General features: G+C 41.1%; 5 protein-coding genes across 5 annotated transcripts; 1 reads left to right on the top strand and 4 right to left on the bottom strand.

The window, feature by feature from the left end:
• Positions 1-767: 767 nt before the first annotated feature.
• Positions 768-51,135, bottom strand: LOC310926208 (desmoglein-2.1-like; the record flags this gene model as incomplete). Its single annotated transcript, XM_083888307.1, has 16 exons — positions 768-2,963; positions 3,063-3,383; positions 3,593-3,723; positions 4,410-4,652; positions 4,940-5,161; positions 5,880-6,022; positions 6,135-6,541; positions 6,689-6,874; positions 6,995-7,129; positions 7,209-7,369; positions 7,707-7,848; positions 7,969-8,124; positions 9,251-9,379; positions 11,939-12,003; positions 12,918-13,037; positions 51,102-51,135. 16 exons carry the CDS (start codon positions 51,133-51,135, stop codon positions 1,752-1,754), a joined length of 3,807 nt encoding a protein of 1,268 aa, XP_083744433.1. The 3' UTR covers positions 768-1,751.
• A 3,149-nt stretch (positions 51,136-54,284) lies between these two features.
• Positions 54,285-191,203, top strand: LOC310926209 (cadherin-2-like; the record flags this gene model as incomplete). The annotated part of the gene is made up of 16 exons (XM_083888308.1): positions 54,285-54,341; positions 66,529-66,671; positions 109,177-109,405; positions 121,264-121,437; positions 129,735-129,890; positions 132,281-132,425; positions 133,879-134,051; positions 136,321-136,458; positions 138,130-138,315; positions 147,606-147,859; positions 153,431-153,573; positions 163,970-164,203; positions 166,232-166,465; positions 171,495-171,634; positions 181,052-181,213; positions 190,997-191,203. The coding sequence occupies 16 exons, from the start codon at positions 54,285-54,287 to the stop codon at positions 191,201-191,203; spliced, it is 2,775 nt and encodes a 924-aa protein (XP_083744434.1).
• Positions 191,204-246,142: 54,939 nt separating this feature from the next.
• On the bottom strand, positions 246,143-249,444 carry LOC310926211 (uncharacterized protein; the record flags this gene model as incomplete). The annotated part of the gene is made up of 4 exons (XM_083888310.1): positions 246,143-246,478; positions 246,723-246,864; positions 246,949-247,065; positions 249,241-249,444. The coding sequence occupies 4 exons, from the start codon at positions 249,442-249,444 to the stop codon at positions 246,168-246,170; spliced, it is 774 nt and encodes a 257-aa protein (XP_083744436.1). The 3' UTR covers positions 246,143-246,167.
• Positions 249,445-256,783: 7,339 nt separating this feature from the next.
• On the bottom strand, positions 256,784-263,529 carry LOC310926212 (protein NLRC3-like; the record flags this gene model as incomplete). The annotated part of the gene is made up of 7 exons (XM_083888311.1): positions 256,784-256,788; positions 257,402-257,556; positions 259,775-259,948; positions 260,091-260,206; positions 260,351-260,453; positions 260,716-262,513; positions 263,505-263,529. 7 exons carry the CDS (start codon positions 263,527-263,529, stop codon positions 256,784-256,786), a joined length of 2,376 nt encoding a protein of 791 aa, XP_083744437.1.
• Positions 263,530-270,625: 7,096 nt separating this feature from the next.
• Positions 270,626-287,663, bottom strand: LOC310925865 (uncharacterized protein). Its single transcript, XM_083887900.1, has 19 exons — positions 287,635-287,663; positions 285,872-285,974; positions 283,750-285,547; positions 283,183-283,356; positions 282,852-283,025; positions 282,533-282,706; positions 279,432-279,605; positions 279,108-279,284; positions 278,770-278,943; positions 277,274-277,441; positions 276,955-277,119; positions 274,161-274,201; positions 273,734-273,783; positions 273,476-273,531; positions 273,153-273,370; positions 272,796-273,046; positions 271,796-271,912; positions 271,543-271,687; positions 270,626-271,299 (listed from the first exon to the last, which is right to left on the bottom strand). Exons 2-19 carry the CDS (start codon positions 285,894-285,896, stop codon positions 270,986-270,988), a joined length of 4,395 nt encoding a protein of 1,464 aa, XP_083744026.1. The 5' UTR covers positions 285,897-285,974; positions 287,635-287,663; the 3' UTR covers positions 270,626-270,985.
• Between the last annotated feature and the right edge of the window lie 695 nt (positions 287,664-288,358).

Consider the following 288,358-nt stretch of genomic DNA (forward strand, 5'->3'; position numbering starts at 1 on the left):
TCAGTCAGTACTTGCATATGTACAATAACATCTTTCCCAAACTTACTGTAAATATGGTGCCTGATTCAAACTAAAACACGACAATTATTTACACTTAAGGAAAGGGAAGCTTTATTTATCATGTCATAATCAGTATCTCCTAATACATATTTATTGATAAGGTCCTTCAGCTGAATCTCCAGTTGCTTCTGTCCCTATCTAAGCATATGCTGCCACCTGCTGGTGAGACTGTGAACTGCACTCACACTGACCCTGCGTTTGAGATACTCACCAACTCCACCTGTGATGTTATTTATATGACAGATATACATATGGTAAATCCATAGTGATATCAACACTGTGTCCATTCATGCAAATGCAAATTCTATGTATCATAAAATGCATTAATACTGACCATGATTAAACTACAATAATGCTTTACCGTTCAGATCTGTCCTCGCACCGACAAAATGAAACACTTGTTGACCTGAAGTAATTTTTTACAAAATAATTTATTAAAAGAAGCAAATGTGAGATTAATATTTTCCCTGAGACAAATGATCCCTACTTTAACATAATTACTGCTCACAAACTCATGTGAACATTAACTATCATGAAATAGACTGGAGTACATTGTGCTTGGTTGTGGTTACACAACTCGTCAGCAGTTCAGGTAAAGTGTGCAAATATGTGGTTTCGCGAGTCACCGTGAGGTAAACACAGCGACCTCACAGCTCTCCTCTTGTCCACTGACGAAGAAAAAACAAACACTAGGCGTAGAATTTTAAATCCATTTAGCTTTCAAAGCTGACTTTTTATTGCATCACGAGAGTCAGAAGCTACCTCTCATTACAACGTGTTAAGACAACAGACCTGCACTTGCATTCTCACACATAGAAAAACACACACCACTCCATACTGCTAACAAAAAATAGCTGCAATTCATTTAAAAATGCAGAAAACCAGGCCAATAGTTTACTAAACATTTCTCTCAAAACGTTCTGCTTTAACCACGTTATTTGTGTTTTAATTAGCTTTTGGTAATAGAATGTGCTTTAAATACAATAGACGGTAGAAAGTAAGTTTGTGTGCCCTGAAGGCAGCTGTAGTTAAGCTCAGCAGTTGTAAAAGTATTTTAGTGCACCTGAGATGCAAAGCTTTCCATACCTTTATCCATACGTGGTCACGTCGTTGTATCATCAGCATATGAAGAAACATTTTTGCCAAGAAATTACGTGCTAAGTGAGATCTTATAAGTGGTCAGATGAGACTTGTGGAGATGTGCAATCATGTCTAAACCTGGTCTGAATGGCTTCTTTAGAAGCACAATGACAATACTAACATACAGCATGAGTGTGTTTACCTCGATTACAATCATAACTTAAAAGTGCAGCTTTGGCTGATGGGAATATCAGTGCATTTACTCTCGACAAAATACCGGGAACATTGAACTTCTTTCGTGACAAAATAGTCTGGCAATACATACTGTATCACCAGATCAATTTATCAGAATAAATGAGAACTTTGACCTCAAAGCATTTGTTTGGATCCTGTCTTGCTTGCAGAAAACATAAGTGAACATAACTTGTTTCAGTGAAACTGTATTGAGCTGAAGCTGTACCATGAGCATGCAGGCATATGTAACTGTATTCCTTATCAAGCTGCTGTAGCACATCCACCACCATTAAGAAGTTGATATACACACGCCGAGTGCTGCTCAGTAAAATTCTGGAGACGCCGCCGCGGCAGAAAGTCTTTCCTCGCGTCGCACTTCAGCGAATTTCTCTGGTCTCCTGCACCACCACTTTGCGGACAGTAGGGGTCGTGCTCACCGTGGTGGTCGAGGAACCCACCAGATTGCTGTTAGAGCCCATGGTTGTGCTGCCCGTGCTGTAGAGGACTCTCTGAGAGCCAGATAAATCACTCCTCTTGGAGAGACCTCCAAGACTTCCTACTTCCTGGACCAGTTGTCCTCCGCTCAATGACGATCCTCCGACCACCATGACTCTCTGAGATCCTGCACCCCCTTGTCCCTTGAGAGTTCCCCCCTGCACGAGACGGGTCTGGCCCTCCTTCAGCACTTTCACTGACCCTATGGGGACCTTCTCCTCCACAACCATCATGGCCTGGGAGCCAGCGAGGTTTCCAGCACGAATCAGGTTGGCCCCTCCCCCCTGGACCCCACCACTCTGCACCATCACCATGCCGGGGGCTGGGTATTGTCCACCTGACATCAGTGTCTGCCCCTGAATGACCATGCCTTGGGTGGGTAGAGTCTGGGTGCCATTAACCATCACCATGCCTTGGGTGGGTAGAGTTTGGGTGCCATTAACCATCACCATGCCTTGGGTGGGTAGAGTCTGGGTGCCATTAACCATGACCATGCCTTGCAGGTTGGTGGCTGGTGCCTCGGCCAGCAGCATGGTGTTCTGAACCTGTGGCTGGACGACGTAGTGCATCGGCTGCATCATCGGGGCGGTGGTGTAATAAATGGGCTGCTGCTGCGGCTGCTGCTGTAGCAAGAGCACCTGGCCTTGGTTTGCCATTCCCACTCTCTGTTTGGACACGTTCTCCTTCACCACCTGAGAATGTCGAGATGACTCCTTGATGACCATGTGGTCCGTTTTGGAGACGGTCGGCTGCACTTGGGTTGGAGGTGGCAGTTGTGGGGGGGCCATCACACTTGATACGGAAGTATGAGTGTTGATGGAGACATTCGGCAGAGGAGTGTTGATGGAGACCTTCGGCAGAGGAGGAGGAGGAGTGAATTCATGCTTCTTGACTTCAGAGGGGATTTTCTTGTTTTGGCACACCTCAGCCAGGGTCTTAAACTTTGGTCCGAGGTCATCGAGGAATTGCAGGTCATTGTCAGACTCCAGAAGGCTGCAGCAGCCCACTGAGCCGGCAAGGGAATCCTGGCCCTCGTAGTCATAAACCAACAGATTGTCCTTCGCTGCAAGGTTCTCACTTCCACTGGCCAACCTCTGTATTAAAGAAAAGATAATCAATCCCTGTCATTCTTTCCATCCATGATGCTAAAACTGTACTTTTAAAACAAATGTCTGTTTTAAATGATTCCTCACCTGAGTGTAGTACTGTCCAAGGAAGTGGTGCGGCAGAGCCATTCCGTCAAATATTCCTCCTCTTGCCGATTCCCTGCTTTCGTACTCAGAGTAGAAGCCGCCGCCGCCGCCACCACCACCCATCTGCTGGTTCATCATCCCCCATCCTTCTTCTCTGAGTTGACGTGCCACGTCGTCTTGATAGACACCGCCGTTCATCCCATCCATTGAAGTGACTGACTTCACATAATCCACTCCTGCCATATTCAAATTGACCGAATTTCTGTTTATGCCAAAATCACCAGCATCTACTTGTGTTGGCATGGTCAGCAGTGGAACCTCCTAAAACAGACCAAGGATCCAAAAGTTAGAACATATTTAACTGTTTTTGACAGTTTTAACAGACCTTGCATTTACAGATAGATAGACATATGTTTGAAATTTGTGAGTCAGGAAACATTACTCTACTATCAACCAAAACTTAATTCCAACTTGTGGCCTTTTCCTTTGCTCTTTCTCTCCCCAAAAGGCAAAATACATATTGATCTTACCGTGTTTTCTCCTTGGCCCTCAGTGCGGTAATTAATGAGGTGTGATTTGGTGTCGAAAGGCATCTCAGTAAAGCCCCCTGCCACACCTGCAGCCCCTCCGCATTGACAGAAGAGCAGCAGTAGAGGGATCACTGTAAAAGAAAATGACAACAACGTTTTTCAGGGTTAAAAAAAGGTTCATTTGTAGCCTTAGTTTTCTAAATGAAGAGACGACCTCTGCACACACTGACATATGCAATATGTATGGGGAGAAGTGATCCACAGAGGGAGATGATATGGATATGCTAGCTTGCTTAACATTCAACGAGAATGTGCGAAAGCTAGATAAAGGCTGATGCTGAGCGATCCAAGACCAGAGTGAACATCTGTGCTACGTTTGAACGGTCGCGATACAACTGAAAGCCCAGAAAGGCTTTGTCTTTGTGATCTTATCAAGAGTATTGGTTGTTTTTCGGGAACACGTTGTCATTTGAACAAGTATCGGAAAAAGTTAGTGACTCTGGAAAGTAGTGAAAGTTATCGATGCTGCGCATTCCTGAGCTACACCATGTAGCTTGCCTGTACACAATCATAGTTTACTGCCTGTCTCTTGAAGGTAGATTGCTTCTGGTGGACTTACTGACTGTACATAGACCGTATTTTTCACTCACAACAGTATTGGACGCAGCAGCCAATTTAACGATCAAATTACACTAATTCATCACCTGTGTACCTGTGAAAGCTGAAGTCATTTTAAACCAAACTCATCACTACTACAGCAAACTTGGAATATGGATACCAAGCCTATTATCGGAATGAAACTTAATATCATACTTACGTGCTAACAGCAGCAGGCCCAAGAACAGCAGTCCGATGCCTGCAGGGCCCAACTCCGATTTCTTGGTTGGCTGACCACTGGAGCCTTTTTTCCCACACACCACTCCATCCTCACATGTGCAAACACGGACCTTTACTTTCTGTGGCTCTGGACAGGCCACACCCTGCTGGTCCTTCACCAAAACTGTCACTTCATATATATCAGGCCACAAGGACTCCTGGACCCTGAGGGTAGTTGCAGTATCTACAAATAGTAAGAGAATAATGTCAACAAGTGGAGAAAATTCTTCTTCTTGAGTTGAAGTTGAAATTACAAGAAGTTGTACAGTGTCATAGGATGGCTGTGCAAAACATATGTGACAATTACATCACAACACAAAAATTACATGTGGTCACAACTCTTAAGGTTGGCAAAAAATCTGGGCATTTTGGAAGTCTCGAAAAACGTCCAATCTTTGATCTTCTGTGTTGTCCAATTGATTAATGCTTTTCCACCATTTGTACACCAGAAGTTGATTCTAAACCTCTTACCATTGTGATACTCCAGTCTCCACTTTCCCACAGTTTCTTCAGGGACAATGGAGAAGTCAAAGGGAGCTCCATTCGGGACTCCGTCCTCATCTTTAGCAACCACAATGACACCAGTGGCTGTGGTGCACATGGTCTCTACGTCACTGGTCAGGGTGGGGCAGTGGTCATTAAAGTCTTCCACCTGAATTGCTATAGTGCCAGTGGCTGTTTTAGTGGGCATATCTGTTATTAGAAAAAACACAAATAAGAACAGACCAGTCAGCATTGTGTGCATGGGTTTTCTCAAAAAAACATGCGATACAGTGAATAGGAAAATTGGACACTCTAAATTGACCGTATACAGGTGTGAGTGTGAAAGTCAATGGTTAGTTGTCTTTATATGTGGCCCCTGTGATATTTAGGGTGCCTTTCGCCCTATGGCAGCTAAGATTGGCACAGCACAATGAGTGGAGCGGTTCGGTATGGTTTGGTAGAGTATGTTACATTTCTGTTTCTGTGTTTAGGAATTAGGAATAGTACCAACATAACCAGCCCCAACTGTTCCATTCTTTGGCACCCTTCCCTTCGAGTACCAGAGTAAAATGATGCAGCAACAGCTGATGTCAGCTGATATGGCGACACAAAAACGTCCGTGTTCTATTCTCATACAAAGCTTGACGTGTTTTTGAGACAAACAGCCTCAAACTGAGCAGGAAAAAAAGAGCTGCTGGGTGTCCTCCTTTGTTGTCTGTTCGTTGCTACGTAGCCCACACTGTAACTCTCAGTCAAGATGCAAGCCTGATCCAGGGATTTACGACTCGTACCTTGCTGTACCAAACCCAATCGTACCATGATGTAAACACAGTTTCACAGGTTTTAGTACACAGGTAACACAAATCCCATAGACACACACATTACATGTAAAACATCTGGAACTATATACTGCATATTGAACGTGTACCTTCAGTGATGCACAGGACTTCGGCAAGGTATGTCCCGTTGACCAGGAAAGGAGATTCTCGGTCAGGCATCTTGTTCATTTTGATTTCAGCTGTCTTTGGGTCAATGTTGAACCAGTTATCAGGGTCTAAGCCCTTTGCGTACCTAGTGAAGAAGTGAGCTGTTTGGTTATCATGTTAAGTGGCAAAAGCTGATGGCTCATCATTTTAAATGCATACATAGCTATTGAAGTGCTCATCTTTGTGTTTGCGCTTACTTGACATTCTCAGCCGGTTTCCCAGTGTCTTGATCTATTGCATAATAGGTGGTAATAACTTCTTGCATGTTGAATGTGCCTCCCTCTGACATTGGAATGGCTTTGATCTTGGGGTTGAAACTCGGCCCTTCAGGCATATTCTGCACGTTGATTTTGATAGGGTACGTTTTATATTTGTAGCTCGACGATGATGATGATGATGATGATGATGATGATCCACTACCTCCTCCACCTCCTCCGCCTCCTCCACCTCCTCCACCTCCTCCACCACCTCCTCCACCACCTCCTCCTCCTCCTCCTCCTCCACCACCACCTCCAGAACTTCCTCCCGATCCAAAAAACATTGAAGCCTTGTTTTTCACAATTAGTCCCAGTTGAAGGTCCTTCACATCCTCATAATTTACAGCCTGTGCAATGACACAAAGGAGACACATTACAAACAGATCACAGAGATTTGTTAATAAAAACCTGAACTGTCTCTTTTAGGTTAATTTCAAATACAGTGGGAAAGACAACACATACTGTAAACTCCTCCAAAAACAAAAGTGCAGTACCTTGTTAAGCATGAGGATGCCCTCATTGGTGACTGGGTCTCTTTTAATGCTAAAATACCCAGCCTCATTCCCTTGGGTAATTTCATACACAGCCTCCCAGTTCTCTGTGTTCTCCAGGTCCAGGTCTTCTGCTTTGATTCTCATCACCTCCACATTCTGTGTGTTCTCCACAATACTGCCCGAATACTGTTAGTAGAACACATGAGACCAAAGTCACGAGGGGTCATTGCAACAATGCACTCCACATTCAGTCCAGCTTCTTACAATCTAGTCACGCAGTCCAAACACGTGATGACATTAAATTACCGTGTCTTTTTCCAGAGTCGGGGCGTTGTCGTTCACATCCTTGATCATGATGGTTGCAGTGCTGGTGGCGCTGTGTCCCCCTGGTTCACCATTTAGGTCTTGAGCTTTCACAGTCACGGTGTAGAGGTCCGCTGCCTGAAATTTGAAATCATACATTCCGTCAAAAAACAGCTAAGCTTCGACTAAAGAAAAAGACAGAGGTTGAAGAACGCACCTCCCTGTCCAGGGACGGTTGTTTGACATAGATGGTCCCATCCTGGGCAATGGAGAACATGCTACCGGGTGGACTCTGATCTATGATGCTATAGGCGATTTGAGAGTTCTTATTCCCGGGTTCATCAGCATCAGTTGCTGAGATTTTCATAACTGAAGTCCCTGTGGAAAAAAAAGGACAGTGAGCGATGAGTGGACATACAGACGATAAAAATGACTTTGTACTTTGTTCAGGATTGAGCAACACTGATTCAGCATGTTTAATATTCCATGCAACTTTAACTTTCAACATTTCGGACACAGCCCAGAGGTAGAGACGTGTAAATAGATCAGTATTTCATTCCGTCCAGCTCCACAGAAGCAGAGCAACCATATTTGATATTGGAGCCTCTCAGTGATTCACAGATTGGTTCTAAATTTGGTCAGAATTTAACTTTAAAAACCGGAGAAGGGGCTGGACTTCTACAACATATTTTTACCCACAAGAGGAAAGACCAACCTATGGGACTGCTCTCGGCCACCTCCCCCCTCTGGACCAGTCCAAACACTGGAGGATTGTCATTCATGTCCTGAACCTTGATCCGTATGCCAATTTTTTCCTCTGCATGTTTGCCATCAGTATATGTAGCAACACCCGACAGCTGAAACAGCAGAAGACAAATATTATTACGATTATAATATTGATGCGTAGTAGCACACGTTATTTCCAAATCATCATTTACTATGAAAGTCAAAAGGCCAGCGAAACAGAAATCACTCACATTGTAAGTGTCAATGAACTCCCTGTCAAGCTTTTGGGTCACACGGATGTATCCGGTCAACGGGTCGACGATGAACACATTGTAGGGGTATTTGTTTGCACCCTCCCCCTCCAGGGAGTAACGAATATTCTCCCCGCGTTCAAAATCAGATCGAATCTGAAACACATAGCAGAACATGATCAGTGATTATTCCCTTGCTCACATTTGCAAATGCACCTGCCATTCTTGGTGGTCTTAAAGCTGTCAGATATATAAAAAGGTGTGTATATAATGCTCAACTGTAATGTCTTCAATAAACTAGGAGTAGGCCAAACACAGGTTCCGCAGGTTTACTGTCTCCACTGCCCCCTACTTTTTCCTTTTGGAAAACCAGTCTTGCAAGATCGGGGATGAATTCTTGGGTCTCACGAGAAACACTAATTGCTTCACGGCACTACACACACATTCACACAAATACTAAATACTTTTAATTTAAAGGTGCCATATGTAAGAATGTGGCCAAAAACGGTTACTAAATTCAAATTCAAAATACCGAGGTCTTTTAGGTTTGGTTTTCAGACGTAACTGTCAACCCGTGGTTGCTCGGCAGCTGAGACTACTGACTGCAATGATTGGTAGACGGTGGTAGGTGGCGCCACATGCCAAAACATGATTTCAAAACATAAACATGATTTGCAGTCTGCAAAATATTTTTTTTAATGCAAATATTTTGTCTGTACTGTTGTTGTTGGTGAGTTCAGTTTGTTATATGAACAGTATTCCTGAGTCTCTGTGACATATTAGGTGGATTTTATGGCCAGTTGCTGTAGATTTATTACATAACGCACCTTTAAAGACACTAAAGTGTTATTTTATGTTCCCCGTTTTTTCTGGATGTGTTCCATTAAAGTGACTGATAAGTAATTATACCGTATTGTCATTACATTATTGCATTGCTAAAACCGCAAATCCAAAGATGGCCTACAGTAATAAGATGCTTTGTGGCACTCCATATTTTAAACTATTAAAATATAGTGGGAGGTCATATTATAGTGGTGTTCCACCAATTGGAATCTCCCACATTTGGGACATGGCCCTGCGAGGGTGAAAACATTAAAACCCAGCAGGTGGCAGTAGGTTTGTGTATATAAACACAAATGTGGTTGTGTTTTTTTATGCTAAAAGTAACACATCACAGACTCCACTGTGTGGTCGGTCATTGTGGTTCTTCTGTCCTCTTGTGTCCTGACTGCTTCCGGAGTTAGAAAGTAGAATGAAATTGAAACACAGGTCAGCGACTCACCCTGGCGATCGACGGCAGACCTGTGTAGTCTTCATTTTCGTTCAACGCTTTCGGAGGAACAATCCATTCTCTTCTTTTTCTCACCAGTCTGTCTCCAGGACTGGCTCTGACCACGGCAACAACCTGGACCTGCAAAAGAACACATAATAAGACAGTTTTCACAAATCGTTTCCAACATTATGGAGTAACTACCAATGCTCGGCTTACAACATTCGTCAGAGTATCTTACAACACACTCATGTTTCCGAGAACTGGGTTAAACCCTTAACCTAAAGTTAAGTTCTCCTTCAACATGAGTTTAACCTATACCTCATGCTCTAGATCAGCAGTTCTCAAACTACCAAGATACCAAGGTACCACCTGAGAAAAATAGTCATAATTCCTCAAAATACCACAGAGAACAGTATTTCTGATTTTCCTCCAAGTACCACCAGAGGAAGCGTGTGTACCATTGGTGGTACACTTACCTCAGTTTGAGAACTATGGGTGTAGAGCATTCCCTGTGTGTGAACATGTATAAAAAATGCTTCTGACTATTTGAGAACGTGTGGCTTTTACCCTTTATATCTGTTTTTCTACCATATTTCTCTTGTATCTGCCTTTCTGAATTCTTTTCTCAGTCTTTTTGAATTTTCCTAGTTTCCTGAGAGACACATTATTCCGTCACACGTCCTGTTCACGAGTAGTTTTCCGTAGATTTTCAAGCCCCTGAAGAAGTATTCATACGAGGTGGTCAGACAAGACAAGTTTAAACGTACAGAACATACAGAGGGTATAAGAAAGTGTAATATAGAGTGTCTTCAAAGTTTTTTTATCAACAAAAAGAACAAAAACAAACAGTACATTTTGAGAGTTCTTCTATAAAATTAACGAGAACTTTGACTCAACAACACATAAGAAGACGCAAAATACCTGAATATGTGACCTATAACCACAGGATGTCCATATAAGGAGTTGTGTTTTATTCCACATAGCAAATTACTATATTGGGTTAATGTAATTAAAGCTCCAGTGTGTAACTTGTTTTTGCCAAAACACTGCTAGCGTTGCTAATCCCCTGGGCTTAACCCACGCCTCAGGTGAGTCTGCAGATCTGTGTGATAACAAGAACGACAAACGCATTCTTCAGTCCTTCTCGACTATAATTTGTCTGTATCTTTGTAAATTGCATTAAACTGTTTAGACACATACTATGCACAGAAATAGCAATAGCTTCCACATGGTGGCGCTAATAAAACATGAACTGTTCTCATTGAGTTTGCAACATGTCATAAAAGTCCCTGTATTGAAGAGAAAGGAAAGCTCTGGGCCGTTCAGAGGAGGGAAGGAAAGAAAACAAACAAGATACAAAATAGTTTAAAAGCTTCTGTCGGTCAAACACGTTCTACGCGTCCTGAGAGAACATCTGACCTTTTGCACCAGCATCATAAATGAAGATGTGTTGTGGTGCGTTCACTGTCTGTGGTTGAAATCTGACCCAGTGCTTACACAGAGGGTGGGGCTGTCGGTCGATTATCCACAAAGTACTGACTGTAAGTTTGTCAGGTGTGTTCTCTGTATAAGAGTCAATGACATCATTTGACGAGTTAAGTATTTAAAACGCACTTTTCTGCGTTTTTATTTTTATTTTATTATCCTCATTTTTTAACATTACAACATTTTGAAAGATGTTAGGGTGTTGAGTATTTTGTGTGTTTTTCATTGTATTTTTTTAAACACTGGTAAGCAGTTTTTGTAACATAACAAAGTTTAGAGTAAATAAAGTAATAGTTTGGAACCTCAGTAACAGGTTTTGGAATGTTTTTGTAACATTACAATATTTAACAAGTAATAACCAGGTCTCAGTGAGACTTCTTGTATAAATAAAGGTTAAATAACATCTTTTGGTAGCATCACTAATACGTTTTGGTAATGTTACAACAGTTTGGAGCACTTTTTGGTTGCTTGACGCCGTTAACATTTCTGTAACATTACAATATTTAGTCATAACCAGGTCTCAATGGGACTACTTGTATAAATAAAGGTTAAATAAAAATGTTGTAAGATGTTTTGGGAGCATACATCACTTTCTGTAATGTCACATACACGTTTTTGTCACGTTTAGACATTTTGGAACACTTTTTGGCAACGCTGTTAAAGTTTTCGTAACATTACAATATTTAGCAAGTCATAACCAGGTCTCGGTGAGACTTCTTGTATAAATAAAAGATAAATGAAGATGTTGTTACATATTTTGGTAACATACATAGCTTTTTGTAATGTCACTAACACGTTTTTTGTAAAGTTACAACAATTTGGAAGACTATTTGGCGACGTCATTTATGTTTTTTTGTTAAACTTACAGACAAAACAAGTAAAGGTACAGAGGACTTTACTGTTATCACTAATAATAACATGAATCACTGTTATTCTGGTTCAAGATAATTGAGGGAAAATTAAGAAAACAAAGAATTATTTAACTATTACGTCATTAGTGCATCGTGACTCATTCACTGTTTGTCCTGTGGTCAAACAGACAAATGGAATTTAAAACAACCATTAAGTGAGTGAGTGAGTGAACACTTGACCTTTGACCTAACTGATGTGAGCGAAAAACATGTTTAGCATGAATTTAAGAGTCATGGGTCAAAACACACACACACACACACACACACACACACACACACACACACACACACACACACACACCCTCCCGCCCTTTTTCCGACCACTCCCTGGACCTGTATCTGTATCTGTGGGCATGTCAGGAGGAGCTGTGAGAAGAAGAAGAAGAAGAAGGGAGTGTCCAGGTTTCACTGAAGAAAAAAGCCCTGTGACTCACCACCGCTTGTTTGAAAAGTGCCGGACACAAAAGAAACGGCTGAGTCAACACTTAATGACCGAGAGTTGCTGTTAATTCTCCTAAAACTTCAGTTATTATTCACACCCTGGTGAAGTATTTCACACTGATTCCACACCTGCACCTGTGGCACCGTGCGATAACTCGCCTCTGGTATTTTTTTTATTATTATTATCGTCTTGGAACCGGCAAGAAAACCGCGAAAGACTTACGAGACAGTGATAATGAAATCATCATCGTGATAATAACGCGATGATGATTCGACGTCGCAGTTTATTTACGATGCTGCAACACAAACATCTGCTCGACGTTACACGACATCACACAGGCCAATCAATCAATCAATCAATCAATCAATCAATCAATCAATCAATCAATCACTGATGGCGATTATTTATTATTATTTATTTAATATTATTTTAAATAAAAACTAACATTGGCCCCCATATACTTGTCATTAAACAATATTAAAAAAGGTAAATAAAGTCACATTTTGAAACGATTGAGGGATTGTCAACATGCGTGTTGCCATGGCAACCGGTACTGTTGACATCAACATGAATTTACCTATGACGAGACGAGTAAACACAACTTAATTCTCCTTTTTTGTTCATATTATCGTAACTAATCTCTTTGTCTTCCGGCTTCTTGACTTTGAAAATGAGCTGAAACAGCATTTCAGTGCCTCTGAAACACTGTAAAGACAAAGAGAGCTCACATTCAGAGCCTCCACTGAAACTATAGACACACAAACATTCACTTCACCGGCTTCAGAAGTGGAAAAAAGGTTCAAATAAACATCACATGATTTAAATAAAAACAACTCACCATGAACAGGAGCAGGAGCAAAAACCCGGGCAAAGGAACCCGACTCATGAGTGGACGAGATGTGTCCGATTATCCGTGTCAGGTGGAAAAAAGCAATAGTGTCCAGGTTAGAGGAAGCTTCTGTGTGAGTGTGAGGGAGGAGGGGAGAGAGACTTTATGAAAGAGGAGGAGGAGGAGAAAGAGAGAGAGAGACACACACACACACACACACACACACTGGTTTCCATGACTTCCGAGGACTTTACATTGACTTACATTCATTTCCTGGATATAAACTCTCACTTTAACCATAACTACTACGACTGGCCTTAATCCCAATCCTAATCCTGAACCTAACTTTAAAAACACGTCTTCACCTTTAACTGTAGTCATTTATAGTTATACTGACACTTTTACAGGGTTTTTAATAAAGAAGACAAGACAAGTGAGTGTGTAAACAGACTTAGGTCCCCACAACATGAGGAAAACCAGGTTGCACACACACACACACACACACACACACACACACACACACACACACACACACACACACACACACACACACACACACACACACACACACACACACACACACGTCTATACTTGATGAAATACTTCAGTCAGTTTTGCATATTGTTACATCTCATCTGAACAAAGCAAACGTAACGTCTCTGTTTTTTAGCCTTAAGCTTTATTTATTTAATTGTTCAATCATCGTCATTATAATTATGTTCCAAAGTCACATCCAGGTAAAAGCTTTGTAAAATAAAGTCACTTTAGTAAATTATTGACTTTCACATGGAAATGAAAGTGTTTTCACATCATTATTAATTGCTAGAAAATACATTATTCACCACACGATTACCTTTACATACACATTTCTGTAGGTGTTTTATTATTATTTGACTATTTCCATATCATCATTGACCACATTTTCACCACTAATTTTTTATTTATTTTATTATCTCTTTTTATTATTTTATTACCACCTTTAATCTATTTATCATTGAATTTGGTAACACTTTACATTTACATTACAAATGATACAACATGTTAAACAACTTGTTAATAACAACGTAACAATAATGTAATCACTTTTTTTGAACTACAAATAAGATGCTATATTTTGTTTTGTAAAATGATCATGATCATGAAATGATCTTATTTGTGATCAACTTTATCCCATTTCAAAGACATCTAATGGTTCAACATCCATATTGTGAGTCTAGATCCAAAATGACTGTATTATAAAATCCAAGATTTTAAAATAGAAAAAAAGATTACCATTATATTATGGTTGTGTTATAAAATAATTGCTATTATTGTTACTGAATTGTCACGTAAAGTGTCATAGTATGTGTAGTATGTGTAAGTATGTATGTATATATATATATATATATATATATATATGTGTGTGTATATGTATATATGTGTACATGCATATATATATATAGTATATACATCACTTATTTATCTTATCTGTTTCCAGTTTAAAAGACATTATGTAATAATAATAAGTTTATATTACACATTATTATATCGTATTTTATTACTGAATACTGAATAACGAGTTTGTTGATGCTAAGAAATGTAATTGTTATACACAGATTATTATTATTATTCATCCTGTCATTTAAAGTATAATTACAGTATAAATAAAGTATATATTACAATATACTACACATGAATATGGGGGGCAGGAGTTTTTTTTTTCTTATAATTATTCTGTTTTTAACACTTTCAGTAAAATACATTCATGAAAAGTTCTATATTAAACGTAAAGTCTGACTAGACTGATTAACTCATTGCGTCCAGATATAACTGCAGCTCACACAGTGTTTGTTGTCTTTTGACTATTTACTATAAAAAAAATACTAATTTATTTTTGTTCCCTTCAAAAAGGAGGCTTTATCCACACTGAAGCAGAACTTTTATTTTTGAAACACTTAAAACACTTTCAACAACTGTCTTCATAGACACAAACTGCCCCTCCCCCGCTCCAAAAAACAACAACAACAACTATAAAGACAGTCGTATAAAAGCCTCCACAAACTAAAGATGACAATGATGATGGAGACAGTGAATACAGGAGCTGCCATGTACTGTATATTATACACACAAAAAAACACAAGGGAGGTATTTTTTACTTTTTTCGAAATAATGGCGTTTTCTGGCTCCAACGCGATAGAAAACTTTCCCAGATGTTCTTTTTTTTTTTACTCTCTGAGACGTCGGAGTGAAAGTTGCTGCCATGAAGATTATTGAATGACAGTTGTGATGGCGCCACACCCAGAGAAGATGATGAGTGACTCACTGTCGTCAGAGAACAATGTTGCGTTTGTGTCACTCCCTGTTCAACACCACTGTGATGCTGTCATGTGACAACCGCAGCAGCTCCACAGGTGAAACTCTCTCCTCACAAACTGATGATTCAGTATTAGCTCAGGTACAGATGGCAGAATTAAATGTGTTTTCAATCAAAGACCAAAGGCCACAGTTTACTTCTCACAAATCCCATTGATTTGCTCTGATTCATCAGTTTTGTCTCCAAGAAAAGGACAGGACTTGTACAACATGAGCCTCTGTGACATTCATTCTAAACTAATGGTGAATTCCAATTCCTTGCTTAACCCTCAATCTCAAAAATGCGCTCCCTCTAGTGCAAGTGATGTCCCGATTCTCAGAAAAATTAAGTTGAGGGGCAAGTTTAAGGGCTGGGAGAATGCATTGCCTGTTTTCACATAACAAAGATGGCGCCAAAAGCAGCAAAACGAGTACGCTTCAAATTTTTCTTTGTAAATAGAGATATAAAAATTATGAAAACATTGTATTATCTTAGTTTAGGCCCATATTATGGATTACTGACGTCATTGTTGCGTAACATTTTTTTTTATTTTACGATCTTTTGTCAATAGCCGGCCGGTGCGGAACAAGCGATGGTTTGCTATGGTTAACTTTTCAATAAGCCGTGGTGTGTGGTAACTGTCAGCTGAATATGTCCGTGGTTGTGGTATTTGTATGAGTATCATCTTATAACTAACTGACAACCTAATAACTTGACTGACAAACGGATCGTAATAAATAATCCTGACGTAAATGTGTTCTTCTTCTTCTTCTTTTTTTGGAGTTGACAGACTGGACGCAGCTTTGGCGTTATTCTGCCCCCTACAGTCTGAAGACGTATCTGCATTTAAGGGGTGTCCCATTTCTAGAAATATTGTGTGACCTCACCTTACCTCAGTCGTCCAAACTCACAGAATGAGGCAGCGGCAAACTGGCAGTACCTGTGTCCAGGGGCGCAGTTTGTGAACAGGCAAGGCAGGCAACTGCTTGGGGCCCCGAGCCGATAGGGGGCCCCCGACACTCGGAGCCTGAGGGCTGTTTTTACTGAAATGTGCAGTGACCAGCCGCCTCCCCGTCCCACTTAAACAACAATGGGCGATTTGCAATGACATCTCAGTAGGAAACCTCCCTAAAGGGGCCCCACCTCACTTTAACCTGTGTGAAGTTATCATTCTGCAAGTTGGAAAATGATTATTTACAGTGTAATGCATATCTTTTTCACTCAGTTTATATATGTTTTTGTTCAGTTATTTACAGTTATTTATTGTTCTATATATTTATATTGCTTTATAATGTGGATTCTTTACAGTGTAATGTACTTTTTTTACTAAGTTTATATAGTTTATATACATTTATATTTTCACATACTTTTTTTGAATTTTTGCTTAGGGCCCCTACAGACTCTAGAATCGCCTCCCTGTGAGCTAAAAAACGCAGGTTTTCTCTATGGGATTTGGTGCAGGAGAGTGAAACTTCAGTTTCAGGCAAGAAAACCCAAATCCATCACCGTAAACCTGCCGTTTTTACCTGTTTAAACGACAGTTTCACATGAAAACCTCGTCAGGGAAACTGAGAGGCAACAACACTGAAGACCACACACTCATTTACAATTTGTACCCAAGTTGGTCGATGAACGATAAATTATTCTGCCAGCAAGAACAAAGAGGGAGGATAAAGCGGGAAATAAACTCCCCTTTTTTCCTGTCACCATGGTGACCAGGTGTGCACTGGGTTGGGGCGCCTGTAGCACACACACACACACAGCACAGCAGCCAGTTTAAAACAGACGGCACAGGGTGTGGTGCTCGCAGGTGTGTCTGTCTGTGTCTGTGAGTCATGCCTCATTGTGCATGAGTTGGCGTGGGGAAAAACAAAAAATGTCTGGCTCGGGTTTCGCGATTGTCTGTTGATGCCTGTAGCAAATTTGTCACATGTGCGCTTAAGCAGATCTGGCTGGATAAGAAAGAGCACGACGCCTGGGTGGTGCACGAAATCAAACGCACCCTGAATTTGCAGCTCAGCGATGCTTCAAATCACGCCGTCATTATCTCAAAATCTTATGTTTATGAAAGGAAATGGTGCTGTATAAGATTGGCCGATTGACTGTTGTGAATCAAAACATCCGGTTAGCAGGTCACCAGTTTGCTTATTTTTTTTTAAAAAAAGGGCTCTATAGCTCCCCCTAAGGTGAAAACATAGGCAAAATTGAGTTCCACCGAATTTGCCGAAAGTTGGTGGGAAGATGTTATAGACCAAGACGAACAAAAAAGTCGACCGTAACCATGGCCTCAACTCAACAGGAAGTCAGCCATTTTGAATTTTGGCGTTTGGCAATTTTCACCCTACGTAAATGAGCGAAAGAGTCAGAGTGCGTTTTGTCATACCGACATAAAAAAAAAATACAATTTACAATTTGCACTAGACACATCAAAGGTGAAAATTGTTTTGTGGATTCAAAACGGCGTGGCCACGGCAAACCTCTGCGTTTTTGGCGAATTTCGACCATTCACATACTTCGGCATACTTTGAGTCCCACAGAATTTCCTGAAACCCTGTGAGAAGATGTTTTCGACAAAGACGAACAACAGAGTTGATCGCAACCATGGCCTCAACGCAACAGGAAGTCAGCCATTTTGAATTCTGAAGTTCCAGAGGTGGAGGGCAGAGTGTCTGAATGCCCTTCTGTGAGACGGGCGGTTGGGACAGTAACATGGAGAGAGGAGGAGGATCTGATGGAATGGAAGGGGAGTGACACTGTGGAGGAGATTGTTCCTGATATCTCTGTACTGCACCTTTACTTTCGCTTAGTTTCTACATCTTCATCCTCCTACGCAGCAACAACCTTGTGCATTTCAGTGATTTTTATCTTAGCTTTGATCTAAAATCGTTATAGCTGACGTATCCCATGAATGATTAATGTTACATAAACTACGGAATATGAGGAAGTGACCAGAGCAGCTTTTGTTTGTCGTCTATTATGTGGAGCCGTTTGTGACGTTTCCTCAAACCCTGTCAGTGAACTTCTTGAAAACAATTAGAGATTATTAAAATGCAACACATCACGTCACTTTACCGCTGAAGTTAAATTCAAAATACACTTTTAAATTGTTACTCTTACACACAGAGCTCTTCATGATCAGGCGTTTGCTTTTAAGTTGCTGATCTCCTTATCCTGTATTTACCCATCAGTTTGTCCATTATGGTATGTTCCTTTACATACCATGGTACAATTTTAAAAAGGCAGATTAAGACATAATATTTGTGTAAAAGGGCATTTGAGTCATGTTGAGTATGTTTTCACTGGTTCTGCATTATCTTATCACTCGTTATCTTTCATTCATATTCTTATTTTAAGGTTTTAATGTTGGATGATACTGTGGACATGTACACTGTAAAAAAATAATAATTTTAAATTACAGAAAAATACTTTTTCCACAGTGTCACTACAGAATATAAACTTAAAAGTAGATTACTGAGAGTAATTCAGCTTCCAAATATACTATTTAAATGCTCCTACTGTAATATATATAAACACTGTGTAGTATTTATGGGTTTATATAACCCAAAATCCACTTTTTTATACATATTATGTGCTCCTGCATTGTCTAGTCGCTGTATAATATTTTTTGTTTCATTTTCGTAGTGTTTCAAAAAGTCATGTAAAATAACATGGTCACGGGCCGTGGTCGCATAGTCACTGTTAGCAGCGAGACACCATGTTTCTACCGGAGCCTGTAAGGACAAACGCGAGAGAACAAATCAAGCGTCGCTTTACTTGTAGCGGAAGTCCCGCCTCCTCTCTCTCCGCTTCGTCTGCTACGGCCGCGGTAGCTCGCCCTCTCCCTCACCTCACGAACCTCATCTGCTGACACGGAGAAAGACGACGAGGACGACATTTGACCAGCTGAGGACACCGTTAGAGCTCAGGGAAGGGAGGGGGTGAGCAGAGGAGCAGTTCCTTGTTGTAAATTTCAGCCTCTCCTCAAGATGGCACTACAAACTACTTACTTCACCTTTAAATAGTAGGACAAACACAGGATTTACCAGTAACATTTATTAAGGTGCCACTCCAGTATTAACAGAGCTGTGTTATTGTGTTATTGTTAGCTGTGTTATTGTTATTGAAAATGTTGTGATTCGACAAGAGCAAATTTGTGCAAAATGCAGCGATAATTTTGGAGCAAACGGATCATTTCTAAGTCATCACATCCATGTCATGTCTCACATGTTCTCATAAAAAGTCTGCAAATGTGTTTGCAGAGCCTGAAATACAAATCTCCCATGACCACGATGGCAATAGCTGTACATGTGAGTACCTGCATTCTCTGTATGAACACCTAATCTGTAATTAAAGCCTGTGACAAAATCTCAGTTAATCCTCACACAAACAAACACTCCTCCCTGTTTTTTTTTATTTTTTATTTTTTTTACTAAAAACATGGTTCAGTGGTTTTGTGAAAGCGACCTCTATAAAAAGAAACGTCTTGATATGACAACATACAGATGATTATTCATGTCTCATCATGAAGGAAAGGCACGCAGTTTCTTTAGTTTTTATAGCAACCCAAGCTGCAGCTGAAGGTTTGATGGTTAAAGTTGAACGTCTTAAGGTGTGAAGACAATTTGGTTAAAATCACAAAAGAGGCGTTTAAAGTTTAAAGAGGCTCGGAAACCTAATTTCTGAGCATTTGATGTATGAGCGTTCATAGTTCAGGTTAGTCCAGTGTGGAGACGAATGAAGACTAGTTGTACAAACCTTGAGTGTGCGATTGTGTGTCTGTGTGTTTTCCACTGGCAGCAGGTTCTCTGTGGAATGTGTGTTCTGCCTCTAATCTTATCCTCGAGCAACAAACCTGAAAAACTGACGTATATGAACCGCGTGAACCTTTCATAAACAGCGCTGCATTCAAAATCTGACACCCGGTCTCATCAATGAGATGCTATCTGCTCCTCAATACATTTAGAAATCATGTGGTGGTTAAAAACCATAAAAAAAAAAAAAAACATGCTCGACAGATTCCGACATCCTGCCACGCCCGAGTTTTCACAACAAATACAATTATGCAACGTGGCACGTTATGGTTTTTTGTGAATAATAATAATAACGCAGCTATTTCCACCATGTTCATGCCTGCAGATTTATAACACTGTCGCATGGCGATTAGTCAGGAATGCCCCAAAACACATTCCTGATAAACAGATAAAGTAAAATAAAACAGCTGTGTTGAGAGAGCAAGAGATAGAGATAGAGATCGTGTTTCACCATGCTGCTGCTGCCGCTGCAGTAATTCTAGTCAGCAGCAGTGTCTTCACGGTGAGAACCGGTTCTACAGGAAAACTCGTGAAAGCATTGGCTAATGTCAATCACACACACACACACACACACACACAGAGCAGTTGAAGCATGTCCACCCTGTCGGGACACACCCTGAATATTACAGGGATGTTGTCAGTCGTGCACTGTACATTCAACCGTCATCATAAGAAAAGTGTGTGTTTGTCACCTCTTTTTCCTGTCATAAACACTCTCCTTGTCAGGACCAGTAGTCGTCATGGAGACCAAAAAAACCTGGTCCTAATGAGGCAGAGAAGCTCATTTCTAAAGGGTCTGGTTAAGATTTGAATTGTGGTTATGGTGGTTGACAGCCAGATATGTGTGTATGTGTGTGTGTGTGTGTGTGTGTGTGTGTGTGTGTACTTGTACATGCATCTTAAGAAGAAGTGAGGAAATTTTTTCTGTGAAAGTGAGGACACTTTGGTCGTCGTTACTAGTTTTAATGATTAAGGTTAGATTAAGTGGATGTTTGTCAATGCAGTGTCCTCTGTAGTAATGCAAACCAGGCTGTGTGTGTATACTTGGTATTCCTCATGTTGTGGGGACCTTAATCCGTTTACACAGTCCCATTAGGGACTGTCTTCTTCCTTTGGGGTTGGGGTTAGGGTTAGTGTTAGGGTGAAAGTGAGGTTGTAAATAGTTGGAATGATTATGGTTAACTTGTATGTGTGTGAAGACATGAGTGAGGACATTTTCTTGTCTGGTCTCCATATCTTTAAAGGGCCTTTTGGGGGGTTAGGATCTGGTTTTAGTGTTAGAAATAGGTAATGGTTAAGATCAGGGTAATGGGCTTGGAAATGCATTATGTTTATGAGGGTCCTCACTATGACTGAAGTGCAAGTGTGTGTGTGTGCCTGGTATTCCTCGTGTTGTGGGGACCTGAATCTGTTCACACAGTCCTATTAGGACTGTCTTCTTCTTTTGGGGTTAGCGTTAGGGTTCAGGTGAAAGTGAGGTTGTAAATAGTTGTAATGATTAGGGTTAATTTGTGTGTGTGTGAGGACATGAGTGAGGACATTTTGTCTGGTATCCACATCTTTAAAGGGCCTTTTTGGGGAGTTAGGACCTGGTTTTAGGGTAAGGTTTAGAATTAGGAAATATTATATTTATTTATTTATTATAATTATGTCCTGGAAATAATTGCTCGTCAATGTAGCGTCCTCTGAAGATATGGAAATCAGACCCTATGTGTGTGCATGCCGAGACACTTGCTTGTTTTGCAGGTTACCGTGGCCTTCATCTGTTAGCCGTCAGCTCCTCCCTCCCTGCCTCCTCCTCCGAGCTTTCACTGAACTGTAACGAGATTCTTTCAGTCAGAGGAAACCTGTGTGAGTGTAACACGAACGCTCCGGGTCAGGTGCTCCAACAAAGACCACTCTGTTGCACAGAACACCGAGGAGCTTTGGAAACTCTTTAACTCGTTCAATAATCCTTACTTTTTAAAATGTTATCTCTGGTGGTATTTACAGTTTTAAATGCCACGACTGAGGAAAATCTCTTCACCTATTTATCGATTCTGGGCCAAACACAGACAGAGAATTATAAAAGTAGCATTTCGACTCTTGGTATTCTGTTCCACGGTTTTTAAAGATCAAAGAAAGACAGAGAGAAAAAAAAAGAAGAATTTGTTCAAGAGGCAAAAATGTTTTGTCCATGTCAACACTTTCTGTACCGGTTTCAAAGCAAAGAAGGCTCTTATTGTGAAATGTTCAGGAATTAGCCACGGGCGACTGGCGACAGTTGAGATAATGAGGATTAAGCTTTCACCCTCCCACCCAAGAGGCTTCATTACTTCACTGACATGTCTTCATTTAAACTCAAGCACGTACAGATGCCCACGGCTAACTGCTGAAGATTTCACAATAAGAGACCTTAACCCTTAAAGGGCACTCACTGAAAGAATTAAAAATGAGACCTTTTTTCCCTTTGTTACAGAAGATAAAGGTCCATGAAAGTACCATGTATGGCTCCTTGTCCATATAAGAATATACAAGAAAAACATGAATAAAGTGAAAGGAACGTTGTTTTAGAACCTTCTAGAACAGTGTTTCCAATGTTTTTTGCATGTTTTCCTGCTCAAACACACCTGACTGATTCCATCAACGTTCTATCATTACTTTTTGAGATATTACTTGAGATGCAGGAGAAGACCGAGCCGTATGACCTGTTTTGAAGTAAAAACACATTTTATTCAGGCTGTTATTGTGAAATCTTCAGGAGTCAGCCATGGGGCAACTGGACGTGCTTGAGGTGAGGTGGAAGACATGTCAGTGAAGTGAAGAAAGCCTCTGGGCTGAGAGGGTGACAGGGTGAGAGGTGACTCGACCGGTGCACAGTTTTCACATGTTTCCTGTCCTGGCATGCAGCCAAAGACTAAATCAGAACATCTTCACTGCAGCAGGTCAGTGAGGGAGTTATGTTTTCACTCACTGAGACCCCTGGACTAATAATGCATTCACAAAAAAACAAATAAGTGAGATCTAATCCATCCAACATTTGTGCCACATTTTAAATAAAGCCTGGAGGACTCTGCTGAGATGTGACGCTCACAATAATGAAACACAGTGATGCGGGAAAACGTAACGCCTCTGGCCACGGCTGTTTGCTGAGGCGTTAAAAACAAAACAAAGCCACAACACTAAACGCTGAAGAAACCATACAATCAGTACAGAAACAAGAATTCAAATAAAGCAGTGACTTAAAGCGGACCTAGACCGGAAGTTCCAATTAACGCAGTGTGTATCTGCGTCATTACCTTGTTTAAGAAGCAAAACAAAAACAAACAGTTCAGCCACTGCTGAGAACGCTGTGTTTTATTGTAATCCCGGGCTCAGCGAGATCTCTGAAAAAACCCGGTCCGGTTACGTCCTCCTGCTCCGGGCACTAGTCCGGGCACATCCGGTTGCGTACATTGAACCGCAGAAGCAGAATAACGTCCGTTGTGGAGGCGTTTCACGAGCGACAGCGTTTTCTGACTCTGGGTCTGACTCCGGGTCAAAGTCATAAAAGGGACTGCGGCGGGGAGTCGTGAAGAAACTATTTTTAAACACTGTTAAAACAATGTTTTGATAATGAGGAGCAGTGCATCCACCGTTCCAGAGGGGGGAGCTGCGCTTCTGAGAATGGTGGGTGTGCTGAATATGTCACGTCCGGGTATTGGCCAATCACAAGACACTGTCTTCTGGGGGTGAGATTTATGTCTGAAATATCGCGGCTTAGCAGAGCGTCAGAAAAGACAGATTCCTATCGGCTCGTTTACAGCAACTAGGAGGTTTTTGAGCATAAAAACAAGTTAATGTATGTAAGTAGACCTCCATAACTAACATATATGTGCAACAGGACCACTCTATGTGAGCTTTAACACCGACCGTCCGACATGAGGGATAAAAAAGGTCTGAACTTTTGTTGAATTCGGCAAGAACTGAAATACAAAAAGTGAATGTGTTTCAAATATCTGGAGGAGAAAATGAAACCATTGACAGTTTTAAAAGTTACTTCATGATTGATATTTTCAGAATAAGAACTGATGAAAATGGAGAAAAAAATATATACGACTGATACAAATACATGACAAATCCAAAACAGGTTACAGTTTTCTTTGTCCAATTGTGTGTGACTGTATCTTCTCTGCACATGGGAAAGTTTTCTGTCTCTGCCTCGTCACCGGGCTTTGACTTTTCCATCGGGGCAAGTGTGTGACACAAAGTTTAGGAATGTTTTTTCGGCACTGAGAGAAACCAGGTGTGAAGAATTTGAGGCAGTGGCTGGCTTTCAAAACCACAATGGTTTACGCATCCAAATAATGGTTTTCAGCTCTTTATGAGTATTTTGTACCTGTTTGCTAACTGCTGCCCACTTGGCTATCAACATATCTGACACGTCTAGGTTTGTGCACATATTTCTGCCAAACTGTCAGTGAAGAAGCTTGTAAATGGAGCTCAAACTAATAACCAACAGAGTCAAAATGTTGTGACGCTCTCGCCACTGGACTCAGTCGCCGTGCAAACGAGTTCTGTGACGTCGCAAAGTGTGACTGTTCTCGTGGTAAAAAATGGGTTTGGCAAATGCCGGTAAATTGTTACCGGTCTGACTGCACTACTTGCCAAAAGTTTTGGCGGAGGTGGGTTGATGATGGTTTTTGGTGCAGGTTTACTGGAGTTCCCCTCGGCCATTTAAGTTCCAGTGATGGGAAACTAAGTGCTGTCAATGTTTTAATCATTAATTTGTGGGAACAGTTTATGGAAAAAGAAGAAGAAGAAGAAGATCCTTTTCTCCTCCAGATTCTGCGTTCCATTTACGTCTGAACTGGGATTGATGTCACACCTGAGTTCCAGTGGAAACAGTACTTTGTGTACGACTGATTTACCGTGCAACAAACACCACAAAAAGTGTTCTGACTTTGCACGAAAAGCAGCATATGACTGTGTCCCCTGTGCACAAACCAAGGTCCATAAAGAGTTTGGTGTTGAAGAAATTGACTTGAACCCCCCACAGATCCCTGTCTTTCCATCATCCAACACCTTTGGAATGAACTAAAATGGAAAATTGTCCATCCATCCATCCATCTTCTACCACTTATCCGGGGCTGGGTCACGGGGGCAGCAGTCTGAGAAGGGATGCCCAGACCTCCCTCTCGCAGGACACTTCCTCCAGCTCTTCCGGGGGGACCCCAAGGCGTTCCCAGGCCAGTCGAGCGACGTAGTCACTCCAGCGTGTCCTGGGTGTCTTCCTCTGGGTCTTCTCCCGGTGGGACACGCCCGGAACACCTCCCGAGGGAGGCGTCCAGGTGGCATCCGATACAGATGCCCGAGCCACCTCAGCTGGCTCCTCTCAATGTGAAGGAGCAGCGACTCTACTCCGAGCTCCTCCCGGGTGACAGAGCTCCTCACCCTATCTCTAAGGGAGCGCTCCGCCACTCTACGGAGTAAACTCATTTCAGCCGCTTGTATCCGGGATCTTGTTCTTTCGGTCATAACCCAAAGTTCATGACCATAGTCTCACCTCACAAATGCTCTAATGAATGACTGGGCTAAAATCCCACTAGACTCACTCTGAGATCTTGTAGAAAGAAGAGTGTGAGCTCTAATTAATGACTGTGACAAAGCCATATAATTGCAGATGGATTTATAATGGATAGTAACAAATAATCTCTTAACTGTACCTTTGTTCCTACGGTGGAAAAACCTTCCATTATGAGTCGATGAGTTGACTTGTCTTTGTAATTCTTGCAGATGTCCAGCAGATGGTGCTATTGTCATTCATACCCTGTAGATATTGCTCACATCAGAACCAAGCCTCACTCTGCGTGAAGCAGCCAGAGACTCTTCAGCTTCAGTCCTAAGTGATTCCTGTTTTGAATGTAAAACGGGACTTTGAGTGATTTATTTCTCCCGACATATTATGACGTATTTTGGAGGAGCTGCGGTCCACTTTCACATTTCTTTAAATACCACACACACCTTTGGAATAAGTGATGTTAAAAGGACATGACTTTAGTACTTTGCCAGAGAGTGAGCTGTATCACAAAGGACAGTGGCAAAATATGTGCTTAGAATTTGGAGACTTAAAGCTGTGATCTGGAAATCTATGTGAACAGAAACAAAATGTGTGCGCAAACAAAACTATCAGACCTGTCTGAGGGAGTGTTTTTGTGTATACAGAAGTAGTATTTCACTAAAGGCCCTGGTATACTTCCACGTTCATGCGGCACATATCGCGTACCCTGGTATACTCTTATGCAAGGTTCTTGTAGTATCCCACTTCTCCATCGGGTGGCAGTATGGACGCAGGGAATAGGACTCTTTCCTACCAAAGAAGAAGAAAATGATGCTACAGCTCCCTCGGACACGTCTGGTTCGAGCGGTTCACAGCTGAAAGGTCAGTTGGGCAGCTCGAGAGTTGCCAGGTTGAGGCGTGGATGATTATCCTCAACTTATTCTGTTGTCTAAATGTTTTTTCTGCTTGGTGAGCGAGGCTTAATACTCCACCTAGTGGTGGGTCAGACATTTTCAGTTTGTGCATTTGCTGTGCACAGATTCGCTTGCTTGCACGTTGATGCAAATCGTCATAGTCTTTCAAAAAAGTACGTTAAAAAGCCGTGAATATATAGATAATCTAAGAGAACACTGAACTGAACTGAACTAAACATCATCTGGGGCAAAATTACCAAAGAAATTTAACTTCTGACTTTAGGGCCTTTTCTACCAATTAAAAAAAAACACCCCCCTAAAAAACCACAGTGACTTACTCTTGCACGCTGTCTGAATATCTTGACAACCATTTAATGAACTGTCATGAGCTGTTTTATGTCTCTTCCCAAAGGGGCTTTTATTAATTACCTCCGCAGAGGAAGCTATGTTTTGTCTTTAAAGCAACGTCGCTCGTTGAAATTGAAAAAAAAGGACGGATTCGGATGAAATGTTTTTGCGAACGTCGGCTACGTCGTCTCCGACAAAAGAAACGATTACGTTGATTAGGATTTTTAAAATGATTGTTGGTGAAACAATTTCTTACTCAAAGTAAAACTTAAACCTTGATCTTCCTTTTGTCCAGGTAAAGTTTATTCATTTTCTTTTACTTTCTGGCCTTTATAGACTTCACACAAGTCAGCTCGGTGAAAATTTGTCTGGACTGGTCTCTGAGATTTATAAAACACATTCGCCCACATTGCAGACTCTGAAGCTGTGATCTTTTATATATATATATATATATATATATATATGAAAACAAAGCTTGTTTCCCAGGTACAAAGAAAACACAATATTTCCTCCTTCTGTCTTCTGTTTTCACCGAGGATACGACAGTGAACACATCGTCGACCGTGTCTAAACACTGCGGCTGCAAAACAGACGACCCTAAAGTGCTTTCAGATATTGGCATTGAAGTCCAGATATTCCCTGGAGAGAGTGTGTGTGGACTGTGTCGTTTGTGTGGAAGCGAATGCATTCGTGTCATAGCCAGACACATTCTCCTGAGATTCTCCTGAGAATCATAAGAGCGATAAAACTCTGGATAATAACAGTCAGTGAGTCAGCAAGTTTCCATGACATTAGGAAAACAGCAGAACATGGAGAAATCAGACCAGAACTTTCTTCTTTTTTTATAGACATCATATGTAAGAATGTGGCCAAAAACAGTTACAACATTCAAATTCAAAATACCGAGGTCTTTTAGGTTTCTTTTTCTGACGTAATTGGCAACCCGTGGTTGCTCGGCAGCTGAGACTCTACTGACTGCAATGATTGGTAGAAGGCGGTAGGTGGCGCCACATGCCAAAACATGATTTCAAAACAAAAACATGATTTGCAGTCTGCAAAAGATTTTTTTGCTGAGTTCAGTTTGTTAAATGAACAATATTCCTGAGTTTCTGTGACATATTAGGTTTTAGGTTTATTACATAATGCACCTTTAAGCCCGAGAGCACCATTGGAAATTGACAATGTCAATGATGGGGAAACACTGTTGACATCCAGAGACGACAAAACATGCTTTATTTTCATGGGATCAATTAAAAAAACGATGAGCAACAGTATAACAGTTCTAGCTCGACTCATCGGTATTGGTGTCATTTTCCCTGACTATAGCACTTTCTAAACGTGGGCGGAGTCAACTGCCGTGACGTGGTTTTATACGCGACAAAAACACATAAACTAGTGACTTGGAAAGCAGTTGTTTTGGGTGCAACTGAATCATTAGAATCAGCTGATTTAAAAAGATTCTGACTCCTCTGTTAAATATTGACATTTTCCAGATTTCCTTTTGCTAAATGTTGAATTTTTCAAGTCTTTTTAACTGATCGAGAGATCGGTATTGTGACGACTCTTTGACCGTATTGGCTCAGCTCACTTGGAACCTTCGCCAGAGCAGATACTAAATTAAAAGCACCAGGTACTATCCCTAATGGAAAAGCCATGCCGAGTAGCGTCGTGCTCGAACGGCGTCGTTGGAAAGCACCATTTATTGCACCACTTTTAGGATTTTCCTTCAGATCAATTGTTCAATATTGAGAAGAATCTTCACCTTGCCATTAAAAGGCCTTCATGTACTCCATCAAAACAGACTTTTTTTTTTTGTACTTTTTCTGGCATTGACCACACCCACTTCAAATGTCTTGTGACATCTCACAGCCCTCAGAGAGGGAGAGAGAGCAAATGTCTCTGTTCTTTGTTCTCTGAGTTATGTAGAGGCCTGAAGGCCTTTGTTGGGCATTTCTTCATGTAACTGGTCTATATGTAAGAACATGAAGGAAGCCACAGAAACATTTTTTTTTTTTTTTAAGATGAAGGGGGACTTTGATCTGCGATGGGAAGGAAGCTTTGAAGAACCACCAATAACCAGTGATCCAGAAGGACAAAGGAACGAGGGAGCGTGAAGGACAACCATCGATCTGTGTTGTTAAAGAGCTTCAAACTGTGTGTAACTGGAAACGCAGAAGACAATGTCATGAAAACGCAGAGCAAAAAAGAACCCACAACAAAAAAAAACCCCAAGAGTTTTGCCCGTAGCTGAGGTGAACTGGCAAATACTGAGCGTCAGAGCCTGGTCTTTAAACCCTGAAGCTCGATTAGCAACTTTCTTCAGGTGTGGAGACCACGCCCCCACATCCTGAGAACGTCCAAACCCTCATTTTTCCCAAACTGAAAACAGCCGTGTTGTTTCTTCACTTATCCCCTAACTTCCTCTCACACAGAGCACGTCACATTCACTTTGGATCAGGACATTTATATGAGCATCATATTTGTGGTGTGGTTGCTTCCAGCAGACGCTGCATGTTCCAGAGATGGATGGGATGTAAACACAGTGCTGGCGTCATTTCAGTATACACTGCTGTTTCCCGGGCAAAGCAAAAGAGGACCCGCAAGCCACGAATGGCAGGGGCCGAAAACATGACTATAGCTATGGTTATCCTTCAGATTATTATTATAATGATATCCTTGTTTTTACGGTCATTTTTGAAGGGGTTAACGTGCATAGAAACTCGTGAAACTCGGTCGGGTGTGGGCGAAAATGTGATATTGGCACAGTTCTGTCCCCGTGCGTTGCTAAAGGGCTCTATAGCGCACCCTAAGGTGACAACAAAGGCACAATTGAGTTCCCACCGAATTTCCTGAAAATTGGTGGGAAGATTTCACTGACCAAGATGAACAAAAAAGTCGACCGTAACTATGGCGTCAACTCGACAGGAAGTAGGCCATTTTTAATTTTGGCATCCATTTTGGCGATTTAAGCCCTACTTAAATGAGGAAACACGCCAATTTGTACTAGATATTTATTCTTTTTTTTCTTGCAGTCAATCGGTTTACAATTTTAATTTCAGTTCATCCATACACATATCACTTCACAACATTTAACACAAGTACTGTTTCATTCTGTCCAGACAAAGACTAAACGTAGGTAATTCACGTTTGGTGAGAATGGGATAATTTGGTGGGAGTGGGCTCTATAGCGCCCCCTAAGGTGACAACAAAGGCACAATTGAGTCCCACTGAATTTCCTGAAAATTGGTGGGAAGATATCAGCGCTCAAGAAGAACAAAAACGTCAACAGTATCCATGGCCTCAACTCAACAGGAAGTTGGCCTTTTTTACGATTGCGATTTACACTCTCAGTAAATGAGGAAAACATGCCAATTTGTACTATTTATTTATTTTTATTTTTGCAGTCAATCGATTTACAATTTTCATTTCAGTTCTTAAAAAAAACATCCATACACAAATATCACTTCACAACATAAACACAAATACTGTTTCATTCTGTCCAAACAAAGACTAACCGTCAGTAATTCACGTTTGGTGAGAATGGGATAATTTGGTGGGAGTGGGCTCTATAGCGCCCCCTAAGGTGACAACAAAGGCACAATTGAGTCCCACTGAATTTCCTGAAAATTGGTGGGAAAATGTCACTGACCAAGATGAACAAAAACGTCAACCGTATCCGTGGCCTCAACTCAACAGGAAGTCAGCTATTTTGAATTTGTGTGTCCATTTTGGCTCAGTAAATGAGGAAACACGCCAATTTGTACTATTTATTTATTTTTATTTTTTTGCAGTCAATCTATTCAGTTCTTCTCACCTAAAAAAAACCATCCGTACACAAGTATCACTTCACAATATTTAACGTAAGCACCGTTTCATTCTGTCCAAACAAAGACTAAACGTCAGTCATTCACGTTTGGTGAGAGTGGGATAATAGTCCACCGGTGGTAATTAAGGCATGTGTGTATTTATTAGTGGCTTTTGTCAACAACTAAACGCTTTATTCCATGCATGATAATCAACTCCATTATCCCGGCCTTGTTACCAAATCAGTTTTCTCTCCCGTCGTCCCCGACCAGCAGCTCGGGGGCCGCACACAGCAGCAGGATAAACTGTTTTGTGCAGCACCGCTTCCTCATTAGACGATAAGACTGCGCTGATTAAAGAGATTACTTCGGCTTGACATGACAATAAATCATTTTTATGCTCTGTGTTGCCACTGCGGGGAAGCACAGAGATTCTCTAAATGATAATGTTGTTTTGTTGGTTGCTAATGTAATTTTCTTTTTTTTTTCTGTAGCAGGGAACTACAACTACAACATGTGCCGTCAGGCCACAGGAGCCGCGCGGCAGCTCCGCTCCTCCGTCACTATCAATTTTTCACAGTGTTTCATGTGGATGTGGTGGGAATGTTATTGTGTTTGTAGAAAAGGTGTTTCTGAAGGTGTAGCTGTGTTTGTAGCTCACGTTGACCTGCGACATTACCATGCTGCACCCAGGAAGTGACTTCGATTTCAGTGTTTGTTTGTTCTTTCAAAAAATAACAAAAAAGACATTCTGTGATTTTTCAGCTTCTTAAATGTGAACACTCTCGGTTTTCTTTGCTCTTTGTGTACAAAGTTTGGGACAAATCAGATGACAGATTAGGCGAGAAATCGTCAGATTAGTCGATTGTGAAAATAAGCAAACAAGACAACTGCAAAAAGGTTGTCGAATGACTGAAAATGTTATGGGCGAAGACATGGAGGCAGTTTAACAGTTGAGACAAATCTATGCAAGAACCGGAGGTGAAGGCGGGAAAGCTATAAGCGTCTGAGCACAGGAGTTAAAGGTGCATTATGTAATAAATCTAAAGCAACTGGCCATAAAATCCTCCCAATATGTCACAGAGACTCAGGAATAATGTTCATATAACAAACTGAACTCACCAACAACAACAGTACAGACAAAATATTTGCATTAAAAAAAAATATTTTGCATGTGGCGCCACCTACTGCCGTCTACCAATCATTGCAGTCAGTAGAGTCTCAGCTGCAGAGCAACCAGGGGTTGCCAGTTATGTCAGAAAACAAAACCTAAAAGACGTCGGTATTTTGATTTGAATGTAGTAACCGTTTTTTTGGCCACATTCTTACAAATGGCACCTTTAACACAGGCAGAGAAACAAGCAATGGACACTGGAATGAGAAGGACCTTCAGGAGAGCCTGGAGAACCAGGAAGTAAGGAGGTGATTGATGAAGGGATTGGAAAAAGGAGGAGACGTAGGCGGAGAAGAAGGCGGAGCATGACAGAAAAACACAAAGAAGCGCCCATGAAACGTCCCTCGGTCATTCAGCAGTTTAACGGAATTAATTAACGCTTGTTGTCCTTGTTGTCCGTCGGCGTTGCTGCAGGATATGATCAAATGCTCCCTCAGTCAGGTCTGATAGTTCTGCTTGTCAGGTATGGAGAGACAGCTTCATTTCAGTTCCAGAAATGGATTCTACTGCTGTTTCTCAGTGTTGGGGTATTTACTCAGATGTCCACAGGGTGGCGATAGAGGTTACATAATGAAACTTCAAATCAGTGACGTCACACTTGCGTTGCTGCGTGAAACCCAAGATTCATTGGTGTATGAAAAATCCCCATGAGGGCCTTTAATCCTGTCCCAAATAAAAGGATTTTCAAAAAACTTTTGTCACCGATTTTCAGTTTTTTTTAATCCCGTGAAAGCACAGACGAGACGATCCAGGACCACACATTTCAGGGAGGAGATTCCATGGATTTGGGATCTAACGGAAATGTTTGATTTAACAAGACGTCAGAATATAAACAGAGTCGTGGAGACGTTAAGTTTCTAAACAAAAGTACGCAATAACCTTTTCCCCGGGCAATTCACAGCTCTCATTGGTTATTGCGGGGGTTCGGTGTTCACACGTAAATAACAAATACTTGACGTGAAAATCGTGTCTGTTAATCCCTCACACAACAGCATAATTTGGCTTGATAATCTGTTGAAATCAGTCTAAAATCGGAAGATCGGGACCAACATCTGGTCAATTATCCTGTAGTGTTGGGGCGGAACTTTACTGGTTTCTCTTCTCCAAACAGCATTATATAATAAAACCATCAACGTACCAAACCATACGCACCAAGGCTTTAACAACTGGAAATGTGTGTGTGCATAGAGCTATGCATATGCATGCAGGTGCCAGTTTCAATCACCTATGACTAATTTTCTATTTTCAGGATGCCATGCTTTACACGTTACCATATAGTAACACCATTAATAACTAATCACACTGTCATATTTATTAATTCATCACTAGCAATCATCCAGCGAGGACGTCTCGCACGTCTGATAACGATCACAGACGAATTCCTTTGAAGCGGCTTGGCAGTAACCACCAGCAATAATTCATGCGTTGCATCACTGCTACCTTTGTTTGTGTGTTTTTGATATGTATATCATTTATTTCGGCACGTGTTCTGAGCTGCAGGACATATTATTGTTTCATTTGTCGTGGACATGCGATGTACCAGTGGATCCACAGATGTTTATTTTTCGTCCCCATACAAATTAACAGAAGTTTTTTTAAATTAGGATTTCTGCAGACACGACAGTCAATGAGCCAATCTTACATCTTACACCCACAACACCAGACGTGCTCTTCGTTGCCGCATCTTTATAAACTCACACATCCCTAAAGTCCACACTACTTTTGACCAGTTTATGATTTCAGTTTTCTGCTGCGTATTATAATTGTTTAAATGAGCAACTTACATTCCTCAGCACAAACCTAACAACTGTGTCTCATTATATCTTTGTTGTACATAAACCAACGGGAACAAAAGGACCGATATCTCAGTCCTCCCCAAGGTCGACTCCGGGTATCAGCAGAGGAAGGCGCCAGACATCTTGACTTGACGTATCTCTCTCGCTCTGTCCTATCCCCCTTTTCCTCTAAAAGCGCTAAATACCATAACTCTGGGATTCACAGGCAGAACATAGAGGATGAGGTTCAAAATCTACTGTACTTGTGTTCATGTTTGGCATGGTCTCCTCAGATCTGAGCTGCTTCCAATAAAGCTTTTCAACCTAACTCCATACTTGGTCGTCTCACCTGATAATCAAAATCTCATCATTTTAACCATTTTTATTCAACACATGACTGTTATGAATTGTTTAAAGCTCACATAGAGTGGTCCTGTTGCACATATATGTTAGTTATGGAGGTCTACTTACAAACATTAACTTGTTTTTATGGTCAAAAACCTCCTAGTTGCTGTAAACGAGCCGATAGAAATCCTCTTTTCTGACGCTGTTTCCCAGCCGCAAGATTTGAGACTCAACTCTCTCATCCAGAAGACAGAGTCTTGTGATTGGCCAGTACCCGGAAGTGACATATTCAGCACACCCGCTCTCAGAAGCACAGCTCCCCCCTCTGGAACGGTGGATGCACTGCTACTCATTATCAAAACATTGTTTTAACAGTGTTTAAAAATAGCTTCTTCACGACTCCCAGCTGCAGTCCCTTTTATGACTTTGACCCGGAGACAGAAGACACTGTCGCTCGTGAAACACCTCCACAACGGACGTTATTCTTCTTCTGCGGTTCAATGTACGCAACCAGATGTGCCCAGACTAGTGCCCGGAGCAGGAGGATCTGCTGTTCTGGAGAACCGGCGTCATCATGAGAACTGGTTCTCTACTGACATACCTGGTTGAATAAAGGGACAATAAAATAAATGCATCTTATTATAGCACTAGGCATCAGTGAAGAAAAAAAGAACTCCCTTTTAGAACCAAACTCAAAGATGTGCAGCCATCTGCCTAGACAGGTTGAGGTGAAAGGAAGCATGTATATAATTCATATAAGCAGCAGCAGAGCTTGTTGAAGAAAAATTATACTGATATCAATTTTAAAGGCGACATATGTAAGAATGTGGCCAAAAACGGTTACTACATTCAAATTCAAAATACCGAGGTCTTTTAGGTTTCATTTTCTGAAGTAACTGGCAACCCGTGGTCGCTCGGCCGCTGAGACTCTACTGACTGCAATGATTGGTAGACGGCGGTAGGTGGCGCCACATGCCAAAACATGATTTCAAAACATAAACATGATTTGCAGTCTGCAAAATATTTTTTTAATGCAAATTGCAAAATTTTGTCTGTACTGTTGTTGTTGGTGAGTTCAGTTTGTTATATGAACATTATTCCTGAGTCTCTGTGACATATTAGGAGGATTTTATGGCCAGTTGCTTTAGACTATTACATAATGCACCTTTAAATATCACGTGTCTTACTGTCAAAAAAAATGAAATAGAATTAATCGCTCACTTGATCACTTTTAGATCACTTGCAGCATTTGGTGCATTCCCTCTGTGTAAGGACCATCTTTAGTAAGTCTTTCTTGCTTTGTTATGGTTTGCTACTTCCAGGCCACCGTAAGAGAGTTTAGAATCAGTCACATGTGGAGTTTGTGAATTCATTTGCCAAATGTGCTTCGTGTGAAACAACCGACTTTAATTCTCAGAGAGAATTCATTTTGATTGAAGACTTTGGAGAAAAGTGTTTACCGGAAAAACTCGATCGCATCTGCCGCTGAGTTTGCGGATGGTTCATACTTCATTTAACAACGTGATATTACTTGTTACAGATGTAAATTAGTCGCTACATTATGCACAAATTTGCTCTTGTCATGATTAATAATAATAATGCGATTCGGGTCACGAGTGTATTCCATTTTTAAACAGAATGACGAGGAAACAGTGCTGTGCACAAAAAGAGAAAAACGTTACATACAACTTACCATTTATAATGTATGTAATGGGTCATTCTGAGGCTCCAGGTACCGTCTGCTTCCACATATTCTGCCTGACCTGAGATGCTTTTTGTCATTGATGAAGCATAATGACAAAATTAATACAATATCTCTTTTAAATACACCCCGTTTATGTTTTTTCTTCTGTTGCTTTAATATAAACGAATCACCGAAGAAGCCATCGGTCAGTCAGAATACATAATCGGATCCAAACCTCACAGTTGACATATGGACGTATTTGGTATTATAACAACGAAAAGTAATGAGATTATGCCTCATTTGACTAATTTAATCTCTCGTGAGGGATCGCATTATAAAGCAGGTGATTAATAAGTGCTTTGGGTGAAGCCGGATGCTTCGTGGCGGAGCCGCGCTCTCCGAGTCTCTGAGACTGTGGCGCCACACTGACGCCATGCGTCCAGATAAGATTGATTTAAATAGCCATCAAATAGCATTGAAACATTACTACAGCGTCTCAGCATGACTCTGTAAAATGAAGTAAAATAAAATTAGCCTATTTTGGTCCGAGAGAGAGAGAGAGAGAGAGAGAGAGAGAGAGAGAGAGAGAGAGAGAGAGAGAGAGAGAGCGGCTGGAGACAAATTGAAATGGAAATGATTGAAGAGGAATTGTTGAATCATTCATGACCGCGAGAAGCTGAAGTTAGGAGTCGCACCTCCATCCTTCGCCCTGTGCCCTGAACATCGCCAGTTTCCGATGCTAATTGTGCGATTTCCCTGTAAATTGCTTTGTCGTCTGGTAAACAGACCCAGTGGGAGAGCGGCTCTGACTCTCATCTCACCTCCTCCTCTTATTCTTTTCTTCTCCTTTATTTCTCCCACTTGTTGTCTCTTTCAGCTCACTTAAAGCTGACCTAGACCGGAAGTTCCAATTAAGGCTGTTTTTAGTGTGTATCTGCGTCATTACCTTGTTTATGAAGCCCTGAAGGTTCTAAACAAACAGTTCAGCAACTGCTGAGAACGCTGTGTTTTATTGTAATCTCGGGCTCAGAGAGATCTCTGAAAAAACCCAGTTACGTAAACAGCGGTTCTCCTGAACAGCAGATCCTCCTGCTCTGGGCACTAGTCCGGGCACATCCAGTTGCGTACATTGAACCGCAGAAGAAGAATAACGTCCGTTGTGGAGGTGTTTCACGAGCGACAGAGTCTTCTGACTCTGGGTCTGACTCTGGGTCAAAGTCATAAAAGGGACTGCGGTGGGGAGTCGTGAAGAAGCTATTTTTAAACACTGTTAAAACAATGTTTTGATAATGAGGTGCAGTGCATCCACCGTTCCAGAGGGGGGAGCTGAATATGCCACTTCCGGGTACTGGCCAATCACAAGACAGTTGGGAAGGCTCTACGCTGGCTGGCCAATCACAACACACTCTGTCTTCTGGGTGTGAGATTTATGTCTGAAATATCACGGCTGAGGACAGCTTCAGTAAGGAGAGATTTCTATCGGCTTGTTTACAGCAAGTAGGAGGTTTCTGACCATAAAAACAAGTTAATGTATGTAAGTAGACCTCCATAACTCACATATAGGTGCAACAGAACCACTCTATGTGAGCTTTAAGAACATTTATAAAAAAATAAAAAAATCACGTCTGTTTATATTATGACACTTTTTTCTCTCCTTCACGTTGCACTCCAAGGCACTCGAATAATCTACTGAACAACGTATGCTTGTTATTGTTTACTTGAAATATTGGCGCCTCACGCTTGTGTGTGTGTGTGTGTGTGTGAACAAAGATGCGGTAAACTGACAGTAAATATGAAGTGACGTCTGTCTCACAGCCCATACTTAAAAGTATTTCAGAAACATCAATTTTGTCAGTGCGTAACGTCTCGGGCGCTTCAGGCAAATCCTCTCAATTTGACAAGTGAGACAGCGTAACACAGTGGCGCAGTGGCTAGCATCATTTCCTCACAGCAAGAAGACTTTTCATGTTCTCCCTGTGTGAGCAAGTGGGTTCTTTCGGGGTTCTCCTCTCGCAGTCTGAAAATATTGCAAATATTGGGGGATTAGACCAATTGGGGGGCCCACACGGTTAGCATGGTTAGCCTTTGCAGCAAGAAAGACTTAGGGATTTGGAACAATGTCCTTTCTGCATGTTCTGTGTGGCCGTGTGGGTTCTCTCTGGGTTCTCTATAGGTTCTCCGGTGTCCTCGCACAGTCCAACAACATGCAGATTTTGGAATTAGGCAAATTGGTGTGAGAGTGGATGGTTGTTTGTCTCCACACCACTTTTCTAAAGTTTGGGGACACTTAGAAATGTCGTTATTTTTGAAAAGAAAAGCACTTTTTTTCAATGAATATAACATTAAAGATGCATTATGTAATAAATCTAAAGCAACTGGCCATAAAATCCTCCTAATATGTCACAGAGACTCAGGAATAATGTTCATATAACAAACTGAACTCACCAACAACAACAGTACGGAAAAAAATTTCCATTAAAAATAATATTTTGCAGACTGCAAATCATGTTTATGTTTTTGCATGTGTATGGAGTTAGATTTGTGTCTTTATTATTCAATCAAAAAAAATGTTTTCAATCAAAAAAACCTTCACTTCAATCAAAAAAAAGCTTTTTAATCAAAGAAAACATTTTTTTGAATGCAAAAATATATTTAAGACTCAAAAAAATGCATTTGAACAATGTTTTTCTTTGATCGAAAATGTTTTCTTTGATCGAAGTGAAGGTTTTTTTGGTTTGAAGCAAGTTTTTGATTGAAGTAATGCTGTTTCGCGTTTGGGCCATATTATGGGTAGGAAATTTGTGTCTTAATTATTGAATCGCAAAAAAAGTTGCTTTAATCAAAAAAAATATTTTCAATCAAAGAAATTTTTTTTTAGTGTGGTTGTTTTTTATTGAAAATGTTTTTTTAGGGCTGTCAAAATTAACGCGCTAACGCAGGATGATTAATTTGTGGAATTAATTTTTTTTAACGCATTAACGCACTTTCTCACTTTCATCGCGCTACGGGTAGACGTGCAGTTTATGAACAGGCAAGGCGGCGGGCAACTGCTTGGGGCCCCGAGCCGATAGGGGGGCTCCCGACACTCGGAGCCTAAATGCATCAGTGAGCAGCCGCATCCCCGTCTCCCTTAAACAACAAGGGTTGATTTGAAATGACATCTCAGTTGGAAACCTCCCTAAAGGGGCCCCACGTCTCCTCAGTTAACCTGTGTGAAGCTGAAGGAAAATGAAGAGGAGTTATCAATCAGGAAGTTAGAAGAGGAAGAAAAAATGAGGATGAAGAAAAAAGAAAGAAAGACACACAGTTGTAAGTGGCGCTGCTGGCGCAGATAATGATATAATCATAACATTAACAGTGACTGTCTAACTAACGGGGACACAGACAGCAGCTAACATTAGCGTCAGAATGCTAGCTGACGCTAATGCTAACTAGTAGAAGCAGTGCTTCAAAGGTGCTGATGAGGAATTTCCTGCTGTGGTTTAGTAAGGAAACTATTTAACTTCTATACTTTATATTTTGTTTATAATGTGAGTTATTTACAGTGCAATGTATAGGTTTTTTTTAAAAAGTTATTTACAGCATTTTATTTTTTCTATTTATTTATATTGTCTTATAATGTGTTTTTTTTTTTACAATGTATGTTTTTTTTAAATGTTTTTTACTAAGTTTGTATAGGTTTTACAAGTTATTTACAGTATTTTATTGTTCTTTACATTTATATTTTCACATACTTTATTTATCTCTCCGTTCCTACAACAATATAAAGAGAAAATTAGATTTTTTTTTGGCATATTTACGAATGGTAATTAATCGTGATTAATCGTGATTAATCCACAGCTACCCTGTGATCAATCTGATTAAAAATGTTAATCTTTTGACAGCCTTAGTTTCTTTTTTTTCGATTTGAAGTGAAAAAAGTTTTGAAGTCGTTTTTTTTTTGATTGAATCATTTTGACACGGTCATGGTCGTCAGCAAGTCAGGTCGCAGTGCAGTGGCAAAACAGTATTAAAATGATTTGTGTCATGTTCCCACTCTGTTTGATATTTCGATTAAACATAAAGCTTGGTGTTAGATATCTGACACCGTCATATTGTCAGGCAGGCTAGCAGAGTGCACGAACGGCTAGCTGATAAGGTTAGCCCATGGCTCTGCACACTGAATTAATTGTTTATTTTAATTAAAGGTGAAGTAAGTAGTTTATAGTTCCATCTAGAGGAGAGGCTGAAATTTAAAACAAAGAACTGCTCCTCTGCTCACCCCCTCCCTTCCCTGAACGCTACGGTATCCGCAGCTGGTCAAATGTCGTCCTCGTCGTCTTTCTACGTGTCAGCAGATGAGGTTCGTGAGGAGAGGGAGAGGGCGGAGCTACCGCGGCCGTAGCAGGCGAAGCGGAGAGAGTGGAGGCGGGACTTCCGCTACAAGTAAAGCGACGATTGAATTGTTCTCTCGCGTTTGTCCTTACAGGCTCTGGTAGAAACATGGCGTCTCGCTGCTAACAGTGGCTATGCAACCGCGGCCCGCGACCATGTTATTTTACATGACTTTTTGAAACACTACGAAAATGAAACAAAAACTATTATACAGCGACTAGACAATGCAGGAGCACATAATATGAATAAAAAAGTGGATTTTGGGTTATATAAACCCATAAATACTACACAGTGTCCCTTTAAGTACAGAGGCTTGCTATGTGCTAGTGCTATGTTATGTTAAAATAAGTAACGTAATTAGTGGTCAAACAACAGTCCACAGGCCACTGTTGCCCGCAGCCCTGCCTGTTTAGCAGCAACAGGTAATGCAGAGCCTGTGTTCTCACACAGTACACAGTACAGCTTTTTGGCTATCTCGCTCTCTCTCTCGTGCGCGTTCACGGGTAGTGGTCTCCCCACCATCAAATGCTCAAAGACACAGAGGCAGATGTTTTGATTTTGAGAGTGGGACATAATTATGCCGTTCCGTACGGGAACGACGAACCTCCCCCTGGTGAGGAGGAGGCGGCCAGCGGGGGCGAGAGAACACATGTGCACACATGTCCGCGGCGAGGTCCGGGCGGGGGGCGCTGTTTGCCCCGAGCCTTTCCAAGCTGACCTAGAGCCCGTCGCGGCGCACCACCGGCGGAGGAAATGCGCCCGGCGGGGGGCCAGCCGACAGCCGGGGGCGAAGAGGACCCCGCGAGGGAGCCCTCTCCGCACACTGGACCCTACCCTACAGGCAGGGCTGCGGGTAACAGATGGCCTGTGGACATCGTTGGTGTAGACACTTGTCACTCAAACATGTCTGACCAATGGGGAAGCTGCCGCCCACTGCGGAACGTTTGTGTCAAAATGATTCAATCAAAAAAAATAAAACGACTTCAAAACTTTTTTCACTTCAATCAAAAAAAACATTTTCAATCAAAGAAAAAAGTGTTCAAATGAAATTATTTGAGTCTCAAATATTTTTTGCATTCAAACACTTTTTTTCTTTGATTGAAAAGGATTTTTTTGATTGAAGTTATTTTTTTAAATTGAAATTTTTTTTTTTTTGTTTGAAGCAACTTCTTCTTTGATTGAGTTATAAAGACACAAATGTCCTACCCATAATATGGCCCAAACGCAAAACAGCATTACTTCAATCATAACTTGCTTCAAACCAAAAAAAACTTCACTTCGATCAAAGAAAACATTTTCAATCAAAGAAAAACAGTGTTCAAATGAATTTTTTTGAGTCTCAAATATATTTTTGCATTGAAAAAATTTTTTTTGGATTGAAAAGGTTTTTTTTTATTGAAGTGAAGGTTTTTTTGATTGAAAAAATGTTTTTTGATTGAAGCAAACTTTTTTTTGATTGAATAATAAAGACACAAATCTAACTCCATATATGTGGCGCCACCACTGCCGTCTACCAATCATTGCAGTCAGTAGAGTCTCAGCTGCCGAGCAACCACAGGTTGCCAGTTACGTCAGAAAACGAAACTTAAAAGACCTCGGTATTTTGAATTTGAATGTAGTAACCGTTTTTTGCCACATTCTTACATATGGCACCTTTAAATGAATCAGAAATACACTCTTTACATTGTTATATAAGTGAATATGTACATAGGTGTATAGAGGCCCATTTCCAGTGTTCTAATGGTACATTTTGATTGCTAATCGCGCTATTGGATGATTAGAAAACTCTTGAAAACCCCTGTTAGCATAGCTGAAAAATCATTATTTCTAATCTTGTTAATATCTTGACCATACTTACTACTATACTCTATTCATTTTGCAACTCGTTTGATGAATAAAAGTGTGACTTTTAATGGAAATCACCCAAAAAAATTGTATAGGTGACCCGAAACTTTTGAATGGTAATGTATATGTGTCCCTGGGATGGACTGGCGACCAACATTGGCACCAATTATGCTGCATAGACTGGTGGGTAAGCAGAGTATGTACAGCACGAGCTCGATATTCACCGTGTAAATGAGGCAACACGGCAGCCAAGATACAGATTAAACATTTACTTTTGCGATCAAAGTGATGTAAGCAAGTTTCCATAAAGGCTCTGAATCGGACAGCTGGACGATCACCCGCTGTACCTCGAGAGCCACAGCCACTCACACCAAAGAGGCAGCAGAGACTCACAGAAATGACTGGGATCAGTCAGAGCCAGAGAAGACACCAGGTTCCAGGGGACGATGTCTCTGCCAAGACGAAAAAAAAAGACGAGGTGAAGCTGTGGGGGGAAAGCTGCCAAACTACAACCAGACAAAACGTCTCTGTCCTCCACAGTCTCTTTGTTTTGATTTTCCTCTTCCTGCTTTTGGATTCCGCTCCTTGCTTTTTACCTTCTGCTAGTTTGAAGCCTGTGAATCCAGTTAACTTTTCACACATTTAGTTTTGTTTTTCTCATGTATGACCTTGTCTGTATGGTCTTTGATTACCAGTGTCCTGACCCTCCTGCTTTTTTGGGGACCAAGTAAACACATTTTTGCCATAATAATTTTTCGTGTGGTGTCCTGCATTGATCTCATGAATCAATGTCACCCAGTGACCATTATGCATCTTTTATTTGAAATAAAGAGCGGTGAGCTGAGCTAATACCTGGAGAGGACAACAACACCAAAACCATCAGTACCACAGATCCTAATTATGAAGTAAAAAATTGAAGCCTTTCAGTTGAGGACAAAGTTATTGGTATTAGGCAATTTACAAATATTGAATTAGAGCAGAGGTCTCAAACCTATGGCCTGTGGCCCCCATGCAAACCTCCAATTGATTCCATGTGGCCCACCACTTAGTTTTGAGTAATAATAAGGTATTTATGTGTGTCATGTGACTTTCATTCATCATTAATCGTTCCCGTATCGACACAAAACCTTTTATTTTGAAAGTTTGTGAAATATCGTCACAAATAATTGTTATTTTGACGTCAGGATGGAATATTTTGATATCATTTTAAGCTCCAGTGTTACCCGGTCATGGCCCCCCAGGTCATTTGAGTTGGAGACCCCTGAATTAGAGGGTTAAAGTGCTGATTTTATGACATATTTATGAAAATAAATACCAGCTTTGTAGATACATCAGACCCACAATCCATATGACATATCCAAAAGGTGTGATCTATGAAAACAAATTTGACAGGAGAACCGTTAAATTCCCGACTGAGCGCGATTACAGTTGTACAATTTTGGTTTCCTGTTACTTTGAAAAATAAATTACCGGCGTGATAATAAACCTGGCAGCTCTTGTTGTCTGAATCTTTATTCAGGTCAAAGCCACCTCAACAAATCTTTAAAAAAAATAATAAATTGTGTGCCACAGTTCATTGAAATATCACATATTTTTCATAATCACGACGGCAAAGTGCGGCAGCAATCGGTCTGATTTGTGTAAACGATCAAAATAAAGAGGTGACGGGAAGCAGAGAATTAAGAGGGAACAGGTGTTCGTGGACTGACCAATAAGCCAATTTTTAAGACTCCCTGGAGCAATGATCCTGGATCGGATGCTGAACTGGACGGAACAACGTGGACGTGGAAGTGTGCCATTTTAGTCCAAATGCAGCTGCTGACCACGCTGGGTCTCTCTGGCAACTGGTGGTTGTTGTTTCCAGCTGAAATTAGCCGCCAGCGACAGGTAAGTGTTTGACATAATTGACACAAAATAATGTGTGTATTTCTGTCTATTAGTCCTTTTAAGAAAAGTAAGCTAATACTGAGACATTCTGCCATACGTCTGGGAGATCACAGATGTGTCCACGAGAGCTAAAATGACAATGTGTCACATCAAGGGTCCTTTGGCACAGCAGCCATTTTGACAAGTCGTTATGATAGCGTCTTTTTAGATTCCTCAGTTTTAGGAATTTTTCACCGATTGTCAGTGTGCGAAATACCCGTTAATAATCAAGGGGTCCCATCTCCCAATTGTTGCACAATACCGTGTCACCACCCCAGGTGCCACCCTGCAGTATTGGCTATTAGAAAGCAATGAATTAAAACATTAAAATCCAAAATTACAAATAAAATAATGTACATGTTGTCTGGTTATAAAGGATAAGAAAGCATGCAAAGTGCATTAAGTATGTCGATCGTAGGTGTAACGGAAATTACAAAAATCTTCTAGGAATCTAGGAAAGAATCTAGGAAAAAAAAAAACATGTTTTCCAATTACATTGTAACATGGTTAAACCCCCTCAAATTTTGCATTTGTGGCTTTCATGGGGTCTCGAATGTTAATCAGGGGGGTCTAACCCCCCCAGCAATTTCTCATTTACACTCCTTCAACTTGTTTTTTTGGTTTGTTTTTAGACAACAGAAAGTTTTCCTTTACCTTGTTAACCAGTTTCATCGTGACTCCCGATCGTTAAAATGAGTCTCTAAAGTAACGCTAAACTTTAAAAACAGAGGCACACATACACAGAACACTCTTAAAAATAAAAGTGCTAAGTAGAACCATATAAGGTTCTTCGGCTTGTACTCATAGGAGAACCCTTTTTGGTTCCTGGTAGAACCTTGTAGGGTTCCACCAAGAACCCTTTTAAAACCCCTTTACTCAAGAAAGGGGTTTTCAAGGGTTCTCTGGATCAAAATGGTTCTTACTGGAACCATTAGTGTTACCAAGAACCCTTGAAAAACCCTCTCTTCGGGAAAGGGTTTTTCAGGAGCTAATGTTTCCGGGTAGAACCTCAGCCCTTGTAGAAGGAACCCTTTTGGAACCCTTATTTCTAAGAGTGTACACAGGTACGCTGGTTATTTGTAGCGCTGCTGTTTTCGTTTAATAAACACACTGCTCCAGTTCGACTGTAATCGCGATGACGGCTCTAAAGGAGCTAACGCAGCTAATGGCGCTAACTGGTAAACGGTGCCTGGACTCCAGGGCCACGGCATGAAAAACTGCGTTTTCCGACGCATCATGCACTAAAAAAACGAACCAAAAGCTAACTTTCACAACATTTCCTTCAACTTCCTCCTGGGAACTGAGTGACAAGAGGCGATGGTTAAAATCCAGCCCTGTACGAAATGGGACACTTCTTCAAATATGTGATACGCCACTTTGTAAGCAGACGTGACATGTTTGTCAGCTGTTGTTATCGTGATGGGGAAACAGTGCAGTATGAGAACAGACTGTGATTGACGGCTGATTTATTGGTGAGTTAATAAAAGCCACAGTAGAAATTTCAAATCTCTGATGCCTGATGAATAATTACTTTCCCTTATCACCTGCGGGGGATAGTAGCAAAACCCCCCCCGCCCCCCCCCCCCCGTGCCGAAAACGCTCGTGTGGCATCAACCTCCCCAAAAGCCTCAGGTGGAAGACTTTTATTCACAAACCCAGAAAAGGTGTGCACGGTCATCAGTGGCGTGTGACACAGAGCATTAGCCTTCCGCTCGCCTCCTGTCCCCCCCCCCCCCCCCCGGCTCAGAGCGAGGATTTGAGCGGCGTTTAAGACACAAATTACAACCGATGCAAAAGGACTCATTACTTAACAAGCTCTGTTAATGTGGTGGAAATAAAACACGACGCAGTAAGCGCTTTGCCTCAGTTCGTCTGCCTGGGGTGTTTTTTGGCGGTGAAACGTCTCCCATTGACTCAGGGTTATCTAATGATGTTTACAACACGATGCATTAGCCGTTGTGTTTTAGCACATTACAGCACAATGTGTTTTATTTTCATTAACGCCAATGCAATTACTCTTAAAACTCTACTTTCTGGGGTATATTTGTGGTCAGGCGCAGCATATGTGTCTCCTTCCTGTTCACACAATGCCATGCAGCGTATAGATTTGGTGCAATGTGTGTTTTCCACCTTCTACGACTGTGTTTTCTGCACCTGCGTTCACAGCAGCAGCGCCGCAAAAACCAAAATGGCTCTTTTTCTTCTCCTCCTCCACATCACCCACACTTCGACGCTCTGTGATTGTTTGTTCCATAAAGTTTCTTTTGATTTGTTTCCTACTCGTGTGGAATTTAGTGGGAGGAGATGGGAGGAGATGGCAGAAGTGGCGACTGGTCCCCAATCAGAATCTAAAAAATTGTGAAGCCTTCAGATTGGTCCATTTGACTGGTGGCTCGTTGAGGTTTTGCAACCGCAAATTCACAGAAAATCACCTGCATCCAGGCTCTTGAAAGCAGCTGTCAATCACACTGGTGGTGAACGTTATTGACAAATTGAACATCATGTCCCCTTTGAAGAAGATCGGAAATTAGTGTTTGAGACCTTTAACTCTGAAGGAAACTTTTTGTTTTTTGTTGTTGTTTTTTTTAATAAAGTCACCTCACTGTCAAAGTGCATCAGGGCAAATGGGTCAATTCCTCATTTTCAAAAATTCATTAAAAATTTTCCTTAAGATCTTTGCAAATATTTTCAATGGATCCTTGTTCAGGGCGATGCTGACTATTATTTTAGAAAATTTCAAGTCATTTCAAGAAACTTATTTTATTATTTTATTTTTGTAATAGTCACCTCACTGTCAAAGTGCAGGGGGGCAAATGGATAATTTCCTCAATTTCAAAAATTCATTAAAATTATTCCTTAAGATGTTTGCTAATATTTTCTATGGATCCTTGTTCTGGGTGATGCTGACTATTATTCTAGAACATTTCAAGTCATTTCAAGATACTTTTTGTTTTTATAAATGAAGTCACCTCACTGTCAAAGTGCATCAGGGCAAATGGATCAATTCCTCATTTTCAAAATATCATTAAAATTATTCCTTAAGATTTTTGCAAATATTTTCAATGGATCCTTGTTCCGGGTGATGCTGACTATTATTCTAAAAAATGTCAAGTCATTTCAAGAAAATTTTTGTTTTTTTTTAATAAAGTCATCTCACTGCCAAAGTGCATCAGGGCAAATGGATCATTTCCAAAATGTCAAAAATTCATTAATATTATTCCTTAAAATTCTGCAAATATTTTCAATGGATCCTTGTTCAGGGTGATGCTGACTGTTAGTGTAGAAAAATTTAAGTCATTTCGAGATACTCTTTGTTAGTCGTGCTGCTTTTGTATTTAGCACCCAAAGGCAGAGCGATAAAAGAACATGATAGGTTTTGATTAAAAGGAAACTCGTGACTCTGCCTGTCTCATTTTCATCTGATAATCTTATAATAATGAGTTTTAATAATAATAATAATAATAATAATAAAACTTTGCAGCAGACTGCGCTGTACACCAACAGGTGCATCCTGTCATCACCTCAGTCTCACCCTCTTCTCATCCCCTCAAAGTTCACACCCTGTATTTTCTAGCACCACATCTCGTGCTTCCAGCTGAGAACCTGGAAGGTTTCTGTGAGAAGATCTCACAGAAATATAAGCAGGATTATACTGGGATCATGCCTGGAGCTGTTTTTTATTCTTTTTTTTTTAAATCATCATGTTATATTTATCTTCCTTCACCCTCTTCTTCTTGCTGTTGTGAATCTGATTGACGTCATCACAGATTCAGAACTGTCCCGCAAGTGACTGTCAATTAAGAACAATTAGCCACAACCTGCAAAACCTATCAACAAACACAAAATCTGAACTCTTTTCAGACTCTGTTGGACTCAGGTCTAACTCACTGGATTATCTGTCAGCTTCTCTCACAAAATGACGTTTGATTAAAATCTACTTGACAACTCTAACTGTGTGTCAGCCTCGGAGCTAAAAAAACCCAAAATCACCTCCATTTCTGCAGATCCCGCTTCGCTGTGTGAGACGCTGCTTAATCTGCCCGAGGCTTGTGCGACGACGTAGCAAGTTCAACTTACCAAGGATGTGCTACATTTTCATTATCTCGCTGATCGGAATCAAATATTGACCATTAGGTTAATGTGCACGCCAAAGCTCATTATCGCCTCAGTCTCACCGTTAACCACTATTTTCAATCAGGGTTTTCTCGGCACAACCTCGTCCAAACGTCTTATCCTGATGGCATCAGGGTTTGGATCTAATCACAGAAAGAAAAAAAAAGAGGCTCATTTATAATCACAATCAATGTTCTCTCATTGTGCATGTCATTAAAGGTTAATTCAGTTGCGAGTGGATCTCTGCTGATTGAAATGGCAACGAGAGCAGTGATGTTGCTCCATATGTGGCTGCACCGTCGAGACAGAGAGGTTTTTCAGAGATGCTTTTTGCAGCAGTGAGTGTCTATAACTATATCTAGAACAAGTGAAAAGTTGGGATGTGGACACTGGCACTTTTTTGTGTCCAATACTGATATGAAAAACTCCATTTAAGACCATTGATGAATGTATGAAGCTGTTGACAGCACATTATGTGCCGAGTCATTTCTAACAAATATTGTTCTACATAAAAGGAAGAAATAAATAGCCCAAACATGACTCGGCTAAAATGGTTCAGCTGATGTTTAGTATACCGATATACCGATATCTGATCCAGTGACTTTGACCATATACCGATTCCCGACTCTAGTGAAAGGTGGTTTCAATTCAGTTCAATAAAAACACCGAATCACAACATCATCAAGAGCAGAGAAACCGAACAGTCCACATAAGAGGCATCGGTGGAGAGAAAAAACTTTCTTTTTTTACAGGAAGAAATCCCTGACAGAACCAGACTCAAAGATGTGCGACAATCTGCCTAGACAGGTTGGGGTGAAAGGAAGACTTTTAAGCGAGACTTAAAATAATGTGAAGTGCACCAAACCGAGCCGTACCATGATGGAAACATACAGCTGGAGTAAGTTCGGAGAAGTAATTCAGGAACTTGTACACAAACAATAATATGTAAAGTAGTTGATGACTAACGGTGACCTTTATTCTGAAGGGCACATAACAGAACTAGCGAAGCAACTTCACAATCGCCACGTTTCCTGAAGAGTAGAAATCAGAACTGCCATCATTCTCTCACACTTCTCTGTACGCCGTTGATCAGCTTTTGCGAAAAAATGCTGAATGAAAGTGGGATTTAACATTGTGTGTGTGTGTGTGTGTGTGTAGGAGGAGGAGTGTGTGGGATTAGCGGGGATTGAACCCGATTTTGTGATATGGACGTGATAAGAAAGCTGGGATTTTATCCAAAAATCTTGCTTAGCATGGCTTTACATTGTGTTGTAAAAATGTCTGTGTGTGTGTGTGTGACTGTAGTGAAGCTGGCACCAGTCACCGCATGTGTTTGTATTATGTGAGGTGTGCAGCCTGCAGGCTACGTAAGTGGAGCACTTTAAAGCCTGCATTAAAGTGGGATCGCAGCCCAGCACTGATCACTGCGCTCCTCCGCTCTCTTTCTCCACAGCTGTTTCATATTATTTATCTGCCCATCTCTCCTTGTTTTGTCTTCATCTCAAACAGCTTCTCCCTTCACAGCTCCCGTCCCTTCCATTTATGCGGCCGTCATTCCCCTCAAGTCTTTTCGACGCTCTATCTGTCCAATTACCCACAGGCGTCTTCCTCTCCTCCATCTTAGTTTGTCTGTTCTCTCTCCTCCACTCTGCTCCAGTTTTCCTTTTGTCTCACTGTCTAATGTCTCACTTCCCGACCGCGTATTCGCTTCTGCAAACAGCTGCAAACACACTGTACTCTGTGTGTGTGTATGTGTGTGTGTGTGTGTGCTGCTACCGTTCAGTGGAAAAATGTACAGTATTTATTTAATTATCTGGAATGAACGAATTCAAGTCATAGTAGAGCTGCAACTAACGAATATGTTCGTCGATGAATCTGTCGATTATTTTCTCGATTAATCGTTTGGTCCATAAACTGTTTAAAAAAAAAGGTTGATCAGTGTTTGTCAAACCTGGAAATGACGATGTTCTCGAACGTCTTGTTTTGTCCTCAAACCAAAATGATTCAGTTTCAATGATTTATTGAAACTGAGCAAATATTCACATTTAAGAAGCTAAAACAGTCAGAAACCTTGTTTTAATAATGAAAAAAGCTTCAAACCGACTAGTTGATAATCAAAATAGTTGACGATTAATTTACTTAATTTAGTTTCAGCTCTTATTCATAGACTGTAAAGGTGAATGCAGTTTCTGGCTCTGCAAGATGAAGCCAATGCAGAAGTGCCAGACAGCTATACTATATTGAATGGCCACCAGGGGGCGATTCCACAGGTTTGTCAAGTGCGGATTTTCTATCGCTCCCTGGAGACCTTTTAGTAACTCACTCACTCTGTACATATTTGAAAGTAGCGTTACTCGTCCAGGCGGCAATTAGGAAAACGTGGAGCCGCGCGGTGCAGGAACAGCAGGAGCTGCAAACGTCATTTTGCTTCGCTTGGTTTGCGCTCTGTTGGCCGAGTATGCGTTTTCAATACCAGACGACTGTGTTGTTGAGAGACCAGAATGGTGATTGTGATTAAAATACGTGAATAAGTTAAGGCAATAAATTAATAGTAAAGTTAATAAGCAGGAAAATCCACTTTGGAAACTTTGTATACTTGGCATTTTTAGCAAATCAAGTCAAATTATATGCATCAATCTCATTTTACTAGCACTATAGCTGTCTTTGTTTTGGTACAGTACAGTATTTTTGTGTGTTTTCAGTCGGACTAGTAGCAAAATAACCGTCCCCAACTGTTCTATACTTTGTTACCCTTCCCTTGGCGTACCAGAGTAAAATGATATGCTACAATTGGCTCCACCCAGACGGGCACAGTCCCCAACACAAGCCTGATCCAGGACTTTACCATTCCAAACTGAACCATACCATGATGGAAACATCGTGTTTTTCTTTTTAACGTACCCATACAAAAATGTTAACTTTTCCCATTAAATCAAGTTGCAAATAAACAACAATCAACTGTGACTTCCTGTTCAACTCTACCGTCAGTATAAAACAAATACAAGTCCAAAAGTGACCCTTCTGTTCCTGTGTGCCTGCTCATGTTTCCTTCAGGGTGCCGTAGAAGTTTTAATTTGTGGATTTAGTGCCTTTTATTGATTTCTTTGCCGCGGTTTTATTTTTCCTCTGAGGTTGCTACATGTCGGACAAAGCTGGGGTCATTTATTGCCCAATGCCCATGTGTGAGCTCGGGTCGTAGACACAGTTTTGGTTTCAAACACTGGCGTGTACTCGTGTACCCGGGCTCAGAATCCTCGCACGCCATTTCCCATCTGGACCATCGCGTCGGGGCCAACCGAGGCCGACTTTGCATCGTCTCTGTTGTTTCGGACCGACCGGGCAACGATGAGTTTCCTCGCGCACACACACACACTCCATAACCGCTCCATCACGCTGACGGGAAGCCATCATGGCATTGACTTTTCTGTTTTTTCTTACAGCTCGCTTTCTAACGTTCCGTCTGGCCAGTGTCAGAGCGCTGACTGATGTTCCGTCGCAGTTGTCCACAAAAGTACAACACGGATGTCACGAAGGCACAGGAGTGGAAAAAAAAAATGTCATGCACACTATTATTCACGCAAAATAAAAATATGTGTATCTTCATGTGTGAAGTAATGAAAGTAAAGAAGAAATGATGACAGATAGATCAATATTACTGTCAAATGTCAGATTTTTGTTCATATGTCATTGTCACACACAACACAAAGAATAAAGACGGCAAAGACAATATGATAAATCATAGAAATAAAGACAATACAGCCACTTGAATCCCACAGAGATGTTCATGTCCTTCTTCTTCTTCTTCTACAATTCCGTTGTTGACATGGACGCAATATTAAATGATTCAATTCAATTTTATTTGTATAACGGCAAATCATAACATACATTAAAGGTGCATTATGTAATAAATCTAAATCAACTGGCCATAAAATCCTCCTAATATGTCACAGAGACTCAGGAATAATGTTCATATAACAAACTGAACTCACCAACAACAACAGTACAGACAAAATATTTGCATTAAAAAAAATATTTTGCAGACTGTTAATCATGTTTATGTTTTGAAATCATGGTTTAGCGTCATGTGGCGCCACCTACAGCAGGTGACTGACTACCAATCATTGCAGTCAGTAGAGTCTCAGCTGCCGAGCAACCACGGGTTGCCAGTTACGTCAGAAAACGAAACCAAAAAGACCTCTGTATTTTGAGTTTGAATGTAGTAACCGTTTTTGGCCACATTCTTACATATGGCGCCTTTAACTCAAGGCACTGGACATAGACAACAGAAACCCAACAATTCACACAATGAGCAAGCACGAGGCAACAGTGGAGAGAGAAAACACCCTTTTAACAGAAGAAGAAATCTCTGACAGAACCAGACTCAAAGATGTGCGTCCATCTGCCTCGACCGGTTGGGGGGAAAGGGAAAAATGGGGGAAAGAGGAGAGGTGATGGTCAGTGATATGTGCTGCGGGCATTTGGTGTTTTCAGCAGATCAAAATGTCCCTGCGGATATAGGTTTTTACATATTATGGTGCTCACAAAGACATATTTACAAGTGCACATTTACATTTAAAGGCGCCATATGTAAGAATGTGGCCAAAAAGGGTTACTACATTCAAATTCAAAATACCGAGGTCTTATAGGTTTCGTTTTTCTGACGTAACTGGCAACCCGTGGTTTCTCGGCAGCTGAGACTCAACTGACTGCAATGATTGGTAGACGGCGGTAGTTGGCGCCACATGTCAATACATTATTTCAAAACATAAACATGATTTGCAATATTTTGTCGGTACTGTTGTTGTTGGTGAGTTCAGTTTGTTATATGAACATTATTCCTGAGTCTCTGTGACATATTAGGAGGATTTTACGGCCAGTTGATTTAGATTTATTACATAATGCACCTTTAAGAGAGAGTTTCAAAGAAATGTGTATTTTTTTAGTGCTGCGCAATAGGTTAACGCGCGCTAACGCATGACACGTTTCCATGACGACTGACCGGAAAAAAGACGCACGTGACGTCATGTTTACGTGCCGCGACACCGGAGTCCAGGCACCGTTTTACCAGTTAGCTCCGTTAGCTGCATTAGCTCCTTTTAGCGCCGTTAGCGCGCCTACAGTGGAACTGGAGCGGTCTGTTTATTAAAGGAAAAGAGCAGCGCTACAAATAACCAGCGTACCTGTGTAACTATGTATGTGTGCCTCTGTTTTTAAAGTTTAGCGTTACTTTAGAGACTCATTTTAACTATCGGGAGTCACGTAAACATGACGTCACGCACGCCTTTTTTCCGGTCAGTCGTCATGGAAACATGTCATGCGTTAGCGTTTACCCTGTTAACGATTGACAGCACGAGTATTTTTGCATAGTGTGCATTCTTTTGGCCCGTTTTTGCACATCGAGAGACAAATACTCACATTTTGTTTAACTGTAAATATGTTTTATCGTGTTCAAAATTCTAATTCTAACACGCAAAATCTTTTGTTTGTGTGCAACTGCACTGCTGTTGTTTTGATTATGAATAACACATTTTGTTTCTCCTTCATTTTAAAATGCTAAGACACTATTTTAACATGGTTAAACGAGGTTATTCTAGAAAAAACTGGCAAAAGCAACTTACTCATGACATGACATTTTTCTGTCATTTTTTTAAATTTTAAACAATAGTACAATACGGTACATTTTGAGGGTTAGGTGTTAAAGCACATATGTCAAACTCAAGGCCCGCGAGTGGTTAAAAAGCTGTGTTAAAATAGGTCTATGCTGCTTTAAGGCGTGCATTGACCATAAACTACATTTCCCACAATGCATGGCGATAACCTTACCCGCAAAGTGACGGCATCACCATCGCGGACCAGGTCACATCTATAATGTATCATATTTGTAACTTGAATAAGTAACAAATACAGAAAGTTATTTAGCAATATGTTACGTTAGTAGTTACCTTTATTTTACATTATATTTTGTTACATTTGGTTACATTTATTCTGTATGAGGGTGACCATTATGCTGATGTGGCCCTCAGTGAAAATGACTTTGACACCCCTGTGTTAAAGGGTCCTTTTCTAACCCTGCTTCTCTCACTTTTACCCCAGGCCTTTGTTGGAGCATGACAGGAGCAGAGCTGCTGTTCTCCGCAAGAGGGCAGCACTGAGACGCGTGTGTGTGTGTGTGTGAGAGAGAGAGAGAGCTGGAGAGAGAGAGCAGACGAGAACAGAGGAGGCTCACACACACTCACTCACACACACACACAGTCAGAGTAGCTGGTGGAGGATAAGAGAGAGAGAGAGGAGCAGCCTCGTGCCGCCGCGATTTAACGGGAATTAAAAACCTCCGTCCGGTTTTGTTTTTTTTTTTGTCTTGGGGAGAATTGTGAGTGACAACAACCAACAAAAACAACAACAACAACAACAAACATGCGTCCGTCGCGGATGTGGATGCGGATGCTGATGCTGACGATGGCGGCTCTGCAGGTGAGCGTTTATTCCTTTACGCACAGAATCAGCTGTGATTGTCGGAGGCTGCAGCAGCAGGAGCTGGAGCTGCAGGAGGAGGAGGAGGAGGAGGAGGAGGATGATGGAGCCTCCATGAACACACTGATGTCTGTTAGGTTAGATGAGACAGGAGAGGAAGACGATGCAAGGCGGAAAAGAACCTCATTCATTTCATTTTTTTAATCTTAGACTGAAAGAAAGGCTGGATTAAAGCAGCCTGTTTATTTATAAAGATCTGCTGCTGAGCTCATCCATCCACACATCATTTACACCAATGTGATAAAGCGAGAGAGCTTTACACCTCTCTCTCTCTCTCTCTCTGTGAATAAACCTCCATCCATCCTCAGCTGTGACAGACACAATGAGCTGCATGTGTTGAGCAGTTTGAAGAATATTCTTTTTTCAAAATATCCATAAATATATGGGTTTTCTTACTCTTACATACGTGCAGTAACATTATTTACTCTGCTTCCAGTGCCTTCAATGGTGCAATTTAAGCTCCATTAATGTTCAGGCTGATACACAAAAGGTGCCTGATTTTGTGCTCTTCGTCTTCGTGGTGAAAAATCTGATCCACTTTCACTTTGTTTCAGGGCTGCGACGGGTTAAAAACTAGTTTTGAGTGTTATTTTCATTCATTTCAAAAAAAGCTTTGTGATTTTTCAGCTGCTTTAATGTGAATATTTTCTCTTTCTGTGACAAAGAAATCCCTCAAAAGTAGATCGTCATTTTAGTCGTTTCCTGATATTTTACGCAAACCGCAATCATTCGTTGCAGCCTTAAAGCCCACTTTCATGTTAAAATGTGAAATAAAAAATGGGATAATTATAGTTCACACAGTAATTATGGCACATATGTGTGTCAAGAGGTACTTTGTGTCATTTTGTGAAGACTCAATTGAGGCAATTATGGTTTCAGTGCAGTCGTCTGTGAAGAGATCCATGATCCATACGCTCAGACATCATATTCCTCAATGCAGCGTGAAAAAGTGGAACATTTTCAACATGAACCTGTATTTTTTTTAGGTTTCTCGGGCTGATTGATTTGTGGAAAATATAGAATTGCAATTTTCTTTTCCCCTGTTGTTCAGGCTTCAGCTCAGCGTTCATGTTGTTCATACCGTGAGTGTTTGTGCCGATAGCCGATACCAATATATATGTCTCTCCTATTTGGTCATTAAGTCTTGAAATTAACATGTGGATATAAAATATCTTCATTGTGCAAAATAAATAAGCGTCTGTAGAGGGCGCTGGCAGAGAAGTCAAGGAGGTAGGAGCTTCCTCAGCCTATTATTTTAGTCGTTACCCGATAATACAGATATCGCGCATTTCTAATTTCATCTCTTTGAAAACAATTTATTGTTCAGCAGTACGCATTTTCATTAAAAAACATACTGTAAACAGTAGGTGGCGCTAAACGTCGTGAAAGTCTGGATCTTAACAGATGAAGGAAAAACAGGATAGGAGCGAATTGTTGAATTGTAGAGTAAATAAAGAGTCTGTGAGTTGCTGTTGATGCATTGGTTGAATTTCGTTGCTGCTGCTTATTGTTGTAAGATTTGTTTCTTCTGTAGATTCGTCCTTCTTTTCGTAACTTCATGTCTGCAGTTTTTCACATACACCAGATATGATTTCTTTATTTTACAGTTTTGCCCATTTTAAGAGAGGGGAAATTGGATTCCCCAAATTTACTAAGACCATCGATGGGTGATCACTTATCCAACCTCATTGGATTTGTATGAAATTTGGTATGTTGATACGGAACCAAACTCTCTACCATCCTACTAAATTTCATCCAAATCTAATCCAGATTACGGATTTGGTGACAATTTAAATGTCACATGGTTCAGATGTTTATATCTCAGCGACACCTTCACAGATCAGGATTAATTTTGTCACGTTTTTGTAAGATAATAAACGCTACAAAGCAGGTAAAGTTCTACAATGATCCTATAACGTTCTTTAGGACCATTTTTTCGAAGTGCAGTGAATGAAACGATGAAGCACGAGTGACATTTGAGTCACGTGATTTTTCTAAATGTCATCCTTTATTCACTGAATCTATTCCCGGTCGTTATTATTATTTGCATTTACTTTTTTTTTTTTAATCAATATGTCAACTTTTACACCTCCCTCGTTTTCCCCCGTCCTCGCGTATCTAAGCAGCTGAGTGGAAACACAGCAGGAGAAAAAGCTGCAAAAATTTTACATTTGTAGATTTCTTCCTGTTTATGATTTTTGACGTATGAACATGTGCAGACTTTGCAGAAAGCCGCTGCCAAAATAAACGAGTAGAAGATTAATTCACCGCCTTAACCCGGGTCTCATGTGTTGTGGGAGTGCATGCCGATCTTATCTGTTCCCACTGACCGCAGACAAAAGCCAGATGTTGCGAGTGGATTTACTGACCGGTGCAGAAAATAAAAGAGAGGGTTCACAAATCTCTCTTGTGTTTTTTTAAACTGGTCATCGTGATGTGTTATTCTCTCTCTCTCGCTACGGTTTTCACTTGAAAAAAACGATGACTTCCAGGATTGACTTCCAGGACCAAACGAAACGGTGTTATTGTGAAACCAAAACAATGAGGTGAATCATCGTACTCCTCAAATTAGTGCAAACACATGCCGTTCGGGAGCTTCCTGTGATCGGTTGCCAGGTCTGGATCAGCCCTGAGACGACTGCTTGCTCCTGGTGTTTAACCTCACACACACACACACACACACAGCAACATATTCATTTACTGTGAAACCTGCTGAATTGGCACTGAGGTTTCAAACTGTTCGTCTTCATCATTATTTGTTGTAGAATTCTTGTCGTGAGTTAAAGGCCTTGTTGGTGAGTCTTACTGAGAGGAAGTCAGGTTAAAGAAAGAAGCCTTTGACTGTTTTTAACTGCAGACAGAAGCCGGACTCTGTTGCTGCCATCCGCAGGGTTTCATTAAATATCTAAGTGGACGAGACAGAAACGATGGATACAGGGCTTATTTTCATTAATCTGATTAATCAAGTACTTGTTTGGTCCCTAAAATAACAAAATGTGTTGATCAGTGATTATTAGAGGTTATTATTAGAAGAAGAAGCTAGAAAATATTTACATTTAAGAAGCTGAAAAGTCTGAAAACGTGTTTTAATTATTGAAGAAACTCAAAACAAGTGCCCGAGATGGATCAGAGTTTTACTGAGAGTAAAACAAAATGTCCGATTTTTAAAATCATCTTAGATAATGTCGACTATCCGTTTCCATGCATTGCAGTGTATGTTATTTTTTGCAAAACATCAATTGTTAACACAATATCTGTCATTATGATTACGGTTAGATATTTTCTCTTTATGTCGTTCAGACTCATTAAGATAAATAGAAAGGCAGCTAGCTAGCTAGCGAGGTAGAAAGACAGCTAACTAGGTAGAACAACAGCTAGCTACCTAGCGAGGTAGAAAGACAGCTAACTAGGTAGAACGACAGCTAGCTACCTAGCGAGGTAGAAAGACAGCTTACTAGGTAGAAGGACAGCTAGCTATCTAGCGAGGTAGAAAGACAGCTAACAAGGTAGAAAGACAGCTAGCTAGCAAGCGAGGTAGTAAGACAGCTAGCTAGCTAGCAAGGTAGAAAGACAGCTAACTAGGTAGAAAGACAGCTATTGAGGAAGAAAGACAGCTAGCTATCTAGCAAGGTAGAAAGACAGCTAACTATCTAGCGACGTAGAAAGACAGCTAACTAGGTAGAAAGACAGCTAGCGAGGTAGAAAGACAGCTAGCTATCTAGCAAGGTAGAAAGACAGCTAACTATCTAACTAGGTAGAAAGACAGCTAGCTATCTCAGCGAGGTAGAAAAACGGCTAACTATCGAGTGAGGTAGAAAGACAGCTAGCTAGGTAGAAAGACAGCTAGCTATCGAGCAAGGTAGAAAGACAGCTAGCTAGCTAGCCAACACAACAAGCAAAACTCCCAACTCCATGTATCACTGTAATCATCAACATTGATCCATGTTCTGCGTTATGAGCGCATTTTCAAACCCCAAACGTTACCTCTGTTTAACTTGAATTAACTTAGAATTAGCGTGCGACCGTCAACACGCGTCTGAGCCGCGGAGCCAAGAACGACAATAAATACACACATTTGTTTGTTCGCATAATCATAATGAAACCATTGGCATGTCCGGATAATTAATTCTTGTAAATAATGAATGTGGTGGTTACAGCTGTATGGCTGACATGTGCACAGCTCCTCTCTATTGTTGTTGTTGTTTTTGTTGTCGTTGTGGTGGTGGCTGCATGGATTCATTCAACTCTGAAGCTCATCCAAGCGACAGAGATGACGTTGCTGGAAAAGTCTGGATTAGCTAATTTAAGCATGAGGACACAGATTTGCTGATGCTCACGGGATGATGTCATAATATGTTCTGTGTCAGCATGTGTTTGCACGGACGCCAAGTACAGACTGAACATGAACTAAATTAAGGCTGAATCAATAATAGGAAAAATGAATCGTCAACTATTTAGATAATTGATGAAGGATTTAAACCAGTTTCTCTGATTTTTCTGCTTCTTAAATGTGAATATTTTTTAAGAAATAAATCTGAAGTTCTGGACACTAACGTCCTCCAGATTGTTCCTGTTTTCTGACATTTTAAAAAACCCTATTTGTGCATTTGAGTGCAATAATGGAGTGAAGTACGAGAGTAAGTTCAGGGTTTAAGTTCCACTTCCTTCCTTTCTCCGCGTTCTTTTTGATCATATTTCCCATCAGCGCGGTGATTTGTGTGTGAATGAGGAGAGAGATCAGTGTGTGGCGTGTCATTGACTTACCACCACCACCACCACCGTCACCTCCACCTCCTCCGCCTCATCATCATCCTCCACGTACACGGAGACGCTGCTCACTCCAAGCCTGCGCTGCCTCCGATAAAGAGGTCGGACCAGGAGGCCGCGGCGCTCGTCAGCCGGAGCGTGAGAGGATTTCCGTTGATTTAAGAGCCCACTTCACATCCACTGAAGAGTGAAGGAGGAGGCAAACACATTTTTTCTGCCTTTAAGGAAATTCAGGCTTTCATATTGACAGTAGTCTTGAACATCATTGAAACATAAAGTACAGTGAACGCTCACCGTCTTCCCTATACCACTCGCATCGCATTCAAAATAGCGTTTTAGGCCCCGAGGCAGTAAATTTTGGCTGTTACGAGAGTTCGACTCCATTATTTTTCTCCGCTGTTTCCTTCCAAACGCTTATTGAAGGTTATACGAGTCACAATACTTGGCTTTTAATTATTCCAAATTGTCGAGTGTTGCTGTGAATAAAGTCATCACTTAATGATAGGGTTGGCGCGTGAGAGTATGAACTTTATTTTGAAGCCATGAGTTCAGAGACGGCTGTCAATCACACTGGTGTCCACACATTTTATGGTTTATGGTTTATTGTCAATTTCCTTTAAAATGGGAACTTAACTTGCAAAAAAAACCCACCTAAAACTAGCGATTCAGACGATTAACCGTTAACCAACATTATAAATCATGTAAAAAGTAGGTTATTTTTCCCACAGATCTTTTTTCACAATCAACAGAGTCGGCTATTTAACATACTTTTACTTCCTGGTTAGCTAACTAGGTAGAAAGACAGCTAGCGAGGTAAAAGACAGCTAGCTAGCGAGGTAGAAGACAGCTAGCTAGCTAGCGAGGTAGAAGACAGCTAGCTAGCTAGCGAGTTAGAAAGACAGCTAACTAGGTAGAAAGACAGTTAGCTAGCTAGCGAAGTAGAAATACAGCTAACTAGGTAGAAAGACAGCTAGGCTGTTACGAGAGTTTGACTCCATTATTTTTCTTCGCTGTTTCCTTCCAAACACTTATTGAAGGTTATACGAATCACATTACTTGGCTTTTAATTATAAATTATTATATATTATAAATTGTGTAAAAAGTAGGTTCATTTTCCCACAGACCTTTTTGTCACAATCAGCAAAGTCGCCCCCTGGTGGCTATTTGACATACTTTTACTTCCTGGTTAGCTTCATCCAGCAAACTGGAAGACTACTGCCACTTTTTTTTTTTTTTTTTTTTTTTAAAAGGACAACATAAATGTCAGGAATATTTAAGAACAGGTTTTTATTTCTAAGGTAAATGTGAACTTTAAGTTGGGGGCAAAAAAAAACCAACCTTAAATGAACACCTTAAATATTAAACACATTTGCACAAATTCACATGTTGAATGAAAAACCCTGAATTAATTAATTATACATTTTAAAGTGGCTGCCTCTAAATCAGGGGCAGGGGCCAAAACATCTTATCTCCTTCGTCTCATCTAAATTATTCAATATTGTACCAAAATAGCAAATTTAAGAGATGTGGTGGTTTTTTCAGTTCTGCATGACTTTAGGGAAGAAAAGCAGTTTAAAATCAGTTTAAAAACATCAGATTTTTTGAATTGATCTACTTTTTCACCATGCAATCAGTGCTGAATTCATCATATCAGAACAATATCTGTGTTTAAATGATGCCTGAACTGTTAGATAATTTTGTGTTTGTTGTTGTATTTCTAAGGCCTTCAAATCCAAATCAACACAAACACATAACTGTAAATGTACACAACAAGGTCACATCACGCATGAAAAGTAACTGAATTATTATAGTCATTTTTTTTTTTTTACTATTATTATTTCTTCTAAAATGACCTTGTTGTGAGATCAATTCCATCTACTGCTAACTATAATAGGGATGAGCTGATGTGATACTCGGATATCACCAATCCAAAAAATCCCATATTCTGTATATTGCATGCTGTAAAACATGTAAATGAATATCAGCCGCGGCATTTTTTCGCTGAGTCATGTTGTGGGGGCGCTTATTTCCGTCTTTATGGGAGAAGAATATTTGTGACTCAGTGAGCAGAATTATGACTTTGACATTGCTCGGGTGGTAAAATACCTGAGCAGTAATGTGTGTATTAAAAACACACACACTTCCATATGGAAGAGACACACAAGTTCCCTTTTTTTTTATTCCCACTTCTTTCCCCACTTCAGATTTTTCCTCTTCTCCAAGGTTCCACTGAAGCACAGCTTCATTGCTTATTTATGATAAAACAGAAGCTGTGGAAGGAAGCAGCACCTCCTCCTCCTCCTCCCCCTCCCCTCACACATCAGATGGACTAGTCAAGATGTGAGAGTTTAGATTTTCTGGGTTAATTGGAAGCACTGCACTGTGCAACTTTTAGCCTGTGTGTGTGTGTGTGCGGGGGGGGGGGGGGGTAGGTCGGTGTCATGTAGACAAAAGTCTAGACGCTAATTATTGCGAAAAGTTATTGAACCACTTTTGTGGCGATGGGGGGCTGCAGATAGTCCGTCCAACCGTCTCCCCTCCTCAGCGATGGTTCCCTCCATCACTGAGTGAAACGACCTAGAAAGATTTAAGTGGCAGCCGTGACGAGCGCCGCTCAAATCCTTTAAACGACACAAGGAAAGAGCGTCAGTACTTCCTGCAACGGGAAACACCCGACTTGTCCTTTTGTTCCAGGAAAGACGATAACACTGTCCCACAGTTCTAAATATAAATATAACTGTTACTTTAGTTTAATAAAAAACATTAAAATTCGTTAAAAACTGGACTGTGGAGTTCAGATCAATTCTTTTACTTTAATTGAGTTTTATGTTGATGTCTAAATGGCATTTCTCTGTATATTACTTTCATTATATTACTCAATTTCAGCTGATTTTGTTTTTATTTTGAATCAGATTTGATTTATTGTAATTTCCTGTTAGCAAATGTTGGTTAAGGCTTAATCCCATTTCACCCCCGACCACTTAAACCATTTACAGCTGCCTTGTTTGCGTTAACATTTAGTTTATATCTGAAAAACATACTTTCTTGGGCTTTTTTTCATGATTTCTTTATATTTCCGTTTTTACTTTCTTCCTCATCTTCACCTCTGGCCCCCATCCCTTCATTTTCTCCGGTTACGTGTCGACACATTGTGTTGAATGGCTCAATCAGGTGTTGAATTGTAGGTGGTAGAGTGAAGTGTGAGAGCTAAGTAGCTCTTCATCAAGTGGAGACTTCAAACACGGGGAATTTGAGCTATACTGACCAAATCAACCAGTTCCATGGAAACACGTCACAGCGGTGGCTTTGTTTCTGGCAAAAAAAAAATGCTGTTTGAATGTTTGAAGGTATTATAGTCACTGAATATTCTAAACTTTAGTGCATGAGAGCTAGTGAAAGTAATGCAGGGTTCACAGTGTGTTGAGTTACCAGGATGCATTCAAGGACCCTAGTAAATGGCGTCACTTCTACAGGATCTACAGCATATTTTTTATATTTTTTATTTTGGACATGTCTCTACTTTGCTTTAAAGACAGCATTTTTACCATGTTAGCATGAATTTAGCATGTCAGTGTGCTTACTGGTGACCTTCTTGAAGGGTTGTCCCATTTTGTTGGGGTAGAGTTTGACCACCATCCCTTTTACTCTGACTTCTTGTAACTGAGTTCCAAAAAGTCAGTGTAAAAATGTAAAAAAAAAAAGGCTTGGACCTTGATGTTTCCCCTCTATAAATATAATATAGTCATCTGTAAATGTGAGGGATGGGAGTTTCTGGCAACAACAACATGCTGTTTGAATGTTTGAAAGTATTATAGTCACTGAATATTCTAAACTTTAGCGCATGAGAGCTAGTGAAATTAATGGTTCACAGTATGTTGAGCTAACAAGATGCATTCAAGGACCCTAGTAAATGGAGTCACTTGTACAGGATCTATAGCATATTTGTTAGATTTTTCCCAGGCCTTGAAGTCATTTTCGGACATGTCTCTACTTTGCTTTAAAGACAGCATTTTTATGAATGAGTAGCATGTCAGTGTGCTAACTGATGACCTTTATGAAGGGTTGTCCCATTTTGTTGGGGTAGAGTTTGACCACCATCCCTTTTACTCTGAATTCTTGTAACTGAGTTCCAAAAAGTCAGTGTAAAAATGTAAAAAAAAAAAGGCTTGGACCTTGATGTTTCCTCTCTATAAATATCATTTAGTCATCTGTAAATGTGAATTTAATCGTAGGAGTTGAGTATTACATTCCACGCTGTATCTTCTATGTCGGATGTTCTTCACACCGATCTTCACGTCTCTATTCTGAACACGTTACTGTTTCGCCTGCACGTCTTCCCTTGACCTCGTTGTTTTCCATCAGGGTCAAGAAATATTGATTTGGAGAGGATATTGTTTTTTTTGAATTCCTGTTAAGAATATGTGGCAACATGAAACCTCAGCGAGATTCATTCCAGCATCTGGTCAATTTCATCACTTCTGCAGGATCACAACAGCATATTTTTACATTTTTCCCAGGCCTTGAAATCGTTTTTTGTTTTTTAACTTAATTGAATTTTTGTTTGTTTGATCTCTGGCAAAAACAGTGCATCTGCTAAGGTGATGGCATTCACGAAGGGTTGTCCCATTTTGTTGGAGTAGATTGGGGAAAGATAAAGAAGAGACCCGGGATTGGGGTTTAATGTTTCTCCTCTATAAATATTGCTTTATAAGTGGAAACTTTACTTTAATTGCAGTATCACGTTTCTCGCTGTGTGTTCGATGGTGGTTGTTCTTCACACCGTCTCCATTCTAAACACATCGCTGTTTCTCCTTCATGTCGTTCCCTTTGACCTCATGTTGTATTCAGTCAGGATCAAGGAATATTGATTTGGAAAGGATGAATATGTGGCAACATGACACCTAAGCGAGACTCATTCCAGAGTCTGGTCAATTTCATCACTTCTGCAGGATCTACAGCATATTTTTTCCATTTGTCCCAGGCCTTGAAGTCATTTTTGGACATGGCTCCACTTCAGACAAGTGCTTAATAATCCCATATTTTTTTAATTTAATTACATTTTTTAAGACGGCATGTTTAATCTCTGGCAAAAAACAGTGAATCTGCTTCCTTGATGACATTGTTGAAGGGTTTTCCCATTTTTTTGGGGTAGATTTTAAACACTATCCTTTGTAACACAGGTCCAAATTGGATTGGACCTTAATGTGTCCTCTCTATAAATATAATTTAGTAAACTTTTGTAAACTTTTAGTTGCAGGAGTTGAGTATTGAGTTACTCGCTATATCTTCTATGTCAGATGTTCTTCACACCAATCTTCACGTCTCCATTCCAAACACCTTTTGTTGTCCAGTGCATGCCTTGCATTGACCTCATGTTATTTTCATCCAGGGTCAGGGAATATTGATTTGGAGAGGATATTGTTTTTAAGAATATGTGGCAGTATATGAAACCCTAAGGCCAATTAATTCCAGAGCCTGGATCGATTTAGTCACTTCACATCATATTTTTGAAATTATTCCCAGGCCTTGAAGTCATTTTTGGAGTGAAGTGCTTAATATTTTAGTTTAAAGGCAGCATGTTTGATATCTGGCATAAACAGTGCATCTGCTTGCGTTGATGATGTGCCATTTCATTGGGGTGGATTTTGACGTTCTACCCGGTGCAAATCAGTTCCAATTGGCAGGACACAAGGGGTTAGGGGGTAAAATTGAGAATTGGGACTGGGGCCTTAATGTTTCCACTCTATAAGTATGATTTAGTCATCTGTAAACGTGAATTGCAGGAGTTGAGTGTTACGTTTCTCGCTGTATCTTCTATGTCGGATGTTCTTCACACCAATCATTCTGAACACCTTATGGTTTCTCCTCCATGTCTTCCCTTGACCTTCATGTTGTTTTCATTCAGGGTCAAGGAATATTGATTCCTAGTTTAAAGGCAGCATGTTTAAAGCGGAACTCGACCGGAAGTTCCTATTAACGCTGTTTTTTTTGGTGTGTATCTGCGTCATTACCTTGTTTATGAAGCCCTGAAGGTTCTAAACAAACAGTTCAGCCACTGCTGAGAACGCTGTGTTTATTGTAATCTCCGGGCTCAGCGAGATCTCTGAAAATCCCGTAATAGTTACGTAAACAGCGGTTCTCCTGAACAGCAGATCCTCCTGCTCCGGGCACTAGTCCGGGCACATCCGGTTGCGTACATTGAACCGCAGAAGAAGAATAACGTCCGTTGTGGAGGTGTTTCACGAGCGACAGTGTCTTCTGACTCTGGGTCTGACTCCGGGTCAAAGGTCGTCAAAGGGACTGCGGCGGGGAGTCATGACGAAGCTATTTTTATACACTGTTAAAACAAAGTTTTGATAATGAGTAGCAGTGCATCCACCGTTCCAGAGGGGGGAGCTGTGCTTCTGAGAGCGGGTGTGCTGAATAGTACTGGCCAATCACAAGCCTCTGTCCTCTGGGGGTGAAAGTTCACTCTGAAACAGCGCGGCAGATGAGCAGCGTCAGAAAAGACAGATTTCTATCGGCCTCGTTTACAGCAACTAGGAGGTTTTGGACCATAAAAACAAGTTAATGTATGTAAGTAGACCCCCATAACTAACATATATGTGCAACAGGACCACTCTATGTGAGCTTTAATATCTGGCAAAAACAGTGCATCCGCTTGCGTCGATGATGCTCTTGAAGGGTTGTGCTATTTCGTTGGGGTAGGTTTTGACGCCGACCCTTTTGCAAATCACTTCCAAGTGGCCAAGACAAAATTGAGAAATGATTGGACCTCAATGTTTCCACTCTATAAATACAGTAAACTGTAAATGCGGCTTTAATTGTAGGCGTCGAGTATTGCGTTTCTCGCTGTATCTTCTATGCCGGATGCTCTTCACACCGATCTTCGCGTCTCTGTTCCAAACACCTTGTGGTTTCTGCTGCACGTCTTCCCTTGACCTCGTTGTTTTTCCATCAGGGTCAAGGATTATTGATCAGGGGAGGATATTGTTTTGAATTCCTGTTAAAGAATACGTGGCAACATGAAACCTGAGCCCCGCGCTGAATTCTCTTTGTGTGAACGCGGACGGCTATATTTGGTATAGAGATGTAAGTCAGCCGGTGCTTTTCGTATTCGCTTCAATAAGAGACCAAAGCTCAATATTTGCCGAGTTCATAGTTGAGTTTTGAATGAGGCTGTTGAAACATTCTCAAGGCCCATGGGAGAAGCACTCAGCTCTGCTGTGGAAGGGTAGGGGGGGGGGGGGGAATGAGCAAATTCAAAAAGGGTTGTGAAGGCTGCTGATGTGATCTGAGCTGCATGTAAATATCTGAATATTCTCTTTTCCTTAAACTTCATTTCATTTCTGCTCCCCAGTGTGTTCTCAGTGCAGAGGCTGAGGCTGAGTCACTGTCAGGAAAGCGGGAGTCGCCGTCGTGCACGAGGGGGTTTACGCGGGAGGAGTACGTCGTCGGAGTGGACCAAGAGCTGGAGAAGGGACAGGCTGTCTTCAACGGTCAGTACACACACACACACACACACACACACACACACACACACACACACACACACACACACACTTGGGGTGGGAACAGCTCCAGTAATAATCTCCTGCTGTTGGGTGGGGGATGTTTCAGAGTCCTGCTGTGGTGTCTGAGCCATACGAGCATGGAGTAGGATTACACTGACACACTGAGCCGATACCATCCTTCTGTCGGGATGATGTTGCTCCACGTCGATCATGTTCTGATCGCTGATATTGAAATGAAACACACTGTAAATTTTTTTTTAAAAACTCAAAATTTCAAGGCAACTTTGCTGCAATCAATTTTTTTGAGTCTACAGCCCGACAAAAGATCTCGAGTTTTTAAAAAAAAGTTCCATCAACTAATATTATTTTGTTAGGGTTGTGCCAACTGGAAATTTAAAAAAAATAATTAAAATGTTTATTATTTACATTATCTGAACAAGATTAGTTAGCCAACTGTTTGAAAAGAGAATGTTGAGTTGGCACAACTCTAAATTACAAGTTTGTCTAACAAAATAATATTTGTTGATGGAACTTTGTTAAAACCTCGCAATCCTTGGTTGGGCTGTAAACTCAAAAATTTATTGCATCAAGTTGCCTTGAAATTTTGAGTTTTCTCAACTTTTTTTTTTTTTTACAGTGTATGTGTGTGATTTGTTGTTAGAGTTTCATCTCACTGTCCTGTGAAATAAGCTTTTGGATCATCTCAGGGACTTCATAGGAACTTTTTTTAAATTCACGTGAATAGGTTAATTTATGTTGTGTTTGCCTTTGATTTTCCATGACTGCTCTTGACATGCTGCTCGCTCCGGAACAACGAATTGGTAACTTTGATAAACGATGAGTGGTATTTTAGTAATAATTAAAACAGGCTCTTTGAATTGTTCTACTTTCCTTTGCTCTGTACGACAAAGAAATCATTAAAACTGAATCTCTTTGGTTTGTCGACATAAACAAAACATCTGAGAACACGATCACTTTGAGGTTTTTTTATTATTATTATTATTATTATTTTATAGACCAAACAACTAATCTATTATGAATAGAATCCAGCCCTACATGGGAATGAGACGCTTGAAAACATTGAGCTCATTCCTTGCAGCGAAGGACTTCCATCTGTGGAACTTTTAAGTAGATATAATATCTTATTTAACTCCAAATACACCAAATAGTGCTCTGCTCTTCCAATGTAGTGATATCACACTTTGAAATGTGATATCAGGTTATGTGACTAATGACTAAAGCAGTACGCTGAATAAGCCACGACTTCCCTTGACTTCTATGCACACAGAGGAGATTTAGCTGCGTTTCCATCATGGTGTGGTTCAGTTCGGTACAGTACGGTATGGTTGGCAATAGTAAAGCCCTGGATCAGGCTCGACCGAGAACAGTGTCTTTACTTGGTACTTTCGTACTAGGGCTGAAACAATGGTTTGATTCATCTGTTTTGGTGTTTTTAGGGAATTAAAACAAGTTTTTGGATTTTTCATTTCTGGTTTCTTTACTCCATAAAACAAAACCAAATCTTTTGTTTTGGTTTCTGGACAAGTGGGAAACACTGATCAACCAAATGATTAATCGAGGAAAAATAATCGACAAATTAATCGATTATCAAAAAAAATTATTAACTAAAAAATTGTTAGTTGCAGTAGGGGTGGGGGAAAAAAATCGATTCACATAGGAATCGCGATTCTAATCATCCACGATTCTGAATCGATTCATAAACCTCAAAAATTGATATGTCGAAAAAGAAAAAAAAAGAAAGTTTCTATGAAAAACCACACAAAACACCAGTTTGTGTTATTTGTGTACAGTTTATTTTTGTAACTCCTGGGAGAAAAAGGCAAGCTAGCCTAAGCTTTTATTTATGAAAGTAATTTTTTTGTAAAGTAAGTTTTTATTTATTTTGAATGAATAAGTGTTCACTTTTGTCTTGAGTTTGCTTTTCTGTATTGTTTTGATGCCATAATTTGCCTTAACACACTATGCATTGTATACATTTTTGAATCAAGAATCGTTTGAATGGATTTGTGACCCTTAGAATCGGAATTGACCAAAGCATTTTAACTCTGGTACCCCGCAAGGGAAGGGTGCCAAAAAATGGAACTGTTGGGTCCGCTTATTTTGGTACAACGCAACAAATGCGTACCTTGCTGTACCAAACCCAACTGGACCCACTTGATGGTAACACTGCAGTTGGGTATCGGCAAAAAGTGCAATATCATGCATTCCTAATTCATAGCATATAGTTTTTGTCATGTGTTTTTGGTGTTTTACAGCAGCTGCAATCCATGTTAGTACATGACAATCTGCCCCGAAAAATAGGTCAGTAAACACTCACAAAGTCCAAGCAGTTGTGTGTGAAGAGTGGCCAGGTGATCACTCAGCAGACTCTTAAACAAACCGAGCAGGTTAGCTCAGTGACACAGAAAAAAAGAGCGTCACGGTAGAGTGATTCACTTTCGCCGGACGCGACCAGACGAGCAGTCTGTTTCAAACGCATTCAGTGTCTTCACCACCAACAATCAGTAACATACGAGACCCATTAGCACAGTAAAAGCAAACCATGTGTGCTGAGCTGAGCTGAGCGTGGGTGTGTGTGTGTGTGTGTGTGTGTGCGTGTCATGACTTCATCTTTCTGGATCTGTGGCAGGATGAGTGCGTTAATGTGTCTCCGAGGCGTGATTACATGAACGTTTTGAGAATCGAAAAATATGCTGCATTCACACTTCACAACCCCAAAAAAATTTGACCATGAGCTCAGCTCAGAAATATCCACAGGTCAAAGCCTGCAACTGCAGCAGTGCGATGATGATGATGATGATGATGATGATGATAGCTCCGGTCCGTCAACATGATATTCCTTTGTGCTGCGAGTGTGTGTCAGGAGGAATCACCGTCACTGGCGTCAGCGTGCTGCCGATCAATAAGCGGCGTGGATGATGGGGGAGACTGCTGAGAAGGTGTCCAACCAGAGTCCTTCTCATGACGCTCATTAAAAACGCTCATAATGATAGAATTCAATAATTATTGTACAGTATTGTTCGCTCGGGGGATGGATTTGGATCTGCTGGTGAAATAGTCAGATGTTTCTCTGCACTTTAGTGTCTATATTTCTTCACTTCATGTGCAATTATGCTAATTTTTTGGATTGTTTGCACAGTTTGCTCGGCCAAAAACAGAGCTAATCGCGGGCTAATAAATTGACGCCGTTAAAATGGGTTCGCACTAATTTTAACAGTCATTTACGCAGCACTTTTGTAATTGTAATTGGGGGAAAGTGAGCAGTGAGCGACAGAACTTCAGGGAAACCCAGAGGCCATACTCACGAGAACGATTTTAAAAGAATCCCGAAAAGTGTCGTATTTTATCGTCTTTGTTATCTTCACCGAAACCAACGTTTTGTAAGCCCGCGTTTCAGAGCTTTGTGAAAATGAAGATGCCATATTTGCTTTTGTTGTTTTTCGTGTTTGTATGCATGCTTTCCGGTCTCTTTCTCTGTTTTTGGTGCCTTTCTGTGGCAGCGTCACAGCGCCACACACAGGCCTGGCATACACACTGCAGCATGTAGATTTCTATTGAAACGACTGCTGTGTTTACGGAAAGTTTTGTTTCCATGCGGACTTATTGGGCTTATATTACGACAGCACCACACGGTGGGTGGAGAAGTTCCCACTGAAGACCCTGGTTCGCGATCAACCTAGAACATGAGGCTCTAGATCCTCATGTGGCTCTTCAGCCCTACTGTAGTGGCTCCTTCTAGCTTTGAAGAAACTTTAAAGGCATAAATAAAAGTGTTTTTGATATTTTGTCTGTCACATCCAATTGAAAAACGTCCCCCAAAAGCCATTAAAATAATGTGTACATGAAGAAGTTCACATTTGGAGTCCTGTCCATCTTTAGATCCATGTACTTAGGGCCAGGCAGATTTTCTCAGACAAACTACATAAAATTGTACATGAAATGTAATTGCAAAGTCATTTTTAGAGGTTGGGTATCAACTTGCGACAAACTGTAGTGCTGTAAATATAGTATATTTGTGTTAAAATGTGATTTTATCTTAATTTTACAGCTCAAACTTGCGGTTTTGCGGCTCCAGATTAATTTTATTTGGATGGAGAGGGGACACAAAATGGCTCTTTTTATTCTAAAGGTTGCGGATATTAACAACACGGCGGGTTATCGCAGCCAAATCGCGAAAAAAAACCAGCCATAATTAGACGTTGTGTGGACGTGAGGATTCACTGTATGTGCTCACGTGACCGAACACATCCCGATGTAGTCGACCTTTCACCCAACACCAGCTGGGACTGGCTCCGGGATAAGCAGGAGATAATGAGCGGATGATTTCATGTAGTGTGTAGCACTACCACCCCTCCCCTTCCCCCCCCCCCCCCCCCCCTACACTTCTACACTTTTTTTTTTAAAGGGAGAAACAAACGTGCTGAGAAAGCTCCGGGTATGGTTTCAATCACGCTCCACAGCCAAAGTAATCAATAACCGCACTCGCTCCCCCCCCCCCCCCCGCGGTCATGTTTCTCCCGGCCTTGGGTTTACATGTATCTGTGGTGGTCCAGACGTGTATTGATAGTCGATACCTCCACATCTTCACTCCTCGCAGGAAGCGTCGAGATGCTGCTTTTCGTGATTTTCTCGGCGCACGACGGCACATTATTAATAAGCGCTGCGTGCGTGAGGTTACCGGGGGTAACACATTCTTTACTGATGAGGTTTTGTTTGCGATGGACTTTTTGTCGCTGGACGGTCGCCAGCAGCCGAGCCGCCGGATCGTAAAAGTGTCTCCTCGCAGTCGTCGCCCGTGGAACAGGGGGCGAGTCCCGGTGTGAACATATTGAACTGTGTGAATATAAAGCAGGGGTTATGCCATTTTCTTTTTGCCTTGGAGAATTAAAGATCAGAGGAGTGACTGCACTCTTGCTTTAATAAGAAATCCATTTTCTTCCTTTGTGTGATTTCACTCTAAAAGAATCGCTGGAACAAAAAACCACTCCCTGACCACACAGATATTCTCCATGGCTCCGAGCCAACGATGTCCCCGCCCCAAAAAAACCACAACACTGAAGTTTTATTTATAATCTGTTGTGTGACAAAAATGTCGCTCGACATTCTCCCTCAAACAGTGTTTTTGTCTGACTTTGACCTGCGGGGGGAGTCTCTGAAGGCTGAGAACAGTGTGGTTTTTAGCATCTCCTGACACGGTCGATGCATTTTAACCCAGCGGGGGGGAAAAGTCTGTCAAGCAGCCAAAAAATGATGTCTGAACTCAGATGACGAGTTCAACAAGTGTGGAAAAATGTGGAATTATCAAAGAGAAATAATCAGTTTTCTAGGAATTGCAGTGTAGAGCAGGAAGCTGTGAGTTAGTCTTACGCTCTTAGAAATAAAAGTGCTAAGTAGAACCATATAAGGTTCTTCGGGTTGTCCTCAAAGGAGAACCCTTTTAAAACCCTTTATTCAGGAAAGGGGTTTTAAAGGGTTCTCTGGATCAAAATGGTTCCAAGTTACCAAGAACCCTTGAATAAAGGGTTTTTTTCAGAGGCAAATGGTTCCAGGTAGAACCTCAGCCCTTGCAGAAGGACCCTTTTGGAACCCTTATTTCCAAGAGTGTAGTTGAGTTAGGCTGTGCTTTACACGACAACGCTCCCGGGTGAAACCGACAAAATATCTCATCAGTTTAGACGGCGACAGTGTTTTTGGGGCTTAAAAACGCAAAAAAATGAACCCACCCTCCAGAGTGGAAATCTTAAAAAACGCTCCACCGTCGCGTTCCCGTCTAAAGGGTTGAAAACGCTAAAATTTGCTCTGAGCTCCTCACGCTGGCTGTCCTCCCGTACGCGCTGACGTCAGATCCATGTGCAGTACAGACAAACAACAACAAACATGTCGGGTTATATCCATCAGTCGGACATTCAAGTTGCCTTAGCTGCTCTGAGACCGATCCAGGAGTCATTTCAGCAATTAAGCCGATTTAATGGTTTGGTTTTCGACTGTGGGCTTCTCAGCGCTACTAGAGAGAAGTAGAAAGCAGTGCTTCACAGTGCCACCTAGCCACCTGGCATGCATACTACATCAAATTTCACACACTTTAGCGTCACCGTGTGCGTGCAGATTTCCACCCAAAGACGCTCGTCCAAACGCAAAATAAAAAGTGGGAACACAACGCCACTTTTGCGGTTTGTGTTCAGATCGTTGTCGTGTAAAGCTAGCCTTAGGGCCAATTCCAATTCCTATCTTAACCCTCAAGCTTAACCCTTAATCTTAACTGGTCCTCAAAACCAAGTGTTGAGGGTTATTTTGTCACTTAGAAATGGGACACCCCTTAAATGCAGATACGTCTTCAGACTGTAGAGGGCAGAATAACGAGAAAGCTGCGTCCAGTCTGTCAACTCCGTCACGATTAACGTCACGATTATTTATTTATTCTTTTATTTCAGTCAAGTTATTAGGTTGTCAGTTCGTTATAAGATGATACTCATACAAATACCACAACCACGGACATATTCATCTGACAGTTACCACACACCACGGCTTATTGAAGGGTTAACGATAGCGAACGATCGCGTGTCCGCACCGGCCGGCTATTGACAAACGATCGTAAAATAAAAATAAATGTTACGCAACAAAGACGTCAGTAATCCATAATATGGGCCTAAACTAAGATAATACAATGGTTTTCATCATTTTTATATCTCTATTAACAAAGAAAATAATTAATTTGTAGCGTACTCGTTTCGCTGCTTTCGACGCCATTTTTCTTATGTGAAAACACGCAATGCATTCTGGGTAGCCCTTGCTCCCAAGGGTGGTCTCGGAAAATCTCAATATTGAGGGCGATACAGCCCTTAAACTCGCCCCTCAACTCAGTGTTTCTGAGAATCGGGACAGCACTTGCACTAGCGGAAGTGCGCATTTTTGAGATTGAGGGTTAAGATTGAGGATTAAGGAATTGGAATTCACCCTTAGTCTCTTTCGTACAGTTACACGATTCACGGACACACATACGGACGTTCTTTGCATTTATAGATAAATGAACTTGAGTATTTTTTTATTTGTACTGGTCATTTCTCTGAATTCAGTCAGGAGCAGCCTGTAGCTTTAATTGAAGTAGCACAAAAACAGGACTTGCTCTAGGGCTCCCCCTACAGTATGTACATGGTATGTCACAATAACATGAGCACTTGCTGACATGTTTTCGGGTTTCTAGGATTTGCAGTGTGGAGAAATGTGAAGCTGTGAGTTCGCTGTTAAGTGGGTCATCTGTCCCTCTGTTAACCGGTGACTTAGTTATTCATGTTCTAGTGTTCAATATGTGCCTGTTTTTGTGTGGGATTATACCCTTTCAGCAAAATATATCTGGTACACTTCTACCAAATGTCTCTTGCATTTCTTATCAAATAACCATCAGACTCAGCACGGCGCACACTAACTGTGTTCTTCAGTTTGTCAGCTGCCAAGTTTGAAGCCTGTCAGATGAAGCGTTCAAGAGATATGTGATTAAATAATTGCCAGATGAACGGAAAATGGTGCCACGGGCCGAAGGAGGCTCTTTTAGCAACATTTAAAAAAAGGTATGGAAGGATATTCGCAGGTGGGAAAGACACACAGAGAAGTATGCAATAAAATAAGGACTGCAAAAATTACTACACTTATTTATGACCTTTTCATATCGCGGTCGTGCGACCTCAACGTGAATTATTAACGAAGTAAGGGGGGAAAGTTCCAGTTTCATGTAAAGTGAACGAATGAAGATCACTATTTCTTCATCAGTTGAAACAAACACACACAGACACAAACCTAACTTGGCGACAGCTGTGATGCGTTCAGTGACAGTCGGAGAAAAACCATTCCGTCTAATATATACAAGGGAAATTACTGCAATAGCAACAGATTACACAACATGAACAGATAAATACTATGAGTCCATGTGGGCTTTACATACAAATACTGTATATCTGTGGCTTTTCTACCGATTTATCTTAAACACCGTTTTACAGAGTCTTAGTAAATCACCTGAGTGGGGACTGTTTCGCGATTCACGGACAAACGGATGTTTTTGTGCATTTATAGATAGATTAGCATGAGTAGTTGCTGTATGTACTGGTCATTTATCTGAATTCAGTCAGGAGCAGCCTGCAGTTCCAGTTAAAGTAAACAGGACTTGCTCTAGGGCTCCCCCTACAGTATGTTAATGGTATGACAGGCATAGAGCAACCATGGTTTTTTTTTTTGTTTTTTTTTCAAGATATTAGAAATAGAAACGAACCCCAATAAAAACTACACACAGAGAGACTGTGCTTTAGCTTGTGTAGCTTTAAGTAACACATAAACAGGACTTGCTCTAGGGCTCCCCCTACAGTATGTAGATGGTATGACAGGCATATAACAACCATTGTTTTTTTTTGTTTTTTTTAAGATATTAGAAATAGAAACGAACCTCAAAAAAACTACACACAGAGTGTGCTTTAGCTTGTGTAGCTCGTGTCTTCAAACCCGGCTTGCGTAACCTATCAGCCGGTGTTTGAATCCCTTTAATTTATGAACAAGAGGATGCGATGACTTTAATAACACGGCCTGACACACGGCAAGCTCAAACACACTGCCGACAGATGACAAGCAAACAATTTACACTTACGAGTCCAAGAATAACAGGACCGGGTCGTCCTCGGTCAAGAGTCTTTCACTCCAACGCCAGCGAGCGAGTCTTTGTCCGGCCTCTTTTTATTTCTCCTGCCGACAAAAACCTCAAAAAGTAGAATCGTGTCGTTCTTTTGAGGCTTTGACCTGAAAGTGCCAACGTGGACGATGGCGGACACGCTCGGGCTTTGAAAGAGGTGCCATCAAAGTCATTTCGGAGTACATGTTTTTGAAGGTTGCAATCTCACGTAGTGTTGCTTTAAGGCTTCTTTTGTTGTTGTTGTCGTTTGCGTTATATTTGTCGCTTGTACGACACAGACTCTGCTCATGTCTCTCTCTCTCTGTGGTGCGTGTGAAGAACGTTTCTTCATGCTCTCGAACACTTTCAGGGTATAACGCTGAGAGCGTTTGCAGAACGGAGGACCGAGCGCGTGTCGCACAGTGACTGAACATCTAATTAGAGATAACAACGGACGGTGTGTACACAAGCTTCCTGTCAGAGGCTTCCTTTCTTTTTCATCTTCTTCGTCTTTTTTTTTTTTTTTTTGCTTTAATCCCCGACGCTGTGCCGTGCTGCGGTGATGTATGTGAGCGGGAATGTGTGAAAGTGTGTGATCACATGTTCGTGTGCTTCACTGGACTTTGGGCGCCGCGATGTGAAACGAGGCAACAACAGTGACTAAACCTCAGCGAGGGGAACAGAGGATAGAGACGAGTGTTTCACACTGTGTGTGTGTGTGTGTATTTCAGCTTTTGGAGATGAAGACAAGATGTTGTGTTTCAAAAGTTTGGGGTCACCTATACAATTTTTTTGTGTTTTCTATTAAAAGTCACACTTTTATTCATCAAAAGAGTTGCAAAATGAATAGAAAATATAGTCAAGACATTGACAAGATTATAAATAAAGATTTTTATTCAAAATAATCATTTTGCCCTTTCTTCAAAGAACCAGCAAAACTGTTTTCAGTTGTGCTAACGTCATTGCTCAAGGATTTTTCTAATCATTCAATAGCCTTCTAACGCCATCAGCAAACACAATGTACCATTAGAACACTGGAAATGGGCCTCTATACACCTATGTACATATTCCACATTTTTTTTTAAAGCCAGGAGTTTGAGCTTTTAACCGTATATAACAATTTGTCGGCCATTTTCTCTACTAATCGAGCCCTTGTTTGGTCCACAAATTGTCAGAAAATGGGGAAAAATGTTGACGAGTTTTTCCAAAAACAAGAAAATGATGATCCACAAACTGAAATTAATCAGTTTGAATGATTTTTGGTTTTTTGGAGCAAAGAGACCAGAAAATACTGACAGAAATCAGTGCATCCACTGCCTCTCTCTTGCCTTTCTCCCTCACTGCTCTCAGCCCACCTCTTGGCATTTTTTTTAAAGCCAGGAGTTTGAGCTTTTAACAGTATATGACAATTTGTCGGTCATTTTCTCGACTAATCGAGCCCTCGTGTGGTCCACAAATTGTCAGAAAATGGGGAAAAATGTTGACAAAACCAGAATGAATCAGTTTTAATGATAATTTTTGGTTATTTGGTGCAAAGAGACCAGAAAATGCTGCTGAGAAATCAGTGAAACTTTCATTTCATTATTAAAAAATAACTCAAACCGATAAAATTAAGTGTTAAAATAGTGTTGTGGGGTTGAAAAACTGCAGAAAAGCAGCATTTTGTTGTAAATCTGTTGTTTTGTAAGGCTCGACTTAGTCTCCGTCGTCATATTGGACTTTGCATCTCGGTCTTTAGCCGCATTTGTCGCTAAATTGAAGGGACCCACCAAGGGTTTTTCCGGGACAGTAATTTGGGGGTGCAGTGCATAATGTCTCATAGCTGGGTTATGATTTTGATGGCTCTGGGCGCTGTTAATTATTTAATTGGAGCATGGAAGGAGTGAATTATTTATGAGGGGGAGAGAGGATAGCAGGAAAAGACGTCACTCTCAGCAGATGGTGTCTGGAGGAGGAAGTTGGGGAAAGCGAGGAGGTGGAGAGCAAAAAAAACTTCAAACATTTACGTTGAAAATGTTGTCAAATGTCCATGTTTGTGGAGCTGTGGTATTAAAAAAAAAAAAAAAAACGATCTTCAAGTGTTCCTCACTGATGTGAAATCCAAACACTTTGAGCGGCAGAAATTCAGATGAGCCAACACTTACAGGGGAAGTGGCTGAGTCAGATTGTGTTGTTGTGGAAAGGAAATAAAATGAAATGGTGGGGATGGAAAGTTGATTCAGCTGCTGCCAGACAAGTGATTTCAGTGTGTGTGTGTGTGTGTGTGTGTGTGTGTGTGTGCGTGTGTGTGCGTGTGTGTTTGTGTTTTCAATGACTATCTGTCTGTGAAGAAATAGATGTTGGTGGTTTCGGGTTTTGCTTTTACTGGAACTGGTGGACGTGCTTGTGTGTGCCTCCTCTTCCTGTTTTTCATGTTCCGGGTGTATATATCTGTTTTTATGTGTTTGCTTATATATATGTGTGTGTGTTCGTGTGTGTGTGTGTGTGTGTGTGTGGAAGAATTAGGTCAGCGCTTCTCATGTATTTCCTCCGAAGCTCAGCTCGGGTCAGGCTCGCTGCACTGACCTTTTCCATTTCCCCCCATCCATCCTTCCTATTAAGGCAGTGAGGCTGCACGTACACACACACACACACACACACACACACACACACACACACACACACACACACACACACACACACACACACACACACACACACAGTAATGGAAACCCCCATCACACAAGCCAGTGGACACTAAACACATTCCTCTCTCAACATCCTCTCTCTCTAAATCCCCCTCTCCTTCTCATCTCTGTCCTTTCCCCCCCTCTCTTGTCGTGCAGTGGGATTGCCCCACTTTATTCACCCCTCATATATCACATCTTATCAGCTGTATCTGGGCGGGTGTGGGGGGGGGGACGGGGCAGTCAAGCTGCAGAATGAGGGCTCTCTCTCTTTCTCTAGTTTAACTTTTTAGCATAGGAATTTTCACATCTTTGCTAATTTTCTTACATTCCGCTGGAGGAAAGCATTGACGTTAAAGCACCGACTGCCAGGTAGAAATGATAGATTTTTTATTCTGAAAGAACGTCGTCCTGGCAGCCACCAATTAGGTGGTGGGCAGTCTGGATATCTTTTTTTTTTTATGTGATGATAGAAAGTCTATATGTGGGATACAGTAAATGCCTGGTGGCGTCGGGCGACGACGACAAATCAGCCTGCTGAAATATCAGGGTGCTTCATCACTGTAAATCCAGTGCCATGCATCCAATACGTCTCATTGATCTGTGACAATGACAACGTGGGCCGTAAACTACAATCAGAGCGTCGGGGGGGGTTGGGTGTTTCAAGGTAAAAGATGATGCAACACAAGGAATTTGTGCAAAACCAAGCACAATATTAGAAGAGAATGAAAAATAAGATTACTTGCAAAAGACAAATATGAATAATTGCCAACGACAAATCGTGTAATCTTGTTTGAATAAATCTTGGGGAGTTGCATATCTGGTTTTCAGCAGCTCCTCTCTGGTGTCCATAATTATCCCAGAAAACCAATTTAACTAAAGAATAAGACACCAACGAGGCACTGTGAAACATGTCTTTACCTCTGACTCATCTCTGTCAACTTACCTCATTTTCTCGACTAATCGAGCCCTTGTTTGGTCCACAAATTGTCAGAAAATGTGGAAAAATGTTGACAAAACCAGAATGAATCAATTTTAATGATATTTTTTGGTTATTTGGAGAAAAGAGACTAGAAAATACTGCTGAGATGTCAGGGAAACTTTCATTTCATTATTAAAAAATAACTGAAACCGATCAAATTGAGTGTTAAAAAAGTGTTGTGGGGGTGAAGTCACAACATTATTATTAAAAAATAGTCTTTATTTTCTACACACAAGGATTAACCAAGTAAAATTTGGTAAAAAACAACAGCATATAACTTATTTTCGCTGAATTATCAGCTTGATTTATGACTTTTCACCCGACTTTAATCCTTTTCTGGGCAAAGAAACCGTGTTACCGCGCGTTTCCGTGAGAAAAACGTGGATTTCACCAAGCCAATCAGCAGAGATCAGGGCAGTGCAGTTCCAGAAGGCAAAAAGTACGGTCATCAGGAGTGTTGGAGCAGGGAAACATCAAAAACATGCAGGACAGGTATCCCAGAGGACCAGGATTGGGAAACACTGTCCAAAAAACGTTCTAGAATAATGTTACTTTCACTTTATTTGTGTTCTCCTTGTATATTCTTACATATATGTACTCTTTTTTTTTATTGTTGTTGGTTTTTTCACCACAGACGGGCAAAGAACCATATATTGTCTTGGAAGCTAAAAAAAAAAAAATGGAGCTGAGATTCAGGAAAAGTGTCAGTGGACATGAAAGTGAACTTGGGTTATCTTCCCAAACTGAGGACATTGTTGTTATAAACAAGTTAGATATCACAAAAGCAAGGAGTAGCTCAAGAATCTGGTCTGCATTGTAAATATTTTGGCCGTTGGGATGGAAAACACAGCCATTTTTAACATCATCTTAAAAGATGATACATCGCACGCTAGCGTTAGCTGTGCTGTAGCGCTGACTGGGGGTCAGAAGTGGCTCATTTAGTGATATATCTCTCGCATTCCTGTCGATATCTCTTGCAGCTGTGACCCAAAGTCGGCACCGGCACACTCTTTGGTGCCCTCAGCCGGTCACCACTGCCAAGTCTGAAGCCTGTCAAGCCACCTGTCTGACAGATATTCCGTAGCATTTCATAGATAGATGCAAACATGGGGAGAAAGAGTGGTTTTCCATCAATAATGCAGGGAGCAGAGAGACCAACACAGGTGAACTGAACACGGGGTGAAAACAGGAGCAGGGACTGACGGGGGCCGACAATCACCAGGAATGAAACAGACACAAACAGAAAATAAGACAGTGTACAGTACGGTACACACAAGAAAATAACCTGTGCAATAAAACAGGAAGCGAGGGAATAAAAAAAAGAACTGAAAAAAAACAAAAAAGTCAGAGAGAAAAGTAAGGTCTACTGTCGAGGCAGAACACCAACTCTCAAAAGAACAAATCAGAAAATAGTTGCAGACCATGACATAAAAGTACGTTCAGTTGTTCTAAGTTATAATAGCTGCACATCTATATCTATATCTATATATATACATATATATATTAGTGCAGTATAGAAAGTATGTGCACACTTCAAAATCAAATACTCCCTGTAAAGAGATTCCAGCGTGGCTAACAGTCACAAAACAGCTAGCTACGCTAATGCTAATCGTAGTGAGGCAAATTTATTTGTATAGCACATTTCAACAACAAGCTTTACATAAAACATTAAAAAGCATAGAAAAGAGACATTTATAAAATCGTATACAAAATGTAAATAAAAATAAAAACCAAAAATAAAAACAAACAGGTAAAATTTATATGGAAAACATTAAGTAGAAGATTAAAAAAATAAAATAGATACAAATAAAGTTAAAAGATAAAAAAAGTATCAAAGGAATATAGGTTACAGTGCAGTATTTGAAATTACTGAAATGCAGCCGCAAACAGAAAGCTTTGCTAACTTACCTTTGGAGGGAAGATGGCGGACCTCGGTACGGAGTAGACGTGTGTAGAGGGAGCTCCACCTTTGCACAATTTTTCACCTCACCCGGAAGATTTTTGACTTAAATTTCGCAGTCATAAGCTGAACATTAACGGTAAATACAACATGTCAAGAAAAAACAAGGGGCTTTTTTTTTTGTTTGTTTGTTTTTGCTTTTTATGCTGTTCTTTTCTTTGTTATCCCTGACCATTGAAAAATAATAAACATATATTAAAAAAAAAAAACTTACCTTTGGAAACAGGTTTGCCAAGTTAGCCGCAAAAAATAGTAGCATGCTAATGCTAAATAAATATGTGCTCGCTTATTGGTGAGTAGACAATCAAGGATGCACACCACTGGGCCGTGCTCAGCCCATATCCAAAATCTTAGGTCGATCCGACTTACAGACAGCGAGATACGGCTGTCACAGACAGACACACGGACACAACTTGCTTTATTTAAATATATATACATATTATATTTATTTTATTTTTTTCAATATTCAAAATCAAAATTGCAAGTCAAAATGTGTGAAAAATCACGATTTTAGATTAAATATTGTCCTGATCTTTGCACATCATACTCTACATACTGAAGAAAACATCTTTGTTTCTCACAGATCTGCACAGATATCATTTAAATGTGTCAGTCAAATAAAAAGTTAGTATAGTTATGTCATCATATTGCAGTCAAAAATAACCGCTGACACTCTGCAGCACATACAGGACTCTTTAGAAGTGATGTTGTGTCTGTGTTGCCAAATCTGTAATTATTATTTAAAGATGCACTAATTAATTTTCTAAATTAAAAAGGGTCGGGGAAAGCAAAAAAAAAAAAAAAAAACTTAAAGCGCAAATTAAAAGAGATCAGAGAACGATAACTGGCCCTCTGCTGTTTCTGGGTTTTCCAGATGGTTCAGCTCTGATAAAAAGCCAAAAGCCAAAGTCGGTGACGACTTACTGAAGAAAATGGAACAAATATTATCGCACAGCCAGATAGTTTTGTCGGGGGTTTTGCCGAGACTCAGCACGGCTAAATATAACACGTGTACGAGCGCGAGTCGTCGCATGTGTGATTATTTTTGCGCCTCGTATATTTCACACACGAATCCATTTCCAACATGACACTAAATCATTCACGACAACAATGCCACGCAGCGCTGGATTTCCTACATGATAACTCTCGTTCTTCCATTTCTTTTGTTGCCGGGACACAGATCATCGCTTTCATTCCGCGTCTCTAATTGCATCCATCTCACTTCACATCAATTACGCAGACATTACCAGAAACGTTTCTCAACCACAGACTCAGTGCAAGAAGTGCTTTGTGTGTGTTTATGTCCTGTGTTTATGTGAGAGCGGGGGGGAAGATTTTCTGCTCTGCTTTTCATTATTACGTCTATGGCGTACGTTGGAGTGACAAAACCCAGGCAGGGCTGCTGTCAGCTCCACAGATATGGCTGGAATGCTTGTACTTGGTCGAGTCGTTACCTCCTTTTCTGTGCAGGAAAACACCAGCTTTGTCAGGACCAGTTGTCCTCACTCAATGAGACTAAAGCCTGGTGTTAATGACGCTGAACTTGATGTTTAATGGCGCTTTTCCTCCTTTACATGCCGTTTTATAGGCGACACAAACACAGGGAGCAGGGAGCAGGAACGTTTTTTTCGGTGCAACTGAACCATTAGAATCAGTTCATTAAAAAAGATTTGTTCACGGAATCGTTCAGTACTTCCTGCCTGACCGGAGCACAGATCTCCAAATTTTAGACGTTTCCTTTGCTATATGTTGGAGATTAACGCATGTTTTCGGGGACTTTTACGTCTTTTTAACTGAGGACGACACTCTCTGACCAATCAGTGGCCGGCAGTCTGTTGACGTCGCGCTTTGGGATTGGCTCAACTCGCTTGGAACCTTGACAGAGCAGGTACTATCACGAATGGAAAAGTATAAAAAAACGCCTTTCTTAATCGAATCCTAGTTTGTTTGCACAGAAAGTCCAGTTTAGGGGAGTTGTTCTCTAATGGGCACCAAAGAAGTGAACATGTCCGCCTAAAAACATCGGTTTCTTGTTCATTGTTTGTCTCGTCTTCTCCTTCAGTAATTCAGTTTCACTAAAGCATTAAATTTGAAAGCAAATTCAGACCAAGCGGAATGTTGCAACCCCCAATTGAACCAAATCCCCAACCTTCCCGAGTCTAGCAGAGACCATTAGGTGCTAGAACTGTAAAATGGAAAAGTGCCATAATTTTTGACATTTCCTTTGCTAAATGTTGGAGATTAACGCATGTTTTCGGGGACTTTTACGTCTTTTTAACTGACGACCAGTGACGACACTCTCTGACCAATCAGTGGCCGGCAGTCTGTTGACGTCGCCCTTTGGTATTCGCTCAACTCGCTTGGAACCTAGACAGAGCAGGTACTAAAAATAGGCGCTAGGTACTATCAGGAATGGAAAAGCAAAAAAAAAAAAACAGAGCTTTTCTTAAAGGGATAGTTCGGAATTTTGGACATAAGACCTATTTTCCAACTCAGCCGGCGTGATGGAGACGTCTGGAGACGTTTTCAAGAAATTTCATTCAGTTCTTCTAGTTGCAGAGTTTGCTGGTGCTATGGCTAGCACAAGTCAATGGTACCTGCTAGCATGGCATTAGAAACACTCCTCCCGACTCCACAGTGCACCTGAGGCAAATCAATTGTAACGGCAAACTATCGATGTACATATCTGTGTTGATAGAATGTTTGAAATAAAAATCTAATTTAATCGAATCCAAGTTTGTTTGCACAGAAAGTCCAGTTTAGGGGAGTTGTGCAAACGAATTCTGATGCGCACCACAGAAGTGAACTCTAGTCCGCCTAAAAACATTGGTTTCTTTTTCATTGTTTGTCTCGCCTTCTCCTTCAGTAATTCAGTTTCACTAAAGCATGTAAGTGTGAAAGCAAACTCAGACCAAGCGGAATGTTTCAACCCCCCAATTGAACCAAATCCCCAACCGTACCGAGTCTAGCAGAGACCATTAGGTGCTAGAACTGTAAAATGGAAAAGTGCTTTAAGTTGAGTAGTAACGCTACCAACTCTTTACGAAACCCAGACACAGCACAGAGTTAGCGCTATCTCCCCCATCCTGCTGCTTATCTAACAAGCTAAGCAGCGCTAACGGGTTTGGGGGTGGTGGTAATGACAATACAGTCTAGTCAGAACGCCAAACTCTTCAAAGGCCAAAACTTGAAAATAGCAAGGGCATAAAAGGGCAGTCCACGACATATATAGCTTATTTTACAGCTATGAGTAACACATCACCTCAACAATTGGACATCAGGCTGTCGCTGTACGCTCGTAGCCTTAATCAGGTCACTTTGAGTAGCACCGCTGAAACCTGTGAGCTTTGATACTATATATATATACCACTATATTCAAAGTGGTTGAATTTGCATTGTTGTCCCTTCAATGACAGACTCCTGCAGTCCCAGTGCTCTTGGTGCCAACCAATCACAAGATGTCAAGCGGCACGGGAATGAGAAAGGCAAGCGAACGGCTACACGGCGAGTGATACACGAGACGTCTTCCATGCCTTCCATTTTCATTTGGACGGCATCCAAGGAAACGTCAAAGTCGCTGTGCTATCGTGACTTTGACTGAGTGACAAGATTAACAAAAGCTGCAGTTTGTATGCGACGGCGCTAAATAGATCAGCTGGTTTCTCGCTTTCATTTACAAATACAGACTACCGCCACCTGCTGGTAAGAACATTTTCCTGACTCAAGCCGTGGGTTGGTAGGTGTTGTTTGCCAATGACCGACCATCAGGGGCCTTTGGGGTCCTATAGGCTGGTTTTGCCTTTGAAAATCAAAGATCATACTTTCTATAGTTCTCAAACTGCGGTACGTGTACCACCAGTGGTACGCAAGCTTCTTCTGGTGGCACTGTATACACTACCGTTCAAAAGTTTGGGGTCACCTAAACAATTTATTTGGTGTTTTCCATTATAAGTAACACTTTTATTCATCGAAAGAGTTGCGAAATGAATAGAAAATATAGTCAAGACATTGACAAGATTAGAAATAATCGTCAAAGAACCAGAAAAACTGTTTTCAGCTGTGCTAACGTCATTGCACAAGGGTTTTCTAATCATCCAATAGCCTTCTAACGCAATTAGCAAACACAATGTACTATTACACTGGAAATGGGCCTCTATACACCTATGTACATATTCCATTAAAAACCAGACGTTTGCAGCTAGAATAGTCGTTTACCACATTAATGATGTATCGAGTGTATTTCTGATTATTTTAAAGGGATACTTCACCGATTTGAATGTGGCTTTGTATTGCTAGAATAGCAGTAGTATTTTTTAGAAAATGTAATTTCTCTCCCTCAGTTTTTCACTGAGTTGTAAAAAAATCTGTTTTCCCTAACCAAATGTGCCCTACTGTGAGTCAAATGACTCGTTTTGCATCACAGTAGGGCAAATTTTGAAAATGGAAAACAGATTTTTTTTACAACTCAGTGAAAAACTGAGGGAGAGAAGCACATTTTCTAAAAAAATACTACTGCTATTCTAGCAATACAAAGCCACATTCAAATCGGTGAAGTATCCCTTTAATGTTTTAGATTCATTGAAAAAAAAAAAGTGCTTTACCTTCAAAAATTTCTAAGTGACCCCAAACTTTTTTACAGTATACCAGGGTATGTGATCGTGGAGTGGAGCTGAGGAAAATGAAACAAATAACGAAATGACAACGATAAATGGAATAATAATAATTAGAGTCGCCTTATCTGGTACATGTGAAACGTCCGTAGCTGACTTTGCTCGACTACTTTACACCACTGTATTTTAACGTTGGCGATAATGGTGTTAACTTCAAGAGCTCCGTATTTTCTCAAGTGGTGCTTGATATAAAAAAAAAAGTTTGAGAACCACTGCTGGAACTACTCGTCTGCACTCGACTCAATACGAGGACTCTTCAGCAGGCGTCGGAAGCTGCTACTTTGAAACAGGAACAGGACGATGCGCTCGCCGTGTTTCCGACATGTTACCAGTGTCGACGCTGAAACTGTGAAGAAAGATCATTTTTCTCACATCACTTTTCTTCTATTTTTGTGTTCCGCGAGACGCGCGAACGCGGAGCTCACGTGAAAAATAGGTGAGAGGTACATTCTCCCAAAAAAGAGCCGCTCGTCTCGCGAGGCCTGTGTGCGAAAAGCAGCTGTGCACAGTAACACATAGAGAGGAAGGGTTCATTAACACCCATCAGTTATGTTGGGTAAAGATAAGCCAAGGCAAGTTAATTTGTATAGCGCCATTTTTACACATAGTGCTTTACAGGCAGGAAATACATTTGAAATGAAAACACAATCAATTAAAAAATCAATTATAGAAATTAAAACCAATTAAAACATCAAACAATTTAAAATCAAGCAGAAACTAATGCAAAACAAAATCAAGCAGAAATGAAAACACAATAAATTCAAGAATCAATTATGAAATTAAAAAAATGTAAACCATTAATCAATTTAAAATCAACAATATAAAATCAAGCAATAATCAATGCAATTTAAAATCATTATTTTAAAATTATTAAAATTATTAGAAAGGAAAATTAAAGTATATTAGAAAGCTGCAGTAAACAATAATGTTTTCATTATAATTATTATCATTATTATAGTGGAATATGTAATCATATTCCATTTTAAAATTATTAAAATTATTAAAAAGGGAAATTAAAGTATATTAGAAAGCTGCAGTAAACAATAATGTTTTCATTATTATTATTATCATTATTATAGTGTTTATTCATCATACACACTTATTATAGTGTGTATGAGTCCATTTATACTTGTTTTTTTTAGCCTCTTTAGGAACTTTTTTAGGTATAAACATTGACCTTGTCAGGACAAAAGGACCTCATTAAGACCTGAACCTGGTCCTAATGAGGCAGAACCTCATTTCTGAGGAACTGGTTGAAGTTAAGATTTATGGCACTTTTCTAGTGTGCACTGTTAGAAATAAATGTGCTAAGTAGAACCATGTAAGGTTCTTCAGCTTGTCCTCATAGGAGAACCCTTTTCAGACAGACAGATTCAGATCTGACTCCAGATCCAGTAGAATTTATTCACTTGATCAATCCTGCGTGGCTTAATGTTGGTTCTGTTGTCATTAGAAAAAGATAATTGTGACAAAAGTGCGTTTGTGTATTACTTTTACTGTAAAAAAAAAAGGTCTAAAGGAAATCCTCACATCATCAAATCTGCCCTCACAAGAACAGCTTTTCTAAACCTGTGTTTGTGTGTGTGTGAATGTTAAAGAAACTCATGGTTTCGTCTGCTGAGTGAAAAAGAACAAGCCCTCGTCAAACGAAAAAAAAAAACACATTCATAGAGATTATATCTCATTTTACAGTGCGTCTGCATAAACATTATATCAGCGTGTCTTTTATTATATTGCTATTAAAATAGTGTATATATATATATAGCCATAAATACTGTTTTTATCACCCTGAGCATCACACGTGAATCACTTAAATTTCTGCCGTGTACAGGAGCTGCAGCCTTAAATCTGAGTTAAAATAACTCACTTTGGCAGTGACCCTGCACGTTTTGCTCCAACCTGAGATCGGTCAACGTCGCCGTTATGTTTTGGCAAATCCTCTCTCGCATAAATCAGCCTAAATAGAAGAGTAAGAGACAGCCGAGCAAAGACAAATGGATCTTTTTTTTAATTTTTTTTTAAGTTTGTTTAGTGAGGGTTTTTCGCACCAGGAAAAAAAAAAACGTTTCAACAATTACTCAAATATTTTTTGTCCTCAGTGTCCAGAGCAGCGGGTGTGGTCCCCCGCTCTCCAGGGGAAGGCCTGGCTCAGAGAGGATTATGGGATTGTGCTTGAGGAGGAGGACGACGACCATGGGAGGGTTGTTGATTTGAAGTTAATGCAATTTAAAAGCCAACATTCATTACATCCATAATCCAACTGTGTGGAATATGACTGAGAACAGCCCTCACTCATTTGTGTGTGTGTGTGTTCTTGTACTTGCGGCGTACTGAGGACCAGTGAGGGTTTTTAACCAACAAAGTGAGGTCATTTTTATGAAGTGTGGACATTTTGGCCGGTCCTCACTTTGTTTTCATTCAGATCACTTCCTTAGGTTGTAAACATGCTATATGCTATATGTTTTTAACCAAGGTCCTCAATTTGGTACAAAAACCCTGGTTTCCAGCCCTGGTGTTTCACACATGTTTTGCTCTGGGGCTCCACCTGCACATATTTAATGGTACTGCACCCAGTAGTTCTTTATCGATGTCATTCATGAAGTAGATATTTGTAATTGTGTTGATTTATAAAGTGGAAATGCTGGTCCTCACTTTGTCAGCAACCCAGTCCTCAGTATGCAGCAAGTACAAGAATGTGTGTGTGTGTGTGTGTGTGTGTGTGTGTGTGTGTGTGTGTGTGTGTGTGTGTGTGTGTGTGTGTGTGTGTAAGAGATCAATCAGCACAGGGTGCGACAGCTGTCCTCTGAGGATTAGCTGTTGCGTCGCGTATGTCGCTCCTCGTATACAGACAAACAGCAACTGGCTGACTCTCTAATCTTGGCCTCCAGATTTTTTTATTTTTTATTTTTTTTTTCCTTTTTTACTCATAATGACTTACATACATTCAAACACCTAAAAACCTGCCGTCTCGCGGAAGTGGAAGCCATTAAGTGTGACTCATACCTCAGAATGTCACCGGTCGGTGTGGGAATTCCCCCCCCCCCCACGATGTGTAATGAATGTGAGCATGCGAGTTTGATCAATTACACTGGACATTTTTTACCAGATGAATATAATACCACACATTATTCCTTCAAAAAAGGTATTGGACACCTCACCCGCCCGCCCGCCCACTGCCAACCCCCACACACACAAATTTGACATTTATTAACTGGTAACAGGTCAGTATGTAGATTTATTCATGAATTTGTGCCACCTATGGTGTAGGATCCAGATGCTTTGGAGTCATTGAGGAATAGTTTAGCGCCAAAGCGTCAGGGATCACATGTGACCTTTAAAGGAGACATATTATACCCTATTTCTACAAGTTAACCTAGTTCCCTGGTGTCCTAATGAACATGTCTGTGACATGCTTTGGTCAAAATACATTAAAGCACCACAGCAGTTCAATCACCCTTCCAAAACAGCGCTGTTCAGAACGCTCGATTTTGCGCCTGTCTCTTAAAATATGCAAATGAGACACAGGAAACTACGTCAGCGTCACTGAGGCTAATGGCAGCTAACAGCAGCTAGCATTTGGAAAAGCCATCATCTGCCGACTGTAGCCGGCACATTGCCGTCATATATAACATGTAAATCCTCTGAGGCTGGAAGTTTGTGTAGAACTCTGTGCTGCACTGTGCAGCCAAGAATAGAACACTTTGCGGACTTCCGCTCTTCCGGATACGATTGCCCTCGCCTGCAATCTCACGTTTGTTAGAGACAAAGCAGACAGACAACAATTTCAGGAATGTCTCATTGTGACATAGCAATGAGTTCGGAAGTCAACATTCCGTGTTTCATCTCCTGTACTTAGACTGAGGCGGACCACAAAAAATCTTTTTTCACACTTTGCCGACTCATAGGGCCTCCAGAATCCCAAATATAATTGTTAAAATGAATAAAAAGTTTATGTTGCATAATATGTCCCCTTTAAAATCTCATCAGGTCAGTTAGCGGCGATACATGATAACCACGTTAGCAAAAAAGTACCAAAGAAGACAAGGCAAAAATCAAGAGTTACATTGGTTTGGATTAACTGTTTTTATCCATGTTCACTGTGAGAATAAAACAAAAAACCTACAACTGAATGTTTATTTTTGCATTTTATTCTTGTGGCGTGTGTGCGTGGACGGGGGTTTGGGTTAGACACAAGCAAAAGATCAGGTTGAGATAAAAAAAAATTGAGAATCGCAGAGTTTAGGTCGTGTCGTCCATTTTCACAGCAAAACAACATAACACCACTCGCTGCCTGAGGCCTGCTTCACGCGTTTTTTTGACGCGTTTTAATTTAGGTGCCCATGTTAAGAGTTTAGAACGTTCACACCTCTTAGACGCTTCTATTTTTTGCGGTGACAGCTTTCACTTTAGTTTTAGTGTCTCAGCCGAATCTGAACCCAAGACATTTTACACTTTTAAAATTATTTCAGCAGCTGTAATGAACATATATCAAGTGAAGGGCAGATTGTCTCTGTCTCTGTGTCCATTTGAGTAAATAAAAATGACTTGACGTTAAATAAAAACCTAGCATGATACTTGGGATCCCATACTGAAACGGATATCGGAAAGGGAAACCCAAAACAACCCAAACATCAATTTACATCCTCAAACTGCGTTTTAGCTGAGTCATGTTGTCTCTATATATGTCTTCTTTAGCGGAGCGGAATATTTGTTCCACAGTTGAAGAATTTAAATCTGTAAAATAGCTTGAAACGACTTGCTAACAGCACAAATCTGTTGTTCAGAGCTCCATAGTTTAAAAAGGTATAAAATTACCGTATCGGACTTACTGGTATCGAAGATAATCAAGGTATCGCCACAGTAGCGCTACACATGAGTCGAGTCGAGCCAAGACCATGCTTCCTTCACAGCGCCCTCTGCCGGAGCCCCTGGTAATGAGAAAAATCAAAAAGACGGTCTGCTGTGCTTCTAGGCTGTATGATTTGATCTTCAATGGGTTCTCCAGGTTCCCCCATGTGTTCTAACGGATAGATAACGACTGTTTTGTGCAGATTAGAAGCCGTTACCTCCAGATGTTTCCTTTCCTACCTTCATCCGACAAAGAAATAATACAGATTGTCACGTAAATACTTGAACATTTGAGGCACTTTTGCTGGACATTGTCCAGACTTTGCTGTTCGCGTATGAAGAATGCAGCGGGACGTCGTCTTTGTTCGTCTGTGCTGGATCGCAGGAGAATCTCCAGACATTCGTGCGTCTGTGTAACATCAATAACAACACACACACACACGCTGCCAGCCTACTCATAACCTCATTAAAGTACACACACAGCTCTATACTGAGGCGTCTTGGGTATTGTCTTTGGTTGCATATTGACATTATTGCATTCCCTGAGATTTTCTGGCTTTTGCAAGTAAATACAAATGTGTATTGTGGTGCAGGTATCAAAATGAAGACGCATTGTAACCCGTTAATAATTAATAAAATATGTAGAAAAGAATAAGTAATAATAATGTCGCTTTTTCCAGTACACGACTGGTGTATTTTGCACAGAGTACAGAATTATAAAGTATAAGAACTAAAGACAGCGTGTCACTGTAACCTACATTTAGGAATAAGTCTTAGCTGAATATTGACTGTGGCTTAAGCCTTTGAGCTGGACTTAAACACAGATCATCAGATCAACTGAAACATTAGTAAAACAACTTAAAATTACAATGGGAAACACAACGTTTCCTATAGATTAGAGCTCAGTGGGATTTTTCTTATTATTATTGTTGTTTTCTCTTGTATGACAAAAGCTTGATTCAGAAATAATAATAATAATAATAGAAAAAACAAAAAAAGAACTGAAGATTATTGTTCATAATGGATTTTTCCTTTGAACAAATCCATAAAACTTGAGAAACAAAAGCAAAACACAAGGAGAGATTTGGAGTTTGTTCTAAATGAACATCTAAAGCAGTGAGTAAATAAATGTTTGACGAGCGCTTAAAGAAGAAAACAAGCGATGGCAGCTGGAGCTTAGATGAAAACACGAGTCATCTCAAGTTGTAATGACGATGGATTTGTCTTCAGATATAAGAAGCGTAAAGAAAATCCTCACAGATGATGTGATGAATGTTGACCGGACTCATGTTGCCTCTTTAGGACCTCGACAGGACCAGTGGAACTCATGGAGACCAAAACCTGGTCCTGAAAGAGGCAGAACCGTTTAAAATGTGAACTGATTATGGTTAACGTTGGGGTTAACCATAATCTGGCTGCTGATTGAGCAATTTGGAAAAACTCGGGTTTGGGAATGTCCCCAAAATTGAAATACAACGTTATCATCAGGGACAACATAATAAATCAGTTGTGTCCATCCTCGCTGTTCAGATAAACCGATGTGTATTCAGGTTCCCAACGGGATTCTGTACGGCCTGTCTGGTCTGTCACCTTTGACCTACAGACACATACTGACCCCTAACTGAACTCAAGCACAGAGCAGTGAGTGAGTGAGTGAGTGACTTAAAAGACTTTTTAATGATTGTTTAGAGAGATTCTCTTCCTATTCCGGTTTTTTACAAACCAATCAATCATTCAATCAGCTGATGAAGAATTAGCAGATTAATTGGTAATGAAAATACTCTGGATGGAAGATAGTAGTCAAGAGCTCCCCCTCCAACACTCACAATAGCAAAAATCAATTTTTTGTGTGTGTCCTTCTGAAAACACGTTCTGTCAAGCAAAACTATCAGACCTGACTGACTGAGGGAGCTATTGTGCGTATACAGCAGCAGCGCACAGGTTTGTTTTTGGAGCATTCTCGAATTCACTTCGCTTCTCTGTGTTTCCTGTGTTGTCTGCAGTCGTCTCACAACGTTGCCGATCACTTCCTGTGTGCAGCGTGCCAACGTTGTTGTTTATACGTTTAAGTGTGTAAGTCACATATTTCACCGGTGCTAACATGCACATTAACAAGCACAAGTTACGTAACATTTGTATAAACGAGAATCACCATTATTATTATTATGTATTATTGTTGCTGTTGTTTTCTACCGAAACTTTGGCAAAGACTTTTATTGTGAGCTTTTGTTTTGTTCAGTTTGTCCTTAGAGGGGTCGTTAGGACGAGAAAACATGTAAATCACATTTTGTATTAACACAGAGAAGATGGATTCATCAACACCTAGGAGAAGACTGGTAAGAAGGTTGGGAACAAAGCTGCTAGTGTGTGTGTGTGTGTGTGTGTGTGTGTGTGTGTGTGTGTGTGTGTGTGTGTGTGTGTGTGTGTGTGTGTGTGTGTGTGTGTGTGTGTGTGTGCGGATGTTGGCAGGTGCAGGAGGTGATAATTGGTAAGAGTCTCATGTTTGCGCAGGCACAGATCTAAAAGTGGATCTCTTCACAGTCCCACTGCCTTTGAGAGCTCAGAACCCCTCCCCCCACCAACACACACACACACACACTGAATATTTGACTGTGCAGTTCACATGTATTTATGTATTCATGTATATGCATTTATTTATGATCAAATAACTGACAAAACTAAAAGCAGACGTTGGGAGGCAAGGCTTCTGGAATGTTTTTATTTATTTATCTTTGCGTTTCAGTTGCATAAACAGTATATACTATCTGTCTATATATACACACACACACACATATACATATCTTTATATATAATAATAACAATAATAACTTTTCATACATTAGAAATGTAGAACAAAGTGCCTTACATATTTAAAAACAGCCCATCCCACCCCACCCATATATATATAGATATAGAATATGTGTGTATATAGTGCCTAACAAATGTATTAGACCGCCCTAACTTAATTATTATTTATGTTTCTGTAATGGTTATTAATACAGCAGTATGTCGAAGCCCGTTCACCGAAATTGACATTTTTAATGCTACAACATAATAATTATTGTCATCCATGAATTTAATTTCTGTCAAATTTACTGTTTTACAAAAAGTAAAGCAGAAATGTTTTCTTTTTTAAGTCAAGCACCTTATTATTTCTCGATTAAGATGTCAGATGTCTTATTATAGTCGTGCACTCTCGCATTCTTGAACAGAAAAAATTCAAAAGTTTTAGCAGTTGAAAATAATGCTTCATTAATTTCTTTATTTTAAGAAATAAAAAGGTGAATTGAGTTTTTGGAAGATTTCCAAAATCTTTGTTTTTCTATCCACATATATATACAAATATATATATACATACACATATATATATACACATACATATATATACATACACATGTATATATACACAGACATATACTGTATATATACATTTATATATATACACACATATATACATACATTTATATATATAAACACATATATACACACATATATATATACACATTTATATATACACACATATATACATATATACATATACACATATATATACTTATATATACATACAGATACATATATATACATACACATATATATACACACACATATATATACATTTATATATATACACACATATATACATACATTTATATACATAAACACATATACATACACATATACACATATATATATATATACATACACATATATATATATACATACATATATACATACACACATATATATATACATACACATATATACAAACACACATATATATACATTTATATATATACACATACACATATATATACATACATATAAATATATATATACATATACATATACATATACATACACACATATATATATATGTATATACATATATATTTACCAGTATATACTAATTTGTTGCTTTAGGGAGTGACACTTTCATAAATGATTAAATCTGTCTGGATCTGTTGAGTAACTCAAATGTCCAGAGATTCAGAGTACTAAAAAACTACACAGTTATACAACCAGAATTTTTCTTTTTTTTTTCTTCCTCACCCCACGAAACTAGAACACAAAGTAAAAGTAGTTGGCAAAAACACAGTGTTTTGCTTGTTCTCGCCGTCTCCTGTGACTCCACACTGGAGTTTCAGGCGAGGTTTGGTGGGTGGATTAGCCTCAACGCGGCTGCAGCTGACTCTTCTGGACCACTTAGCTCATCTGTCAGTCTGTTTGCAGGGCTTGTGTGTGTATGTGTGTGTGTGTATGTGTCGTGTGATTCCAGACCGATCAATACAGGGTTTGATTAAAGCCTTAACAAACCTATCATTAAGAATTAATAATGAGGATGTGGACATTGAAGTTGATGCAGGTTATTTGCTCAGTCGGCTCAGACTGAATGTTTACTCACGGTGGGAAGGAAGCGAAGAAGCAGGTTCTGAACCCTTTGACTAAATAACGACTGTCTTTAATGTTGTCGGGAAAAAAAACTACCAAAGATACCACATTTTACTTCATGTCTTAAGACTGTTTCCATTCTTTAGTCCGTAACTCTTTATTCCTACAGCTATTATTTTCTAATATAAAGAAGAGAGAGTGTGAAGAGAACACACGTTTTCCAATGAAAATCACTTTATTTCCATAATTATTATTGCGCTATACATGGAGTTTTGCTCCTTAATGAAACTTTCAGGTAACTTTTTCATCATGGACAGAAAAGAACATATACTTTTTCGCACAGTGATGATTATTTATATATTTATATAGTGACTGTACCTCAATTATATTATGATATACAGTAAATTGTATTTGAATCATCCCTTACTTCAAGTTAATGTACTTAAATTGAAGTGCGGCTATGTACAGGACATCATTAATATTAACAAAACAAACAAACTGTGGGTTCTGTCCTTAATCCCGTCGAACTACTATGGGAAGCTCTGACAAATAGAGTGTGAAGAAGGCACCATTCCAAACGGACACAGCTAAAGCACTTTGCTCAGGAAAAGCGGAGCCAAACTACAGTACCTGTTGGCAGATGCTCGAGTGTCATTGGTTTTTACCGAGATGGTTTGCTGGCAGTGATTGTTGCTAACAGTTGTGCAATAAAATATTGAGTTAAGGGGTACGGCCATTTTTTGTCAATGCCATTTCCATTTGTTCTATAATCACCTCCTCCTCCTCCAAGGAGGTGATTTAAGTGTGTCCGTCCTGCTGTAAGCAACTTCCTGTCTTTAGTCTATGACTGATCAATATTCAATTTGTGATCGGTGTAGGTGAATCACCCAAGTATGTTACTGTTAGGTTTTTGTACGAATCTACCCACTAATGATGTCACAAAAAGATGAAATCTGAAAGTCTGTACTTGGAGATGGGTAGCCTGTGTCTGTTGGGTTAGGTACGGCCTGATTTCTCTCATATTGAGTAGTACAAAGCAACGTGATCTGTAAAGGTCAACTGGTCATCAATCATGACACCCAAGTTTCTTGCTAGGGTTAGGGTTCGGGAGGGCTCGGGCTCTGAAGGCGCCAGCGTCATCTAAACAGATCAGGGTGAATTGTGTCATGTTTATGTAAGATGGTAAAAGCTATAGGGTCACAAGTGTAGGTGTAGTGGCTAGTTTTGGGGGATTGGGTAAATTGGACACTCTAAATTGACCGTAGGTGTGAATTTGAGAGTGAATGGTTGTTTGTATCTATATTAGGCCCTGCGATGGACTGACTGTTGGGTTAGGTACAGCTTGATTTCTCTTATATTGAATAGTACAAAGCAACAGAGGCAATGTGATCTGTAACGGTCAACTGGTCATCAATCATCACACCCAAGTTTCTTGCTAGGGTTAGGGTTCGGGAGGGCTCGGTCTCTGAAGGCGCCAGCGTCATCAAAACAGATCAGGGTGAATTGTGTCATGTTTATGTAAGATGGTAAAAGCTATAGGGTCACAAGTGTAGGTGTAGTGGCTAGTTTTGGGGGATTGGGTAAATTGGACACTCTAAATTGACTGTAGGTGTGAATTTGAGAGTGAATGGTTGTTTGTATCTATATGAGGCCCTGTGATGGACTGACTGTTGGGTTAGGTACGGCCTGATTTGTCTTATATTGAATAGTACAAAGCAACATGATCGGGCAACAGAGGCAATGTGATCTAAAACGGTCAACTGGTCATCAATCATCACACCCAAGTTTCTTGCTAGGGTTTTTTGGTAGGGTTAGGGTTCGGGCTCTGAAGGAGCCAGCGTTACAACAGATCAGTGTGAATTTTGTCATGTTTTCGTAAGATGGTTAAAGCTTTAGGGCCACATGTATAGGTACAGTGGCTAATTTGGGGGTTTAGGGAAACTGGACACTCTAAATTGAGAGTAGGTTTGAGAGGTGGTTGTTTGGCAAACTGTCCAGGGTGTAGCTGAGATTGACACACCACACCCCAACCTTCCCGTGGAGTATAAAAGTGGCAAAGTTCAAGTTCTTTAACTCTGATCTTAGAACATAGGTGAATGAAAAGCGAGATGTTCCATGATGCGGACGTGGCCTTCAAGCATCTAGTATGGCCCTGGTCTTGGTCCAAGCTTAGGGCCCGTACATGCTTTCCAGGTTGAAATTGTACGACTCCTTGTCGTTCTGTCGTACCACACATGTCCTACTTTGATCTGTTGAGGCAGAGAAATTTTGGGTTCCACGTGAGCTTCAGCATATGGTCGGGCACGTAACGCCGCAGACATGGGCGGAGGAGAACATTTATGTCGCGGCGAGATGAGTTAGCATCTGGTGGATGTCTTTACAGCGAAGAATTATCACCGTCGCAGATGTTGAGCTCAAAAATGACTGAAGTGTGCAAAATGTTTACTGCCAGAGAAAAATAATGATGTGGGACAAAAAAAAACGACAGTGGAGGAAGGACTTGAATTGACGGCCGGCTGCTGCGCGTCCACAGTGACCTGTCCACACAGTGGTTTTTCGAAAAGTGGCCAAATACGGCGTCGGCGTCGTCAGATAGTAATGAGGCGATGAGAAAACTGCAGTAAAAAAAACCCCGGTCATTAAAAGTCTTGTTTTTACCAGTGTTAGTTTGCGTGGTTGCACATTAAAGTGTGTGTGTGTGTGTGTGTGTGTGTGTTGGGGGGTTACTTCAGGACAGCGTTCACTCCATCACCGAGTATTCGTCTCCTCTTTCTTCCCCTCACTCGATCTGAGTGTAATGTGTTGTGTCTTAATGATGTTGAAAATACACATTTACACAACGCACACCGAGGGCCCCAGAGAACCCAGATAAAAACCCCAGGTATATTACACACATTATTCACCGTCTGTTGTGCTCTTATCAGTCGACGGTTTCTGGAAATACTTTATTAAAAAATGGATTGGGAAACATACATTTTGACCACAGACGCGGGCGGCCACTCTAATCTCCCCCGGGGCTATTTTGCGGTTGTATAGTGACGCTTCTACAATTGCACGGCGCAGAATAATGAAGTAAATCTCATTTAGCTGCGAGAACTCACCCGGACAATCAGCAGTCGTCACAGATATGTGCGGCACGTATCGATTGGCCCCGTCCAACACTGTAGGAATAACAGATGGAGCTCTCGTCGAGATGAGGCGTTCCCTTAAAACCACTTGACTGTGTCGTCGGACTGTAAGCTTGCCATCTCTTCATCTCACTCTCTCTGTGTGTGTGTGTGTGTCGGTTAAATGGAATATCTACCATAAAGCAGATTTATATCACGTTCATAAAGCAGGTTTATGTCTCCGAGCAAGTCAGCAATTCGCCGTGTTAATTTATGCTGATGCACCACAACACGATGCGGGGCCCTATTAAAAAAAAACCTCCAGCGCTTTAAAGGCAACGCTGGCTGGAGCTTCTGGCAAAGTGACCGTCACCACCACCACCCACCACATTCGCAGGTGATAAAACTCACATATAACACTTTTAAAACATAAAATAGATGGAACATAACGCATGTGGCCAGGTGAATTCTTTTAAAGGATCCTCTTGATCTCGCTCACCCTGCATGTTTCAATCAAGTCCGCGGCAAAGATAATAACAACTGGATATTATGAGATCTCGTCAACAAACCTCATTAATGTTGATATTATTAAACTGTTTCTCGCAGTTTAAATCACGTTCCCGTAAACATGGCACTTCTTACATGAGTACGGCAGTAACAGTTAATGGTGCGATGTTCTGCTGAACACACCGGGAATCTGGTCATCTTTTAACTGGAAGGTTTGAATCCCGGCTCTTCTCGTCTACACGTGGATGTGTCCTTGGGCAAGACACTTAGGGTCCATTCACACCAGCTTCTTCTAAATCAAAATCAGAGTCCGTTTGCTCGGAAAGTCCGGTTCATTTGGGGGAGGTGCGAACGCGCAACCAAAACTCTCATTCGCACCAAAGAAGCAAACTCTGGTTCAGGGAGCGGGACTACAGCGCAGGGCATTGTGGGTAAACACAACCAAAATATACACCTGTGTAGCTGCTAGACTCTGTACGATTTGGGATTCTTCTAAATGGAATCCGAGTTCGTTTGCTCGGAAAGTCCAGTTCGTTTGATCCTTTGAAACTCTGATCCGCACCAAAGAAGAGAACTCTGGTTCCGCCTTAAAGCGTAGATCTCGGTTCACAATGCATGGAGTGGACTACAACGCAGGGCATTGTGGGTAAACACAACCAAAATATGCACGTGTTTAGCCGCTAGACTCTGTACGACTGGGGACTCGGTTCAATTGGGGGGTTCTTCTAAATGGAATCCGAGTTTGTTTGCTCGGAAAGTCCGGTTCATTTGGGGGAGGTGTGAACACGTAACCGAACTCTGATCCGCACCAAAGAAGCAAACTCTGGTTCAGCCTAAAAAGGGTAGATCTCGGTTCGCTTCACAGTGCAGGGAGCGGACTACAACGCAGGGCATTGTGGGTAAACACGACCAAAATATGCACGTGTGTAGCCGCTAGACTCTGTATGACTGGGGACTCGGTTCAATTGGGGATTCTTCTAAATGGAATCCGAGTTTGTTAAACGGTTTGTTTGGGGGAGGTGTGAACGCGCAGCCGAACTCTGATCGGCACCAAAGGAGCAAACTCTGGTTCCGCCTAAAAAGGGTAGATCTCGGTTCGCTTCACAGTGCAGGGAGCGGACTACAAGGCAGGGCATTGTGGGTAAAACACGACAAAACATACACATGTGTAGAAAGATAGCCACTAGACTCTGGACTACTGGGGACTCGGTTCAATTGGGGGTTCTTCTAAATGGAATCCGAGTTTGTTTGCTTGGAAAGTCCGGTTCGTTTGGTGGAGGTGTGAATGCGCATCCGAACTCTGATCCGCACCAAGGAAGTGAACTCTGGTTCCGCCTAAAAGCATGGGTCTCGGTTCGCTTCACATAAATCAAATTTTTCTGCTCTGGCACCTCAGTGGTGGAACGAACTTCCGACCAACGTCAGGACAGCAGATTCGCTCGCCATCTTTCGCAAAAAAGACTCAAGACTCACTTGTTCAGACTTCACCTCGACCCTACATAGCACTAACCTAAAGTACTAATAGGTTCCTACCTTCAGCACTTGTATCATAGCACTTATGGAAAGTTTCTTTCTTGTGAGAAATGTACTTATTGTAAGTCGCTTTGGACAAAAGCGTCCGCTAAATGCCCTAAATGTAATGTCTAAATGTCAAATTGCAAGGAGAGGACTACAACGCAGGGCATTGTGGGTAAAACACGACCAGAACATACATGCGTGTAGAGCGATAGCCGGGAGAAATGTGTGAGCCCATCGTTGCAGCGTATCTGTGTCGTATGTTGACATAAAACGATAGGATTTGGCGCTCTGATGTGAAGGAAACAGACGTTGTCGTGCATTAACCAACAGATGAGCGAGTTTTGCAACCCCAATCGTACGGAGTCTAGCGTAGACCATTAGGTGTGAATATGACTTTATTAACCCCTCATTGCTCCTGACTCATGTTCTTACATCGTGTGAATTGGTATCGTCACAGAGATTTTTGATCAACAGGTGAGCCGAGCAACGATGGAACCTCTGGAGTCAGTGATGGGTTAAGTTGAAAGATTTCATTGTCGACGGCTCAGGGGCCTCATTTATAAAACAGTGCGTATTAGGTACGCCTGGACACTTGGCATAAGTAGTAAACCGTATTATCCCAGAGAATGCGTCTCACACCACAAAGTATTTAACAATCACAATAAGCCTTCAATTTGAAATTGTATTTTACAATACGACTTATTCATCCTTCTGCCATCGGAGTTGCAGTTTCTAATCTCTCACATAAATGTGCCGTGCACATGGGTCAGAGTTTCCGTAGAAGGACGCACCTGCACGTTTCCCGCCAACGTTACCCGCGATATTTTTATAAATAAATGAGGCCACAGATCCAAGGAGAACTGAGGCAAATCCTGACATCTGAACAGTGAGGCATCATGGGCCTTGGTATCTAGTGATGGGAAAACCTTGAAAGGCGCCTATAGTTTGTGTCTTATCCTAAGTTATGGCTGTTTGTAAGAATATGTGAGTACCTTAAGTTGTTTCTCACAGGTTATGAAAGATGTGTGATTGCACTGCACATGCTTTTGTTTCAATGTATGAAAGTGTGAGTGAATGAGTGAAATATAAAAATGTGAAGCAGCTTTTGATGAGAAACGTCCATTTAACATGTTTTCAGGTATAAATTATAAATACCTGCTTCTATATTTTCTTTCTTTGTGATGCATTTGAAAAAAAATCTTTGTAATTTCATTTTGTTATATCCATTTTATCATTGCACTTAATGACTGTTTTGCAAACAATTTCTGTACAAAAGCACAAAATAACGCTTGCAAGTTTAGACGGCAGCGTGCACCTGTCTTAAGAAAAGAAAAAAAAACAATGTTCCTGTTAAGATATCAGGAAATAAATATTACTGTTGTTCATGAGGGGAAAGGAAAGCACACAAAAAAACCAAGATTTGTTGAATTAAAATGTATTCAACGAAATAAATTCTAACAAAACAAAACAAAAAGGGAAAAACAGGCAGCGGAGAAGAAAAGAGCTAAACTATCATTGTCTGAAGAAAAATCAATGAAACTAAATCACCGGGCCTGAAATAACCCTATTCAACTTAAAGGAAAACACAGAAAACAAACTGTGTGTTTCTGAACACACAAAAGAAGAAGAACGTCCGTGCGGGGTTAAGACCTGGGGAGGACACCTGTGTAAACGCACTTTATGCCACTTTATTAGGTACACACCAAAGTCACCGTTCTTGTCACAATTTTTGACCCACGGTTCAATTGCTATTGCTAATTGTCACCTATACAATTTTTGTTGTGTTTTCCATTAAAAGTCACACTTTTATTCATCAAAGGAGTTGTAAAATTAATAGAAAATGTACTCAAGACATTGACAAGATTAGAAATAATAATTTTTATTGAAAATAATAAGGGTTTTCAAGGGTTCATCCAATAGCCTTCTCACGCGATTAGCAAACACAATGTACCATTAGAACACCTGAAATGGGCCTTTAATCATATTCCATTAAAAACCAGACGTTTTCAGCTAGAATAGTCATTAACCACATTAACAACGTATAGAGTGTATTTATGATTCATTTAATGTTCATTGAAAAAAAAAAGAAGAAGTGAAATAAGGACATTTCTAACTGACTCCAAACTTTTGAACAGTTGTGTAAATACAACAAATAAGTATCTGTAAGCAATAGCTGGAGCTAAAGAACAAAAGAAAGGACATTAATTATAGTTAACACTCTGAAGTAACAGACTGTCCAGTATGTGCTAGAAATTAAATTAAAAAACAAAGCAAAACATTAATCTTTTTCTCAAACAAAGCACTATTAAAAAAAAAATACTACAGAGCTACAGTCTGTGGCTCATAAACCACACAATATGTAAACGCTGACCACACAAACCGCAAAATAAGAACTATTATCTTCAGAGAACCAAACGTTGTCCACACTCAGGGGCGCAGCTTGTAAACAGGCAAGGCAGGCAACCGCTTGGGGCCCCGAGCTGATAGGGGGGGCCCCCGACACTCGGAGCCTGAGGGCTGTTTTTACTGAAATGTGCAGTGACCAGTCGCCTCCCTGTCCCCCTTAAAAAACAATGGGTGATTTGCAATGACATCTCAGTAGGAAACCTCCCTAAAGAGGCCCCACCTCACTTTAACCTGTGTGAAGTTATCGTTCTGCAAGTTGGAAAATGAAGAGGATTATTTACAGTGTAACGCATATCTTTTTTTACTCAGTTTATATAGTTTTTTAAAAGCTATTTACAGTATTTTATTGTTCTTTACATTTATATTTTCACATACTTTTAAATTACAAGGTTTTCCATGTTATTTCGAAAAAAAAAAAAAAATGTAAAACTCATACATACATACATACATTTGTAACATAATGGTGATAAACACTGGTTGGAAGGAAGGGCCCCCTGGGAATTTTTGCTTAGGGCCCCTACAGACTCTAGAATCACCTCTGTCCACACTGTCTGGTGAGAAGCTTGCTCTCTGAATGTCCTCAGTGTCCTCAGTGTCTCCTGCAGTGGAGAAACCCTCTCTCTGGGAACTGAGAGTTGCCTATTTGAATCCCGATAGGTCAAGGTCTGAGCCTTTGCCTCTGAGCAAATCCCCATTTGTCCCCATCGATCGTGTTAATTGGACAATGAAAAGAAATCGCCTAAAAAGAGGGAGATTCTGTGGACGTTGTCGTCTGTGATGATTCACCAAGGACACATCTGCCTATAGAAAAACTCCACAGTGACACATTTAACGCAAGCCTCTCTGTGAAGCAGCCTCTGTGTGCTTTTCCTGCGGCACATATCTGCTCACATTAAGGCTGCCAGCTGTTGGAAGCTGGAAGGGCCCGGTGGCTCGGTAAATGGATGGAAGCCGTAAACAGCAGGTGATGAAAGTGGTCCAGCAGAGCGGCCCCACGACTTCTTATTGCCTGTGATTCATCCATCAGGCCCGCTGCCGCCTTTCTTCACATGCTAATGCTCTGACAGAGTGTGGAGCGCTGGTGGCAGACTGCAGGTTTCCCGACGACCGACGCTGGCTGCCCGTGTGTGTGTGTTTATTAGCCACATATTGGCCTTTCAGGGCTGTGGCACATTGATTTTTCACGCTTCCCCCACCCCACCCCTGGTGCTCTGTCTCTCAGGAGGGGGTGAGGGGCACGACGGAGCCCCGCCCACTCAGACCAGAGGCAAAAAAAAAGAGACAGGATACGCAGGGTCCTGTTCTGTTTTTCTCTGCCTCTCTAAGCAGAGCATGGTTGCCATGGGAGCGCCGGTAATATAATGTAGTGTATTCCACTTGCGGCTGCGAGTAACGATTATTTCCCTGATTAATCACTTCATATTTTTAATCCTTAAAATGCAGGGTGGGGAAAAAATAGTGTGGAGAAGCTGATGTGTGTGTGTTTCCGTTATCCTCATAGCACACATGCACGTTTGCTGTTTCCTAAGAAATATAACATGTTTAATTCATTTGGCCTCCGAAAATTAAAGGATTTGGTTGTTTTTTAAATAGAGGATTTTTGTTTGAAATACATTATTTATTTATCTGTGTTTGGTTATCCTCAGAACACACGTGCACGTGTTGCTATTTCCTAACTATTAGGGGGAAAAAAATACAACAAATTAATTTAGTTTTGCCTTCTAAAATGAAAGGATTTGGTCATTTTTTTTATATTTGTTTATCTTTAAATCGAGCATTTCTGTTTGAAATACATCATTTATTTATCTGTGTTTGGTTATCCTCAGAACACACGTGCACGTGTTGCTATTTCCTAACTATTAGGCAGAAAAACACAGCACATTTATTTAGTTTTGCCTTCTGAAATTAATGGATTTGGTCGTTTTTTCTTGTCGTTTATCTTTTAAATTGACGATTAATTGCCAGAAATACATTATTTATGGACTCCACAGGGTCCTTTACAGTGAAAAATCCAATCCAGCCTAAGGGCCAATTCCAATTCCTATCTTATCCCTCAAGCTCAACCCTTAATCTTAACTGTCCCTCAAAACCAGGTGTTGAGGGTTATTTTGTCACTTAGAAATGGGACACCCCTTAAATGCAGATACGTCTTCAGACTGTAGGGGGCAGAATAACGCAAAAGCTGCGTTCAGTCTGTCAACTCCAAAAAAAGAAGAAGAAGAAGAACACATTTACGTCAGGATTATTTATTACGATCCGTTTGTCAGTCAAGTTATTAGGTTGTCAGTTAGTTATAAGATGATACTCATACAAATACCACAACCACGGACATATTCAGCAGACAGTTATCACACACCACGGCTTATTGAAAAGTAAACCATAGCAAACCATCGCTTGTCCGCAACCGGCCGGCTATTGACAAAAGATCTTAAAATAAAAATAAATGTTACGCAACAATGACGTCAGTAATCCATAATATGGGCCTAAACTAAGATAATACAAGGGTTTTTAATCATTTTTATATCTCTATTAACAAAGAAAATACTTTTTTTAATTTGTAGCGTACTCGTTTTCGCTGCTTTCGGCGCCATCTTTGTTATGGCAAAACACGCAATGCATTCTGGGTAGCCCTTGCTCCAAAGGGTGGTCTCGGAAAATCTCAATATTGAGGGCCGATACAGCCCTTAAACTTGCCCCTCAACTTAATTTTTTTCTGAGAATCGGGACATCACTTTCACTAGCGGGAGCGCGCATTTTTGAGATTGAGGGTTAAGCAAGGAATTGGAATTCACCCCAACTTTATTTATAAAGCACTTTAAAAATAGCTGAAACATCAGAGATAAACAACACATAAAACATACAAACGTGTGACCTAATAGACTGAAGATCAAACAATAAAAATACTGTAGAAAATATCAAAACAACACAAATAAACAGGTCATACAATAAAAAAGAAAAAAACTACGTCTTATCGTCCCAGAGTAGGGGTTTTATTCCACTTCCTGTCTCATTCGCGCTACTCTATCCCATCAAATAATATCTTTAAAAAAACGCTTCATACAACCATATTATTGCCTTTTAAATGCTCGTCTTAAAGGCGATCTCCAGATATTTAGGTGAGAATACGTAAGCGTGTCTGTCTCAGTGGGAAGAAAACCTTCCCTCGACCTTGGCCTGGTCTCACCTGCTCTCAGCCGATCATCCGGACGCACTGACTTGCTGTTGATGTGCTGACTGTGATGAGCCGCCGTTTGCCCTTGACTTGTTTATTGTTCTGCTGCCGCAGGAGTTGTAGTAGTTTGTTGTGGTTTTTTCCGGTGACGTACCGCGTCGCGCAGTCACACCGTGGAGGCGTGGACGTCCCGCGCCATTAAGAAAAACATTCCTCCTCCTCCTCCTGTGATGGACTATTCGATTTTGCAAACAAATAGAGAGAAAGAGAGAGAGGAGAAAATTGCAGACAGAGACTGATCCTGCTGCTCCAGCACCTGCCAGTTTATGGTTTACTTCAGCAAATCCCGTCCTCAGCTCTGGGATTTAGAGGCAGTCCAAACTCTCGCCCCGGCCCCGGATCATCGATCTTCCTCATCGAAAAGCAAGTCAGGTTTTCCTTGACTTTTTCTTCACCCAATTTCTGCAGCATCCGCTTTTTTTCACCCAACCCCTCTCTCTTTTTCTCTTTCTCACTCTTTCTTTCGCCCGACTTTTAAAAACCATATATTTCTCCTTAAGTAGTAAATTAAAATCGTCCTCCACAACTTTTTTTCCTCAGTCTGCGTAAATAATTTAAACCTTGTGTGTTTTCAAGGATGAAAATGTTCTCGGGCATCGTTTAGCGCTGTCTGAAATGCGAAGAGAGAGAGTCACCGTAAAGATCACTGCTCTGCTTTGTACATCTAAAGAGAATTATTGAGAAGAGAGAAATGAGTGGTGAGGACAGGCCTTTCTGCAAAGAAGTACAAATACTTCATTATTGTACTTAAGTAGAATGTTCACATATCTGTACTTCGTTATATTTCTCACAACTTTCACTTTTAATCCGTTACGACGTTTCCCTTAATCATCTTCGTTACTACAAAATAAAAGTTGACTTGGTGACGTAATGTGCATGTTTGTTGTTGTTAGTTGTTTTTAGCAGCACCAGCTGTTAGTTAGCTGTGAGCTGCAGATTTTTGAAAATCGGAACGCATATAAAAACTGGCAAAATTTTTTAATAAAATAATGGAATAGTGAAAAACCAATGCAAAATGGCTCAGTAGTGCTCCCTCAGGTCAAACGCCTATGGAGCGGCCAAAATGTAGTTGCGCCGAATTTCACGAAATTCGCCGGGAACATCGTTCGGCCCAAGACGAACAAAAAAATCATCATGGGACCATGACCTAGACTCAACAGGAAGTCGTCCATCTTGGCGTTTTGCAAGTTCGTAACTGTACGAACTTGTCTGAGGGCGTTTATCGTAGCAACACGAAAAACGTTTGAATTAAGCCGTTTCGCCTGTGACTCGCGAGGGCATGTATGGGCCGCGAGGGCCCGCACAACGCTGCAGCTTTAATTCAAAATTGTAATTATTGCTCACTTGTTTAAATACCTTTACTTTTACTTCTAATACTTAAGTAATACTTTATATCAGAAACTTTACTTTTGATACTTTCAGTAAATGTCAGGGACTTTAAGACTTTTACTCAAGTAATATTCTTAAAGGGGACATCTACTTCTACCAAAGTCATTTTCTGGTAAGATACTTATCGCTTATCGCTTCCTGTTGGTCACGTGTTTCCACCTCAAAATGGATGGCGTGATCTTACATACAGCTTCTATCACACAGTCAACTTTGCAGTGTTAAAGTCACACCGCATGTGCCAAATGAGCAGGAAAAGACACAATCAGGATTTTTGTTAAAATTTAACCAATTCAGTGTTAACATAAAGCGTTAAATTTACTCTTTGGGTATTTCTTAAACTCAGGTTTTCTTATGTTAGGAGGTCGGAACACAATCGTATTTATTTAAAGCCAAAGTCAGAGCCAGAGTTTTCCCACATCACCGAGTGTGTGGCTGTGAGTTTCACAACATCAGGTGTCATACAGTACAATTCAGGAACAGCTCCACCCTGCAGCGACAAATCTGCCAAATCTGTATTGTGCCTGTTGTTGTCGCACAATCCCCCCCAAAATCCTACATAATCACATGATTCACACAAACGGTGTGAAATGACTGTGTCGGGATCTGTTGATTCTGTGTCGAGGTTGTGATGTGGAAAAAAGGAAAAAAGTGATAAAGCCAAATCTGGTTATTTTCCCCCCTCCACACACACTTCATCTACATCTCACATGCATTTGTGTCTGTGTCAACAGACCATATTTTTGCACCACTTGTCTGAGAGAAATGAAAAACAAGCGAGTGGCCTGAAGCTTAAAACTGTAGCATGTCATTTTAAAATATAAACAAACATCTGTGACATTTAAAACTGTGTGTAAACTCATTTGAATCTGATGAAGTGATGTGATCAATCTCCACAGGACTGGCAGGGGCCGAAAAGGCGAATTTGTGCGAGGAACCATATCCTGTGATCGTCAGATTATTATTATTCTTAAGCGGTGGTTTTGCGGTCATTTTTGAGAGGGTTAACGTTCATAAAAAACTCTTGAAACCTTGCACATAGGTCAGGTCATGCGAAAATGCGATATTGGCATAGGGCTCGGGGCTCTATAGCACCTCCTTGAGGTGAAATGCAGATGGAGCAAACCAAGATTAAGTTGCACCGAATTTCACGAAACTTGGTGGAAACTTGCAATCGCCCAAGACGAACAAAAAAGTAAATTGAGACCATGGCCTCAACTCAAGAGGAAGTCAGCTATTTTTTATTTTTGGCGCCCATCTTGGTGATTTGCAAGCTTGTTAAATGAACTAACTCGTCTGAACGCGTTCACGTCACAACATAAAAAGATTCTTTAAACTTTGCATGGAGGTCAGGTCAGGCGAAAATGCGATATTGGTATAGGGCTCGGACCCGTGCGTTGCACCAGGGGGGCTCTGTGGGGCCCCTCCAAGGCGAAACGTGGATGGAGCGAGCCTAGATTAAGTTGCACCGAATTTTACAAAACTTGGTGGGAACTTGTAATCGCCCGAGACGAACAAAAAAGTAAATTGGGAACACGGCCTCAGCTCAAGAGGAAGCCGGCCATTTTAAATTTCTGGCGCCCATCTTGGCGATTTGCGAGCTTCTTAAATGAACAAACTCGTCTGAACGCTTTCATCGTCACAACATGGCAAAATAAAACGGAGGCAAAATTGAGTTCCACCAAATTTACTGAAACGTGTTTTAGCCCAATACGAACAAAGAAGGTGGCCGTTATTGTTAAATTGTTTTACGTCAAAGACAGAAGCGGCAACGTTGTGCTTGCGAGTGTGAGACAACAGAAAAGGCTCTGTTCATGAAGGTCAAACAGAGGCAGAATATCAACAACATTGTATTCTATTGTAGCCTGGTGTGCTGCTCGAAAATCACATTTGGCATCAATCTCAGCACTGTATTTTTTAAAATAAAATGTACCAAAAAGATAATACTGTGTGAAAGCATGAACTTCCTGGTGAGTTCAGCAGCAATGGAAAATGTAAACACAGCTCACTGCTGAGCGTACAGACATCTAATCTCATCACAATGCAGCACACAGTACTCACACACCCACACAGCATGTCACACGGCTGATTGATGTTTCCTTTCACTCACTCTGACACCATGTGTCTCCGTGTTTCTCTCTTCTACAGTCAGCTTTATGGACTGCGGTGGTGGAAAAGTCAGGTTCATGGTCGGAGGCTCGTCGGACTTTAGGGCGAGCGACGACGGTGTGGTCTACGCCCAGCGGTGCCTTCACCTGACAGGGAAGAAAAAAGTCTCCACGCTGGTGGTCTACGCTCAAGACTTGCAGTCCAAGCAGGTGTGGAAGACCCGAGTGCACTTCCACGTCCGACCACATGGCAACGGTGCAAATCCTGAACAGGTAAAGCGACATTAATCACACTAGAATAACATTTAGATAGACAGGCCCGAAACAAATAATGTTGCATTTAAGCATAATCCAACTCATACTAGCCGAGTAGAACAGCTTCAATCTTCATATGTTTCAATATTGATCCATTACAAAGCTGTGAAATGTGTGATAATAATATAGAAAGTTTGAAATTACAAGAATTAAACATCTGGCATCGTCCCTAAAAAAAAAAAGCCTGGGAGACATTTAATGCTCCTCTTGTGACCCATTCCCAGGTTGTGTGCCAGAGGGGACCATTGCCACCATGCTGTCACGGCTGACTACGTAGCGAGAGTCGCTGAAGTGATAATAATGTGATGTCCACCATCAGTGGGTGCACCGTGTACTGTACAAGAAAATAAAGGCCTTTACTTATGTGGAGAACAAGCTTATCTGAGAGACGAAAGTAAAACAAACGTATACCTGTTGTTGTTGATGATCAGTCACAAACGCTGTCAAATGTGTGATAATAATATAGAAAGTTGAAATCACAAGAATGAATCACCTGGCACCGTCCCTACAAAAAAGCCTGGGAGACATTAAACTGCTCCTCTCGTGGCCGATTCCCCAAACACGTTGTTGTGTGCCAGCAGGGGCTGTTGCCATCATGCTGTCACGGCTGACTACGTAGCAGCAAGAGTTGCTAATGTTGCTAGAGTGATAATAATGTGATGGTGGCCATCAGTGGGTGCACTGTGTGCAACAAAGACGCCTCAGAAACGGGGATAACAGCCTTGTCCAAGAGTGCTCTTTGGGCAGCGCACTGTTTTAGCATTGATTGTTAGCATCTGTTGGTATAATATACCAATAGTATTGGCCAATGCTCGCGCTGCTGCTTCGATTGTTCAACATTTCCCAACTTCCCTTGGAAGGCATTCAAGATTCCTTGAATCAACGTATCTTGTTTGCCTTGACTGGGTGAATCTTCTCCCAACAGCCTTGTCCAAGAACTCTCTTTGGGCAGCGTAGCGTTAGCATTGATTGTTAGCATCTATTGGTATATTGGTCGATGCTCGTGCTGCTGCTGCTTGGAATGTTGAACATTTCTCAACTTCCCATGGAAGGTAAACAAGATACTGTACCTTGAATCAAGATATCTTGATTGGCCGAATCTTCTCCCAACAGCCTTGTCCAGGAACTGTCTTTGAGCCATGCTATGTTCCCATTGATTGTTAGCATCTGTTGGTATATTTGTGTAATGATTTGATTGGCTTCCCCTTGAAAGATACCTTGAATCAAGGCATCTTGTTTACCTCGATTGGGTGAATCTTCTACCAACAGCCTTGTCCAAGAACTCTCTTTGGGCAGTGTAGCGTTAGCATTGATTGTTAGCATCTGTTGGTATATTGGCCGATGCTCATGCTGCTGCTGTTTGGAATGTTGAACATTTCTCAACTTCCCATGGAAGGTAAACAATATACTGTACCTTGAATCAAGATATCTTGATTGGCTGAATCTTCTCCCAACAGCCTTGTCCAGGAACTCTCTTTGAGCCATGCTATGTTCCCATTGATTGTTAGCATCTGTTGGTATATTTGTGTAATGATTTGATTGGCTTCCCCTTGAAAGATACCTTGAATCAAGGCATCTTGTTTACCTTGATTGGGTGAATCTTCTCCCAACAGCCTTGTCCAAGAACTCTCTTTGGGCAGCCTAGCGTTAGCATTGATTGTTAGCATCTGTTGGTATATTGGCCGATGCTTGTGCTGCTTGGAATGTTGAACATTTCTCAACTTCCCATGGAAGGTAAACAAGATACTGTACCTTGAATCAAGATATCTTGATTGGCTGAATCTTCTCCAAACAGCCTTGTCCAGGAACTCTCTTTGGGCCATGCTATGTTCCCATTGATTGCTAGCATCTGTTGGTATATTTGTGTCATGATTTGATTGGCCAACGGAAGGTTGAACATTTCTCAACTTCCCCTTGAAATATACCTTGAACCAAGGTATCTTGTTTACCTTGATTGGGTGAATCTTCTCCTAACAGCCTTGTCCAAGAACTCTCTTTGGGCAGCGTAGCGTTAGCATTGATTGTTAGAATCTCTTGGTATATTGGCCAATGCTCGTGCTGCTGCTGGTTGGAATGTTGAACATTTCTCAACTTCCCATGGAAGGTTAACAAGATACTGTACCTTGAATCAAGATATCTTGATTGGCTGAATCTTCTCCCAACAGCCTTGTCCAAGAACTCTCTTTGGGCAGCCTAGCGTTAGCATTGATTGTTAGCATCTGTTGGTATATTGGCCGATGCTCGTGCTGCTGCTGCTTGGAATGTTGAACATTTCTCAATTTCCCATGGAAGGTAAACAAGATACTGTACCTTGAATCAAGATATCTTGATTGGCTGAATCTTCTCCCAACAACCTTGTCCAAGAGCTCTCTTTGGCCCGTGTAATGTTTTCATTGATTTTTAGCATATGTCGGTGTGTTTACTTAAACCTCATTTGATTGTCCGAGGCTGTTGATTATTCAATTTCCGATGCACGCAACACAGATCCAGAATGCCGTTTGGCAACGTTTGGCTCCATTCAACGAGAATTAGAAGCGTTTCACGTTGACGCCTCCTCCACCGCCTACGTGCGAGTCCACTGTTGGGTAATTTATAATTCCATATGCCATCCACAAAAACTTAAATGCAGCAGAGCTCCTTAACCCTGAAGAAGAGGTGGGTATCATTGAGAACAACTTCAAAGCGAGAATGTCTAAGGGTAATCAGCACAAAAAAAACCTCTCATCTCAAGTATAAATGCAACTCTGTGGCTCCTGAGAGTTATTTTTCCTGTTGTTCCTTCATGCTAACTGTTTTAAAAGAAGGTTAAACATCTGATCTTCTGCTGGCCAATTATTTTGAGCAGTAAGAGGCACACATATTGCATTCCCTGCTGCGCAGGAACAACAGGAACTTCAAACGAGCGCTGAAATATATATTACTCCTCGAAAGTTCTTTGACATTTTCTAATAGATTTGAATCAGTGGGGTTTTTGGAGAAAAAGCTGGGACTTCTTTTTTGTGTAGAGGTGAAAACCAAATAGATCGGAGCAGCAAGACAAAGGTTGTCAAACATCTTCTTTCTTTTTTTTTTTAATTGGTCTCACTTCAACCTGAGCTCCTGTATTACTGTTCTTTTCCCTCATGTTGCTCTGTAACTTCTGCTTCTCCTTGCCTCTCCCTGTCAGACCTTGAGTCTAGAGTTTAATATTCCCCACTCTCCTTGTCGAGAAAATCCTGCTGCTAATCCCGGTCTATAAAGCACAGCTCAGTTTTAATGGGAACAACAACAACAACGACGTCCACGAGCTAGTCAGTCATGCAGTGTGCAAACCACGCAGTGGCCTCGCCGTGTGTGTGTGGTTCCTGTCAGTAAAGAGCCTCCTCGGTCTCAGAGGAACACTTCCTGAAAGTGTGTGTGGGATTGCAGTTTGCCCCCTGTTCAGTTTTTGAAAGTTTTTAAACTCAAAATAATGGCTTCAGTCCACTGTTTTTAGTCATCGGAGAGAGCTGCCAGACACAGAGGACTCGGGGAAGGATGCCAAACTGTTGTTAGTAAAGTTTGACTCACCAAGATTTTGATTCATGGAAGAAATATGACAGAGTTCAAGATCTTCAGATCTGGCTCAGACGATGGTATTTTATTCTCCCTGTCTATCATCACACAAATCAATATGTTTATGTCACATTAGTAATTTTTTCGTACGTCTCGTGTCAAATAAGTAATGTGGAATATCCTTGAGAAACCCATAGTTTTTCCTTTTAACCGATAGTGAAACAGGTTAATAAAACAATAGTCATTATTCATCAACAGTAATTAAAAGAAAGATATGCCTTTTTCTGAGCTCATATTTTGTTTTTAATTATATATCCAATCCAACTTTATTTGTAAAGCACATTAAAATGACCACTATGGACCAAATTGCTGTACACAATAATAAATATACGACAGAATTAATTATGAAATGAAAAAGACAAAACGGCTCACGAGGCTATAAAATACAAGACGTACTTAAAGTAGTTATGTGGCATTAACGTAATGAATCACAAAACAGTATAATAGCCAAAAATGACAATGAGGCTTTGATATTGTATTATTGTTAAAGGTCACATAGAATGGTCCTGTTGCACATATATGTTAGTTATGGAGGTCTACTTACATACATTAACTTGTTTTTATGGTCAAAAACCTCCTAGTTGCTGTAAACGAGCCGATAGAAATCTTCTTTTCTGAAGCTGTTCCCCAGCTGCGATATTTCAGACTCAACTCTCTCACCCAGAAGACAGACTGTGTTGTGATTGGCCAGCCAGCGTAGAGGCTTCCCAACTGTCTTGTGATTGGCCAGTACCGGGAAGTCACATATTCAGCACACCCGCTGTCAGAAGCGCAGCTCCCCCCTCTGGAACGGTGGATGCACTGCTACTCATTATCAAAACATTGTTTTAACAGTGTTTTAAAATAGTTTCTTCACGACTCCCCGCCGCAGTCACACTGTCGCTCGTGAAACACCTCCACAATGGAAGTTATTCTTCTTCTGCGGTTCAATGTAGGCAACCGGATGTGCCCGGACTAGTGCCCGGAGCAGGACGATCTGCTGTTCCGGAGAACCCGGACCAGGTTTTTTCAGAGATCTCGCTGAGCCCGAGATTCCAATAAAACACAGCGTTCTCAGGAGTGGCTGAACTGTTTGTTTAGAACCTTCAGGGCTTCTTAAACAAGGTAATGACGCAGATACACACTAAAGAACAGCGTTAATTGGAACTTCCGGTATAGGTCTGTTTAAGTTAGACTTCCTTGTTTTGTTTGATGTGTGCCCCCTGCTGGTATAAATCCTAATTACACAGCATGTGGGGTGTGGAGCTGTGCCAATCTCAGCTGATATAGGGTGATAGGCGAGGTCACACCCTGGACAGATCGCCGATTTATCAAACAACCATTCACTCTGTCCAATTGACCTAATCCACATGTTGAATCCAGGTCTTCTTACTGTAAATGCAAGCGTGCAAACCACTACACCAACACCGCGTGGCCACCTAATTATTACACAACAACTTGCGTCGCCCTCTCGAGGAATTCTGAGGAAATGCCCAAACAGAGCCGGCACCACGACATGATTGCAAAACGTTTTGTGGATGCTTCTGTGTTTTCACTCGTACTACGTTGCTCGTCGTCCTCCCTTTTTTTTCAGTCTTGACATAAAACAACAACACTTCCTGTGCTCAGAGAGAGAGAGAGCTTTGCATGAGGCTAATCAGCGTCGTGTGAACTCATTTGCAGACATTAATTTATATTTAGACGGTGGTGGTTAATCATTAACATCCTCACCCCTGAAACTTTTAAATCTTGCTAATCTCAGCTAGCTTGAAAGACATTGCACAGTAGCCTATAATGCAAATGATGCACAATCTGTTTAATGTAATGCATAGCATCCATGGGTGAGGGCGGTGAGGGTGGGGTCACTGTCAGGGGGGGTCACTGAACTTAATGATGAGGTCAGCGGCAGAGGGAAAGGTCAGACACACCCTGCTCCCGATGGAACGCAGCTGACTTCTGCTGAGGAAGAGTGTTTGTGTCCGGGGGGGTGGAGGGGGGTCAACTGCAATCTTCCCTGCCCTCCTCAGGGTCACGGTGATGTACAGCACTGGTGGTGGGGACGATAGTGATGGCAGTTTGGTGGCCAATCACCTTCACCGCAGAGAGAAAGATCCGCTGTTGTCCTTGGCAGCGCGTGCCAGATGGTGATGATGGCGTTAATGATGTAGAAGTGCACCGTCACCGTCTTTGGCGTGTCAGAACATCACATATTGTTATTATAAAACAATACACAGGAAATTAAGAATGACTGACTTCCTGTCCTGCAAATGATGTTTACAATGTCCATATTGATGCTACTCAGTGAGTAGGATAAAGTTTTGTCTTCAATATCATTTCTAGCATGAAACAATTCACAAAAGAGAGCATTTTACCCAAGTTCCTAAAGACAGCGGAGATGGATCACTACCACAACAACTATGAACACTGAGGACAAAGCGATGGGGGAATCCACAGACAATGGATTCCACTTGTGTAGTCATCGCTTCATATCAGGCGCAGAAACTAATGCTTACTAAGTGTTCTCCAGTGTAGGATACGGGGAAGCTTTTACCAGAAAGCTGCAGATGTCGCAATATTGCAGGTCTGGAAAAAGACAATGTTCTAGCCGGTCTGATATGTTCAGTCAGAGGCGGTTCTAGAGTCCGTAGGGGCCCTAAGCAAAAATTCCCAGGGGGCCCTTCCAATGAATGAAATAACATGGAAAAACCTTGTAATTAAAAAGTATGTGAAAATATAAATATTTTATAAAAACAATAAAATACTGTAAATAGCTTTTAAAAAAAACTATATAAACTTAGTAAAAAAGATATGCATTACACTGTAAATAATCCTCTTCATTTTCCAACTTGCAGAACGATAACTTCACACAGGTTAAAGTGAGGTGGGGCCCCTTTAGGGAGGTTTCCTACTGAGATGTCATCGCAAATCGCCCATTGTTTTTTTAAGGGGGACGGGGAGGCGGCTGGTCACTGCACATTTCAGTAAAAACAGCCCTCAGCCTCCGAGTGTCGGGGGCCCCCTATCAGCTCGGGGCCCCAAGCAGTTGCCTGTTCCCATCTGCGCCTCTGCATTCAGTCTGTCAAGTTCTACGATGTATTGCTCGATCTTTGTGTATTTAAAGTATGATGCTCATTTTAAAGCAGAACTTTGCAAGTCTGGGCGCCTCTTTCTCTACGGAGCTCCCCCTACAGTGCGTATTTGTATTTACCAGCTTAGCTTCCTCAGTTTGGAGTTGTAAAAACTCATTACTCCCTCTCCTGGCCATGTTTTCAATGGAGCTGGCGAAACACAAGCCGTGGAGCCACGTCCGTGCCGGTCGGCATCTGTTTTTTTCATGCTTCTGTGTTTTTGCCTTTGTTTGCCAGTCAGGTGTTTACTCGTGTGTGTTCGGACCCTTTCTCGGTTCCTCCGACAACTGCTTTCACTGCTTCTTTTTTTTTTTTTTTTTTTGCCAGATATGTCTAAAATAACGCCATCACTTCCTTGATCTTGAACTTGTGAGGCTGGTTTTCCCGCTAACAGACAGTGGGGGGCGGTGGAGATAGCCTCCCCCAGCGATCTCCCCATAGCAAGACATTTAATCTGTTAAATTCGGGCAAAAAATCCTGCAAAGTTCCACTTTTCCTGCCAACATGGCGGTGTAAACAAATTGAGTCACAGGACGTCCAGAGCTCTACACTTGGATGCAAGTCTGACAATACAAATGTGTGTGTGTGTGTGTGTGTGTGTGTGTGTGTGTGTGTGTGTGTGTGTGTGTGTGTGTGTGTGTGTGTGTGTGTGTGTGTGTGTGTGTGTGTGTGTGTGTGTGTGTAGCCCTCTGAGACAGACCTGTAATTTCTGACAGACAGAATCATTAAACCATTTGAGCGTGATGGGCTTTTATTTCCCTCATGGCTTCACTGATGTTGGAACTATGAGCTGATATAAAATCAGTGTTTTCAGCCCAGCAGGCATCTGAGGTTGGCCAGGCGGTGATTGCGAAGAGAGAGTCAAACAGCCCATCTGTTCGCCTGTGTCATGTATGAGTGCGATAAGACCGTCTTCAGACAACACGTCGCCTTCGATTGGCTGTGTTCACCTGGAAAAGTGTGGGCTGCGTATGCTACGACTTCTCTCAGCGCTGCAGTGCAGACAGGCGGGAGGTTGAGGAGTGGAATCGCAAAGAGTGAAAGAAGCTGTCAACACCAGAGGTGCAGCCTCGGCACTTAACGGAGAGTCATTTTCCAGCGGAGCAATGTAAGCACAGTGGCCTTCGACGGAGAGGTCGGAGCGGTGTTGTTATCAAATGAAAGTGAAGAGGCAAACAGGCGTCGCGTTCACACCTCTCGCTGAGCCTCAAATGTCAGTGAAAATCAGTCAGGCTCACAGACGGAATATTAACTCCTGAGTCGCATCAGCGATTACACTGATACACAAAAATACACCGAAATCCAAACATGTATTACGAAAGTCCAATGTATTTAGGATGTGTTTCTTTAAAGCTCACATAGAGTGGTCCTGTTGCACATATATGTTAGTTATGGAGGTCTACTTACATACATTAACTTGTTTTTTATGGTCAAAAACCTCCTAGTTGCCGTAAACAAGCCAATAGAAATCCTCTTTTCTGACGCTGTTCCCCAGCCGCTATATTTCAGACTCAACTCTCGCACCCAGAAGACAGTCTTGTGATTGGCCAGTACCCGGAAGTGACATAATCAGCACACCCGCTCTCAGAAGCACAGCTCCCCCCTCTGGAATAGTGGATGCACTGCTCCTCATTATCAAAACATTGTTTTCACAATGTTTAAAAATAGCTTATTCACAACTCCCCACCGCAGTCCCTTTTATGACTTTGACCCAGAGTCAGACCCAGAGTCAGAAGACACTGTCGCTCGTGAAACACCTCCACAATGGACGTTATTCTTCTTCTGCGGTTCAATGTACGCAACCGGATGTGCCCGGACTAGTGCCCGGAGCTTCAGGAGAACCGGTGTTTACGTAACTATAACAGGATTTTCAGAGATCTCCCTGAGCCCGAGATTACAATAAAACACAGTGTTATCAGCAGTGGCTGAACTGTTTGTTTCGAAACTTCAGGGCTTCGTAAACAAGGTAATGACGCGGATACACACTAAAAAACAGCGTTTATTGGAACTTCCGGTCTAGGTCCACTTTAATCTTTATTTAAAAGTTTGAAAGAGAAACGTGATCAAAGACGGGCGGCAGCACAAACAAAACATCAACTTTCAAGACATGAAAGATAACACAAGACAAAAGAAAAGAAGACATTCAAGGAATTTAATTTCATAACATCACATTAAATCCTCCTCTTTTTTTCCCCTTTCATTCCCAGTTTGAAAGCTTTCAGTGAGATGAACTCACCAAACTTCAAGTCCTTGCTGCAGGTGCAAAATACATTTGGAAAAACCCGCCGAAAGCAAAAGATAATTCTGGAGCACACAGAGTATTTACCAGTGCTTTTTCTGAATAAAACAAGACAGCGAGGTAATAAGGGAGCAGACCAATAATCGCCTTATAAATAAAAACATACCGGTGACTGAGTCCACGGGTGTCCCTGAGCAGGCAAACCCACCCCGGAGCGTAACTCACGGTGATGAGGCAGAGCTTCACAATTAGTGAGAAACCTCGGGGAAGCGTAGTAAACTGTGTGAAGCAAACAGAGATGCTGTTCTGTGAGCTATATGCTACGTGAATATCATCCATAACACAGACTTTGTTCTAGTGAAAGAAAAGCAAATACGAAGAAAAAAAACTACCTGTGAGGGATATTTATATCTCATATAATGGTGTGATCCATTTATAGTCGGAACTCAGGGGGTGGCATCACTCCCAGCTCTGACGTCTCATTTGAATGGAATGCACGATATGATCCCTTTAAAATAAGGCTTTTTATGTGTACTCCAGGCAAGGGCTTTGCTTTACAGTGGCGGCCATCTTGACCCACCTTGTTTCTACTGCAGCCGGCAAAATATTCATGTGACGGTAGATTTGAGCAGAGGAGTCCGAACTTTTGTTAAGGCCCTGATATTATAATTCATACGCACACGTGTGGTATACTCGCACATCGTGCACGTGCACCCAATGCGCTCTTTGTGTGCTGTTCCAAAATCTAGGCTGCACGCGCAGCCTACGCGGAAACCTACGCGCAGCCTACGGACAGACATAACTAATATAATCTGACAGATTACTGAAGCAGAAACAGGATCTTAAAAACAACTACAAGCAGCTTCACCAGGTTAATCCTTACAACAAACTACACTCTCAGATATAAGGGTTCCAAAAGGGTTCTTCTTCTAGGGCTGAGGTTCTACCAGTCTAACCATTTACTTCTGAAAAACCCTTTCCCGAAGAAAGGGTTTTTCAAGGGTTCTTGGTAACACTAATGGTGCCAGTAAGAACAATTTTGATCCAGAGAACCCTTTAAAACCCCTTTCCTGAATAAAGGGTTTTAAAAGGGTTCTTGGTGGAAGCGTTCTTTTTTTTTATATTATATAAAAAAAAGGTACTACCTGGAGCCAAAGATGGTTCTCCTATGAGGACAAGCCGAAGAACCTTATATGGTTCTACTTAGCACTTTTATTTCTAAGAGTGTAGGGCTGCATCTCACGATTATTGCAAAATTATCGACTCACCTGTTGATTGATTTCCAGATCAATTGAGAACTTGATCGTTCCACGAAATGTCAGAAAATTGTTTGTTTCCCAAACAAATGATGAAGTTCTCTCACCAAAATCAATCACTTTGAATGATTTCTTTGTTAAATGGAGCAAAAAACAACAAATAAATTCACATTTGGCCTACGCACAACCGGTGCACCGACAACAAATGGCGACATTGAATGCAACACAACGGAGAGCTTGTTTTGGCTGTTAGGGTTAGGGTTATCACAGTTTTTTTTTCATCTTGCTCGCAACTACTTTTAGATGTGTGAAAACAAAGATTATATTAAATAATACAGGCATGTGTTGAAAAGAATTTATTTCAAGGTTACAATTCCCGGGATTATCTCAGCAGAAACGTGCATGATCAAATCTGCACTTCAGGAAGCTAGTAGCGCTCTTATGTTTCACACTGAAAAATATGCCCCAAAAAAAGAAAGAAAGCTGGATTAAAATCAAACAAACAAAATAAAACATCAACATGGCTTAAGCAGCTTGAGCTGAAAGTGAGTTTAAATTTTTTTTTTTTTAAAGTTTGTTTTTTGGTCTTAAACATGACCAGTGCTTGCTAACTGCTAACGACGTCAAGCTTTGTTTGAGAGTAAACTCATAAAAAAAGTAATCAACTGTCGTGGGGCTAGCTCCACTCATAGCATACTGTACCCTTAGTCTGGTAAAGAATGGAATGGTTAGGGACGGTTATTTTGGTACGGTTCCTAATGGAAACACACAAAAATAAAATATTCCATTCCAATATTACACACTGGACCTTTAAGGTGTCTCAGTAAAAAAGGGCAAGCGCAAAAAAGGGCTCCGTCAAAACGAGGTCATCGGGATGAGATCAGATTTAATCTGTTATAAATCAGTGAAATAGAAATTAAAAATTCAAAGAGAAATAAAGGGAATTGTGAACATTTTATTTCCACAAATGATTTGACATTTGCATAAAAAAAAAAAGAGAGAAGTTGACACTTTAATTACTTTATCCTGACCCTCTTAGTTTTAATTAATTTAATTAATTCAGGCGTTACGTATTAAAGTAACACTTTGTTTTTGTCAACCTTTTTCTTTTTTTTCCCCCTTCGAGTTCCCGTTCCTCTCGTTTTTTAACTAATTTAATTTACCAATTTAATTAACCAACTTTGCTGTCATGACTCTAATGTCTTCATTACTCCTCTTAGAGTCTCATGTAAATGACTTAATGTGTTGTTTTAATTATTTATAGTTCATGTTAATTATGCATGATTTGAGACTTTTGAGAGGTTTATTTCTGAAAGGAAGAAGGAGAATAAAAAAATGGACCAACTTTCTTTCTTCCAAGGTCAGGGGCCTGGGGACACACACACACACACACACACACACACACACAGGCAGGTGGTGGTCATTTATCAGACCGACTATAATGAGAGCATTAATCCAAGGCACTGGAATGAGGTCAGAAATACCCTGAGTCACCAAGCCTTCCCGCAACGATGGCTCTGCATTTCAGCCATGCTCTCTCTCTGTGAGTGTGTGTGTATATGTGTGTGTGTGTGTGTGTGCGTGCAGAACCACTAAACAGTTTGTTTACTGTCTCAGCAGGTGAAGCCCAGTGATGCAACACCGATTCGACGGCTACCAGAGATCTTGTTTCCGTGGCGCAGCGTCGTCGTCGGGGGCGACGGCACAGTGAGGCGGGTGAAGAGGGACTGGGTCATTCCACCTATCAATGTCCCCGAGAACTCACGAGGACAGTTCCCCGAAGACCTCGTCAGAGTAAGACACAAACACACACACACACACACACATTCTTGTACTTGCGGCATACTGAGGACCGGGTTGCTGACAAAGTGAGGACAAGCATTTCCACTTAGTAAATACAAATATCTACTACATGAATGACATCTACAAAGAACTACTGGTTGCAGCACCATAAAATGTCTGCAGGTGGAGCCCCAGAGCAAAAAGGGCTGGAAAACTTTTTTAATTTTTATTTTTGGTCCAAAATTTCACAAAAACGTCATACTATACTATGTCGTTCAAAATTTGAAAAAAAGAATTTGACCCAAAATTTTTGGTCCAAAATTTGTCAAAAACATCATCCTATACTATGTCGTCCAAAATTTTTAGAAAAAAAGTTATTTACCCAAAATTTTTGGTCCAAAATTTGTCAAAAACGTCATCCTATACTATGTCGTCCAAAATTTGAAAAAAAAGTTATTTACCCAAAATTTTTGGTCCAAAATTTGACAAAAGGTCTTACTATACTATGTCGTCCAAAATTTTATACCAAAAATGTACCCAAAATGTTTGGTCCAAAATTTGACGAAAACGTCATACTATACTATGTCTTCCAAAATTAAAAAAAAAAGTAATTTACCCAAAATTTTTGGTCCAAAATTTGACAAAAACATCATACAGACAAATTGAGTATAGCATGTTATAGCACCCTAAGGAAGTGATTTCAATGAAAACAAATTGAGGACCTGTCAAAATGTCCTCACTCTGTAAAAATGACCTCACTTTGTTTGTTAAAAACCCTCACTGGTCCTCAGTATGCCACAAGTACAAGAACACACACACACACACACACACACACACACACACACACACACACACACCAAGGACCGTTAGAAAACACAATCACACATGTTAGAAAATCAATATTCAGAAATAAAAGAACATAACAGAATTGTCTCTTAACTGTGATTAAATGAATTAAACATGATTTCATAAGTCAACCACAGGATAACAAAGATAATGAATTGCACAAAGGAATGCTATTGTTCCACTCAGACATGACTAATAAAATCTGACAGATTACTGAAGCAGAAGCGACTAAAAGCAGCTTCACCAGGTTAATCCTGACAACAAACTAGTGCCGCAACTCACGATTTATTGACTCCATGATTGGTTTACGAAATGTCAGAAAATAGTTGATCAATCAAGTTTCCCCAAAAAAATGATGATGATGATGATGATGATGTTCCCAAACCAAAATCAATCACTTTTAATGATTTCTTTGTTAAATGGAGCAAAGAAGAAAAAATCTAATAAATTCACATTTTGTGAAGCTGAATAATCACAGAGCTTACCCTAATTATTTAATTAAAAAACAACACTTAATTAGAGGTAACTGATTATCAAAGTAGCTTTTAGTTCATTTGGCAATGACTTCATCATTTCAGCACAACAATAAACTTTGTTCCCGAAACAATTTAAAATAAACTGATTGATGCAAAATGTGTCTGTCACAGTTTATCCATTTTAATTATAATGCCCTGATTCATGAATAAAGGTTTTTCTCTCTGGGGTTTATAATCTGTACATAATCCAACATTTATATTCAGGAAGAGTTGTTTTACATACAGGCATGTGTTTAAAATCATTTATTTCAGTTACAATTCTAGGGATTATCTCACCAGAAATGTGCATGATCAAAACTGCACTTCAGAAGCGAGTCGCTCTCTTATGTTTGACACTGAAAAATATGCCAAAAATGAAAGAAAGCTGGATTAAAATCATGGCTGAGATGACGAAATCAATTGAACAGCTTGATCTGAAACTGAGTAAAAAAACAAATGGTTTGTTCTTTGGTCTCAAACAGGACGAGTGCTAGCTAACTGCTCACAGCTAACACAGATGTAACAGCTGGTTGTTGGAGCTTCCTGGTCAATGCGTTCTTTGATTATTGCATTAAAAATTAAAATCTCGAGTTTCCCAAAAAAATATGATTTTTTTTTTGGTTTTTCCTAAATTTTTTGGAAACTCAAAATCTTGACGTTGAAACCTCAAAATCTTGAGTTTCGAAAAAAAAAAGTAGTTTTTTTTTTCATCATTTTGTGGATAGTCGAGATCTCGAGTTTCCAAAAAAAAGAAATGTCTGTCATCATTTTTTTCCCCAAAAAAAAATAAAAAAAATTTTTTTCATCATTTTATGGAAACTCGAGATTTCAGTTTTTTTTTTTATTTATTGATTTTTTTTCATTTCACTCCGTACTTTTCTGCTCATACAGCTAAAAAAGTCATAAAATAGCCGATGATAAAAGATTGAATTTTTCCTCCTCAGTTGAAAGTTGAAGAAACTATTTGAGTTGATGCTGATTAGGTGTTTGCACAGTGCATAAATGTGACATCTTTATGTACTGAACCGTTTATTTATTGAAATTGAAGAAAATTAAAATAGCTGTCATTAAATAGTTGACCATTTCTGGTGCCTTTTAATTTTGAAAGCTCGATTTACGGATGTAGAATTGTCAAAAAAAAGAGTGAGTGCTTCTGCCCATGTTTCCCAGATACACTTTGGATACCTGGTAGTGATTCAACCGTTTAGGAATTACGGTACTGAGAACGCTGACGTGCTGATAAAAAACTCATCATACTACAGGTAAATTTGGCCAGATAATCTGTTCAGACTGCCCTCAAATGATCAGAACGCCGCCCACTATTGTCATGACGGACAGATGCAACCTTCACTATCCTCTATTCGTGTGGCGAGCGCAAAGAATAACTCACCAAAACAGCCCTTTTATTCACAAAAAAAGGAATAAACCTCAGGAAAAGCAATCGAGGAAGGATCGTTCAATAGACGTCACACGTGGAGTTATGAGTTGGAGGCAGCCTGCTTTTATTTAACTTGGATGATGTGGCGTTCATTAATATTCAGGCGTCACTTTGCGCCTCAAAGTGGGCTTTTGTTTACACATCATACCTGCATCCAAGGCTTTCAACACTCCGGCCTTTTCCGTCTTTGTCGGCTGTGAATTTGCTTTTTTTCCCCCCCAGCACAGCCTCGGCGTGTCACAGTAATATTTACATGATCATCCATCTCAATGCAGTGATGAGAGACGCAGGTTTGTGGACGCTCACAAAACAAACTGCTACAACTCCAGGCTGCTTTGTCTGCTTGATAAATGAAGCACGTCTGCATCCGAATGGCTGAGGACAAAAGGTGCAGTAAAATCTGGCCAAAACATTTTCACATATATAAATATGTACATATTGGTTCTTTAGATGGGACGATATTCAAGTTATGACCCTGGCTGGGGACATTTCTAATAGAATTTTCTGACAAATCATGTGATTTGGGTTCCCACGGTTGGTGTAGTGGTTAGAACTCTTGCAGCAAGAAGACCCGGGTTCCTGGGTTTGAGCCCCGTTTGGAACAACTTGGGAACAAGGGCCTTTCTGCAAGGAGTTTGCATGTTCTCCGGGTTCTCCGGCTTACTCCCACAGTCCAAAAACATGCAGATTCGGGGATTAGGTGAATTGGTCACTCTAAATTGACCGTAGGTGTGAGAGTGTGAGTGAATGGTTGTTTATCTCTATATGTGGCCCTGTGATGGACTGGCCAACTGTCCAGGGTGTACCCCGCCAATCGCCCACTGTCAGATAGGCACAGCACCCCCCGCGACCCTCTGGTGGAGGATAAAGCGGTAGATAATGGATGGATTGATGGATTTTTCGGGTGGGGGATTTATTTATGATGTGAGATACCATCATCGTGGTTTACCGGCACAGGATGTAAAACAAACAAAAATAGAACATCAATATGACACTGTTGAATATGATTTGAAACGGATGATTAAGAGGACGTTGTAAAATAAAACCCTGGGTCCAAGTCACTGCATCGTAAATTACAGCCTTTATTATTTTAGCCCTAACTTTTTTTTTTTTGTCTCAGCTTTGTTGGAGCCACAGAATAACCATTGGGAAACATCAACATCAAAACCTTCCTTTCTATCATGTTCTATCACCCCCGTAAACCTTTTTGTTTTTTGTCATCTAAAGCAAATAAAACAAGAGTTCACTTCAAGGGAAGTTCAGTTTACTTGGTCAGAGCTCAAAACAAGGTCAAAACCAGGGTAAACATCAACTCAACAGGCTGATAAATAATAAAATAAAATTGGCAATAACCCAGAAGCAGAAATCATGCAGCCAGAACCCCCTGACTCCTGAATAGTTCGGCCTGTGACACACGTTTGGCAGCAGTGAAGTGAATGTGGGCTCATTTATAGACTGTGGAGCTGATGAACTGCAGGTGAGGTGAAGGGCAAAGGAGCAGCATGAAGGGCAGGGTGATTGCATGAAGGGCAGGATCTGAAATGACAGGAAAATAAAAGCATTACTAAGATACCAAACTGTTTCCCCGACAGCTTTGTAGCTTTGACAGACAGATTATAGATGAAATAAACCTCTTTGGAGACTTTGTGCGAATTCCAATTCCTTGCTTAACCCTCAATCTCAAAAATGTGCTCCCTCTAGTGCAAGTGCTGTCCCGATTCTCAGAAAAATTAAGTTGAGGGGCAAGTTTAAGGGCTGTATCGCCCTCAATATTGAGATTTTCCGAGACCACCCTTGGGAGCGAGGGCTACCCATAATGCATTGCGTGTTTTGATATAACAAAGATGGCGCCGAAAGCAGCAAAACGAGTACGCTACAAATTAAGTATTTTCTTTGTTAATAGAGATAAAAATGATGAAAACCATTGTATTATCTTAGTTTAGGCCCATATTATGGATTACTGACGTCATTGTTGCGTAACATTTATTTTTATTTTACGATCTTTTGTCAATAGCCGGCCTGGTATTTGTATGAGTATCATCTTATAACTAACTGATAACCTAATAACTTGACTGACAAACAGATCGTATTAAATAATCCTGACGTAAATGTGTTCTTCTTCCTCTTCTTTTTTGGAGTTGACAGACTGGACGCAGCTTTCGCGTTATTCTGCCCCCTACAGTCTGAAGACGTATCTGCATTTAGGGGTGTCCCATTTCTAAGTGACAAAATAACCCTCAACACTTGGTTCTGAGGTCCAGTTAAGATTAAGTCTTGAGCTTGAGGGTTAAGATTGAGGGTTAAGATTGAGGCTTAAGATTAAGGGTTGAGCTTGAGGGTTAAGATTAAGGGTTAAGATTGAGGGTTAAGATTAAGATTAAGGGTTGAGCTTGAGGGTTAAGATTGAGGGTTAAGATTAAGGGTTGACCTTGAGGGTTAAGATTGAGGGTTTAGATTAAGGGTTGAGATTGAGGGTTAAGATTAAGGGTTGATCTTGACGGTTAAGATTGAGGGTTGAGCTTGCGGGTTAACATTAAGGGTTGAGCTTGAGGGTTAAGATTGAGGGTTAAGATTAAGGGTTGAGATTGAGGGTTAAGATTAAGGGTTGATCTTGACGGTTAAGATTGAGGGTTGAGCTTGCGGGTTAACATTAAGGGTTGAGCTTGAGGGTTAAGATTGAGGGTTGAGATTAAGGATTGAGCTTGAGGGTTAAGATTAAGGGTTGAGTTTGAGGGTTAAGATTAAGGGTTGACCTTGCGGGTTAAAATTGAGGGTTGAGCTTGAGGGTTAAGCTTGAGGGTTAAGATTAAGGGTTGAGCTTGAGGGTTAAGATTAAGGTTTGAGTTTTAGGGTTAAGATTAAGGGTTGAGCTTGAGGGTTAAGATTAAGGGTTGAGCTTGAGGGTTAAGATTAAGGGTTGAGCTTGAGGGTTAAGATTAAGGGTTAAGATTAAGGGTTGAGCTTGAGGGTTAAGATTAAGGGTTGAGCTTGAGGGTTAAGATTAAGGATTGATCTTGAGGGTTAAGATTAAGGGTTGAGTTTGAGGGTTGAGCTTGAGAGTTGAGATTGAGCGTTATGATTAAGGGTTGAGCTTGAGGGTTACGATTGAGGGTTGAGCTTGAGGGTTGAGATTAAGGGTTGAGTTTGAGGGTTGAGATTGAGCGTTAAGATTAAGGGTTGAGCTTGAGGGTTACGATTGAGGGTTGAGATTAAGGGTTGAGTTTGAGGGTTAAGATTAAGGGTTGAGCTTGAGGGTTAAGATTAAGGGTTGCGCTTGAGGGTTAAGATTAAGGGTTGAGCTTGAGGGTTAAGATTGAGGGTTGGGATTAAGGGTTGAGGTTGAGGGTTAAGATTGAGGGTTAAGATTCAGGGTTGAGCTTGTGGGTTAAGATTAAGGGTTGAGCTTGAGGGTTAAGATTGAGGGTTGATCTTGAGGGTTAAGATTAAGGTTGAGCTTGAGGGTTGAGATTGAGCGTTAAGATTAAGGGTTGAGCTTGAGGGTTAAGATTAAGGGTTGACCTTGAGGGTTAAGATTGAGGGTTGAGATTAAGGGTTGAGGTTGAGGGTTAAGATTAAGGGTTGGGCTTGAGGGTTAAGATTCAGGGTTAAGATAGGAATTGGAATTGGCTGTATATGTAAAAAATATAATATAAAGTTTATGGTAGTTGTCAAATGACCATGTGCAGCCTTTCTTGCAGCTGGTGTCAACACTTGTCTTAGGTGTTTAAATAAAGTGTTAATTTATGCGCTGATAAGACAACACCTTCTACCTGTTGCTACTGACTGTTTGGGACAAAGTTTGAGAAGTTAATGAATGTGTGAAAAATCCTCATAATTCAGAGACCTTGGGGTTTTTTACTCGTGCTGCCCACGTCATGTTTTTATACAGCGTTCATTGTCTTCCTTTCACTCTAAAATTGAGAAGTTTTAATCCACCGATGTGACCGAGAAAAGAAACGTTGAAAGGAATGTTTTTTTTCCTTTTTGACTTCATACCAATGGATCGGTAAATTAATTCATGCGCTCGTTTAACCTTTCACAGCGTTAGAAATGTTTGAATCTTTTTTAGAAATCAGAGTTTTTCAGTTTGAACAACCTCCAGGGTACGTCGCTGTTAAAACCCTCTCGCAGTTGCCACGTTGTTTTTCGAGTTGGTGGAATGTTGAACTTTGCCATTGAACCTGCAGTCGTTCACGTTTTTACATTTGAATGCAGTTTGTAATTGGTCTCTAAAACGCTTTCTTTTTCTTTTTAAATCTCATTTGATTAAATCCTCTTCATGTCCATGAAGCATCAATGAATAAAGTTTGGTGGGGAAAAAATATGCTTTTCTTATTGATATTTAACAATAATAAAGAGTAGAGAAGGTAAAATACAGCAAGGCTACGCAGCTAATATGACCAGCCCAGGCAGCTAAATTAGCCCCGGAGGCTTTTACAATAGTTGACCTACTTATTTCTTACATTTAACAGTTTTCAAACACAAAAAATTGACTTTCACAGTGCGAACAAACTTTTTTAGATCTCAGAATAATACAGTAAAGGAGTAACCAACGAAACGATTGGTATCATTCAAGGTGCATCATGTAATAAATGTAAAGCAACTGGCCATAAAATCCTCCTAATATGTCACAGAGACTCAGGAATAATGTCCATATAACAAACTGAACTCACCAACAACAACAGTACAGACAAAATATTTGCATTAAAAAAAATATTTTGCAGACTGCAAATCATGTTTATGTTTTGAAATCATGTTTTGGCATGTGGCGCCACCTACCGCCGTCTACCAATCATTGCAGTCAGTAGAGTCTCAGCTGCCGAGCAACCACGGGTTGCCAGTTACGTCAGAAAACCAAACTTAAAAGACCTAGGTATTTTGAATTTGAATGTAGTAACTGTTTTTGACCACATTCTTACATATGGCGCCTTTAAATACTGTCTTTGAGTCCGAGTCAAGTCTGAAGTCACTGTTTGTGTGACTGGAATCCAAAGCTAACTATATGACCCGATTAATCAATCAATCAATCAATCAATCAATCGCTCAAACTTTATTTATATGGCACAAAATAACTTCAACAAGTAAAACAAAAAGGCACAATAGACCTCTCCACCACACCCACCCATAGACCCTCAACAAGGTCATGGATTCAGAATAAATCACATAGAAAGAGACAAAACTGTCAGGAAACACCTTCATCAATTAAGAAACATTAGAAGCCAATGTAAATGTAAGTCAATGGAAGGATGAAGGTACTGAAATAAGAGCAGAGAATAATACAAACGCAGCTTAAAATACCAGACAACAATAAAATAATAAGTGAAAATAGAACAAAAAAGCTACTTGTCTTAGAAATAAGATGGAATAAAAACTATTAACAAATATTAGATTATCACCACGATGAACATCTAATAATTCCTGACTCGATCCATGACCTACATTCAGTTCTGAACTCATTTAGCAAAAACATGCCGCAATGACCCTTTTTCCCCTTGTTGTCTCTTCTCCAGATCCGCTCAGACCGAGACAATAGCCGGATGCTGCGTTACAGCGTGACGGGCCCCGGGGCCGACCAGCCCCCAACCGGCATCTTCATCATCAACCCGATCACGGGCCAGCTGTCAGTCACCAAGCCTCTGGACAGAGAGCACATCTCCAACTTTCACGTAAGAGTTTTCTTCAAGAAAATGTACATTTATTTGTGTTTCCATTGATATTGACTGATTGATTCTTCTTCTTCTTCTTCCTCTAATCTAAAGATACATAAAGTATTGTTTTATTTAAGTAACCCGGTGTACATAAATCAACAAAAATCAACAGAAAGCATCAATGTAAATATCACAGAATTAGCACATTATGCTAGCTTACATCCATTAAAGCATAATTCAGCCTTAATTGCTGTACAAAACACTCGAAAATTAATACTTAGCTCCCCATCTTTGTGAGCCCAGAGTCTGTTTTCTGCTTTGTTTTGGTTTGGTGCGTTTAAATTCATACAATTTCCCTTGAGGTTTGTATGGAAGAGGATTAGCGAGTGCAGGGCCGTTTCTATCTGTTTGGGGTTCCCTATGCCAGATACTATTTGGGGGCTCCTATTTTTTTCAAACTCGAGGTCGAGATTCCTAACTTTTTCTGATTACCCCACAAACACTTACATGCTTTGCAAATATATGCATAACGAATGCATCCAATGCATGCAAATAAAGACAGGTACTTTTAATTCTCAAAAATATAATAAAATAGTCTGAACTTGCAGTTTGGGGGGCCCCTGGTGGCTGTGGGGCCCTATGCGGCTGCATCGTCCGCATATAGCAAGAAACGGCTCTGAGCGAGTGAAATTTTTATTTTTATTTTTTTTTAATAAATAATTCATAATTCTGAGATTATAGTCTGAATTCTGAGGGAGGTAAAAAGTCATAATTCTGAGATAGAAGTTTGGGATATTTTTCAATTTCAATCTCAGAATTCGAGAATTAAAGTCAGAATTCCTCAGATTACATATGTGGGGGGGTTGACTTTGAAATCCAGCTTTATTCACCAAATGCATGGACACATACAAGGAATTATTATTTGGTGGTAGTAGTGAACAAAAATTAAATTAAAGCAAAATATGCAGAATTTTGAGATTAAGAAGATTTCAGTATCCAGAAAATTACGTCTTTTTTTATGGAAAAAAAAGACAAATAAATCAGTCGACGGCCAGCATTATCTCAAAAACTCAGATGCCTCATTTTGTTTTCAATAACCTCGTTTAAGCAGCAGTGGCCTTATTATTAGTTTATATTCCTCCAATGCCCCTGCAACAATTGTAATATTTTAAATTTGCTGCGCTAAAGCTCAAGAGCCTGGAGATCAAAATGCATTAGAAAAAAAAATCAGTCTATGTACCGAGAAAAATAAGGCCATTTTTTTAGAAAAAAAAAAAAAAAAGATTTATCTCCTGCTGCTCTTGATGTGTGACTCTGCTCCCAGCATGCCTCGCCATCTCGGTGACATGTCATTCCCCTGTTTTTATTTTTCATCTTTGCCGTCATTTCTACTTTCATGCAGGGGGAGATGAAGAAGGCCTTCTTTTAAAAGAGCTCTCGCTGTTCGCGCGCTATATCTAATACAGTCGCATCCACCTCTGAGAGCAGTGTCTCACCTTTTGATCTGTTGGAATGCACGTGCACACACACACGAGCGTGCACGCACGCACGCAAGCACATACACACACACAGGGGAGTGGAAATCTGGAGTCGCAGCAGGGTGATTTGCATTTAAGCTGTCTCATGAATATTCATGTGATTGGATGTAGTTGTCAGAGCGAGGAGCCGGGATTGGCCACATGTTTATTCATGAGGGAGGCTTTGCTTCTCTTTTGAGCCTGATACTGTACAAGAATGGAATGTAAAGGAATGAGTTATTGGGGCCCAGAGCTGTGTAATAGCCAGCGCTACAGTATATTCAGCTGGTCTGACCGTTATAGCACACAGTGTGTACTAAATTGTGTCCCTCGGGACTGGATTTCCTTTTTTTTTTTAGTATTGGAAACATCAGAGGTATTTGTAAATTATGGATATTTTTTTATTTTTTCCTCTACTTCAGCTTATTTTAGCCATGGGGTGATTCTCGGAAAAAGAGAATCAATTTCTAACATTAAACTTTACATGACAACACAAACTTCTTAGAAATAAGTCAAACCTTATATAAATATGCTCCTAATGTCAGATGTATTTCTTCTAAACGGAAGGTTGATTTCCAAGATAATCTGCTGTTATCTCATTCACTCGTGGCACAGTTTGCTATATATAGCAGCCTTTTTGCGATTTGCTAATTGTGTTGTGTCACATTATGATTTCAATTTGAAAATGATTAACGCTTCAACCGCAGAATAAATTAACCCAATTTTTCCGCCACTGACCTGTTTAACGTCAGCGTGTTAGCAGTTTTAGCATGCAGTGTGTCTAAGTAGAACATGTTTGGTCGTTAACTCCTGAAGATTTAAAAAACATTTAAAAGTGGCCTAGTCACTGTTTATTCACATAAATGTGTTCATTCTGTGCTGTGTGTGCAGTTGCGAGCTCATGCTGTGGACCTGAATGGGAACCAGGTGGAGAATCCCATAGACATCGTGATTAACGTCATCGACCAGAACGACAATCGGCCAGAGTTCACGCACACCATCTTCAACGGTTCTGTCCCCGAAGGATCCAAGCCTGGTACCAACACACACACACCTGTACACCTTATACCCTAACCCTCTAAAACTAAGCCCTAATTCTGAAAATGTGAGGACCTGCCAAAATGTCCGCACTTTACTAAAATGACCCCAAAACCACTGGTTTTCCATGACGTTAGAGGAAGATTACGTTGACTTGCATTTCATAAATACTACTGACCTCATCCTAACCATACAGCATGTCTTCACATCATGAGAACTTGCTTTTTGTCCCCATAAGGGAGAAAGTCCCCATAATGTGAGTGTGAAAACAGATTGATGTCCCCACAACATGAGTAATACCTAGAACACACACACAAGTACACACAGTCTTGTGCACACTTACCTTCTTTTATAGAATCCTCAGTGGTGACACAGTAGTTGTGAGGACCAGCCAAAATGTCCTCTCTTCCTATGGTTTATATGTAGGTCCTCACAAAGATATACAGTCACCTCAAACAATTAAACAAAGTGTTAAGTCTGGAAAAAGCCCAGTCAATTTGTGAGGAGTGAGGACCTGCCAAAATGTCCTCACTTTCCTTATAGTCACATTACGAGGACTTACTTTTTGTCCCAGTAAGGGAGAAAGTCCCCACAATGTGAGTGTGAAAACTGATTGAGGTCCCCACAACATGAGTAATACATACACAGGTACCTACAGGTTTGTGCAGGACTCTGCATTGACTTCCATTCATTTGGACAAACTAAACAAAGTGCAAACCTCAACCATGACCAGACAATACCTAACCTTAACTTTTAACTTAAAGGCGCCATATGTAAGAATGTGGCCAAAAACGGTTACTACACTCAAATTCAAAAAAACTGAGGTCTTTTAGGTTTCGTTTTCTCCTCCATTGTAACGTAACTGGCAAACCCGTGGTTGCTCGGCAGCTGAGACTCTACTGACTGCAATGATTGGTAGATGGCGGTAGGTGGCGCCACATGCCAAAACATGTTTTCAAAACATAGACATAATTTGCGGTCTGCAAATTTTTTTTTTTTTATTATTATTATCCATATAATATTACTTTTGTGTGTATTGTTGTTGTTGGTGAGTTCAGTTTGTGAACATTATTCCTGAGTCTCTGTGAACTATAAGGAGGATTTTATGGCCAGTTGCTTTAGATTTATTACATAATGCACCTTTAACCACAATTCAACACTTAGCCCGAAACCAAATCTGTATGACAGAAATGAGGTTCTGCCTCATTAGGACCAGGTTTTTGGCCTCCACGAGGCAAGTTCTGTGTTCATGCCAGAAAAGTGTCTTAAAGAAGTAACATAAATATGTAATGCACGCACACACACACACACACACACACACACACACACACACACACACACACACACACACACACACACACTTGTGTATGTAATCCTTCTTAATTAGGCGAAGGATTTTCATGCTCACATAAAGGTCATTTGCTGACTGTTGCCGTTGTTGTTTTTCCCAGGATCCTTTGTGATGACGGTGACGTCCGTGGACAAAGACGATCCCAAGACGGCCAATGGCATGCTGCGCTACAAGATCCTCTCCCAGAATCCTCAGAGCCCCTCCTCCAACATGTTCACCATCAACAACAAAACTGGTGACATCATCACGGTGGCAGCGGGCCTCGACCGAGAGGTGTGTGTGTGTGTGTGGATATTTTTGAGCCTCTAAACCCATATGGAGCAGATGCTCCTCAGCCTGCAGTGTGTCCTGCAGAGGGACAACAGCTTGTAGTTTGTCTCTTGCATCACAAAGATTGTGCGTGTGGTCCGAGGCTGCGCGACCTGGCTGTTTGTGGATGTTCAGAGAGTTTGTGAGCGCGAGTTCCCGAAACGTCTGCAACTTTTAAGGTCATTGCACAAACACGTTGGAATGACTTGGTTGATGTGCTTCCTGGAGCAAAAGTGCAAGAATATGAAAACATTTTTTTTAGGTTCTTAGATTAGATTAGATCAGATAGAACTTTATTAATCCCCAGGGAGGTTTCCCTCTGGGAAATTAAGGCTCCTGCAGCAACTACAGGACCATAACATTTAAATAGCTCAAAGAAGAAATAGCAGCACAACATCAAAATACACAAACGACACCATAACAGCAGATATATTATGTTATATTATAACAGATACATTATTATGATTCATTGATATAAAGATATATTAAGATATATTAAATATAATATTATTATATTTGGCAATATGTTATTGTCATATAAATGAACAGATATGTATTTATATTGATAGTATATCTATCTATATAGATATAGGAAGTTGGTACACATCCAGTGTGCAAGTCTTTTGTGAAATTGTTTTAATTTGGCATAAAAATGAAGAGGAATTACTAATTTTTTCACATGTGTACAATCAACAAAATTGTTGTTTTTCTTCATTATCCCAAATGTAATACTTTTATACTGTATTTATATCAGGATATATATCAGGGTCAGCTTTACAGAGACGGCCATTTTGGACCATCATGTTTCTACAGTAGCCTACAATGGACACACATGGAGTTTTGATGCTAACTGACAGTTTAGCTAACCTGTCAGTTAGGTTGATGCTAACTGACAGGTTAGCATCAAAACTTGTCCATGTGGGCTACATAGTTTGTCCATTTAGCCCACAAACTAAGCATTGTTTGAGTTTTGATGCTAACTGACAGGTACAACACTCTTAAAGTGCATATATATCCCAAATGTAATACTTTTCTAATGTATTTATATCAGGATATATATCACGGTCAGCTTTACAGCGGCAACCATTTTGGACCACCATGTTTATACAGTAGCCTACAATGGACAAACGAAACATTGTTTGAGTTTTGATGCTAACTGACAGCTACAACACTCTTAAAGTGCATATATTTCCCAAATGTAATACTTTAATACTGTATTTATATCAGGATATAATCACGGTCAGCTTTACAGACGGCCAGTTTGGACCACCATGTTTATACAGTAGCCTACAATGGACAAACTAAACATTGTTTGAGTTTTGATGCTAACTGACAGCTACAACACTCTTAAAGTGCAATTTTACATACTGTACATTCACACCTTAAGTACGTCCTGAAGTCTTTAGGCGTTTAAGTTTCCTCCCCCTATCTTCTTACGTTATATTTAGTTGTTTCTCTTAATTCAGGGGACGTTTTCTGCTTCCTATAATTTATCCACTTAATTGCTTCACGCCTAATGTGAATATTGGGGGTGTGTCCAAATTTCCCTCAGACTTCCCTCTCAATTAATGTTGTTTATTTGCTTCGCTCTTCAGCACGTTTTCAGTGAATTATTGTTTTGTTTTGTTTTTTTTACACATCACTACATCAGCAACAGCAATTAAAGAGTGATTTCAATGTTGTTACTGATCGTTGTGTTCTTGACTTTTCCAAGGGAAAATAATTGAATGTGTGAAATGTTTAAGTTTTAATTGACGTTACAGATGGTTAAAAATGAGCGCACATTAAAACGCGTACACACACACACACAGTGTTAAAGCCAGTTACCTTGTTTTATTGTCGCGGCCGATCGGTGTGTGTTGACTTTGTTGTTGCAGGGTTCACAATCATCGGCGTCGTTTGAGTTAAGGAGACATTAAATTTAACGCCAGACCAATTATCAAATGTGGGTTTAATGATACCTTTAATGTTTTTTCTCCAACGCTTTCATTAAAGAGTTCTGTTTCTGTCGTCAACTGTAACAGTGCTTTAAATACATTTATACAACCGTGACATTCTCTGTAATATTTGAACTGTGAACTTATGTCGTAAAAAAAAAAATGTATTTACCTTTGTCCGAGGATAATAAATATTGGGATACTTACTTCATCTGAATTAACTTCACTTACAGACCGGAGAATTAGATTTCCTTTTTCTGTCTGACGCCCGTCTTTGTTCTCTGCTTTGTTTCCAGAAAGTGACTCAGTACACGCTGATCATCCAGGCCACAGATATGGAGGGAAACCCCACTTATGGTCTGTCCAACACTGCGACCACTGTCATCAGGATCACCGATGTCAACGACAACCCTCCAGAGTTCACCACGGACACAGTAAGTCCTCTCTTTCTTTGCCTCTCACTCACACACACACGGATGTTTGTGGCGAGGACACTCAGAGACATGATGAACAGCCCTTTACCCTAACCTTAACCATCACAACTACAATGGCTAACCCTTAACCCAACCCTAATTCTAACCATAAAAAGCCCCCTTAAAGAGTGAGTGACAGAACATGAGGATGGGTCCACACAGAGAGAATAGTACAAGAACACACACACAGCTGTCCTTTTAAGGACTCTTCATTGACCTCTATTCATTTGGACAAACTAAATAAAGCCAAATCTTAGCCACAAACTTAACCAGTTCATCAGAAATGAGGTTATGCCTCTAGGGATGCAACAATACGAATAGGATGCCACAAACTGTCATTTAAAAGACACAATTCTACAAATATTGTTCTCCCAAAAAGAAAAGAGAACTAGCACAAATGTGTTTTATCTATCCGATATCCGATCCAATTTGATTTTGACCAATTCCCATCCCTACTTGCCTCTTCAGGACAACATTTTGTTCCTCATGAGGACTACTGGTCCTAAGACAGGGGTCTTCAACCTTTAGTATAAAAAGAGCCATTTTTGTCCCAAATAAAAATAATCTGGAGCCTTAAAATCCTTAAAATTATGATAAAATCACATTTTTTAACACATATACTATATTTAAAGCACTAGAGTTTGTCGCAAGTTGATACCCAACCTCTAAAGTGTATAAAAAACGACTTTGAAATGACATTTTATGTACAATTTTATGTAGTTTATGTCTGAGAAAAATTTGCCTGGCCTAAGTACATGGATCTAAAGATGGACAGGACTCCAAATGTGAACTTCTTCATGTACACATTATTTAAATGGCTTTTGTGGGAGGTTTTTCAATTGAATGTGACGGACAAAATATCAAAAACACTTTTATTTATGCCTTTAACTTGACAAAAAAAAGTGTGAAAAACATGAAAAGTTTTTTTCTTCGAAGCTAGAAGGAGCCACTACAGAGGGGCTGAAGAGCCACATGAGGATCTAGAGCCACGGGTTGTAGACCCCTGTCCTTAAGAGATAGCAGAAACAAGAATATATTCACACTTGAATTCTTGTATCGCATGCTAAGCGAAGACGTGGGAGTTGTGAGGACAAGACAAAATGTCCACACTCTCCCAAAACGGTTTATATCTATTGATCCTCCATATAAACATATACGCATAAGCGCACAAACACACACTTTTGGATTTAATCTGGTTTCCACACACACACACATCAAAGAGGATGTGTACAGTAATGGCTCTGAAGCAGCAGCCTTCTTCTTCTTCTTCTTCTTCTTCTCGTTGTCAAAGAATCCTGCACAAACAACTATTCACTCTCACACTCACTTGTTCACCTAAACTCCCATCTGCATGTTTTTGGACTGTGGGAGGAAGCTGGAGTTCATGGAGAGAACCCTCGCACACACAAAGGGGGAACACAGAACCATCGAGAGGCCCCCAAAGGCAACAATGATTGCCACTGTGCTACAGTGTGACCCCAATGAAATGTTCAATTTCCCCAGCTCAGCTAAATAGGTTGGACAATAAGGAGCAGTGTAATGTCTGCGATGATCTCATTAGTTTATCAAGGTTTTAATATATATATCTGTGAATTTTTCTGCGTTTTTTTATCCATCTCTCTCCAACTTCAGTTCTTCGGGGAGATTCACGAGAACAGGGTGAACGTGATCGTCACCAACCTGACCGTGACCGACAAAGACCAGCCTCACACGTCAGCCTGGAGCGCAGTGTACCGCATCATCGCCGGAGACCCCACCGGACGCTTCTCCATCCCCACTGACCCGACCACCAACGAGGGCCTGCTCACTGTGGTCAAGGTGAGACTCACCTCTTTCACGCATACATTTAAATAATGAATGTGAAACTTTGTTTAAAGAAAGCCAACGTCATGTTCTCCTTCAGTGCTAATAGCAGGGATATAAAGCTGCAATGCAAAAATATGGTAATTTGGGTATAAAAGGTTATTAATATTATGGCAATACCATCTTATTCCTATAGTAGCTATCTTTGTTTGGGAAATGAGGAAGGATACATTTCAACTCTATAATGTGGTGATTGTGTATTTTGATTCCCAAACATTTGTATAGTCATTTATTGTATTGATGACAATAATGGTCATTCTCTTATTAAGTTATCCATCCATCCATCCATTATCTACCGCTTTATCCTCCACCAGAGGGTCGCGGGGGGTGCTGTGCCTATCTCAGCTGACATTGGGCGATAGGCGGGGTTCACCCTGGACAGTTCGCCAGTCCATCACAGGGCCACAGACAGAGACAAACAACCATTCACTCACACTCTCGCACCTACGGTCAATTTAGAGTGACCAATTCACCTAATATCCCATATCGCATGTTTTTGGACTGTGGGAGGAAGCCGGAGAACCCGGAGAAAACCCACCCACACACGGGAAGAACATGCAAACTCCTTGCAGAAAGGCCCTTGTTCCAAAGTTGTCCCAAACGGGGCTCGAACCCAGGAACCCAGGTCTTCTTGCTGCAAAGTCAAGAGTGCTAACCACTAACCAACCGTGGGCCCCTTACTAAGTTAGTCACTGTAAATGACTAAAAATAAACAGGGTTAGTACACAGAGCATTGCTGTAAAAGCATCTCCTTTTTAAGCCAACATTACTATTGTTATTACCAATATGGATATTGCATTAGTAATATCCTTATTACTGAGTAAAGACGGTACAACCATACAATTGCCATGTTGTAAGTGTCAACTAATTGGAATCTGACCAAGAATATTTCCTTATACATAATTGTATACATATGTATGTGATATGGTTAGATAAATGTATGGCTTTTTCCAGTTTAATGATAACATACATACCTAACATATGGTCTATTGGAAGCATGTGGTTGCAAAACAGAAACGGCCCCAGGATGGAGCCTTGGGGAACTCCATGGCCTTAATTTGTTAACTTTACAGGGAACATGTCCCCATGTGTTTAGGTGGTTAGTTGTTATAGTTGTTAAGTCCAATTACTGATATAAAAACAATAACAATCTGATTCAAACAAAATATTTAAATCATGTAAAGTTACAAGGGCCTTTACAACAGAGCAATTGATGCTAGTTGTAAAAGCTAAAACATGAAAATAACGACATTTTCTGTGGTAAAGGATTTCCATTTGTCAAATATTAGTTTTTATGAGTGTACAATAACCAGACTGTATAAAGCATTGTTTTCATTACACAGAATTAGTCTTTTTTATTAACATCAGTGGGTCTTCTCTGTGGAGGCTGTCATTTTCGACCACCGTTGTTTAAAAAGTAGTCTACAATGGACAAACATCTTCTACAGCATGCTAAACTCTACAGATTTACTCTTTTAAGAGACACACCAAATCATAAAAGTGGGTTTTACAAAGTAGTACAAAAAAAAAAATCTGACAAAGTTTGCTCCGCTGAGGGCTCCAAGTGGTGTCTCCAACTGTGTCAAGTTATAGTGTCTCCGTGATATTGCCAGTATAAGTGAGAAGATCTAGTTATACTGAGACACTGTTTGTGTTTGTACGGCTGTCTCTGAAGACTGCGACAGGAGCCGCCTCAGTTCTGTGCTGTGGTCAAAAAAAAACAGTTTGGAAGACATCAAATCTGTTGTTAAATGCCAAGAAGTTGTTCAGCTGCTGTGGAACAGCTTTCTCATTTCCTCGACTCAGAGGCAGGAGATTTGATATGGGGCTGTTATTTTTTTATTTTTTTTAGGAGAGGCTTGATGACGGCAGTTTTCACACTTTTCGGGGCCTGTGGGAAAAACACCTGACAGAAGAGCTGTGGTGCAATAACATGCAATTAGAAACATTTCCGTGCAGAGGACGTCTGTTGGCAGAATATCAAGGCAGCAGGTGGAGAGTTTCAGATGTTTGACAACGTTCTCTGAGTTTGTCTGATTAATAGTATAAAGTTACGTCATGCTATGAACATTGATATGAAGTGAATACAGATTAGATTGTGGCTTTGGCTGCGTTTCTTTGTCTGAACCCGAGGAAATATTGGCCAAAATGTATATTGTCCAAGCCCAACAAATACAGTTAACGTAAGATGACCGTTAACGCAGATGGTTGTTAGCCTTTATTTCTCAGTCACACACCATATGAGTCATCACCAGCACTTTTTAGTGTAGTAAAATTGCAGGTTCACCATTAACAACAATCAGTTCTTCTTTATTAACTCTTGTTGAAATACATAATCCAACCATTGTGGTTTATTTTGAGGTGTTCGCTTCAACAAGTGGTGTGTTGCATTTACTTTCCTGTCGTAAATGGTAAACCTAGGTTATAAACAGAAACACTTCAGATTATTATTATTATACTATTCCATGGCTTTCTGGTCATTTCTGAAGGGGTTAAAATGCAGAAAAATTGCGAAAATGTGATATTGGCATGGTGCGTTGTCCCCAGTGCTATAGCACCCCCCATGGTGAAAAGCGATCCAAATTTAAGTTGCACCGAATTTCATTTGTACTTGTTATACAGCTAATTACAAAATCGATTCACAGTATTTTGCGCTATGTTGCGCTAAAAGAACTTGAAATGTCCATATGAGTTGACATGACCCAACGTGACCCAACAGTCATTTCAGCCTAAGTTGTAAACAGAGACACTTCAGATTATTATTATTACTATTTCATGGCTTTCTGGTCATTTCTGAAGGGTTTAACGTGCAGAAAATCTCTGGAAACTTCAGGTCACGTCTGGTGATAAATGCGATATTGGCATTGTGCGTTGCCCCAGTGATAGCAGCCCCCAAGGTGAAAATCAAGCCAAAATTAACTTGCACCTAATTTAATTGTTTTAAATCTTTCCGTTGCATTAAAAGAACTTGAAACGTCCATATGAGTTGACATGACCCAACGTGACCCAACAGTCGCATTTACAGGGTTTGACTTGATAGAACATCACTGTTGGTTTCACCAATGTTCAATTTAAAACATCAGAACTGGGTTGTGGAGGACTGCAAGAAAAGAGTGACGTCATTATTTTCTTGCAGTTCTTACAGGTTGTTCTTGACACATCATCAACGCCATCAAGACGATTAATGTTGCATAGATGGAAAAATATGCAGACTAGGTAATATTATTGATGTGGGGTTGGAATTATCGTGAGCTGTCGAGGATGGCACACGGACTCTTAACCCGAGGGGGAAACTGAGCAAAAACTGTCAATTTTGGATTATGTAGATCTAGTGCCATTGAGAAGGATTTGTTGTTGTTCATTTCTGTTTTGCGGGGTATGTACAGGCCTTAAAGTGGGTTAGCATTTCTTCAAGGCTTTATACCATCAGTTATCTAGTTAAATAGAGGATATATGACGAGGCTAAGTGGCTGCCATTGTTTAGTCCACTTTATCCGACAAAAAACCTCATCATCCATGGGGAGAACAGTCTTTTTAAAGACCTCTGTTTAAGCCGTGTATTGTTGGCTGGCTCAACAGTTAAACGTCCTTTGAGTGGCTAGCATCTGTGCCGGTATATTTTCATGACATGTTTTTATTTTAAAAAAAAAGTAAAAAACATGTCTGATGCAAAAGCAAAGCAACAGACCCACAATGCGGTTCTGCGATGCTGGAGGCCGCTCTATTTGGAGTGAATGAGAAGGCGTTCCAGTTCACGCCTCCACCGCATATGTGTGAAACCAGCGTGTCTGCTCAGTAACCATGGAAACATATGCCTCTGAACTAGCCTGCGTACTACCAGGATAACTGTCGAGCTTCATCAAGCTGCGTCTCAAAGAATGTCCAGAACAGAAACAAGTTCTCAAAGGACAGATCCGTGCAAACGTCTTTTTACTCTCACTCTTAACATCAAGCGTTTCACTTAAGTTCAACAAATCTCATTAAAACTAATCATTTGAAACAGTGTTTCACGACCCTGCATGTCCTGCCTGTTTTAGAAGTGTCCGTGTTCCAATCATCAAAAACGAAGAAGAAGCAGATCACAGCATTCCCATTCACTGAAGATGAACAAAAGGAAGATATTGACCCAGCTCTGAAGTAACGTTAACAAAATCACTGATTTCACTGAGTTGCCTTCTCATTCTTGACACCTTTTTTCAGTTCAGCATTTATAATTTAATTTATAAATGATTATATATAATCATAATAAGAACCCAACTTTAAAGACCAGTATTTTAGTGTAGGTAAAGCTGGTGCCTGGTTTTCAATAAGGCTCAGTACTGGGCCCATTTCCGTTTCGGCCCTTTCATGCATAGACATGACACCAATTTACATTATTAATATACAGCTTTAAACTCTGAGAAACTCGGAGGTCCAGTGTAGCAACAGGTTCATGGATTGAAAATTTAACAGTGCTACATGTATGACTGATTTACTGTGAAACAAATATGACGGAAGTGCAATTAACAGTGAAAAGTAGCGGCGGCTAACACATCCCCTCATGTACAAAACATAATTGTGATTTAATTTACTGCCAATGTTATTTTTATGGTTTGAATCTAACTTTAAAGACCAGTATTTTAGTGTAGGTAAAGCTGGTGCCTGGTCTTCTATAACAGGTAGCCAGTGTGGAGTGCCACAAGGCTCAGTACTGGGCCCATTTCTTTATTCTCTTTCTTTCTCCGTTTCGGCCCTTTTGAGCATAGACATGACACCAATTTACATTATTAATATACAGCTTTAAACTCGGAGAAACTCGGAGGTCCAGTGTAGCAACAGGTTCATGGATTGAAAATTTAACAGTGCTACATGTACGACTGATTTACTGTGAAACAAATATGACGGATGTGCAATTAACAGTGAAAAGTAGCGGCGGCTAACACATCCCCTCATGTACAAAACATAATTGTGATTTAATTTACTGCCAATGTTATTTTTATGGTTTGAATCTAACTTTAAAGACCAGTATTTTAGTGTAGGTAAAGCTGGTGCCTGGTCTTCTATAACAGGTAGCTAGTGTGGAGTGCCACAAGGCTCAGTACTGGGCCCATTTCTTTTTTCTCTTTCTTTCTCCGTTTCGGCCCTTTTATGCATAGACATGACACCAATTTACATTATTAATATACAGCTTTAAACTCGGAGGAACTCGGAGGTCCAGTGTAGCAACAGGTTCATGGTTTGAAAAGTTTACAGTGCTACATGTACGACTGATTTACTGTGAAACAAATATGACGGAAGTGCAATTAACAGTGAAAAGTAGCGGCGGCTAACACAGCCCCTCATGTACAAAATATAATTGTGATTTAATTTACTGCCAATGTTATTTTTATGGTTTGAAGCCAACTTTAAAGACCAGTATTTTAATGTACTAAAAGGTCATCAATAACAGGTAACCAGTGTGGTGTGCCCCAAGGCTCAGGACTGGGCCCATTTCTTTTTTCTCTCATTACATGCTCCGTTTCAGCCCTTTTATGCATAGATATGACACCAATTTACATTATTAATATACAGCTTATACACAAATTTGTCTTTGCCAGAAATAATTCTACAATTACACACAGACAATCCTGTGTCGCCATGTTAGCGAGGAGGCTTACTTCCGGCTACAACTAGTGCACAACATTAGCCTCGAGTAGAAGTTAAATTCCAGCTGGAACTTGTCAGGATTAGTTTATCCACTTGGTGATGGAATACCTCAGGGACCTAGAGAGGAGAATGATATCTTCTTCTCTTTCAAAGCTTGGAACAGGTGACCTTACAGCTTCTGAAGAATGCTTTTCAAGTGTCAGTTTGAAATGTAGTGCACCGACTAAACAATAAATGCAGCAGAAAGTCATATTTCAGTACCAACAGTCTGTTACAGCTCTTCTCTGATTAGTGCTCGAGAAGCACTGATAAACACCAAACACCTCAGCTTTCACAGAAACAAATCTATTCAACACATCACTTCAGTCTCATCTCACAATTTCAGACCGCTGCCTCACAAAATAATTCGACCCTGGGTGCAGCTTGAATGTTATTTCGCTCTGTAGCAACAACATTTCAGGTTCTTCGTAATATTATCTATCAGACCATATTCTTTGGAAAACAGAGTGTTTTTTGTTGTCTTTGCACATGATTTTCACCCAAAATTTGCTCACGGTTGGCGAGAGCAATCAGCAATTGTCTGCGCCCTGTTGGGAAGCAGGAAGCATAGTCCTTTCTGGCATCACACAGATATGTTTGTACATCTGCTGGTAACACCTTTCTGACGAGGCTACTTTGTCTCACGTCGCTCGAGTACAAAGCGAATGTTTACCATCACAGTGAGGAACCCTGATCTCATGTTGCTCACATGTTGAGAGTAGTTCTCCAAGCAGCAGCTGAGCTCAGTGGGACGGAAGCGTTTACTTTTCATCTCGTGTTTGACGTGTGCGGGTTCTCGGGAAAAAAAAACAAAAAAACATAGTCAAAGCTTGTCACGTGCAGCGTCTTCTGCTACTTTTACTCCTTTCTCTATGACAGGAATTAAAAATTAACCACCTTTTTACTGTTTAACTGTCAGTGTACAGGAGGTTTTTTGTTGTCGCTGGCGGTGTTTTATGGCACCACCTTTGCATCTCCTGCTGCTTTTACCTTCCTTTCCGTCCAAGTTAAGCTGCATTGATGAGAATTACCAAACCAAATTTTAACTTACTGAACGTAGGGCTGCAGGTAACACTTAAGCTCCGCCCCACATTAGAGGTTAATTGGCCAGATTTTGGTCCTGATCTGGCCCTTCTGACAAAAGTGGGCGTTTTCCGATTTTAACCCTTGAACACCAACGTATCGCAGAAAACACGTTTACGCAAGCATCACCATAATTGCACAACGTTTTGCGCTATTGGGAAAATTCCACCGGTTTCTGAAAGCTTGGAAGCCAGAGAATCAGCATATTTTTCCATATTTTGGCCTGTTTTTTGAAGTTGAGACAAAAACTAAAACAAATGTTATTTTAAATGTTGTGCTATTCAAATTGCACATTTAATACGCAAAAATCAGGTGTTCGTGTACAACTGCTAAGTAAAATGTTTTGTTTTTCTTCATTTTAAATTGTCAATACACTACTTGCACGTACAGTAAATTGAACATAACTGCCAGATATTGAAAGTTATTCTGGCAAAAATGGGCAAAAACACTTTTGGGACATTTTCTGGCCCTTTTATGGTTAATATTAGCACCAAAAAAAAGGGCAAATGGGCATTTTGAAGTTACAGGTTAAGCTGCTTTGCCAAATTATCCTGTTGTCTTCTCGATTTCAAATCATAAGTATTAAGCATGTCTGATATTTACGACTGAACAGTGATTGGGGGGCGTGAGCAGAACCCCAATAACCGATGAGAGCGAGTTGACCGAGAGGTGGACGTTGCATACTTTTGTTTAGAACCGTAACTTGTGAGAATCCATGACGAAGCCGACAGTCCATCTTTATGTCTGTTTATATTCTGAAGTCACGTTAAATCACACGAGATTCTGTGAGATCCCAAATCCCTTGTATTTCCTCCCTGAAATTGTTTGACTAAACACCAAGTGTGTGGTCCTGGATCGTTGAAATACCTCTAGTTCGAGGCAGGGCTGTATTTTCATACATTATTAATATGTCGATTAATGGTTTAGTTGTTTGGAACCATAAAATGTCAGACGATTTGGGAAAATATTGATCCGCGTTTCCCCAAACCTCAAAAAGGATGGTGTTCTCAAATGTCTTGTTTTGTCCACAAACCAAAATCAATCAGTTTTAATGATTCCTTTGCTTCACGGAGCAACGTGAACAGAAAATATTCACAATAAAGAAGCTGAAAAATCTGAGTGCTTGGTTTAATTATTTACAAAAACACACAGAAATTATCAAAAAAAATAGTTGGAAGATTTATTTAATGATGGAAAAAAATGTAGCATACAGATGGCAACAGTAAACATCAATGTGTAAACTTAGATGCAGGGAGATAAAACAGTGTTTGAAGCATTAATGTAAACGTTGATAGTCGTACGGCCGCTAATAATAGTAACATATGATGGTTTATTATTAAAAACTGGTTATGAGCATTATCTAAGATCAGCTGCCACCTCAAATCAAAGATCCACGGCCGCCGCCGCCGATGCATCCACGATCCTGGATGTGCAGCGATAAAGCACAGGCGCTGTGAGGAAACATTAATGTGATGAGGAGCGGGAGAAGAAAGGAAGAGGCTCAATGTGCCGTGTATGAGGGGCCGTGTAGGCCATAATTCCTTTTTTACCTCTCACATACACAATTTTACCTCTCACATACACAATTTTACCTCTCACATACAATTTGTTTACCTCTCACATACTCTCTTTTACCTTTCCCATGCAATTGTTTTACCTCTCACGTGTAATGTGTAAAACATGTAATGTGAGAGGTAAAAACATTTAATATCAGAGGTAAAAACATTTAACGTGAGAGGTAAAAACATGTAATGTGAGAGGTAAAAATATCTAATGTGAGAGGTAATAACATCTAATGTGAGAGGTAAACACATTTAATGTGAGAGGAAAAAACATTTAATGGGAGAGGAAAAAACATGTAATGTGAGAGGTAAAAACATCTAATGTGAGAGGTAAACACGTAATTTGAGAGGTAAAAACATTTAACGTGAGAGGTAAACATGTAATGTGAGAGGTAAAAACGTTTAATGTGAGAGGTAACATGTAATGTGAGAGGTAAAAACATTTAACGTGAGAGGTAAAATTGTGAATGTGTGAGGTAAAATTGTGTATGTGAGAGGTAAAATAGTGTATGTGAGAGGAAAAAAAAGGGAATTATGGCCTACACGGCCCCTCATAGCCGTGTCTCCAGACGATCCAAGCCTACGACGGCAGAACCTGGTGTAGAACCTGATTCAGGTCCAAACAGACCTGAATCAGCACTCGCTGTAAGGTTATAGAAAAAGGAAAGTTTGACGCTTACTCTTTAACGTAGAGAGGTCAATGTTTTTGGAGTGCAAGACAGGGGTGTAACCAGCTTTTTATCGTTCCACCCTCTTGTACCTCTGCTCCCTCTCATGACCTAACCCTCAATTTCCTTTAAATGTCTTTTTAATTTGCTCCCTGTTTTATAATGCGACATTAAAACAGCATACAGCGGGACTGTTTCTTTTATTGCCAGAAGAGAAAACAGGGAAAAAAAACTTCACAAAATGTCCTCCTTCTCTTCTTCTGTGCAGCCCATAGATTTCGAGCTGACTCGCTCCTTCATGCTGACAGTGGAGGCGGAGAATGAGGTGCCTCTGGCCCGGGGCATCCACCTGCCTCGTCAGTCCTCAGCAACGGTCTCCGTGCGAATCCTGGACATCAACGAGAGCCCGGAGTTCAGCCCAAACCCCAAGTCCATCAAGCTCGAGGAGGGTCTACCTGCCGGTTCTCTGCTCACCACCTTCACCGCGCAAGACCCCGATCGCTTCATGAGACAAACTGTCCGGTAAGATCCTCGTCATGAACGATAAATTACGTGTATTTATTTTTTTATACTCAGTCTGTGCGTGTTTATGCCAGTTTTAATCAATATCTGTCCTTTGAGAAGAGTCTTTAGAAAATCCTTGAGTGTCTCTAGATCCTCTCATCTGGTCATCTTTGAAATTAACCTTGCATTCATTGGATGGAGTTGTTTCTGAATTGCCACTGGTGTCATGAATAGCGCAAAGCGTGCATTTAACGCAAACGTGCGACCTCGTCAACCTCGTCATGAATGCGACCACATTTCATCCATTCGCGCAGGCTATATCTTCACATGGCAGAAATGCTGTGATCACATAAGTGGCACATTTTCTCTTTGACACGGGCCATTCTTTATTCTAGTTAGAGATGGGCTTGAAAAATATATTGTGTTTTTCTCAAGCCATTTTTTCACAATAGAAATGCAAGTCTGTTTCTTTGTTTAAATTTAACAGCACACTGCAAAAGTGATTTTTATGGTTTGTATCCTACTTTATAGCTAGTGCCAGGTCTTCTATAACAGGTAACCAGTGTGGAGTGCCCCAAGGCTCAGTACTGGGCCCATTCCATTTTTCTCTTATTACATGCCGAAACGGCCCTTTTATGCATAGATATGATCAATTAATTAATGTGCATTATTAATATACAGCTTATACACCACTTTTTCTTTGTTTTAATAATCCTCAGCATATATTTACCGTTTATAACACAGGTGTCAAACTGCCGGCCCGCGGGCCATATGCGGCCCGCCAATCGCTTAATATTATGTTATAATGAAAACATGGCCCATGTTGAGGCGCAGCTGCCAGCGAGGTGACACAATAATATATGTTTGTTAGCAATGTTAGCAAAGGTGTCCAAACGTTTTGCGGATTCACAATGGTGTGACCATGGCAACCCATTCGCCACGATACATGAAGTCAAATTTCCTGAAACTTGGCGGGAAGACCATGGCCTCAACTCAACAGGAAGTCGGCCTTTTTTAATTTTTGCCGTCCATTGTGGCAATTTGTGAATCTATGTATGTTTCTACAAATCTACTTAGGAGCAATGTTAGCAAAATTGTCGAAAGGTTTTGCAGATTCAAAACAGCATGACCATGGCAAGCCTTGGTGAATTTTGACCATTCGACCTGATACATGAAGTGCCCTATAACTTCGGCATAAATTGAGTTCCACCAAATTTCCCGAAACGTGGCGGGAAGACCATGGCCTCAACTCAACAGGAAGTCGGCCTTTTTGAATTTTGGCATCCATTGTGGCGATTTCCACCCTACGTAAATGAGCTAGACACATCGAGAATTTGTTTTTTTCCCACTTTTTGGTCTCTAGGCCGGCCCCCTATTGACCACACCAGACGTTCATTGGCCCCCTGGTCATTTGACTTTGACACCCCTGGTTTATAAGATCTGAGAAGGTCTGAGAATGTTCTACAATTGCAAACAGGGTCATGACCGTTACATGACAAACAATAACTCACTTTAGGAAAAATCTGTGGTTTACTTACTTTAGTCATTTACATTAAACCAGTCGTCAAATCCTGTTTCCAGCAGCACAGAAATGTCACCGAACGACAAATTGATGCATTCGTGTCGTGTGAACTCACAGTTACTGCTGACCACAAGACAAAAGTGTCTCGTCGAGTGTCGGGTGCACAGGAATCCGAGGACTCTCAGAGTTGTGTGTTGTGAACTTGGCTTTAGAGAGTCTGAGGGACAGCAGCAGCAGGGGAGTGGAGACAAGACTGCAGAGAAAGTGCATCCACTACTGTTTCAACACTGAAAAGAGAGTCAGTCAAGGATGTGGAAAAAAACTTGCTGGCGCATCAAAGGCTGCCATTCATTATGAATGAGACCTGGCTCTCCAGCCCCGCGTGTCCCTCTCTGAGTTCAACAAGAAAAAAAGCCCACAGCTACACGACAGGGGGAAGCGTTGAGAGAGGCTCAACTTTATGTCCTTGGACACAGTGGCGAGCGAGCCGATGCCAGGCCGGAGCCAATAATGAACTTGATTCCAGCAGAAATCGAAGAACACGAGTTGTTTACTTCTCCACTCCAGGAAGCAAGTCAACTTGAAGCCGATCAAGTGTGGTCCCGGCAACAGCCTTCAATTACCTGGACGTGGCGGAAAAAAACACAACAATGTGGAGACAAATTGCGGACGTTGCCGGTGTGACCGGCTGTAGATCTGTCAGAAATCGGTCCTGTTTCTAGAGGGACCATGTTGAAATACTTTCCTTCTGTATAAAGGGGGAAAGAGACAGGCCTGAGGCCATCCATTCTAACGCACCTGTAACTGTAAATTTCAACTCCAATGCAGTCGTTTTCTTAGTTTCAGAAAGTGCAACTAATGAGAAACAACCATGGTGAAAATTAAGTGGTCCTGTTGCACATATATGTTAGTTATGGAGGTCTACTTACAAAAACCTCCTAGTTGCTGTAAACGAGCCAATAAAAATCCTCTTTTCTGACACTTTTTCCCAGCCGCGAGATTTGAGACTCAACTTTCTCACCCAGAAGACAGAGTCTTGTGATTGGCCAGTACCCGGAAGTGATACATCAGCACACCCGCTCTCAGAAGCGCAGCTCCCCCCTCTGGAACGGTGGATGCACTGCTACTCATTATCAAAACATTGTTTTAACAGTGTTTAAAAATAGCCTCTTCACGACTCCCCGCCGCAGTCCCTTTTATGACTTTGACCCGGAGTCAGACCCAGAGTCAGAAGACACGGTCGCTCGTGAAACACCTCCACAACGGACGTTATTCTTCTCCTGCGGTTCAATGTACGCAACCGGATGTGCCCGGACTAGTGCCCGGAGCAGGAGGATCTGCTGTTCAGGAGAACCGGTGTTTACGTAACCAGACCGGGTTTTTTCAGAGATCTCGCTGAACCCGAGATTACAATAAAACACAGCGTTCTCAGCAGTGGCTGAACTGTTTGTTTAGAACCTTCAGGGCTTCGTAAACAAGGTAATGACACAGATACACACTAAAAAAACAGCGTTAATTGGAACTTATGGTCTAGGTTCGCTTTAAGAGGAATGATTTCAGTTATGAGGCCAATTACACGGTGACAACTGGAACAGAGAGTCACTGTTCGGGGGGGAAGCTTTTTGTTCACGGCTGATCGGAGAAATGTGGGCATTAAGAAGAAGCCGACCAAGAAATATTCTTTTACAGTCATTTTCAAAAAGGTCGTTGTTTCTGTTCGCCCAAGACTAAAACACTGAGTCCCTGAGTTTTCAAGCAAAAACTGAGCTCACTGCATTTCACACTGTTTGAAAAATGCCAGGGTGATAACAAAAAGAGACAGTATGTAACCTGTCTGTCCCCTGATGGACAGTTTGAACGACCTATAGAAACGAGTCAGGTGTTTTGTCAGGTTTACGCTTCACTGTTGTGTCCGTGGTTGCTAAGCAACCGGAATCTTGTTGCTGCTGCAGCTTCACAAAAAAACAAATGGCACCATTTAACGGAGAATAAAATCAAAACAAAAGACAAAAGGTTTGGCGGTGCTGCTTTGCCCTGAGCTATGAATAGATCGTTCATCGATTAACTAACTTAAATGTCAAAAAATGTCCAACTTATTATTAAATGTGAATATTTCCAAAGAAGTCAGTAAAACTAAATGAGACGTTGGAGAACGTCATCGTTTCCGGGCCTGGGAAACATTGATTTTCTGACATTTTCTGGACCAAACAAGTACTAATTAATCGAGAAAATGATCGACAGTTATGAAAATGATGGTTAGTTGCGGCACTAGTTGGAACATCTACGTTAGTCTGATCTCCTACAAACAGATTCAGGAGTTTAGTTTGGATGATAGAGGTTCAAAACTGTGGTTTAAAGGTGCATTATGTAATAAATCTAAAGCAACTGGCCATAAAATCCTTATGTCACAGAGACTCAGGAATAATGTTCAAACTCACCAACAACAACAGTACAGACAAAATATTTGCATTAAAAATGCAAAAATATTTTGCAGACTGCCAGATTGCCAGTTACGTCAGAAAACCAAACCTAAAAGACCTCTGTATTTTGAATTTGAATGTAGTATCCGTTTTTGGCCACATTCTTACATATGGCACCTTTAAGTATCAAAAGACAGAAAACTAAAAAGCACTTTCAAAGCATTCCGAAAGGTTGACTTCATTTTATCTCGTCACTCTTTATCTCGTTTGTGTGTTTATATATCGGTGGACATCAAGTTCAAGGACTTTCCAGGACCAGTTTTCCCCTCAAATTCAAGGACATAATGTGGGGACACAGCTTAAGATGGGAGGACAACTTGTGCGAACGTCTTCGTCCACTTTTATCGTCCTTGGGATCTTGGGTCAAAGCCAGTCTTTGTAAATTTCCTTTGGTGAGACAGAGATCTCACCAATTTTAAATTCCCCAGACATGACGTCGTCATTTGCAATAAACAAAGAAGACGTTTACACCTAAAATATCAAATTTACGTCTTTCCCTTACGAAATTCAAGCACTTTCCATGACCCATGTCTATTTAGGGCCATTTATTTTCCCTAATTCACAAACTTTCAAGGACCTGTGGGAGTTAACCTAACCCCAACTTTTCACTTTTACCTCCTCAGATTCCATTTGTTGGTGCAACAGTTTCCTTTCTCACAAAGAAAAAGGGACATTATGTTCCCTGTAACTCCATTTTCCAACAAGATGGCTGCAACAATTCTTTTTTTTTTACAAATATGTTATTCAAAGGGAAAAGGGAGCCGCACACTGAGCTAACAGCCCAACCACCAGCAGCCCCGGAGCACAGAGAGCCTGCAGGACGGCTGCTTTTTGTCCCCCCCCCCCCATCCTTCTTTCTCTCGCATCCCACTATTTGTTTCTAAATGTAGTGCTGAAGTCTTTGTAGCCTAGCAACAGCCAATGGTGGATGCACAGTGTTCACAAAACCAAGTGAGCGCGCTCACACACACACACACACACACATGCTGGCACACAGAAAGCAAGTGTATTGTGACTGTAGAGCCGACCAGGAAGAGCAGTTTAGTCTCTGGATTTTTTCCCCTCTCTTTTTTTGTTGCTTGCTGCTCTTTGACGTGTTCATAATTGTGACTCTCTCGTCCTCTTCGCACCAATTAAAAAACACACAAAATGGATTAATAATCCCCGTTCATGCGGTGCTCGGTGGCTGTGGCAGCTGTAGCTGCATTTTCTAAGTTGTTTCTCTTTTTGGGAAAACGTGACTTCTGTCACAGCAGAAGTGGACGAGTGAGATAAACACGGCGAGCACTTTTCCATCAGCCAATTGCAGCGAGAATTGCCAAGCGTCAAAGACTGATTGTTTCCAATTCTAATTTTGTCTCCACGGACAAGTATATGATGTGATGTAATTCAATCTGTCTGGTAAAGGCAGAATCGTTTCCAGCCAGAATAAATGACAGAGTGGCGAGTTTTGCCTCGTGAGAGTGCTCCTTATATCAACTCCCCAGTACGAGCTTGGCCTATAGCCAGTGAAGCAAAGATAAAGAAGCCTCTCTGTGCTGCTGTCTCATGCTCTTTCTCTCTCTCTGTCTCTCTGTCTGGATTCAGGTACTCCAAGTTGTACGACCCTGCCAACTGGTTGGAGATCGACCCGGTCAACGGTCGGATTTCCACCATCGCCATCCTCGACCGAGAGTCTCCCTACGTCAAGCACAACCTGTACAACGTCACCTTCATGGCGTCGGACAACGGTGAGACACGCGCGGCCTTTGCTGATGTTTCACTCCCCCCTCAGAACACAGAGGTGGATTGTGTTTCACTCTGTAAATAGTGCTGGTTTACGATGGCGTCAATTTCAAGACGCTAAGAAACTAGGCCCCCCCCCACCCTGTTCATACCTACGGAGCCCCATAACTGAAAAAAAAATGACGAAAAACAAAAAAAATTTAAATCTCGAGTTTCAAAGAAAAGAAAAATAATAATAATTTTTGGAAACTCATATCTCGAAAAAAAATAAATAAAACATTAGGAAACTCATAGCTCGAGTTTCCCAAAAAAATATGAAAAACTTTTTTTTTTCAAATATTATTACAAAAATTCTTCTTTTTTTTTTTTTTCTTTTTTTTAAGTCGAGATCTCGAGTATCCAAAAAATTCAGAAAAAAAAAAAAAAATTCATATACTTTGAAAAAAAAATTCTCAAGATTCCAAAAAAAATGTAAATGTTTTATTTTTTTCCAAAAAAATAAATGTTTTTCAGATTTTTTTGGGGAAACTCGAGATCTCGATTTCAAATTGGTTTTTTTTTTCGTCGTTTTTTTTTTATCTCATGTCACTTTGGGGGCTCCGTACATACCTGCTAATAAGTAAAAGATAAATATTAAATATTTTAGAAACTTTTTTATAAATATATATATATATATAAATATATATTATAAGTTTTATATATTAGGCAAAATAACAAAGGGAATTCACCCTTCTATACCCAAATTTGTTGCTGGCTCAGGAATTTAGTAAATAAAGACCTAAAAACAGTACATTTGAAAGTCAATGGATAACAAAACATCTTTAAAAATAGCATTTAAGCACCTAACCTTATTTATATTTTCCCTATATTTTCTAACTTGTTGTGATTTTTGGCTGCAAATTCCACCATAAAGACATATCTTATCTTACCTTAACAGCCATATGACTGTGGTCCTGTGTGACCAGAATCACATCAGATCCGTCTTTTCCTCCCCGAGCCCTGCTCTCAAAGACACGCTGACCTCTGGTCTGTTTCAGAGAACAAAACTATATTTTTTTCTGTCTGATGTTGGTCTGTTGGGGAGAAGCCCCGAGTGAATCCAAAGCAAATACTTATGCTGCTGTGACATGACGTAAGATTTTATCCGTGAGGGGAACAGTTGGACCATCGGAAACCAATGTTGTTGCAGGGGATACAAATAAATCAATGTATGGGAGCTGATTAGTGAAGGAAATAGTGGATTTGTAGCTCGCCAGGTGATATAATCTGAGATTATATTCATGCATGCGTCCTCAAAACACCTCCAAATGTGGATTCTTGTGATTGGATCTGAGGATGGATTCAGGGCAGAAAACACAACTTTTCCCCCACATGATCTTTTTCCTTTTTTTTTTTTGTTCTCAAAAAGTTTCCCGTAAAACACAAACGTCATTGTTTCAAGAACACACACACAAAACCCCCTCCGAAACATAAAAAAAATTATAAAAGACCAACGGAAGCCAAATATGCGGGAATCAAACTAGCTTTCTTAAAATACGGGAACAAAGGAAGTGATTCACGAAAGAACAAAAACTGCAAAAGACAAACGAGCTCTGAGTCAGGACGTCTGGCACCACTGCATGTGGAGAACAGGATCATGGGTTACAGGTGTGCGACTCAGAGACTCCGCCCCCAGCTGACCTCCTGAGACTCCGCCCCCAGCCGACCTCCTCAGACTCAAAGCCACAAATTACTCAGGAAATCAGGAAACGGTGGCCTTAACAAAATAAGATACAGAACATTGAGCCCATAAACTTCAAAAAACAAGAAGAAGACAGACAGATTCTGTATATGAAAATGGAAAAGTGATTCTGACTTTCCCTATTTTTAAATTAAATGTTATTTGTATAAAATCACAACATACATCATCTCAAGGCAAGGGACATAGACGACATTATCGAGAGCAGAGAAACCCAACAGTTCACACAATGAGCAAACACTAGAGGCATCAGTGAGATGTGCAGCCATCTGCCAAGACAGGTTGGGGTGAAAGGTAGAGACCAGGAGCAGATTTACAACAATTGTACTTTTTACTCTGGGACCCATCCCACCATGCATTATTACCCTTCACATGAGGGTCATTGGGGGGATTGACAGAACTCCTTTTTCCAAAATTAAGATTTTAAGGCTTAAAACACCGGTTTGTGTAGATTAAAAAGTTGCTACCATACAAAGCTTTTCGCAGATTCTCCTAAAACTCATGTAATACCACGTCAATACAAGCTCAGGATATGTATTTAAGACAAATCAGTACAACACACGACCTACAACAACATACAAAGACAAAAAAACAGTCATTCCCACCTAGAGTGGTATTAGATTCTCCGTTTTCTTGCATCGTTTCTGGACTGAAATACCTGGAGAAAAGCGATAGACTGTGTAGCGTGTAATGTGATGATGAACAGAGGCATAAATTTGGGAGTGAAAATTGTCCCAGAGCAACAGGAGTGTTCTATCACAGCGATGAGTTTAACAGAGCTGTGCTGCGAGGTGTTGTGAAGACAAACGTGAGACACAGCAGCCGCAAAATAATAAAAAAAACAGGAGAGCTGCAACTTTTAAGCCACTGTTAAAAGCCACCGTTTTTTTTTTATTTGCTCCAAAGAAAACGTGGAGATTTGTCACAACGCCATCATTTATGAACACCGATCAACATTTTTATGACATTTTATGGACCAAACTAATCAAGCAATCAGCAGGGAAAGTAATTCATTTGATGAATGCAGTATGGGAATAATCATTTGTCGCACATGAACATGAGTTTTGACTGGGGGAAAAAAATGAACACAGGCCTGTTAATGGCTTCTTTTTTAGAAAGGACCAAATCTCATCGTGTTCAGTTAGAAAAGTGTCGGTTCTATTAAAATAAACTCTTATTTTTATATCGAAGTAGTGCTGGTTAATATGGAGCCCCCAAAGTGACATGAGAAAAATTTAAAAATGACGGGAAAAAAATCAATTGAAATCTTGATTTCAAAGTCGAGATCTCGAGTTTCCAACCCCAAAAAATTTGAAAAAAAATTGAAAAAAAAAATGTTTTCATAATTTTTTGGAAACTCTGTGTCGACTTTGAAACTTGATTTTTAAAAAAATCTATTTATTCACTCGATTTGAAAAAAAATCCAAAACATTTTTTTTTCAAATTTTATTTTTTTTCACACCTTTTTTTGAAACTTGAGATAAAAAAAAAAGAAAAGTTTTCTTCATTATTTTTCCCCTCATGTCACTTCAGGGGCACCGTAGGTTAGCGACGTAACACACGACTGTCCGGAAAAAGATACGCGTGACGTCATGTTTACGTGACTCCCGATTGTTAAAATGAGTCTCTAAAGTAACGCTAAACTTTAAAAACAGAGGCACACATACACAGTACACAGATACGCTAGTTATTTGTAGCGCTGCTCTTTTCCTTTAATAAAACAGACTGCTCCAGTTCAACTGTAGGCGCGCTAACAACGCTAAAGGAGCTAATGCAGCTAACGGAGCTAAACGGTAAATGGTGCCTGGACTCTGGTGCCGTCACACGCGTCACACCCAGCACTATATTTAAAGGTGCATTATGTGTAAATCCTCCTAATATGTCACAGAGACTCAGGAATAATGTTCATATAACAAACTGAACTCACCAACAACAACAGTACAGACAAAATATTTGCATTAAAAAAAATATATTTTGCAGACTGCAAATCATGTTTATGTTTTGAAATCATGTTTTGGCATGTGGCGCCACCTACCGCCATCTACCAATCATTGCAGTCAGTAGAGTCTCAGCTGCCGAGCAACCACGGGTTGCCAGTTACGTCAGAAAACGAAACCTAAAAGACCTCAGTATTTTGAATTTGAATGTAGTAACCGTTTTTGGCCACATTCTTACATATGGCGTCTTTAAGTCACTGGAACTACTTCCTGATGGATGGAATATCGGCACTTTCTCTCGTCTTGCGCAGTGTTGTTTTCGTCAACGATGACGATGACGAAATCTTTTCGTTGACGCCACTTTTTTTCATGACATTAACGAGACGGTGACGAGATAAACATGACTCTTTGATGACGAAAACATGACGAGACGTGTGTGAGTTTTCGTTGACGAGACGAGAATGGACGAAAATGTCAGTGGGTGGTCTGTCAGACGTTTGAAACGCATGACATTTCGTTTTTTCGGCCAATCACCTGCCGGTCACGGAGAAAGCACATGGCTACTTAATATGCACGTACCCCGCAACTGCTACAGTGTGTGTGTGTGCGTGCGCGCGTGCGTGTGCATGTGTGTGTGTGTGTTCACCGTTGAATGAGGATGGATAAGGAATCCCACAGAGGGACTGAACTGCGGCTGTACTTCTTCTTACCCGACACTTATGTAAGTGGAGTCGTTAGCATTTTAAGCTAGCGATCTTTATGCTAACGTGTTAGCAAACAACAGACAGATGGATTATTTAGGGACATGACAATAACTGGACACAGTTGTTAGTAGTAGTGGCTAAAGTTAGCTTTTGTTACGCTAACGTCAATTCATTATGTGTGTGTTTCTTTAGCAGCATGTTTAGCCATGTTTACATTCAGTGACAGTGTGGTGATCTCTTTGTGTGTAATAATAGCCAATCTGCAAGCTCACAGTGTGTTGAACTTATAGATCTGCTGCTATTTTCACAACTTATGTGCGACACTGCCCAACAACAATCTCCAAAACTTATTGACCTAAATTCATTTGTTAAAAAACTATACTTCTTTTTTCGACTAAAACTAGACTAAATCCTTTTTGAGTTTTCGTCGACTAAAACTCGACTAAAACTATCACATATAGAAGTGACTAAAATGTGACTAAAACTAATAAGCATTTTCGTCCAAAAGATTAAGACTAAATCTAAGATGGTTGTCAAAAACAACACTGGTCTTGCGTTGCCTCACAAATGTCATGACTGATTATTCTCGCCTAATGGAATAAGGAAGACGTCTTCCTTCCTAAACAACAGGTTGCACTGTCCACCTTTTATTACATTACTATTCCCTCGTCCTGTAATGAAATGTCTTAATCAGTGCAGGGGGTTCGTAGCAACTTCCTCCCGCTAATCTGTAATGAGTTGTTTTCCTGTTTCCGTTGCGTGCGTGATTCCCAAAGTCGTCCGTCCGTCGATCTCGCTGCGATCACAGCTGTGCTTTATGGCCGCAGGAAAGAGGATTCTTTGTTGAAAGTGGAAAATTGTTGGAATGTAGTAGATTGAGCAGCGGCTCCGTCCGTCCGTCCGTAATCTCAGCCGTGTTCTGTCTGCACACAGAGCAGCACTGTGTTCACACAGAGACTCTCAGAGACACAAGGACACACGTGCATGCACGTGCACAAGAGGTTTTAGCGTGTTTGCATGTTGTTTTTAATGATTTTTAAATGTTTCTTTTCCATTTTTCTTTGAAAATCGCCGTGGAGAAATGTGCAGCTGTAGAGGTTGACGTTTCACCGGTTGCGACTGTGTCACAGTGTTGGTTTTTCTGCGTTCAAACATCAACACAGGGATTTTTGCTTAATACGCTCACACATTCTGAAACTTTACCTCCCTTAAAGAAAAAGGCAGGTGATTATTTCTGTGTCCTCTTTGTCTTTTAATCCCCATGAAAGAAAAAGAAGAGAAAAAAAAACACTCTTGAATACAGACGACGACCTGAGTGTTAGGACCAAACTTTACTCGAGAAAAAAGTCGTAATCCTCTGAGAATAAAGTTTTAATCTTCTGCAAATAGTCGTAATATTATGAGAATAAATTTGTAATCCTCTGAGAATAAAGTTTTAATCTTCTGAAAATAAAGTCGTAATATTATGAGAATAAATGCATAGTCTTCCGAGAGTAAAGTCTTAATCTTCTAAGAATAAAGTTGTATTATGAGAAAAAGGTCATAATCTTCTGAGAATAAATGCATAATATTCTGAGAATGAAGTCATAATCTTCTGAAAATTAAGTTGAAATCTTTTGAGAATAAAGTTGGAATAATATGAGAATAAAATCTTAATCCTCTGAGATTAAAGTCTGGCGGAGGGGCCCAAACCCGGTGACCTGCTTGCTGTGAGGCAACAATGTCAGCCACTGTATCACCGCGTGTCTTCATTATTTATCCATTTAATCCAAAACGGCAACGAAATAACAGCAACATTTAGACTCTCATAACATTCCTGCAGAGGCATGTGGTTACTGCCTTTAGACATATATATATATATACATATATATATTTATATATATGTATATATATATATATATGCATAATTATGAATAATATTTTTTATCAATAATTTAAAGTGAGAACCATTGGGACATTTCTGTAAAAGAAAAAGTGCATATTTTTGTGTTATTTATTAATGTTTTGAGCAGCTCTTTGGTGCTTTAGGGAGAATCTGGGTCAGTGGGACGGTACGTGTCAAACACTGTGTGTGTGTGTGTGTGTGTGTGTGTGTGTGTGTGTGTGTGTGTGTGTGTGTGTGTGTGTGTGTGTGTGTGTGTGTGTGTGGTCGTGGGGAATATAGCTCTACTGTGTTTTTACAGTGGTGCAATATAATCGTCATAATCAAGAGAACACGATCACAAATCACATGTCGTCATCAGCCAGTTGGGTGTTGGTCTTGCAGATGTGAAAACTCGACTCAAAATTCAAAATTCAACACATTAATGAACAAATGACTTCATTTTAAATCACTTGGAATTGAAGATTGAAGATATATATATAGAGAGATGTACTATATATATGTACATCTCTCTGTTTTATCATCAGTTTTTAGCTGTTTTATCATCAGTTTTGTGGGATAAAGACAAAGTAAACACTTCCCCATGTGTTGTTCTTCATCTACACTCTTAGAAATAAGGGTTCCAAAAGGGTTCTTCTACAAGGGCTGAGGTTCTACCCGGAACCATTTGCTTCTGAAAAACCCTATCTTCGGGAAAGGGTTTTTCAAGGGTTCCTGGTAACACTAATGGTTCCAGTAAGAACCATTTTGATCCAGAGAACCCTTTAAAACCCCTTTCCTGAATAAAGGGTTTTAAAGGGTTCTTGGTGGAACCCTCCAAAAGGGTCTACCTGGAGCCAAAACGGGTTCTCCTATGAGGACAAGCTGAAGAACCTTATATGGTTCTACTTAGCACTTTTATTTCTAAGAGTGTATAAGATAAGTTTTTAATGTCACGTAAAGAGCTGTGAGTGTGGCTCGTTTTATGGAAATCCAATGCTGTTTTCTCTCAAACCAACCTCAACCCACTCAGAGTCACATTTACCAAAATAAATATACATATTTTTGCGAGAGACTCAGCCCCCCCCCTCCTCCCCACACACACACACACTCCCCACCATTTCCTCCTTGAGACCATTGTACATTTAAGAGTCAGGATAAAAGCGAGCGGGGGGAAAACACCATTATGTACAGTGCAATAAGTGTAATTTATTATTATTACTGCGGCCACAAATGTCATCATTACTGGCTGTGTTTCAGCGGTATCAATATTAAATGATTTCCCGAGTGCTGATCACACAGAGTCCATCACAGCAACACACACACACACACACACACAATAACAGACACACACAGGGAGGACGTGGTTGTTTTTCACAGAACCATCACAGCAGAACACACTGATTATTATTCACAGATCAAAAGCAGCAGGTAAGAGGCAGCGCGGTGCTGATAAATACATGTTCCTCTCCATTATCCGCCTCCTGCACACACACACACACACACACACACACACACACACACACACACACACACACACACAAAGAAAGCAGAAACTGAGACTTTCTCTTCTAATGTTGCCTTCATTAATATTTTAGACCAGAAGGAGTTATTACAGAAGCAGGGGGAAGTAACGAATTGCATTTATTTGCCTCATTGAGTCGTTAGAGTGTGTGTGTGTGCGTGTGTGTGTGTGTGTGTGCGTGTGCTCTCACTTTTAAAACCCTTTCCTTTAAAGCTGCGGTGAGTAACTTCTTCCACTGAAATCAGAGCGAGAGCGTCGCACAAACCCGAGGAGAGGCACGGAAATAAAAGTGATTTCCTCTGATCGCTTTTCACGGCAATTAGAAATTCTAACGCTGGGAAGAAGAAGAAGAAGAAGAAAAAAACAAGCAGCTGGAAGTAAAAAAAAAAGCTGCAGTTGTGTGACTCACACACACACACACACACACACAGTGTCAGTGTGAGTCAGGACGATGATGAGGATGAAGAGGAAAGTTCTCCAGGCTGCTTCTCGGAGGTGGTCACAGACTATTCTTACTCCTCAGTATGTTTACTTTTCTCGCATTGAGATAAAAGCCGAGTATGTATATGTATATGTATATGTATATGTATATGTATATGTATATGGATAAGTTCTGAAACTAAACCATTATAGACAAAGTCATGATAATGTCTACAGTAATGTAGGGAACTTGATACGTGTCTTGTCTCCCATGAAAACAGTGTCATTGAACATATTTAATATTCAGTTTTATCATAAATAATTCTACTATATGTTGAATTAAGGAAGAGTGAATCCTCATTATTTCATTTTATATGTGGAAGACTTAGGAATTAGAATTTTTTCTATTTTTTATTATTATTTTTTTTAAAGTAACAGTAATATAAGGTTCTTCGGCTTGTCCTCATAGGAGAACCCTTTTTGGCTCCAGGTAGAACCTTTTTATGAAGGTTCCACCTTGAACCCATTTAAAAGCCTTTATTCAGGAAAGGGTTTTTAAAGGGTTCTCTGGATCAAAATGGTTCTTACTGGAACTGTTAGTGTTACCAAGAACCTTTGAAAAACCCTGTCTTCAGGCGCAAATGGTTCCAGGTAGAACCTAGAAGAACCCTTTTGGAACCCTTATTTCTAAGATTGAAGTTACTGACCTGGTAACTAAAAGTTACTAACTCAGTAACTTATATCTTATAACTTAACACATATAATTAGCATACTAGCCCTTTATAAGTAATCATTAACACCTTATTCTACCTCTATTACAACATGAATTGAGAGTTTTCCTACATAAGGTGTTAATACGTGCTTAATATTTACTAATAAAGGGCTATTATGCTACTTATATGCCTGTTAATAAGCATAATAATATGTTAATCTAAAGTGTTAACGGAGCTAAAAACTCTCCCTAAAACGTTCCATAGGAATAAACGGGAAATGTTCACAAATTAAAAGGTCAGGAACTTTAATACAGTTCTTAAATCATATATTTTCTCATAATCTTTGGCTAAAACAATTAGATTAGATGCGAAATACAGTTGATTATAAATGCTGTTGCTCAACCGTACTGCAGTGGTGGCCCAAAAAGCAATTTCCCCGTAGACCACCAATAGTAAAAGAGTCGCCTGTTAAACTGTTCACACAGGATACCACGAGACATGGATGTAGGCATTTATAGATCTTTATATTTTAAATAAATGGAGTTTCATGTTTGTAAAAAACCTTCCTGAAACGAACACAATACGTTGTGTTTTTGTTTTTCACAGAGTCGCGTCAGAGCCGACAGACTGAATCATCACTGTCTGAAGTCATTTTTGACTTCATGGTTTGAACCTAACAGACATTTGTTTTATTAACAACTCTGACTCAGGACTTAACTTGGATTTATTCATGAGCTCATTTATGAATAAATCTAAGTGAAGTCATGTCAGAGTTCGCTGGATTTTCATTGTTGTTTTCTGGGCTTTTGTTCCCACGTCCGACGATCACCTTTTCGGTGGGTTTTTTTTTGGCCGTGCAGGGCGATCTCCCTCTCTATCGCTCTCTCTTTGTTTGTATTTATCATTTATATTCTACAGCGTAACGTTGGACTTTAGTCAGCAGCAGCCTTTGTCGCAGCTGTCAGGAAGTCAGCGACTGTTGCTTTTTCAGTCGTCTTATCCCTGAGTGATCTCAGTAATGAAACTCAGTCCTCTCGTGTTGATTCACGTCAACAATAAACATTTTTAAAGATGTGCCCGTTGATTTCCATCAACCCCCCCCGGAGAATCAATCCACATACGGTTGCTTCTGGAAGCTGATTGTGGTGTTTTTACGCCGCGTTCCCGTCCCTGGCCAAAATGCCCTAATGATGCCTTATGATATAATTTGCCGTTTGCTTGTTGCATTAATAACTGTTACATTAATCAACCTAACTCTAATCCTCAGGGCATATTTTATTACGGGGTTCATTGTGGCGTGTAATGAGCAGCATTACCGAGGTTTTTAAACTTGTACTAATTTTCTTCTTTAGGTTCGCGGAGGGAAAATCATTTGCACCGTGAATGTGTTCTTCAGCTGATGGAAAAACATGGCATTTTTAACTTCTACAGCTTCCAAAAAAATACTTTTTTTTTTATTATCTGGTGCATAACGTTCATTTTTTCATATTCTCTGTGTCTAAGGTGTCCCGCCGGCCAGTGGGACAGGCACCCTTCAGATGTACCTGCTGGACATTAACGACAACGCCCCTCACGTTTCGCCGCCGGAGGTGGAAATGTGCGAGAGGCCGCATCCGAACGGCATCAACATCTCGGCCAGCGACGCCGACTTGACCCAAAACGCCGGACCTTTCGCCTTTGAGCTCGCCACGCGCCCGTCAGACATACGCCGCAACTGGACCCTCAGTCGCCACAACGGTCAGTCACTATATGTATTCCTATAGTTGGAGCTGAAGAACATTTTTTTCAGTTGGATGATTGCATGATTAGGAACGTAAAGGCTAACATAATACAAAGTGGCAAAGTGGCTGACAGTCACAACATCTAGCTACGCTAATGCGAAAATGAAAACATTTGCCTTGTGCCTAATGAGGTTGCACAGTGTTTGTATTATGCTAGCCCTACGCTAATGCGAATCGTAGCCTCGCATGCTAAAGCAAAATACAAAAAAACACCATGTTCTGCGGTGAACCGTGTGAAAATGTCTGGCCGACCATGAGGACAGCCTCTTCAGTCCCACCTCCCCACTCCAGACAGCGCAGCTGCTGCTGATGAGCCACTGCCTGCCTGATGTAGCGTGATAAATCCGCGAAAATTTTAATTCCTCCAAAAAATGTGAAAATCAAGGATGCAGACCAATGGGACGTGCTCAACCCACATCCAAAGTCTTAGGGCGATCTGACTAACGGTCAGCAAGATACGCCTGTCACAGACAGACAGACAGATGCAACTTGCTTTACAGATAGATAGGTTTACCTATTTTAATCACACATTTGCTGCATTATCTCACCATTACACAGGAAATTGTAGCTGGAAACTGACTTTTGCAAACCCTAAAGCTAAAGTCCCCTCTTGAAACCAAACCCCATAGAGAAAATCTGTGTTTTTAGCTTGACGTTACGCAGGAGGTGCTGGTCTCCTGCTGGCTTTTTGGCGAGATTGTGTCACTTTAATGAGTCGGACAGAAGCATTTCAAACAGCAGACGTCAGAAAAATGACACATTTGAGGCAGCAGGGGGTCAACAAATCCAATCTGCTTTGATGTTAAATCGTACATTTTCTCTATGGACTTTGGTGCGGAGAGTGAGCAGTTTACAAAGCAGCGCAAACTCACAAACTCAGAAAAATAATAAACATATATTTTTTTTAAAAACTCACAAACTCAGGTTTTTAGTCAAAGGAGGTCATTTAATGTCAAAGATGTTACCGTAGACTTAAGAAGTCGGAGGTTTCGTGGGGCGAGAATTTTGTTAAAATTGCTCAAATTGCTGTTTCCTTGTATCGTATTATCCCAGAGAAGCGATAGTATTTCATACAACTGGCCTTAAAAACTGAACTTCATCACTCAAAGTCATTGGAAGCTCATACATTAACAATCGCAGCCTTGTAACCAGCGCCAGTGGTGACATTTCCGCTCTTGCATTCTGATGAGATGATACACCTCATATTATGTTCCTCTGTAATGCTCTGCGGATAAATTTAACCACAAAGGCATTTGGAGATTGCAGCTTCATAAGCTACATTTGCTAAGCTGTTTTGACTCGAGATACCATCAAATTTTATTTAATTGAAAAAACTTTATCGTCACCACGTGGAATGAAGTTGAAATTGAAATGAAATTTGCGTTTGCGACGCCCAGTAAAATCATTACACACGCACACGCACCCATTCACACGCATCTATTTGTAATAAATAGCACAGAAAATGTAATGTTCAGAGCTTTATTTATAAAGTAATGCACACAATGTCCCAGAGTTAGTGCATATGGTACAATCTTAGAAATAGGGGTTCCAAAAGGATTCTTCTGCAAGGGCTGAGGTTCTACATGGAACCGTTTGCTTCTGAAAAACCATTTCCCGAAGAAAGGGCTTTTCAAGGGTTCTTGGTTCCAGTAAGAACCATTTTGATCCAGAGAACCCTTTAAAACCCCTTTCCTGAATAAAGGCTTTTAAAAGGGTTCTTGGTGGAACCCTCCAAAAGGGTTCCAGGTGGAAAACTTTACAAATATGTTCTACCTGGAGCCAAAAAGGGTTCTCCGATGAGGACAAGCCGAAGAACCTTATATGGTTCTACTTAGCACTTTTATTTCTAAGAGTGTAGATCGTGGTTTGTCCTAAGATGCTATGATATGTATGTAGATTTCAGCTAAAAAACCTCCTAGTGTGTGACTGAGTGGATGGGTATGAATATGAAGCAGCTTTTCCATCTTTATCCGTCATGCTGTAGGCGAGTATGCTCAGCTTCGACTGAGGATCGGTTCCTTGGCCAGCGGGATCTACGAGGTTCCGATCACCATCACAGACTCCGGCAACCTCCCCATGTCCAACACGTCCTACCTGAGGGTCAAGGTTTGCCAGTGCGACCACCACGGAGACTGCGTGGACATGGAGCGATACATTGCCACGGGACTCGGGACTGGAGCCATCATAGCCATCCTCATCTGTATTATCAGCCTACTAGGTGAACCTCCACTCACACACACACACACACATACGCTCACTCATCACAATTCAAATCTTCGCCCTAAATTTAACCAGATGCTCAGAAATGAGATTCTGCCTCATTAGTTTTTGGTCCCTTTGAGGACGACTGATCCTGACAAGGTCAGTGTTTATGCCAGAAAAAAAGTCCTAAAGAGCGAACAAATAAAAGTACACTCACACACAGGTTTACACAGCTACTCTTGATAGGACGCTGCATTGGCGTCCATTCATTCAGACATCAATAACTGAAACCTTAACCCCAACCTTGACCGTGACCAGTGACTGACTAGCTGTAACTAGTAACAGTGACCTTTAGAGTTTAACACAGTTACTGCAATCCCAATTCAAAACACTGTAGTTTCTAAAGTTTCTTGAACACAGTCCATTTAGCCCAGTTAGCATCACAACCCAGCTGCAGGTGGAAAAATTGCGATAGTACGATGCTACCTCATTTAACCCAGCTAGCATTGTCATTCAGCTGTAGGCAGGAACTTTGCGAGTGCACACTGCTAACTCATTTTAGCCCAGCTAGCCTAGTCACCCAGCTGCGGGTGGAAACATTGCGAGGGCATGATGCTAGTCCATTTAGCCCAGTTAGCATCACTACCCAGCTGCAGATGGAAAAATTGTGATAGTACGATGCTGCCTCATTTAACCCAGCTAGCATTGTCACTCAGCTGTAGGCTGGAACTTTGCGAGTGCACAATGCTAACTAATTTTAGCCCAGCTAGCCTAGTCACCCAGCTGCGGGGGGAAACATTGCGAGGCCATGATGCTAGTCCATTTAACCCAGCTAGCGTTGTCACTCAGCTGTAGGTTGGAACTTTGCGAGTGCACACTGCTAACTCATTTTAGCCCAGCTAGCATTGTCACTCAGCTGCTGGTGGCAGAACTATTGCGAGGACACGATGCTCGCTCATGTAGCCCAGCTAGCATCATTACCCAGCTGCAGGAAGAAACATTTCCAGAGTACGATGCTACCTAATTTAGTCCAGCTAACATCGTCACCCAGTTGCGTACAGGAAGGTTGTAATCTCGCTGTTGTTACTCTCACCTCTCAGTCCTTGTGTCACAGCGTTTGGTTTGAAGATGCTAGCTGTGCTAGCTCATGTACAGAGGTCCACTCACAGCACATGTGCGTGTGAACAGTCATAATGAAATAATGGTGGTCTGGGACTTAATGTAGCAGACAATAAGAGCGTCAGCACAAAAGAAAAGAAAACTTTTTGCAGAAAATGATGAGTGTTCAGTTGAGCTACCACCCCCGACGTTTCTGTATCACATTTCTAAAACAGGAGCGAGCCATAAAGACGGTTGTCTCACTCATAAATGGTTTGGTCTGATGGATGTTTTTCCAAATCAAATCAACATGTTGATTAATTAGACAGTCAATCAAAGAGCACCGGCCAAAATGAATTTCTGAGAACAGACCCAGCGCTGCAGGCTCCAACCGAGCGCCGGCACTAACTTATCAGCGCGGCAAGTGACAGGCGCTATGATGGAGTCCAACAGTGGAAGCCAGAAGAGAAGAAACCAACCACAGCCATGAGCTGCACGGCTACGCTCTCTGTTCCCAACGCATATAACGCACATGCAGTCAATTACTTCAAATAATTAAGTACCGCTGAGTTTCAGAGAAGCATCGTAGGAAAAACTCCAGAGCTGCATGTTCCTTTAATGAGGGTTTTTTTTTTTTTTGTCAGTGTGTGAATTTTCAGGTCAGATTTTTTTTTTGGACGGTTGCTATGGCATCGCCAAGTGAAGCTCCGCATCAAATTTTAAAAAATCTGTCAAAAATAAGAGCTGTGCCTTTCCTTAGATAGCTCCCAAAAAGAAGACCTCACTTGAAGAGAGGTTTTTGCAGTTTCGGGCACGGCGGTTTAGCGGTTAGCGCTATTGCCTCGCAGCAAGAAGGTGCGGGGTGAGATGTCGTACGGGTGATCTCCCCTGTGTCTGCGTGGGTTTCCTCCCACCATCGACACTTATGTTAGACACACCGGGTCAGGGTTTGGTCCCATGTGGCGTCGCGGTCAGTCGCGGCGGCTCTGATCGACATCTGACCATCTTTTCACCACCGTCTCCAAGAAAACTGGCTTATTTTCTAACAGTTACACAGTTCTGAGCAGGATTATTATTCTACTGTAATAAATCCCGTTAGATTTCCTTCATGTTCAACGCTTAAAATAATACATTTAATGCCATTTTTGAAAGAAATCGAAAGGTTAAGGCAACCTTCCACGGAGTATATATATCACATTATATTGTGTGCCAATTCCGTTTAGTTTCCAAAAAAGGTTATAATAGTTCGGGATAAAAATAAAAATAATTAGTTTTTTAGAGTGGGTTTGCTAGCGAGTTTTTGATTATTTTAAATTTTGTTTTATTTTTTTGTAAGGTGCAAGATGCATGAAGATCATCATACGTTTTATGTGTCACAAAAACCCAGCAGTGGAACGATCTACATGAAAGTAGACTGAAGTTTGGATGCAGTTTGTGTGAAAGGTAAATATATATAAATATATATAAATATATATATATTTATATATATTTATATATATATATATTTATATATATATATATATATATATATATATTATATATATTAGGGCTGTCAATATATATATATATTTTTTTTAAAGCATTAACGCACTTTCTCACTTTCATTAGCGTCAGAATGCTAGCTGACGCTAATGCTAACTAGTAGAAGCGGTGCTTAAAAGGTGCTGATGAGGAAAATTCCTGCTGTGGGTTTAGTGCCAACCAGAGAAAACTATTTAACTTCTATACTTTATATTTTGTTTATAATGTGAGTTATTTACAGTGCAATGTATTTTTTTTTTTTTTAATTTTTAAGTTATTTACAGTATTTTATTTTTTCTATATATTTATATTGTCTTATAATGTGGGTTCTTTACAATGTAATGTTTATTTTTTACTAAGTTTGTATATGTTTTTTTTAAGTTATTTACAGTATTTTATTGTTCTTTACCTTTATATTTTCACATACTTTATTTATCTCTCCATTCCTACAACAATATAAAGAGAAAATTAGAATGTTTTACGAATAATTTACGAATGGTAATTAATTGTGATTAATCGTGATTAATCCACAGCTACCCTGTGATTAATCTGATTAAACATGTTGATCTTTTGACAGCCCTAATATATTTATATCTATATATGAATATTCCTCAATCTGAGGAAAAACATGAACCCAAACCAATAAACCCAATAAAAGCAGAGGTTTGTTGACTCACGTAGACGTAAACTCAACTCGACCCAATTAACGACATAACCAATTTTATGCTTAACAGAGCTTTATTTATCTCACGATGTCAACAAAAACAAATTGGAAACATTTTATTATGAATGAATGAATGAAAACTAATCACATGGTTTTTTATAAGCGTACAATTCAGTTTCAATTCGTCATCAGGGTTTTTTTTAAAAGCTCCAGTTTTTCTGTTTTTTCATTGTTTTTTGTTAACTATAATCTGGCCTCCCAGTTTTGATAGTACAATAACAATAAAGAGCCTTTTTTTCTTTCTTACTGGCTCCACCAGAGGTGTCCAAACTACGGCCCGCGGTCAGATGTTGTACGGCCCACAGATTCGGTTATATATTGCCAGGGATCGGCCTTGGACAAAAGAAATTCGCCCTTAGCTCAGTTGGTACGGAGTTCCAGTTCAATCCAACTTTATTTATATAAGTACTTTAAAGACAACAACAGCTGAACCCAGAGTTGTGGGTTTGAAACCCACCTGTCACAGCTATATGCACTCATCTCATATCCAGATGTGGAAAGAAAGGCAATTTTTATATTTTTATTTTTTTCCTCTTAGATTTGGTTTTTAAAAAAACAGTGCATTTTTATGTTTTTATGCTACTGTTAAAAAAAAAAAAAAAAAGGCTAAAAAGGAGCCTTGGTCCCCAGAAATGTTCGGACAAAATAGTCAATGTAATGCAATTTTATATACTTCCTACTGATTTATCACTGTGTATATATCACACACACACACACACCAGTGCCAGTTCTCTTTGGTTTCCATCACAGCAGCAGAGCAACATGCACATGAGATACTTTTTTTTTTTTTTTTTTTTTGCTTTCGGCTTCTCCTCTCTCTCGGGGCTCGCCACAGCGAGATGATCCACATATTTGATTTGGCAGATGTATTTTACACCAGATGCCCTTTTGTCCTGGTGCAACCGGCTGCCCATTTACGGACAGAGTGTCCAGTCAACATTGGAGAGGATTGGGCATACTGTACCTTGCTCAAGGGGCAACCACAGCAATAAAATTCAAACTGGCAACCCACAGTGAAAATTGTGAAAATTGCTTAGATTGGCGTTTTCCAAACTTCTCAAACTTTTTCTTTTGCGACCCATTTCCCCCCCGGATATAAATCATGACACGCGCAAATTTGCGCACGCGTCTATTTTTACACACCCACAGCTGACAAGTTAATCCAAAGTTAATTCATGCATTTTACTGAATAAGTCACAATTTGGTGACCTAAAAATATCTATATCCGTGACACACATCTTGTGTGTGAATGACTGACTTAGATGTCGCTCCACAGCGGCACAGGAGGAACACGCAGAGACGAGCGCCGACAAAGAACGTGCACCGTCATTTTAGAACAAAGCACTCGGCAGAAGGCGGCAGGCCCCGCTTTACAGCCGCAGAACAACAAACGACACTCTCGTCATTGATTATTCATCCACCGGTTCCCACTTCCAGTCACTGACAATTGGTCGCCAAAGTTTTTTTTGCAGGAAATGCCCGTCGTTAACCAACACTGGTAATCAGACGTGATGCAACGCGCCGACCGCGGTGCATCAGCGCAGTTTCATCACTGCAGTCAGAGAGGAATGAATGTATAAAACAGGAGTGGAGCGTGAGCGAGAGATGAAAAAGGACGGTTTGCAAATGCAGAAGTTGTTGTTGTTGTTGTTGTTGTTGTTGTAGAAGACTTGCTCAGACTCTCTGTCCTACGTTTGTTCAGTGCTGGTGCTCCTGTTTGTGATGTGGATGAAGAGGAGGGATAAGGAGCGTCAGGCCAAGCAGCTCCTCATCGACCCGGAGGACGACGTCCGGGACAACATCCTCAAATACGACGAGGAGGGAGGTGGAGAGGAAGACCAGGTACACACACACACACACACACAGTATTGTTCTCTGTGGTGACCGTTTTTGCTGACCACAGGTTAACTTTTTTGATTAGATTTGTGTTGATTTTCCTCTGATTAGCTTCTATGGACGTGGTTCTCAGACTGTGGTGCATGTTCACTACCGTTTAAAAGTTTGGGGTCACTTTGAAATGTATTTTAAAGGTGCATTATGTAATAAATCTAAATCAACTGGCCGTAAAATCCTCCTAATATGTCACAGAGACTCAGGAATAATGTTCATATAACAAACTGAACTCACCAACAACAACAGTACAGACGAACTATTTGCATTAAAAAAAAATATTTTGCAGACTGCAAATCATGTTTATGTTTTAAAATCATGTTTTGGCATGTGGCGCCACCTACCGCCGTCTACCAATCATTGCTGTCAGTAGAGTCTCAGCTGCCGAGCGACCACGGGTTGCCAGTTACGTCAGAAAACGAAACCTAAAAGACCGCGGAATTTTGAATTTGAATGTAGTAACCATTTTTGGCCACACACTTACATATGGCACCTTTAAATGAATCAGAAATACACTCAGATTACCAGGGGTCTCAAACTCGTGGTCCGCGGGCCATATGCGGCCCACAGGTCGATGTCCTGCGGCCGTATACATATTTTGAAATTAATCTATTCCACAATGAATTATATATAAGCATGTCTAGTGTTTTATTTACAATTGCCTATGTGTATATTATCTTTATTTCTGTCTGTTTTTGTTATTTACAGATTCATTTTGCGTCACAGATGTTCAGGGGGTTTTTTTTGTCTTAAACTATGTATCAAAACAAACACTTTTATGGTGCGCAATGTCAGCCTAAATATCTGTAATTGCAACATCACAATGGATTAACGAGATATCATTTTAATTTCTAATCACTCAACCATTCATTTTTCCCGAATTGTTGGACTTTTTTCACTTGACATGGCCCCTCCTGACCAGACTAGACTAGACTAGGCCCCCAGGTCACTTTGAGTTTGAGGCCCCTGCTCTATACGTTATTGTTAATGTGGTAAACAACTATTCTAGCTGCATACGTCTGTATGATTTTTAATGGAATATGTACATATATGTGTATAGAGGCCCATTTCCAGTGTTCTAATGGTACATTGTGTTTGCTAATGACGTTAGAAGGCTATTGGATGATTAGAAAACCCTTCTGCAAAGATGTTGGCACAGCTGAAAACAGTTTTGCTGGTTCTTTAACGAAAGCAAAGATTATTATTATTCTGAATAAAAATCATTATTTCTAATCTTGTCAATGCTACATGCTGGGACCATGTAGTCGAAAAGCAGCACATGTAAGTAATATGGTGATAATGGTGTTACTTCAAGAGCTCGATATTTAATAACAATATTTTCTAACAGTTTTGAGCACCACTGGTCTGTGCCGTCATGGTTGCATCTTCAGTGTGTTTATTAGCATGCGCTGTTCGAGTCCTGTGTCCGGCGCAGCTTCACATTTCCGCATCTCCACACGCCCACACAGGTCCGTTCATTACTAAACCAGGCCGTGCGTCAGTCTTATGTTCCATCGTTCCACAATACCAGCGATGTGATTTCCGTCCAGGAGTTGTCTCCCTCATTGTCTCGTCGTGTGCAGAGTTTGGCTACCAGCAGACCCGCTTGCATTAATCTCGAGCACATTTCCATGGTTACCGTCTCCTTTTGTCGTCTCTTTTGACCAAAAAAAGAATAGCAACGCCATTAACTGGACTGTCAAGTGCAATGGTTAAAGAAAGGAAGAAAAACAGCAGCAGCGCGTGGAGTCGGTGCATAAAAGAACTGAAAGGGAGGAGACCTGGAGTCACAGGTGGAACCGAGGCATTGAAGCTATGAAGAGAACCTTCAGTTTCAAAGCTGGTGGAAGTTAAAGCTGCAGTACGTAACTGCTGCTGCTGTTATTGTTGTTGTTGTTCATGTTATTCTGACTATGTTTGGTCCTTGACAACAGAAACATAATTTATGTGCTGCATTCCTCATTTGAAAAAGTTGTCTGTCGAGCAAAACTATCAAACCCGATTGAGGGAGCGTTTCTGTGTATACACCAGCAGTGCAGCAGGCGGGTGGAGCCTCCCTGACCTGTTTTTCAATGTTTTACCCAAACACTACCATTCAAAAGTTTGGGGTCACTTAGAAATGTCCCTATTTTGGAAGGAATGGCACTTTTCTTTCAGTGAATATAATGTTTAATTAATCAGAAATGACTATTCTAGCTGCAAACGTCAGTTTTTAATGGAATATGTACATTATATATTACATATACATATATAATTATTGTATATATATAAATTATGGCATGCCATTCAGGAAATTAATCTTTTAATATATTGAATGAAACTTTGAATATATGGAGTGAAGCTTGAATATAGTCAAGTTTCATTCAATATATTCAGAGTTTCATTCCATATATTCAATGTTTCGTGAAATATTCAAAGTTTCATTCCATATATTCAAGTTTCATTCCATATATTCAAGGTTTCATTTAATATATTCAAGTTTCATTCAATATATTCAAGTTTCATTCAATATATTCAGAGTTTCATTCCATATATTCAAGCTTCATTCCATATATTTAAGGTTTCATTCAATATATTCAAAGTTTCATTCCATATATTCAAGTTTCATTCAATATGTTCAAGTTTCATTCTATATATTCAAGGTTTCATTCAATATATTCAAGTTTCATTCAATATATTCAAGTTTCATTCAATATATTCAAGGCTTCATTCCATATATTCAAGTTTCATTACATATATTCAAGGTTTCATTCAATATATTCAGAGTTTCATTCAATATATTCTAGTTTCACTCCATATCTTCAAAATGTTCAAAGGTTCATTCAATATATTAAAAGTTTCATTCCATATCTTCAAAGAATAATTTCCTGAACAGCATGCCTATATATATATATATATATATAAGCAAAATTATTATGTGGAATAAAAATCATTATTTCTAATCTTGTCAATGTCTTGACTATATTTAATATATATTTTGCAACTCTTTTGGTGAATAAAAGTGTGACTTTTAATGGAAAACACAACAATAATTGCATAGGTGACCCTTAACTTTTGAACAGTAGTGTATATCAGTATTGGCATCAATAATCGGCCCAAGAACGTGTGTGATATCGGCAAATGGTCCAATATTGTTAATCTCTAGAACTGTTTATGCCGTCAAACTGCTGAATGTTTTAGCAGAATTCACTTCGTAAATCTTTCACTTCCTCTTTGTGTTTTCAGTCATGCACCAATCTGGTAACTGTAAAAAAAAAATGCCAGGCATGAGTCATTCTACCCACAGGTCCCCTCTATACAGTACTGTATAACTGCATATGATCTTATCATACAACATTGTGTGCGATAAAGTGTGAGCAACTTGCATCGAATATCAGACAGTGACAGAGCTTGTGTCGTCCATCAGCACCGCTCTCCTCGTTCACTTTAGAATTGCAGCAAGCTTTACGACTAGAGTTTATTCCATTTCCTTCCAACGTGAACGGAAACCACAAGAAAACGAAATTTGAGGGACAGGCGACCATTAAGATAATGTGATGTCGGCCCAATGGAATGATTTACTCATCTACTGGTTTAGAGAAAACAACATGTGTGTCTTTAATGGAGAATGGTACGGAGCCTCCGAAGTGACATGAGAAAAAAAAAAATTGACAAAAAAAAAAAATTGACCAATTTTTTTTTTTAAATCTCGAATTTCCCCAAAAAATGTCAAAAAATGTTTTTAAAAAATGTGAAAAAAAATAATAATGTTTTTTTGGGAAACTCGAGATCTCGACTTTGAAACTTGAGATTTAAAAAAAAAAAAGTCTTTTTTTGTCATGTCACTTCGGGGGCTCCGTAGAATGGAGACGTGGGTTTGTTTGTTTGTTTTTTGCTGCCATTTTGCTTATTTAAGGAGAGGCAAACATGGAGCTTCAGGGCAGAGAGAACTTTGTGCAGAGACGTCATGCATTTCAAACAAAGCTCACACACGTTTCTGTGCTGATCTATGGTGCAGGCGAACAAAATGCCCCGAACCTCAGGCCTGGGAATCACAGAGGTGGCACCGGGGATTTATTGAACTCTTAAAAGAGTGAACGTGGTCCAGCGTTTGGCTGGTGCTGGACGTACAGATGTTCCTGCAGAAGCCAGTTCATTTTGAGCAATTTCATAAAGGAGAAAACGAGCAATAACTGAATCATTTTGCCCATTTTTAAATGTCATACAGTTGTAATAACAACAGTAATGTCACAAATTATGATGTGTTGGTTAATATAACATTATTGGCCAAACTGTTGTTCCTAGTTGAATGAAAGTTTAATAAATAAAATTAAATGAAATTGTACATAAATGGGACTGCATTTCTTGAAAATAAAGGATAATATTTGCAGTTTTTGTGCATTTTGTTCATCAAAAATAGGTCGAGTGCATGGAATGTTCATCGTATTTGTATTTAATCATCAAGGATACGTACTATTCAGCTCACTCTCTCTCCTTTGTTGAACAAACTCTTTATTTTTACAAATGTGGTATTTGGTAATTAGATTGATTAGATTAGATTAGATACTTGTTGGAACCATGGTCAACATGGTCTGTTTTCTGGATAGAATAGTCATTCTCAAAGGTGTGAGAGTACTGCATAGTGCGTATCCTTGATGAATGAATTAATATGATGAATCCACCCCCTACCTTTGAAAGAAAGTCTTTTTTTTCCCCAAAAAAATGCAGTCCCATTTATGTATTATTGCATTATCGGCTGCAGCTATTACATTTTCAAAGGATTTTTCTTTCTTCCTTTTTTTTTAATGCCAGGCGACTAACGTCATAAATTGTGACGTTATTGGCAAAATGTTATTACAATATTGGCTCAAAAACTTGATTACATTATTGGCAAGTTATTACCTTACAGGCTTTATTACATAAAAAATGGCCACGCTGATTACGTTATTGGTTTGCTCAAGAAAAAAAGTTTCAAACACTTAACAAAGAACGTGAATTTGTTCATAATTAAAAAATGAATTTTCACAACAATTAAAAGTGTTTGGTATCTGTTTCTAGATGCAGTATTTTATCTCATTTGACCCACATCATTAAAGGTGCATTATGTAATAATCTAAAGCAATTGGCCATAAAATCCTCCTAACATGTCACAGAGACTCAGGAATAATGTTCATATAACAAACTGAACTTACCAACAACAACAGTACAGCCACAATATTTGCATATAAAAAATATTTTGCAGACTGCAAATCATGTTTATGTTTTGAAATCATGTTTTGGCATGTGGCGCCACCTACCGCCGTCTACCAATCATTGCAGTCAGTAGAGTCTCATCTGCCGAGCAACCACGGGTTGCCAGTTACATCAGAAAACGAAACCTAAAAGACCTCGGTATTTTGAATTTGAATGTAGTTACCGTTTTTGGCCACATTCTTACATATGGCACCTTTAAATAGTATGAAATACAGTATGTGTGGTAATGCAGAACAGGGTCACAAAATTAACTCAATCAAAGAAATGACAACTAATTACGTGCTAATGGGGAAACATCAGCATTCAGATAATCCAAAAACTACAACTTGTGAAGCATAAGTGTGATTAATGCGCCGTAATGGGCCAAAATGTGCATAAATACTGGCGTATTTCACTAAACAGAATCCTTAAGTACACGAGGACTGACAAAATGTCTCTTCTGGGAATTCTAAGTACAAGAAAGACACGTAATTTCCTTTTTGGCCGCGCGGTAGTTGCAGGGCTCTTAGCTGCTCTTCAGCGCCAAGAGTTTCTATTGGTTTGCCCATTATTGTGAACAAAGTCCAAGGTCAGTCCACAGCAGGCTGCGATTGTGCTGAAAGCGGCCCTGCTTTAGTCCATTTCCATGGAGACCAGAGAGCATGAAAACGGTTGCTGAATGGTAACTGAAGTGACTCAGACACCAGTCAACATGAACTAATCTGAGGCCGTGACACTCACTTCCCTTTCTGCCTCTGCCGATGTTTGTGCGAGTAAAGGTGAAACGCAGTCTTTCTCGGTACTGATGCTAATTAGATAGCTTAAGCGTCCCCCCCCCCCCCTGAGGACAGAGGCTGCAGGAGACATGGTTGACGCTTGCATCAGACCTCCGTTAGCCCATATGAGTCATTGGAATTCTCACTAAATCAACTCTTCAATACAGGGAGTAAGCACAGAGATAGTGATGGGTCTATTTACTTAAAGTGAATTGTTCCGTGTCCCCGATAAAGACCGGCGCTTTCATCAATCAACGAGGTTCATTATGAGCTGCTGCTGCTGCTGCTTTTTTTGTGTGTGTTTCACAGCCGGTGACATGCGGCGCACCTGACATTAGAGAGAATACATTATTAGCATACGCTAATAAACCCGCCCGTCACGTCGCAAAGTTCAAGCCGGCGATTAATTCTCCGCCTTTAGACTTTAATTTAAAACAGATTATCTCTGTGTTCGGAACTGGATTCGTGTCTCGGAACGATGTGTCCATGTCTCAGCGCGTTATGATCTACAGCGTCATCGCGACCCAAAATTAGCGCCTTTAATAAGACAGAATCGTACATGTAATGCAGTAAATAGAAAAGCCAATAATTGGAGTGATTGCTGAAGTTGCCTCGAGGCGTTTGTTTGCCTCTGAGAGTCACGCTTCACTTCAGTTATCATCACGCAAAACAACATCGTGTTGTTTAATAAGCAACGTAATATGTGCTTCTCACTAATGAATGAGTGAAACTGTTAAAAAATGGTTTCAATGGTGTGTGGAGGGTGAATTCAATCGTGGTGGCACAGCAGTGGATATTTCTGTACCGCATGTCAGACAGCAGCGAGGGGCGAACTGGCTGCTGTTTCACATTTTTGCTCAGTAAATTCTTGATGACATTCCGTTTTAATGACACACTGCAGACACTTCCTGTCCTGGCCCTGCTCACATTAAAGCGCCAGTTTGAGATGTTTCCAGGTTAAACTCGTCTGATTGCTCTGCGGTGAAGTCATAGGAGTAGAAGAAGAATGTAGCCTGAGAATTTAGCCTCCTAAAGTACAGGGAGAGTATTCTTTTCCCAGGTTGGACATGTTGTCTGAAGGGTGGGGAAACCTTCCAATAACTTAGTTATAAACTGTATCAATCTTGGTCATCAAATGTTGAGGTTGGGGTGTTTCTTCAAGGGTTTCTTTTCAAATTTGGCAGAAATGTTCCACATGGACTCATGAATGAACTGCTTGGACTTGGATGGACAACATTCAATGGTCAAGATCAGAAGTTTAGCCATTTCTGAGTATGCTTTCCGAGGTTAGACATGTTCTCCATCCATTCGTCCAAATGTTATGAACATGATATCTCAAGAACCTCTTGAGGGAAACCTACAAACAACTTAGTAATAAACCGTATCAAGCATGGTCATCAAATTGTGAGGTTGCAGTGACCTCACAGACCTTTTTCATGTATCAGTACCTTTGAAAATGGTTTCTTTTCAAATCTGGCAAAAATGTTCCACATGGATGAACTGCTTTGATTTGGATGGACAACATGCGATGGTTGAGATCAGAAGTTTAGTCATTTTTGAGTATATTTTCTGAGGTTAGACCTTCCAGCAACTTAGTAATAAACCGTATCAATCTTGGTCATCACATTTTGCGAGGTTGGAGTGACTCGGTGCTTTTGCTAAATCTGTCTCTAGAGTTTATTTTCAAATTTGACAGAAATGTTCCATATGAATGGTTGTTTGTCTCTATATGTGGCCCTGCGATGGACTGGCCAACTGTCCAGGGTGTACCCCGCCTATCGTCCTATTTGGCAGAAATGTTCCACATGGACTCGTGGATGAACTGCTGAGAAGTGTAGTCATTTCTGAGTATTCTTTCCCAGGTTTGAGATATTGTCGATGCGTCCATCCAAATTGTATGAACATGATATCTCAAGAATTTCTTTAGGATCCTTCCAACAGCTTAGTAATGAATGTATCAGTTGTGGTCATCAGATTTTGAGGTTTGAGTAAACTCACAAAACTGTTTGATAAAAACCACTTCAAGAGTATGTTTTCAGATGTTTGGCAGAAATGTTCTACATGACCTCAGGAATGAACTGTTTAGATTTGGATGGACAACATTCAATGGTCAAGATCTGAAGTCAAGTATCCTTTCCCAGGCTGGAGATATTAGATGATGATAGATGACCGTTTCTCTCTGACCCTAAGATCGATCACCAGTTCTGCCTCAATGTTTATACTTTTATGCCCACCTCTGGACTGTCCATCCATCCATTGAAATTTTGTGAACATGATATCACAAGAATGTCTTTCAAAGACTTACCAATGAACTGATTCAAACTCAGTCATCAAATGGTGAGGTTAGCGTGACCTTGCATATCTTTTTCTTGTTGTGTTAGTTGGTTGGCAATAAAAAAAAATTGCCTTGAGATAATTATTTTTTTTCACATTTGGCAGGAATGTTCCTCATGGACTCAGGGATTCAGATATGAATGGAATAAGTTCAATGGTCAAAACCAAGCAGTCCTCGAAAAACCTGTTGATTGGTGATTCAGTGGAGGATGCTGGAAATGACGTCCTCACTTGGTTCTGAATGCGATTTTGTAAAAAAACAGGCTGGTTGAAAGGTTTATTGCTGCTTGGAAAAGTTACATCCCTCAAAGTTACGTCGGATGGAACTGCCTGAGGGAGTAATCTGAGCTTCACTATCTTGCCTCTTGTCTTTGAGATGCTGGAGAACTTGCTTCTCAAAGCTCTTCATCAGAATGGAGCTGGAAGCCCCAGATAAACCGTTGTTGAGACCAGACCCTGAAGACTGTATTGGTGCAGATGGCAACACTTGTGAGACTAATCTCTTAGAAATGTCAGTAATAACATCAGCTAAGTGATTGGCACCTGTTTTTAGAAGCCATTGTTGGATGTTGGACATTATCTGCTTCTGCAGTTTTACTCGCTCGCGATCAACAGAATTCATCTCACGTCTGCCGTGGACACGGGCAGCAGGTCTTCTGCTGAGGTTTTATTGAGGAGATCAAATCTAACATAAAGTTTATTAAGGCTCATCTGGCAACGCGTGGCCTCGCACATTGTGCGGGCACTCCTGTCCTGCTTCCGTCGCACGTGATGTTGCCGATCACCTGTCACGAACCCTTAGCGTTGCTGTTGTTGAACTCTCGCTCCGGTCTCTCCTGATTTCTCAGCTTTCACTCTTGCTTTTCCAGTGTTGTGTGGCAAAGGTTTGTGGATTTACATGTCTGTCTCACTTGCCTTCCAGTTGGGTCACATCATTGTATTATGTGAATTCCGTGGTTGGCGGTGTTTCCTGGGAGTCAAATCGTAGATTTTCGAATGGATGTTACTGTAAAAGCCCCGTGTGAATGTGTGCTTTTTGTGTCTTTAGGACTATGATCTGAGTCAGCTGCAGCAGCCCGATGCCCTGGAGCCAGAGTGTGTCAAAGTGGGGATCAGACGTCTGGATGAGAGGCCCCTCCATCATGACCACCAGTACCCTGTCCGCTCTGCTGCACCGCACCCAGGGGACATCGGAGACTTCATCCATGAGGTATTACAACACACTAGACGCCGGAATTCACATGTTTACTTTTAGCAACTTAAGCGCGTACTACATCATGTTTCTGTTCATTGTCAGTGCTTGTGTCTAAATCTGCAAAGGGCGCAAGCGTCCAGAGATTCATTTTCTGGTGAAGGACGTCTGGTGAACTTCTCAGCAAACGGGAAGCGATGAATCAACACGAGTGAAACAGGAACTGTTTGAGGGCAGCGTGTGCGAGCACTGTCTCCAGAAAAAGATTCCGCCGGTGTTAGATCTTTTTTTGCTTTTCTGAACACTTTGGTTTAAAGCATCAAAGACGTGAGCAGGATGTGTGCAGTTTACCTCATCGTCTTACAGGATTTAGGGATGTTGAAGTTCAGACGCTTCTTCAAACAGCTGCTGCTCATAGCTCACAGCAGAGCTGCCAGTACGGAAACCCGTCCACTGTAACTTTCAAAGACTTTGAAGACTGCTACTTAAAACAGAATGCAGAGCCTATATTTAAACAGGGAAATCTTACATTGGCATCATCATGCAAAAGGATGCAACTTGGAAATGTTCTTCAGGTCTACGCTCAGTTGTACCTTGCCCCCGATATAAAAGAATATCACTATCACTGATCTAACATGGATATGTGGTTAGCAGGAGACATCAACACAGAGAAAACAGTGCCGGGGTAGTTCTTAATGAGCTTTTGCTAATGGTCAGGATTAGCTGGCCTCAGACGTGGCCACAGCTTGGATAACTAATTAGCGGTAAAGCCATTGAGTTTAAGTAATCTCACAGACCGGCTGCAGAACATCCACACCTCCTGAAAGCCTTGGAAACTGCTCCATTTTCTTTAATATATGCAAAGAAGCTGACATTTGTTGGGATTATTTGCTTTGACAGACAATGCGGTTGGAATAGCTTTTCTAAAAGTAAGTGTGGCAGTGCTTTGCATTCACTGCAGACAGTTGGACCATGACTGGTAACACTCAGTCAGGAGGATAATGTGCGTAACGGGGTGATTATTTCCAGAGTTCACTCCTAAAGTGTACGAGCTAAAAATGCTGGTAGCGTTTTTCAGAAAGTTTCTTAAACGTAAGCTGCAGCCGCGTGACTAACGTGGTCGTCACCGCCGCGAGGTGCAGCTGTAATTGACACGTGTGATTTTCATTCACTGCTGTTGGTTTTTTAAGGTTTTAGGGGACATAAAGCGTGGATGGCAGGTGTTAAAAGGATGGTGTTTTGTCAAGTAGTGGGGATGTGTGAGGCACTTGTGCAGAGTCAGTGTGTTGCACACGGACAGCGCTGCTTGTTTTGGAGAGGGAGATGGACGGAAGAGAAGTGGACGTGTCTCTGCATTGTTTTGATTTGAACAAGGACAAAAGGCAAACAACGATCCAGCCACTGTAATGCACCAGTGTGCTCTTGGTGCCCGTCCCAAAGCACGGATAAATAGCGAGTGTTGACGTAAAATCCATGCCAGATCAAAAATGCGGATATATCCACTGTGGCAGCTCCCCTAATCGGGAGCAAGTGAGAGAAAAGAAAAAGACTGTGCTGTCACACACACACAACCCTGTTCTTGGGCACAGTGTTTTCTCAACATATTGCCGCTCAGTTAAAGTGCTTGCAAAGCAAATGTAGAGTTTCTCCTCTTTGCGTGTTGTAGATGTTGATGATGAAAATAGAGGCTTAGAACTGTGGCGTAAAGATCATTTAATGTCTAAAATATGGCAAATAGCGATCAAACTTAAACATCATTTCTTAATGAAACGCTGTAATGATATAAAAACCCTAATTAAGCTCCAACCTGCTCCTACACGAGCTGAGATGTCCTTGTCCCAAAAAACACACTGTTTTTGAAATTCCTAAAGATGAGGAAGTGAAGTTGGGAAGAAGTGCAGACTCCTGCTGTGAGGCTGCAGTACCACTGATAGATTTAGAGGGCGATAGAGAGCAGGATCAGCTTTTTTGTCTGTTAGCGTGTCCAAAATGTTAATGAAAATGTTTTGTTTGAAGAGGATGTTTGATAACGGAGCGTTTAGATTAATATTCTGCTCACAAAACCTGGCGTTCCACCCCTTTGGTCCCCACTAGGACGTATGTCCCCTACATGTGAGTGTGTTTTCTGCACGGCGGAAGTGTGATGTCTTTGTCCCAAAAAACACTTTGTTTTTGAAATTCCTAAAGATGAGGAAGTGAAGTCTCCTTCAGTGCAGACTCCTGGTGTGAGGCTGCAGTACCACTGATAGATTTAGAGGGCGACAGAGAGCAGGACTAGCTTTTTTGTTTGTTAACGTGTCCAAAATGTTAATGAAAAGGTTTTTTTTTAAGAGGACGCTTGTTAACGGAGCGTTTAGATTAATATTCTGGGTACAAAACCTGGCGTTCTGCCGCTTTGGTCCCCACTTAGACGTATGTCCCCTACATGTGAGTGTGTTTTCTGCACGACCCCCAGTGTTTGAGAGCAGTAAATCGTGTTCCACGTCTCCCGTCGTCTCCCTCTCCAGACGGGCGGCATATTGAGCCGCGTCGTCTTCTGTATGTGACACACACACACACACACACACCCACACACACACACACGGCGACTCTGCAGAAGCACCTGAAACACTCTTAACTTCAACGAATCTCCTTTAAACGTCGCAGATGCAGAGCCTGTCTTTTGTCTCATAGGTGAATGGTGTGCGCGTGCATGCGTGCGCGTGCATGTGTGTGTATGAAGACGTCTTATTTCTTTTTCGCTCCTCCCTCCCGGAAGCCGTATTCACTCTCTCGTGGATTAACACGACTCTGCGAGCGAACAGACAGATTTAATGAGACAGAAATCTTCTGTCAACAGCGATAAGTGACACCGTGTCATGTCGTGCGTGAGGAACAATCGATGTCGATGCATGTTTGCTCCCCCCCCCCCCCTCCCCTACATACACTACCTGCTCCCAATATCCTGTGTCTTTTTGTTTGGGATGCTGATGATAAAGACATCTGCCAAGCACAGCTCTGAATAATGAGCAGGGGCTATCAGACATTGCGAGCCGATCTAGACGGCTTAATCCGGGCAGACATGACAAGCCGCTGCTTCTCTCGCCCCCCCCCCCCCCCGCCTCCTTCTCCCTCTCTCTCTCTCTGCATTAATTCTCTCTCCTCCCACCGCGAGTGTCGACGTAGCGAGAGAGCGTCTTCAGTCAGACGTGGCCCATAAAATGTTCACACGGCTTATCAGATTTACCGCTCTCATCTCAACACTTCCGAGCAGAATCGCCGCCCCATGTTCCGGACTGTTAGATAGAGGGGGGGGGGGGTATTTTCGGTGCACGGCGTGGAAAAAAAAATAAAAATAAATGTGGACAGGAAGCATGTATGTGTGGGAGAGAGCGAGGTGTGTTTAAGTAAAGGCTGCGCCTGAATAATCTGCTGAATCTCCCTTCCTAGAGATAGAGGCGGCATCTGTCAGACGTGACCCAAATCCTCCCCTCTTGTCCATTCCGCCATAATCCCTCCTTTCCTCTGACTCGTCGCGCACTCCCTACTGTCCATCTCCACCACTGCACACACAGGTTTGCATAGCTATTCTTCTTAGGACACGGCATTCAGACTAACTAACTGAACTTTTTCGAACCACAACTCAAATCTTAGCTCCAAACGTCCTCTAAGCCTCATTGGGACCAGGTTTTACTTACTCTCACATTAGCGATAACTACTACTCGTCTAATCCTAACCGTATACACACGAAATAAAAGTGCTAAGTAGAACCATATAAGGTTCTTCGGCTAAAGGTTCCACCTGGAGCCCTTTTTGAGGGTTCCACCAAGAACCCTTTTAAAACCCTTTATTCAGGAAAGGGGTTTTAGAGGGTTCTCTGGATCAAAATGGTTCTTACTGGAACCATTAGTGTTACCAAGAACCCTTGAAAAACCTTTTCTTTGGGAAAGGGTTTTTCAGAAGCAAATGGTTCCAGGTAGAACCTCAGTTCTTGTAGAAGAACCTTTTTGGAACCCTTATTTCTTTCCTTTAATTGACCTTAAAATTTAATAATTTCAATGATGGGGACTTCTTTTTGGCCCCATAATGTGGGATCAGCAAGTAAATGTGGAAAACATCAACGTTCATTAGGCGAAATTGCTTTAAAACGTCTTAAAAATCCACGTTTTCTGCCTTAAACTAACAATAATGTGGAAGTTTAATCAGCAGACAAATTTTTAGAATTACTTCTTCTTCTTCTTCTTTGAGCCTCACATATGCAAGTAGTTATTTGACGGACATTTACTCTGACCTAAATCTGTGTACACCAGTGGTCAGCAACTGGTGTAAACAGATGTAGGTCCCCACAACATGGCTAATATGTGTAACACACACACACACACACATTTCTGTGTTGGATAATCTGGGGATGATTTATGATAAGCACATTGACATTTGATGAATCCCACTTATCTACGAAGAATTTTCCCCTTCCTTTCAAACATTTAGAACAGCCCCAAAAACAGACATTTTTATGTGGGAGTCGGCTCATTAAAATTCCACCAAACGCTGACAAAGAGGGAAGTTTTTATTCCGACGTGTGTGTGTGCGTGTGTGTGCGTGAGTGACCGTAAAAGGTTAAAGGATTACATCTGCTGCAGTGACGTGGAGTGAGCACGTCTGACTCCATGACCTGAAGTCGACCTTTCTTAAGTAAACACATCAGAGACGCCCTTAATACGACAGATATTCAGGCTGAGCCTTTTACGGCGTAACGAACGCTATCAGTGTGGTAAATGTAGGGTTTTTATAGCATATACTGTAACTACACTCTTAGAAATAAAAGTGCTAAGTAGAACCATATAAGGTTCTTTGGCTTGTCCTCATAGGAGAACCCTTTTTGGCTCCAGGTAGAATCTTTTTTAAAGGTTCTACCTGGAACCCTTTTGGAGGGTTCCAGCAAGAACCCTTTTAAAACCCTTTATTCAGGAAAAGGGGTTTTAAAGGGTTCTCTGGATCAAAATGGTTCTTACTGGAACCATTAGTGTTACCAAGAACCCTTGAAAAACCCTTTCTTTGGGGAAAGGGTTTTTCAGAAGCAAATGGTTCCAGGTAGAACCTCAGCCCTTGTGGAACCCTTATTTCTAAGGATACATATATGTATATATATATATATATGTATATATATATATATATATATACATATATGTATATATTTATACACATATATATATATATATTTATATATATTTATACACATATATATATATATATATATATATATATATACACACACACATATACATGTGGGTTGAATAAAAGGATATTTTAAAAGTGTGTGATAAACTGTTAGGAACCAGATTCTCAGCCTTTTTTTAAGAAGCTAATAACCTATTTTTACTTGTGTTATATATATATATATATGTGTTATATATATATATATATATATAACTTTTGCTTTGAAATGTCACCATGAATATATATACATATATATATGTATATATATATATATACTCCCAAGGCTCTGTGAGAGCAGTAGCATCACCTCAGCAAACCTTCATATGTTATAAAGACCAAAGAACCACCTGGAAGTTATCATCAGAGTGTTTTTTTAAGCGTATCACAAACACAAAAACCAAAAAGCGTGCCGAGAACTGACTCGAGTTCATTTTCCATTTCCATTTCATGCCTTTGTGTGAAAACACGGCTCCGTGGCTGCGACACAACCAAAACAACAACTGGGAAACAAAGCTGGGGGTTGAATTGTTTTGTTTACTGTAGATTCATCATTTTCAGCCGCTGTCGTGGGAGACGTTGTGCCACACAGACCTGCCTTCAGCCGCCGGGTTGATGAAATGTTTGCAGGGACTGTGTAATCCCAGTGTACAAGCACAGGTGAAGAGAGTGTCTCAGCAGTTCTAACCAGCAGACTGAACTGACACCACTGGCTCTTCTTCATGTCATGTGTGACAACTTACACTTGTGAACCAGGTCTTTAAGTATTCAGAAAGAACAAGGAAACAAACACAAGCCGGGGGTCACGCCGGGGTCGCCGTGATGGAGCTGCAGCATCGGCCATCAAACCCCCGACATTAGCTCCTTTAATGAGGAAGCATTTGGCCGTAATGGGCAGGAACAACTTGCACTCTATGGAGAGTATTTACGATACAGTTTCCATAGAAACATGACTTTCACGTTATTACTTTCAGTGCAATACTGCAGTCTGGCTCTAGAGTCTTGTAACCTCCTCAACCTACAACGCTGGACTCTTGCTTCATCGTGAGTGCGTGGGTTGCTGCTAAGTCTCTGGAGCATCGGCGATGCGGCGTCCGTTTTAATGAGGTGAGCGCTGACGGCGCTTCTTAGCATACGCGTCGTATAATTCGCCGTGGGTTTGGATGTTTTGCTCATGCAATTTTATGCACTTTTTCTGCCAACATTGCACACACACACACACACACACACACACTCTTTTGTAAGGATTCGTAATATTACTCCTGTGCCTCAGCGGTGACTGATAAGTGAGCGCCAACAGTAGATTACCATGTCAATATCTAATCTTAAATCTATCGCAATGGAAGAGGAAACACGGTTAACCCATTAGGGCCTGAAACGCCTGGAAAAAAAATCCCCGTCAAACCGATGGGTGATTTTTTCCCCCAATATTCTTTAATCTCAGAATTCAGATTATTTTTCATCTGTATTCTTTAATCTCAGAATTAAGATTATTTTTCCTCAGTATTCTTTAATCTCAGAATTTTGTTTATTTTTCCTCAGTATTCTTTAATCTCAGAATTTAGTTTATTTTTCCTCTGTATTCTTTAATCTCAGAATTCAGATTATTTTTCCTCAGTATTCTTTAATCTCAGAATTTTGTTTATTTTTCCTCTGTATTCTTTAATCTCAGAATTCAGATTATTTTTCCTCAGTATTCTTTAATCTCAGAATGTTGTTTATTTTTCCTCAGTATTCTTTAATATCAGAATTCAGATTATTTTTCCTCAGTATTCTTTAATCTCAGAATTCAGAATATTTTTCCCCAGTATTTTTTAATCTCAGAATTCAGATTATTTTTCCACAGTATTCTTTAATCTCAGAATTCAGATTATTTTTCCTCAGTATTCTTTAATCTCAGAATTTTGTTTATTTTTCCTGTGTATTCTTTAATCTCAGAATTCACATCATTTTTCCTCAGTGTTCTTTAATCTCAGAATTCAGATTATTTTTCCTCAGTATTCTTTAATCTCAGAATGTTGTTTATTTTTCCTCAGTATTCTTTAATATCAGAATTCAGATTATTTTTCCTCAGTATTCTTTAATCTCAGAATTCAGAATATTTTTCCCCAGTATTTTTTAATCTCAGAATTCAGATTATTTTTCCACAGTATTCTTTAATCTCAGAATTCAGATTATTTTTCCTCAGTATTCTTTAATCTCAGAATTTTGTTTATTTTGCCTCTGTATTCTTTAATCTCAGAATTCAGATTATTTTTCCTCTGTATTCTTGAATCTCAGAATTCAGATTATTTTTCCTCAGTATTCTTTAATCTCAGAATTCAGATAATTTTTCCTCTGTATTCTTTAATCTCAGAATTCAGATTATTTTTCCTCAGTATTCTTTAATCTCAGAATTCAGATTATTTTTCCTCAGTATTCTTTAATCTCAGAATTTTGTTTATTTTTCCTCAGTATTCTTTAATATCAGAATTCAGATCATTTTTCCTCAGTGTTCTTTAATCTCAGAATTCAGATTATTTTTCCCCAGTATTTTTTAATCTCAGAATTCAGATTATTTTTCCTCTGTATTCTTTAATCTCAGAATTCAGATTATTTTTCCTCAGTATTTTTTACTCTCAGAATTCAGATTATTTTTCCTCAGTATTTTTTACTCTCAGAATTCAGATTATTTTTCCTCTGTATTCTTTAATCTCAGAAATCTGTTTTTTGTTGGTTTTTTATGTTTTTTTATTTTCTTACATATTCACATCCTGTGATCTATTTCTCAATCTCTGTGGATTAAAAGTCCTCAGTGACCTTTTTAAAGCTTGAAACACAAAATGGTGCCTTTCATATTTCCAGAGACTTTTCCTGCCAACATGGCAGAATAAACAAACCGAGTCACATGACGTCCAGAGTTAATGTTACTGTCGTCTTCAAACATAATTATGTCGTAACCATAATTCAGCGCGTTCAAAGTTATCAGCGATTACGTCATCGAAGACGACAAAACTCCTCAAAATCACTGCCCTCAGAAATCTCTTCGCTGTCAAAGTCCTCCAGAAATTTCAAAACAATGTCACGAGGAACCCGTATTACCCCCTGAAAATTGACATATCCGCTTTCCGGGCCTCTATGGTAGAATTACGCAGCCGCGCTCCCGGCTCTAATGGTAGAAATGCGGCGATGCTTCCCCGGCGTCAATGGGTTAAAATAAGAAATGTTGTTTTTCTCACGTTTCCATCGGGTTCACGGAGTTAACTTCCAAATCGTTGTGTGCGTGTTTTCAAATTAGAGGTCAACTCGTTTTTAAAAGGCTGATATAACAGCAATTGTTTGATGCCAATTAATTGGCTCGTCCCCACAGGAGGAAAAGAAATCAATTAATTGAATTGTTTAATTAGGTGCTTTTTTTTTTTTTCGTTTGCTGGATGAGTTTGATGGATAGTTTGAGTGGATTTATTCAACATATTCAACTAAAAGATAACTTTTTTTGAAGTTGTGTCTTGTTTCATGGCCTCTTCAACTCAACAGTTGTATACTAATTATTCATTGTCAGGAGGAATTCTCATACATAAACGTGCAAAAATAGCCACCGAGCCATCATTTGTGCTTAAGTTGCATCTGCCATCCACACCGATGTCACGATGTTTTCAAGACTTAAAAGCGACTTTGGACAGACCTTCGAAAAACAACACACACATTCACCTCCTGGTTTGTTCTCATGGACCAAAACAAGACTCTTGTTAGCAGCTGTTTCAGTTTTAGCTCGCCGTTGGTCGCACAGTAAACAGAAATCCTTGCTCTTGCTGTTTCTCATCAGTACACTCTTAGAAATAAGGGTTCCAAAAGGGTCTTTCTACAAGGGCTGAGGTTCTACCTGGAACCATTTGCTTCTGAAAAACCCTTTGCCCGAAGAGAGGGTTTTTAAAAGCGTTCTAGGTGGAACCTTTATAAAAAGGTTCTACCTGGAGCCAAAAAGGGTTCTCCTATGAGGACAAGCCAAAGATCTTTTATTTGGTTCTACCAAGCACTTTTATTGCTAAGAGTGTAGAACAGGGGTTCTCAAAGTTTTGATACCTGAGGGCCAATTTAGGAACCCAACATTGGACTGAGGGCCGCCAAAGGAAAAATATATAATGTCACTTAAGCGTTAATATAATAACTTATAATTTACTGGGTAATTACCCAGTATTTTGGCCATTGTTCTAACCTTCTAATTACAGGTTAATACCAAGTAACACATTTCTGTTACGGTATATTTACTGGGTAAATAGTTACTAATTGGGGACTGTAGCTACCTGCTTATTACCAGCTTATTACCCAATAATACAGTAAAATTCACCATATAGAAACCAGGTAAATACTCAGTATTTTTGTTTACACTTATTGGTCTGTATCCAGTAATGTCCAATAAACATTTAACAAGCTTAGTCGCTCCTGGATTAAAACTATCAACTGTAATTCATTGCGGGCCGCCAGAAATGTTTCTGCGGGCCGCCATTGGCCCCCGGGCCGCACTTTGAGAACCAATGGTGTAGAACATTCTGAAACCAATCGAACAAATGCCTATAAGAGAATCTGCTCCCTGTGACGTCACCTTGTCTACGTTCTCTATCGTTTCAGGGCCTGAAGGCGGCCGACAACGACCCCACCGCTCCGCCGTACGACTCCCTGCTGGTGTTTGACTACGAAGGCAGCGGCTCCACCGCCGGCTCCCTCAGCTCCCTGCACTCCGCCTCCAGCTACGGAGACCAGGACTACGACTACCTCGGCGACTGGGGGCCTCGCTTCCGGAAGCTAGCCGACCTGTACGGAGGAGGGGACGATTAACGCGTTTCGACCCCCACACACACACACACCCCACACCCCGCCCGCCCCACGACCGACAAAAAACAACCACCCTCCCCACCCTGTGCTCTGCGGCTCAGGTGTGGGGGCGGGGTGGTGAAGATAAATGAAGGGTTTTTTTTGGATCAGCACTTGGGTATTAACCGCAGGGACAGCTTGTAAAGAGACTCGCTGCCTCTCGAAGGACAGTCGATGACACTTGGGACCATGTTGACTCCCGGGCCTGGCAAAGGCCCTCGTCGTCGTCAGCGCAGGACACCTTCAAGCTAATTATCGTTATTGTCCGAGCATTAGGTTCCTGAGCATAAAAAACACACGTGAGCAGCCAGAACGAGGAGCGCTCAGAGGGAATGTTGTCTCTCGCGATGACGAAAGAGCCGAACGCTACGGACGCTCGTTTTTACACTTGAATCTCACAGTACAGGAGCACTGGGGTCAAATGTGCCTTTTTGTACATTCTTTCGATTGTCTTCGGTCTTGAATTCTCTCCGTGTTGCTTTAAAGCTCCCGCTGTTCCCGCGACGGCACGTGGAGGAGCGCTTTCCTTTTTGTATTATTTTAGTTTCGCCACGATAACGAGTGCATGTGTGCGTTTGGGTCCCACCTCATTACCTGTATGTGTGCGAGTGTGAGTGTGTGTGAGTCATTTCCACGGAGACACACTGGATGGACGCTCTGTAGGGCAATGTCTACTATAAGACATAAGACGTTTTGGATGATCTAACCAGCAAAAAAAAAGAAAAGAAACTTTACTGTACAGCTCTGGGTGTAATAGCTTCTCTGTTTCCTGTCAAAAACAAGCGACAGCTGCACGTACACACACACACACACACATATTCATGTATGATGAAGTAATCAATCAAAAAAGCTTAACAGAAAAAATAAATGGATTTAAAGTGATCAATAATCCATTTACATCTGTATTAAAATGTCATTCAGATTGACCACATGACAGTTCAGGTGTCAACACGTCAAGAAAGTTATTGATCGGTAAACGGTCTGTAATCTCAAAGAGCTTTACGTTGCTTTTTTTTTTTTGCTTTTTTTTTTTTAATTATACCATTCACCCACATATTAATACAGCAGCACATTTTCTATCGCACATCTGTCAGACACAGACGCCAGCTGCCATGTGGGATTAAAAAGCCCCAGTGTGTAAAAATTGGGTGAAATCGAAGATAAAATAATGACACTTCTTTAGGCTCAGCTCCACAGAAGCGGCCATTTTGGACGTTGGATGTTTTTATAGTAGGCGACAATTGAGTTTTGACGCCAACTGAAGGCTACATATGAGGTGAGGCACATGCAGCTGCAGTCACCAGTAAATGAAATGTCGCAGTGTTGGCAACTTAGCACTATATTTAGCGAGTTTTCAGAACCAGCGGAACCCCCCAAAAAAGCAACTAGCGACAAATATAGCAACTTTTTTCAAACGACTCAACCAATTTTCTTTGCCGAAAATAAATCCCTCCAGATAAAGCCCAGATAAAGTAGAATGTTTTGGAATAGTGACATTTAAAATATATATATATGGGTGTTTCTGTCTATTCCGAGTAAAAGTCTTTGACTTCTAGCGACTTTTAGGACGGCCGCAACGGCTACTTTCCGCACTGAAAGTAGCTCCGTTTGACACACTGTACCTTTAAATGTCTTGACCAGGAATGCAACAGGATATAAATGTAAACCCTGACTTTCCAGGTGAAGGATTAAATTAAATTTGTAGTCCAGTAAAAGAATAACAAAAAGCTCCAGCACTGAGCCACAGAGGAAGAGTTAGCGGCAGCTATTAGCGGCAGCTAGCAAGTAAACACAGGGTGCGGCTCTCAAGATATTCACGACACGTGGACGGAGTGAAAACGAGAGTTTAGAGGCAAGAAAACTTGAGTATTACAGCCTCACCCATGGCTGCATTTCTTCTTCTTCTTCTTCTTCTTTGTCTGTTGTGTTTTTCAGGGCCACACGTTAGCATGATGGTTAGCTTTGTTGCGTCACAAAAAATTGGGGACTGGTTTTGATTTAGCTTTTGCAGTTTGACTTTGCCAAACAAAATGTGGTTAACATTAGGTGTAAATGGATTCAGAGATAGATTTTTTTTAAACACATACAAGTTAATGAATTCATCCCTGAAAATGACATTCTGGCCCCATTCTCAGGTGTTTCCATTATATACTGTGTATAACGTACACATTCAATGCCATTCTTAGTGTTTCGGCTGCGTCTTTTCATTTTTCTCTCCGCTCGCCCACGCTCTTTATCATTCAATATCACACGCAGGCCAAAGCTTTGATTGAATTTGTACAAAGGGAAAACTGCATTTTTAGATAGTTGAGGACATTTAGTGCCATAATGAATTCAAATAACTTTTCTAAATCACGCAGAAGTCATTATTTTACGAGTGCGGTCGGAATACTGCGGTTCGCGTCCTTGCGCTTTCATGAGTCGTTCGACTTACCCGCTGAATGGCAAATTAAATAATCAAAGTGGTGATCAACACGCGGCGATGGGAATAAAAATGTCTATTTGTGTGTTTGCGCCGGTGAGAAACGGAATAAACTGTAAGCAGCGACAATGAAACGTGGTGGGGGGGAGGGGGGGTCAACAGCAAGACTAAATCAAACACATCCTTCGGTTGCACAACAACAGCAACGCGAGGAGAAAACAAAGTGACGAATGGAAACCGGCAGAGTCTGGTGCGGCTGCAGCGAGCCCACGCTGTACAGAGATGCTGTTTACAGATGCGTATGTTTATTTAATGAGCAGAGCAGAACATTCACAGAAAGTGAAGCGACTGAGCGTCGGCCAGAATTCAGTGCTGCGGCTTAATGACCAGTTCAGCACAAACAACGTGTCTTCACTTAACGTCTTACTCGAGTTGTTTAAACCTCTAATTTTGCTCAGTGCACCGAGTGCACATGAGGCTCTTACAAAGGATTTGAATCGTAAGGAAACTCAAAAAACCTTCACCTTCGTTATTAATAAGAGAGCAAGTTCTCGAGCTTTCAGTTTAGATGTGAGACGGAGGGAAGTCTTAACATCTTCACATTACATGTCCTTCAAACCCCTCAAATACTGGACGTATGAAGGAGGGTTGAAGTCAATATCCCCCCTTTTTAAGTATCAGTATTTCGGGCATAAATACGACACGTCCTGCCCTTTCTCTTGTAAAACTTAAAGGTGCCATATGTAAGAATGTGGCCAAAAATGGTTACTACATTCAAATTCAAAATACCGAGGTCTTTTAGTTTTCTGGCAACCCGTGGTTGCTCGGCAACTTACTGACTGCAATGATTGGTAGACGGCGGTAGGTGGCGCCACATGCAAAAACATGATTTCGAAACATAAACATGATTTGCAGTCTGCAAAAAAAAAAAAATTGAATGCAAATATGTTGTCTGTACTGTTGTTGTTGGTGAGTTCAGTTTGTTATATGAACATTATTCCTGAGTCTCTGTGACATATTAAGAGGATTTTATGGCCAGTTGCTTTAGATTTATAACATGATGCACCTTTAAACTGCAGTGCATAACTTTTACATATAAATTCAACCTATAGTCAAATGAGGTCGACACAGAAGTGAATTCTACTGCTCAAAACAGTGCCATTGTCGCTGCATTGCTGGTGAATAAAAACAAACGTTCCCTTAGTTAGGCGTGATGCCGCGTTCCATTTTGTAGTCGGAACTCGGAATTTCCCAGTTGGAAATCCAAGTCCAAACTGCCACCATACTCACACTGCTAATTTTACCGTTAAGAATAGCACTTCCGTCGTATTTGTTTTCACGTAAATCAGTCGTACATGTAGCGCCTTTGAATGTTTTAACGGTAAATATGTTGCTGCGCTGTTTGAGCGCGCAAAATACCAATAATATTAATGTGAATCGAAATTTTATCAAAATCGCAAAACGACCTGCTGAAATTTTCCAATCGCAAGAGGCGCAATATTTCTTAAAGCGGACCTAGACCGGAAGTTCCAATTAACGCTGTTTTTTAGTGTGTATCTGCGTCATTACTTTGTTTAAGAAGCCCTGAAGGTTCAAAACAAACAGTTCAGCCACTGCTGAGAACGCTGTGTTTTATTGTAATCCCGGGCTGGCACTAGTCCGGGCACATCCGGTTGCGTACATTGAACCGCAGAAGAAGAATAACGTCCGTTGTGGAGGTGTTTCACGAGCGACAGTGTCTTCTGACTCTGGGTCTGACTCTGGGTCAAAGTCATAAAAGGGACTGCGGCGGGAAGTCGTGAAGAAGCTATTTTTAAACGTTGTTAAAACAATGTTTTGATAATGAGTAGCAGTGCATCCACCGTTCCAGAGGGGGGAGCTGCGCTTCTGAGAGCGGGTGTGCTGAATATGTCACTTCTGGGTACTGGCCAATCACAAGACTGTCTGCTGGGTGAAAGAGTTGAGTCTCAAATCTCGCGGCTGGGAAACAGCGTCAGAAAATAGGATTTCTATCGGCTCGTTTACAGAAACTAGGATGTTTTTGACCATAAAAACAAGTTAATGTATAACTCACATATATGTGCAACAGGACCACTCTATGTGAGCTTTAAAGCCAAAAATGTGCGTCGAAACGACCATTCTTTAGATAGAATATTGTTTTAATACTGACCTATACTCAGCATGTGCTACAGACTGAAGAAGAAAATGTCTTTGTTTCTCACAGATCTGCACAAATATCACACAATAATAGCCTAGACCTAGTTTTCCAACTTCCGAATTTCGGTGTAAATGGAACGCGGCGTGATCGTCATGCTTGACAGAACGTATTTTCAAATGAAGGACACACAAAACCATGAACATAAAATCCCGTTTGGAGTCTGCAGTTTAAATATAGCACATGGCTTTTTTTATGCGCGGTTCAGTCTTCGCCGTCACGTCACGCGCGCTCATGCCGTCGGACGTGCGAGACAATCAGACTGATTTTGTGACGGCGAACATGCTGCAGTCTCATTCAGGCCCTCACACTGACAGTCTGTGAAAACAGCCGTGTCTCGGCCAACAGATGAGTCAGACCCTGTTTTTGCTTCTCCTGCAGGGAAGATAAGATACTTAAAAAAAAAAAACTTTTTTCACTCGTGAAGAATTTAGTTTCTCTGTGGGAGCAAAAAAAAAACACAAAGCCAATAAAACAAAAACAGAGACGTTAAAATGACCTGGAGGAACGTGGCAGACAAACTATATTAATGTAATAAAGCCATAATGTAATAAGGCAGTTGGGAGTTGGTAGTTTTCTCCTTTCGCTGAGTGTAAAAGTCTTTGTTCTCACTTATATTATGGGTTCTACAGAGGGGAAAAAAACTCATCAACTCATAAAGACAATAAGGCAGTGACAAAGTTTTCCTGATGATTACAAACTTTTTTATTGCAAAGTTTTTGACTTCTTTTCAAATCGTGAAAATTACGAACTCGTACGTTCATCTCAACGAGTGAATTCAGGATCAACGACATGATCATCGCAACCTCTGACGGTGTTAGCACAGGTTTATATTAGACCCTGTTCACACCTGGGATTAACCCCCATCCTGAGTGACCCCTCTATGTGCTGCGTTTAGGCCTTATCTTAAAATGTAAGGTTACAGCAGCGTGAGTAGAGCCTTTGTTCACGCCATTTTTCTGTCTCTCTCTCTCTTGTTTTTATCAAATATATATACATATACACATACATACATACGTACATACATTAAGGAATTAAAACTTTAATTCAAAACTCCAGGGACCCAAAAACACTCTTAGAAATAAGGGTTCCAAAAGGGTCCTTCTACAAAGGCTGAGGTTCTACCTGGAACCATTTGCTTCTGAAAAAAACCTTTTCCTGGGGAAAGGGTTTTTCAAGGATTCTTGGTAATACTAATGGTTCCAGTAAGAACCATATTGATCCAGAGAACCCTTTAAAACCCCTTTCTTGAATTAAGGGTTTTAAAGGTTTCATGGTGGAACCCTCCAAAAGGGTTCAGACAAAAAGGGTTCTCTTATGAGGACAAGCCGAAGAACCTTATATGGTTCTACTCAGCACTTTTACTTCTAAGATTGTACACTCTTCGAAATAAGGGTTCCAAAAGGGTCCTTCTAAAAGGGCTGAGGTTCTGCCTGGAACCATTTGCTTCTGAAAAACCCTTTTCCTGGAGAAAGGGTTTTTCAAGGGTTCTTGGTAACACTAATGGTTCCAGTAAGAACCATTTTGATCCAGCGAACCCTTTAAAACCCCTTTCCGGAACCCTTTTGGAGGGTTCCAGGTGGAAAGCTTTATAAAAAAGCTTCTACCTGGAGCCAAAAATGGTTCTCCTATGAGGACAAGCGGAAGAACCTTCTATGGTTCTACTTAGCACCTTTGTTTCTAAGAGTGAAGAATCTATCGCAACCCATATATGGTTCCCAACCCAGTCTTTTTGGAGCCACTGATCTGTTGAGTCTGTCCAAAAAACGTTGTATAGTTCTTCAGATCAATAAATAAAAGGGCGTGAGAAGCCAAATCTGACCTCTTATGATCACAGAAGATTAGATTGGTCCACATGTCGCGTAAACACCGGACTTTGCTGAGGAGAAATTATATTAAATTCAAACCCAGAGTTGTACAGAAAATCTGCATTTTATTTTTTTTGCCAGTCTGGTTCTCCAACACTCGTGAGAAGACGTGTACAGTAATGCTAGACCTTTTGCTAGATACCTTATGTTCCGTTTTTTGGTTGTTTTTCTTGGTTCGATTTGCTTTTCTCACAATGTAACTTATGCAGCTGACTGCTAATGAAGGGAGTCAGCAGTCCTTGTTTTTGTAGCAAAGATACTTCTTGATACTGCTGTGGTGGATTAAATAAGGAAAACAAAAAAAAAGAGAGGAAAAAAAGAAAAAGGCAACGTTCCCTCTGTCTGCTAATGATTTGCCTTAGTGTTCTCTGGTTCTCTCCAACTGAATACTCACTGTAAAATGAAAAACATGTACAGATTGTAATTTCTCTCTCTCTCTCTCGTTGTTCTTTTGGCTGTGTACTTGGAAAAATGACATGCTAATATTCTGAATCCTTGTATATGTGTACATGTAATTTGGATTTCAAAAATAAAAAGTTTTTGCATGTTTTTATCTTTTCATTATGGAAAAACAGTATTTTTTTGGATCTTTTTGAAATCATTTGAAAACACACACACACACACGCGTTTTCACCCTAAATCACAATCTTCAGAGTCATTTTGATGGTTATTGTGATGTCTTGTTGCAGTGAGATTTGGGTGCTGTCACCACTGCCCCCTACTGTCTGTTAGCAGGAAAACAAGCCTTGCAAGATCAGGGCCCGTGACCCGGGGTCGTCAGAATCAGGAAGTCTCACAAAGTCTAGCATTATAGCGTTATAGCGTTATTTCTACAGTCTTGTATAAAGTAGCTAAAAGTAATACTTGTGTTAAAGGTGCATTATGTAATAAATCTAAAGCAACTGGCCATAAAATCCTCTTAATATGTCACAGAGACTCAGGAATAATGTTCATATAACAAACTGAACTCTCCAACAACAACAGTACAGACAAAATATTCGCATTAAAAAATATATTTTGCAGACTGCAAAGCATGTTTATGTTATGAAATCATGTTTTGGCATATAGCGCCACCTACCGCCGTCTACCAATCACTGCAGTCAGTAGAGTCTCAGCTGCTGAGCAACCACGGGTTGCCAGTTACGTCAGAAAACTAAAAGACCTCTGTATTTTGAATTTGAATGTAGTAACTGTTTTTGGCCACATTCTTACATATGGCACCTTTAAGGTTTATTACCAGAAAATGTCTTAAAGTATTTGACATTTACTGTACTGTACATATACTGTAAATATCTAAAATAATGTGGGTTCAATTCCCGGCTCTGCTCGTCAATATGTGTCCTTGAGCAAGACACTTAATTAACAGACCGTAATACAAACTCTTCTTCTTCCGATTGTATTTGGTAGTAACGAGTAACAAAGGTAGTTTGAGAGAGAGAATAAAAGTAAAAGTTGCTAGAAATACAAATAACAAAGAACACATACGTGAATTTTGGTAAAGCTTTCACTTTAATGCCTAACCGTTAACATAGCTCCGTGATTCCCAACCTCGAGGGGGCGCCAGAGATCACAGGTCTCTTTCTTTCTCTTGCCATGTTGAGGCATTTTCATTCACGGATGAGTTCGGGAGAGTCCGTGCAGGGCCGGGCGAAAAACGAGGAATAAATTACTGCTTTCACTCTGACGTAAATTAGCGAGGAAATGGACACGCAAACAAACAAAAAAAAAGAACCTGACATCTGCTCAGCCGGGAAAAAACTTCAGCTTAAATACAGAAGAGTTAACGAGGGAATGAGGTGCAGGTGCAGCGATGGGAGGAGCCTCACAGGTGGCAGGGAGGAAGGTGATTGGCTGAGGAGATCACTGGGAACAGGAAGCAGCTGAGGGGGGCAAATGAAGGGCAAAGGGGGGCTGTTGCACAAAAGATAAAGGATTAGACCGGGATATCTCACTTTCCCCGACGAAATTTAGCCTGGAATCGGTCGCTGGAAAGCACGGCAGGCACCGATAAATTAAGTTACCATGGAGATTTATCTCTACAGCGAGTGGACTACCGCCCAGGCTAAGGGCCAGGGGGCGATAATCCAGTTGTCAATATGATCGGGGAAATAAATATGTTTTACTGTGATTCTGTAGATTAGATTAGACTTTATTGATCCCATGAGTAAATTCACCAGTTACAGCAACGCAAGCAACGAGCAGAGAAAGCTCCAGCGTCTCCCAATCCTGTGTCCTCGGGGACTTCTGTCATGCGGACGTTTCCCCTACTTTAACACGCCTGTTGCAGCGGGGGAAACATCTAAAACGTGCAGGACGGAAGCCCCAGAGGACCAGGAATAAGCAGTAATTAAAATATATATATATATATACATACATAGAAATAGAAGAAACTTTAAAAAATACTGTAGAAACAAGGAAATCTACAATACAGAAGCCTTCACTTTGGAAAGAGGCTTGAAAAAGTGCAGTAAATGTGTGGATCCATGTAATCGTCCCACATAAAACTTCTTTTCTATACTTATTGTGAACATTTTAATCAGGGAAAGTGAAAATGAGTCCTCGGTATTACTTTATGTTCCACTTTCCCCTTTAATGTGATCGGTGGATTGTACCAGTGTGAGAATCAATCCCCGCTCAGGTGCACACGAGGGACACGAGTGAGTGAGATGAATTTCTGTGCATTGAATTAATTAATTCATTTATTCGAGCGGAGACGCCGCAAATGAAGGGAACGTCGAAATGTAAACTACGCCGGATTTAGCTAATTCACGTCTCTGTGGGCAGGTTCGACGGCGATGAAACAAAACACAGGAGTACAAGGCGAGAACAAGAAGAGAAATTAAATAAAACCAACAACAACAACAGGAAGAGATAAGGGAGAACAGCATGGGCTTTGTTCCACTTAATAAAGACAGATGACTAACGATTTAATGTGATGCAGCAGGCAAACCAGGAAACAGGGACCATAAGTTTCAAAGTGCTTAAGGGACCCAAATGTTAAAGTGACTGTTGCTAAAGTGTTTATTTTATAGCACAAAGACTTTTAAAGAGTTAGGGAATAAATTGCACATCGCCCACATTTAAAATTGGAGTAGATAGAAAGTTTAAGAACTCACTATATATTATTATTATAAATGTACAGACACTATCACGGTCACAAATAAGGCTTTTACAGTACAGTACTTCACTGAACTCCAGGAAATTTCTTGGACGATACAAAGGTTTTTTTTTTCCTGTTTCCCATCAATACGTTTACAGAGAATCAGGAAATTATATTGGATTTGTTATAGTAACTATAGTTACCATACTGTTCACCTTTTACGGACGCTTTTCCTGCCAACATGGCGGCGTAAACAACGTTCACCGTGAAGTCTGACGCCTTGAAACTAGCGCTGGTGCCGCTCCCCTTTTGCAGATGCTTTTCCTGCCAACATGGCGGCGTAAATAAGGTTCACCGTCAAACGCCTTGGAACCAGCGGTTTTGACGCTCAACTTTTGCGGACGATTTTCCTGCCAACATGGCAGCGTAAACAAAGTTCACCGTGAACTCTGACGCTTTAAAACCAGCTGTGCTGTCGCTCAACTTTTAAGGACGCTTTGCCTGCCAACGTGGCGGCATAAACAAAGTTTGCAATGAACTCTGACGCCTTGAAACCAGCACTGGTGAAGCTCACCTTTTGCAGACACCTTTCCTGCCAACATGGCGGCGTAAACAAGGTTCACAGTGAACTCTGACGCCTTGAAACCAGCACTGGTGCTGCTTACCTTTTACGGATGCTTTCCCTGCCAACAAGGTGGCGTAAACAACGTTCCCCGTGAACTCTGACGCCTTGAAACCAGCGGTGCTGTCGCTCAACTTTTGCGTACGCTTTGCCTGCCAACATGGCGGCGTAAACAAAGTTTGCAATGAACTCTGACGCCTTGAAACCAGCACTGGTGCCACTAATCTTTTGCAGACATCTTTCCTGCCAACGTGGCGGCGTAAACAAAGTGAACTCTGACGCTTTGAAACCAGCGGTTTTGAAGCTCAACTTTTGCGGACGCTTTGCCTGCCAACATGGCGGCATAAACAAAGTTCACAGGGAACTCTGACACCTTGAAACCAGCACTGGTGCTGCTCACCTTTTACGGATGCTTCCCTGTCAACATGGCGGCATAAACAAAGTTTGCAATGAACTCTGACGCCTTGAAACCAGCACTGGTGCCACTAATCTTTTGCAGACGTCTTTCCTGCCAACGTGGCGGCGTAAACAAAGTGAACTCTGACGCTTTGAAACCAGCGGTTTTGAAGCTCAACTTTTGCAGCCGCTTTGCCTGCCAACATGGCGGCATAAACAAAGTTCACTGTGAACTCTGATGCCTCGAAACCAGCACTGGTGCTGCTCACCTTTTGCAGATGCTTTCCCTGTCAACATGGCGGCGTAAGCAACGTTCACCGTCAAGTCTGATGCCTTGGAACCTGCGGTTTTGACGCTCAATATTGCGGACGATTTGCCTGCCAACATGGCAGCGCAAACAAAGTTTGCAATGAACTCTGACGCCTTGAAACCAGCACTGGTGCCGTTCACCTTTTACGGACGCTTTTCCTGCTAAGATGGTGGCGTAAGCAACGTTCACCGTGAAGTCTGATGCCTTGGAACCAGCGGTGTTGTCGCGCAACGTTTGCGGACGCTTTGCCTGCCAACACGGTGGCATAAACAACGTTCACCGTGAACTCTGACGCCTTAAAACCAGCGGTGCTGTCGCTCAACTTTTGCAGACGCTTTGCCTGCCAACATGGCGGCGTAAAACAAAGTCAGTCATGTGACGGCTGGAACTCTAATGAGCTCAGTCCCCACCATTATCACAGCTGTAGTTACCTGTTCTGCTATAAAAACCAATTTGTGCTCAGATGAGCGCCAAGCAGTGAATTTGCAATTTAGACAACGTGGGAGCTGTACAGGGAAATAAGAACATCAGTCTTAAACCGGTTTCACTCGGTGCTGCTGTGCGCGTGCGATAGTATTCAGTGTGTTACAGGAGACCGCACAGGAGGAAGAAGAGTGTGCGGATTTAAAGCTGCTGCAGAGAAGCGAGACTCTGTTGAGACTACATTAGAACTCACACACTGAATATCAATGCCGGGACCTGTGACAGCCTTTAGTTTTCTCCCCTTTGTTATCACAAAATTGTGTGAACCCATTTGTAATCTGCTCTGTGTTTCAACAGTGATAAAGGTGAATTCAATTTATTCTCCTGTCGTTGACTGTGGTCTTACCCAGCATGCTTTGGGTGAGCTCGACTGACCCGAGACTGCCTATAGGAATTTGCCATTTGGTCACAGATGCTGCTGTATGTGTCATAATGTTATTATCAACATCTTCAGTGGTGAAGTCTACGTCCGTGGTTTTCAGACTGTGGTGGACACGAGCTTCCTCTGGTGGTACTTGGAGGAAAATACTGTTCTCCTCCATATACCAGGGTATGTTAGTGTGTAGAAAATGAAATATATACTAATAATTAGACTCACCTTATCCCTCGCTCCATCTTCACTGGTGATGGTTAGAAATCACAAAAAATCATTTAAAATAAACAAGATATTGATCGTAGTAAGTAGAGGTCGAGCAATTAATTGGTTCGGCCAATTGATAGATTGCCCAAAACCCCCCCCAATTTTTTTTTTTTTTTTATTACAACTATTTTAATATGTTATATTAATATGTATAAATAGTTATTGCATTATTGTGGACTGTGAAAAACCCTGCAGTAATAATTTGATGCCTGTGCAATTCCCATTGCTTCGTCCTCTGGACTTGCTTTGAACACTTTTTTGTGGCCGTGATCCGACTCTGCTGTCTCTCAGGATCTTCTCCCTGGCTGTTTTTGGTATCCTGGGACATTCATTCAACATCCATAAACCATCACCACTTGCTTATGAATATACAACCAGTCTAGATGTACAGTATGTCCATAGAATGGAACAGCACAGACTGCAACTGTGTGATGCTCGGACACATGAGAATACGAGTAGAAAAGAGCAGCAGGACAAACACAAGTGGACGAGAAACTTTGAAAATTTGATTGATTTTATTGGTTTTACCCAAAGACACAATTCACAGTTTCTTCATCTTCAGCCACAGAGGAGGGACTGTTCTTCCAGGATTGTCTGGTGCAATAGATGTCATGTTCACATTGGTATGCATAATGATAATAGGAGTGTAAAAAAAATCCCTAAGGGCTGATAAAGAAACTCACTGAACACTGTTCTTTTCCTGCTTCATTGAACAAATAGTAGCCATGTCATGAAACAGTGCCTCTTGTGACCCATCTATTCACAGGTGTCTCACCAAAAGGCCGAGGCACAAAGGCCTCTGGTGAAACGCAGCTGTGTTTCAGAACTAGCGGTTGTTTTTGATGAGTATTTGCCTTGGGCCATAGGGTTAGGGTCCGACGACCAACTACTACCAACCAACAACAGTGACACACACTGACACTCAGTTCTCCTCACTCAACCCTGGGCATGTTACTGTGGGATGTTGAATGTTGCAGTGGATATCACATCAAGAGGAGACTGGATCTGGCATTTCTGCTTCAGGGGAGTCGATGAATTCAGGGACCGCAAACACGAGATCACGTTAAACCTTAATGTAGACATATTATACCCTGTTTCTCCAAGTTAACCTAGTTCCCTGGTGTCCTAATGAACATGTATGTGACATGCTTTGGTCAAAATACTTTAAGGATGAAGCACCACAGCAGTTCAATCACCCTGCCAAAACAGCCCTGTTCAGAACGCTCGGCTTTTGAGCACCGGTCTCTTTAAATATGCAAATGAGACACAGGAATCTACGGCAGCGTCACTGATGCTCTGGCAGCTAACAGCAGTTAGCATTTGGAAAAGCCACCATTTGCCAACTCACTGCTGTTAAATCTATAAAATGTAAATCCTCTGAGGATGGAACCTTGTGTAGAACTCTGTGCTGCACTGTGCAGCCAAGAATAGAACACTTTGCGGACTTCCACTCTCAACATTGCATGTTTTATCTCCTGTACTTACTCACTTAGATGAGTGAGTCATCTTTTTCACAATTTGCCGACTCACAGGGCCTCCAGAGTCCCAAATAGAAGTATTAAAATGTGCCACAGTGCCACATACAGGCCTGGCATGAATACTGCAATGCTTCAAGAGGTTTTTGCAAGGGGTTTTCTTGTGTATGAGAACATTTCTTGAAACAATGCTGTGTTTATGGAAACCTTTTTGAAGAAGGATTAAGAAAAATATTGTTTACGGGACGCTCTGTTGCAGTGTTGCCTCACAGCAAGAGGGTTGCTGGTTTGCGCACTGGTCCAGGGTCTTTCTGTGTGTGAACTTGAGCATGTTTTCCCTGTGTGGGTGGGTGGGTAGGTGGGTTTTGTCCAGGTTCTCCAGGTTCTCTGATTAATTGGACATTATTAAATTGAGTTGAATGGTCGTTTGTCTCTGTGGGTCGACCCTGCGAGGGACTAGCAACCTGTCCATGGCGCCCAAGTCAGCTAGGATTGGCACAGGGCTCACAGCAAGAAGATCAAGGTCCACAAGGCCTTTTCTCTGTGGAGCTTGCATGTTCTCCTATGTGTGCACTTGGGCTTTCTCCATACACTTCCTGCTGTCTCTGTGATGGACTGGCGATCTGTCCAGGATGGACCTCCCTTCTTGCCCATTGTCAGCTGGGATTGACAAATTAATGATTAAAGTAAGGGTTTCAGATGAAAGACACATAGGAAACTCAACCTGAGAAGGTTCTGCTGTCTCACACAGACAGATTTGCACGTCTCAGTTTGGCGTCTTCGCTCCTGAATCAGCAGACTTCTCCACCTCAGCAGAATCTATCTCGGTAGTCGGAGCTCCAGCCCTTAGGCTCATTTTCATCTGCTGTCTTTTTATTATACTTTATTGTGTCGTACATTTCCTCCGAGACATTTCATCACTACATTCTTTTTTAAATCCTGACACATCTTTTTTTTACATTTTCATCCATCATCCATGTGAACTACATTTTACATAGCAGAAATACAGTAAAATATGCATAGATACAATATATAGGGATACATTAATAACATAAAAATGGGGTTTTTTCTAATAATAAAAAGAATAAAGGGGTAAATAAATTAAAATAGCTTTGACATCGCCTGAGATTCATGTTCTATAATTATTATAAATATATACTTAACTTAATTGGGACTCGTGTCTCTAGCATTAACTTGGGAGGTTCAACTTTGTTTGTTTTTTTTAACGGCATCTTGTGATTTGCCCAAGAGCTATAATTATACACAATATCTATCATCTACTGTGTTCAGTCAGCTAAGGATAAGAATTATCACAAGCGACTTATTTAAATTTGAGTTTGGTGCATCGCAGACAACACATACAAAAACAAAAAACTAAAAAACTGAACACTCTCTGCCAAGGCGAGGGTCGTCTGATAACCTGATAGAAAAATCAAAGAGAGTGCACACGGGTGACCTTGGGAAGAGGGAAAGTAATCAACTCTCTTTTCATCTTCCAGTAAAACACAGAGCTCAGTAAAAGCAGCTCAGCTGTGACTTCCAACACAACGCTTTACATCTCATTAATGGCCAAAAAACAGCCTGTCTTAGTGGATAATTAAGTAAGGAAGGTCTCACAGTCTCTCGGCCTGCCAATGATTTTCAAAGACTCACGCTGGCTCGCTCTCCCTCGTCCCATCTCCGGGAATAACAATGTGAAGTTGTGCTGTGGACGCGGATATGCTAAACTGATCAGGGGCCAACTCTAATTCATATTTGGCTGGTGATGTAGCTGATCTGTTAACACACACACACACACACACAGGTTCACACAGCTATCTGTTCAAGGACTCTGCTTTGACTTCCATTCATTTTGTCAGCCTAAATGAAGCGTTATCCCTTCACCTCGACCATAACTACACTTCAAAACTTCTCAAAAATGAGGTTCTGTCTCATTAGGACCAGGATTTGGGGTGAATTCCAATTCCTTGCTTAACCCTTAATCTTAACCCTGAATCTCAAAAATGCGCTCCCTCTAGTGCAAGTGCTGTCCCGATTCTCAGAAAAATTAAGTTGAGGGGCAAGTTTAAGGGCTGTATCGCCCTCAATATTGAGATTTTCCGAGACCACCCTTGGGAGCAAGGGCTACCCAGAATGCATTGCGTGTTTTGCCATAACAAAGATGGCGCCGAAAGCAGCGAAACGAGTACGCTACAAATTAGGTATTTTCTTTGTTAAAAGAGATATAAAAATTATTTTAAAAAACATTGTAGGCTATTATCTTAGTTTAGGCCCATATTATGGATTACTGACGTCATTGTTGCGTAACATTTATTTTTATTTTACGATCTTTTGTCAATAGCCGGCCGGTGCGGACAAGTGATGGTTTGCTATGGTTTACTTTTCAATAAGCCGTGGTGTGTGGTAACTGTCAGCTGAATATGTCCATGGTTGTGGTATTTGTATGAGTATCATCTTATAACTAACTGACAACCTAATAACTTGACTGACAAACGGATCGGAATAAATAATCCTGACGTAAATGTGTTCTTCTTCTTCTTCTTTTTTGGAGTTGACAGACTGGACGCAGCTTTCGCGTTATTCTGCCCCCTACAGTCTGAAGACGTATCTGCATTTAAGGGGTGTCCCATTTCTAAGTGACAAAATAACCCTCAACACTTGGTTTTGAGGCCAGTTAAGATTAAGGGTTAAGATTGAGGGTTAAGATAGGAATTGGAATTGGCCCTTGGTCTCCTTGGAGGACAACTGGTGCTGACAAGGTCACTGTTTATTGCTCCAGTTGTATCTATGTATATATAACCACTTCAATTGTGCTTAATAAACATACTTATATACATGTTTATGTGTAGTAGTTCATCATCATTAATTTGATCATGTACACCTACTACTACTACTGTGAACTGTCAAAATGGCCGCCGTACAAAGGCCCCACTGAGGCTGTGGTCAGAACAGACATTTCTAACTAACTGCTGACATGATTACGCTAATGCGCTCACATCTTTAGGGAAAGGTTTGTTGGTTAATTGAGTAATTATTAGCTCGGAAAACAGAAATAAATGAAGAGAAGACTTATTTCTTGGTTTATTAATTGCTTTTCATGGCTGGGTTACACAATCAGCTTCTGAAATTACAACCATCTCTATCGCTAAACACAAATAAGTTACCTGTAGATTTTGCTTTTGCTTTAAAAAATGGGTTTGAAGTGCCATTAAATACCTATGGAAACTAATTTCACACTTGGTTACTCGCATACCTTTAGAAGTGCATGATAAACCACTTCTCAGACATGAAGCAGTAGTTTTTAGAGAGTTACTTTATGTGTTCACATCGTCTTGAAGAATAATAAACTATAAGTGGCCATATTTGTGAATTAATGCATGGACCTTGAGGTATTTTTGTGCTCTTGGTACCAAAAGTTTGTGGCCTTAAGACCCATCACTTTGCAGCCTCAAGACCCTTAAGTTTGTGGCCTTGATACCAGAAGTTTGTGGCCTCAAGAACCTGAAGTTTGTGGCCTCAAGAACCAGAGGTTTGTGGCCTCAATACCAGATGTTTGCAGCTGTGAGACCCATAGGTTTGCAGCCTCTTTGCCAGATGTTTGTGGCCTTGCATCCAGAAGTTTGTGGCCTCAAGACCCATAAGGTTGTGGCCTTGCTACTGTGGGAAATAAATTGTTTTCCTGTTCCCGTGAGGGAGTTTTTAGTGTAAGGTTTTCTGTATGTTGTTTAAGATAACAATTAATCAAAAGTCAAGCTGTGAACAAATGATGGGATCGTAAAAGCAGGGGTCGGCATGAGGTGCACAGGATGACGTGTGGGTCATAAAGAAAGTGTGTTGTCTTGTTGTAACTTGCTTTGATGTGACTGTATATATGTTTGAGCTCTCTGAAGCAAAGTAAGAGAACATTTAGACCAACTTTGGGACAGATTCTCTCCTTCATGCATGCAGTAAAGACACGATTTAACCAACACCGATGACTCCAATGAAATTTCTTTCACACTACCAGAGGTTTGTGGCCTCAAGACCCATAAGTTTGTGGCCTTGATACCCATAAGTTTTGGCTTCAAGACCCATAGGTTTGTGGCCTCTAGACCCATAGGTTTGTGGCCTCAAGACCCAGAGGTTTGTGGCCTCAACACCCATAGGTTTGTGGCCTCAAGACCCAGAAGTTTGTGGCCTCAAGACCCAGAAGTTTGTGGCCTCAAGACCCAGAAGTTTGTGTCCTAAAGACCCATAAGTTTGTGGCCTTGATACCCATAAGTTTTGGCCTCAAGACCCATAAGTGTGTGGCCTCAAGACCCAGAAGTTTGTGTCCTCCAGACCCAGAAGTTTGTGGCCTTGATACCATACGTTTTTGGCCTCAAAACCCACAGTTTGTAGCCTCAAGACCCATAAGTTTGTGGCGTAAATACCATAAGTTTAGGCCTCAAGACCCATAAGTTTGTGGCCTCGAGACCCATGAGTTTGTGGCCTCTAGACCCATAAGTTTGTGGCCTCAAGACCCAGAAGTTTTTGGCCTCAAGACCCAGAAGTGTGTGGCCTCAAGACCCAGAAGTTTTTGGCCTCAAGATCCATCGGTTTGTGGCCTTGATACCAGACATTTGTGGCCTAAATAACATCAGATTGCATACTCGATATCATAGGTTTGTGGCTTGGATATCATATCATGCAGTCTGATTGTATAAATACAGATGGACACACGTTATTGATACTCCTGTCAAACTTGTTTTGGAGGAAAGACGAGTAGTACTTTTGTGTGATGGATTCACAGAGTCAGCAGCTGTTGTCGCTGCTGCTGCTTCTGCGGAGTATAATTGACTTGTCCGTCTTTGTTTTCATTACTTTTTGAGAAGGATTATCTCATTATCTGATTGTGGATTTAGTCATCTGGCAGAGAGTCTTCCATAATGGTGCCAGTTTATTTACAAGGCCTGCTCCACGACTGCACAAAAACGTCTCACTGTTATTGTATAATCATTGGCTCTTTGACCAGTCTGGACCTCAGGGTGGTGATATGAATATTTCTCAGACAGACGACGATGAGTCATGCAGCTAATGGTTTTAAAAATGCAGTTACAATTTCTCTATGGTGAAAGTAATTTTTTTTTTGTACATTTAATTATTGTGTTATTAATCTACTTTTTGTCCGTCATTGATATCGTAAATGACCGTGGAAATAAAGTAGGCCAAGAAACAAAGTACTGAGGTGACTTAAAGCTGGAGTGTGTGACTTTTACATATAAACAGATGTAAGTCACATTCAAACCACTGTTGAGTGACTTTGTGATGATTGTAGAAGACAAAAACTGACTGAACCCAAAATAAGCAGATTTCCAGGTCATTTTTGAAGGAAAAAAAGAACTCAGGGTGGCCAGCTTGCAAGAAATGTCAAAGAAACAAAAATACTAGAAGCAGAGAATCACAGAGATAGGGTTGTTACAACATGGCATGGACGTGACGCACTGGAGACTGTGGATCCAGAAACCAAAGCATAAATAGCAGAAAGAAGGAAATGAGTTGCAGGTGAGTGGCTCAGAAGCTCCGCCCCCCTGGCTGAAAGAGCCAGCCTCCTGAAACAAAAGCAGAACACACACGACACAGGAAACCAAGACCTTTAACAAAATAAAGGAACTGACCTCATGACAAGTAAAGTATGATTGAAAACCACCCCTGCACTCCTGCTGTATACACGCAAACGCTCCCTCAGGCAGGTCTGATAGTTTTGCATGACAGCAAACACTGCAGCTTTTTGACAGTTTTACTAAAGTGTGACGAAATAGCTTATACGACAAAAAAAAAACAAGGTTGGACGTGACGCAGGAGGACCACAATCTGTGCAGAAACTGGACGGACGCCTCGTCCTCTTCCTCTGTGACTGGCTGGCATCAGTGCTCTCTCTCTCTCTCTCTCTCTGTCCTCTGGGATGTGATTTTGCTTTTCTGACTCTTGGAAGATTTGTTTGGACATGGCGCCACCGTCTCCGAGGCTGTGCAGCATCGTAATCTGCTTTGCATCGCGCCCAGCAAAGAGTGACAGGAAGGAGAGAGGGAGAGAGGGCAAACCAGGGACAGCTTTGCATCTATTTTCACGGCAGTAAAAACAGGGCTGTGGGGACTTATCGGACGCAGTTACCAAAAATCTTTATTTTTACTGATTTAATTCACTCAAACGTAGTAAGAAGTAATGATTTAAAAGGTGCAGAACGTAACTTGTGTCCTACGTATGAAAACAGACAGCGGTCTCAACCTCAAATGACTTTGGAGGCCAATGAGCGTCCAGACTGCGACAGTATTAGGGCCAAAAAGCAAAGTCAGATATTACGGCTTTTTTCTTGAAAGATTATGACTGAATTCTCATATTATTATGACTTTATTCTCAAAAGTGTACTTTTTTTTTATCAATATGGTGTTAAGGAAGTGTTGCAATGCTTGGATCCAAATGCACAAGACAGGAATCAGGATGAATGAAAAATTATGAGGCTTTATTTCCTCCTCAAACAACAATGTCGAAGGAGATCGGGGTGTTCATGAAGACAAAATAACAAAACAAAATCTAACACTGAGCTTCAAAAACATCTTAGCGATCAGACTTGAATCAATGACTTCTTCAGGTAGCTTACAAACAACGCGATGGCACCGACTGAGGGAAGTTGGGACATTATAGAGGTGAGAGGAAATCAAGGGCAGGTGTGTGTGATTACTGAGGAGCACCAGGTCAAGTGCATGAGGGAATTAGGAGGAGGTGTGTCAAGGTAGATGCTGTGCCAGAGTGACAGGATGAGTGACTGTGTAACCGAAATAAAAGGGGAAGTGAACCTGAACATGACTTAGAACATAGACTAACAAAAACTGACTAATCAACAAAAACAACACAAATCTGCCGCCCCAATACCCTGTTTTTATATTTCCTTAAGAGGTTTGCAAATATTTTCAACAGATCCTTGTGCAGAGTGTTGCCGACTATTATGATGGTAAATTTCAAGTCATTCCAAGATACTTTTTGTTTTCGAGAAGAAAGTCAGCTCACTGTCAAAGTGCAACAGGGCAAATGGATAATTTCCTGAAATTCAAAAATTCATTAAAATTATACTTTAAGAGGTTTGCAAATATTTTCAACATATCCTTGTTCAGGGCGAAGCCGACTATTATGATGGTACATTTTAAGTCATTCCAAGATACTTTTTGTTTTTGAGAAGAAAGTCAGCTCACTATCAAAGTGCATCAGGGCAAATTGATCATTTCCTGAATTTCAAAAATTCATTAAAATTATTCCTTTAGAGGTTTGCAAATATTTTCAACATATCCTTGTTCAGGGCGATGCCGACTATTATGATGGTGCAATTCAAGTCATTCCAAGATACTTTTTGTTGTTTTGAAGAAATTCAGCTCACTGTCAAAGTCCATCAGGGCAAATGGATAATTTCCTGAATTTCCAAAATTCATGAAAATTATTCTTTAAGAGGTTGCAAATATTTTCAACATATCCTTGTTCAGGGCAAGGCCGGCTATTATGATGATGCATTTCAAGTCATTCTGAGATACTTTTTTTTTTTTTAAGAAAGTCAGCTCACTGTCAAAGTGCATCAGGGCAAATGGATAATTTCCTGAAATTCAAAAATTCATTAAAATTAAACCTTAAGAGGTTTGAAAATATTTTCAACGGATCCTTGTTCAGGGCGATGCCGACTAATATGATGGTAAATTTCCAGTCATTCTGAGATACTTTTTCCTTTTTTTTTTTCTTTTTTTTTTATCGATTACGAGAAGAATCGTGAGTTGCAGCAGGAGTCGGTAACCACATGGCAACCGTAATTAGAGCAGAGTGAAAAGTCCTTTTGAGCGATCGTTAACGCGCGGAGAAGCTTTACACTGTAAATGAAGGCTGTGGTAATAAAAGAAAGAAAGAAAAAGAGCCAGTTATTTTTACTTGTGAGAACTTTCTGAATGAGCTGAGAATGACCCCTCGCTGAGCTCTGTGTGAATGTCTTCTTTAACGTTTTTTTTTAAAGAAAGCCCTTGAAAGATAAAGGCAGACACATGACAGGCTGACCTGTCAGCTCCTTCATGCTTGGCTTCATTTAAGAAGAATTTCATCCTGGCTCGACGTGAACGCCCCGCTTTTTTTTCTCCCTTTATTATAAACACGAACACTCTGACTGAAGGCGGAGCCGCTCGTCGGCGACGTGAACCCTTGACACGGAAGGTCACGACTCTGTCAATTTAATTACACGATACGCCGGCGAGTCCGGCAGCCATCTCCTCACTGTTTCTGTCTGCAGGAGCAGAACACCGAGGCTGCCTGAACCAAGGCCCCTGACATTTACTAAATTCTCTCTTCTCCCTATATATGTGTGTGTGTGTGTGTGTGCGTGTGTGTGTGTGTGTGTGTGCAGCAAAGTCTGTTCTCCAGGCTAATGAAGGAGGTTGACAGGCTTTTTAGCTTCTGGACTCCAGAGAGGCAGGAGGTTGAACACTATGACACTAATTGCAGGTATATAGTTACTGAGTGAACCAATCAGAGCTCATTATCTCTGGTTTGTGTGTGCGTGCGTGTGTGTGCGTGTGTGTGTGTGTGTGTGTCGAAAGTTTAGGAGGCGAAGGTTTTAAATAAGTAGGTCATTGTTTTTACTAAACTCAAAAAGGTCGTCGAGAACAAACAGAGAAAAAAGAGGAAATAATCTTTCGTATTTGATGTTGTGATAACGCAGTAAAGTAATCAATCAATTAAATGAGACTAACGCTCCGTCACTTTCTCAAAGACGGAGAGAAAGTGGGCTTTAATTAGATTGATAGATATAGCGTTTTTCTTCCCGTCGTTTAGAAATGATGGATTATTTGCGAATGTTAAAATATCTGAGATAAAAAATTGTCATACTGAATTTTAATTAAAGGATGTCAAAGGACAGAGCTCTTTCTTTCTTTCTTTCTTTGTCGCTAACTGCTGCGCAGGATCCTTGGAGGAAGAAAAAGGTGAGTAATGGAACATTCAAATGTTCACATTCTCTTTCTCTCAAACGAAGGCCTGACACCAGCGACCACCACAGGCCGCAACTGCTGAGATTTATTAAAAAATTCAATTAGCCGCTTTACGAAAAAGCTCAAATCCAGGAAGCCATTGGGACTCAGATGATAGTTTTAATCCAGGAGCTACATTACTGGATACAGACCAAAAAGTATAAACTGTAGAACTGGTCATTACAAATATTACTTTTTATTAAAATAAATAAATTATTGTTAATGGGCCCTCAGTCCAATGTTGGGTTCCTAAATTGGCCCTCAGGTATCAAAACTTTGAGAACCCCTGCACTAAGCTAACTGGTTGTTTTCGGCGTGATATAAAACAATCACTGCGTACGAGTAGATGTGGTTGGATTCTTCTCAATCTTGACATTCAGAGCTCCAGGTTAGTCAGAAGAAGACTAACGGTAAGTGCGCGATTGTTTGCCGAAACGATATCGGCGAATTATTTTCCTTATAACTTCCGCTCAACGAATCAAGAAGAAATTCAAACCATGGGCACAGTAGAAATCTGAGTGAAAACACAAAGAAGTGATTCAAAAAACTCAAATAAACGCTTCTCGTCAACTGCCCCAAACGCTCCCTCGGCCAGGTCTGATAGTTTTTCTTGACAGAGCCCGATCTCGCGCAGACGCAGCATTTCCAAATCATGTGTCGTCTTTGCTGTTCAAAGACCAAAAAACAGAGGTAGAATCACAGAACAACAACAGAAACGAAATCACCAAAAGTTAAGCACTATTGCTTTAAAGGGCCCATATTGTGCAAAATCAACTTTTTAATCTTTTAGTACTTATATTTGGGACTCAGTGGGCCATACCAGTCCCCAAAATGTGAAAAAACAAGACTCAGTCATGTTTCAGTGGTTCCACTTAGTGTAAGTATAGGCGATAAAACACGCGATGTTTAAACCTCTGGCGGAATTACGACATAGCAACACATTTCACCGTGAATGTTGGCACCCCGCCAGACAGAGTACTTCACATCTCCACCGTAGCTCCTCCTTGTCCCTGTGAAATAAGAGTGCAGGCGAGGGAGGAAGAGTGGCTACACAGCGGAGCACAGTGTTTTACACAAACTTCCAGCCTCAGAGGACTTGTGTGTCCAGTGGATATATTTTATTTATTAAAAAAATGTTCACAAGCTTCACAAGCCCTTTGTTGTTGATAGTGTATGTAAATTCCTATGCTAGAAAAATACCTTGAACGCACCAGTTACGTGCCTGCAGTTAGCGAGTGGCATATGTGGATCAACAATATGAAGAGCACGCATGTGAAAGCACTGCAGAAAGATGTAAATGTTTTCCTACATTTCTTCTCAACCAAAGGCTGTCTTTCTGTCGTGTTTCCACGTTCTCTCCTCATTATTGATCCACACACGTCAGTTAGAGCCGCAGTAACACTGGTGCATTCAAGGTGTTTTTCTAGCATAGGAATTTACACACACACCGCGCCGCGCGGCGCATTAATCGTTTTTCTTCGATTCTAATGTTTTTATGATCGCGAGAAGCCAAAATCGTGGTCACTCTAAGCATTAAGGTGAAATGCAGTAACAACGGGTAAACGGACATTACTATGGGGTATATGGAGCGGGGGTTGGGACGACGGTGCATGACAATAGGTGATAAGTGGCGACAGTATGGCTGTGGATAGTAAGTTAGATCGACACTCCCCCTGAAAGCAGTGGATGTGTGTTTACCTGGGTCTCATTCACATGTAAATGACCAGGCACAAAACCGAGCGTTCTGAAAAAGGCTGTTTTGGCAGAGTTATTGAACTGCTATTGTGCTTAATCCTTATGATATTTTGACTAAAGCATGACACAGACATGTTCATTAGGGCACCAGGACCTAGTTTAACTTGGGGTAATAGGGTATAATATGGGCTCTTTAATACCCAGTTGTACTCATGGAGGACGCCAGATGACACCGATTCGTTGAGTCAATTCAGGTCATTTAGGCCCAGATGATCACCAGTTAATCATGATACATATTTTCTTTCAAATGATGTAGTTGAGATTTCCTGGTCTCCAACAACGCAAAATCAGAGTTTTATCGCCGGTCAGGGTTTGTGCTGTAACTCCCACAGAAACTCTTTAGCACTTCTCAAAGACGGTCTTTTCACTCTTTTCACCCAGAAAACAAGACTATTTCTCTTCCTCTGTGTTTCTCTCGGGGTTTGACGGTTCTTTTACTTTCAATTAGTCTCCCATCTGTTTGCAGAACAAAGAAACAGAAGGAGGTGGGTGGGGGTTTCATTTGCAACAATGACAGGGAATCAGACTCGTCTGTGTTTCGGAACATCAGCTCGGATACGTAGTCGTGTATTCTTGGACAAAGACGTCGGTCGAGAAAGGGGTAATGATGCGCGATTAAAGAACGGGAAGAACGTTGTTTTTTTTTGTTTTGCTAAACTTGTGAAACTTAACAGAAATGAAAGAAAGTTTGAGTTCATCTGACGACAAAAGACAAGATGAAAACAACAACAAAACAGACAAATGCGACGACAATATCCAAAAATAAATGACCCTTTTTACAACCACTGTACGGACCGGCACAAGGACAGGATTGCCACGTAGTAGTGCAAGAAAGAAGTTAAGTTGATGACGCCACCTGCTGTTCCATGCCCTGCATTGCTTGATGTACGTCAACGAGGCAGGACGGATGTAGAGTCATAATTACTAGCGGTGTTGTGGACACTGTCTCTTTGACATTAGATTCCATGAGACTGTCCTGCAACGTAACTTAACTGTGGGTTGTTTGCAGGAATTCCGCCCCCTAGTGGCAGTATATACGGTACCTTGGGTGTGGCGTCATCAAGTAGCTCCGATGAGGTTTCCACCGGCATTTCACCTAGTGGTTAAAGCGTCGTACTTTGGTGTGTTTTGTGACGCGCACATTTGTTTTTATGTCGTTTTTATGTAACTTACTGCCAAGCCCCTGTCTTTTTAGCCTGAACCCAAAACTCGCTAACGCTCCATGCTAACACTATGGGTTGTAATTCAGGGGTTGACCAAAATGACCCAAAGTTAGGCGTCAGTTGGAGAAACTGTTGGAATTTGTGTGTTGGTGTTTTCTGCTGTGCTAACATCATTGTACAAGGGTTTTCAAGGGTTTTCTAATCGTCCAATAGCCTTCTAACGCGATTAGCAAACACAACGTACCATTAGAACACTGGAAATGGGCCTCTATACACCTATGTACATATTCCATTAAATACCAGACGTTTGCAGCTAGAATAGTCGTTATAACAATGTATAGTGTATTTATGATCCATTCACTGAAAAAAAAAAAAGTGATTTTCCTTCAAAAATAAGGACATTTCTGAGTGACCCCAAACTTTTGAACGGTAGTGTATCTGCGTCGGAACGCTGGCAGGTTTGCCATCAACAGCGTTGGTCTGAACGCAGATGATTGCATCAACCAGAGACATTGTGTGTTTTTTTAATTCCTTTGTGCCCACAGCACACGCTATGCAGATTTCAACCAGTGACAGTTTAGATGTGGGTGTGCTATGCTAATTGCAGGCTGCGTCGTCTTAATCTTATAGCACATTGTCACAATGTCGTCAATTAAATTCATTCGGGGGGGAAATAAATAAATAAAATAAAAAAAGACAAGAAAAGTTGCTGATAAAAAAGATTCCACAGACAAGAGCTTTTAACGCTCAGCCTCATTAACACGGCTCCGCTGCTCGCCGACATGCAAATGAAGCAAGTTTATCAAGAAACGGTGAAGCGACTACTCTCCTCCTCCTCCTCCTCCTCGAGTACCTGTCAGTCCTGTGAAGTGTTGTGTTTGACAGGAAGTCAAGGCAGGAGATGGTGATGGTGATGTTGATGGTGATGGTGATGGTGAGGGGGAGGAAGAGAAGGAGATGACAAAGACCAGTGTGAATTGAAAACTGCCAGACAATCTTCCACTGTAATTCACTGTGGCAGCTCCCCATAAGATCTGTGTTATTCACAGCCTCAGCCTCAGCCTCAGCCTGAGTCTGCGTTCACGCTCCTACTATGGAAGCAGCTTTCAGGGCTCGGTGAGGACACCTCAGGTGAACCCTCCTCTGCTGTGAGCCCCACATCCAGTCTACTCCTTGCAGGGTTCGTACACCTTAGTTGACATCAAATGCAAGGACTTTTCAATGCAGCGATTCCCTGAAATTCAAGTACCCAATGTGCTGTGTTGTGCAAATTCTCTGTTGCCGGCGAAGAACGAAATAGAGAACGTCTGCCGGCCAACAAGGTTTTATTTTCGTTGCAAAGAAAAGGTCAAACTTCACAGGAGTGATCCTAGTCGGAGAAAGACCCCGAGCAAAGTGAGCCCTCCACATTTATACCTGAGCAACTCCCCCTTTTGCATTCCTCCAATAGACAAAGACTCTGCCATTGAAGGCGGTGTTTTCACATCTCTTTGTCTACTGTAGGTATCGGGGAGCTGACCTGGTATTCTGTGTTCTGCAGGTATAGGGTGATGGGCAGTTTTAGCTCTGAGTCAGAGAAATTGAGCTTACCATTACAGCTGACACGGCTTAAAGGGATACTTCACCGATTTGAATGTGGCTTTGTATTGCTAGAATAGCAGTAGTATTTTTTAGAAAATGTGCTTCCCTCCCTCAGATTTTCCCTGACTTGTAAAAAAAATCTGTTTTCCCTTATCCAAATGTGCCCTACTGTGAGTCAAATGACGCGTTTTGCATCACAGTAGGGCACATTTGGATAAGGGAAAACAGATTTTTTCAAATCGGTGAAGTATCCCTTTAAGATGGGAGGGGTAGCTTGTCTTCGTCCATGATGGCGTCCACTTTTATTGATTTGCGAGCAAAACGTGTCGACAAACATGCTTGCTAGTTTTTTCTCTGCGCCACGGCTAGCTAGTAATGCCGTCTAGCGACATTAAAACATTTTATGTTTATGATGCTGAAGACAACATGTCATCACTTTCAGGCTGTGGCTCCACACGCTGCCAATATTCTTATGTTGCGTAACTTGTGTGGATTCACTTAAAAAGCAGCTAAAGACTCTTTTATTCAAGCAGGCTTTTAGTTAAACGAGGGTTTTTATGGCTTTGAATCTGCATGTTTATGTCAGGACTCTCTATTTTGTCTTATACGTGAACTCGTACACAAAACAAGACGCTCACTGGTGACGTTTTGCTCTTGCGTCTTGACCATAGATGCACTTGACGCACGCCGTAGCTTGCGTGGCTTGCAGTAAACTTTCCGGGTTTGCTAAAATCTCTCTCTAAAAGTTTGCAGGAGGCTTTCACATGGTCTGACACAGAGGAAGCTCAAACACACTGGATATAGTAGATGGTAAACAAACAACTTACGCCTACTAGTCCGTCAATAAAGCGACCGGGTCAAAGGTTACTTCATTGCTGTGACGTAGGACGAGTTCATGGCGTGTTTTGCTGCTGTTGTGGGGACACGCTGGTGTGTTTTCACCCTGTGACGTCTTTACTCTGCGCACACTTTTCCTCTTCCAGCTCAGAAAACTCTCCAACATCAGATTATCCTCATTAAGGAGAAACCTTGAACTCCCTAGTCACATTAAACCAACTGTCTCTGTAAAACTGCAGTTTTTTCCAAATGCAGCAGCCCCACATTGTACCTAAAAAAAAAAAACACTAAGAGGAAACGCATTACTCCTAATTTAGCTTGACTCCATTGGCCTTCGGTGAGTTTAAGAATTGATTGTGAGGATTTTATTGTTGACTTTAAGGGCCCTTTCTGGACCTGCACCTAAAAAAACGTTGATGTTTGTCTAAAGTAAGTAAGTCGGCCTTGTTTATATTGCACTTTCTTAAAAGACAGTTATAAAGTGCTGCAGGGTACAAAAATAAAAAAAAATCAATGAGCAGTAAAATATACACAGAGGTCACCAGGAACAGTTAGTAAACTAATAAGCTGAAAAACTGGGGATTGTTGAACCAGGAAAGAAAGCTAGGCTGTACAAAAAAATTGGGATGTTTACTTTTTATATGTAACCGAAATAAAGATATTCATTCATTCATTCATGACCAAAGACGTCGCCACGTTTAGCCCTCTTTCGTCTGAGATTGTGCGACATCGCGATCGGACATCGTGATTCAAACAACCAGCGTACAATGAGCCAAAAAAAGTTTCTTTTTTTTTTCCTCATGTCATTTCGGGGGCTCCGTACGTTTCTAACATCAAGAAGAATAAAACTAATTATTCATATGTTTATACAACTACTCTAGTCGTCGTAACAACCATGGTAGAGTATATATACTACTAATCTAGTAGTAGCAGTATACAACGCGTCAGCGTTAGTCAACAAACGCACGCAATACCGTTTACCAAATGTAGGGGGACCCAGAGAGAAAATAAAACGTTCAAAAGTTTGGGGACACTTAGAAATGTCCTTATTTTTGAAGAAAAATCACCTTTTTTCAATGAATATAACATTAAATGAATCAGAAATACACTCTATACATTGTTAATGTGGTAAATGACTATTCTAGCTGCAAACGTCTGCTTTTTAATGGCATATGTACATAGGTGTATTGAGGCCCATTTCCAGTGTTCTAATGGTACATTGTGTTTGCTAATCGCGTTAGAAGGCTATTGGATGATTAGAAAACCCTTGTGCAATGATGTTAGCACAGCTGAAAACAGTTTTGCTGGTTCTTTGCCGAAAGGGCAAAATGATTATTTTGAATAAAAATAATTATTTCAAATCTTGTCAATGTCTTGACTATATTTTCTGCAACTCTTTTGATGAATAAAAGTGTGACTTTTAATGGAAAACACGAAAATTGGACAGGTTTTTGAACGGTAGTGTATATGACCGTGTTGTTGGATCCAAGTAAAGGAAAAGCTCAGGTTGAAAAACAAAACAAAAAACGCATTTACAAGCAAAGTCATCCAAAACAGAGGTAAAGCCAAACATTTACAACCGAGATCCAATAAAACATGAAGAACAAACAAAGACAATCTGGCAGCGAATGACAACACGGACGCAAAATAAGTCCCTGAATAATACAGTGTATAAAATAATGAGGGAAAAAACAACAGCTAAAAGCAATGTAATGGGAATAAATCCAAAAAAAAAATGTTACAAAATATATATATATCATGCTTTGCAGAGAAGTCCAACAGCACCATTTCATTTTCCAGGCTGTAAAATTGGTTTTGGTTGGTTTTCCGACCCCTGAAAAAGTTCAACAACAACAGAGGAACTTATCAGCGGAGACATTTTTCTGCTGACTGGCTTGAAGGAGATTGTGGATGTCTTTTGCTCTGCGCGCTGGCACAGACGCAGCAAGTTTTTTTTTAAAATAATGCAGAGAAAGGGGGTCGTCGTTTCTGCAGGACACAAAAAAAAAAAAAAAAAAACCTCTTACGTCGCTTTGGATCGGGAGAGACAAAACGAAAAGACCAAAGTCCTGTCTCCAGAAACTCAAACGCAGAACACGGAGACAACAGAGGTTTTAAGGTATTTATTATTAATAACCTGTGGAGGCGGCTGACAGTCTGAGTCCAGGATATCGGAGCAGGTAGCGGCTCAGATAAGGAGGTCAGGCAGGTGCACAAACACTGGTGCATCAGTGTGTGAGCTGTTGACTGGATTACTTCTGATACCAAAGTGACAACACATTGTTTTCATTGTCAGATTATTGATTCCTCCCCCTGTTTATTAGCATTTTTTCAGCCTTAAAAACATGAAAAAGCGCAAAAGCAAAGAAGGAAAAGATGAAGAATGACAATAACAGATGGGAAAAACTGAAAAATTATACATGTTCTTTTTCTAACATGGCATTCTCTCCTCACACTTAAATAATTTAAGAGTGCAAAATTAAATAAATGTCAGCATAAATAATTACAAAGTACATTGTACTGCACTCGTGTGTACGTGGTGCTCAATAAAGGTGGTGGAAAATATTGTGTTCTCAGGTGATTTTCCACACAGATGCGTAGTTGTAGGGGATCTACATAAGTCGTTGCTATGGTAACTCGGTTTGAACCCTGGGAAAATCCTTGGAAAATCAGTATAATTTCCTGATTTGTATGGTCAGTGAGATTTCCTCGAGATCAGTGAACGCGTCTTGGCCTGTCAATCATCTGTGAGTCCTGCAATTGGCACATTAAAAGAAAAACGTCATTAAACCATTGAAATGTACAATTTGAACAAACCTCATTTATAGCATTTTTTTAAAACGTAAAAGCGTAAGTTGGACTAAAAATCGAGCATGAAATATCATAGTTTTATGAAAATAAAACAGCAAAAGACTGACATGTTAAGTGAGCTCACTCATAAGCATATGAGAAAGGAAGTTTTTGTTTTAAGCCTGGATTTAAAATCACGTCATAAACCCATGTCTAAACAATGAAAAGTCAGACTATGAGGTCAGGATTAAGGGCTATATATTATGTGTGGCTTTCTGGTCATTTTTGAGGGGGTTAACATGCTGAAAAACTTCGTCACTGAGATCGGGCTGGCCAACAATGCGATAGTGACATAGGGCACAAACCCATTTGTACCCCCAGGGTTCTATAGCGCCGTAGAAGTCGGGTCATGGTCAGACAAAAGTGGTCGGATCGGGACCAAATTTGGAGATTTTGGCAATAAATGCAAAAATTTGGTCACACCTTTGTTCCGATTTTAAACAAACTTGGTACGCTCGTTGCTCTCATGATTCCACACAAATTTCCAATTTACTTCCATTAGCTAGGCTCACCCAGAAGTCGGCCATTTTGGAAACACAAAAATGGCTAGTCTGGCACATGGAGCACATTTATGCTAGCCGCGTCAAACTCGGGCCACGTATTTGAGACAAGTTAATGTAAAGCTATCAAAGGATTTTCTCTATGTCAGTTAAAATAGCAGGAAAACTGCTTTAAAATCCCACTTTAACGTAAACAGAACGACACAATGCCGAACCGTAGATCAGTTAAAAAGACTTTAAAACTCTTGAAAACATGCGCTAATCTCCAACATTTAGCAAAGCAAATGTCTAAAATCTGTGCTGTGATGACTCCTCCCCCTCCCCCACATCCAGGCAGTTACCATATCGTAACAGAAAACCAACCAAACCGCGTAGAGTAAAACAATGCCGTGGAAAAGCGTCCACGTGACTCTCAGAAGAAGAAACGGGCTCCGCTCTCAGCCCACTTTATTGGCATTTTTCAAAAGTTAACCTTCAGAAGAGAGGCTTTAGTTACCCTTTAATAAAGTTATTAAACGTGAGTTTGATGAAATCTGACCCTGCACGAATGAAGCGACTCCCCTGTCCTCCGTCACTGTGACTGACAGCGACCGAGAGCGGAACTCTGTCGGTTCTGGAGTGGAAAGATAAGTCTGAGCTTTTAGCGGCAGCTGGATTGAGGAGATTTTTTTTTTTTTTTCTTCTTCGTCTTCTTCGTCTTCTTCACCCCTGTAGCTTTAGCCTCCCCTCTCAAACACAGCTTGACTGTGTCGCGTTCGGATTGAACCGTGAATAATTTAGCTGCCGTGAAAAAGCAGTGAGGTCTCGGCCTACGGTGAGCAGCTGCGGGGTTAACGCCGCTCCCAGCGTGAGTCTCTTAGTGCACTTTGAGACGGAGAGAGCAAAGAGAGCGTCGACACGAGATGTCAACACGACTCTCTCTGTGTGTGTTCGTGTGCGTGTGCGTGTGCGTGTGCGTGTGCCGTCTGTACCTAACACACTCTGAGAGTTTGCTCTACTGTCTATCCACCTCTAAAACTGGACTTAGACAAAGATTACTTCTAATATTGTGTGATGCCACTGATTCCTTTTCAGGTATTTGGTTTGGTCCAAGTGCCTCTGAGACGCCCTCTTTCAACCTGGGATAAAGAGCTGTGCAACCAACTTAAGGAGGGATTTTAGGGTGTGACTGACAACTCTTCACTGTGTGTTTTTGAATTGATTTTTGAAATTATTTTAAATTGCATATAAATGGTCTGGTTTGTCCCTACATATACACTCTTAAAAATAAAAGTGCTAAGTAGAACCATATAAGGTTCTTCGGATTGTCTTCATAGGAGAAACCTTTTTGGTTCCAGGTAGAACCTTTATATAAAAAGGTTCTACCTGGAACCCTTTTAAAACCCTTTATTCAGGAAAGGGGTTTTAGAGGGTTCTCTGGATCAAAATGGTTCTTACTGGAACCATTAGTGTTACCAAGAACCCTTGAAAAACCATTTCTTCTGTGAAGGGTTTTTCAGAAGCAAATGGTTCCAGGTAGAACCTCAGCATTTGTAGAAGGACCATTTTGGAACCCTCATTTCTATAGAAGAGTGTACCCTATATATACATATATATAAATATATATGCAAATATATATATATTTGTATCAGTGAGGTAACGCGGCACATTTTGCAGCATTTTGACTTTTAAAACAGTAAAAAAAAATGTGTGTACACATATATATAAATATATTAAATATATACACATATATATATACATATATGCATATATATACACATACATATATTTATTTATATATATATACATATAAGCATATATGTATATATATACACATACACATATATATATACATATATGCATATATATACACATACATATATTTATTTATATATATATACATATAAGCATATATGTATATATATATACACATACACATATATATATACATATATGCATATATATACACACACATATATATACATATATATACATATACATATATGCATATATATATACACATATATATATACACATATACATATATGCATATATATATACACATATATATATACACATATACATATATGCATATATATATACACACATATATACATAAATGTAATAGGTTCATGCCACAGCTTTGGTAACTAAGTAAATCATTTTTGATGTGTCTGTATTGTAGAAGCTCTTTCACGATGCATCATGATCATGATCATGTTATGCTTAAATATAATTATTATTGTTGTTATCCAGGAAATGTACTGTTTTACAAAGAAAAAAAAAGAAAAAACTGTAAAGCACATTATTGTTTCTTGATGAAAACGTCAAATTATTGTTATTTACTCGCATTAGTGGTGGTTAAATGTCACGCTCGATTTGCAGGCTCAAATTTGGGGATTAAATGAAGAAGTGAATTCACTTTGTTATTTACCAAAATAAATACATAACAATAAAAAAAAACACTTTGCATCTCAATTAAGCATTGTGTAACTCGTGAAAGTAACACATAGACTTCACACACTGGTACATGCAAATGAGATAATTAGGGATAATTATTATTATTATTATTATTATTATATCTGTGGCTTTCTGGTCATTTTTGAGGGGGTTAACGTGCTGAAAAACTTTGTCACGGAGATCGGCCTGGCCAAAAATGCAATGCAAGACAGAAGTGGTCGGAGCTGGACCAAATTTGGAGATTTTGTGGGGCCAAAATTGCGTTAAATGCAAAATTTGGTCACACATTTGTTCCGATTTTAAACAAACTTGGTACGCTTGTTGCTCTCATGATTCCACACAAATTTCCAATGTACTTCCATTAGCTCCGCCCACCCAGTGGTCGGCCATTTTGGAAACACAAAAATGGCTAGTCTGGCATGTCGAGCACCTTTATGCTAGCCGCGTCAAACTCGGTCCACGTGTTCGAGACAAATTAATGTAACGTTATCAAAGGATTTTCTCTACATGAGTTAAAATGGCAGGAAAACTACGTTAAAATCCCACTTTTAACGTAAACAGAACGACATGAAGCATCTCACAGTCGTCGGATATGACGAGTTCTATCACGACTGCGTTATTTTTACTGTTACTAGAGACAAAAAAAACCTGGTTCTAATGAGGTAGAACATTCTCACATCCTTCACATTAAAAGCCTTTAACGAGTAACACACATCCGGACTTTTATTTTGGAAATATTCACAGGAAAGGAAATGTATCAGGGAGGTAACGCGCCACATTTTGCAGCATTTTGACTTTTAAAACTGTAAAAAAAATGGATTCAATGATGATTATTTCTTTAAAATCTTGTCGTCGCGGCCCTTCGCTTGCTTCGTTTATGTCACTGTGGCCCTCTGGGAATAAGCGTGTAGAGCGTTTGAGTACGAGTACGACTGCACAGGCCGACGCGTCTCTCTCTGTCTTTCTCTGGACGATTAAAGCAGAATGGAAAGAATTAAGTGCTTTAAAATGTCACAGAAAACCTGTAATTCAGGGGAAATAATGGCGATCATCACTCTCATCCTCCCCCGACTATATATGTTCAAATGAAAAAAAGGGGGGACGACAGGCCGCCGTAAATAATGAGGACATTTCCTTTAAATAACAGAATTAAGGCACATATATACTGTGCATAATGGGATATGTAAAACATTTGAGATGAGATGAGGGGGAAAAAAACGAGCCTCATTAAGTCTGTAAGAGTGATGGAACTCTTCAGGAGGAAATCCTCCTCGTCCTCCTCTTCAACAATCCATTTTGGAAAAGAAAAGACTCGAGGACGGGGAGAGACGAGGAAACCTGTCACCGCCCGTGAAACCTGAAGAGACGCGAGGGGGAAAGAGGCCGCCGCTGTCACGCAGAAATTAAAACGTAAACCACTAAAAAGCCATTTTGTTGCACGTGTGAAGTCGTTCTAAAAATAGAGTTTTCATCTCTTCATTGTGTGTCAGTTTGAGCCAAAAACACAATCACAGGCGTAACACGGAGCACCCGTGACAATCATTGAAAAATAATGATGTGATTCCACTTTTATTTTCATTTATTGTACCGTTTTTGAACAGCCACTCAAGTGATGCTCATGTTCAGGCCGAGACAAAACGCAGGTCTCATTATTCTTATTCGACAAAAAGGACTAAATGTTCAATTTCTACTCCAAACCCACACGCGAGACGTCATGAAAGTGCTGTTTTCTTTTGCTGTGAGAATCGAGAACACAGGTCGAACCCCACAAAAACTCACTCAGGACAAATGCTGCGTTCCAGAGCCCATCCAAACAAATGGGATGTGGGACTTATCCTACCTGAATTGTACTAGCTCATACTTCAAAGCGTTCCAGCCGTTGAAGTCGAATGTTAGAAAAAAGTGACGATCAGGTGTGGGTCATCAAAGAAGCAGGAAACACAAAAAGACAGGAAGTAAATGAGATCAAATGTACGTGCATTTCAAAATAAAGCAAATGGTGTAACGCAGTACAGGAACTTGCAAAATAAACAACTATCAACATGTCCTTTTAATTCAACTTTATACACTCACATTTTTACCAAACAGTACACTTGATTTTTTTTTTTTTCTCAAGTGATACTTTTACGCATAAATGTTTTTTCTTCTAGTGCCACTCTGAGCCTGTATCGCCACTTTAGAGGCGTTTCATTGTGTTGTTTTTGCAATTTTCAGGCAAAAATGTGGGGCAGGAGCGGTGGCGGCGGCGTATGATAGCGCTCTCAGCAGTGGAGCTGTGATGTGTGAGCAGTCAGCAGCACTGCACATTTCCACTTTACAGGCTCAGAAGACTCTGGCTCTGTTCACGGCGTTAACACTTATCTCCCCTGAGCAGGTGTGTGTGTGTGTGTGTGTGTGTGTGTGTGTGTGTGTGTGTGTGTGTGTGTGTGTGTGTGTGTGTGTGTGTGTGTGTGTGTGTGTGTGTGTGTGTGTGTGAGAGCAGGCATGGATTTATCAGACTTGTTTTTCTCAGCATGCACTTGTGTGTGTGTGTGTGCTGTTACTAAACGATTGCTCTGTATTATGTACATTTTGTGTATCAGTGTGTGTCGAACGTTGTGTGTACGTTAGTGTGAGGTTCATGAAAACTGTCATGAAAAGCAGTAACGGGGGGGGCGAAGGATGAAAGGTCAGCGGCGAAAAAGCAGAGGCAGTTTCCCACCGCCAACAATGCAGAAACAGCAACAACGTGGAGGGACCACAAATGTTTGTCAGGCTCAGATTGGGGTTCTTTCCTTCTCCAACAATTTTCTACCGCGTTATCCTCCACACGAGGGTCGCGGTGGTGGGGGGGGGCCCAATCTCAGCCAACATAGTGCGAAAGGCGTGGTCACACTCCATCACAGGGACAAATATGGATACAAACGACCATTCAACCATTCACTCTCACGGTCAATCTAGAGCGTCCAATTTACCTAATCCCCATATTGCATGTTTATGGACTGCGGGAGGGAACTGGAGAACCCAGAGAAAACAGACACACACACGGCGAGAACATGCAAACTCCACGCAGAAAGGCTCTTGTTCTTGACCAGGTCGCAAACCCGGTTCTTCTTGTTGCAAAGGCAAGAGTGCTAACACCATTCGTGTGACCCCAGATAGGGTTCTATTACGTGGTAATTTCATAATGGTTTTACCAATAGTACGGACCCACATGCAGCACAATTCAGGATACGAGGGGGAATCAGCAGGTACACTACCGTTCAAAAGTTTGGGGTCACTTATTTTTGAAGGAAAAGCATTGTTTTTCAATGAATATAACATTAAACTAGACAGATTTTGTAGCATTGTTGCAAATTCACCAAAAACGCCTCCGTTTTCGCGTTCAATCCAAAATGGCAGTCTTCCTGTAGGATTCATAAAAAAAACTTGTCATTGACTTTTACTCATGGCACAACCTAATGAACGCCTGTACCAAGTTTCGTTCATGTACGTTATACCCGACAGGAGATGAACTAGTAGCACTTTTTTGCGTCAGTCTTTAGCCCCGCTCACTTCGAGCTGAAAACAGTGTTGCTGGTTCTTTGACCAGAGCAAAATCTCTATTTATAATCTTGTCAGTGTCTTGACTATGTTTTCTATTCACTTTGCAACTCTTTTGATGAATAAAAGTGTGCGTTCACACAAAAAAAATTGTATAGGTGACGCCAAACTTTTAAACTGTTTAGTGTATGTGAAGGTTCCTGTTGACAGAGAGGCAGAGAACAGCAGGCAGGTCGGTAGATGCGGAGAGTTGAACCAAACGAAAAGCTCACAGAAAGCAGAATCACTGAGGCAGAAACGTGGTCAGGGGCAGAAGGCTGAGGTGAGATCCAGGGTCCAGCGTTCAGGGTTCAGGGCAGAGGCAGAGGCAGGGTCAGCAATCGAATGTCAGCAGAATAAAATGTCTGGCTTTGGCAGACATGGAACATGGAACCCAATCTGGCTCAGACTGGGTTCTATCACGTGGTAATTTCATGTTGTTTTTTTACGCTCAATCCACACGGTTAACAAAACGTTGTTTGGAAAATTTCCCCATGAAACGCGGCATCGTTTCAAGAAATGTCTCCAAGCTGTTCCCACAGGTGGTTTGATGGAGTTTGCCGTCCATCCTCTCCACTCCCAGATCCTGGAGGTAGTCTCTCTCTAAACTGAGATAACCTCTGATGATGATCGCAGAATAAGATGTTTGCCTTTGGCAGAGAAAATCTGGCCAGTTCTTCATGGGCGTATCCCACACACTCATCTCTGCTGCTGCTCATCCCACAAATGCATTCTCCTTAAAAACGTGGCACCATTTAAAAGGGAAATAATCAGGCTTTCCAACAGTATAAGACTTACTGCCAAGAAGCATTGTTACAACAAAGAAGAAGATTTCACACATATATGTGTGTATATCAAAAAATATGAATATAAAGACCAGTTATTGGTGTGACAATTTAAAAACATGAGAAAGTCCTGGAGGAACAGAAAAATAAAGGTTAGAGATCTTTAAAAAAATCTGGAAGAAGAATTTACTCAGATGGAGCTTTATACTGAAAGGATCTCCTTTGAAATTCTGTTTTCCTTCAAAGAAACATTAAATAATTGAACATAAACATATAGAGAACAATCATTTTCTGAATGAAATGAAGAAGAAATGAGTGATTATAACGCTGCCATTTCAATACACGCATGATCAAAGACGTGACTCGAGGCCACAGATACAACAGACTGATTCTCAATGTTTTAATCCTGACAAAGCACATGCTACACTCTTAGAAGTAAAAGTGCTAAGTAGAACCATATAAGGTTCTTCGACTTGTTCTCATAGGAGAACCCTTTTTGGCTCCAGGTAGAACCTTTTTATAAAGGTTCCACAAGGAACCCTTTTGGAGGGTTCCGCCAAGAACCCTTTAAAAACCCTTTATTCAGGAAAAGGGTTTTAAAGGGTTCTCTGGATCAAAATGGTTCTTGGAACCATTAGCGTTACCAAGAACCCTTGAAAAACCCTTTCTTCAGGAAAGGGTTTTTCAGAAGTAGATGATTCCAGGTAGAACCTCAGCCATTGTAGAACGACCCTTATTTCTAAGAGTGTAGTTCACTCCAATTTCAGGCAAAATTTAGACTAGGGGATCTGAAATACATTACATAATAGGACTGCATCCATTATGTCGTAGTATAAAATTGCAAAAAGGAAATGATATCATGTTCCAGAGTGACTGGACCCAAATACAGGCACAAATCTGTGTTGACTGGTAAAAATAAGTGATTCCCAAAGAGGAGACGGAGTAAACAGAGATCACTGGGCTTCAGGCAGATTAAATACACAACACTAAGAGCATTCATTCAACTAAATACAATTCAATTTATTTGTACAGCGCCAAATCACAACATACATTATCTCAAGGCTCTGTACATAGACAACGTTATCGAGAGCAGAGAAACCCAACAGAGGCATCAGTGGAGAGAGAAGAAGAAGAAGAAATCTCTGACAGAAGCAGACTCCAAGATGTGCTGCCATCTGCCTGGACAGGTTGGGGTGAAAAGGACAAGACAAGAGGTAGGTGAGGTAGAGATCGTCAGGTTACAGGTTTAGACAAGACAGTTCTGAATCAGTGAAAACAACCACTCAACTGTCAAACCAATGTGGGACTGTGGGAGGAAACTGGAAAACCCCGGAGAAAACCCACAAACACAGGGAGAACATCCAGCAAACTCCATGCAGAAAGGCCCTTGTGTCGAGCGGGTCGCAAAAACCGGGTCTTTTTAAGATGAAAATGTTGTAAAATACAATCACGACATTGAAGGTTTTTGAAGCTTTTATTGTGTGTTTCTTTGAAGTTATTCCATTTTTATAGCGTACTGTATTATGGACGGTAGAACAGTTCATGCTCTGAATTCATAAGCTCGAGCAATGCATTGTTAAGGACAGAGCAGACGGATTGAAAGCGCGACTCGAGCCTTGACTTGGATTTGCCAAACAAAAAAAACGACTGGGGAGCATTTCTGACGTGCATAGAAGAGGGTTAAGAAATTGGGAAAAAAACGACCTTCATTATTATTTTTTTTCTTCTCGTACATTTCAAATGAACTTTTGACATGTTCAGTCCTTTGCTGGAGGCAACTGGACTTGTTTGAGTTAAGTTGAGGATGTTTCACCTCTCGTTCAAAAGGCTTCTTCACTCAGTCCAGTCCAGTCCGTTCCAGTCCAGTCGCCTGCAGCCAACTAATGAAGAGGTTGTTACAACCTTTGACCTCATTTGCAGAAACATACATTCGATTCTGGTGACTGGAAACTCCCAACCTGATCTGAAACCACTCCATCTGTTACAGCACACAGGTGAACTAAAAATGCATGACAGACTTAAACTGCCAACTGCTTAGGAGTCCCGAGGCTACATTTTCCTTTTTGTACTGAACTCCATTGAAAAATAAAGCTCCAGGACATTGATCTGAAACAGAGAGAGAAATTAGTAAAGTAGGGTTTTTTTTACACATCACAACTGTAATGTACTTTATTGAAAAAAGTTCCAAACTTTAAAACCATTAAAGCTCCCATAGAGTGGTCCTGTTGCACATATATGTTAGTTATGGAGGTCTACTTACATACATTAACTTGTTTTTATGGTCAAAAACCTCCTAGTTGCTGTAAACGAGCCGATAGAAATCTCTCCTTACTGACACTGTCCTCAGCCGCGGTGTTTCAGACATAAATCTCACACCCAGAAGACAGACTGTGTTGTGATTGGCCAGCCAGCGTAGAGCCTTCCCAACTCTCTTGTGATTGGCCAGTACCCGGAAGTGACATTCGGCACACCCGCTCTCAGAAGCACAGCTCCCCCCTCTGGAACGGTGGATGCACTGCTACTCATTATCAAAACATTGTTTTAACAGTGTTTAAAAATAGCTTCTTCACGACTCCCCGCCGCAGTCCCTTTTATGACTTTGACCCAGAGTCAGACCCAGAGTCAGAAGACACTGTTGCTCGTGAAACACCTCCACAACGGACGTTATTCTTCTTCTGTGGTTCAATGTACGCAACCGGATGTGCCCGGACAAGTGCCCGGAGGACGATCTGCTGTTCAGGAGAACCGCTGTTTACGTGACCGGGTTTTTTCAGAGATCTCTCTGAGCCCGAGATTACAATAAAACACAGCGTTCTCAGCAGTGGCTGAACTGTTCGTTTCGAAACTTCAGGGCTTCATAAACAAGGTAATGACGCAGATACACACTAAAAAACAGCGTTAATTGTAACTTCCGGTCTAGTTCCGCTTTAAAGTCCAGTTTGAGGTCAAAAAATACAGCCTATAAGTACACCTGAGCGCTCTTCGGTTTCAGATCTATTTTACCAAGTAAGTTAGTGATGTTAAGTTGTTCTGCCGTGAAAATGGAGGACGAGCTAAACCGTCTTCTACTGTTTCAGAGACTTCAGATCTTCCAAACATGCTCTTTTATTTATAAAAGATCTCCGTCCTCCGAGGTTTCTCACTTTTCAATTTCTAATCCAAGTTTTAGAGAAGCAAATTACGGAATTAAAAATCCGCTACTGTGTTTTGTAACTTTATTGTATGGAATAATGGGACATGGGACTCACTCCTAAAGCAATGTAATGCACTTTATACATAATAATGTATCAAAGAAATCACACAACATAAAGTGTGTAGAATTGATACTGATACATATTAAAACTTATATGCAGAGGTGGAAAGTAACAAAATAGATTTACTCAAGTTACTGTATTGAATACTTTTTTTGTATATTTTGTATTTTTTGAGTACAATTTAAAATCAGGATTTTTGTATTTTACTTGAGTACGTATCGACTCAAGTATTGTACTTAGTTACTTTATAAATCCTATCCGTTACTGAGTAAAAATTCAGCACAATGAAGACCTACAGGGGGGAAATATACACCAGAACCAGACGAATAATGATGTGATTAGCATTAGCACTGGTGCTAAGAGGTCGTGCGCCAAAAGTGACGTAATATCCTGTTTTGCGCCGGGCGCGTGAGACCCCTTATTTCTACTACCCTCACACCCCAAGCAAAGTAACTAAGTAACTTTTACTTAAAGTACATTTCAAAAGAACTACTTTTACTTCTACTTGAGTAATATTTCATCAAAGTATTGGTACTTTTACTTGAGTACAATATTTGAGTACTTTTTCCACCTCTGCATATATGTAGGACTCAAACAAATGTGCAGTATATAAGAATAATAATATATAGTCATGCCCACGCATTTCGCCTGCGTTTTCGTATTCTTATTCTTCAGAATCGGGGAAAAATGACGAAAGCCAAAAGTCAAATCAGCCACACAAAAAAAACAACAACAAAACAAAAAAAGGTCAAATGTCAAATGTTTGAGCGAGTTTTGAGGTGCAGGTGTTGCTTTGTCGACGCTCTCTGTTCTCGGGGCATTCAAAGTGAAAAGAAGGAGTGGGAGGGTTTGGCAGAGGCGGAGGACGCAGAGGGGTCAGAGAGCTGCACACAACGCACCAGTTTAAGAACCGGGCCAACGCTCAGGTCCGTGGAAAAAGCGGAGCGGACTGCTGCCCACTGCCCAAGTAAGTGTGTCCAGAGTGGGCCGAGGGGTCAAGGGTCAACAAACTCACACAGTCTGAATGGAGAGTAAAAAAAAAATATCTGTTCTCATGTGGGAACTCGAACCACTCACAGTGAAGTGAAGGTTTCTTCTTGATTTTGGTTACTCACTGACTTTATATTATATATTTATATTATATATATTATATTCCCACTGTATTTTTAAACAGCAGAGCAAAGAGACAATGAGATGTACAAGTTTGCTGCTATTTCTTTTTGGAACGATCCACAAAAAGAGTTGAACCTTACTTACATGTACATATGTATATATACTGTGTATATATGTATATATTTGTATACATATGCATACCTACATATATACATGTATGTGTACACTCAACAAAAATATAAACGCACGAAGAAAAACTAAAGTGGCTTTAATTTGCGAGCATTAGGATCAATTTCAAAACAAAAGTCCTGGAGTAACGGCAGGAAGAACACAACGGGGGTCGATGATCCGAGTTGACAAACTTGGACGTTATTGTGTTGGATCAAACACAATAACATGCGTGTCCACAGTTAGCCTCACGCAGATCGCTACACCGGCGACGCACGGACATCACCAGGTTGTCGAACACGGAATGACGCACATTCAGTTGTGTTGCCGCAACTGTAAACGCTCAACCCAGCACTCAGCATGCCAATGCCACGCTCCCTCATGAACATTTTGGTGTGCCCTTTTATTGGCTTTAACCTCTTCTTCACGGTTGCATCACAGCAAAAACCAGACGCAGCGACAAAAGCGTCATAAAACCATGTCTAACTTTGATAAACACAGACATGCTGCATACCCACAGAAAGGTCAGAAACTCAGCTAAAAGCTGATGAAAAATTTTTGTATGTCCACCAAACACAGTTATACAGCGGGGCAGATGTAATCCCTAAAGGCTCGTCTTAAGATGAAGAAGACCTCATCCAGCCGGAGCTTCACAGTGGCAGTGACCCTGACTATCACAGATCATCACAGGAAAGGTACGTAGTTTCACAAAAGAATACTTTTTATTGGTTTACTTTTTCATCGATTCATTGTTACATTACATTACCCACGTGATAAATACAGTAAACGCTGACGGTGAAAGTGCGTCTAACGGAGGTCATTGGAAAAACATTTTTTCTTTTTTTTCTCTCTAAATTAATTTATTATACCCCAGTTCAGCTTTTGGCCAGATAATAAATAAATAAATACATTTTTTCAACAGTGACAATGACGATGATTATGAGCCTCCAAGGTCCTCAGCCTGTGCTCAAGCCCGTCAGTCACGAGGACGATCGTCTCGTCGAGCCTCTGCTCCACCTCCCTCCGGACCATCAAGGAAGGCTATGACTAACCCTGGATTTCCACTGGACGCGGAATGGCCGCGGAACGGCAGCGGCGCGGTCGCCGTTGCACATTGCTTCCATTCTAATCAATGAGAGCATTCCCACCGGCCGCGCTGCGGCGCGTCTCAGCAGCGGCCCAGAAGCGGCTGATCTTCTGCCATTTCCTGTGCTTGGTGCAGGGTACACATTGTATGTAGACAATTTCTACACCAGCCCTGCCCTCTTCAGAGATCTCTACATGAAACGCATTGGGTGCTGTGGGACAATTCGAAAAAATCGTGTTGGTTTCCCACACACGAACAGCAACGACTTTCCTAAAAAGACTGAGAGGGGAGATATGCGCTGGATTAGGAAAGACTGCTTGCTGTTCGTGAAATGGATGGACACTCGTGAGGTGACTGTCTGTTCAACAGTGCATGAAGCCTTCAGTGGAAAGACTATACAGCGCAAGGTAAAGGAGGCCGGGGTGTGGAGCACAAAAGCTGTGCCTGTTCCTGACACTGTGACTGATTACAATAAGAACATGGGCGGTGTTGATCTGTCCGATGCTCTTATTGGATACTACAGCGTCCACCACAAATCCATGAAGTGGTACAAAACTTTTTTTTATCACTTTATGGATATAGCAGTGGTGAATAGTTTCCTTCTGCACAAGGAGCTGTTGCGGTTCAGGTCTGACCCCAGGTCAAAGGCCTACACCCAAAAAACCTTTAGGGAGACCCTAGCTGCTGATATGCTACATTTTGCAGAAGGCTCAGCACCTCAACCATCAGCATCCACACTCACCTGCATGCCACGTTACTATGGCAGTGATGCAACAGTGTCCAGGAGGTACTGCAGGAGGTGCCAGGATGCCGGCATCCCAAGAGTGAAAACACCCATTTACTGCAGAAAGTGTAATGTCCCCCTGTGTCTCACATCACAGAAGAACTGCTTTGAGCTGTGGCATGAAGCACTTTTAGGTATTGAATAAATCTACTCCAATTGGAGACAATTATAATCCTTTTGTATGGTTTTATTTGAATGGGGAAATATGTGAAGGTAAAACAAAACCTTTTTTTTAGAACAACAGTGACATGTAAATAAAATGAAATGGGTTTTAATAATCTGGTACCTAAGAAATCTTAAATGGTACAGATGGTGCCAAAATGTGCCGAACTGTGCCGAACAAGGGAACGCCGAGACATGTCTTTACTAAAACTGCTGTAATTTTACTCTGGTTCACTTCAGCAGCATCAGACTTTGCACAGCTCATGTCCACATGTTGTTACATGACCTCCATGTGTTTTTAAGCCCCTAATGCATATTTTAGAGGTGATATTTACTTCAAAAGGCTTTTTTCGTTTTAGGCGAGGGAAAAAAATCCTTCGCTTATGCTGTGTTCCATCTGCATTTACTCTGACACAGTGGCATCTACAGTGAAACTCATACCACTGGTGGAATCTCACAAGTGTTATCTTTATTTAGATACCAAGATAATCCACATAGACCATGTAATTGCAGAGATATACTCTATTTAGTTTGGGCATGTCATTTCTGAGCAGGGACTCCAAAATGAGGGTCAGGGAAGAAGAGGTTAATTTGCGAGCATCAGGATTAATTTCAAAACTAAAGTCCTGGAGTAACGGCAGGAAGAATACAACGGGGGGTCGATGATCCGAGTTTACAAACTTGGACGTTATTGTGTTGGATCAAACACGATAACATGCGTGTCCACCGTTAGCCTCACGCAGAGCGCTACACCGGCGACGCACGGACATCACCAGGTTGTCGATCGTGGAATGACGCACATTCGGTCGTGTTGCCGCGGCTGTAAACGCTCAACCGAGCACTCAGCATGCCAATGGCACGCTCCCCATGACAAGTGACAGAAGTCCACATTTTGGTGTGCCCTTTTGGTGTGCCCTTTTATTGGCTTTAATTTTCCAGCATTAGGATCAATTTCAAAACAAAAGTCCTGGAGTAACGGCAGGAAGAACACAACAGGGGTCGATGATCCAAGTTTACAAACTTGGACGTTATTGTGTACACGTGACAAAAGTCCACATTTTGGTCCATCCATCCATCCATCCATCCATCTTCTGCCGCTTATCCGGGGCCGGGTCGCGGGGAAGCAGTCTGAGAAGGGATGCCCAGACTTCCCTCTCGCAGGACACTTCCTCCAGCTCCTCCGGGGGGACCCCAAGGCGTTCCCAGGCCAGCCGAGTGACATATTCACTCCAGCGTGTCCTGGGTCTTCCTCTAGGTCTCCTCCAGGTGGGACATGCCCGAAACACCTCCCGAGGGAGGCGTCCAGGTGGCATCCGATACAGATGCCCGAGCCACCTCAGCTGGCTCCTTTCAATGTGGAGGAGCAGCGGCTCTACTCCGAGCTCCTCCCGGGTGACAGAGCTCCTCACCCTATCTCTAAGGGAGCGCTCTGCCACCCTGCGGAGAAAACTCATTTCAGCCGCTTGTATCCAGGATCTTGTTCTTTCGGTCATAACCCAAAGTTCATGACCATAGGTGTGTGTAGGAACGTAGATTGACCGGTAAATCGAGAGCTTTGCCTTTCGGCTCAGCTCCTTCTTCTACATTTTGGTGTGCCCTTTAATTGACCAGACCATAAGGAGTGTCTGTGTACTGGTTACACACATATTGACCACCACTCTGCCATCATCCATGACTCTGGTGAGTTGAAATACTCTCTAATCTGAGAGTGTAGTCAATAGGAGTGGCCAAGTGACACTGGACTATACTGGGTTTGAGCGAAACAAATCATTCCATAAACAAATGCATCAAGAATCAGAGCAAAATGTCATGACGTTCTGTTTTGTTCACCATTTCAAGTTTGTGTGTTTATATTTTTGTTTTGTCCTGGCTCTAGGACAGAGGCAAAAAATGGGAGAACAAGCCGGAGTTGTAGCTTATTAAGCCAAGCTATACAGTGCAGTTAAATCTGCCTCAACTACAGGAGTGCACCTGGGAAAAGAGAGAACCAGAGCTGTGCTGGGATCCTCAGATATATAAGCTATGTCCCAAATGCGAGACCGTGGCCGAGGAAGGGTGGATTCGTCGACCGGATGTTGTCAAATTACGTCACAGCGCAGCGCCGTCGGCTGTCCCGAATGAACCGGTCCACCTCGACTGCTCCGTATGCGGCCGACGTTAGCTTGTTTTTGAAGGATAGGTCTGGGGTATCCTTCGCCGCGGACCATATCCCACAATTCTTTGCGCGCCAGCAGCAAAACTTTTCCAATCCAACATGGCAGACGTGTTGCGGGAGAAGCGAGTTCGTTTTCATACGCAAGTATTACAAATCAGAATGAAATAAAACAAATTAAACGTTTCTTCTGTTTTAAATGTTCCGCTATTTATGTAATTAATAAGCACAAGTCACAAGACTGACCGCCGCTTTTGCTGTTCGCTGTGTGCTGCCTGTAAGCACCGTGAAACGGTAGTTTCAATCACGGCGTAACTTTCAAACTTTTGTTTTATGTTAAACTTTAATTAACATATATGTGGTGGTTTTATATAATACTTATTTCACCACGTACACTGATTGTAGTTGGTGGCAAGAAAGAAACATACGTTAATCATTTTATTTTCTAATAAAATGATGCTCGATGTATTCTCCTCAGAGGTGAGCTCACCTCTTCACTCTGAGACATAAATGTTGTTGTTGTCTTTCCTAAAAGAGAAGCGTAATGTTATTATGCCTATAATGATCATTTTAACTGTGAAAGGGGGCAGCAACAGACCCCCGTGCTAAAACTACATCTTCCGTTGTTGTCGTTTGTCTCTGAATAGTACCATTTTGCAAAGAATGGACCTGCAGGAAAAAGTAACTCCCTTGCAGGCGAAAAAAACCAACTTAAAAAGACAACTTAAAATAAATATTAAGTAAGGATACGGTATGTAGTATGTATATATTAGTTTGATGTCTGTTCAGTGTTTTACATTATATTTGGTTTATCTTGGGCATTAATAATATACTTTTGAAATGTACTTTCATTGTTGTTTTTGTTGACTTGATGAATCCCCTGTTTCAGGATTGCAAGTGTCAGAATGGGGAAGCCCACTGCTGCAACTTTGCCCTGCGATGTCCTCAGGGATGGAGTGCTTCTGTCCCAGCACCTCATCCATGAGGACAGACAGACCAGGGCAAAGTTGCAGCAGTGGGTGAAGAGGAGGACGATTGGGTGGAGGAGGATGATGATGATGATAATGATGATGAGGAGGACCCAAACAGACCAGAACCTCAGAGGAGGAAGAGGGACAGAGACGGTGAACTGATCGACCTCCTCAGGGAAGACATGAGGAGAGAAATGAGAGGAGGATGGAGAGACTCCTCCCTATCCTTGAAAGATGTGTCCCCATATTTATTATATTTTTTGATAATAAATACACTGTTAAATAGTATCTTGGATTTTATTATTTTAACATAAAAAGCTATATATGTATGTGTGTGTGTGTGTATGTATATATATATATATGTATATGTATATATATATATATATATATATATATATATATGTATGTATGTGTATATATATATATATATATATGTATGTGTGTGTGTGTATAAAAATGTAATACACAAAACAAGCACTATTAACAACATTTACATTAAATAGAATATAAATGTCTTGGTTGAGAAGATCCAGAAGCACAACCAGAGCTTCTCTGCTCAGCCTGAAGTCTGCCCATGTGTCGTCCTGCCTGAAGAATCTTTCCAGCACGAGAACAAACATGTTGATCCTACAATAGTGAAGAAAAAACTACTTACTACTTTACTTTTACAGCTTAAACATTTCTTAGATTTTTAGATAAAGCTTTTCAGCTGATGACTAAAACTATATATGTGTGTATACACATATGTATGTATATATAGAGATTATTATTATTATTATTATTATTATTATTATAATCTAAAGGCTCCATCCAAACTAAACTAAATTAAAAGGAATGGTAAACGTACCTAAAACAGACTAAAAACTATACTACTATAACATATTTACAACTAAATAATGATTGTAATGATATAATAATGAATTATTTTGAAATAATGAATTTTTCTTTAAGATAGTTAGCGGCAGATTACTACTACACTAATACTAATAAAGTAGCTCTAGCTTCGGGAATCGGGAAGAATTAGTGACGGCTTGCCGCTTAGCAACGGCACGCTAACCGGTTAGCGTCGTCTACCGCCTGCCGTAAAGAAGAAGTAGAAGAAGAAGAGGTAGGCTAGACCGTCTCATTTCGCAGCGTTTGACTTCCGAGTCCTCCGGCGGCTGCGGTCCACGGCGGCTGCTGTCCACATCGGCCGCGACCGACGTCGACCGCGGTCTCGCATTTGGGACATAGCTATATAGACTGCAGTGACCTCGTCAGGAGCAGGTGAGCTGCAGTCAGGCCTTGATTACCCTGATGCTCTGCTGCTGGGCTGTCTGCAACAGATGGAAAACAAAGACAGATACAAGAGCACAGCCTAGAGGCAGGCCAGCAAACATCACACTATATATACACATATATATATATACGTACATACGTATATATATATATATATACATATATATATATGTGTATATATATATATATATAGCCATGTGTTTATTTTAATTGATGTTGCCCTTTTCCTACATATAATAACAAATTAATTGTACATTCTTATAGGCATTTAAATATAATAGCCTGTGCATGGTATATATATTAAATATCTTATATCTCGACTAGTAAGCTGAAATAATGGGGGGTGGGAGGTTATTTATTAATGTTGATTTGTATTTAATTTACATTAAATATATACATGTTTTTGTTTTTAAGAGTAATATTAAAGTGTGTTTTCACATGTGTGTGTGTGTGCGCTGACACGGAAAACCACGATATCTATGAAGGAAGTTATGTTAAAAAAAAAAAAAAATCCCTTCCAACTTTATTTTCAGAATAAAAATAACTGGCAGGCCTCTGTGGAGCTGAGGACGCTGACTGAGTCTGGTCTCAGTAGAGTTCTGCTCGCTGCCTTTTTCTTGTGTTTCCTCCATCTGTTGATGCACTGGGCTTTGGATGCAAAAGTGCCATCAATCTGCTCAGGGACTGCATTCATCTCCCTGAAGACGGCTTTTTTCTCTTTGGCTGTAATGTGAGTTGGGCAGTTTCTCGTGTGGCCGTGATATGATGGTTTAATGGTAGTATTGTAATTACTACAACAGCTTTAGTTTACATATATATATATATACATATATAGGTTTATATATATTATACCCAGCCTGCACCAGCCAGTAGCATGAGATCATCAGAACGACCTTTACTGTCTCAACACTTTCTGAGACAACTGCGTTTACATTGTTCCTTCAAGGCTAAATAAGAATCATTGTATTTATTTATTTATTTATTTATTTTTTTGTCTCTTTTTATCCTTTCTTTTAAAACGACATTAAAGACAAAAATGTTGTCAAAGAGCGACCCAGCTCACAATTTCTGCGAACATTACCTTTTCACTGTGGGAATGTTCCCAGAAGGTTCCCCCGAGGTAACCTGTGGTTGACACGGAAGGTTTTCCTGTTGTTCCCCTTATGTTACTTTTCTACAGCCTTCATACAACCTTTAAAGAACGTTCTCATTTGGTTCCCAGAACGTTACGCCAATTTTACCTTCTCACAACCTTCATACAACCTTTATAGAACATTCTCTTTTGGTTCCCAGAATGTTCTCCTAATGTTACTTTTCTACAACCTTCATACAACCTTTATAGAACGTTCTCCTTTGGTTCCCAGAGCGTTGCGCCAATTTTACCTTCTCACAACCTTCTTACAACCTTTACAGAACGTTCTCTTTTGGTTTCGAGAACGTTCCCCTATCGTTACTTTCCTACAACCTTCATACAACCTTTATAGAACGTTCTTTTTTGGTTCCAAAAACGTTGCGCCAATTTTACTTTCTCACAACCTTCATACAACCTATACTATAGAACGTTCTCTTTTGGTTCCCAGAACGTTCCCCTATCATTACTTTCCTACAACCTTTATAGAACGTTCTCTTTTGGTTCCCAGAACGTTCCACAAATTTGACTTTCTCACAACCTTCATACAACCTTTATAAAAACGTTCCCTTTTGGTTCAAAAAACGTTGCGCCAATTTTACTTTTCTACAACCTTCATACAACATATACTGTAGAACGTTCTCTTTTGGTTCCCAGGACGTTTTCCTAATGTTACTTTTCTACAACCTTCATACAACCTTTATAGAGCCTTCTCTTTTGGTTCCCAGAATGTTGCACCAATTTTACTTTCTCACAACCTTCATACAACCTTTATAGAACATTCCCTTTTGGTTCCAAAAACGTTGCGCCAATTTTACTTTTCTACAACCTTCATACAACCTATACTGTAGAACGTTCTCTTTTGGTTCCCAGAACGTTCTCCTAATGTCACTTTTCTACAACCTTCATACAATCTTTAGAGAACGTTCTCTTTTGGTTCCCAGAACGTTCCCTTAACATTACTTTCCTACAACCTTTATAGAACGTTCTTTTTTGGTTCCAAAAACGTTGCGCCAATTTTACTTTCTCACAACCTTTACAGAACGTTCTCTTTCGGTTCCCTGAACGTTCTCCTACGTGTTTGTCTTGCCAGCAGTTTTGAAATGTGCTCCATAAAATGTTGATTATTTATCAGGTCATATGAGTTCATGACCTCCACATTAGAGCCATGATAATGATATGCGTCGTGTGATTACTGAACGTTCTCTTCTTCACTCTGTCTGTCTGTTATCATTAACTGTCTAATCTAGTTTCGCACAAAGAGTGGAAACAATCTATGAGTGGTTATGGTGATGAGGACATGCTGGTCTCTGTCATTTTAATGCACCAACCACTCTAATGATTCTCTAATAAAGAAGCTGCTGATCAGCGGAGCAGCGTGAGAAACTGTATCAGTGCAGAAGATGATGAGAGATCAACTGCAATTAGATTCTTCTTGTTCCCCGTGTCTGAATATGTGTGTGTGTGTGTGTGTGTGTGTGTGTCTGAATATATGTGTGTATGTGTGTGTCTGAATGTGTGTGTGTGTGTGTGTGTGTGTGTGTGTGTGTGTATGTGTCTGAATATGTGTGTGTGCATGTGTGTGTCTGAATATGTGTGTATGCGTGTGTCTGAGTTTTGTGTGTGCGCATGTGTGTGTCTGGATATATGTGTGTATGTGTGTGTCTGAATATGTGTGTGTGTGTGTATGGGTCTGAATATGTGTGTGTGTGTGTGTGTGTGTCTGAATATGTGTGTGTGTGTGTGTATGTGTCTGAATATCTGTGTGTGTCTGAATATATGTGTGTGTGTATGTGTCTGAATATATGTGTGTCTGAATATGTGTGTGTGTCTGAATATGTGTGTGTGTGTATGTGTCTGAATATGTGTGTGTGTGTATGTGTCTGAATATGTGTGTGTGTCTGAATATGTGTGTGTGTGTATGTGTCTGAATATATGTGTGTGTGTGTTTGAATATGTGTGTGTGTCTGAATATGTGTGTGTCTGAATATGTGTGTGTATGTGTCTAAATATGTGTGTGTGTATGTGTCTGAATATGTGTGTGTATGAATGTGTGTGTGTCTGAATATGTGTGTGTGTCTGAATATGTGTGTGTGTGTGTGTGTGTGTCTGAATATGTGTGTGTGTATGTGTCTGAATGTGTGTTTGTATGTGTCTGAATGTGTGTGTGTATGTGTCTGAATATGTGTGTGTGTGTGTATGTGTCTGAATGTGTGTGTGTGTGTGTGTGTGTGTGTGTGCGTGCGTGCGCTTGTATTGGTGACCTCTTCAAGACCAAGCATAAAAACGACTCTAGTAAGGACCAGTAGTCCTCATGGAGACAAAAACCTGGTCTTAAGGAGGCAGAACCTCAACTGCAATTAGATTGCTCTTGTTCTGTGTCTGAATTTATGTGTGTATGTGCTTGTATTTGTAGACTCTTCAGGACCAAGACAAGACATAATCCTCAGAAATTAGCCTCATTTCTGCTTAACTGGTTAAATTGTGGACTATGATTTGTGTGTGTGTGTGCATGCTTGTATTTGTGGCCTCTTTTTTAAACACCGACCTCGTAAGGACCAGTCGTCCTCATGGAGACAAAAACAGAGCAGAACCTCATTTCTGAGGAACTGGTTATGTTTAGGACCAAGATTTGAATTTTGGTTAGATTAAGGGTTGGGGTTAGGGCATTTGGTTGTGACGGTTAGCGAATGCATTATATCTACGAGTGTCCTCAGTGAGAATGTTGTGCGAGAACGCGCGTGCGTGTGTGTTTGTGTGTTGCTTGTGGGCTCTCTCTTTTAAGAGACATGTTTTACTGGAGGATAAACATCTCTCTCTGTCTCTCCCAAGCGCACAGCATCACCATGGAAACCGAAGCACTCTGCCTGGGTGAATGTGCCAGATGAGGCCAACTTAAAAGACTAAGAAATCCCAATCTTTCCCTCCCTCCCTCTCTCCCTCCAACTCCTCCATCCTCTTTCCACCCCTTCACAAATCTCCATGCCACGTCTCTTTTCTTTTTCCTCTGCCTCTCCTTCCTCTTCCTACCTCTTTTCCCTCTCATCCTCTTTGTCTGCTTTGCTTCCCTCTCCATTTCACCTCCTTCAGCACATTTAACACATCTCCCTCTTCCTTCTGTGTGTCTCTCTCTCTCTTTTTCCTCTGAATTCATTGAATTAAACACACTAAAACATGTCACTCCACCGCACAGAAACCATAGATAAGATCTGTGGAGGTTTCCTATTGTCTTGTGCTGAGGACTGGCACGCTGCTGACACTCGCCAGCTGTCTACCCCCCCTAAACGGAGAGGGAGGCAGCCGAGGCTGCTGCCAACGCAGCCCTGATGATTTTCTGCCTTTCAATTTTAATTTCATTCTTCAAGGACAAAGCTGCTGCTCCACTTTCTGTATCGACAGCAAAGGCTTTAAATTTTGGCACACGCTTTTCAGTTCTCCTTCATTGCTTCACGCGATCAAATGAAAACTATAGCGCAGTCGTCCAGGTTGCCAGCTTTATGTTGTCACATGCTGAAGAAGTGTGTGCCGGGTTTTTTTTTCCTTTTTCATGTTAAATCCGAACCACAGGATACGAGTGATCAGATGTTTCCTTTTCGTTATTAAAAAAAGAAGAAAGGTGGTAAATTAGCTCAGGTAGAGGTTCAAGCGTGAAGGAATCAGTCAGGGAACTACGGTGGCCTTCACGTGCCAGAAAGGATGTAAACATAGTGTCGCTATAGTTCGTAATGAACGCGATTTGCACGTCTGTACATAAGAGGCTTTATTTTAAGACGACAAAAAAACACAAAGACGAGCAGTTAAGTATGAGCTGCTCTAATCTTTATTATATTTATTAGACGGAGTTCTTCTTAATATTAATATTCAGGGTCTCTGCAGGTTTCAACAAGTCAAATTTAAGACTTTTTCAAGACCATAATGAATACAATTTAAGACCCATTTCAAATCCATACTGGAAAAAAAAGTACAAAAAACATGAAGGAAAATTGGAGGCATAAATCATTGAGCTTGCAGTTCGGCTGAGCTGTGGGCTTTCGTGAAGTTTTCTCCGCTGCTATGCTAAGCTGTAACACACCGTGGCGTGCGCGCGCATAGCACACTAGCTAGTGTTGCTGGATAAATTCTCACCGGGCAGCACAGGTGACCTACTTTAGTTCCGTGTTGTAGTTCTGTTATCGCATCCTCAAAAACAGAAACATTTCAAAGCGAGACTGAATTTAAGGACATTTTAGGAGAATTTTAAGGCCTTAAATTCAAATGATTGGATTTGAGCATTTTTTTGACATTTTAAGACCCCGTGGATACCCCTGTTATCAAACAATGATGATTAAAATCCTGATAAAAGATTGAAAAATAGTTTTTTTGACGAGACGTCAAAAAAAAGAAGAAGAAAAAAATCCAAATATTTCAACACAGAATAAATGATTTCATTTGTTCTTAAAACAATGTTTAAAAAAAATGAAAAACATTTTGACTTCTCTGTGATTTGTAGACTCCGCCCCCTAGTGTACAACCCGCAGAATAACATCTATATGTAAATGGAGACGCAGTAAATGTTGTTGTTTTGAGGGGTTTTTTCGCCTGTTTTTGTGGATATTTATAAGGTTAGTGGTTTTCAGGACTTTCAGTCAGGATTTAGAAAACAGCACAGAGAGTTTTGTCCCAATATGAGGAAATTTTTTGCATACCTGACCTGAACTTCCCAACTTTCAAGGCTTTCTTCATGCATGTTCACCCAAAGAAGAACATATATGCTCCTCGCACTTTGTGCCAGGAGAAATGGAAGGAATGAGAGAGCGTCAAACAGCGAATCGTCCTCATAGCCTGATGTCTCTGCAGAGATGCGGGTCCTCCATACGGACAAATTCGATCAGAAGTGAACAGGCTACTTTTCCCTTCCTCAGCACCATGTCCACCACCATCTGTGCCTTGTCGCGTCTTCTGTTGCCGCTGACCTTTTCCATCTCGGCGTCACTTACGACGCCATGATAGTAAAGTTTGTCCAGAATACTGTCAAGACCTTCTGAAGACATGCGTTTGATTAACTTGTGCCGACACCCGCGGATCTTCTCCACTGAGACGCTGCTCTGTTCGAGGTTCCTTTGTGCAGTGCGGCTCTGCAGTTGACCTGTTTTATTTTGAAAAGTGAAGAGTTTCATTTCAGTGTGGACGAACACAAAACAGACTTTCATTTTGAAAACAACAGGTTTGTGTTTTAGCTTTGGTCAACAGAAAGTGAAACATGAGGATTGTAGTTTATTTTGAAAACTGGACAAAGACAGACTGGATGTTTTGTTTGAAAGCTGCTGGGTTTGTGTTTGAGTGTGGACAAACAGAAATGAGAAAGAGTCTTTTATTTTGAAAGGGGTTACCTGGCAGAGGAACATCACGTTTCCAGACTTCCCTCATTTCTTTGTCCTGGAGGCTCAAAGTCACGTTGCCGCAGTTTAGAGGCAGAAAAACGTCAAAGGATGGGAGGTAATTTGGTCCGTAGTTCGGTTGGAAGACGTAACTCTGACGACCACATGTATGTTCAAAGGTGGTTCAAGTGTGTGTGTTTACGTTTATATATATGTATGTGTGTGTGTGTGTACTCACCGGAGGCTGACTCCGCACCTCCCTGTGGTCACTGTGGACACTGTAACTCTGACCATAGATCAGCGGACACCGACCAGAGATGTTGATGAATTCTGCGCCACGTTGTTGAGCTTCTACCTATAACATAATTATTGATAAAACTCATTACAACTGGTTTCAACTCCATCTACGGTCGCTCTCCTATTGAGCCATTTCTGAATCATCTAAGTGAAGCAGTAACAGTGACTCCCCTCCCCCTACCCTCAATTTTTGCCTTAACCCTAAATGTTGAAGGGGGGAGCAAGAGGGAGTGCAATTTTGCCCTTATAATCCACTCTCAAAATGTAGTGAGCTCTGATGTGGGCTTAAAACAAAGTGGAAGATAAAATTACCCATGATGCTTTGCGAATTCAACGAGCCGGCTGTTTTTTTTTTCAACAAAGATGGCGGCCACATTTGCAGAGGAACAATTTTGTTGTAATATATTTTCGCAAATAAGCACGTTACAATGTCGAAATGTGTTGGAATATGTTGGTTTGATATACATCCAAAGGACTGTTGATCTTTGAACACGAAGGTCAGAAAATAACTGACGATTTATGAAAGCAGCTAGCTAACTAGCTTGCTAGCGGCTATTTGCCAAGTGCTTCGAGAGAGTAGTAGCTCGTTCCACCGGTAGAACTGTCAACATGTGACGTAGGTTAGCACGTTAGTTATGTTCACGACGCTAATTTGCATATAGTGGTGTCCCAATTCCATAGGGAAGTCACTTCCCTCAACGAGGGGAATTTACGGTTGTGGGAAATGGGACGGGCCTTAAATTAATGTAGAATTTATCAGCCGAGTCTTCAGTGAAGTGGCTGAAAATTTGGGTCTGGCTGCCATGTTTTTCCACTCAGGCAGGTTCTCAGCAGCAGGGGCCGCTCACAGCACAGTCTGCACTGAGTACGAGTCAAAAGCCCTGGGGCCTCATGTACGAAGGTTGCGTACGCACAAAAAAGTGGTGTACGTCCTTTTCCACGCTCACGTTCAGATGTATGAAACATGAAATGACCGTGGAAATGTGCGGTGCCCACGCCAACTTCATGGCTGGCGTACGCCCGTTACTACAGCTATTGTTCCTTTGGCGACACTTAGTGGTGATGCTGGGAAACTGTTAATAATGTGAAAACATGTAGTCATCAGACTGATGTGCACATCAGAGACACATTTATGAACAATCTGACGTGAACGAGTATTTAGGGAACGTGAGGATTTACTTGCAAACAATGATAATTGGCTCATAAGCCGATGCGGTCAGGAGTGTGCCAGTCAACCCTGAGCCGAGCCATGCCAGCTGTGTGGGATGGAATCATCCGAATGTCATCCAGGTACATCACACTCCCATACAATGCTGTTGAACAGGCCAACATTAAAGCGCAATCTTCAGTGAGAGCCGGTTTCCCTAATGTAATCGGAGCTATTGACTGCACACACGTCGCTATAAAAGCGCCAATGCGCAAAATGTGTTTACGTTAATGGGAAGCATTTTCATTCCATTAATTTTCAAATCATATGTGATGCGCAAATTGAACAGGCTGGAGGCTGGAACAGTGCGCGATGGGTGGCTTCTGGGTGAGTAAATAGTTTATTATTTTAGTTGTCCCGTATGACGAAAACCAGCGCCATGCACATTTGGGCATGTGCGCATTCACATATGTTTTTGGTTTACTTTGCTTTCTCTTTTCTGCTGGTGAAATTAGAGCTACAGCGCTTTCTAACAAGCCCGATTGTCTCTCTGTGTTCAGTATTCATGTCAGTAAAAGCGGGCGTAAAGTTGCAAATGTCAGCCGCGGCGCACTTCTGCATTCTTTAATTGTGAGAAAAAAATTAATAAATTAAACATGAGTCAAAGTGTTTAATGTCCTGCCATCTTTACGCACGAGCGATGTGTATTGTGTGTGTGTGTGCACTGCTCTGATCCCACAGACTCACACACACTCCCACTCACGTCTTTTTTGTCATATTTATACCTGTTGACAGGGTGTCAAACAAAATCTTCCTGCGCGTTTTCATTCACTTTTTTCATTCACTCTTGAATCTCTTGCTCAGACTGTGGGCGTGGACAGGGAGGAGTTTGGCACCTCTGCATGTGCGCTCAATTCCACGTTGATTTGGGATGTACAAAGGAAACGTGCTTGGATCCATGCGTACGCACACTTTGATACATCTGAATTTATTTGTGCGTACGACAGTTTTTGGGTTTTTGCGTATGCCAAGATTTAGGAGGAAATCCACGCAAGTCTTTGTACATGAGGCCCCTGAACACTTTACCTCTGGTAACGGGACGTTATCCTCCAGCAGAATGACGGTGAGTATTCGAGGCCGAGTGTTCGGCGGTAGGAGGAACAGCATCACTCGTCCGGTTGTGGTGAAGGAGCGCATGATGATGTTGTAGATCAGGCCGAAGATGGACAGATGAGGGACCTTCACGATCACGTGACTGTCCGTGACCTTCAGTGGATTCATCATGTACATTCCGTCAGAGTCGACGTGGACGACGGACAGCAGGTCAGGTTGTAGCGCTTAAGAAGCACATACTTCGTTAAACTTCACACCATCTGGCTCTTACTTAATTTCGCACACCATAATTTCCTCGGCAGGGGCGACATTTCTTTCCTACCAATGAGTTGGTGCCAAACCCAGCTGACAGAGAGAAAACCGGGGTCACAGTGTTTTGTCTAATCCACAAATTTTAAAATCACTCATGTTTTTGGACTGCGTGAAGAAACCGGAGAACCCGGGAGAAGACCTCTTCGGGTCTTCTTGCTGCAAAAGCAACAGTGCTAACATCTACACCAACGCGGGGCCCAATCTAGTTCTGCTGATAAACATTACATTGGTGTTTCAATGTGTGAACGGCACAAAAAAAAAGGAACTGGAGCAGCCATCTTGAATTGTTCCGGAAATTTAGTAGAATTCAGATATCCAGGATAAATGACTGAGCTCAGTTCAACAAATCCAAAACAAAGGGCGTCCAGGCTCAGTTGGTTTCACAAAGACCAAGCCAGGATGAGCAGACACGGATTCATCAAGCCAGGTGAAACCAATCCTGGATAAGTGTGCGCACATGGCTTCCTCAAATAGACCTCACTGTCGATCGCAGATTCTCAGATTCACCATGACAAATGCAGCGTTCTTTTCCCACTTGGAGGCTGAAATGGTGTCCATCCTTGATTTTCAAATTTTTTGGAGGAATTTAAATTTTCACTGATTTATCATGCTGCACCAGGCAGGCAGCGGCTCATCAGCAGCAGCTGCGCTGTGTGGAGCGGGGAGGTGGGAGTAAAGAGGTTGTCCTCAAGGTGGCAGGGGGGCATTTTCACACGGTTCACTGCAGAACATGGTGTTATACTGAAAAGACGAGGTGTCCATTCACCAATACGCGAGCACATATTCATTTTGCATTAGCTTGCTACTACTTTGTGGCTAACTTGGCGAAACTGTTTCCAAAGGTAAGCTAGGAAGCATTAGCATTAGCGTAGGGCTAACAAAATATAAACACTGTGCAACCTCATTAGGCACAACATTCCTTATCAAGCATTACCATAACTGAAAATTCTTCTTCAGCTCCCACTAAAGAAATACATACTTCTACGGGCACTGCACTAGTACTTAACAATGCACAAGCATACATTTTACCTACAGGATGCCTTCGAACACATTATCTGTGTGTCCTTCACAATGTGGCCTGCCTAAGGAAGGAGAGGGCTCCCTGAGTGCCATCACACATGGACTGGGAAAATCCCGCCATCTTCCCTGATGACCACAATGGTTGGCTGCTCAGGGACCAATATGTGTGATTGGCAAAGGTAAAAAAAAAAAAAAGGAAAAATAAACGGTGCCTCGACCACGAAGTGGCGGCAATACATTTAATAAACAAAACATGCAAACATTGCAAAACAGACCTAAAAGTAAGGGGTGGACTACAGAATTCAGGGTTTCCCCTGGAAAAACTGCTAAGGCCCACTTTACATTACGCGACATTGGCGGACATCGGAATTTTTGCCGATGTCGCAAAGTCTTGCAACTGCCCGGAAATCTGGCAGGACACCCACGGCGCTTACAACTTTCCTCTTTACTTGCTCGACTGTATGATCGTAGGAGCGCTACTGCGCTTCTCCGTATCCAAGCTGGCTCTCCGTATCCTAAGCAGCATGGATCAGTTCTCTACGTGTTTTATCCCCAAATCCCCAAATAATGACCTTTATGATTTAGCAGACACTTTTATCCAAAGTGACTTACAAGGGATGATGTATCCGCACATGGTCTACCCGTCTGGACCTGGCTACCTGGCGTAGCCTGTGGCTTCTACGATATGAACTCGTCACTTCATAACGCCACACCTTTACTCCTGAACCATAGTTCCCACTCGGGTCCAGTTCTCTCAGGTGGGAGGAGTTGGAATTCCAAACTGATGCAACAGCAGCAACAGCAGCAATGTGGGGGTGTAAATTATTCTACACTGTACTACTTCATTTTAGGCTCAAAAACATGGCTATAATGTCCATTATTGACCATCAGAACAGCGATAATAAAAATGAGGGGCAAAAAAAAAAAAGGAAAAAAAGTGGACTCTCCGCTGATCCTGACTAGGTGAGATGCAGTCTTCATTTGTGTAGCGCTTGTGTTATGTCCCCCAACCCCGTCCTAAACTTAAGCGCAACCTCGTTCGCACTGCACGCACACACACACTTGGAGGCGCACAGCCACTCGAGAACGAGCCGGTGACGCGCACACCATCATCTGAGAGCGCAGGGAGCCTGGACAGCAGGATCGCCTTTTCGTGCACAGCTTCTTTAACCTCCCTGGTTGTGAACTTTACGTGTTTGTGACACTTCGACTTTTTTTACTTTTCATTTTTTTGTCGATGTGCGCACGTGTCGATTGTCGGTCAATTTGTCGACAAAAAAGTCCCATCCCTAGTTTTTAGTCGGCAGCAGAATATGTAGAGGCTTTCTGCTGTCCGGATGTCGATGGGGAGCTTGTTCCACCATTTGGGAGCCAGGACAGTGAACAGTCGTGAGTTAGACTGGGATCCTCTCAGTGAGGGGGCAGCAAGCCGGTTTGTCGATGCAGAGCAGAGTGGACGGTCCAGTAGCCATTCTGGATGATCTGCAGAGGTCGAATGGCACAGGCAGGGAGACCGGCCAGGAGAGAGTTGTAGTCCAAGCGTGAGACGACAAAAGCCTGGACCAGAATCTGCACCGCCTTCTGGGTTAGAAGCGGCTGTATCCTCCTGATGTTGTGCAACATGTATCTGCAAGATCAAGCGGTTACAGCAATGTTGGCTGTGAGGGAGAGATGGTCATCCAGTGCAGTGTTGGGAGTAACGGCTTTCAAGTATAACGGCATTACTAACTACAATTTGGTTGAATGAAGCGCAGCAGTGTCGGGCTTTCGGACAGGCACACATCAGCTGCGGGGAGAGAGCAGGGGTGGAGACAGTAACAATGTGGTAACTGAGTTACTAACTAGGGCTGAACGATTATGGAAAATAATCTAATTGCGATTTTTCGTGCCAATATTGCGATTGCGATGCGATTATTTTTTAAAGGTCTTAATCTTCTGTATTATTAAACAAAGACAAGCAATACATCATAAGTATGGCCAATACTATATTACATTAAAAATAAACTGTTCTTTCCTGGAAGACAGACCTCTGTTATGATGACATGAGGTGATGCATGAATTGATGATTTTTATTTAACTACTTCAATCACAATAGCATATTTGGAACACAAACATCTGAACATAAAGTGCTGAGAAGGAACCCTGGTGTTAAAATGATAGTCAGTCACAATTCACACAAAGTGCAGATTGCATATATATATAAATATATATATATATTTATACACACATATTTATAAAAATATGTGGCTTTACCACACTCAGTTTTTTGACATCTGTGAACTGCTAGACAGTCATTAAATATAATAATAATAATAATAATAAATAAATAAATAAAATATACACAACCCGTTTTGAAGTGCGTTCATATGGCGTAACTAGGGATGGGAATTTCAGACTTTTTTTCTTTTTTTTTTAACAGCAGCGGCAACCGCAGCAATGCGGGGGTGGAAACTAACTATTCTACAGTGTACTACGTCGTTTTAGGCTCGAAAACTGTCCATTATTGAACATCAAAACAGCGATAATTAAAATGAGGGTCAAAAAAAAAAAGCGGAGCAGAGAGAACCTCTCCGCTGGCACAGGTGTGTCTCACAGGTGTGTCTCCAGACGACTCAGGTTTTTGAACCTGCGCTTGTTGTGTCCACCCCCGTTCTTCACATTAGCGCAAGCTCGTTCGCACTACACACGCGCACACACACACACGCTTGGACACGCACAGTCACTGAACAGCTGTTCGGACAGCGGCCGAAGCTCCATAGTCACCTTACCGACCCGCCCTCACCTATTCCATTCACAAAAACGGGCCGTGACTCGTCCTCCGCAACGCGCGCATGTGAGAGCGCAGGGAGCCTGCATGTGACCAGAGTGCAGCGTCTGTGGTTAGACGATCTCGTTCATTATATTTATATCACATGTTTTACACGCGCATGTCACTTGAACAGCGTATAATCGCAGCCTTTGCGGTTAGAAAATTGCACTTGATCATATCGCGATATTATCGCAAATGCGATATATCGTTCAGCCCTATTACTAACTCAATTACTTTTTGGGAGAAGTCATTTGTAACTATAACTAATTACTATTTTCAAGTAAGACACCCAACACTGGTCCAGTGTCACACCCGGATTCCTTGCAGTATGAGAGGGAACTACCACTGAGCTGTTGAGGGAGATGGTCAGGTCTGTGATGGGAGTGCCCATTCCTGGAAGAAACTCTGCCTTGTCAAGATTGAGTTTCAAGTGATGGTCGGACATTGAGAGATGTCAGTCAGACAAGCAGAGATCCGTTCTGCTCCATGTGTTTTAGACTGGGCAAAAGAGAGAATGAGTTGGGTGTCATCAGCGTAGCTGTGATAGGAAAAACCATGGGATTGAATAACAGAACCAAGAGAGTTGGTGAAAAGAGAGAAGAGGAGAGGGCCTAGCACAGAACCCTGAGGGACCCCAGTAGTGAGAGGACAAGGTTCGAACACAGATCCTCTCCAGGTTATTCTGTATGTTCAGTTTTGAAAATATGATGAGAGTAGGGCCAGTGCAGAGCCTGAGACACCTTGTTCCTGAAGGGAGGACGTAAGGATATGGTGGTTAACTGTGTCAAATGCTGCAGAAAGGTCCGAGAGTTGCTCAGTGACAGCAAGAAGAGCAGTTTCGGTTGAGTGACGCGACTTAAAACCAGACTGATGAGGATCGAGAAGGTTGTTTTGGTGAAGATAGGAAGAGAGTTGATTAAAGATAGCACTCTCCAGAGTTTTGGAGAGAAATGGAAGAAGAGAGACAGGTCTGTAGTTATTTACTTCAGGCAAAGCCAGAGATGAACTCAGTCTTGCGGGTAGCTCACTGGCAGTTCCACAGGCCCCCTGTGACAAGGTGTTGGATGTGTGACGAGCAGTGGGGATAGATTGAATGTTACACCGAGGAATGTTGCTTCTTTACTGATGTTGATTTGTGATTATTGAAGCTGCCGCTTCAAACTCACTGCTGCTTTTTAAAATACCAGAGTAGAAGCTGATTGGTTACAGCTGTGTTGGCCACACCCCATGAAACTTCACACCTGGTGGTGGTGATGGCTAAATGAAAACTAGCTTAAACAGCAACAATAACACATTTTAACCTTAGCTTTAGCAGACAAGATAGCCAAACTTTCACCTCAACCAAACAGACAAGTCAAAAAAAACACAGATATAATAGCAACCAATGAAATAGCAACCAACAAGAAAGACCTACTGAAAAGACACTTAGCTTAGTTTCAGTAGTCCTGTAAGATACCCAGAAAGTCCAAATGCAACAGCAGCTTCAGTCAGTGAACTCACTTCAGAGTCTCCAGTCCAGAACACAGCTGGTTCACTCCTGAATCCTGCAGATTGTTGTAGCTAAGGTCCAGTTCTCTCAGGTGGGAGGAGTTGGACTTCAGAACTGAGACCAGAGAAGAACAGCGGATCTCTGACAATTTGCAGCCTCTTAACCTGAATAAAGAATAAAACATGAGACTTAAGACAACAACTATGTGAGAGAGTGAGAGACTGTGTGTTTCATTCATCAATCAGTGAATCAAATAGGTTTAATCTTAATAAAATGAAAGTTTAAAAAAAAAACAGCAGCTTCAGTCAGTGAACTCACTTCAGAGTCTCCAGTCTACAATGTGGACTCTCCAGTGCAGAACACAGCAGCTTCACTACTGAATCAGTCAGATCGTTGTAGTTCAGGTCCAGTTCTCTCAGGTGGGAGGAGTTGGACTTCAGAACTGAGGCCAGAGAAGAACAGCTGATCTCTGACAAACTGCAGCCACTCAACCTGAATAAAGAATAAAACATGAGACTTTAGACAACGACTGTGTGAGAGTGTGAGTTACATTAATTCATAAGTGAATCAAATGTGTTTAATGATAAAAGAACGACAGTTTAACAAAAAAAACAACAGCAGCTTCAGTCAGTGAACTCACTTCAGAGTCTCCAGTCTACAATGTGGACTCTCCAGTCCAGAACACAGCAGCTTCACTCCTAAATCCTGCAGATCATAGTTCCAGCTCAAGTCCAGTTCTCTCAGGTGGGAGAAGTTGGACTTCAGAAGTGAGGCCAGAGAATAACAGCTGATCTCTGACAAACTGCAGCCTCTCAACCTGAATAAAGAATAAAACATGAGACTTTAGACAACGACTGTGTGTGTGTGTGTGTGTGTGTGTGTGTGTGTGTGTGTGTGAGTGAGTGAGTGAGTGAGTGAGTGAGTGAGTGAGTGAGTGAGTGAGTGAGATTCATTCATCAGTGAATCAAATGAGTTAAATCTTAAAGCTCACATAGAGTGGTCCTGTTGCACATAAATGTTAGTTATGGAGGTCTACTTACATATATTAACTTGTTTTTATGGTCAAAAACCTCCTAGTTGCTGTAAACGAGCCAATTGAAATCCTCTTTTCTGACGCTGTTCTTCAGCCGAGATGTTTCAGAGTGAACTTTCACCCCCAGAAGACAGAGTCTTGTGATTGGCCAATACTATTCAGCACATCCGCTCTCAGAAGCACAGCTCCCCCCTCTGGAACGGTGGATGCACTGCTCCGCATTATCAAAACATTGTTTTAACAGTGTTTAAAAATAGCTTATTCACAACTCCTCACCGCAGTCCCTTTTATGACTTTGACCCGGAGTCAGACCCAGAGTCAGAAGACACTGTCGCTCGTGAAACACCTCCACAACGGACGTTCTCCTTCTTCTGCGGTTCAATGTACGCAACCGGATGTGCCCGGACTAGTGCCCGGAGCAGGAGGATCTGCTGTGCAGGAGAACCGCTGTTTACGTAACTATTGCGGGATTTTCAGAGATCTCGTTGAGCCACGAGATTACAATAAACACAGCGTTCTCAGCAATGGCTGAACTGTTTGTTTCGAAAATTCAGGGCTTCATAAACAAGGTAATGACGCAGATTCACACTAAAAAACTAGTGTTAATAGGAACTTCCGGTCTAGGTCCGCTTTAATAACATAAAAGTTTAAAAAAACAACAGCAGCTTCAGTCAGTGAACTCACTTCAGAGTCTCCAGTCTACAATGTGGACTCTCTAGTGCAGAACACAGCAGCTTCACTGCTGAATCAGTCAGATCGTTGTAGCTCAGGTCCAGTTCTCTCAGGTGGGAGGAGTTGGACTTCAGAACTGAGACCAGAGAAGAACAGCTGATCTCTAACAAACTGCAGCCACTCAACCTGAATAAAGAATAAAACATGAGACTTTAGACAACGACTGTGTGAGAGTGTGAGCTACATTCATTCATAAGTGAATCAAATGTGTTTAATGTTAAAAAAAAAAAAAACAGCAGCTTCAGTCACTGAACTCACTTCAGAGTCTCCAGTCTACAATGTGGACTCTCCAGTCCAGAACACAGCAGCTTCACTACTGGATCAGTCAGATCGTTGTAGCTCAGGTCCAGTTCTCTCAGGTGGGAGGAGTTGGACTTCAGAACTGAGGCCAGAGAAGAACAGCTGATCTCTGACAAACTGCAGCCTCTCAACCTGAATAAAGAATAAAACATGAGACTTTAGACAACGACTGTGTGTGTGTGTGAGTGAGTGAGTGAGTGAGTGAGTGAGTGAGTGAGTGAGTGAGTGAGTGAGTGAGTGAGTGATCGAGTGAGTGATCGAGTGAGTGAGTGAGTGAGTGAGTGAGTGAGTGAGTGAGTGAGTGAGTGAGTGAGTGAGTGAGTGAGTAAGTGCCATTCATTCATCAGTGAATCAAATGAGTTAAATCTTAATAAAATGAAAGTTTAAAAAAACAACAACAGCTTCAGTCAGTGAACTCACTTCAGAGTCTCCAGTCTACAATGTGGACTCTCCAGTCCAGAACACAGCAGCTTCACTACTGGATCAGTCAGATCGTTGTAGCTCAGGTCCAGTTCTCTCAGGTGGGAGGAGTTGGACTTCAGAACTGAGGCCAGAGAAGAACAGCTGATCTCTGACAAACTGCAGCCACCCAACCTGAATGAAGAATAAAACATGAGACTTTAGACAATGACTGTGTGAGAGTGTGAGAGAGAGTCTGTCTGTTAGAGCTGAACGATTATGGCAAAAATAATAATCACGATTAATTTGATTGATATTGAAATCAAGATTAATAAACACGATTATTCATTGATTTCAAAACTTGAGTATTTATTAAATCACCAAAACTCAACTTTAAATATAACTTAAAAGAACAGCCAGAAATAAATAAGTAACACGTAAAGAAGCAAAATAATAATAATAGTAAAATAAAATAATGATAGCAATAAAAACAATAAATAACTAGAGGGGTGATAGTCAACGACTACTAATGCTCCGCGTTGAGTCCATGCGCCCACATTTTTATGCCAACTTTAAAGCAAAATTTGCATAGGCAATGAACGCCACTTTGGACATGTGGTGTGCAGCGGTGACCTTGGAAATAGGTTGAGGTCACCGATCTTCGAACTTGTTCAAGATACTTGTAAGAGGCATCCACAGTGCCAGTTTGGCAGCAATACAATAAATATTTTTCAAGTTATCGCGTTGACAAGCTTGAAAAGTGCCGGTTTTGGCTATTTTCCAAGTTACAAGTGCAGCTGTGACCTTGGAAAGTACGTCAAGGTCACCCATCTTCGAACTTGTTCAAGATACTTGTAAGAGGCATCCACAGTGCCAGTTTGGCAGCAATACAATAAATATTTGTCAAGTTATCGCGTTGACAAGCTTGAAAAGTGCCGGTTTTGGCTATTTTTCAAGTTACAAGTGCAGCTGTGACCTTGGAAAGTACGTCAAGGTCACCCATCTTCGAACTTATTCAAGATACTTGTAAGAGGCATCCACAGTGCCAGTTTGGCAGCAATACAATAAATATTTGTCAAGTTATCGCGTTGACAAGGTTGAAAAGTGCCAGTTTTTGGCTATTTTTCAAGTTTCAAGTGCAGCTGTGACCTTGAAAAGTAGGTCAAGGTCACCCATCTTCGAACTTGTCCAAGATACTTGTAAGAGGCATGGACAGTGCCAGTTTGACATCAATATGTCGAATATTTGTCAAGTTATCGTGTTGACAAGCTCGTAAAGTGCGGTTTACACATTTTTCACATTTCCACGCAAAAAAAACGCGTAAAAATTCACAAAAAAATTCAAAAAAATGTTTTTGGACAAAACGAAAAAAAAGCCTGGAGATATTCACCCACTAAACAATCCTGCAAAATGTGAAGGACGTACGCAACAGGAAGGTATTCATTTTAGTACGGACGGACTGACGGAATGACGGACGGACGGAACGGTGCAAACGTTATATGCTCCGCGTCGCTCGTCGAGCGCGGAGCATAAAAATAAATAACCAATCTACTTGCACTGCTGCACAACTTGCAAACATTTACAATATGCAAACATATGCACCGACAACACTAATGACACAGGCAAAATCAAAACAAAATACTCTGCTACTTCAGCACAACATTTATCATACAGGACTGGAAATGTTTACGTAACGGCAACACGTAACGCTTGTCCGAAGTCTTAACATGCGCCTTGAATCCTGGGATGTTTACGGTACTGATACGTCCTTCACTACCATATTTTTTAATTAACGTCACAGCCTCCGCTATCTCCTTATGTCCGTGTGATGTGGTGGGATATGGGACGGCATTGTAAAGAGTGTCCTTAATAGAGTACTGTGTTGTGGTGGCGCTGACTGACGAGCTTTATCCCCTGTTCATAGACCACTTTACGATTGAATAAGTTGGTCGCGTTGCCTTGGGGAGCAGACACGACAGCGCAAGAAACTTTGCAAAACATTTCCTTTTGCTCGACGTCCATCAAATTGAAGCCGAACTGTTTCCAGTTAACTGATATTGTCCTACCTTTGTTACCTTTCTGCCATGTTTTCAATCGTTCGCTCCTCATATTATTGATACACAGATGTCACTCGCTAGCTGCATCAGCACGTAACACTGGTGCTTTCAAGGTGTTTTTCTAGCATAGGAATTTACATACACACCGCGCCGTGCGGTGCATTCATCGTTTTTCTTCTATTATAATCTTTTTATGATCGTGAGAAGCCAAAATCGAAATCACGATTAAAATTCAATTAATAGTCCAGCCCTACTGTCTGCGTGTGTCTCATTCATTCATCAGTGAATCAAATAAGTTGAATGTTAACAAAATTTTTAGTTTAAAAAACAACAGCAGCTTCAGTCAGTGAACTCACTTCAGAGTCTCCAGTCGACAATGTGGACTCTCCAGTGCAGAACACAGCAGCTTCACTGCTGAATCAGTCAGATCGTTGTAGCTCAGGTCCAGTTCTCTCAGGGGGGAGGAGTCGGACTTCAGAACTGAGACCAGAGAAGAACAGCTGATCTCTGACAAACTGCAGCCACTCAACCTGAATGAAAAATAAAACATGAGACTTTAGACAACGACTGTGTGAGTGAGTGAGTGTTTCATTCATTCATCACTGAATCAAATTAATTTAATGTGAATGAAAGTTAAAAAAAAACAACAGCAGCTTCAGTCAGGGAACTCACTTCAGAGTCTCTAGTCTACAATGTGGACTCTCCAGTCCAGAACACAGCAGCTTCACTACTGGATCCTGCAGATCGTTGTCACCCAGGTCCAGTTCTCTCAGGTGGGAGGAGTTTGACTTCAGAACTGAGACCAGAGAAGAACAGCTGATCTCTGACAAACTGCAGTTCATCAACCTGAATAAAGAATAAAACATGAGAAGTTGTTGCTTGAAACCAGTCAGTGTTTGATCATGTGTTCAGAGCAGAGACCACGACTTCACACTGAGTCTCTGAGAGTTCAAAATAATCCAGTCTGTCATTATAGAAACAGTCACAGTGATGTCTGATGTGTCCATCATGTCCACAGTGGAACACACCTGGGACCTGGATTCATGTCAAACTCAGACTATGTGTCTTAATGTAACGTCAACAGACTTTTCTGGATCTGAACATGTACTGGTTCTGATCGGGTCGTTTAATGGAGCAATAGAACATTAACAGTAAATTACAAAATAAAGACAAGTGTTTTCATTCAGCTGACCCACAAAGTGAGCAGAATGAGAAGAATTCAATATTGACAATATTTGATAAACCAAAGCATTAATCATAACTGATTGATGATGTTATTGATCATTTCTTAACTTACGCAGCCTTCCTGCAGTTCCTCACAGCTGGAATCAGTCTGCGTTTACCATGGACTGATGTGCTGTAAGTGTTCACGTCCAACTCATCCAGAACCTCCTCAGACATCAGCAGCATGTAGGCCAGAGCTGAGCATTGGATCTCAGAGAGTCTCTGTCTTTTGTCCTTTGACTTCATGAACTCTTGGATCTCCTGATGCACTGATTGGTCGTTCATCTCCGTCAGACAGTGGAAGAGGTTGATGCTTCTGTCAGGCGAGATGTTGTCCGTGTTCATCTCCTTCAGGTTCCTGATGACTCTCTGGATGATTTCTGGACTGTTCCGAGTCTGGCCCAGCAGACCTCCTAAGAGTCTCTGGTTGGACTTCAGACAGAGTCCATGAAGGAAGCGAACAAACAGATCCAGGTGACCATTTTCACTTTGAAGTGATTTCTTCATGGCTTCTTTCAGGAACACATCCAGAGAAGTGTAACCACCACCATCACCATCTTCTTGTCTGAAGAAGTCCTGCAGTACCTCTGTCTTCCTGTTGGTGAAACAGTGGAACATGTAGACTGCAGCCAGAAACTCCTGAACGCTCAGATGAATAAAGCAGTAGACTGATTTCTGGAAGATCACACTCTCTCTACTGAAGATCTCTGTACAAACTCCCGAGTACACCGAGGCCTCTAACACATCAAGACCACACCGCTCCAGATCTTCTTGGTAGAACATGGTGTCTCCTGTCTGCAGAAGTTCAAAGGCCAGCCTCCCCAGCTTCAGAAGAACGTCTCTGTCGGCCTCCATCAGCTGCTGTGGACTCGTCTCGTGTCCTTTATCGTACTTGTTCTTCTTCCTCTTTGTCTGAACCAGCAGGAAGTGTGAGTACAGGTCTGTCAGGGTCTTGGGCAGCTCTCCTCTCTGCTCTGTGGTCAACATGTGCTCCAGAACTGTAGCACTGATCCAGCAGAAGACTGGGATATGACACATAATGTGGAGACTCTTGGACTTCTTGATGTGCGAGATGATTCTGCTGGACAGATCTTCATCTCTGGATCTTTTCCTGAAGTACTCGTCCTTTTGGTTGTCGGTGAAGCCTCGTACTTCTGTTACTCTGTCAACACAGGTAGGAGGGATCTGACTGGCCACTGCGGGTGGGGAAGTGATCCAGATGAGAGCTGAGGGAAGCAGATTCCCCTGGATGAGGTTGGTCACCAGCACGTTGACTGACGACCTGTGTGTGACATCAGAAACCAGCGTCTTGCTGTTGAAGTTCAATGAGAGTCTGCTTTCATCCAGGCCGTCAAAGATGAACAAAAGTTTACAGAGCGCAAGCTTCTCTGCACTGACCTTCTCTAATGTTGGATGGAAAACGTGGAGCAGCGTGAGAAGACTGTGCTGCTGATCTCTGATCCGGTTCAGCTCCCTGAACGGAAGCAGAATCAGCAGATTCACATCCTGGTTTTCCAAACCCTCTGCCCAGTCCAGCGTGAACTTCTGCACCGAGAAGGTTTTTCCTACACCAGCGACGCCGTTGGTCTGGACGACTCTGATGCGCCCCTGCTGGTCAGGAAAGGCTTTAAAGATGTCGCAGAACTTGATGGGAGTGTCCTGGGTCTTCACCTTGGAGGTCGTCTCCAGCTGCATCACCTCATGTTGAGTATTGACCTCTTCACTCTGTCCCTCTGTGATGTAGAGCTCAGTGAAGACCCTGTTCAGGAGGGTTCTACTTCCTGTTCCATCAATTCCTTCAGTAACATGTTTAAATCTCCTCCTCAATCTGATCTTATGTTCATCAAGAACCTCCTGAAGACCAACATCCTCTGAAAGACAAGAGACAAAGTCAGGCTGAAGAAAGAACCTGAGCAGCTGATGATTATTTTCATCAGTCAAAGAAAAACTAAAAAAGTGCTCAATTGCGGTTAAATAAACAAAACTGACAATATTGTGTTTTTCTGTGACGTTGTTTTATGTCGTTTGTTGTAAAAAAAATAAAACAAAATACAGTGATTTTCAGTGGAATGACTTGAATAACTTTATTCTGAAAAGACTGAATCATTCTTGAATCACTGTGATGATATTTTCTTCCATCTTTGCGTCTGTGTTTCTGTCTTTTAGTGTTGTGTCGGTCATGAATTTGTTCGAAAGAACGAATCATTTGAGTGAACGAACTGACTGGGATCACTTCATGAACTGACTGGGATCACTTCATGAACTGACTGGGATCACTTCATGAACTGATTCGTTCCTTTCTTAGTTAAGTTGAGCTCAGCAGTGAGCCTGGCAGCTGGGAGTGGAACTGCCGCGTTCTGTGAATCACTCGTGGAGTCGTTCGCCTGCGCCGTCACTCACTCGTGAATCTTTGGCAAACGACGCCAGCCAACGTGCACCGAGCGAGGAGTGACTAGTAAGAAGAACTGTGTCTGCCGTGCTGCTGTGATTCAATCACACTGTCAGTCACTGTATGATCCGCAAACAAACTGACACACAGAGAACTGGAGAACTGTGGCTGAGGAACGAACTGACACACAGAGAACTGGAGAACTGGCTGAGGACATGAATCTCGTCCACGCCATCACTCACTCAATGACCCGTGGCGCGAATGTACTGCACTCAGGGAGGAGGTGAGTCACATAGCAGGGCACTGAGTTCCTGCTAAGCACTGAACGATTCGGTGAACAAATCTTTTGAACGAATAATTTTAATGAACAGATTCTAGTGATTCAGTACACTCAAATGAACTGCCAATCCCATCACTGCTGTCTTTGTGAGGACACACAGGGTTATGAACCTACACTTTTATGAATCTCTTACTTTGTCTCCGAGTGTCCAGGTTCATGATTGAAGTTAAGAGGTGTATCCATAGACTGGTCACTCTTCATAGACAGAACGTTGGGTCGTGGAGACTCAGTCCTCTGTCTCTGGTTCTGACCTCTGCAAACACAAACAGAGAGAAAGAATGTACTTGAATAGTGCAAGTTCTCCCTCGGTTTCTCATTCTATTTATCTTCTTGCTTTAACATTTAAGGCCACATTATACTTCTTCGACTGCGTAATGCGTTATCCGACTACGTAACCACGGAGACCCCTTGAGCCTTCATAGTTCTCCGTCGTGGTGCCAGATACCCACTGCAATTTCCCACCCGATCAGTACGCAAGGTTGTTTTGCTTTTGGCTACAGTGAGCAATGGCATCCGAGAGAGAAAGACTGTTGTTGCAGCTGAATAACATTGAAACAGTGGTCGTTAATCAATATTTTTCTGTCCCGGAATGCAGTTTTAAGATCATTTGAGGCGAGAAATTTGCTATTTAGAGTCTAAACATGTGCTGTGTGTATTATTATATGACGTAATTATAGTTATCTTGGCCTGTCCTGAGGACCAATCGCAGCCCTTGTTGTCTCCGTTGTCCCTTGACGGAGTGACGGACACTAAAAATATTTTGTGCACCCAGAGACGACGTAGAGACTCACCGACGGGCGGGCAGAGCTAATGGAAGTACATGGTAAATTAGATTGGAATCATGTAGAGCTGAAACGATTAATCGATGAATCAATTATTAAACGATTACTAAATTATTTGCCAACTATTATGATTATGCTTTTTTCATGATTAAAACATGAATTAACGCGGAAGTCAAAAACTTTGTTGGCATATGCGCTGGGTGAGCAGCTCATGGATGTATTATATGAACTGGATAGCGCACCGCCCTTTTGGCTCCTTTCATTCCTATGAAGCTGCTCACCGAGCCCATATGCCAAAAAAGTTATTGACTTCCGCGTTTATTTCCGGGTTATGGGGCCCATAGAGCATGTGCAGTTGTGTCACTCCCATGATGCCTCTCGGCTATGCGAACGAGCCGTCCGTGTTATCGAGTTGTTCGGCGCGTACATGAACAGCGAAAGGCATGATGGGAGTACGCTAATGGCGTGCGCTAGCCGATTTCATGAATACCGACGATTTGTTGTTGACATGTTGTTTTAATGTAAACATTTTGACCTGACAGTGTGAACGTTTGTATAATATTAATGTAAGGCCCACATTACATTGCGCTTTTCGCGACAGCGGGACTGGCGACAGTCGTAGTCCCGCTGTCTTCAAATTTTCTCCAGACAACTGCAAAGTGGTCGCCCGACGACTCAGCAGGGGTCCTCGACAACTTCAAAGTGCGTATAAAGAGAACGCATCGGGCTCGCGACAGCTGGAGGTCAGGGTTTAGGCAATTAGCATATGACGCGCGCAAATTCGCATATACCACGGGACTTTTGTTCCAAAAAAAAAATGGGGTGGGTGAAGGAGGGCGCTGGACGCTGTACATGGAGCACCTCCGAAACCAAGTGCCTGATCAGTATCTGGTCGGAGGACGAGATCCAGAAGAAGCTGGAGTCATCCAGGAACAAGATGGCCTACGTAAAAATGCAACAGCGGATGCGGGAGGCCGGCTACGATCGTACAGTGGAGCAAGTAAAGAGAAAGTTGTAAGGGCCGTGGGTGTCCTGCCAGATTTTGTCTAAAGACATCGCGAAAAAGCGGGAATTTCACCGCTTTAATGTAACGTATATATAGTTATATTTATATATTATATATTTTTATATAAAGGTCTTTTTTTATATATATTAAAGTCGCACTGTCATTGTATACATATTTAAATATAATGGACACTATAATATTTAAAAACATAAATACACACATTATATATATATATATACGTGTGTGTGTGTGTGTGTCTAATATATATATTACTCTACACTGCTCTAATTTATCTATTTTCCACATGGTACTGTATATTTTAATAAACATGAATTAATACATTAAGTTGAATATTTAAAATGTGAAAATAATGTATGCATTTATTAAAAGTATTTTATATGTTCATTCATCAACACTGTAGGTGGCGGTAATGAGGTTTAAGTGCTTGGCACCACCCGCCATTCAATCAGTAGAACAAGGTAGTGATGGGATCGGCAGTTTATTTGATTATACTGAATCACTAGAATCCGTTCATTAAAATGATTCATTCAAAAGATTTGTTCACCGAATCGTTCCGTGCTTAGCAGGAGCCCAGTGCCCTGCTTTGTGACCTGAGTGCAGTACATTCGCGCCGCGGGTCATCGAGCGAGTGACAGCGTGAACGAGATTCATGTCCTCGGCCACAGTTCTCCAGTTCTCTGTGTGTCAGTTCATGAAGTGATCCCAGTCAGTTTGTTCACTGAAATGAGTCGTTCTTTCGAACGAATCATTCATGACCGACACAACACTAGAACAAGTACACTGCCAATTGATGAGATCGTACTCGTGTACTCCCATACTTGGCAAGTATGTACTCCAGCTGTACTTCTCAGGTATGTACTTCCCAAGTATGCAAGTACGTAGGCTACTGGCATACTTGGGTATTGAGAAAGGGCCACTGATAAAGTGCACCTGCGTTTTCAGATGCCATTTTAGACCTACACCTACAAGTAATTGACAATTATTACTCATAAATGATACAAATGCATATTCTTTCACACTGAGCGGTGTAGTATCATCCAAAGGTTATTTTTATATATATTTTTTTAAATACGTTTTTAGGGGCGTTGCCCTTTATAAACCTGTACCTGCGCCACGGTGTCACTGGAGTAACCCCTGGCTGCAGCCCGCAGATCGAGGAGTGGCTCAACGTGGGTGGAGCTAAACGACGTTTGACTCCACCCACGTTGGGCCACTTACTCACTTTCCCAATACCAGGCGTAAGAGGGAGAACGTTACTCCCTTATTGCGCGCTTTTCTGCCACGAGGTAAGTTGCCGTTCGTTGTTCGTGTAAATTATTAACTAATTTATGGATAAACGAGCAAGTTGATAATAGAACTATTCATGCAAGTAACTTGTTACTTAAGCCTCATGTTTATCTCGTGTGAATAATAGCATTCAGGTGGTGTTTTTGGCAATTTTCAAGTAGAAAATCCAGGTATATAAACACAGTATCTAATGCGCTGTATCTATGTGTTTCTACCCTAGAATATAATATAATAAAACCCTAGTGTGAGAGAAATAAAGAAGGTAATCAATAATTGAGATACATCCCTTCATTCTCCGTGTCCATTTGTTACCTACAGTTACTTTTATTGACTGTGTGTGTGTGTGTGTGTGTGTGTGTGTGTGTGTGTGTGTGTGTGTGTGTATATGTTGCGTGTGTGTGCATGACAGGTGTAATGGACGCCTCTTGTCAAGCCCAGGCTGATATCATTCCTCTTCCTGAGGCCATCCCTGATGAAGGAAATGTGGTAAAAACACACACACACACACACAACCTGTACATGTACCTTTCAGATGGTAAAAGTTATGTTTTATCTGGGTTTTAAATGATGTGCCTTACTGTATGTCTATTCTTTTCCCCTCTGATATAGAGACACATAAGTGTTCTTGTTGATGGTGATACAGCAATCATTCAGAAATGCACGAACAGTGAACTTTTTCACTGTCCCTTCTGTAAATATGTGGCTGAGAAATATACGATTTACAATCATATAAAAGGCCATTCATCCATAAAACACAAAGGTGATTATCTTACATATTTACACAAATTAATTAAGTATTATTACGTATTTTAATTAAGTATTTTTCACAAGTATGAATCTTACTCCCTTTATTTCCATCTTACAGGGTACAAGATAATCAAGTGTGGGTTAAGTTGTCAGACGGCAAGTCATTTTCATTGCTGCTATTGTGCAGCAACAATAATCAATAGACTGCAATTTACAAGGCACTTGGAAAGGCATCAGAAGGAGCATGCTACTCTCCCTGCACAACACTTTGTGGCCCCTGTGCAGAAGTCTTTGGCCCTCGCTCAGCACCCAGAGGCCCCCGCTCAAGCCCCTGCTCAAGCCCCTGCTCAAGCCCTCGCTCAGCACCCAGAGGCCCCCACTCAGCATTCAGAGGCTCCCGCACAGGCCCCCACTCATGGAATATTTAATTCAAATGGATTGGATAGTCTAGTTCAATAGTCAATATATTTTTACAGTAAGAGATTTAGTAAACTATCTCTGTTACAGAGAGCAGAAAATGTGTTTGCTGGAGACAGCTACGTGATTTCCTCTTGGTTCCCACCATCATCGAGGAACCCCATGGATCATCTGCCGGTAATTTGTTTAAACATTTTGCTTTATTGAGTAAAGTTTGAGCATTTAATATTCAGCTATTGATGTCTTTTTACAGGTCAATGCAGCCAGTCTGGAGTGGATTCTTCTGCCAGTGTTTGTACCTGGACATTGGATACTCTGTGTAAATACCTTTTATGTTTCCTTCTATTTTTTTACTTACACAACATAGATGCTCTTTGCATTTTAATGTTTTGCTATAATTGAATGCTTGTCAGCTATGTTGGGATTTCAGAGAGGTAAGTGTAAATTGTGACACATTGCTTTTAGTAAGTTGTTATTTTTGAAAACATATTGAAATCTTCCTACATTTCCTTCTTCAAAGGAAAACATGCTGCAAATCCGGAGATGGTGGTGTCTTGTGCTGCTGCAGAACTTCCCAATGCCGTAAGTGCCCTCAATATCACACTTTAGAATGGCATCACAAAAAAACATGTACTCACTGTCAATAGACCAACGTGAATGTTTTCATGGTGAATGTATGTTGTCATTAAATCACCAAGGCCTGAAGAGGAAAGACTGCAGGAGAGAAAGAGACGACGGCAGCAAAGAGGGCAACAGGTGAGAGGTCACGGCAATTAATTAGTCTTGTAGTCAACTATTGCTTGCAGACTAAAGCATAATCCCCCCACTTATTTCAGGATTTGGAAGCTGTCCCTCCAAAGAAAATGTGCTATTCAGTATCGGGTATCGTTTACAGCAGTATTGTACACACATCCATCTATGTTGTATAGGTGGTTTTACAATCATTTCTCCATTTTCATTTAACAAGTATACTTAAAATCAGCTACTGATCTTGTTTACATCTTTCATTGTTATTGTGCCTATAACAACCACAATTTGTTATCTTTCTAGAGGAAGCAGAGAACAGGACAGACCTTGAACAGGGAACGGGGTATGTTGCCTGTTGTGGGTGTTTCTTATTTCAATGTTTTCATCCTTCTGCAACCTTTATTAGGGCCCGAGCACCATGAAAGGTAACTTGTTTGATCATACCACCAGGAGAGCGAAATACCTTGATACTTGCCATTGTAAAGCATTCATGGAACGCTTGAGAAATGTACTTGATTAAGCTATAACATCTACCTTTTTCTATTTACAGATCAAACGTCTGGGAGTAAATTCCATCCATCGTCTACTGTTTTATCCTCCACGGGAGGGAGGATAGGGAGATTTATTAATAAAAATCATTGATGCAAAGTCTTCTGTCTTTGGTTCATTTGACTTAGCTAATATAATTGAGTGTAAAAAACATGTGTATGTGTCTATGTACAGTACATATATATGTGCATATGTACTGTATACATAAGTAAGAAGCCGTAAGAAGTACGTGAATTGTGAGTATAGAGGACTGCAGGTGTCACAGAAAAAGTAATACAAGATGTTATTAATTTGCCGTTGTAAATGGTAATAAAAATTGAAATTATAGCAACAACTTGTAAATAATATTTTAATCCATTAATAAATGCTTGTAGTTTAAAAAGGGATTTACAAAACAACAATTATATATTTATATTATCTCTTGCTATATATATACTATAATAAATTAAATAATATTGCATTTAAATAATTCAATAATAAAATCTAATATTATATAATATAATATACTATAATAAATTATATAATATAATATATATATATTTATTGTTATTATACAGCATTGACGTTTGAGTATGTGCTGCCTGATCTCCGCCACCAGATGTCACTCGCGCAACGGGCGGAGTCAAACGTTTAACTTCACGTTTAGCGCCACCCACGTTGAGCCACTCCTCGATCTGCGCGCTGCAGTCAGGTGCACTTGTGTCACTGAGGGACTGCACGGGGAGACATAAGTCTTTTCTCCAGCCGTTTCTGATGAAAATGAGGCTGTAGTTTGTTTGTTTTTTTCATGAAAACGTGTCTCGCGTTTGTTACAACGTTTGGTTGAAAAAAAAAAAAAAAAAAGGTGTCGAATGTGTTTCACAAACTTCACTTAACGAGAGGCTCCGTACACGGACACGAATACAACAGGGCAGTAAAGAAACGCGTGAATACGAACAAAAACACAGCCTCTAACAGTGACATTATCGTCATATTTAGTCACATATTATCGTCACAATCGTGTCTACACTCACCCGTCTGTCCTTGTGCTGCGCAGAGAAGATGGCGACTGAGGAAAAGTCACAGAATACTTTCACTTTCACTGCTCTCATGGACGAATGACAACAACGGGGGTGTTTCCGGGTTTATTGGCGGGCTTTAGATGCGCGAGCAATACTACGCAGCTGCCTGCAGCCCTGTTGTGACCCAACTTTGATTATATGTCCAACCACAGGACACATGTAATCGGAGGTTTCCATTTTGTTATTGAAAAAGAAGAGAGGTGGTAAATTAGCTCACGTATAGGTTCACCGTGTAGGAATTAGTGACATATAATGATTGATTATGGTGCGACAAACTACGTCAGGGAACTACGGTGGCCTTCATGTACTAGAAAGGATGTAAACATAGTGTCATGACTCTCACCCTGCATTTCCTCTTGCCTCAGGTTTATGTGTGCGAAACAGATGAATCGCTATAGTTTATGTAATGAACGCGATTTGAGAGGCTTTATTTTAAGATTATTAGTCGGAGTTGTTTTTAATATCAAACAATGATGATTAAAATCCTGACAAAAGCACTTTGGATGTGATTTTTTTTCGCCATAGCGAGCGTCACACATCTTATCGTGATTTGTAACAGACGAGATACGTCAAACACAAAAGTTTGAAACAAAAAGAAAAATATTTCAATACAGAAAAAATTATTTCATTTGGCCTATAAAAAAAAGAAAAAAGAAACATTTTGACTTCAGTGTGATTTGTAGACTCCGCCCCCTTGTGTACAACCACAGAAAATCATCTACATGGAAATGGAGACAATGGCGCATTTCTAAAAATTTGTTTTTGTGGATTTTTATAAGGTTAGTGGTTTTCAGGAATTTCAGTCAGGATTTAGAAAACAGCACAGAGTTCTGACCCAATCTAAGGACACTTAGACATTTTTTGCACACCTGACCTGAACTTCCCAACTTTCAAGGCTTTCTTCATGCAGGTTCACCCGAAGAAGAACAATATGCTCCTCGCACTTTGTGCCAGGAGAAATGAAAGGAATGAGAGAGCGTCAAACAGCGAATCGTCCTCATAGACTGATGTCTCTGCAGAGATACGGGTCCTCCACACGGACGAATTCGATCAGAAGTGAACAGGCTTCTTCTCCCTTCCTCAGCACCATGTCCACCACCATCCGTGCTTTGTCACGTTGTCTGTCGCGTTGTCTGACGCTGTCCATCTCTGCGTTACTTACGACATCACGACCGCGAAGTTTGTCCAGAACACTGTCAAGACCTTCTGAAGACATGCGTTCGATTAACTCGTCCCGACACTCGCAGAGCTTCTCCACTGAGACGCTGCTCTGTTCGAGGTTCCTTTGTGCAGTGCGGCTCTGCAGTTGACCTGTTTTATTTTGAAAAGTGAAGAGTTTCATTTCAGTGTGGACGAACACAAAACAGACTTTCATTTTGAAAACAACAGGTTTGTGTTTTAGCTTTGGTCAACAGAAAGTGAAACATGAGGATTGTAGTTTATTTTGAAAACTGGACAAAGACAGACTGGATGTTTTGTTTGAAAGCTGCTGGGTTGTGTTTGAGTGTGGACAAACAGAAATGAGAAAGAGTCTTTTATTTTGAAAGGGGTTACCTGGCAGAGGAACATCACGTTTCCAGACTTCCCTCATTTCTTTGTCCTGGAGGCTCAAAGCCACGTTGGCCTTGGAGTTTAGAGGCAGAAAGACGTCAAAGGTTGGGAGGTAATTTGGTCCGAACTTCGGGTAGAAGACGTAACTCTGAAAACAATATATGTGTTCAGAGGTGGTTCAAGTGTCTGTGTTTACGTTTATATATGTGTGTGTGTGTGTGTGTGTGTGTGTGTGTGTGTGTCTGTGTGTACTCACCGGAGGCTGACTCTTCACCTCCTCGTGGTCACTGTGGACACTGTAACTCTGACCATAGCTCAGCTGACACTCACCGGAGATGTTGATGAATTCTGCGCCACGTTGTTGAGATTCTACCTATAGGATAATTGTTGATAAAACTCATTACAACTGGTTTCAACTCCATCTACGGTCGCTCTCCTATTGAGCCATTTCTGAATCATCTAAGTGAGGCCGTAACAGTGACTCCCCTCCCCCTACCCTCAATTTTTGCCCTAACCCTAAATGTTGCGTTCTCGTGTAGGGGGGAGCAAGAGGGAGTGCAATTTTGCCCTTCTAATCAACCCTCAAAATGTAGTGAGCTCTGATGTGGGCTTAAAACAAAGTGGAAGATAAAATTGGCTAATGCATGATGCAAATTCAGCGAGCCGGCTGGTTTTTTTTTCAACAAAGATGGCGGCCACATCTGCCGAGGAACAATGTTGTTGAAATATATTTTCGCAAATAAGCACGTTACAATGTCGACATGTGTTGGAATATGTTGGTTTGATATACATCCAAAATACAACCGTTGCGCTTTGAACACTAATGTCAGAAAATAACTGACTATTTATGAAGACAGCTAGCTAACTAGCTTGCTAGCGGCTATTTGACAGGTGCTTCGAGAGAGTAGTAGCTTGCTCCACCGGTAGAACTGTCAACATGTGACATAGGTTAGCACGTTCGTTATGTTCACTACGCTCATTTGCATAAAGTGGTGTCCCAATTCCATAGGGAAGCCACTTCCCTCAACAAGGGGAATTTATGGTTGAGGGCACACAAAACCAAGTGGAAATGTTAAGGGGGAGAAATGGGACGGGGCCTTAGACTGATGTAGAATTTATCAGCCAAGTCTTCAGGGAAGTGGCTGAAAAGCTGGGTGTGGCCACCATTTTTTTCCACTCAGGCAGGTTCTCAGCAGCAGGGGGCTCTCACAGCACAGTCTGCACTAAGTACGACTCAAAAGCCCTGAACACTTTACCTCTGGTAACGGGACGTTATCCTGCAGCAGAATGACGGTGAGTATTCGAGGCCGAGTGTTCGGCGGTCGGAGAAACAGCATAACTCGGCCGGTTGTGGTGAAGGAGCGCATGATGATGTTGTAGATCAGGCCGAAGATGGACAGATGAGTGAGCTTCACGATCACGTGACTGTCCGTGACCTTCAGTGGATTCATCATGTACATTCCGTCAGAGTCGACGTGGACGACGGACAGCAGGTCGGGTTGTAGCGCTGAAGAAGCACAGACTTGGTTAAACTTCATCTGGCTCTTAGCATCCGAGCTCAGTAAATTTCGCACACCGTCATTTCCTCGGCAGCGGCGACATTTCTTTCCTACCTTCCTTGCTCACACTGTGGGGCAGGTGGAGCTCACTGACGCCACCTTCAGGACACTGGATATCAAACAGCGGCCCGGCAGCCATCTTGCTGGAAGATAATTGGAGGAGTTTCTCGTCCCATTGGACGGTCTTGTAGAGCAGCTCCGCCTCCTGATCCACAACAAACACCAGTCCAGTCAGTGCACACTGAAACACACCTGGACCAGGACACCTGAACCTGAAGAACATCATAAAAACCTGTCATCGTTCATTCAGCGGTCGCACAGGCCTTATATGAGAACGTTGTAAGCTCCGCCCAGTTAAGTTTAAGTCATGCGATTACCTGTAAGTGACTCTGGTAGATTCAATTTGCAGCTCAGGTGTGAAGCTTGACGGAGGCTGAGAGTTAGAACGAAACATTGCATAAGTCATAGGCGTCAGGTCATGTGAAAGTCTTCCTAATTCTTCCACACGACGCAATTTACGTGGTTGACGTAGCTGTCGGCATGTGAAGCCAAGGCTTAGGCTACGCTACCACGGAAAAGTAAGCCAATCAGGTTAGATACAGGATTACTCGTGGAAGATACCAAGTTTCTCTCACCTTCGTCTGGTCGAACTCTTCCTGTGACACATCCTGTGGGTCTTCAGAGTCTGATGTAGAATGCAAAAATGTTAATTAGCAATCTGATCTAGTGCATCCATCTTCTACCTCTCTATCCTCCACATGAGCTGGTGCCAAACCCAGCTGACATGGGGAGAAAGGCGGGGTCACAGTGTTTTGTCTAATCCCCAAAACATGTTTTCAAATCACGTATGTTTTTGGACCTCGGGAGGAAACCGGGGAACCCGGGAGAAGACCTCTTCAGGTCTTCTTGCTGCAAGAGCAACAGTGCTAACATGTGTGGCCCAATCTAAGTTCTGCTGATAAACATTACATTGGTGTTTCAATGTGTGAACGGCACAAAAAAAGAGAAAGAAATGGAACAGCCATCTTTAATTGCTCCTGAAATTTAGTAGAAAGCACTCACGTGTGTCGTCTTTGGAAGCTCCTACAATGCCTTTGTCCATTCTGTGGAGACAAACATCACAAGGACCACAGTTACAAAGCAGGTGGAGAACAATGGTGTCGCTGTGGTAACCAGCTGATCTGCACCCAAAAAGTGCAGGAGAAACCCAAACTCCAATAATGGGACACGTGTTTCAATGAAGCCACATTAGACATCGTCACATGTAGAAACTTTCTGTAAGTTCAGAGGGCGTTTGCCTCAACAAATGATCAGCTGACTGTCCACCGGCTCAACCCTGACTGTACCATTTGTTGCACGAGAGAGAGCGTGTGTGTGTTTCATTCATTCATCACTGAATCAATGAGTCTAATGTTAAAGGTCCCATATTATACCCTATTAACCCAAGTTAAACTAGGTCCTGGTGCCCTAATGAACATGTCTGTGTCATGCTTTAGTCAAAATATCATAAGGATGAAGCACAATAGCAGTTCAATAACTCTGCCAAAACAGCCTTTTTCAGAGCGCTCGGTTCTGTGCCTGATCATTTACATGTGAATGAGACCCAGGTAAATACACATCCACTGCTTCCAGGGGAGTGTCACCACCTATCACCTATTGTCATGCAGCGTCGTCACAACCCCCGCTCCATATACCCCATAGTAATGTCCGTTTACCCGTTGTTACTGAGTTTCACCGTGATGCATAGAGTGACCACAATTTTGGCTCCTCGCGATTGTTGGGCCCAGCATGACTGTGAGGCCTCACTGTCCTCTTTGGGAAAGCCTGAATGCAGCTGAGACCTAAAATGGCAGTCTGGAAGACCCCAGGAGCCACGTGGGGGAGAACAAAGGAAAGGAATCTATCCCCCCAAGGCGTCCAGCTGTGATGTACTCATCCCCTACAACCCAGTGCGGTAGATGACGTCCACGGCAGGCAGCCGTTCACCCATTGGTGGACACCACGGGATGCCCCACCCCCGAGGCAAAGGTAACATAACGGATTTCGGACCAACTTTACAGCCTCGTCACCATATTTTCCTAGCGAGAGCGGATGTATGTGTTTAAGAAGAAGAAAACATCAAGAAAATCTACATCCTTGCTGGCCAAGCTTTGAAGATTCTTCTTCGTCCATTCCTACCCCATTTTTGTTTTTTCCTTTTTTTTTGTTTTCTTTCATTTTTGATCCAAGGACCCCGTGAAATACCACCTGCAAGTTATTCCCGTTATTCCTGCAGAATAGGAGACCGTGCTCCTAAATCCCTGTCGACTACCTGTCCCTGTCGTGAGTGGTGAACTACGTATTACACAGCCCCAGAGCCGCGCAACGAGACGCCCGCTCCTGTTCTCTGATACCGGTATACTGACCGAAGAACAGATTGAACCACGGACTGAACCACGGATTGAACCACGTGAAGCACCAGGACTCCCCTTACTCGTTGGAAGGCAACTCATAGTAAGCGATTGTGTCTGGACAATTAGCTTATTCAAAGCTTATTATAAACACGGGTAGTGCACACCTGCTAGTTTCATTGTGTTTTTTTTTTGTTGATGTGCTTTTTATTTTCTTTCATCATCACCGTGTGTGTCTCAGATCCATACCCCTTTTTATTTTATTTTACTTTCTTTCTTTTATATTGAAACGTTTTACCAGCAGTTATTTTAGATTAAGGGATTGATGTTTGTTGCTGTTATTGATTAATTTTAATGCTTTAATAAATGTTGAACCTTTACTTTAAAAGTACAGTTTCTGTCTTTTGTGCTTGCTTGTTTGTAACAAAGGGTAATTGAAAGAAGCCAGTGTACGATCTCACACCTTCTTCGTTAATTATTAATTAATATTAATATACTTACTATTAATTAGTTATAACTGATAGTCAAGAGACACTTGAAGGTTGTAAAGTGACAGTTTCTCTGTCATTCTCCTCAAGCTAAGAGGAGTGGTGCCCCGTTTTTAAGAAATTAATAACAAAATTAATTATTAAAAATAATTAATCATTTGTGTTAATATTTTCCCACCAATTACCTAAGTTGAATCACAACACGATCATAAATAAATTGAAGAAAAGCGATTAATGCACCGCGCGGCGTGTATGTAAATTCCCATGCTAGAAAAAGACCCTGAACGCACCAGTGTAACTGCGGCTCCAACTGGTGTGTGGATCAGCAACACGAGGAGAGAACTGGAAACACGACAGAAAGGCAGCCTTTGGTTGAGAAGAAATGTAGGACAACATCTACATCTTTCTGCAGTGCTTTCAAACGCGTGCTCCTCATATCACCGATCCACACACTCCACTCGCTAACCCCAGGCACGTAACTGGTGCGTTCAAGGTGTCCCCCAGCATAGGAATTTACATACACGATCAACAACAAAGGGCTTGTGAAGCTTGTGAACATTTTTTTCATAAATAAAATATGTCCACTGGACACAAAAATCTTCTGAGGCTGGAAGTTTGTGTAAAACACTGTGCTCCGCTCTTCCTCCCTCGCCTGCAGTCTCGTATTTCACAGGGACAAGGGGGAGCTACGGGGGAGCTGTGAAGTACTCTGCTTGGCAGGGTGCCAACATTCACGGTGACTGTCGTCACATGGTCGGGAGGTGTAAACATCGCATGTTTTATCGCCTATACTTACACAAAGTGGAACCACTAAAACATGACTCAGTCTTGTTTTTTCACATTTTGGGGACTGGTATGGCCCCCTGAGTCCCAAATATAAGTACTAAAAGATTAAAAAGTGGATTTTACACAATAGGGGACCTTTAATAAAATTGAAGTTTAAAAAGAAACAGCAGCAGCTTCAGTCAGTGAACTCACTTCAGAGTCTTCAGTCTATGATGTGGACTTTCCAGTTCAGGACCCTGTTGCACCACTAAACCATAGTTCCCACTCAGGTCCAGTTCTCTCAGGTGGGAGGAGTTGGTCTTCAGAACTGAGGCCAGAGAAGAACAGCTGATCTCTGACAATTTGCAGTATTTCAACCTGAATAAAGAACAAAACATGAGACTTTAGACAACGACTGTGTGAGAGAGAGAGTCTGTGTGTGTTTCAATCATTCATCAGTGAATCAAATAAGCTTAATGTGAATACAATTCAAGTTTAAAAAAACAACAGCAGCTTCAGTCAGTGAACTCACTTCAGAGTCTCCAGTCTACAATGTGGACTCCCCAGTGCAGAACACAGCAGGTTCACTCCTGAATCAGTCAGATTGTTGTAGCTCAGGTCCAGTTCTCTCAGGTGGGAAGAGTTGGACAGAACTGAGGCCAAAGAAGAACTGATCTCTGACAATCTGCAGTTTATCAACCTGAATGAAGAATAAAACATGAGACTTTACACACAACTGTGTGTGTGTGTGTGTGTGTGTGTGTGTGTGTGTTTTCATTCATTCATGCCGCTCTAACCATGCCCCACTGCCACGACGTTATATAGTCGGTCATATACATGTAAAGACCTAAAGAGGACTCAAATTTGGCTAAGTGTCATGTTTCCACGGGGTTTTCCCTGCTGTCGGGCTCCAGTGCGGGGGGCAGGCGGTGGTGGTTATTCTCCCCGCTCTGGCGCTCCAGGGCGGCGGGGCGGTGGCGGTCCATGCCAGCCAAACAGTCCACAGATACAAGAGCACAGACCTCCAAAACCGAGGGAACAGTTCAAAAGAGAACTCGACAGTTCAAAGCATAAGAAATGTCCATCCTTGTCGAGCTATGATGCTAACTTTGTTAGCCAAGCTAAACTTAGACAAATTGTGCATCCGTTTTGAAATTCCTCTCAGCTTTCAACTCTCTCCACCGCTCAAAAGCATGTTCTTATAGACCCTCGCTTTGCCACAAACTTTATCTTGGCGTTTTTGACAATCATACCGAGGTCTTTTATGTTTAGTTTCGTTTCCACTGTAGCGCAGACGTAACTGGCACCCGATGCCAAAACATGATTTGAAAACGTAAACATAATTCTGTGGGGTTTTTTTATGCAAATATTTTGGCTGTACTGTTGTTGTTGGGTAGTTAGTTTGTTATACGAACATTATTCCTGAGCCTCTGTGACATATTAGGAGGATGTTTTACGGCCAGTTGCTTTAGATTTATTACAAAATGCACCTTTAAAGGGACACTGTGTAGTATTTATGGGTTTATATAACCCCAAATCCACTTTTTTATACATATTATGTGCTCCTTCATTGTCTAGTCGCTGTATAATAGTTTTTGTTTCATTTTCGTAGTGTTTCAAAAAGTCATGTAAAATAACATGGTCGCGGGCCGCGGGTGCATTGCCAGTGTTAGCAGCAAGACACCATGTTTCTACCGGAGCCTGTAAGGACAAACGCGAGGGAACAAATCAAGCGTCGTTTTTACGTGTCCCGCCTCCACTCTCTCCGCTTCGTCTGCTACGGCCGCGGTAGCTCGCCCTCTCCCTCGCCTCACGAACCTCATCTGCTGACACGGAGAAAGACAACGAGGACGACATTTGACCGGCTGAGGATACCGTAGCGCTCAGGGAAGGGAGGGGGTGAGCAGAGAAGCAGTTCTTTGTTGTAAATTTCAGTCTCTCCTCTAGATGGCACTATACACTACTTACTTCACCTTTGATAAAATGAACGTTTAAAATAACAACAGCAGCTTCAGTCAGTGAACTCACTTCAGAGTCTCCAGTCTACAATGTGGACTCTCCAGTGCAGAACACAGCAGGTTCACTCCTGAATCAGTCAGATCGTTGTAGCTCAGGTCTAGTTCTCTCAGGTGGGAGGAGTTGGACTTCAGAGCTGAGGCCAGAGAAGAACAGCTGATCTCTGACAAACTGCAGCCACTCAACCTGAATAAAGAATAAAACATGAGACTTTAGACAACGACTGTGTGAGAGAGAGAGTGAGTGAGAGACTGTGTGTGCCATTCATTCATCAGTGAATCAAATGAGTTTAATGTGAATAAAATGAAAGTTAAAAAAAAAAAAACAGCAGCTTCAGTCAGTGAACTCACTTCAGAGTCTCCAGTCTACAATGTGGACTCTCCAGTCCAGAACACAGCAGCTTCGCTCCTGAATCCTGCAGATCATAGTTCCAGCTCAGGTCCAGTTCTCTCAGGGGGGAGGAGTTGGACTTCAGAACTGAGACCAGAGAAGAACAGTTGATCTCTGACAATCTGCAGCCACTCAACCTGAATAAAGAATAAAAGATAAGACTTTAGACAACGACTATGTGTGTGTGAGTGAGTGAGAGACTGTGTGTGTCATTCATTCATCAGTGAATCAAATGAGTTTAATCTTAATAAAATTAAAGTCTCAGCTTCAGTCAGGGAACTCACTTCAGAGTCTCCAGTCTACAATGTGGACTCTCCAGTCCAGAACACAGCAGCTTCACTGCTGAATCAGTCAGAATGTTCCCACTCAGGTCCAGTTCTCTCAGGTGGGAGGAGTTGGACTTCAGAACTGAGACCAGAGAAGAACAGCTGATCTCTGACAAACTGCAGCCACTCAACCTGAATGAAGAATAAAACATGAGACTTTAGACGACTGTGTGGGAGAGTGAGTGTTTCATTCATTCATCACTGAATCACATGAGTTTAATGTGAATAAAATTAAAGTTTAAAAAAACAACAACAGCAGCTTCAGTCAGTGAACTCACTTCAGAGTCTTCAGTCTACAATGTGAACTGCCACTCAACTTGAATAAAGAATAAAACATGAGACTTTAGACAATGACTGTGTGAGAGTGAGAGAGAGTCTGTCTGTTAGAGCTGGACGATTATGGCAAAAATAATAATCACAATTAATTTGATTGATATTGAAATCACGATTAATAAACACGATTATTCATTGATTTCAAAACTTGAGTATTTATTAAACCACCAAAACTCAACATTAAAGCTCACAGATTGGTCCTGTTGCACATAAATGTTAGTTATGGAGGTCTACTTACATACATCAACTTGTTTTTATGGTCAAAAACCTCCTAGTTGCTGTAAACGAGCCGATTGAAATCCTCTTTTCTGACACTGTTCATCAGCCGCGATGTTTCAGAGTGAACTTTCACCCCCAGTAGACAGAGGCTTGTGATTGGCCAATACTATTCAGCACACCCGCTCTCAGAAGCACAGCTCCCCCCTCTGGAACGGTGGATACACTTCTCCTCATTATCAAAACATTGTTTTAACAGTGTTTAAAAATAGCTTCTTCACAACTCCCCGCCACAGTCCCTTTTATGACTTTGACCCGGAGTCAGACCCAGAGTCAGAAGACACTGTTGCTTGTGAAACACCTCCACAACAGACGTTATTCTTCTTCTGCGGTTCAATGTACGCAACCGGATGTGCCCGGACTAGTGCCCGGAGCAGGAGGATCGGCTTAAAAGAACAGCCAGAAATAAATTAGTAACACGTAAACAAGTAAAATAATAATAATAGTAAATTAAAATGATGATAGCAATAAAAACAATAAATAAAAATAAATAACCAATCTACTTGCACTGCTGCACAACTTGCAAAAATGTACAACATGCACTGACAACACTAATGACACAGGCAAAATCAAAACAAAATACTCGGCTACTTCAGCACAACATTTATCATACAGGACTGGAAATGTTTATGTGACGGCAACACATAACGCTTGTCCGAAGTCTTAACATGCGTCTTGAATCCTGGGATGCTTACAGTACTGATGCGTCCTTCACTACCAGGCTTTTAGCCAGCAGGGCGTCCGGGCGTCCTGGGGACGCCCTGTACTGAAAATGATAAGAAATTAGACGCCCTACTTTTAGGCAGGATGCCCTCAAGACGGCCTATTTTTGCCCCGGTAACCACCGAAGCTATGTGGTGATGACGCGCGGGAATAGACAGGGGCGTGCTGGTCCGAAAACTACAGCCAGCACGCGCCTGTCTATACCCGCGCGTATACCACAAGATGTGAGTACACGGTGGAACAGCACATATTAAATGCTGGAGTCTCTTTGCGTAAAAGCGAAACTTGGCTGCAGCGCAGCGCGGATTATGAACTCCCCGTGACAGGACTCTCTTCTCTCCCTCTCGCCCTTTGAGCAGTTAACTAAAGCGATCGGCTCATCCGATGCATCTGTTATTCCCTTTATTACAGCGCTAAAGCGTTTTCTAAAGAAAGAATGAGACCACGGCGTGAAAACAATAAAAAGTGCGCTCTTCAGTATCTGTCAACACATTTTCTAAGATCTACTTGGATCCGCTGTATTTCATCGCGACTGTACTCGATCCTCGTCATAAAGATCATTATGTATGTGTCATATTACATGGACGTGTGGATAAAACTGCGCATAGAGAAATCCATCCATCCATTCTGCTTTGGATGCGAATGATCCGCGTACAGCTGCGCACAATGCAGGAGAGTGAAGAGCAGAGTCAGCAGGGGCGGTGCGCAGAAAAAAAAGGCCCGCACCAGATGAGGGGCACCCTCTATTATTGCAATGCCTTGACTTTAGTGATGTCAGTACACGTAGTCCCAGCCTTAACAACAAAATTAGATTAAAAAACAAACGAAAATAAATAAATGTTACAAAATTGGCACAATAATGAATTGCGGTTTTTCAGTTTTTTTTTCATTTTGAGTTACTTGCCCTTACTTCAGTCACCATAATGGTCCTTCAAAAAGCCTCAGAATCCCTTGTTTTTACCTCAAATTTACAAAAGCCCCGCAATTTTTTTTTTTTTTTTTTTTTTCTTGGGGGGGGGGGGGGGGGGGGTGGTTCTGGAGGGCAAGGGGGGACACCCTCTAAAAAAATCCTAGCTAGAAGCCTGTTCACTACCATATTTTTTAATTAACGTCACAGCCTCCGCAATCTCCTGATGTCTGCGGGACGTGGTGGGATATGGGACGGCATTGTAAAGAGTGTCTTTAATGGAGGACTGTGTTGCGGTGGCGCTGACTGACGAGCTTTATCTCCTGGTCATAGACCACTTTACGATTGAATAAGTTGGTCGCGTTGCCTTGGGGAGCAGACACGACAGCGCGAGAAACGTTGCAAACCATTTCCTTTTTCTCGACGTCCGTCAAATTGAAGCCGAACTGTTTCCAGTTAACTGATATTGTCCTACCTTTGTTACCTTTCTGCCATGTTTTCAATCATCGCTCCTCATATAATTGATACACAGATGTCACTCCCTAGCTGCATCTGCACGTAACACTGGTGCATTCAAGGTGTTTTTCTAGCATAGGATTTTACATACAGGTCGGGCCGTGCAGTGCATAATCGTTTTTCTTCTATTATAATCTTTTTATGATCGTGAGAAGCCAAAATCGAAATCACGATTAAAATTCGATTAATCGTCCAGCCCTACTGTCTGTGTGCGTTTCATTCATTCATCAGTGAATCAAATAAGTTGAATGTTAACAACATTTTAGGTTTAAAAAACAACAGCAGCTTCAGTCAGTGAACTCACTTCAGAGTCTCCAGTCTACAATGTGGACTCTCCAGTGCAGAACACAGCAGCTTCACTGCTGAATCAGTCAGATCGTTGTAGCTCAGGTCCAGTTCTCTCAGGGGGGAGGAGTCGGACTTCAGAACTGAGACCAGAGAAGAACAGCTGATCTCTGACAAACTGCAGCCACTCAACCTGAATGAAGAATAAAACATGAGACTTTAGACGACTGTGTGGGAGAGTGAGTGTTTCATTCATTCATCACTGAATCACATGAGTTAATGTGAATAAAATTAAAGTTTAAAAAAACAACAACAGCAGCTTCAGTCAGTGAACTCACTTCAGAGTCTTCAGTCTACAATGTGGACTCTCCAGTGCAGAACACAGCAGCTTCACTCCTGAATCAGTCAGATCGTTGTAGCTCAGGTCCAGTTCTCTCAGGTGGGAAGAGTTGGACTTCAGAACTGAGGCCAGAGAAGAACAGCTGATCTCTGACAAACTGCAGTTTATCAACCTGAATAAAGAATAAAACATGAGACTTTAGACAACGACTGTGAGTGTGTGAGTGAGAGACTGTGTGTGCCATTCATTCATCAGTGAATCAAATTAGTTTAATGTGAATAAAATGAAAGTTTTAAAAAAACAACAGCAGCTTCAGTCAGTGAACTCACTTCAGAGTCTCCAGTCTACAATGTGGACTCTCCAGTCCAGAACACAGCAGCTTCACTACTGGATCCTGCAGATCGTACCCACCCAGGTCCAGTTCTCTCAGGTGGGAGGAGTTGGACTTCAGAACTGAGACCAGAGAAGAACAGCTGATCTCTGACAAACTGCAGCAGCTCAACCTGAATAAAGAATAAAACATGAGAAGTTGTTGCTTGAAACCAGTCAGTGTTTGATCATGTGTTCAGAGCGGAGACCACGACTTCACACTGAGTCTCTGAGAGTTCACAGTCACAGTGAGGTGTCCATCATGTCCACAGTGGAACACACCTGGGACCTGGATTCATGTCAAACTCAGACTATGTGTCTTGATGTAACGTCAGCAGACTTCTCTGGATCTGAACATGTACTGGTTCTGATCGGGTCGTTTAATGGGACAATACAAAACATTAAGTGTTTTCATTCAGCTGACCCACAAAGTGGAGAATGAGAAGAATTCAATATTGACAATATTTGATTAACCAAAGCATTAATCATCACTGATTGATGATGTTATTGATAATTTCTGAACTTACGCAGCCTTCCTGCAGTTCCTCACAGCTGGAATCAGTCTGCGTTTACCATGGACTGATGTGTTGTAAGTGTTCACGTCCAACTCATCTAGAACCTCCTCAGACATCAGCAGCATGTAGGCCAGAGCTGAGCATTGGATCTCAGAGAGTCTCTGTCTTTTGTTCTTTGACTTCATGAACTCTTGGATCTCCTGATGCACTGATTGGTCATTCATCTCCGTCAGACAGTGGAAGAGGTTGATGCTTCTGTCAGGCGAGATGTTGTCCGTGTTCATCTCCTTCAGGTTCCTGATGACTCTCTGGATGATTTCTGGACTGTTCCGAGTCTGACCCAGCAGACCTCCTAAGAGTCTCTGGTTGGACTCCAGACAGAGTCCATGAAGGAAGCGAACAAACAGATCCAGGTGACCATTTTCACTTTGAAGTGATTTCTTCATGGCTTCTTTCAGGAACACATCCAGAGAAGTGTAACCACCACCATCACCATCTTCTTGTCTGAAGAAGTCCTGCAGTACCTCTGTCTTCCTGTTGGTGAAACAGTGGAACATGTAGACTGCAGCCAGAAACTCCTGAACGCTCAGATGAACAAAGCAGTAGACTGATTTCTGGGATATGGCACTCTCTCTTGTGAAGATCTCTGTACAAACTCCAGAGTACACCGAGGCCTCTGTCACATCAAGACCACACCGCTCCAGATCTTCTTGGTAGAACATGGTGTCTCCTGTCTGCAGATGTTCAAAGGCCAGCCTCCCCAGCTTCAGAAGAACGTCTCTGTCGGCCTCCATCAGCTGCTGTGGACTCGTCTCGTGTCCTTTATCGTACTTGTTCTTCTTCCTCTTTGTCTGAACCAGCAGGAAGTGTGAGTACAGGTCTGTCAGGGTCTTGGGCAGCTCTCCTCTCTGCTCTGTGGTCAACATGTGCTCCAGAACTGTAGCACTGATCCAGCAGAAGACTGGGATATGACACATAATGTGGAGACTCTTGGACTTCTTGATGTGCAAGGTGATTCTGCTGGACAGATCTTCATCTCTGGATCTCTTCCTGAAGTACTCGTCCTTTTGGTTGTCGGTGAAGCCTCGTACTTCTGTTACCCTGTCAACACAGGTAGGAGGGATCTGACTGGCCACTGCGGGTGGGGAAGTGATCCAGATGAGAGCTGAGGGAAGCAGATTCCCCTGGATGAGGTTGGTCACCAGCACGTTGACTGACGACCTGTGTGTGACATCAGAAACCAGCGTCTTGCTGTTGAAGTTCAATGAGAGTCTGCTTTCATCCAGGCCGTCAAAGATGAACAAAAGTTTACAGAGGGCGAGCTTCTCTGCACTGACCTTCTCTAATGTTGGATGGAAAACGTGGAGCAGCGTGAGAAGACTGTGCTGCTGATCTCTGATCCGGTTCAGCTCCCTGAACGGAAGCAGAATCAGCAGATTCACATCCTGGTTTTCCAAACCCTCTGCCCAGTCCAGAGTGAACTTCTGCACCGAGAAGGTTTTTCCTACACCAGCGATGCCACTGGTCAGGACGACTCTGATGCGCCCCTGCTGGTCAGGAAAGGCTCTAAAGATGTCGCAGCACTTGATGGGAGTGTCCTGGGTCTTCTCCTTGGAGGTCGTCTCCAGCTGCATCACCTCATGTTGAGTATTGACCTCTTCACTCTGTCCCTCTGTGATGTAGAGCTCAGTGAAGACCCTGTTCAGGAGGGTTCTACTTCCTGTTCCATCAATTCCTTCAGTCACATGTTCAAATGTCCTCCTCAGACTGATCTTATGTTCATCTAGAACCTCCTGAAGACCAACATCCGCTGAAAGACAAAAGACAAAATCAAGCTGAAGAAAGAACCTGGGTAGCTGATGATTATTTTCATTTTTAGAAAAACTAAAAAACAATTTTAATACATCTGCATAATTTTGGTGAAAACAAAAACTGACAATGTTGTGTCCTTTGTTGTCAAATGAAAAATTACAGTTATTTTCACTGGAATTACTTGAATAACTTTATTCTGAAAAGACTGAATCATTCTAGAATCACTGTGATGATATTTTCTTCCAACTTTGTGTCAGTGTTACTGTCTTTGTGAGGACACACAGGGTTTGGTTGTGAACCTACACTTTTATGAATCTCTTACTTTGTTTCTGAGGCTCCAGGTTCATGATTGAAGTTTAGAGGTGTATTCATAGACTGGAACGCTGGGTCGTGGAGAATCTGTCCTCTGTCTCTGGTTCTGACCTCTGCAAACACAAACAGAGAGAAATGAACGTACTTGTATAGTGGCACTTTTTTTCTTTTACTTGAACTCAGCTCCTCGGTTTCTCTCTGTCTATTTATTCTTCTGCTTTAACATTTATTGTTAGTCCCTAGGGCAGCACGATAAAAAAATCCCGATCTCGAGTCACTCATTCGCTCAAAAGTCATTTTTATTTTTCCTAAATGGCTGATTTCTGGGGAGGCAGAGCTAACGGAAGTACATGGTAAATTTGTTTGGAATCATGATAACAACAAGTGTACCAGGTTTGGTAAAAATCAAAAAATCTAAAAAGTGTGCCCTATTCCGCTATCGCATTTTTCACCGACCCAAACTCCTTGCCAAATTTCAAGAGTGTTTATGCACGTTAACCCCCTCAAAAACAACAATCATAACATGTTACGTTATAATAATAAGCCCATTATGCAGGGCCACATTCAGGGACTTTACTTGAATGCCTAACTCAAATAAATGTTTCTAATCTTTTGTTCACGAGTGCAATAAACATTTTGATTTGTGTGATTTGTACCAGAGAATCGTGATCTCAATTCTAACCAAAAAAAAATCATGATTCACATTTTTTCCCAGAATCATGCAGCCCTATTAGTGCCTTTACATTATTTCTGAAAAAAAGTATTCATAATCTTCTTTATTTATTTTTTTAGAAATGAAAGATCTCTACATGCAGTCGTCAGTGACCATAATGAAAGACTACTTACAATAAGTTTAGAGCTGAAACAATTCATCGATTAATCAATTACTAAATGAATCGTCCACTATTTTGATGAAAGATAATCAGTTTGTATATATATATTACAACCACCGATTAATAGGTTTGAAGTTTTTTTCATCACTAAAACAACATTTTTGATTGTTTTAGCTGCTTAAACGTGAATATTTTCTTTGTTTCTTTGCTCCACATAACAAAGAAATCATTAAACCTGAATCATTTTGGTTTGTGGACAAAACAAGATGTTCGAGAACATCATCATTTCCCAGGTTTGACAAAAACTGATCCAATGTTTTTTAACATTTTATGGACCAGACAATTAATCGATAAATCAAGAAAATAATCGTAAGTTGTAGCTCTAAATTAGTTATTTCAGTGTGTTTTTTATGACTATGTTACACTTTTAATGTGAAATATCATCATCAATATTATTATTTCCATGTCTTTTTCTCAAAAAGATGGCCTTTTTGTGACCTGCTGTGATTTCATGCGTGTTCAGACGCCATTTTGGACGTACACCTACAAAGTTATTGACAATTATTTACTCAGAAATGTTCACACAAATGATTAACTTTACATTGAAAGCGTTGCCCTTTGTAACGGTACCTGCGCCGCGGTGTCACTGAGGGACTGCACGGGGAGACAGAAGTCGTTTCTCCAGTCGTTTCTGGTGTAAATGAGGCTGTAGTTTGTTTGTTTTTTACGCGTTTGTTTCAACAACGTTTCGTTAAAAAAATTAATAAATAAATAAAAGTTGTCAAATGTGTGAATGCGTTTCACAAACTTCACATAACTTGAGGCTCCGTACACGGGGCAGTAAAGAAACGCGTGAAAACGAACAAAAACACAGCCTCAAACAGTGACATTATCGCCATATTTAGTCACACATTATCGTCACAATCGTGTCTACACTCACCTTTCTGTCCTTGTGCTGCGCAGAGAAGATGGCGACTGAGGAAAAGTCACAGAATACTTTCACTTTCACTTCTCTCACGGACGAATCCAAGTAGGTCTAACTGCGGGCCGGAGGCCCCAAGCCAGCCCTCCCCTAACCCATTACGGGCACTCCCCTTACACGCGGGCACGCCTCCTCAACACTGGTTGGGTGAGAGATCACGTCTGACGTGATGACCTTGTCTTATTTGAAGAAGGACGAATGACAACAACGGGGGTGTTTCCGGGTTTATTGGCGGGCTTTAGATGCGCGAGAGCGACTGGCATCCGTGACGGAAGTACTCTGCTGTGACGGAAGTGAGTTTGTTTACACACCGAAACAGAGACTTCGGCCAGAAAACACAAAGAAGAAGAAGAAAAACTATCTAGGTCTGTATGAAGGAATAAAGAAGGAACCTTTGTTGTTTGAAGCAAAACATCAAATATTCATAACTATAAATATGTATGTATGTGTATGTATATTTATATATATAAAATAAATTATATAAAATATAATCCATAGTGTACAGCACTCATGATGCCCGCCCTGCAACCTTTAAAAAAAGGTTGCAGTACAATAAATAATATATTATTACAATTATTATTACAATTTTAAGCTATACAGAACCTTCAACATTTTTTAAAAATGGTTACTGACATGTCATAATTTTACTATAAAGGTTTTTTATTATTATTATTGTTCGAAC

Source organism: Microchirus variegatus (genome assembly GCF_963457635.1).
Source record: "Microchirus variegatus genome assembly, chromosome: 4".
In the NCBI taxonomy this organism is placed as follows: Eukaryota; Metazoa; Chordata; class Actinopteri; order Pleuronectiformes; family Soleidae; genus Microchirus; species Microchirus variegatus.

Excerpts from the sequence above, each read along its gene's own strand:
- LOC310925865 (XM_083887900.1), bottom strand. The coding sequence starts at position 285,896 with ATGAACCTGGAGCCTCAGAAACAAA. Across the intron at positions 274,202-276,954 it reads CATAGACTGAAGACTCTGAA|AATGGACAAAGGCATTGTAG; the intron begins GTGAGTTCACTG and ends TTGTCTCCACAG. Across the intron at positions 273,784-274,160 it reads AGCTTCCAAAGACGACACAC|ACTCTGAAGACCCACAGGAT; the intron begins GTGAGTGCTTTC and ends ATTCTACATCAG.